The sequence below is a fragment of the Perissodus microlepis genome, chromosome 11 (genome assembly GCF_051167445.1).
Source record: "Perissodus microlepis isolate ML-2025 ecotype Zambia chromosome 11, ASM5116744v1, whole genome shotgun sequence".
NCBI classification, from domain to species: Eukaryota; Metazoa; Chordata; class Actinopteri; order Cichliformes; family Cichlidae; genus Perissodus; species Perissodus microlepis.
The window spans coordinates 20,639,298-20,919,132 of record NC_140471.1 but is presented as its reverse complement, the minus strand read 5'-3'; the positions used below and the strand labels follow the sequence as shown (position 1 = coordinate 20,919,132).

Below are 279,835 nucleotides of genomic sequence, written 5' to 3'. Positions count from 1 at the left end.
GAACTCGGTGCTACGAACGAAGTTCAGCTAAATTGTTCGCGCTAATTCGACAAGGCTCAACCAGCCAGACTGAGGCGCCTCCTTGACACCTTTAAGCCAGACCCTATCGATCTTTGCTAGATAAATTGAAATGAAATGAAAATTTCCGCGTTCTGCTCTCAGGCTAAGAAAGAATCATTGATGCAGACTGTGCGGATCACAAATACTCCCTAACCTGTAAGGCTGGGGTGTCCAAACGTTTTTCACTGAGGGCCACTTACTAGAAATTAGGTAAATAACCTTAACTTTAGTGTATTAAAGATCACAAAATCACTTAAAAGTGGTCGAATATGTTATATTGTTGAATATAATTAAAGACAAAACTGCCTTCATCACAGCTTTCCATAAATGGATCTTTATTGATTCATTCAGAAAAAGCTTTGGTAGCTTATTTTCAGAACAGCAGCCTCAGATTTCTTCTTAGACAGAAGATTTACAGCACAGAGAAAAAACAATAAAGGGGAAAATAGGACGGGTAAATTTCAAGTTTGTTATTTAAGTTATTAAGCTTAGCAACACACCTATCAACATTAGTTTGAAACGGTTAACATTAACAGACTGAACTGGACTTAATAACAGGAGTGCATATAATCTTAGTAAATTATTGTGGTGAGTATCAGCTGCGCTGGGTATGTAAATCGGGCCATCCAGCTGCGGTGCTGATTCGACGTCACTCGTGCCAAAAATCTGGACAAATGTCACTTGATCAAGGAGCAGATCTGCATCAGATGACATCAGCTGACTACGTGTGTGTGTGTGTGCTGTGCAAAAAATGTTTTTGAACATTAATAAGTCGTCTTTGTGCACATATTGTTTACAGATATCAGACTGCAAAGAGCGCTATAGAGAGTCAACATTTCACCAGTTGTCAGTGGGTGAGTTTTATCATTTGTGTCCTAATTTAAATAAAAAATAAATACAAAGAAACTAGAGAATTTTGCCCTGAATTATTCAAAATTTTTAGATTTTTTTTTTGGGTTACCCCTCTAGATTACCCCTGATCTATAACAATGACAATCAGAACATGGCTATCCAACACTTTGTTTTTACTCTGCATTTGTGTAAATACTATTCTAATAGATATTGTATGTTCATCTAGGAACAGCATGATGTAAATACAAGACGGGCCCTCGTCCTTCGTGCACTTCCTGTGTACCTGCGTGAAGATGCCTCCACGTTATTCAGGACTTGTGATGTAAGTGTACTGGCCTCAGCATCAACCCTTTTGCCTAGCTGTTCAGTCGAACATATGACATCGCTCAGAACTCAAGGAGAACCAGGGTGTATATCAGGAAGGAGGTTCAACACAGTCCTCATCTGACTTGTTTTCTCCCATATATCAACTATTGTTGAATAAGATTGCAAGAAGATTGTTACGCATAAACCAGAAAACATGAAAATAGTTGAAAGATTATTAAACAAAAACAAATCCACAGATAAAAACTATCTCCCTTTTAAAATTCAAGTGTTCTATTTTTTTGGAGGTGCCATGTTGTGGTCAGAGAAATGTTTGGTAAATAACAAAAACAAATATCTTGGCATATATTTATTATTGAAAACATTTATTTAAACATATGTTTTGAAACCAAACCCAAATTAAGATTATTGTAATGCATCATGATGTATCGCCATATCAAATTAAATCGTTGACATTATAATCCTAAAAGAAACGTGCGACTTATGAAGATTCACACCTCTAATCGATAGCATAATTTGTGTCCTTGTGGGGCTGAACTCATTCTTGTATTATTTTTGTTTTGCAGTCAGCAGATGGTCCAGACCTCACTGACACTCCTGTGGCTCTGCTGACAGTTGTCACGAATGACACTACTGATTCGGCCCTCTTCAGTCCCGAAAGCATCTGCATTGTCGTTGAGGATGAAATACTTGTGAATGGTCCCACAAATCTGGCTGACTCATTTCTCTTGCTCTTTGGGTACATCTATGCACTAGACCTACAATACCCAAAGAAACTTGAGCTTACATTCACATTTATCCAGAAGGTTGTGATGTGCCTTGAGGACAACAAACCACTGAAAGGGCGTCTACTGACGCTGAAGAATGATTTGTTCAATGAGTGAATCACTCAGAATGGACTACTTGTTGAGCTGAGTATTGAGGAAGCTTTTTTGTTTGTTTTTTTCCTAATCATTTGCCTCTTCTACCTCACATTTAAGATGAATGACTGTTCAGTTCATGCACTATTCATGTTTAATGTTCTGTTGCCTAATACGTAAATGCACTGCCTTGATGTTTGTTCCCTATAAGTACAGCAGTGGAAACCAGTACTGTTTTTTTTTTTTATGTATTTTTAAAAAAGAAAGTGAGCTGCAGCTGTCAAGGTACAGTAAGTGTTAAATGCCTCAATGTTCTAATAGCTGCAATTGCTGTTAATACTGAAAATGTTATTGAATTTTAGAATTGAGATGGAGACCCTTGGAGTCATTTTCTCTTGTTTTATTTATGAAGCACTTTTTTATGAGTGAGCTCTGTTGTTTGTGCCTTTTTAAAAGCACATTGTGTTTAATAAAAAGTTTTCTAACACTTTTAGCTGATTATAATTTACTGGGCAAACAGTTTAGAATTATTTGTAAGTGTATTTCCCACAATATTTTAAAAATATTGAAGATTTTAAGTTTTATTTCCCATATTATAAGTTAGAAAATATGAAAAAGTTTGAGTTTATTTCCCACATCGTATGAGTTGCAATATGTAAAATATTTTGAGTGTATTTCCCACCTTAATTAAGTTGAAAAATATTGAACATTTTGAGTCTATTACTCCCTAATTATAAGTTGAGGAATATCAACATTTATGAGTTAACATTGAGGTAATTTAAGGCAACTGCAACTATAATTTTTATTTTAGTTAAACTTAAAACTTTTAAAAACATCACTAAAAAATTGTTGTGTAATCTGTTATACAACAATTTTTGAGTTCTGTGAACTTATTAGGTTTTACAGTGTGTGTGACGTCATTCATCCCCGAACTGCTGCTTCGTGAGCTCACAGACAGGACAGACAGCGCGTAGCAACGCGCCTAATGATGTTTAAAGGATCCCGAAGCGCAAGTCCATCTTTTCAGACAAACTGCAAAAGAAATTTCCCTCGTAATGACCATAACTGGACTGGCCATCGGCCCACCGGGCAAGGTGATTTTTCATGGAATTACAAAAATCTATTGAATCATATTTACTTTGGTGGACAGAAAAAAAATAAATATACCGTTTGGGGTCACTTTTCATAATCTGGAACTTTTAGTATTGAATATTCAACTCAGAATTTTCTGCTTTTCATTGTATTCAGTGACTGAAAATATTATGAAAACACTGAGAAGACAAATCATTAACTGCTGTCACATGGTGTGGCTGTCTTAGTTCTCTTTCTGTTGCAGAACTGACTCAGTTCTTCTGACCAGTTCATGTCTGAGGTTCAGACCACGAAGAACGCAATGAACCTGAAGTATGATGTATGATCCTCCGACCCACCAGATAATTGCTATCAGGTTATTTCTGAGCACCTGAGGGTTATGGTGTTAAAATTTCTCCTTTTATTTTTAGATTGCAATGATGATGGACTTCAGCAGGAAAACAAAATCTCATCACACATCACTGCTAGTATATTCTTCACAGAACATAAAATAAAATGCAAAACATTTTAGATGGTTGGTCTTTGCACACAGGCAAGGCCAAAAAAAATCACCCTCAACAGATGTTTCACAAAAACGGGTCCACTGGAACCCACTTCCACATAAGGTGCACCTTATCTGATAGAATAGGAAGCATCAATTACATAGTAGCTGTTCCCATAATTAAGACATCAACTATGAGTGTTCACAAAATGTCCTTACCCATTTTTCATGCGTGCCATGTTGTCTGCACACCCGACAGTTCAATAAACCCTGTGTTGATTACAGATTGTGGTTATGTCCTGAAACAAATGGCAGTTGCATTAGATAACTACAGAGCACTTTATAAGCCAACCCGCTTCTTTAATGAGAATTATGGTTCATTAAAGAAGCAGAAGCTCATCAGTGTTCACTGACAGTATTCTCATTAAAGGTATTGCATGACTCAGTGTCTTTCGAACCTCTATGTCCTGTGGATGTCAAATGATATAAATGGTCTAAACATACAACGTATGTTGGCGGCGACGTGGATGATGTGGATGTGCCCGCCCACTGCTGCGGCGGCTAAAGAGACACGACATACAAAAGCAACATGGACACATGGGAGACGAGAAACAGAACCATGAATACTATTAAATCAAAGGACACAAATTAAACCAGATTCACACAGTCCAAAAGGTAAACCCTGGATCACTTGACCAAGGGCCATGACACTATCACACAAAATTTAAAACTGTTCTTTTAAGTAAATAAACGAAGCAGTAGGGAATTTTTAAATATTTGTTTATTTTTATTTTTGATTTGCTGCTAAATACACTTTTTGTTGTTGTTTTTTTATATTTGCAGCTTTTTGTGCTCCCTATCAAGTGAACCCCTCACCTGAAATAATTTAAATAAAATGACATTTTAAATTATAAACCCCAACAATCAAATGACCCCCTATGAACAAGCACTGGGCAACGGTGGCCAGGAAAAACTCCCTTTCACAGGAAGAAACCTGAGGCAGAACCAGGTTCAAGAAGGGGCAGTCATCTGCCATGACTGGTTGGGGGGTGAGGGGCAAAATAAAACTTAAAGGAGAGCACGGCATAGTTATCGGAGGTTGGTGTAGTTGGTGGACCGTGGTTGGAAAGCAGGGGAGGTGGACGCACCTGAGCGCCAATCTGCAATCATGCCTTGCTGGCTTAAAGGCTGAACTAGGTCCTGCTGTGTTGTTGTTGTTACTGTGTGTGGCTGTGAGCTGCAGCCATCTGTAGTGGTAAACCTGTAGTAATAAAAGTAGATGATGAAAAACATGAGTATATGGTCAGGTCTGTCGTGCGTCTTTCACAAGATTATAAACAGGGGTGCACATAAGTGGTCCGCAGGTGCGCATCAGTTATAAACACAATGCCACAGGGAGCAGCTGGGTCATTCACGTCAGGTGGACATCTTTGAGAAGACCCAGAAAGCTGCAGGAACAATAAGGGCCGCTGTGGCAAGACCTAAACCTACTTTAAGTAGGCATTTGGCACCACGATGCCACATACCAGTACCCTGAACCTCATCCTGAGGTGGCTGAGCAACAGGAGTCTCAACTCCCTCAGGTTCAGCAGCATTTTTGGTTTTTGAAAACTGTAATTCTTCCACTTGACACTGAATAGTTTTCAAAGCTTTCTCGAGATCTGCATTCCGTTTCTTTAGTTCATTTCTCTCGCTTTCAGCCTTGGACAGCTGAACAACAATGGTGTTGTTCTGTTCAAGGAGAAACTGTTGCGTTTCCTCAAGTTCATGCACATCTTGCTCAAGTGCTCCAATCTGCAGTGTTATCCTTACGGGCACCCCCTCTATCTCGCTTATGCGAATTTTCTTTTTGGGCTCCATGCCCTGGACTATTCCTCTCTCCCCTGAGTTGAGCGGTCCTTCCTCTCTCGTTTCTCTGTGAGACACTGAATTGCTGGACGGTTCCTGTGACATTTCTATAAAAGTTTGGCAAAAAACAAAACAAAACCGCTAACTGAATAATTTCAATGTGAAACGATTCTCTTTCCCAAGGATTCCTGGCTTGCGAAAACAACTAGGTGTTTCTTGAAATGCCGAGTTAAGGAAACTGGGGTCTATTTATAGATTTTTCTGGCCGCGACTGTGACGTCAGCCGTGACGTCAGCCATGACGTCAGCGGTGACGTCAGCCATGACGTCAGCTCTCTTTGATCCTTTGATTCGATCAAAGGAGGACTAAGCCAACTAACCAACCGTCCTCGGTTTTACTATATTCCGACAGAGGATCCATGCACTGTAATCCCTAACAGTTGTTCTAGCTCATAACTAATAAGCTCATAACACTCAAATGTCGTTTTGTAGTTGAGCAAACTATAAAGTATTGAGCTCTGTTGGCTTTTATGCAGCTTTAATTGAATAGGGCTCAATATTTTTTAGCTAATTTGTTTGGAACGCTCAAAAAGTTTAAGAAGCATATATTAGTGACGTTCTGGTGGGTGGAGTCTTGTCGCTCCCTCAGGAAAGCTGAGTCTGCCGTCTTGAATTTACCTTGATGCGTGGAAGATTTGGCCAGCCCGTGTGGATTAAGAGTCCCCAACTTCAACCACCACCTTAACTTTTTCATCAACTGCCCTAAATTTGGTAAGTCTAACGTGTTTTTGTTTTGTTTAAATTTAATTTCGATAAACATTCTTTTTTTATTTTTTACTGGAAATATATTCCTACTTTGTGCACAGTGAATGTTTGTTATAAATGAATTCGAATCCAAGTAATTGGAATTTTAGAAGTTTTCGAATGTGACAAATACGCAATGTTATTTCAAATTAGAATGGTGTAACGTTTTGGCGGTTTTCCGTGGGGGACAACATTTCCCATAATGCATTGTATTCTTGCCCGGGAAGTTGACGGTGGCAGTTCTAGCTCCATGCGTTTGAACTTTCTACTAAAACTTTCTACTGTCCGTTTCTACCGGTTGTCGTATTCGCCGGTAATGCACGTGCGTATTGTGAGTATACTTATTTCAATAAGTGTCCGTGTTACACAGTCAGTAGTTTACGCTGTTGAGCTGTGTGTGTGTGTTAGCATGAAGCGAACAATAATAAACAACATGAGTGTGTTATCATGATGGTAATTAGACACATGTTTGTATTTTTTCGTAGTCTCAAATGTGTGGTTGTGAGATAATCTCTAAATCCTTTTAACAGTTTAGAGGGGTATTCCACTAAGCTAGCTCTAAAAGTCAAGGCTTGCGGAAAAATGCATCGCCTGATTCAGCCTAACATTATACACTGGTCGAACTCGGTGCTACGAACGAAGTTCAGCTAAATTGTTCGCGCTAATTCGACAAGGCTCAACCAGCCAGACTGAGGCGCCTCCTTGACACCTTTAAGCCAGACCCTATCGATCTTTGCTAGATAAATTGAAATGAAATGAAAATTTCCGCGTTCTGCTCTCAGGCTAAGAAAGAATCATTGATGCAGACTGTGCGGATCACAAATACTCCCTAACCTGTAAGGCTGGGGTGTCCAAACGTTTTTCACTGAGGGCCACTTACTAGAAATTAGGTAAATAACCTTAACTTTAGTGTATTAAAGATCACAAAATCACTTAAAAGTGGTCGAATATGTTATATTGTTGAATATAATTAAAGACAAAACTGCCTTCATCACAGCTTTCCATAAATGGATCTTTATTGATTCATTCAGAAAAAGCTTTGGTAGCTTATTTTCAGAACAGCAGCCTCAGATTTCTTCTTAGACAGAAGATTTACAGCACAGAGAAAAAACAATAAAGGGGAAAATAGGACGGGTAAATTTCAAGTTTGTTATTTAAGTTATTAAGCTTAGCAACACACCTATCAACATTAGTTTGAAACGGTTAACATTAACAGACTGAACTGGACTTAATAACAGGAGTGCATATAATCTTAGTAAATTATTGTGGTGAGTATCAGCTGCGCTGGGTATGTAAATCGGGCCATCCAGCTGCGGTGCTGATTCGACGTCACTCGTGCCAAAAATCTGGACAAATGTCACTTGATCAAGGAGCAGATCTGCATCAGATGACATCAGCTGACTACGTGTGTGTGTGTGTGCTGTGCAAAAAATGTTTTTGAACATTAATAAGTCGTCTTTGTGCACATATTGTTTACAGATATCAGACTGCAAAGAGCGCTATAGAGAGTCAACATTTCACCAGTTGTCAGTGGGTGAGTTTTATCATTTGTGTCCTAATTTAAATAAAAAATAAATACAAAGAAACTAGAGAATTTTGCCCTGAATTATTCAAAATTTTTAGATTTTTTTTTTGGGTTACCCCTCTAGATTACCCCTGATCTATAACAATGACAATCAGAACATGGCTATCCAACACTTTGTTTTTACTCTGCATTTGTGTAAATACTATTCTAATAGATATTGTATGTTCATCTAGGAACAGCATGATGTAAATACAAGACGGGCCCTCGTCCTTCGTGCACTTCCTGTGTACCTGCGTGAAGATGCCTCCACGTTATTCAGGACTTGTGATGTAAGTGTACTGGCCTCAGCATCAACCCTTTTGCCTAGCTGTTCAGTCGAACATATGACATCGCTCAGAACTCAAGGAGAACCAGGGTGTATATCAGGAAGGAGGTTCAACACAGTCCTCATCTGACTTGTTTTCTCCCATATATCAACTATTGTTGAATAAGATTGCAAGAAGATTGTTACGCATAAACCAGAAAACATGAAAATAGTTGAAAGATTATTAAACAAAAACAAATCCACAGATAAAAACTATCTCCCTTTTAAAATTCAAGTGTTCTATTTTTTTGGAGGTGCCATGTTGTGGTCAGAGAAATGTTTGGTAAATAACAAAAACAAATATCTTGGCATATATTTATTATTGAAAACATTTATTTAAACATATGTTTTGAAACCAAACCCAAATTAAGATTATTGTAATGCATCATGATGTATCGCCATATCAAATTAAATCGTTGACATTATAATCCTAAAAGAAACGTGCGACTTATGAAGATTCACACCTCTAATCGATAGCATAATTTGTGTCCTTGTGGGGCTGAACTCATTCTTGTATTATTTTTGTTTTGCAGTCAGCAGATGGTCCAGACCTCACTGACACTCCTGTGGCTCTGCTGACAGTTGTCACGAATGACACTACTGATTCGGCCCTCTTCAGTCCCGAAAGCATCTGCATTGTCGTTGAGGATGAAATACTTGTGAATGGTCCCACAAATCTGGCTGACTCATTTCTCCTGCTCTTTGGGTACATCTATGCACTAGACCTACAATACCCAAAGAAACTTGAGCTTACATTCACATTTATCCAGAAGGTTGTGATGTGCCTTGAGGACAACAAACCACTGAAAGGGCGTCTACTGACGCTGAAGAATGATTTGTTCAATGAGTGAATCACTCAGAATGGACTACTTGTTGAGCTGAGTATTGAGGAAGCTTTTTTGTTTGTTTTTTTCCTAATCATTTGCCTCTTCTACCTCACATTTAAGATGAATGACTGTTCAGTTCATGCACTATTCATGTTTAATGTTCTGTTGCCTAATACGTAAATGCACTGCCTTGATGTTTGTTCCCTATAAGTACAGCAGTGGAAACCAGTACTGTTTTTTTTTTTTATGTATTTTTAAAAAAGAAAGTGAGCTGCAGCTGTCAAGGTACAGTAAGTGTTAAATGCCTCAATGTTCTAATAGCTGCAATTGCTGTTAATACTGAAAATGTTATTGAATTTTAGAATTGAGATGGAGACCCTTGGAGTCATTTTCTCTTGTTTTATTTATGAAGCACTTTTTTATGAGTGAGCTCTGTTGTTTGTGCCTTTTTAAAAGCACATTGTGTTTAATAAAAAGTTTTCTAACACTTTTAGCTGATTATAATTTACTGGGCAAACAGTTTAGAATTATTTGTAAGTGTATTTCCCACAATATTTTAAAAATATTGAAGATTTTAAGTTTTATTTCCCATATTATAAGTTAGAAAATATGAAAAAGTTTGAGTTTATTTCCCACATCGTATGAGTTGCAATATGTAAAATATTTTGAGTGTATTTCCCACCTTAATTAAGTTGAAAAATATTGAACATTTTGAGTCTATTACTCCCTAATTATAAGTTGAGGAATATCAACATTTATGAGTTAACATTGAGGTAATTTAAGGCAACTGCAACTATAATTTTTATTTTAGTTAAACTTAAAACTTTTAAAAACATCACTAAAAAATTGTTGTGTAATCTGTTATACAACAATTTTTGAGTTCTGTGAACTTATTAGGTTTTACAGTGTGTGTGACGTCATTCATCCCCGAACTGCTGCTTCGTGAGCTCACAGACAGGACAGACAGCGCGTAGCAACGCGCCTAATGATGTTTAAAGGATCCCGAAGCGCAAGTCCATCTTTTCAGACAAACTGCAAAAGAAATTTCCCTCGTAATGACCATAACTGGACTGGCCATCGGCCCACCGGGCAAGGTGATTTTTCATGGAATTACAAAAATCTATTGAATCATATTTACTTTGGTGGACAGAAAAAAAATAAATATACCGTTTGGGGTCACTTTTCATAATCTGGAACTTTTAGTATTGAATATTCAACTCAGAATTTTCTGCTTTTCATTGTATTCAGTGACTGAAAATATTATGAAAACACTGAGAAGACAAATCATTAACTGCTGTCACATGGTGTGGCTGTCTTAGTTCTCTTTCTGTTGCAGAACTGACTCAGTTCTTCTGACCAGTTCATGTCTGAGGTTCAGACCACGAAGAACGCAATGAACCTGAAGTATGATGTATGATCCTCCGACCCACCAGATAATTGCTATCAGGTTATTTCTGAGCACCTGAGGGTTATGGTGTTAAAATTTCTCCTTTTATGTTTAGATTGCAATGATGATGGACTTCAGCAGGAAAACAAAATCTCATCACACATCACTGCTAGTATATTCTTCACAGAACATAAAATAAAATGCAAAACATTTTAGATGGTTGGTCTTTGCACACAGGCAAGGCCAAAAAAAATCACCCTCAACAGATGTTTCACAAAAACGGGTCCACTGGAACCCACTTCCACATAAGGTGCACCTTATCTGATAGAATAGGAAGCATCAATTACATAGTAGCTGTTCCCATAATTAAGACATCAACTATGAGTGTTCACAAAATGTCCTTACCCATTTTTCATGCGTGCCATGTTGTCTGCACACCCGACAGTTCAATAAACCCTGTGTTGATTACAGATTGTGGTTATGTCCTGAAACAAATGGCAGTTGCATTAGATAACTACAGAGCACTTTATAAGCCAACCCGCTTCTTTAATGAGAATTATGGTTCATTAAAGAAGCAGAAGCTCATCAGTGTTCACTGACAGTATTCTCATTAAAGGTATTGCATGACTCAGTGTCTTTCGAACCTCTATGTCCTGTGGATGTCAAATGATATAAATGGTCTAAACATACAACGTATGTTGGCGGCGACGTGGATGATGTGGATGTGCCCGCCCACTGCTGCGGCGGCTAAAGAGACACGACATACAAAAGCAACATGGACACATGGGAGACGAGAAACAGAACCATGAATACTATTAAATCAAAGGACACAAATTAAACCAGATTCACACAGTCCAAAAGGTAAACCCTGGATCACTTGACCAAGGGCCATGACACTATCACACAAAATTTAAAACTGTTCTTTTAAGTAAATAAACGAAGCAGTAGGGAATTTTTAAATATTTGTTTATTTTTATTTTTGATTTGCTGCTAAATACACTTTTTGTTGTTGTTTTTTTATATTTGCAGCTTTTTGTGCTCCCTATCAAGTGAACCCCTCACCTGAAATAATTTAAATAAAATGACATTTTAAATTATAAACCCCAACAATCAAATGACCCCCTATGAACAAGCACTGGGCAACGGTGGCCAGGAAAAACTCCCTTTCACAGGAAGAAACCTGAGGCAGAACCAGGTTCAAGAAGGGGCAGTCATCTGCCATGACTGGTTGGGGGGTGAGGGGCAAAATAAAACTTAAAGGAGAGCACGGCATAGTTATCGGAGGTTGGTGTAGTTGGTGGACCGTGGTTGGAAAGCAGGGGAGGTGGACGCACCTGAGCGCCAATCTGCAATCATGCCTTGCTGGCTTAAAGGCTGAACTAGGTCCTGCTGTGTTGTTGTTGTTACTGTGTGTGGCTGTGAGCTGCAGCCATCTGTAGTGGTAAACCTGTAGTAATAAAAGTAGATGATGAAAAACATGAGTATATGGTCAGGTCTGTCGTGCGTCTTTCACAAGATTATAAACAGGGGTGCACATAAGTGGTCCGCAGGTGCGCATCAGTTATAAACACAATGCCACAGGGAGCAGCTGGGTCATTCACGTCAGGTGGACATCTTTGAGAAGACCCAGAAAGCTGCAGGAACAATAAGGGCCGCTGTGGCAAGACCTAAACCTACTTTAAGTAGGCATTTGGCACCACGATGCCACATACCAGTACCCTGAACCTCATCCTGAGGTGGCTGAGCAACAGGAGTCTCAACTCCCTCAGGTTCAGCAGCATTTTTGGTTTTTGAAAACTGTAATTCTTCCACTTGACACTGAATAGTTTTCAAAGCTTTCTCGAGATCTGCATTCCGTTTCTTTAGTTCATTTCTCTCGCTTTCAGCCTTGGACAGCTGAACAACAATGGTGTTGTTCTGTTCAAGGAGAAACTGTTGCGTTTCCTCAAGTTCATGCACATCTTGCTCAAGTGCTCCAATCTGCAGTGTTATCCTTACGGGCACCCCCTCTATCTCGCTTATGCGAATTTTCTTTTTGGGCTCCATGCCCTGGACTATTCCTCTCTCCCCTGAGTTGAGCGGTCCTTCCTCTCTCGTTTCTCTGTGAGACACTGAATTGCTGGACGGTTCCTGTGACATTTCTATAAAAGTTTGGCAAAAAACAAAACAAAACCGCTAACTGAATAATTTCAATGTGAAACGATTCTCTTTCCCAAGGATTCCTGGCTTGCGAAAACAACTAGGTGTTTCTTGAAATGCCGAGTTAAGGAAACTGGGGTCTATTTATAGATTTTTCTGGCCGCGACTGTGACGTCAGCCGTGACGTCAGCCATGACGTCAGCGGTGACGTCAGCCATGACGTCAGCGGTGACGTCTGCCATGGCGTCAGCTCTCTTTGATCCTTTGATTCGATCAAAGGAGGACTAAGCCAACTAACCAACCGTCCTCGGTTTTACTATATTCCGACAGAGGATCCATGCACTGTAATCCCTAACAGTTGTTCTAGCTCATAACTAATAAGCTCATAACACTCAAATGTCGTTTTGTAGTTGAGCAAACTATAAAGTATTGAGCTCTGTTGGCTTTTATGCAGCTTTAATTGAATAGGGCTCAATATTTTTTAGCTAATTTGTTTGGAACGCTCAAAAAGTTTAAGAAGCATATATTAGTGACGTTCTGGTGGGTGGAGTCTTGTCGCTCCCTCAGGAAAGCTGAGTCTGCCGTCTTGAATTTACCTTGATGCGTGGAAGATTTGGCCAGCCCGTGTGGATTAAGAGTCCCCAACTTCAACCACCACCTTAACTTTTTCATCAACTGCCCTAAATTTGGTAAGTCTAACGTGTTTTTGTTTTGTTTAAATTTAATTTCGATAAACATTCTTTTTTTATTTTTTACTGGAAATATATTCCTACTTTGTGCACAGTGAATGTTTGTTATAAATGAATTCGAATCCAAGTAATTGGAATTTTAGAAGTTTTCGAATGTGACAAATACGCAATGTTATTTCAAATTAGAATGGTGTAACGTTTTGGCGGTTTTCCGTGGGGGACAACATTTCCCATAATGCATTGTATTCTTGCCCGGGAAGTTGACGGTGGCAGTTCTAGCTCCATGCGTTTGAACTTTCTACTAAAACTTTCTACTGTCCGTTTCTACCGGTTGTCGTATTCGCCGGTAATGCACGTGCGTATTGTGAGTATACTTATTTCAATAAGTGTCCGTGTTACACAGTCAGTAGTTTACGCTGTTGAGCTGTGTGTGTGTGTTAGCATGAAGCGAACAATAATAAACAACATGAGTGTGTTATCATGATGGTAATTAGACACATGTTTGTATTTTTTCGTAGTCTCAAATGTGTGGTTGTGAGATAATCTCTAAATCCTTTTAACAGTTTAGAGGGGTATTCCACTAAGCTAGCTCTAAAAGTCAAGGCTTGCGGAAAAATGCATCGCCTGATTCAGCCTAACATTATACACTGGTCGAACTCGGTGCTACGAACGAAGTTCAGCTAAATTGTTCGCGCTAATTCGACAAGGCTCAACCAGCCAGACTGAGGCGCCTCCTTGACACCTTTAAGCCAGACCCTATCGATCTTTGCTAGATAAATTGAAATGAAATGAAAATTTCCGCGTTCTGCTCTCAGGCTAAGAAAGAATCATTGATGCAGACTGTGCGGATCACAAATACTCCCTAACCTGTAAGGCTGGGGTGTCCAAACGTTTTTCACTGAGGGCCACTTACTAGAAATTAGGTAAATAACCTTAACTTTAGTGTATTAAAGATCACAAAATCACTTAAAAGTGGTCGAATATGTTATATTGTTGAATATAATTAAAGACAAAACTGCCTTCATCACAGCTTTCCATAAATGGATCTTTATTGATTCATTCAGAAAAAGCTTTGGTAGCTTATTTTCAGAACAGCAGCCTCAGATTTCTTCTTAGACAGAAGATTTACAGCACAGAGAAAAAACAATAAAGGGGAAAATAGGACGGGTAAATTTCAAGTTTGTTATTTAAGTTATTAAGCTTAGCAACACACCTATCAACATTAGTTTGAAACGGTTAACATTAACAGACTGAACTGGACTTAATAACAGGAGTGCATATAATCTTAGTAAATTATTGTGGTGAGTATCAGCTGCGCTGGGTATGTAAATCGGGCCATCCAGCTGCGGTGCTGATTCGACGTCACTCGTGCCAAAAATCTGGACAAATGTCACTTGATCAAGGAGCAGATCTGCATCAGATGACATCAGCTGACTACGTGTGTGTGTGTGTGCTGTGCAAAAAATGTTTTTGAACATTAATAAGTCGTCTTTGTGCACATATTGTTTACAGATATCAGACTGCAAAGAGCGCTATAGAGAGTCAACATTTCACCAGTTGTCAGTGGGTGAGTTTTATCATTTGTGTCCTAATTTAAATAAAAAATAAATACAAAGAAACTAGAGAATTTTGCCCTGAATTATTCAAAATTTTTAGATTTTTTTTTTGGGTTACCCCTCTAGATTACCCCTGATCTATAACAATGACAATCAGAACATGGCTATCCAACACTTTGTTTTTACTCTGCATTTGTGTAAATACTATTCTAATAGATATTGTATGTTCATCTAGGAACAGCATGATGTAAATACAAGACGGGCCCTCGTCCTTCGTGCACTTCCTGTGTACCTGCGTGAAGATGCCTCCACGTTATTCAGGACTTGTGATGTAAGTGTACTGGCCTCAGCATCAACCCTTTTGCCTAGCTGTTCAGTCGAACATATGACATCGCTCAGAACTCAAGGAGAACCAGGGTGTATATCAGGAAGGAGGTTCAACACAGTCCTCATCTGACTTGTTTTCTCCCATATATCAACTATTGTTGAATAAGATTGCAAGAAGATTGTTACGCATAAACCAGAAAACATGAAAATAGTTGAAAGATTATTAAACAAAAACAAATCCACAGATAAAAACTATCTCCCTTTTAAAATTCAAGTGTTCTATTTTTTTGGAGGTGCCATGTTGTGGTCAGAGAAATGTTTGGTAAATAACAAAAACAAATATCTTGGCATATATTTATTATTGAAAACATTTATTTAAACATATGTTTTGAAACCAAACCCAAATTAAGATTATTGTAATGCATCATGATGTATCGCCATATCAAATTAAATCGTTGACATTATAATCCTAAAAGAAACGTGCGACTTATGAAGATTCACACCTCTAATCGATAGCATAATTTGTGTCCTTGTGGGGCTGAACTCATTCTTGTATTATTTTTGTTTTGCAGTCAGCAGATGGTCCAGACCTCACTGACACTCCTGTGGCTCTGCTGACAGTTGTCACGAATGACACTACTGATTCGGCCCTCTTCAGTCCCGAAAGCATCTGCATTGTCGTTGAGGATGAAATACTTGTGAATGGTCCCACAAATCTGGCTGACTCATTTCTCTTGCTCTTTGGGTACATCTATGCACTAGACCTACAATACCCAAAGAAACTTGAGCTTACATTCACATTTATCCAGAAGGTTGTGATGTGCCTTGAGGACAACAAACCACTGAAAGGGCGTCTACTGACGCTGAAGAATGATTTGTTCAATGAGTGAATCACTCAGAATGGACTACTTGTTGAGCTGAGTATTGAGGAAGCTTTTTTGTTTGTTTTTTTCCTAATCATTTGCCTCTTCTACCTCACATTTAAGATGAATGACTGTTCAGTTCATGCACTATTCATGTTTAATGTTCTGTTGCCTAATACGTAAATGCACTGCCTTGATGTTTGTTCCCTATAAGTACAGCAGTGGAAACCAGTACTGTTTTTTTTTTTTATGTATTTTTAAAAAAGAAAGTGAGCTGCAGCTGTCAAGGTACAGTAAGTGTTAAATGCCTCAATGTTCTAATAGCTGCAATTGCTGTTAATACTGAAAATGTTATTGAATTTTAGAATTGAGATGGAGACCCTTGGAGTCATTTTCTCTTGTTTTATTTATGAAGCACTTTTTTATGAGTGAGCTCTGTTGTTTGTGCCTTTTTAAAAGCACATTGTGTTTAATAAAAAGTTTTCTAACACTTTTAGCTGATTATAATTTACTGGGCAAACAGTTTAGAATTATTTGTAAGTGTATTTCCCACAATATTTTAAAAATATTGAAGATTTTAAGTTTTATTTCCCATATTATAAGTTAGAAAATATGAAAAAGTTTGAGTTTATTTCCCACATCGTATGAGTTGCAATATGTAAAATATTTTGAGTGTATTTCCCACCTTAATTAAGTTGAAAAATATTGAACATTTTGAGTCTATTACTCCCTAATTATAAGTTGAGGAATATCAACATTTATGAGTTAACATTGAGGTAATTTAAGGCAACTGCAACTATAATTTTTATTTTAGTTAAACTTAAAACTTTTAAAAACATCACTAAAAAATTGTTGTGTAATCTGTTATACAACAATTTTTGAGTTCTGTGAACTTATTAGGTTTTACAGTGTGTGTGACGTCATTCATCCCCGAACTGCTGCTTCGTGAGCTCACAGACAGGACAGACAGCGCGTAGCAACGCGCCTAATGATGTTTAAAGGATCCCGAAGCGCAAGTCCATCTTTTCAGACAAACTGCAAAAGAAATTTCCCTCGTAATGACCATAACTGGACTGGCCATCGGCCCACCGGGCAAGGTGATTTTTCATGGAATTACAAAAATCTATTGAATCATATTTACTTTGGTGGACAGAAAAAAAATAAATATACCGTTTGGGGTCACTTTTCATAATCTGGAACTTTTAGTATTGAATATTCAACTCAGAATTTTCTGCTTTTCATTGTATTCAGTGACTGAAAATATTATGAAAACACTGAGAAGACAAATCATTAACTGCTGTCACATGGTGTGGCTGTCTTAGTTCTCTTTCTGTTGCAGAACTGACTCAGTTCTTCTGACCAGTTCATGTCTGAGGTTCAGACCACGAAGAACGCAATGAACCTGAAGTATGATGTATGATCCTCCGACCCACCAGATAATTGCTATCAGGTTATTTCTGAGCACCTGAGGGTTATGGTGTTAAAATTTCTCCTTTTATTTTTAGATTGCAATGATGATGGACTTCAGCAGGAAAACAAAATCTCATCACACATCACTGCTAGTATATTCTTCACAGAACATAAAATAAAATGCAAAACATTTTAGATGGTTGGTCTTTGCACACAGGCAAGGCCAAAAAAAATCACCCTCAACAGATGTTTCACAAAAACGGGTCCACTGGAACCCACTTCCACATAAGGTGCACCTTATCTGATAGAATAGGAAGCATCAATTACATAGTAGCTGTTCCCATAATTAAGACATCAACTATGAGTGTTCACAAAATGTCCTTACCCATTTTTCATGCGTGCCATGTTGTCTGCACACCCGACAGTTCAATAAACCCTGTGTTGATTACAGATTGTGGTTATGTCCTGAAACAAATGGCAGTTGCATTAGATAACTACAGAGCACTTTATAAGCCAACCCGCTTCTTTAATGAGAATTATGGTTCATTAAAGAAGCAGAAGCTCATCAGTGTTCACTGACAGTATTCTCATTAAAGGTATTGCATGACTCAGTGTCTTTCGAACCTCTATGTCCTGTGGATGTCAAATGATATAAATGGTCTAAACATACAACGTATGTTGGCGGCGACGTGGATGATGTGGATGTGCCCGCCCACTGCTGCGGCGGCTAAAGAGACACGACATACAAAAGCAACATGGACACATGGGAGACGAGAAACAGAACCATGAATACTATTAAATCAAAGGACACAAATTAAACCAGATTCACACAGTCCAAAAGGTAAACCCTGGATCACTTGACCAAGGGCCATGACACTATCACACAAAATTTAAAACTGTTCTTTTAAGTAAATAAACGAAGCAGTAGGGAATTTTTAAATATTTGTTTATTTTTATTTTTGATTTGCTGCTAAATACACTTTTTGTTGTTGTTTTTTTATATTTGCAGCTTTTTGTGCTCCCTATCAAGTGAACCCCTCACCTGAAATAATTTAAATAAAATGACATTTTAAATTATAAACCCCAACAATCAAATGACCCCCTATGAACAAGCACTGGGCAACGGTGGCCAGGAAAAACTCCCTTTCACAGGAAGAAACCTGAGGCAGAACCAGGTTCAAGAAGGGGCAGTCATCTGCCATGACTGGTTGGGGGGTGAGGGGCAAAATAAAACTTAAAGGAGAGCACGGCATAGTTATCGGAGGTTGGTGTAGTTGGTGGACCGTGGTTGGAAAGCAGGGGAGGTGGACGCACCTGAGCGCCAATCTGCAATCATGCCTTGCTGGCTTAAAGGCTGAACTAGGTCCTGCTGTGTTGTTGTTGTTACTGTGTGTGGCTGTGAGCTGCAGCCATCTGTAGTGGTAAACCTGTAGTAATAAAAGTAGATGATGAAAAACATGAGTATATGGTCAGGTCTGTCGTGCGTCTTTCACAAGATTATAAACAGGGGTGCACATAAGTGGTCCGCAGGTGCGCATCAGTTATAAACACAATGCCACAGGGAGCAGCTGGGTCATTCACGTCAGGTGGACATCTTTGAGAAGACCCAGAAAGCTGCAGGAACAATAAGGGCCGCTGTGGCAAGACCTAAACCTACTTTAAGTAGGCATTTGGCACCACGATGCCACATACCAGTACCCTGAACCTCATCCTGAGGTGGCTGAGCAACAGGAGTCTCAACTCCCTCAGGTTCAGCAGCATTTTTGGTTTTTGAAAACTGTAATTCTTCCACTTGACACTGAATAGTTTTCAAAGCTTTCTCGAGATCTGCATTCCGTTTCTTTAGTTCATTTCTCTCGCTTTCAGCCTTGGACAGCTGAACAACAATGGTGTTGTTCTGTTCAAGGAGAAACTGTTGCGTTTCCTCAAGTTCATGCACATCTTGCTCAAGTGCTCCAATCTGCAGTGTTATCCTTACGGGCACCCCCTCTATCTCGCTTATGCGAATTTTCTTTTTGGGCTCCATGCCCTGGACTATTCCTCTCTCCCCTGAGTTGAGCGGTCCTTCCTCTCTCGTTTCTCTGTGAGACACTGAATTGCTGGACGGTTCCTGTGACATTTCTATAAAAGTTTGGCAAAAAACAAAACAAAACCGCTAACTGAATAATTTCAATGTGAAACGATTCTCTTTCCCAAGGATTCCTGGCTTGCGAAAACAACTAGGTGTTTCTTGAAATGCCGAGTTAAGGAAACTGGGGTCTATTTATAGATTTTTCTGGCAGCGACTGTGACGTCAGCCGTGACGTCAGCCATGACGTCAGCGGTGACGTCAGCGGTGACGTCAGCCATGACGTCAGCTCTCTTTGATCCTTTGATTCGATCAAAGGAGGACTAAGCCAACTAACCAACCGTCCTCGGTTTTACTATATTCCGACAGAGGATCGTGACGTCATTCATCCCCGAACTGCTGCTTCGTGAGCTCACAGACAGGACAGACAGCGCGTAGCAACGCGCCTGATGATGTTTAAAGGATCCCGAAGCGCAAGTCCATCTTTTCAGACAAACTGCAAAAGAAATTTCCCTCGTAATGACCATAACTGGACTGGCCATCGGCCCACCGGGCAAGGTGATTTTTCGTGGAATTACAAAAATCTATTGAATCATATTTACTTTGGTGGACAGAAAAAAAATATATATATACCGTTTGGTTATATTTATACCTGACTGAAGTTTGAATTTCAATTTGTCTACAATTAAAGCTGGTCTGCACACATTGTTTTTTATAAAGGCAATTAAGTTTTTCCTGGTATTTTGATAGTGCTGTTTGTTTTAAATGGAGCTTGTAATATTTTACCCTCAAACGAAATATATTTCCTCTATATCATAGAGAGGGCTGCCTTTACACCACCACCATCTTGGAGCTGTTCTGCTGGATTACTCGGGTACTAAGTAGAAAGTAGTTGTACATTCATGTTGAAATGTAAGCAGAAGTTTTAGACCTCAGGTAGGCAAAAATGAGCCAACTTGATGATCATTTTCCAAGTTTAGTTTGCTGTAAATATCTATAGATGGACAAAGGTACTGGGAGATTACATCACTTGGTTGAATTGGGAATGTCTTGATGCCCTCCTGGGAAGGGAGGTCTGAGTGCCTCTGCTTAGACTGCTGCTCCCGTGACCCGGATAAGCAGAAAATCGATGGCTGGAGGGGAAAGATTAAGATCGATAGAAAGATCCTTTATTAATCCTTTGCAGGAAATGACATTGCCTCTGCAGACACAGACATAACACCACACATCCCAAACAAAATATCAGCTCCATTACTTATTTCTAATAAAATTAGTATTAATAAATAGAAAAGATGCCAGCCTGATGGTGGAATTGAACTGAGGACCTTTTTGCTGTGAGGCAATAGTGCTAACCACTGTGGTGCCTGAATTACAAATACTTAAATTCAAAATATGTGCTGTGAAAAAGTGTTTCCTGCAATGTGTCACAAAGGAGTCATGACTCGTGTTCCTTTTTAAAGTGAGTTTATTCAATCAAATATCCATGCTGGTATAGCCGACGTGTGTTGAAACAGATTGTTATTTGCATGGGGTCATGTCTAAATGATGCTGGTACAAGTTCTTCAGCTTTTTCACAGCTTACAATGGAATCGAATAAAAATATTGTTCTTCAGTTAGAGAAAGCTTTATGACATTTCAAAAGTACACCCTCCCTCACCCCACCTCCAAACCTTAAAAAACAAAACAAAAAAAACAACCTTTAAATAAGGCAGGTACTTCTGACCGAGTTCTCGCTAAAGGGCGTGGCTAGAAACATTGATGCTATAAATCAATGCAGCAGCGAAACAGACATGCTCAGAGTTCATTCAGACAGCTGCAAGCAACACATCTGTGACACAGCAACATCCATGAGGCACACAGCTTTGACCCAGCGACCCACTCTCAGTTAAATTAATGCCAGGAACATGTTTGTAGAAGATAACGTCATTCAACCTTTAAGTGATTTTTAAAAAGAACAACAACATCTTTGAGCCCTGAAGCACCAACAGGACAAATATTTATCCTCTTCTGGCTAATCTATAAAGGGATGATTAGAAAAGTACATCAAATATTAACAATAAAGTCATTAAAATAAAAAGCAGCCTCTTTACCTTGCAAGTTACGCAGAGCCCCGTGAACATTAAGGAACTAGAACATTTAAATTAACCAGCAGCTCCACCACAGACGAAAAAATAAAACAGTTTTATCAAAGATCCTCATCCAGCTCTTAAATCACAAATCTGACAGTCATGTTTGTTTTAAATACTGAAAAGGAGGAAAGAAATGATGTAAGACATTAAAAAAAAAGAAAAAAAGAAAAAGGTACAGTTATAAATATCACAACCGTTTCACGCACTTAGCTGCACAACACATGTAGAAAAAAACCCCAAACATACACAAAATACAGTACCATTAAAAAAAATAAACCCAGAGAAGTCAATGAAAGTGGATCTGGAGGAGAGGACACTTCAAGCTGATGCCACTGCACCCGTGATTAAACAAGTCCTTTGTTTAATAAGCACAGAGTGTTTCCTCTGAAGCAGTTTATCCACTGCTGTGGGTGGCAGTGACCAAAGTAACAGAAGATGTGCCCTGTTTGCTTTAACCGCTGCTGAACAGAGTCCTTCCATAGTAAATAAACCTCTTTTTTTAAACCTGGCTCTAAACAGAAACTTTAAATTTTTTTGTATAAAATCGAAGTTTTTCCCCACGTTCACCGGCGTCATTCTCACTGCCCTGCTTATGCACTGACCAGACCAGCTCCTATTACTTCTAACTGAACAGCTTTACTAACTGGACAGCACACCACTGACATGCAAACAACCCTACGCTTGGGTTCGTTACTACAAAGAGTGTACAACCAAACATGTTGTTTTAATGTATTAAAAAACGCCAGCTCTAGAAACGGTTTTATAAGGTGAAAACTGCGCCCGTCCTTCGTAAAAACCATGGCTGTACAGATTCTAGGGCAATCCCATCTGATTTGAAACGAGGACCCATTTATTTTGTATGTTTAAGAACGGAGTAATTGTGCTTCGTCTCTGCAATACATTCATTAAAAAAAATAAACAAACCCCCAAACACTTTGAACAAACTCGGTGACTTCTAAGCTACTCATGAGAATACTTTGGATCAGCCCTCCCAAACCCCTCAAACTCACACTACACAAATAAATATGATCTGCCTTTAAATGTACAATTAACTACCATATGCTCTTTAACAAAACACATGTATATCAATGCACCAGTTGGATGAATCCTTTTTTCCTCCCTCTCAGTGTTTGCAGTTTGTCATTTTAAAAGTTAAGATTAGCATTTCTAATTCTACTGAGGCCCAAAACAGCCAGCAGAGACACTCGACTGACCACACTGATATGAAACTGGAGCAAAAATAAGTGCAGCAGGAGCAGGAAGGAGGAGGAGGAGGAGGAGAAAGGGGTTTGGGAACAGTAACTGTATGGACAGGATAAATAAAATTACAACAGTTGTTAATTATGTCAGGTCTTGCTTGCTTAGTTGATTATCATTTACATAGTTCCACGTAAGTAAAGTTAAATGACGTGCCGGTCCATTGGTGTCTACTGAGGAAGAAGAACTTAAAACAGAATACACAATGTCAAGGCATCCTCGAGTGTCAGACCGGTGTGTGTGTGTGTGTTTTAAACGTGAGCGCTTATGTCAGGAGTGTTGTGTCGTATGAGTATCTCAGGCATAGCATGACTTCACATTCAGGATGTTGGATGGTTTAAGAGTTTTCACCTCCGGGTGAACTGAGAATGTTTTTGATGATACAAGTGCCGAGTGAAAGCTCCACTCGGGCGCCAGGTTGGATTTACTGTCGCAGTTCTCATTGTCTAGCTCGGGCCACCTGCGTGTCCAGGTAAGGTATTTCCAGAGATCGCTGAGAGCCTCCCGAGTTTATGCAGCTGCCGTGAAGAGAGCTGCTACTGAAGGACCAGGCCAACCTGAAACACACAGATCAAACTTTTTATGATCTGACATAGGCTAGCAAAGCAAGTGCAAATCATCACCCTCTACCCCCGTGCTTGACTGCTGGTATGAGGTGTTTGCACTGATAAACTCCACTTTGGTCTAATTTGTCAAAAGGACATTGTTCCAAAAGTCCTGTGTTTTTTCCCAGGATACATCTTTGCAATCAAAACTAGGCTTCCATGATCTAAGGCATACTTAATCATGTCAGAGGATGATTTCTCCTTATCAGGCCTCTGTGGATTTGCTTCAAAGCTATAGACTTATTTGACTGTGAAGCTTGCAAAATCAGGCACAAGAAGCAGCTCTGAGATCTGAACCAAAGACTATTTCCACTTTTTCCATTAATTGTCATGGAGTCTTATCACAGGATGCTGACCAATAGTTGGTGTGTGATTACCACCTGAGACTGACCTTATCAGGGTCCATAGGGGGACATTTCCAGTTGTAGAGGTAATACTGCAGATTTCCATCTCCTATCCCAAACTTGAGCTTCTCCAGAAACACCTTATTCTCCATTAGGTCCAAGGCGTTGAACACATCAAAACCTTTCTGTTAAACACAAAGAATAAACACCATGATAACTAACACAGCAGCAAGAAAATTATCAAAAGTATCTGGGGAAACCCTGCTCTCAGTTTGCGTTTGTATGCAGAGCTCAGAGTAGCCTTGCCAGCTGGTTGACACCAGGCCCGTACTACGAAGCAGGATTTTAGCTTATCCCAGTAACTTTGGGGGTTACCCCTGGGTTTTCTGCACTATGAAAGTGGTTCACTTCTTCTCAGGGTACATCGCCATAGTAACTTATGCTGCAAACCTAACCTGAGTTATATTCCAGTTATATCGCCTACTGACTGATCAAGTCTTGTGAAAATAGCTTCACCATTCATTTTATTAGTAATAAATACAGTTTATTTTGTTCAATCTTATTTCTTGAGTTTTTTTAATCAAAAATATCATGAATATAATCTGGACACCCATTTCTACTTGACTTCATATCAGTCGCAGGTAGACTAAGTCTACATTTGAATTCTGTTTTTGTGTTTGTTCTTTACATGCTCTTAGACCATTCAACACCATCGAGGGTGCAGCTGAAAAAACAAACAAAACAAAGCAAAACAAAAAACAAGACCACGATATGCAAATCTGAACACTGGAATACTTGATCATAACCCATCAGATTCTCCCGTTTCTTAATGGTAAAGTTGTGATATTAGTAAGTCTGTTAACTCACACAACTGGCATTTTTGTCAGCTTTTCTTTCTGCCATTAAAATAGGCTAAACTTTGTTTTTCCTCTCACACCCCTGACTTTTCTGCAGCAGCTGTGTCACCTGCATTCTCTATTGTGTGTAGCCTCTTCATATTTTTCTAATATTACAGTTTATTCTTCGTTTGTAAAATCAGACACTCAGCTTCCGGTACAATAAAAAGTTTGACTGGTCACATGTGCTTGTATCTAGATCCAGAAACTCTGAATCAACTTGAGTGCTGATGTTAGAGGAAGTGACTTGAGATAATAGAAAACTACCATGGAACTTGGTTCTCAGCACAGAGCCCTGATCTGGCCTCAAATAAATAAAGATCAGACCGGGTCAGTCTCTCTCACTTTTATCCTCTACTGCACAAGTAAAATGTTGGATCATACTCTCACTCCTCATCTGTCTAACCAAACATCACTGACTCCCAATGATTTATAAGGCTTTGTGTAAAAAAAAAAAAAAGAAAAAGAAAAAGTACATAAACCATCTTGGTATTCATAAAATATCTATCCATCTATATAATGAGTCTGGTCTGTATCGTGCCATTTTTTCGCCCTCACACGTGCATCTTCCTGTTGCTGTTTATGTTTATGTCACTGATCTCATCAGCTGTTGTCTTTGGTACTGGCAAGTGTTTAAAAGCAGAAAGTAAGATTACCAGTTTGGCCAGGATCAGTGCATCATTCATTAAGTCCAGTAGTGGGGTTTGTGTATGAATGTTGTAAAAAGAGTAAGCAGCCTTCAGGCTCCTATGGAGAGGGTGATGCATCACAGTCGAGGGCAAAGTGTAGAAACTAGTGAAATCTGTGAGAATGCCACCAGCACCCTGAGGAAAATAAAAACAAGAACAATGTCACTTTAAGTGCAGAAGAGCCATCAACATCAGGCTGCAAATCTGAATCCACACACCTCTACTACATATGTGTCAATTATGTTGTCCTGTGGTAAGAACCAGTGAGCCACCTCCTCCTCTCCCATAGAAGGGGCAAGTTGGAAACGTCTCAAGTATCTCTGTAGCAGTTCAGTAACCTGACCGACGTCGCGCCTTTCCATCGGCCGCAGACCTGGAGTCTTGGTGCTCTGCACAGGGTGGAGAGAGCAAAATGAAAATCTCTAAGAGTTCCTGCTATCAAGAGGAACAGCGAGATGCAGGACTTATGAGTGTAAGTGTTTACATCTGGTAGTCTGTAGAGTTTCATGGTTCTTTGCAGGGTCATGTTTCTGCTCAGATGGGAAAATTTAACTTCCACAAGCTTTCTAGGGTTCAAAGAGCGGTGCCAGTACCTGGGGATAAAAAAACCCAAAAAAACAAAACAGGAGACCAAGATTAAAAAGAAAAAAGGAGTGCTTCCTGGATTCAAAACACTTCCACTAGATGTGCTCTTTAGAAGAGCTAACATATCAAAAAAAACAAACAAACACCAAGGCACTCTGTTTCATTAAAAAATTAAAATGCTCATATTCTCATGGCACTGAATGGCTGAATCTTTCTAGTGGTCTTCCACCAATAGAAAACCTATGGTTAAGAGTGGAAAACTTGACCAGTAAAGTACTGGTGGAGTTTTACTGGTGGAAAAGATTCAGAGTAGACTCAGTTTTCCCCCATCAGAGCTTTAAGTTAAATATGACCATGCCATGAGCATAAAGGTATTTTAATTTTATATGAAAAGAGAGTGCCTTGGAGTTTTATATATTTTAACATGCTGCTCATGTGCAGCATGTGTGACTAGTGAATAACATACCTGCACGTAGACACGGGTTTAGGCAGCACAACTCCGGCGGTGTATACGGCCTGAAATATTCCTTCTAAGTTCACTCTCCTTGTTATCTCTCTGATGAGCACAGGAGCAACGCGCTTTGAACGCAGCTTCTTATGAACACACAGGAAGTTGATTTCTACCATCCTCTTCAGCCTGGAGCCACAAGCGAGAAAAGAAAAGAAAAGAAACAAAAGGATGGATTGAATGAGTAAAACACTTTCCCCATCACTGCTGTTCTCAAATGCATACAATAAGTAATGAACACTCACGTATCATAGACTCGTATATCTGCAGGGATGGCACTGATGAAGCCAACGAGCTTCTTATTTGAAGACACTCTCACTCCGCAATGCCACTGCGGTAACCAGCCCGGTGGACGTAAAGCCCTGAGAGGGGAACACATGTTTTTATTATAACCGCATACATTTAAAGCTACTGTACTGCATCATGTGATAAATATGAAGAAGCTTACCATTTAAGAAAGTTTGGAGAATAATCAAATCTGAACATGTTATCATCATCCTCCACATAATTTTCATTTAACAACGTGTACAATTCCTTCAGCTGCAAAAGAGCGTGACAATAAATCATTCTGTTTTGATTAATCTGATTAATCTCATTGGTGGATTTTGAACAAAGACTGCACTTACAACATCTGCATTACTGAGATCCAAAGTGTCCCACATAAAGCCTTGAGGTAAAGAATATGGCTCCTGTCTGATGTTCTCTTTGTCAGCCTCAATTGGCCCGTGACTCGTCACAACTTCATCTACAAAAATAGCACAGCCTTTTGTCAAAGGTTTGCAACTGTTTTCCAATCACCACACTTCCACGGGACCTCATAAAACTCCATGTCCTTAAACTGTGAGCAATGCACAAAACCGCTGATGGCATCAATCAGACTTTATATAAATCTGCTGCTGTTTGTCCTGCGTCGACCCCCACAGCCTGTGGCTGCACAAAGGCCTGACTCGTTGGGTCATGGCTGTTATGGAAACAGCTTGATCTAATGTTGCTGAGCATGCCCAGTGGGAATGCATGGACCCCTACTGTACATTGCAGCTGACATGTTTCTAAGATACTGGCCTAAATCAGCAGACTGAGGAGATAAAACCACCAGATGGCGCTGGTGCAGAAAGAAAAATGCAGAGAAAAATAATTTCTGTTGACAGAGGAAATAATACCAATTTAAACAGGAGTGCAGTTCATTTAAATGAATTTAACTAAGTACTTACTTAATTTTGGGACAGGCTGAGTATCCCAGAACTGGTACTTGTGCTTGGCTGCCTCATCTATACTCTTTGCTGGACCCTGGCAGGAAAGCAGCTCCATAGCTCTTTGGATGTCCTGCAGCTTCTGGATGGGCAGCCCAGGGTTCTGATTTAGAGCGGGCACACATACACAGATTACTTAATGTCTGTATCACTCAACCAAACACTGGATGCTTTAAATAATCTAAATGTAGACGAGAGGCAACATCAGAGTGCATGCAAATAAACAGTCTTATAGTCATGTTTACACAGGTCTTTTCCTGGACACGATACTCCCACTGGGCAAGAGAAACCGGATTAATCATGTCACTGTATAAATGATTGATGAAGTCAATGGTCTTTAAATTATAAATTCAAAACCCCAAATATGACAGTCCCTGTCATTAAATCATTTAGTTAAGCTTGATTTGCTTTCTTCATCCGATCAGAACATCAGAGTCTGGATATAGTTATTGTTTATTTTTCTAAAGTAGCATGCAGTATGTAGAAATCTCACAGCTGGCTAAAAGTTTGTGATATATCCTTTTAGCAAAATAAACTACCTCATTCTAGAACCTCATTACAGAATACAAACAGGGAGCATGCCAAGGCTGGAAAAACCTTACTGACCATGACACATTGACGGCAAACAAGCTGAATTCTGGGTTGTTGCTTTCCTCTTTCTTACCCCTCCTCTTTTATTTTCAGCATATTAAAATAAGCTTGTTTTGTATTGTATCCCCTGCCCTAAAAAAAGGGTGTGTGCACTCATTTCACTGGGTCATCATCACCATCACACCTTGATCTCCTGAGAGTCCGAGGCAGAGTCAGACTTGGCTCCCCCCGAGCTTGGCTTCTCTTTCTTCCTCTTCTGCTTCTTCTTCTTCCTCTTGGCCCCCAGCTCTCCCCCTGGACTGCTACAGACATGAAAACAAACGATGAGGATGGATGCTGGCTAGACCCGCACACAGAGCTAACGTTAGCTACCATAGCAACGAATGACAGCTCAGCTACTTAACGTTAGCTAGCTAGCGGTTTGTCTTAATGGTTGCCCGCCATGTCATTCAGTCGGAGAGCTTTAAAGAGGTCACAACGTTATAAACAGTTCAAGACGGCCTGTGTTTGCTGTCTGCTAATACTAGCAGGCTCACTGCCTTAGCCGCTCACAAGCAGGCTGCCTGGAATAACGTTACTGCGTTTCCCCGAGCCGACCGGACAGGCCACCCCTCACCCTTGCATATGCTCATTCTCCTCCTCGTTGTCTCCGTCTATCCCGCAGGTGTCCTGGTCGTCCAGCTCCAGGCTCTGCTGACTGGCTGCGGATTCACTGTCCTCCGCCATCATAAAAATGTTTTAAAAATATAGTCAGCCACCGTTTAACAGAGCTAACGGGGAGCGGGCGAGAGATGGAAAAAACAAAGAAAATGTCGAAGGAAATCGCGCCGCCTAGAGGCCAAAGGCGGGAACTCAGACCTGAGCTGCTGCCTTTAACATGAAGCCGAGTGGTACCCAAACTAGACTTTTACCTTATTTCAAACATACAGCCATTTAAATGACACTTTAGACACTTGTTTTTGATACTGAGAGGGAAAATAAATACATATTACAAATTACAGGTAATAAAAAAAAGACAAAAATCTAAAAAAAAAAAAAAATTTTAAATAAGAAAATACAAAGTAAAAATAAATTGTCAGTTTTTTAAAACTAAATACTGGGATATCTGCTGGACTATCAGCAAGTGTGTTCTAAATTCATACTATCGATGAGAAAAACACGTGCAAAGTAGCACTTTTTGCTACTTCAACATTTTTAAACACATTTAAATTAGGTAAACAAAACCATCCTGGAAAAGAACTGATGATGTAGCAGAAGAAACAAAAAGCCTAAAGGTTACAATTAAATAAAAATACCTGTTTAAATGTACAAAAATATAACAACTCTGCGTTGCATAAGGCAGGTTTTAGACAGCAACTTCGGGGATTTGATATCATTTAGGATTATTCAGTTTTCTTATATCAAATACATATAAAAACACACAGATCCCTCTCAGTTACTTAAGTTAATCTAATTAATCCGTTAATAAAAACCATCCTCAGTGAGTCTGGGACTGTTGGTGTGGAAGGCTGTAGTCAGGACCATGGAGGTATAACTGATAGGTCAGATATCTACAAAAACATATCTGAAAATAAGGATGAGAAATGTTTTTACCATTGTATGTTCTCAAGCTTTATAATGATAAGTACTACAAATAAATTTGTTTAAAAAAAAATGGTGAAAATTACCCTCAGAAAGGACATTAATTTACGCTCAACGGCGATTTTGTTAGGTACACCTACTCTGTAATGCAAATATCTAATGGCAGCGGTTTGGTGCAATTAGGAATGCAAGCATGATCAAGATGACCTGCTGAAGTTCAAGCCGAACATCAGAATAGAGAAGAAAAGTGATTTAAGTGAATCTGACACCGAGAACCACCCTGTGTGTAAACAGGCTGGTCTAGACAGGTCAATTTAACAGTTTCTTAAAAAACTGGCAATTTACTGGGATTTTTCTCCACACAACCATCTCTATAGAGTTTGCAGAGAATGGTCGAGTGAGCGGCAGCTTTCTGGATGAAGAGGCCAGAGGTCATAGCCAGATTGCTTTGAGTTGACAGCAACTCAAATAACCACTCGTTATGACCAAGATATGCAGAAGCACAGAAGCAGAAGACCACACAGTCAGCTAAAAACAAAAAACTGAGTATACAGTCCAACACTGGACAACAGAAGATTGGGAGACGTTGCCTAGCGAGTCTTGATTTCTGCTGCAACATCAGATGTACCATCTGATGTTGCATAATTTGGAGTAAACACCACAAAAGCATCGAGCCATCCTGATTCTACAGTTCAGGCTGGTAGTGTAAAGGTGTGCGGGACATCTTCTTGGCAGCCGTTGTGCTCCTTAATACAAAGATCATATCGTCAAACAATGGTGTAACCGAAGATTCCCATCATGGATATGCAGCCACCTGAAACCAAAAAGGGCTCCCAGATGATTCTAGCAAGGTGTACCCAATAAAGTGGCCCATATGAATACATTTTAACTTCTATCTGGATTAGCGTATAAACAGTACTTCGTCCTCATAGTGTCCTTTAAATGCACTCCCCTAAAAACACAGTTTTTGCTCTAAGAGATATAGAGGTTTAATTTTGCAAACAGATGCACACTCAGTTAATTCCAGTTTGGCTGTTTATTCAGAATAACAGGCTTCAAATATAATGCAAGCATCTGATTTACACACTCAAAGATACTGTATTGCTCATCCACCCTAAAAGGGGAGATTGCTGTGTGGGAAACTAAAAGAGAAAAGGCCATTCATAACACAAAGACACACATTATTTTGATAAGGCAGAGGTAAGGAAAGACTATACACACTCTGTAATATGGCTGCTTTGTCTATGTGAACCTTGACTGGATGCATGTTGATCAGTCAGCATCAACTCAGCCGCCACTGCAAAACACATTTCAGACAAATGTTCACCCACAAAACACAAAAATAAGAAAATGCACTGAAACGACCTGCAGTGTAGTTTCACATATCCAGTGCCACACACACACACGCACGCACACAGACACACACATTAAAAACAAAACATCTTTAACTGCTTACTCTGAGGGAGACTGAACTCTCGCTGATTACTGTAGAGGATTTTACGATTGCAGCAGCTGGTAGACATTTTCTGAGATGTCTGCAGTGTAGCTTGTTATACGCTAGTGCTGAGGAAAGTTTACTGCATGCTTTCTTTCACAAGCAGGAGAGAAAGTAAGGGCTGAGGTAGGAAGGAGGGGGAGGGCGGACGAAGGCAAAAGGAGGTGAGAAATAAATAAGGTAATCAGTTGCTGTAGAGTCAGGCTATTCAAAGGCACTTGGATCGTGGGTGAGTGGTTCAAATGGAGGTGAAACACAGCAAGCAAATACAGTTTGCATTTCAGGTGAAAGGCTATCGAGCGTTTGCTTTTATAGCTTGAACGTTAAGGTGGGTACGGAGGAAAAGCCCTTAACATATTTCAAAGAAAGAAAAAAAAAAATAGCCTATTCTCAGATAAAATACTTCATGTTTGGCAATTAAAATTATAATGATTAAAATTACAAAAAAAAGGCATCAAGCAGCCATATAAAAGTTATGCATAGCCTTCAAAGCAAAACATAAAAAATACACCAGTCAGTGGTTCAACAGTTACAAAACCCTTCATACCAATATCCCTCACAACTAATTTGGGTGGCTTTGAAGTGGTATTACATCCTTACCCACCAGCATAGCGGTGTGTCACATTATCTGATTATGCTACAGAGCAGATAGTGGTTAAACCTCCTCAGTCCAGAAACTTTATCTCCCACAAAGCCTTCTGATGGGCTAGATTAAACTCTAGCAACATACCACCAACCGTTCAAAGTAAATCCCTCAAACACGGCTGCCCCGTTTTGCACAGATGTTTCATAATCTCAGACATCAGTCAGTGTGAACAAACCGGGGTTATAACCTTCAAACGAGTGTTGCTGCATGTTGCTAGATTAAGCTAATGGACTGAGGCCAATATGGCTCAAGAAAGAAAGTTTTTGTAGTCTCGGATTTTCCATGAACCACCCATCGACTGCTTCTACTACAGTTCATTTATGCTTGCAAGGCTATTTATTAAAAAGGCATATATTTGTTGTGCATAAAATATCCTAATTTCGTGCCTCCAGCGTCTTTATGTCTCCCCTCAGGCAATGTGTTCGCCACGCCTGACGAGTGGTCTGTTTATGTAGTGTTTCATGAAAAGTGAAGTACAACAGTGGTCATTAAGAGTCCAGCAGAAGTGTTCATTTCTCAACCAGATGGGCTCCCAGTGCTAAAGTATTGATTCAGTGCTATATTAAGAACAAACGGCTTCAATTTAAACACATATATCCTTCATGTTGTGGTCTGAGCAGAGGAGGAGTTGTGGTTAACGGGCAGATTTACACTCTTCCAAGTCTGTTTCAAAGCAGAACCGACATGCACTTGTGTTTCCTGATCATTTTTCCTCCTCCTAGTACATTTCCTTCTCCACATAGTGCCTGAAAAGATGCTGCCTCTGAAAGTGAAGTGTATTGAAAAATGGAGGAAATAAATCACAGTTGCACTCCCCAGAATGGATGCATTCAGCCACATTAGTGGACAGGATTACCACTGAGCATGCCTCTAATGTGACTTTGTGAGTTGCTTAGCTCACTAGAAAATGCTCAAAACAGCAATAATAAGAACACGATGACACTTTAACCTCAACAACACCACTTCTGCTTGGAACAGGACACTTCATTCTTTGAGCATGAGTTGGGGGGGTGGGGTACAGCTCTCTCGGCAACACACAAATCCAGTTTTAGCGGCAATGCTGTGCAGTGTGGTTATGCTTTTTTATCGTTGCTTTATGGCACGCATACTGAGACTCTCTCCCATGTCTGAAATGTTAAATATTTAGCGTGCTTCTCATTTCAACTTGAAGATCAGTTTTCACTGAGATTTTATGATTAAACCTTACTTAACTTTGCTCAACATTTTGTTAACTTTGATTAATTTTTCCTAGAATGGGAAAGAGATTGTTTAATTAACGCTGATTTTCTTCTTCTTTTTTTTTTTTTAAACAGCATGGCAACTAAAAAAAAAGCTTTAAACTGGTGTTCTACTTTAAACAGACTTGAAAAAATGTGACTCTTTCCCTTAATTGTCATCTGTGAATCATTTGAGGTTGAAGGCCAGCAGGGGTCGCTCCTCCCTCCTTTGCCAGGGACTTTTCTTCTCCTCTTCTGCATCATCGTGTGCTGCGTCCTCATCCGGAGACACTGACAGCAGCGCGTGATCAGTCCTGAAAGTCACTCCCTCTGGAGTTGGCAGGGGCGGAGGAGAAGTAGGGGATGCAGAGGAAAGTGAGGGTGGTTCCTCCTGTATTTGTACTCCCTCAGCTGTTTTACCCACTGCATCCCCCTGCCCCTGATCCACTCTGTTACTCTCTCCTTTGTCTGACAAGACAGGTCCAGATTTGCTGCCCTTGTGGGTGCACTTCTCCTCCTCACAGCCTCCCACGTTCAGATCATCCACAAACACCAGCTGAGTGTAGGCCGAGGCTGGCGTCGCCCCCTTTGATCTGTCTTTCTCAATCCCCCTTTCCTCCTGCTCAGCATCTCTCCCTCTGCGCCCCGCTCTCGGCTCGTTCAGGTCCACACCCGAGTCCAGACTGGCATCGTTACAACTGCCATGCCTCCCTTGGCGGCTGCTACCTTGCTGACCTCCTGCACCTGGTGTGCTGTTGTTGTTGTTTTGGCACCCTGCCCGCTGGAGATCGATGTAGGAGTGGCGAATGTGAGCATTGGAGCGTCCATCCAGGGAGACAAACCAGGCTCGTGGGTGAGGCAGAGGCTTCCCTCCTCTCAGCTCCATTAAAGTCTTTTCAGCCAGCAAGGTGTCCTCGCTGTTTATTTCCACAAGACCCGACTCCCCGAGAGCTCCTGGAATAGACAGAGACTCTGACAGACCTGAGAGACCCTCGCCTTTACCCTGCTTTTTTGGACCTGGGTCGCAGTCAGTGGGGGTTTGCCCCAGGGGCTGCTGGGAATGTGAGGCATTGAGCTCAGCCTGGATGGTCTCTAAGTCACTCTGCTGGTCAGTCTGCAGCAGGAGCGCCTGACCAGACAGAGGGTGCTCCCCAGGCAGCCGCATGTAGTGTGCTGGGATTACAAGTGTGGGTCGCACTCTTGAGTAGCCTTCCCCTCCACTCAGCAGATCTACAGAGCCGCAGCAGAGCAGCTGGCCTGGCCGGGAGAGCAACTGGGGACTGGGCCGCTCCAGGTGGTCCACAGACCGGGACAGAAGGTGGTCAGCAGCCCTGCTCTCACCTCCCTCCCCTCTGCTGGGGGAGTGCGGAGGAGATGAAGGGGAGATGCAATCAATAATCCCAACACTGCTAAGCTGTGTAGCTGACACTTGACCATGATTAGTGGATGACAACGCATCTGAAATCTGGTTGCTAGATGAACAGAAGGAGGTGTATGATTGACGGTAGCCCCTCTCTGTCCCCGAAGATAGAGCAGCCCTCAGTTGAAACGTCTCCACAGACTGTCGGTAGTCTCGGCTGCGAGGCGTCAGATTGCCCAGAGATGATCCGTGGTGGCTGTTGTTGCCGAGAGAGGAGCGGCTGTGTTTGTTTTGATGGATAAGGCTGTGTTGACGTTGATTGTCTTGGTGCTCATATGAGGAAGGCTTGAGCATCGGAGTGGTCATGTCAGGCTCAGTCCCCGTGGAAACAAGCTCCAGCTGCACCTGAAGGCAACAACAAAATTCAGGTGTGAGAATGTTTTTAAATACCATCACATGAAGCAAACCATAACAAACACTGTAGTTTAATTTCAAACACGTAGAGTGCTATAGTGTGAGTAATTCATGTGTTTGGTCCCATCTTGGTGTTCTTTTGTGTTAAGAAGGGTGAAGGAGGTGTGTTGTTATCCATAAAAACAGCCTTTTGATTGGTTGAAAAATCAAAATGAGGGGAAAAGCATAAACATGGCTGCAGCTGACAATTTTTAACAATTTGAAACACTCAGGTTCACTTTATTACAAAGAAGTTCTTTGTTATTATGACTCTTGTCTTCTCTGCTCCAGGGGCCAAGTTAAAGGACCAACCACACAAACGCAGCTACAGCACAATGATCTCCACAGCAAAGCTCTGCACAGGACCAACAAACAACCATGCAGTGCACTTAAGGAGCACAGGTCAGCATCGATACACGTTTTCCTTCCTAGGGGCAAGCTATGAGCAAGTCAGGTATGTTGAGCCTAAAGCCAGAGCTTTCAGTTTTTACCCATCTAAATCCCCATAGCAACATGTGCTGAACCAGGTACCAAGGTCTTTTTTTCCCTCTTTTTTTTTTGTTTTAAATTGAATTCATGGGCCACATATTACTGCCTTTCCCTCCATCGACAAGCTGTAAAAATGATAAAATGATGTAGATTCTATGCTCTACAGAGGTGTGAGAAAGTGTTTACCCCCTCCCTGATTTCCCTTTTTTGTGTTTGGCACACTTAAATGTTTCAGATCATCAAACAAATTTAAATATTAGACAAAGATGACACAAGTAAACACAAAATGCAGCTTCTAAGTGAAGGAGTTGATTATGAAGTGGGAAAAAAGTCCAAGAAGTGATTGCCCCCAAAACCTAATAACTAGTTGGGCCAGTGTCAGTGTTGTTTCTCATCTGTTTCTTTAAATCGTACCGTAATGTGTTACATTTTGAAATCGTTTAGTCTGCTTCACTTTGTCAGGTTCTATTTGAGCGATTTCTTAATTCAACAGGTCTGCCAGTAATCAGGCCCGAGTATGTTTATTGAAACTGAACTCAGCTTTCAAAATCACAGTGAATTTATGATTTAACTACAAGGACAATTACTTTTTCACACAGGACCAGACAGGTTTGGATAAATTTTCTGCCTTAATCAATGAAATCATCATTTAAAAACTGCATTTTACTCGGGTTCTCTTTGTCTAATTCTAAAAAATTGCGTGATGATCTGAAACACTGGCAAATATGCAGGGGGCAAACACTTTTTCACACCACTGTATAAATGAAAACTGTTGAGTCACGCATTCCCACAGTAATTAATGAAGGTATACTAGTTAGTTTAACACTGCTGAACTACAGGTAACAGAATACAAGTTATTTGTAGGTTATTTATCCCGAGGAAACAGCGCATGTTAACCTAATGTGATGTAATGTCATGATTAATGTAATACAATTTCCTCATTTTATAAGGCTATTAGACAGAATCAGTTTAAGGTTTGGCGCTCTAACCTGCAGCTATTTCACATTAGAGTTAACAGAGTGGTGAAATAAATATATTTACTATTTAACTAAAGAGTAATTTTAGCAGTTTTTTCCTAATACATTAAATAAATAAATAAATAGATAAATAAATAGTGTGTCCAGCTGAGGTAGGCTACACACAATCAGTCTTTTTGTGCAGAATAAGAGTGAAATAATGTATCAGACACCCTGTTTTAATGTAGCACAGCCTGATCCTGAAGTAGAAAGCCTGGGTGTACAAAGACAGCAAATGCAAAGAAAGCCTGGCTATGCAATACGTCCTTTAGAGAACATCCAAAATATTGAATATTTAGTAAACGACTTAGGTGTGTTTTCTATTTCCAACACCTTTAAACAGTCATTAATGTGCAAACTCCTTAAACTGTGCCATCTGATCACTGAGCAAACACACCTCATTGCTGATGAGGTTAAGGTGAGACATGGACGTGGCTTGGTCCCTCTTACTGCTGTCCAGTCCAGAGGACAGCGTGAGCTTGCGGTGAGACCCTCGTGGCTTCAAACATCGACGTCTGGGTGAACACAGACAAAGAGCACGTTTAATCTTTAAAATCTGAATAATTACACACAAATGTTTCTAATGGTGAAAAATACATCCCTGACTTTTTGTTGGAACAAGTTGAGACTGGACAACAGCATTTGTGAGGGCTTATATTTACTGTGTAGCGCAGCTGCCCGGGTCCAGATTGTTTACATTTGATCAACATAAAAATTATATTACTGCCATGTGACTTACTTTGGAGAACTTTTATTAGTACAGGGCTTTGTTTTCTGGTACTGTTATCACAACTGAAGAAATAATAAACGTGTAAACCTAGGCAGACAGAAGGATGACAGATGGTGCTGGATTCAATAAAAAAGGAATGTATTCAAAAGAAGTATTGTTAATGTTCAGTTAAATGTGGCATACAAACACTCCCGCTCTTGAGATGAGATAAGCCCAAGCTGTCCTGTCGGTCTGCTAAGGTAAATTTTGGAACAATAACGGAGAAATAAATCCCAAGCAGCAGTACACATGTTCTAGAAACGGACTGAAATCATCTTCACTAATTTAGATGCTAATCTGGAAACTCCTGCTATAGTCTGTGTAAAGGCAACGTGTTTCACACACCTGCAGTAGTACAGCAGGAGGCAGAGCAGACAGAGCAGGATGAGAGCCATGCCTCCCAGTATGGCCAACAGAAACACAGTGTGGTACGTGCTGATGTCCTTTGCAGCCATTGGACCTGTTATAAAGACATGTGTTGAAGCACCAGAGAAAAAGCTTTTTGGTGTAAGTCTGCAGTCAAGTAAACCACAGAAATGACAGAACAAAAATGTGTTTTGTGAAGTAAATTTAATTTGCGTCTATGGATTTTCTTACCGGTGTGTAGAGACGAAATGGCGGCCACCCAATACCCCAGCTGAGGAACAATGTAGGTTAGACTGAGCTGGTTTCCCTCCCTCTGCACCTGAGCCCAGCTGCTCTTTATCCAGATACCTAAAGACACACAAAAGAAATCACAGTATGTGGAAACAAACTTTGTAAAGATTACTCTGTGAGGACTGGCTGCAGCAACTGCTCACCTGCCTCCCCTAATTATGTAAAGACGGGGCTGGATGGAATTAAGACAGCTAATCTCTTAATGTGTTAGGAGTAAATTATTTATGGTCAAGATCTTAGCCAAATGATAGCCGTTTGGATAAACCAGTCGATTTAATTACAGTATGTCACTCTGAAATATTTGTTCAAACATAAGAGTAAAAGGTTTACAAGTTGGTAGTGAGACCTATAATGTAGGGCAGGGGTGGGCAACTCCAGGCCTCGAGGGCCGGTGTCCTGCAGGTTTTAGATATGTCCTTGATCCAACACAGCTGATTACCATGGCTAAATGACCTCCTCAACATGTCCTGAAGTTCTCCAGAGGCCTGCTAATGAACTAATCATGTGATTGAGGTGTGTTGACCCAGGGTGAGATCTAAAACCTGCAGGACACCGACCCTCGAGGCCTGGAGTTGCCCACCCCTGATGTATGGTTTGGACACGGTGACACTGGCAGAAAAGGCAGCAGGTGGAGCTGGAGGTGGCAGAGCTGAAGCTGAAGACTGGGATTAAAAAAGTACTGTATATTGGATCAAGGACACATCTAAAACCTGCAGGACACCGGCCCTCAAGGCCTGGAGTTTGACACCTATGCACTGTGGTGATGCTAAAGGGCACGGCTAAAAGGTGACCAAACACACCTCTTCTTTGACTAAAATCAACATTTGATGATGAAGCTTTATAATGAACTGTCTAGTTAGCAGTGTACGTGTCTGGTGGCACAGATTCAAAATAATAGTTTGAAGTGCGACCTATACGCACAGCTTAATGTCTTCTACTGACTTGTGACTTTCTTTGCCCTCCCCAAAGCTGCAGATACTCTGATTAACGACTCAAACGTCTGCACTGACCTGTTCTAGAGACGGCAGTGTTTTGGTAGTACTTAACTCTCCCACAAGGAGGCAACATGTAGATAACAGTGTTACCCTATGAGCAGTGTACACTGAGTACAATAGCGGCTCTCCGCATAGCCAGAATGGAAAACCACTACAAAGCTAGAGGCATTGACTGATTGGCTCCCAGTAAATCTGCTTCAAGAGGAAAACACTGTTGTGCCTTTACACTTCCGATCCTCGGGCTCTCAGGGCTAACGCGGTGAGACCTACTTTGTTTCTATGTTTATACAAAGTTATATAACATCAAGTGGTTAGGAATATGCATCATGTTTAATAAAAGGAGGAAACAAAAGGGTAAAGAGGATATTCAAAGAGGAAAGGCAAATATACAAGAGATGCTGATGGGGGGAAACATCACAAGCAGAGGAAACGAGGGGATAAACAGGAGGAGTGGAAAGAGAGATAAGGGAACAGGCACAAGAAACAGAAGAGAAATGAGAGCGAGGCTGTGTGACTCAGCACCACACACACGATCACACACACACCACTGTGCTCAGCCCTGCCCAGATTCACCCAGGTCCCTCTCTGAATCCTTTCCACAGGGGAGTCCTCTCTGTGTGGCTGACCTGTTTCATAGCTACAAATGACGGACCTGTTCCCACGCTTCGGTACAATACAGCACTGACAGACAGCAGGGCAGCTACTCAGACGCAAGGCAAACATTTATAAAGTCAATACAGCCCATATATTACTTCTGCTTCTCGCCCATTCACACAAAGCCAACACAGCCAGCCGCAGAGAGTCGTCGGCTGATCTGAGCGAGCGGCGCTTATTTGCATCGTCAGACTCCCGACTCGCACACCCAGATGAACATGATCTGTTTGTGTATGACATCAGTCCTCCCCATGTCTGCTTGACATCAAACAATACATGACATGTTGCCAGTTGCACAAGTGAAACAGGTTTCCCTCTCTCTGTGTTCATGCCTCCTCCATGCGAGCACTTCATAAACAATACTAGCGTCTTTGTGAGGCTGCTATCCTCAGCCTGAAGTCTTCCACTGCAGGCACCAGATGGATTTCAAACTTCTTTTTGTCTGTTTATTATCTTCAGTTTAACACTCGCACACATTTCACCCACTAAATGCTCAGTGAAGAAACTCAATCAGGAGATGGGCCGGTCTGTTGTGTTACTTATTTGGTGGGTTGCTAAGGAACATGAGATGTAGCCTGGAGAGGGGTCCGGGAACGGCTTCTTGTTGTTGAAATACTCGCAGCTACAGGCTGTGAGGAGGATACAAGTGTGTGTGTGTTCATTCAGCTTTAATGAAAGCCCTTTTTATAAGCCCTGCATGTTGATACTTTAGGGGCTTTAAAACAGACTCCTGAGATCCTGAAACTATCACAGGAGCCAATGTGGATCTGTTTTTTAATCAGTGTAACACTCTGACGTACGATTACAGTTCAGATGAAAACTGCACAGCACAGACAGGGAATAACGTTGAACTAATGAAGGAGAAATTCAAAATACTTGTCATTCAAATGTTTTATTTTCTTTCTATCCATTCATCTGCCCATCTAGAGCTCACTAAACACTTCTAGTAGCAATCTTTAGACACTGTTTGGCCAAATAAATCAGAGCTCTAAAATGTTTATAGTGAAATGACTGTAGCATGAATGTAGTACACATATCATGACACGTGGGAAGTACGACATTTTTAGGATTTTAATCCAATTGTGAGATATCAGTAATAGTGATGAATTAACCAAGAAATATGCCCGGCCAGGAGTTCCCCTCAACTCCACAAGTTTCAGTATCTTTCAGTTCACGATTTTGTTTTTCAGGACTGGAAATTTACGACTTTGTTTTCCCACCCTTGCTGCTTTAATCAGTCCTTTTTCCAGCCATAGCAGACTGCTACAAGCACAGCAACAAACAACAGTGATAATATAATTAGGTGGAGAACAAACTGACACATTTAACAGCTGAAAACCAACGCTGTCCTCAGAAAACAGAGCTTAAAGGAGAGTTAATATTAAACAGAAGTGCACCTTCAAAATGATAATTTCATGAATGTCTACATAACATTTGCTAATACACTAGTCTTCTGATTAATAGGTGGTATGTCAATCTTATGATGTGTGTTTACAGCTTTTCCCCAAATAATTCCAGTGGGTCCTAACAGAGCTTTTTCCTGCTGATGCGAGGAAGCAGTGGGTCTGGTGAGACACTAATGTTCATGCAGAAGGAGGTTTTGTAGTGCAGACACGTCTGAGTCAACTGATGATCGAATCACTGTCTTTAAGTGGAGCCTCTCTGAGAGGAACTGGGTGTGTCACAGTGCAGGACGACTGACAACAAAGATTTAAGATCGCAGGAGTAAATCAGAGCGCCGAGAGAGATTTGAAATGTCTCCACTGCATGAGCCAACACCGCAGGGCTTTTAGCTATTGTTCAGTTCAAGATTTAACTGAGCACGGGCAGATTATGGATCCACAGTCCAAACTTGTGATGTGAAGAGATTAATGTGTAGCTGTATGTTGGCAATTTTTATGATCGTATGAATAATTCTATTCATCGCTCTGATACACAGCCACAAATTATGACCTGGCTGCACCATGTGAGCATGCACGTGGTTTGTGTTAGTGCTTGTAATGTGCTCTTTTCACAAATAATTGCAGGTCTCATATAAACAGAAGTAAAGCATTCAGAGTTAAAAACTTCCTGAACTTAAACGTAGAAAGTCAGAAAAGCTTACATGTGAGTTTCTGTTAATACATACCTAAGCGCGGGTCAAATCTCCAAGTAGGGAGGTGATCATTTTCCTTCAGGCCACTGTCAGGCGGGAGGGGCACAGAGAAGGTGATTGGCCCAGTCACCTGCAGCTCCACTCCATCGCCGGCCAACAGGTGAACAGAGATGGCTGCGACAGGAGTCAACTCGAACGTCTTCTCCGTGCCTGTGAGAGTGCAAACACGAGGACGTGAGAGAGAAAAATGCAGGGAAAAGGAAAGGGAGCGGGAGTAAGGTGCACAGGAGGGGAAGCGGAGAAAGGAGCAGACAGCGGGGGAGGTAACATAAAACAGCTCAGATAAAGGAGGGTTGTCAGAGGAAGACAGACAGGAAAGAAAACAAGCAAAAGACAGGAAAGAAGCAAAAGGGGTGGAGGGCGGAAAAAAACTTAAAGACTGAGGATGGAAAGTGTCACAAAGCCGCCTCGAGGAAGAAGGTACGCTCTGTTGGGGGAGACAGCTTTGAAGGGGTATTCAAGTCACATGAAAAAAAAAGGGGACACACACACAAAAAACGTACCAGTCTGTTGCATGGTTTTAAGGATTATGATGTTGATGTATCAGCTCATATTTATTATAAACAAATAAATTTATGAGATTGTTGTTTATCACTTTTCTGGCTGTGTTGTGAACTTGTCAAAAACATTGCCAGAGTCTGTCTTCTGGATGTTATAATAAGACCATTTCTAATTATCCATATTTTCGTATTATGTTAAAAAATAAGCCTTGTTTGCACATATTGACGAACATGTTTGTCATCACTCGTATTATAGGCCAGTGTAGTCCATGCAATGTCAAGATGTGGATAAGAGTGCCTGAAAGCGTGTGGGCACGCGGGCTGTGTTAGAGCAGAGAGAAAACACACACACGCGCACACACAAACACACACGGGTTATTGTGTTTCAGGAGGTCAGATAGAGAGGGTAGTGTCTTTCTCACCCTCTCTCAGCACATTTTTCCTCTGTCCCGTTTCTATGAAGGTGTCTTTAACTATATGCTCTGACCTGTCAGTCTAACCTTTACCTGTGCCGTTGCCACTGAGCATCTCCAGGTGGGGAAAGTGCTGGATGTGTGAGGGGGAGCTTGCCACGGTGAGCAGCGCGGTCAGGTTGGCATACGATGCGTTGGGAGGAAGACTGAGAGCTCTGTGCAGGAAACTAACCCTGGGCTGGACTCTTAAACCTGTGACACAGAAAATGACAATGAAACTGAGTTGTCGTTTAAAATATTATTGAAATCCGTCTGAGTATTTTAGTTGGATAATTGACACAGACTTTAACATAAAATAATAATAATAGTAATAATAATGTGGAGAAAGTGGGAATGACATCTAAAATTCCACGGAATTCATCAAATTTATACAAGACAATGGCAATTAATTCAGTTAGTATATAGCGTATAAGTATAGAATATATAAGGTATAGGATATATTCAGTCTCCCTATTATACACTATGGAGCAATGTGAGCTTAAAACCTTGAAATCACCTGACCTCAAGAGTCCATCATGCACACTGATGTTTGTTTGAACATGTTTTACAAGGCAGCTTTATACTCCTAGTGCCTTCTTATAAATTCAGACATCAAATTAAGCTTAATGGAGGCAGCTCTAGATCAATAACGCCCTGGTCGACTTTCTCTCCTGGCCAACGTGATTCTCTTTTCTGATATTTTGCAATGAATTGTTTCTTTTTGATTTGTCATCATGGCTGCCTGGCATCTAGTTTCAACAAATCAACAAATTATAGATTAGAAACAATAAACTGAAAAACAAAAAGCATGTAGTGGGATTCAGCAAGGTGATGTCATTGTGGTCCAACTGTGCCGAGTGCACATTCTTGAGCAGTGAGACATGGATCAAGCTGTACACGAGTGTTCGCTGTGTTTGGGTTTCTCCTTGTGCTCAATGTGATTTTGGGGCGTGCAGTATGAGCGACACTTTCACATTTCAGACTAAAGCTCGTCCTAAAAATTCAGGTGTGAATGTTATTTCCTGTCTGCGGTTCTGTTTTTCAGAGAGGAAATGAGCCTGTTGCTGTTCTTTGTGTGCCCCCTTCCTTGACTCTTTTTGTGTTTTTCCCTCCACTTTTTTCTCACCTCATCTGTTCCTCCTTCTGTTGGACACTGCTCGGCCCATCCCCCCCTTCTCTCCCACTCTCTCCGCCCACAACTTCCCAATGCATACCACATTCCCTTCCTCCTCCTCTTCTCCTTTCCCCCTCTTTTATTATCCCTCCCTCTGCCACACGCCCGGGTTCATCACTCCCCTGGGTGTCCAAGTTCACAGCATCATGAAAGACTGTGCAGGACAGGGGGCTGGACTGTGCCCGGCTCAGGCACGTGCTACGGGCAGTGTGTATTCAAGAGGTTCATATGTTAATGGAGCCTGTATATTTATGTGAGAAATTTATTTTAGTCAGACAACACAGCTGACAAGTTAAATTACTCCCCTGTTGGCCAGAGACACACAAAAGAGTCAACAGACAAAGAGACCAAATTGATTTGCCTGAATGAAAAAGCCTTATCTAATGTAATTACACCCAAACAAAGAAGCGGAATAACAAAGACACGCTTGTGATTTATGTCTATATGGTGTGTTTTCTTTATATCAGGTATTAGATATTTTCCTGATAACAGGCCATTTAATATAAAATAGCATTTTTTATTAGGAGTGTATTAATTATGTTTAAAAAAAAACAAACACTCTGGCTGGTATGATCTTAGCCTTCGGTAACACTCTGAGGAATCTTAAGAGTCATTTTTGACCAGGGTATGTAGTTCAGTGACGACATTAAACAAATATGTAGGACTGCTTTCATGCATTTGGGGAATATCTCTAAATTTAGAAACATCCTGTCTCCCAGTCATACTGAAAATATCATGCATTTATTACTTCTAGGCTGGACTATATTATTATCAGGATGTCCTAGGTAGCAGTGAGAGTACTGACAGGGACTAGAAACAAAGAGCACATTTATCCCATATTGGCTTCTCTTCATTGGCTCCCTTAATCAAATTGAAGATCCTTCTCCTCACAAATAAAATCTTGAATAATCAGGCCTGATCATATCGTAAAGATCTCACAGTACCTAATTACCCTAACAGAGCACATCCCTCTCTGACTGCAGTCTTACTTGTGGTTCCCAGGGTACTTAAAAGTAGAATGGGAGGCAGAGCCTTCAGCTTTCAGGCTCCCAGTTTGGATTCTGGTGACAGACACCCTCTCTACTTTTAGGGTAAAGCTTAAAAGTTTCCTTTTTCATAAGGCTTATATTTAGGGCTGGATCAGGTGACCTTGAATGCTCCCTTAGTTATGTTGCAGTAGGTCTAGGCTGCTGGGGATTTCCCATGATGCACTAAGTATTTCTTCTTCACTCCTCTTTTTTTACTTTCTGCGTGTTTAAACACTACTACTGTTATTTAGTCATTATTAATTATTAAACTCTGGCTCTCTTACACAGTGTATCTTTTGTCCCGTCTTCCTCACCTCACCTACTAATAGTAAATAAGTTTAGAGGGAACCAGAGCCTGGAACGCCCACAAGCAAATAGCGTTCAGCTTCAAAGTAATGCACAAAGCGTGAATCGCTTCCAGTAGGGACGCAGCTTTATGTGTTGCTAACAGGGAAATTGCAGTGTTTCCTCTAATGGAGCAACTATGTAACACAAAGAATAATGCTTGGTTGAGTGATGTTTCTTCTTTAGTTTTTTTGTATTTTTAAAATTTCTATTTATTAGTCATGACAAATGCGGATACAGCAAATATCAGGTGATGATATCCACCTGCCGGTTGGGCTCTAAATGCAATAACAAGGTGGTGCAGCCACCCAGTAATACCAAGAACCACTTGGCAGCAGGTTTGGGAATACAGTTTCCCACAGTGACCTGTAGTTGCCATGGAGTCTGTGACCGGTCACCAGTGTGACCGAGGCCTTATAAACATTATGACTGAGTCATTTCCTATGCATGTGTGTGTGCGCAGAGATAGTGCCAATATGTCTGCCCAAGGTGTGATGGACCAAAATGTTATAATCTTTCTATTTCAATGAAATAATTCTATTTAAAAGTCTGATTTTCTTTAAAAACAAACTGTACACACACTTGCATACAAACACACACACAGACAGTGTGTTCACCTTGTAATCCTGGAACAATCTCAACAACATCTTCGTACACCATCAGAGTTGCAGCTCTTTCTGGCAGCAGGTCCAGGCTGATGGATGAAAATACTAGAGGAGAAATAAAAACACACACACAGTGTATAGGAATAACTTCACTATGAGATTAGAAACAAGCTCTAATCTACCACTTTACTAATCACTCTGAAACACAAGTCATTAAATCATCTTTATGCATTTTTAATAGTCCTGCTTTCATCCTGTCTGCTGTGCAGGACCACAGCCTGACCCAGCAAACTGCACTTCTTTGCTCTTCCTTCCTTTTTTCCCCTCACTCGCCCATTGTTCAAAGCTGGTAAGCGTGATAATCCAATTGGCCACCGTTCCGTTGGCTCATAATAACCCCCTTCCCACACACACACACACTCCAGGCTCCTGGGAGGTATTTTGCGTGAGTGTGTGTTAGTGAAAGGGAAGCTTAAGCAGCCCCCTTGCTGGGTTTTGGCATCTAAAGCTATAAATTAGTAATGGAGCACTCCACTCATTAGCTCACACACCTGGCACAAAAAATTTACTTTTTTTTTTCTTCACACACACATAAAAACATAAAACATGAAAACAATAACCTGTTAATGCCACAGTTTAGTGAGACACTGTTCTTGTTAATCTGGTTACTTCTCAAAATATATGTACGAGTGCTCGCTCTCTCACACAGACACACACACACACACACACACCTACCAGGTAATCTGGAGGGAGTCCAGGGCACAGAGTTAGGCACATATCCCTGTTTAGTTGCGGTGACAACAAGCGGCGTCCCAAGGCGATAGGGAAAACGCAGGTAAATGTTGCCGTCGGCTGATGAGGTTTCAGTTGTTAAAGAAGTACGATTGGCAAAAAGCTGTACGGTGGCTCCAACCAGGGGCTGGTGAGTGCTGGCATCGCTCAGGTGAACCTTAAGAGTCACATCTGTGAAGACAAGAGTTCATCATTTGTAACGGTTGTAAGATGTCAAGTCTCCGTAAACAGTGATTGATAAACATACAAAAAAACCCCCACAAGGCCTCTATGATTACAGCCACCTAAAATGCCATCGTCTTAGCTATTTTCAGCGTCAGTGCCAGGCTTTTGGCCTACAAATCCAAATCCCAGCCAGTCACACAGTGATGGCTGTCTGACCATTTCCTGGACAACCGCCAGTGGCACTTCCTCTCTAAAACAATGGGCCATTTCCCTCTCTCAAAGAAGCCTTGGAAGCTGAAGGGGGAAAAAAACAACAACTGCACATACAAACACCTTCTCCGACGGAGACGAAGAATAATTAAAACGTTAAAAGACAAACGCTGTGTCCCGAAAACTGCCTATGGAGTAATAATAATGTTCCAATAGCATTAACACTGGTATTAATAAATCTTGGACTCTATTACGTTCTGTATACACTATCACTTTTCAGGTAAGCCCTGATGTATTGCACAACTAATTGGCTTGTGAATATCACTGCTGCAATGTAACTTTATTATAAAAAGTAATAATGATTTTTCTCTATTATTTAGGGGGGAAAAAAAGTATCCACCTTCTATCGTCCATTAGCCTGAGTCATTCAGGACCAAAAAAACTAGCCTTGATTTGAAAATATAGCAAACAATAAACAAGCCATGACCAGAGTGCTCTCAGGTTTAAATGCAGCTCTTTTCCATCAAATGAGCTCTGTATAGTCTAGCCACCCAACCCATATTTCCACAAACTTTAAGCTGAACCACACTAATCAAGGTTGCACAATAAATAAAGTCAACAGAATATGACACCTCCACTGATGTCATTATGGTTCAGACTTCAGATCAGGAAAAACCTGCTTTCTTCAGGACCAGTCTATTTTTATTTTTCTTGAAATACTCCGAAAGAGTTTAATGGAGGTCATACGAGTGCGGTTTGGCGACATTAACAACCAACCACTACCCATCAGGCTGTGCTTGAGATGGGTGCGTGATTTTTTTAATTTCCTGATATGCCCTCATTATCAGATATTATTTAAACAGTGAATCTTTACATATACCCATGCTTCTCAAACTGCAGGATGTAGGTGAACAACCATGTAAAAAATATGAAGTGAGATTTAGGAAATTAATGGGTATACAAACACTGCACATATGTTTAAGCAAAATAAACTAGCAGGGTGTGTGAGGCATGACCTTCTATAGGCTTCAGAACTGGAGCATTCCACATAAAGTTTGAGACGCAGCGACACATACGGTCATATCAAGTGAAGTAAAGGAAGGTGCGATGTTAAATTTCCAAAGTGATTTTGAAATCAATATGCGGCACATCTATCTGATATCACACACTTCTTGCAGCAGTCACACTGTGACACGCTCAGATTGTCTTTCACTGCAGAAACCCTACATCAGCTGTCATATCTCCAAAGATATCCCTCTATTTCACTCCACTATTGCCTTAATTGAGAATTTCAACCTTAAGCTAACCTGCAGATCTTAAAAGAGGGAAGTCAAACACTCTGACAAACAAATGTTAAAATGTAATCTTCACATTCCAGAGTCATCATAAAAAACTTGGTAGAGAGCACTATAATTCACAGCCACAAAAACCCACACCGTCCCCATCTTTGCACACATGACAATTTGCGTCCTGTTTGGTCACAGGCTGACCAACGGTGGCCTTTATATTGTGGCTGAAAGGTTTTCCCCCCACCGCTCCCCCTACAATTACCAAAACATGCCCACCTCCCCCCCATACTCACTGAATTTTGTCTTAATGTTTCCTTTAAACCTCACCCGCAGTGACACACACGGTAACACATACATGGCTTGACAAATCCCCCTCCCCCCACTGAGGGATCCTCTGGTCAGCGGGAAACCACTCTGACAATGTGTAGGAGAGAGTTCAGCCCGAGTGCACGCTCCACCTAAAAAAAAAAACCCCAAGCTCTGCACCAAATTATAGCTTGGGAAGGGAGGAAGTTACAGGCTGCTTAGTACAAGAAAAGATCTGGCTGAGCAATGTGTCAGTTTCAAACCAAAACACATAATTATCCACAGGTGTAAAGATCCACTTCATTCCTGGGATTTCTTTTTTTAAACATTTGGACTGCGTCAGCAGAGAATTGGGAAACAGGCAGACTGGATTTCCCCATGACGGAAACCCTCCACTGCTTTCTCGAGTGTACTGGAGAGCTCTTGACCTCACTTCCTGTCCCACTCCCCCTGATATGCTGTTACGGGTACCAGCTGTGCTCGCTTAAAAAAAAAAAAAAAAAAAAAAAAAAAAAAAAATCCCCTGGGAGACTTCAAGACTGACACACACACACACACAAATGTAGTCCCCTCCCAGTCCTCGTCCAATAAATCAGTACCGAGGTGACATCATTGTTAAACAAGCTAAAAGTCTCCTCTGAGCACCCTGAGGGATGGCCAATACCCCCAGTTCTCCAGCTAAACCTCCATAGCTGCCTATTTGTGTGTGCACTGAGCACCATATGGAGAATAAAGGCTTCAAAGAGTTTCCCCCTGACCAGCACTGCCATCTCAGACCAATTATCCCCAGCTCAGCAGCAAAAGCAGCAGGATAGCTGTGTGTACGTGAATGTTCTTGGATGCAAGAGATGCAACCAAGAGGTAAACAACAAGGAAGAGAGAATGAGTGTGCCTGATTTTTTCCTTCCTTCTAGTTTGAATTAAGTTTGGGAGAGAGCGATCATTTCAGCCTTATGAAACTGAGGTGTGATAAATGAGGAATGGGTAGCACGGCTGGCCTCCACTGGGCGTGTGAGATGGTTTGGTGTTCTTCCAAGCAGAGCTTGGTTAAGCAGAAGCTTTCTGCACACGTGGTTTGGTTAAGTGAAGATATTTAATATGACAGCAGAAGGCATGCAAGCACTCAGTGCGCATTGTGATGTCATTATAAAAACTTGCAAAACATTCAGCTCGTGAATCTTCCTAAATCAGAGCCACACCAACTTTGTTAACGGTGTTCATCTTACTGTAAACTGACCTTTATTTCAGATGGTCAGAAATAACAAGAAAACAGGGTAAAACAGCTTTTTTGCCCTCATGTGAATCAGTCTAATAACTGCTATCCCACCAAAGTCCTGTGTTGATATATGAAAACAACCCTGCAGCTGTTTGGTTTCCTATGTCTTCATCAACTAACAGGTAGGGAATGAATTAAAACGAGTGTTCTTTGTTCTGCCATCTTTGGGCCCATGTTAGGAAGCAAGTTCAACACACAGATATCAGGATGTTTTTGCAATCTGGCTAAACTATAAAAGGGATTTTAATCTAATGTGGACAAGAACACCTTAAAGCTAGTCCTGGAACAGTCCTGGTATTTATTTATTTATTTAACTCAGAGCCAAGCACTTCAATTTGTCACTTGGACTCAAGCGGACTTCAAATACTCATAAAGCCAGAACTATAACTCAACTTTATGCCCAATAACTTTTTTGACAAGATGCCAACTGAACAGGTCAACCCAGATCTTCCTAAATCTAGCTATGATCATTTTCACTGGCTACCATCAGACCGACAACACGTGATTGCAGATATATTTTGAAGCACGTGTTTTCAGCACAAGACTAGCACCTAACTTGTGTCCAGTTAGCTCAAAATTGTGTTGGGCACTTGAAGTAAGAGCAGTAAGGCCATTCAATTAAACACCTTGTAAAACAATCGGAGCCTGATTGTCTACAAAACTGCTTAAGCTTTACGCATTTTCTGTTGTGCTACACAGGACAGTTTAATCTCCTCTGCTAAAGAGACTGTGACATGCTGATGTACTTCATCATCGGCAAACATGGCACCAAAAAACTTGCATGGCTGAAAACAAAAATAGGTTAAATGAAGTCTATGAAATGATGACGAAAATAAAAATCACTGAAACTCCAAGATGATGTCCCTTAAAATGTCTGTGTCAAAAATAATTATTGTAAAAAATATAAAAAGAGAGAAATTGAAATCCTTCAGTTTCCTTGCTTAAGCTACTTCAATGACTATTATACTATTCTCTGTTAACGTGTAATTCTCATTGTCAAATGACTGGGAAATGGTTACAGCGCTAAAGTGGTTCAAGAAAACTGTGACATCAAGGGGGTAATTTCACCGTCTCAAGCAGAAGCACGTGGCTGATTACGAGAAGACCGAGAAATCACATGAGAAACTAGAAGAAACAATAAAAATCACACACGTGCTGCCCTCGAACAGGTGGGACAGCAGAGCGTTTGCGTAAAGGAAATCTGTGTTTCAGAGCAGCAAAGTGAATATTGTTGTAAACGTAAACAGCAATGCTATCATATTATTATTTTAAGAATGTTGGGCAAAAACCCCCAAACAAGTCATGATTTAGGCAAATCAAAAACAGTTTTAGGACTATAGTGTCTACAACATGCATGCCTTTTCAACCTTAGGCACCAATAGACTGTTGTTTTTGTTTCTGGGTTTAATAGCTTGTCTAACCACAACAAACAGGCATCACAATTACTGTGGCTATTATTTTACCCTTCAGATAAACAACAAACATCTGTGGTGATCTTACAAAGAACAAAACAGAGGCATAAATGTAGAAGACAGTATGAATCACTGACAGGGACACTGGATACACACACACAAACACTGCAAAACAGGACCTTGACATGTCACGGCATGAAACACTCAGGTGCAAACGAAAAATAATACACAGTATTGTTCAAAAGTCCTCAGCCACCCCTCTTTTCTTTTTATTTCGTTTCCAAGAAGCCCAAATGTCTTGTAATTTTTAGAGTTGTCATGAGCAATAGCTCCAAACCTAGTCCTTGTATCAGATCATTTTTAGAGAATGCTCTTTTTGTTTGTTTATTAAGCTACTAAGCAACTTCCTCAGGCAACCAGTGCTGTGTCAACAGCTAATGGAAATGTGGCAAAGAACCAATTTTTTAATTATATTTTAGGCACTTTGTTACTAGCAACCTGTCACTAAAACATATTTTCTTCCATTTTTTGTAGCTGAATCTATGCAAAAATACCAAAGATAACACACTTTGACAAACTTATTTTTGCACTAATTTGAGGAAACTGGCCATGTGGAGGACAAAAGAACTGTTAAACCAAAACGAAAAAACAACAGCAAGAGAAACAGTATCTAAAGTGGAGTCTTTGAGCTGACACAGGGTCTGAGAAATGCATCTGACCCTATAGCTTATCCATCTACTTTTCTTTACTGAAGATTCATCAGCAATGGTCTCAGTGAAGGGTGGCTTTCAAGAAACCATTCTTCTTGGAAAACAGGGAGAAAAAGCTACACAAAGCTAGACTGAAGTAACCAATGACAGGTCTGAAGGAGGAATCCAAATTAGGGCTGCCACAAACGATTATTTTGATAGTCGACTAGTCACCGATTATTTTTGCGATTAGTCGACTAATCAGAGCATGCATCCATTGGACGTAAAACGTACAGCTTATTGCACCAGCATGCGTCTGCTCTTATATAACTATCATTAGCTTACAGCTTTAAGTGTTTAAGGTATGTGCTAACTAAAAATAAAGGCAAGATGATAGTTTATTAAATTTTAATGAAATTTGCCGATTGTTTCGGTGAAGTTTAATAAACTCCTTGCTATCTAAAATATAACAGGACACCGGAGTATATTCTCGAGCATTTCACACTTCTGATAATCAATTGTCTGCTTGACATTTATTCAGCTGTGTAAAAACTATAACTTTAATCTCTGCCAAACCGATTTACTCAGGAACAAATAAAATACTGAAAAAAAGCCAAACAATAACATTTTTAAGTTATCTAAGTGACTTATATATGTTTAACCTGAGTAGTGAAAGACGGCGGTGGGTTTGAAAACGATTTGCCCGGAGTCCGGGGTTCTCACGGGCTCTAGTGAGCTTTGCCCCCGGCTAGCTATCGAGCTAGTGGGTAACAGACGTCGGAGCGCCTTTCAAAATATGTGGTGTCTTGATAAATTGAGCAGATATTTGAGGTTTACACAGCTACATTCTCACCTGAAAATATGTTAAACGTTTATTTTGTGACCCAGAAAGAATAATAAGAGTAATATTAAAACGAACGAGCTACCGCCATTGTTGGAAACTGAGCTGGGCTGCGCTATGAATTCTGGGACAGAGCTACTACTTCTTCTTCTTCGGGGTTTAACGTCAGCTGGCATCCTTGTACATGCAGTGCTGCCATCTTCTGTTTCGTCCGTTATTACACTCTTAAATCCTACTACTCATTCCTGCGTCTTTTGTGATCTTACAAAGCTTCAAACGACGCGTCGACTATTAAATCAGTCGTTGACGATTCTGATAGTCGACGTAATCGTGACTAGTCGACTAATCGTGGCAGCCCTAATCCAAATATGACATTTTTATTGTCAACAATATGGTAGAGGTACAACAGTGAGTGTCTACAGGCCTCTGTAAAACATGGTGGAGACCATCATGGTTTAAGGCTGCATTTCAGCCAGTTAGATTGTCAAAACTGATGGAATTATGAATAATTATGAGTATCACCAAATTTGCATCCACCATCTGGAAATGGTCCGACTGACAACAGCTTTCTATTTCAACATGAAAATGATCCCAAGCATGGTTCCAGTGCAGTAAAAGGAAACCTGGATAGAAAAAACACACTACGAGTCCTGGATTGGCCTCCCCAGAGCCCAGACCTCAATATTACTGAAGCAGTGTGGGATCATGTTGACTGTGAATGGAACAAAAGGAAGCCAACATCCAAAAAGGAGCTTTCAATGTCCTTCAAGAAGCCTGGAGAACTATTCCTAAATACTACTTACAGACACTACAAGAAAGCTGATCTAAAAAGGTTCAGGCAGCAATAAAGAATAAAGGTGGTCATGCCAAATATTGACTTTCAAGCTCGTTAAAATTGTACAAACTCTGTTTTTGCCTCATACACTGCATTCCCATCTATGTTTGCACATATTTCCATAAATCACTGCACCCATTTCTCCTTTTTATTGCTAAATGTAAAGATATGAGGGGTGGTTCAAGACTCTTGCACACGTTGCAAGCAAAGAAACCAGCTATCAGTAGATTCAGCCTGCTATTTTCTCTAAACTGGATTAAAAGTAAGATTAGGTAGTGATTGTCAATCCCATTAGCTCAGCAGGGGACAAAGCAACCACGTTACATCATGGTTGAGAGGGGTAAATGGGCCCGCTTTATTTTACTTCAGTAAATATATAGGTCAAATACTGTACTCTGTACTACTGCAATACTCCTCTGTGGCCAAGCAGGTCATTCACCCTGTCTGTAAATGCAGTGCGTTCTCATGACCTCCCTGAAGCAGGCTGATGTTAACACTCACGCCAGCATCTCGTGATTAAAATCAAGCTTGGCTAGCTGGTGACAATATGATTTGATTGGTGTATTTCCTGGCAGCCCTTGTCCAGCTTCAGCAAATGTTTGTCTGTTTCAGATGCAACGCCATGCCTATTAAGGGCAGCAGTAATGTGAGTGAGATCTATATCTGCGGGTAGATCGTCTGTCTGGCTCCACTCATCCATACTTGCTGGACAGTGTAGGAGAAATTCTCAGCATCGACCTGAACGTACCCCCCTGGGAACAAGCGAAGGTCAATCTGAGGCGAAATGAAAACCAGAGGAAGAGAGAAAGAAAAGGGAAAGGAACAAGAGTGCAGATAGAAGCTGGGATCGGCTTCAAAGCGCCCCAATCTTGCGACTTTTCAAAACATCTACGCCCTGTTTTTACCTCAAACAAGAGCTGCTTGTTGTGATAATAAACGAGCCATTTTCATGCCTGATCACAAACCTTAAACCTAGACTAGGTTAGAATCTCCCAAGCTATAATAACAGTTATAAAACATCAGGAAATAATCATGATTTAAAGGAAAACCAGAGCCCAGCATTGCAATTTTCCAACTCTGACTGATTTACAGTGACAGTTTCTGTATGTTTACATTTGCACTCCTGGTGTAGTGAAAGAACCGCATGTAGGCCACCCCCTATTAAAAAAGAAAAACCTAAGCGAACACAGACGACTGATGTTTGTGTGCTTGTGCAGTGAGAGATAAAAGCGATGGGTTAAACAGATGTGGCTCCACATTAGTAGCTCGCATGACAAGGTAGCTTTGAAGTCAGAGACTGAATGAGAAGCCAGCCGATTGCTGTGATTTATAATTGCTTTGGAACTTTGCTGCTGTGGTAAAAGGATGCTGTTTGACACACTGAGGAGCGTGTCTCTTGAAAAGTTTGCTGTACAGATCTAACTGAAGGGAAATTAACGTGCACGTTCCCCTGTTTTTCTTTCTTTCTTTTTTTAACAGAAGGCGCTAATGTGGTTTCACTTTGCCCTTAATATTTGTAATACTGTTGCAATGCTGTGGTCAGATTTTGAATGTAAACTGTGAGCTTTTAATGATTTTTTTTTGAACTGCTACTTTTTCTTAGGGGAATCATGTCAAAGCCTACATCTTATACGACTTAAAAAACGACAAGAACTGGGTGCACAAGTTTGAATCTGTGGTTGAATATAACCCCCTGTGTTATTCGCTAATAACACACAGGGACAAAGCCAAAAACTCTCTGTTTTTATGAGACAAAGAGAACCTGCATATTGTTAGTGGAAAACCTACAATAGCATTAATTGCTTTTCCTCACATTCATCAAAAAACTGCTAGCTAATTTTCTGTCACTCTACTAATTGGATCACTTATGCCATTTAGTACATTTTATGCTAGTTTTTACATGTTTTGTTTACAGTAAATGCTGCATCTACACTGTGCAAACGGGCCCTTCTTACGTCAGACATCATCACAACGTTTACTACAGTCTGTTTTATACACACTAAGCAGCCATTATAAATTTGAGAAAACATTTGATTAGTTGCCAGCTGATTGAGGAAGTGTAACTAGTAATATCAATTAAGTCATTTCTTTTAAAAAGATAACCTTTATTAACACAACAAAAACGATACGCAAGCACAAAACAGCTATAATCTAGCGATGAGATATTGTTATTCAGAAATTTACATTTTTAGCACATATTAATATTAAAGTGCCCAACTGTTGATGAGAAAACGTGAGTGGACTCTTGTTTTCATTCCCTTTTAAGGCATTTCAGTTACGAACATAATCTGCATACTTATCATGGTTCAAAAGTACTACAATCCTTAGCTCAAATACAAGATTTACTTTAACAATATATAATCTCTAGGTACTGATATACTTGCAACAGGACCCCTGAGTAAGGTCGATGGTTGCAGACTCTGTGACGCGAACCACGACCCTTACATGTAAGGAACACAGACACACAGCTGCCTTCTTCCAAAAATGCCATGTTACCTTTAAAAAAAGCACGTAAACCTGACTTTGTTCAGGTTTGTTATGATATACAGACACAAACACTTGGTTAAAAGCGACTTTACTAAACGCAGCAGTGTTATAAATGATAAATCACAGCAGCTGGACAACATGAGGGCACGTCTCCGATCATTAACAAAGTATTTTTTTTTTATTTAAACCCCACAAATCTCATATAAAACGACCTGAAATGGTTTTAACCCCTTAAATACAGCACCGTGCTTATAATTAAGCATCTGCAGCGCTGCACAGACGGAGAAGTTTTCGCTCTCCGTTAGCTTACTCGCTAACGTTAGCCAAGTTTAGATCACATCAGCATCCGAGCTGCTAGCGGCACCGTTTGGCCTCCACAACAACCAACGAGCTGCTTTCTCAGGCAAAACACCTCGCACGCACTTCTTACCTTGTGTAGCCGTGTCCTCCTGTAATGTTTTGGTCGCAGCTTTGGAGAAAAGGTATCCGAAAAGGCAGAGTAAAATCGCGGCGGTCCTGCCCCGGTCCACAGCCCGCATCGTTGCAGATGGGTTTAACAACGCAAACGGCTCGAGGAACAAAGTGGAAATCAAACCCGTGTCTGCTAAAAACTCACTGTTCCCCCACGGCACCGCTTATCCCACAAACCAGGCGACTCTCCATGTTCAGCAGCTTCAGCAGCCACGATTTTCCGCCTGTAAAGCTGCCTTTCTCCTGCCCCGCTGTGCATCCCCCTTTCGGTCGCCTTTTTTCTTTTTTTCTCATCGATGGGTCAGGGTGGAAGACGGCCCCATTCCTCTGAGCCACATGCCCCAGAACGGCACCAACAGGCGGCTTCTCCCACACGCAGCAGCACCACCACCGTCCACGGACCTCCAGCGCCTCCACCTGCCAGCCAAAGTTTTTACAACTTTTACTTTCTAGGAGCAGAAAAAAGCTTACAAGGGGCAACAATGAATTTTTTGTAAATTTTATGGGGGTGGAAAGAAATATAAATTTCTACCAGTTTAAATTCAATAACTAAATGTAACAGTGACTCTAGAAATACAGTTTCAATATTAAAATATTCGGAAAATAGATTGTCTGTGCACTTTGACCCTAACATCTAGTCTTCACCTTATGCACAGCACTGTGCAAACATTTTCAGTGTTTCATTTCTTTATTTTTCTTCCATGTACCCAGACTTGAGTAATACTCCTCCATCTTTAGGCACTTTGTCATAACCAGCCTGTTATAAAAATTAAATTTCGTCTTTTTTTCTTTCTTTTTCATGAAAAAATGCAAACGATTATGCTGTATTATAGGCATACAACAAAACAAGAGACAGCCAACATCAACAGAAGAGTGAAATACAAGACACCTGGAAGACTACTTTAAGTAATTTTATGTACAATGTTTTCATTCATGTTTGCATGTTTCAATAAATGCATTTTTCCAGCAAAATATGAAGAAACATGGGGTGACTCAAGACCTTTCTGTAAATATCCAAATTCCACATCCAACAGTGACCCTTCGTATGTTTTTACTGGAAACCTGATATATATTGCTGGTGGACTGAATCATGTCACAGCTATGAATAAAAATATATATTTGCATTAATCATATTTCACTTTGTTTGTGTTGCAGACTCTGTCAGTTTGTCATGACACACTGGGACACTGAATAGTATGGGGCTGAGCTGTTATCAGTGCATTAGCCTTTTGCTCAACAGCCAGTATATTAAGATCTAGAGGTTTCCTCACCATCTAATCACTATTTAATGCCCAGTTTTTCTGTAGAAAATATAAAACATGTACATAGTTGAATAGATTAAGTACTACTGTATTTGAGCCAAAATAGTCAAAGTCCTCATGCTGCATATTTGCTTTTTGTGCCAATAGCCTCTAGTAACTGACTCAGTTTAATATTCTTTTAACATGCAAAGCCCAGTTAAAATACTTGGTGCTACGTCAGGTGGACACAAACACTCTTACAGTGTCCTTCAAAACATTGCCCTGGGACACCCTGATCACAGATTATGTTTAGTTATGGCTTTCTCGGCTTCATGTCCCCAAGCATGCAGGAGAATTTTTTTGTCATTTGGAGTTCAAAGGCAGATCAAACTCTCCACCAGGCGGTGATAAGTTGACAGCTCTGCTCCTCTTCACTCAGGTGTACAAAGTATTTAGCTGCAGGTCTGATGACATGGCAACAGATTGGTCATATCACCTGTTCAACAAATGGGAACTCTGAGTTTCCTGTTCCAGAACAGTGATTGCAGTAAATTCAATTAACTTTGAGTACGTTCATTCTGAGTTAAGAGAGTAAGTCACCATCGTAACATCTTTACATATAAAAACAGGAAGAAAAACAGAGCAATTTGATCAGTTTGTGCCACTTTGGCGTCATCACATCAAAGAAAGAATAAAGTTTGAGATAAAATCTATACATTTTGTCAGTGTTCATTTAGCCAGCAAGAACTTTGATCAGATAAAGCTGTATCCTAACTTTACATTTGATTTTATAGCTAATTATTCATCATCATCATCATTTATTTATATAACACTTTAAAAACACACAAGGCCGACCAAAGTGCTGAACAATAGAAACAGAATAGATACCATAAGAATAATAAATACGATAAAATAATAAACATGGCGAAAACAATAAAATATAAGTAAGTACAAGTCAGTCAACCACTGAGTCAAAAGCCAGTGAATAAAAACGCGTTTTCAATCTGGATTTAAAAACCATCACTGATGTCGATTGCCTAATGTGAAGAGGAAGATTATTCCAAAGCTTAGGTAATTATTCAGCCGAAACCTGACAGGACAAACTGTAGGAAACAAAAAGTAAAGATCAAATGTGGAGAAACAGTTGGGACACCTGGTTAGATCAGTTACCCAGATTGCAACAGACTCCAGACAGACACACCCTCGGTAATTCTGATAAATAAAGCAGTTGAACCAGTCTGAAACTAAAATTATTTTTGAAATCTTTGTATAGTAGAGGAAGTCTAGTATAAGGAAATTAAACAGAGGATAAATGTAGCTGTTGTTTTCCCAAGAAACTTGCAGTTGCCTTTGCTTTTTGTTTTCTTGCGACATTTATGTAATAAGAATCCACCCCCCCCCCCCCCCCCCTCTCTTTCTGTCTAGCTATCTTTATATAAAGTTGCATTGGTATGTCAGCATAAATGGAGTCACATTTTGTCATGCAATTTCAAATGCAAATTTTCAAAGACCTCAACAAATATGAGCGAACAAACAAACTGTTTCTTTGCAGTTTGTCACAGTTGCTGTATTTCCCAAGGAGACAAAAATGCCAACGTGTCGCGTTCAGAGATGGAGAAACAAGTAGGAAGGGGAGGATGAAAGAAGAAGGTGAGAGATTATTAAAAAAAAGCCCAGGTCCACAAGTGAAATTTGATTAAGTAGGTTAATCAAAACTTTTTTTAGATTTTTTAAAATCAGATGTTGGATCCATACATGATGTGTTGACTATGTTTAATGTGAAATGTCTTGCAAAACAAATTAAAGTATGCTAACTTTGTGTTATTCAAAGGACTACTGTGGATCAGGTTTATAATCGTGCACTATGTTGGAGTGATCACATCTAGGGTCTTATTTACACTCACTAAATTCTACCTGTTATACTGGCTTTATAGTGTGTAGTGGCAGGAAATCAGCCATAGGGTTCTGCTTATATCTTCTTGAATTCAGTTGGTTAAATCCACAAAGAACAGCTCACAGAACAAATTTAATTGGAATTTTCTCCGGTTACTCCTTTGTTTTACTCCACCCCAGGACCTGGTCTGGTCATATGACTCACTGTGAAGTTCCCTGTTGGCAGCAGTGGTAAAGTTAAAACCAATACTGAACCACTCAGTCTGCTGTCACTGATGTCACATCACACAACAGATATGAAGCACGCTCCTCTCTTAATCCTCATACTCAACAACTTCTGTGTCTTCTCACAGAGTAAGTAAGTTTTAAGCTAACAATCTATTACAACTTGTTTGTTCTGGAGCATGCAGTTCATGTGCTAGTTGAGACATTTTAAGCACCCAGAGTAATTTTTTGTTTCTGTTACTCAAGAATGCAAATGCCTGAAAAGACATTATTAGACATAAACTGTACATATTAGCAGTCATATGACTTGACATCTATACTTTTCAGTAGTAACCACAGTTTTGTTTTTCAGTTCCCCATGAAATGACCTACGTAGTGGGCTGTTTCGTCCAAGGCCTGACAGAGGTTCAGTTTGAGTTTGATGGCGAAGAGTTTTTATATGCCGATTTTCCAAAAAAAGAGATTGTCTACACTGTTCCCAATTTTATTTTTCCCGATCCGAGTCATGTTTTGGTGGGTTTGAGTATCCTTGAAGATGCTTTGGACAACAGGAAATGGTGTTTACTAATTACAAAAATTGCTGCAATGGAAGAGAAGTATGTGCCAGAAGAAAAAGGTAAATCAACCTCAGCATCAATCTCTGTACAGACATAATTGAGAAAATGCTGAGGAAAGTTTTAGTTGTGTTTTTACCTCCTCTAGACACTCCAGAGATCGTCCTCTTCTCTTCTGACAAAGTTGAGCTGGGAGTAGAAAACAGCCTGATCTGCTTTGTGAATCATTTCTACCCACCTTCCATCAATGTTACTTGGACCAAAAATGGCCATCCGGTGTCCACGGGGGTGTCACTCAGTCGATATTTCCCTAATAAAGATCAAACCTTCCACCAGTTTTCCACTCTGACATTCACACCAAGTGAAGGAGACTTTTACAGCTGCACTGTGGAGCACTCGGCACTGGAGACACCCAAAACAAGAATCTGGGGTAAATATTTGACCTTATGAAGTCACTAAAAACAGAAATTTCATTGTGTCTGTAATGACTTATATTGTCTTTAACTTTCCCTACAGAAGCTGAGCTCATGAACAGTGATCAAAGTCTTGGACCAGCTATTTTCTGTGGAGTGGGATTGAGTCTGGGCTTACTGGGAGTCACAGTCGGAGTATTTTTCTTTGTAAAGGGACACCAACGACAGTAACTTCTGTGAGGTTAAATATAGTCAGCATATGATAAACAAACACTATATTATTTCTGCACAGTACCATTTAAAGCCAATAAAGTTAACACACACAAAACAAATGCAGTAACTCAACATGTGATAGAGACTAAATGTGAGTTTGTACAATGTATACAGTGTTTAATAAACTTCGATGTACATCATGTAAATCAGTTGTATTTTTGATTTTGTCTTCTTTGATATATTAACCACATAACTTGTAGAGATTGTGGTTCTTATAAAACTATAACTGTTATTTTTGTTTATACTTTGCATATACATATATTTAATTACATTTTTTATACGAAAACATGATAAAGTGATTCAAAGCTTTTTGTATTCTGTGTGTTTCTTTTTGTGTTTTACATAAATACTATATTCTACCAATACAAAACTTGCTTTACTAGTAATGTGTAATGTTCTGTTTTGTTTGTGTAATGACTGTTTAGTCATGATCCACAAAAAATTCTGAGCACTCAATTTGACTGAAGTGGCACCATGAAAAAAATGCTGGTTCAAAATCTTTACTTCCCTGATTTTTAACCAAATGTATTTTTTACCTCTTCTTGTTTTCCATCGGTAATCTGAGATTTTTTGCAAAATAACTGGGGAGGTACCCAGTGACAACAAGAGCACTGAAATCAAAACAATACATTTTGGGAACTCAACTTCCTGATTTTTACAACTCAGTGCCAACTTTAACTACTGCTGTCTAGGTGTGATGATTCAGTCACCCTGCTCTTATTTACCAGACAGCATGTCTCATACTCACAGTTTTGTTCCTTTCTTTGTGCTTTTGCTGGTCTTGTCAACAGAAGGTAAGTTAGACTTTTTATTTATACTGCTGATCAAAGTGATACAACAGACTCAAATAGCTACTTAGCAGCTATCTGTTTAGCTGTAGCATGTGATGTGTGATGATAGGATATACATTTAACTAGCCATATTAACTACTGTTTGTTGCAAAACATTTTTCAGGCGCTCTCTTTGGATATTATGTGGCTCATTGCCAGTTTACTTCCCCTGACGGCAACGATGCCATGTACGTGGAGCAGTTTTACTTTACTAAAGTGCTAGAATGTCAAAACAACAGCAGTGTGGGGAAAGTAGTCGGTTACACAAAGAACAGAATAAAAGTTGCAGATAAACTCAACCGTGACGAGGGCTTTATGAAACATGAGGTATGGAAATCAAACCTTTGCAAAAGAAATGTCCCACTGATTTATGATGAGCTCCAGAATTCAGGTAATTTTCACAAAACATCACAGCAATTATCTCAAAACTGTCTCTCTTGCTTTCTGTCTACAAAGAAAGTCAAGTTTTGTTTTAATGACTTGTGTGCATTGAATGTTTCCTGTAGTCGAGCCCTACGTTTGGCTGAGGTCTGTGCATGCAGCAGACAGCAGACATCCAAGCATGCTCGTCTGCAGCGCGTACAACTTTTACCCAAAACAAATCAAACTAACGTGGCTCAGAGACGGAAAGCAGACAACAACTGATGTGACTTCCACTGAGGAGCTGCCAAATGGAAACTGGCTCTACCAGATCCATTCCCACTTGGAGTATACACCCACACCTGAGGAAAGAATCTCATGCATGGTGGAGCATACAAGCCTCATGAAGCCCATGATATATGACTGGGGTAAGAGAGTATTTAATGCCACCTGTATCTGAGCTTTAGATTAGAAAATTACACAATATTTCATGCTATTTTTTGACATGTTTACCTAAAGCCAGTTAACTTAATAATAAGTAAATGCCAGTTACATTTAATCCAAATCATTAAAGTACATTTTTCTACCTGTATTTCTGTATTTTGACGGTCGTAACTGATTATCATTCAAATGCGACTTTGCTTTCTTTGTGGATATATCCACATTTTCCAGCATGCATTCCTTTGAAATTTTATGAGAGAACTCCAACAGGGAATTCACAGAGTAAACGTCCCATGCTGCCACACATTAAAAACGACCAAGAGAAAAGTGATCAGAAAAGTGAAAGATTCATATATTTATTTATTAAACATCAGTGTAAAATATGTAGATGTAATCTGCTGGTGCTGATAAATGTGTTTTCAGAACCATCGCCTGACTCAGGGAGAGATAAGATTGCTGTTGGTGCAGCAGGGCTGCTGCTGGGTTTGGTGTTTTCAGTTGCTGGGCTCATTTACTATAAGACGAAATCCAGTGGTGAGAGATTCTTTCTAATAAACATAAAACAATACTTGTGATAAGATCTGTTGATAATAATGTTGAACCTTTCTGCAGGGCGGGTCATGGTGTCAACAACCGAGGTAGATGTTTATATTTAACAGTTATTTTTCCATCACTTTGAAACAGATGTGGAAACATCTACCAGACTATAATAAATCTGTTTTTCTTTTTTCTGCAGGTTTTACACCCCGATGACACACTTTGAGTCGGAGCAGCCTTTTGGATTTCACTGAGATTTTGGTTCTGATTATGTAAAACGTTATGGTGGACTTGCTTGTCCTTAAACTGCCGTCTGAGCTTTTCACAGACACACAGAGACTCACATCATCCACATTTTCTCCTCACACTGTAAACTTGATCCAAACTCTGCATCACATCAGCTGAGCTTCCACCAGCAAACAGCTGTGTACTGTTTCCTGTCTGCTTCATTTTGGAAAGAAGAATTTAAAAAGTGAATGTAATATGATGGTTTTTTGTTTTGTTTTTTAGCTTACTCTACCGCCCTCAAGTGGCCAAAAAATCAGTTCATGCAGGTAAACCTTCAGCACATGTCGAAAATGGCAGCTGTAAAGCACTGCTGGGTGAAAACAGGAAATGGGCAGTAAGGGCATAATATTTGGACACTGCAGAGAAAACGTGTAATTATTCAAATTCATGTTTATCTAGTCTGTGTAACAAACATGTGTCATCCTGTCTTTCTATCCCAGCTACCCTGGTGTGGATGGTAAATCAATTTTCTGCATTAATGTCGTTTAACTACTGATAATAAATATAACTTGTGTTTGCTTAAACATTCCATCCATGTGTGGTTAAGGAAATACATTCACAGGCCATTTCTTTAGGTACATCCATTTAACTGCTTGGTAACAGAAATATTTAATTAGCTAATCACATGGCAGCATCTTAATGCACTTAGGCATGTAAACATGGTCAAATCAAAAGGGAGACAGGTGATTTAACCAACTTGAACATGACATGGTTGTTGGTGCCAGACTGGAGTGTTTCCAGAACTACTGATTCTTCCACAGAGAATTGTATGAAAAAGAGAAAATATCCCATCAGTGGTAGTTCTTTGAGTTTAAATGTCTTGCTGATTTCAGCGGTTAGAGCAGAATGGTTTTGGGTTCAGGCCACAGTAACTAAAATAACCACTCATTACAACCGAGGTTTGCAAAAAAAAAAGCACTGCAGCAGCAGAAGACCACACTGAGTACCACACCTGTCAGCTAAGAACAAGAACAGTTGTTACAGACTCAAAAGTGGACAACAGAAGATTTGAAAACTGCTGCCTGGTCTGATGAGTAGATTTCTGCTGCAACATCCAGATGGTAGAGTCAGAACGTGGTGTAAAAAACATGAAAACCTGCATTCACCCTACCTTGTATCAACAGTTCAGCTTGCTGGTGGTGTAACAATGCTTGTGATGTTTTCTTAACATTATGACCATGGTGTACCTTCTGATGGCTGCTTCCACCAGGATAATACAACATTGTCACAAAGCTGAGATCATCTCAAACTGGTTTCTTGACCACTAAATTTAGTTCGCTGTCCTCAAATGGCCTCCAAGTAAATAGATGTCAATCCAACAGAGCACCTTTAGGATGTAGTGGATCAGGAAATTCACATCATAGTTGTTTAGCCAACACTAAATTTTATACAAAATGACGATAAAGTGATTCAAAGCTTTTTGTATTCTGTGTGTTTCTCTTTGTGTTTTACAAAAGTACTGTAATCTACCGATACAAAATTTGCTTTACTAGCAATGTGTAATGTTTTGTTTTATAAATTACACTTAGAAAATATATAAATCCTGAGTTCTCCATTTGACTGAAGTGGCACCATGAAAAAAAATGCTGGTTCAAAATCTTTACTTCCGGATTTTTAACCAAATGTATTTTTTACTTCTTTTTTCCCCATCGGTAATCTTTATGCAAAATAACTGAGGAGGCAATATGAGACCCACTGACATTATGAGCACTGAAATCAAAACAATACATTTCAGGAACTCAACTTCCTGATTTTTACAACTCAGTGCCAACTTTAACCACTGTTGTCTAGGTGTGATGCCATTCAGTCACCTCGCTACAATATGATGTCTCATACTCGCAGTTTTCTTCCTTTCTTTGTGCTTTTGCTGGTCTTGTCAACAGAAGGTAAGTTAGACTTTTTATTTATACTGCTGATCAAAGTGATACAACAGACTCAAATAGCTACTTAGCAGCTATCTGTTTAGCTGTAGCATGTGATGTGTGATGATAGGATATACATTTAACTAGCCATATTAACTTCTGTTTGTTGGAAAACATTTTCAGGCGCTCTCTTTGGATATTATGTGGCTCATTGCCAGTTTACTTCCCCTGACGGCCACGATGCCATGTACGTGGAGCAGTTTTACTTTAATAAGGTGCTAGAAGGCCAATACAACAGCAGTGTGGGGAAAGTAGTCGGTTACACAAAGAACGGAATAAAAGTTGCAGATAAGCTCAACGGTGACGAGGGCTTTATGAAACATGAGGTATGGAAATCAAACCTTTGCAAAAGAAATGTCCCACTGATTTATGATGAGCTCCAGAATTCAGGTAATTTAACAAAACATCACAGCAATTATCTCAAAACTGTCTCTCTTGCTTTCTGTCTACAAAGAAAGTCAAGTTTTGTTTTAATGACTTGTATGTTTCCTGTAGTCGAGCCCTACGTTTGGCTGAGGTCTGTGCATGCAGCAGACAGCAGACATCCAAGCATGCTCGTCTGCAGCGCGTACAACTTTTACCCAAAACAAATCAAACTAACGTGGCTCAGAGACGGAAAGCAGACAACAACTGATGTGACTTCCACTGAGGAGCTGCCAAATGGAAACTGGCTCTACCAGATCCATTCCTTCTTGGAGTATACACCCACACCTGAGGAAAAAATCTCATGCATGGTGGAGCATGCAACCCTCATGAAGCCTATGATATATGACTGGGGTAAGAGAGTATTTAATGCCACCTGTATCTGAGCTTTAGATTAGAAAATTACACAGTATTTCATTAGTTACTTCATTTTACAGGTTTGCACATCTAAATCAACTCAGTGAGATCTTAAACATAAAATATAGTTAGCTGATACTAAATACAACTGAACCAAATGCAAATTTTCTGCTTTTTGTTTGCGTAAAACAAGAAACTTGTCAGCTTAAGACAAGAGATGTTATAAAAGGTGTTTCATGCTATTTTGGACATGTTATCTTAAAGCAAATTTACTTAATAATAAGTAAATTCCACTTACATTTACTCCAAATGATTTAAGTACATTTTTCTACCGGTATTTTCAGTCAAGTCAAATTGATTATCATTCAAATGTGACTTTGCTTTATTCTTGGATCTATACAATCAACATTTTTCAGCATGTATTCATTTGACATTTTATGAGAAAACATCAACGAGGAATTCACAGAGTAGAAGGCTGATTTTGCCACACATTAAAAACGGCCGAGAGGATTTAGCGACATAGCAGTGATGTGGTTAACACTGTCACCTCACAGCAAGCAGGTTCCTGGTTTGAAACTCCTGGTTGGCCAGGCCTTTCTGTATGCAGTTTCTCCCTGTGCGTGTGTGGGCTTCCTCTAGTTACTCCAGCTTCCTCCTAAAGTCCAAAGACAAGCATGTTACTCTAGGTCAGCTGGTACTTCTAAACTGGCCATCCACACGAGGAAGATTAATAAAATACTGCATGAATGTACCACACATTGTAGTCTAATGCACTTTAGAGTTATTAATAAAGTAAAAGTATTGTCATCAAATTGACTCATGATTCATATATTTGATATATATCAGTGTAAAATATGTAGATGTAATCTTCTGGTGCTGATAAATGTGTTTTCAGAACCATCGCCTGACTCAGGGAGAGATAAGATTGCTGTTGGTGCAGCAGGGCTGCTGCTGGGTTTGGTGTTTTCAGTTGCTGGGCTCATTTACTACAAGACGAAATCCAGTGGTGAGAGATTCTTTCTAATAAACATAAAAGAATGTTTTTGTCATGACAGCATCTACTGATAAGATTTAATGATAGAAATGTTGAACCTTTCTGCAGGGCGGGTCATGGTGTCAACAACCGAGGTAGATATTTATATTTAACAGTTATTTTTCCATCACTTTGAAACAGATGTGGAAACATCTACCAGACTATAATAAATCTGTTTTTCTTTTTTCTGCAGGTTTTACACCCCGATGACACACTTTGAGTCGGAGCAGCCTTTTGGATTTCACTGAGATTTTGGTTCTGATTATGTAAAACGTTATGGTGGACTTGCTTGTCCTTAAACTGCCGTCTGAGCTTTTCACAGACACACAGAGACTCACATCATCCACATTTTCTCCTCACACTGTAAACTTGATCCAAACTCTGCATCACATCAGCTGAGCTTCCACCAGCAAACAGCTGTGTACTGTTTCCTGTCTGCTTCATTTTGGAAAGAAGAATTTAAAAGTGAATGTAATATGATGGGTTTTTTTTTTTTTGCTTACTCTACCGCCCTCAAGTGGCCAAAAATCAGTTCATGCAGGTAAACCTTCAGCACATGTCGAAAATAGCAGCTGTAAAGCACTGCTGGGTGAAAACAGGAAGTGGGCAGTAAGGGCATACTATTTGGACACTGCAGAGAAAACGAGTAATTATTCAAATTCATGTTTATCTAGTCTGTGTAACAAACATGTGTCATCCTGTCTTTCTATCCCAGCTACCCTGGTGTGGATGGTAAATCAATTTTCTGCATTAATGTCGTTTAACTACTGATAATAAATATAACTTGTGTTTGCTTAAACATTCCATCCATGTGTGGTTAAGGAAATACATTCACAGGCCATTTCTTTAGGTACATCCATTTAACTGCTTGGTAACAGAAATATTTAATTAGCTAATCACATGTGTAGCTGTTGCTGTTCTGTGAGTCTATTGTGCAAGTGGTGTGATATGCCCATGTAGAAAGGACGGCACTGCAACGCTGGACTTGCCCTTACTCTGGGCTCCCTCTTTATTCTGGCAGCTGGTACAAAGAAAACAGCACACAGTCTTCATTAACAGTGTGCAAAGCAACTGCAACATTCAGTTCTGTTAAAAAGAATTAGAACAATTACAATCCCATAGAGAAGCATTAGAGCTGAGTGCAAGTCAAAAAGCACCCGACTAGCTAACGAGTATTAGCTTAGCATGCTAACTAAAAGTGCTACTCGTGAATAAAGTTACTACCCATGCATCAAAATGCCTGTAACTTTCAGGATACATGCTAGTACTGCTTACAATCAAAATACATGTTGACAATTACCACTATAAGAATGTTTTCCTTAATACACATACAAAATTGACAACAGTATCGCTCACTAGCACCTACCACCAGCTTGGGAGTTTTTTTTTCCTTTGCTGAGGCATGCGCTGTGCAGCAATTTGGAACCTTAACAGTTGCTGTTGCTGTGTTTGTCCACCAGGTGGCTCCAACTATTCACAAAGCACATCAATTTTGAGGAAATTCATTAAGCTATTTTCTAACTCTGTTACACATGGCAGCATCTTAATGCACTTAGGCATGTAAACATGGTTAAATCAAAAGGGAGACAGGTGATTTAACCAACTTGAACATGACATGGTTATTGGTGCCAGACTGAGTACTTCAAAAACTATTGATGTACTGAGATTTTTCCAACTGTCTTTGGGATTTTACAGAGGATGGTCTGAAAAAGAGAAAATATCCAATCAGCGCCAGTTCTTTGGGTTTAAATGTTTTGTTGATGTTAGAGGTTGAGAACAGAATGGCTTTGGGCTCATAGGAAGGCCTCAGTAACTAAAATAACCACTTGATACAACCGAGGTTTGCAAAAGAAAAAGCACCGCAGTCGCAGAAGACCACACCGAGTACCACACCTGTCCCCAGTTAGAAAATATACAAATAATTAATCTTTCCTTATTGTAAAAACTTGATACATTATAGTAGGAAGACTAGCCCACAGGGGCAGTGATACAATGTAATATTCAGCCAGAAAACCGGTCATGTGGATGTTACTTTGATCCTTAATGTAGATTAAACATTGACGCAGAGCATTTACTGTCAGTCAATAACATTCGCTGTTGGCAGTGAATTCTGTCCAGGATGACACACCCTGCCACACCGAAAATATAGTTCGGGAATGATTTGTTTGATGTGTTTGTTCTGAAACAGCAAGTCCAAAAATAAAGAAAAAAATTCAATGAAGAGCTCCAATAAGAATTTTTACAACTCACTATAAAACACTGTACACTGTAAAAAAAATCCGTAAAAATACAGTACAATCTACTGTATAAACGTGAAGGAATTTTCCGTATTAGTCATTTACAGGTATTTTTCTGTATTTCTCAACTACTGCAATGCATTGTGGGAAAAAGAACCCGAAAAGGAGGGAAAAGTAAGCGCAAGAGCAGCCATTAGGCTTCTTTCAGGCTTCATCTGGATTTTGGACTCTGAAGTTGGAGAAACTGCCTTCAAATTTCTGTGGTAAGTATTAAAACTCACGTTTCGTTTTATTAAAATAATGTTTTTCAAAAGACTCCGCGTTTTTATTTAGAAAGAATTGTTAATTTATTTGTTAACTGGTTTCGGCTGTCTCCAGACAAGTCAGGAATATTTTGCTGACTCATTTTTTAAAATAATTGTTATTTAGGTTTAACATGACTTAAGCTTTATTTTAGTTAATGTTAAAATAATGTTTACTGTGATACCACCAGTTTTGCCCTTCAGTGGCTGAACCAGTTTTCATAAATATTATAGTTAGCTGTCTGTGTCTCTCTGGGTATTACACAGCTGTGACTGCTAACTAGCTAATTAGCGAAAGTCAGCGATGTGGATAACTGGGAAAAGTGAGAACTTCATGGTCCTAGAAATTATTCTAGGACTCTAATAAGTACTGTATCAATACCTGTGTTTTACAGTTGGCTCTACTGTACACTTTAAAGGGTTTCAGGAAAAGTTACACTAACCCTAGTTTAAGCCTCAGACCTTCCCGGCTGATGCAAGCAAATGCTAATGTTAGCCTCTGATTTGGGCTGCTAAAGTAAAGACTTTTAGCTAGCTGACCAGCATATATTATTTCGGTGGTTAACAGACTGTAGTGGTAATATTATTGAAAGTATAGTTTCACCTCAGCACATTTACAATTATGTCTATTTTGTAGCACATAGAAATGTTTAGTTAATATTTACAGACAGACACATTTTCCCTGTAACTGTGTTTTTACTCCAACATTTGTTGAAAATGTAATTTATGAAATGCTGAGCAGCATTTCTAGTATGTGGAATATTTTTGTCACCCCACTGTGCTAATGTGATGAAATACTAAAAATTATTACTAAAAAAATTCAATAATAAATCAATAATGGCTATTTCTTGATTGAACTATAATGTAAGCGCAGTGCTGGTGTGCAGGGGCTTTATATGCCTTGTCTATATCAAGCTTTTAGCCAAATATAAGCAGAGATATCTTTCTTAAAAATCCAGATCCTTACAGATTATTTGAGAAATGGATCAACAGCTATCACTACTTGAAGCACTCTAAGTCCTGCAGTGGAAAAATATCCCTTATTTCACCTTTGATCACACACTTTGGTTTTCCAGTGCAGAGCAATGGCCAAGAAAAGGAAAGACTTCCCCGAGTGAAAAAAAAGATGAAGATACAAGCTGGCGATGATCCAGAGCAGCTGGTCTCAGGAAATGAAGAAAAACCCTGATCACCTTCTCTACAAACACAAGGTGAGTTTAATGTTGTGGTTGATTTAGTTTTTCAAGGTATGTATGTTACTTTAATTATAAACTGCTTTTGTTGCAACAGAATGGTGTTATGTGTATGCAACTCTACATGAATTATAATCCTTTGTAGGGCTGTGTGATATGACCAAAATCTCACATCCCAATATAAGACATATCTCTCCTGATAACGATATATATCACAAAATAGTGCATTTTCTGTAAATTCTGTGATTCTCGGGCAACTCGACTTATGTGAAATGTTTTCAGTTAGGCGTCGTGTACCTGGAGTCGAGTGTTTTGACCGATGCATGAAACTATACATTTTTAGACATGAGTTTAAACAGCCGCCATTTTCTTTCTGAGTATTTATTACACGGCGTGGTGCAAGGAAAAGCCTGTTCTAACGTTTGAGTTTAAGGATTATTTTTGAGCACCTGACGACTCTTTTTTGCTTTTCATTCGTAAACTCTTTCATGTGATTCTTGTGTAGGTGGTTAAAGAGGTTTGTCGTGTTTGAGTGGTGGTGGGGACCAGTTTGTGGCATAATTTACATAGTACAGTTTTCTGCGGCGTGTCAGACTTTTCATAACCAAACCATGTCCATGCTACAGAGGTAGCCCCTCGTTTAACAATAAGGTCCTCGATTTCTTTTGACTGGTCCTTCTGATGGAGCTAGCTGGTTCTGCCTCATCCTTGCTGGCCATGCTGGTATTCTCTGTGCCTTCAATATTTAACATTAATTGTACCAATGTTGTTGTGTACGAAGCACAAATTAATTTAAGTTTTAATTTATGAATTTTTGAGCACATGGTGTATTAGGTTGTAATTGCATAGAAATGTACGTTTAAGGATATAAAGAACTATATTTAATGAGTTATTTTGAAACGTCTCAACAGAAACTTGAGCTTTATTGTGAAAGGTTTATGTGGAAAATAAACAAGCGGACGGCGGATGTAGTGGAGATATCAAAGATAGGCACGGCTGTGGCACTGATTCAGTCTTTGAGCACTACGGTCACCCCGGTGTGTCGGCCAGAACACCACTTAAGGCCAAATTGTCCCAGAGTATGAAAGAAGGAGGGAGCTTGAGGTTCCGTTTGAGGCACTTTATTGTCACCACTCAATTTCTGGGGCTGTAAACACAGCAGGTGTACATAAGTGTGTGTGTGTGGTTTCCTACAAAGGAAATAAACAAGGGAAATAACGATAATTAAAGAGAATAGACAAGTCAAATACTCAAATATAAACATAATACAACATAGTTAACATAATCACATATAAAGATCAGAAAAATATAATACACTTCAAACTGCTCACACTATGCAACTAAATAGCATTAGTTCGAGGTTAAGCAACCGTCAGTACTCAGGAACTACTTCCGGTAGTTGTACAAAATAAAAGCGTCCCCCATTATAATCCGCTATAATGCTCTTATTGTGAAGGGCAAGCGGGACGCTATACTTCCGGTCAAACTACGTTCGCTATTTTATTAATCCACGTACCTAATTGTTCGCTACAAACTCCGCTACTTCAAAGTAAACAATCACAAGCATCACATACAACATACAGAGAAGGTCTGATAACACAGAAATGACATTATGGACATATGAGCGACCGTACATGCGTCAACAAAGCTAAACCGGGGTAAGCTAACAACATAAATTAGCATATGAAATGAGGGTGAACTCACGCGTTGCGTGCGTGGCCTACCGCTCCAACTACGGACTACATTAGCTCCTAAATGGTAACATACTACAGTACTGACACAAACAAAGGCAAAATACAACACAGGTCACTACTTACTTGTCATTTACGCACACCTAACATTCCCCAGGAATCAGTGCACCCCCTCCGGACCAACACTGCTCATCCGACATTAAACTGCCCACCTTACTAACCGGATGATGTCACTAGAAGGTGGGCTGGCCCAAACTGACAGAAGACTGGCTATTACATGAACTTATAAACACCAGTAAAACTATCCTATGAACTTTGGGGCCTTTTATACAGCGGAGCCACGCAATGGTTTTACCGTCATTGTTGGTAACGAAAGTACGCGTAAAAACAGTCACTTGTCCGTCCATAGTGTGGTTATTGTAAGTATAAGAGAAAGAGAGAACTTTAAGAAATAATATAGCAACTACAGTGACCATCAAAACCATGAAAAAAATATTGCCGTAAACAGTTTCTTTTGCAACACCACAAAACAAACAATAGTGTATAATATGAAACGATAGACATTTTTATATCATCATCTGATATATATCGTCATATCGCACAGCCCTAATCCTTTTTTTGTTTATGTTGTTTATGTTCTAGGTAAAAAAATTACAAAAATACAAACTTTTTAAAATGTCTTGTTGTTTCTCTTTTTTTCCTCAGAATAAATTGCGACTAGTCTCAATGGCTGACATGGAGGAGCAACACAGCGACATGTTAACCCCGACTGCTGCAGTTCCTGTATGAACTGAGCAACTCTCAAAATCCAAGGAAAAGCTGAGTCTATTTTATTTAAAGCTCAGATGGACCTTGATGTACTAACATGCAGGCTGCATTCAGGACTTTGTCACACTGGTATATGAAGAGTGGTAACAAGACTTTGTAGTAATTTGTCTTACTATTGTCTTATTTGTTGTGATTTAGGGTGTGTGCGCACAAGCAGAGGTTTTTGTTTGTAACCGTAACCTCGTTTTCAGAGCCTTGTCTAACATTTAATGGTCATGAAATATGTCAGACTTTTTCCTCTACTTAAACAGCTAAGAGCATTTGAACACCGTGGAGAGAAAGGTGTGAATTAAGGATTTTGAACTATGATGTTTAAGTGTTGTCACTGCTGAGGATTCGTGGATACAGATCCTTATTCACTACGCTGCTGTTTACAGTTTAACTTTTCATCAGAACAATCACTTCTAATTGTACTTTGCTCCTCACTGACAAAACAAGTCCAGTAAATACACTTATCTTTAAGTTTGGGACAGTAATCTATCTTAATTTATTTTGTGTTGTAGTTATCATATGGGGAAAAGTCCTGTGGTTATCCATCCGTCCTGTTCGAATAAACCCAAAGTTCAGGAACATCTTCTTTAGATCTGTTCAGTTTTAAGTGGTGCCACATGAATAAACAGTCAACAACTTTCGACTCAAGTATGTTATATTGTAAGGTAAAGAGCCCAAAGAGTTAATCTCAGACAAATGTTCACACAAATGTGAATTGCATTCACTTCATTAAGTTATTAAGCTTAGCAACACACCTATCAACATTAGTTTGAAACGGTTAACATTAACAGACTGAACTGGACTTAATAACAGGAGTGCATATAATCTTAGTAAATTATTGTGGTGAGTATCAGCTGCGCTGGGTATGTAAATTGGGCCATCCAGCTGAGGTGCTGATTCGATGTCAGTCGTGCCAAAAATCTGGACAAATGTCACTTGATCAAGGAGCAGATCTGCATCAGATGACATCAGCTGACTACGTGTGTGTGTGTGCTGTGCAAAAAATGTTTTTGAACATTAATAAGTCGTCTTTGTGCACATATTGTTTACAGATATCAGACTGCAAAGAGCGCTACAGAGAGTCAACATTTCACCAGTTGTCAGTGGGTGAGTTTTATAATTTGTGTCCTAATTTAAATAAAAAATAAATACAAAGGAACTAGAGAATTTTGCCCTGAATTATTCAAAATTTTTAGATTTTTTTTGGGTTACCCTTCTAGATTGACAAGTTTAGCCCGTTACACAAAAAGTTTGGACACCCCTGATCTATAACAATGACAATCAGAACATGGCTATCCAACACTTTGTTTTTACTCTGCATTTGTGTAAATACTATTCTAATAGATATTGTATGTTCATCTAGGAACAGCATGATGTAAATACAAGACGGGCCCTCGTCCTTCGTGCACTTCCTGTGTACCTGCGTGAAGATGCCTCCACGTTATTCAGGACTTGTGATGTAAGTGTACTGGCCTCAGCATCAACCCCTTTGCCCAGCTGTTCAGTCGAACATATGACATCGCTCAGAACTCAAGGAGAACCAGGGTGTATATCAGGAAGGAGGTTCAACACAGTCCTCATCTGACTTGTTTTCTCCCATATATCAACTATTGTTGAATAAGATTGCAAGAAGATTGTTACGCATAAACCAGAAAACATGAAAATAGTTGAAAGATTATTAAACAAAAACAAATCCACAGATAAAAACTATCTCCCTTTTAAAATTCAAGTGTTCTATTTTTTTGGAGGTGCCATGTTGTGGTCAGAGAAATGTTTGGTAAATAACAAAAACAAATATCTTGGCATATATTTATTATTGAAAACATTTATTTAAACATATGTTTTGAAACCAAACCCAAATTAAGATTATTGTAATGCATCATGATGTATCGCCATATCAAATTAAATCGTTGACATTATAATCCTAAAAGAAACGTGCGACTTATGAAGATTCACACCTCTAATCGATAGCATAATTTGTGTCCTTGTGGGGCTGAACTCATTCTTGTATTATTTTTGTTTTGCAGTCAGCAGATGGTCCAGACCTCACTGACACTCCTGTGGCTCTGCTGACAGTTGTCACGAATGACACTACTGATTCGGCCCTCTTCAGTCCCGAAAGCATCTGCATTGTCGTTGAGGATGAAATACTTGTGAATGGTCCCACAAATCTGGCTGACTCATTTCTCCTGCTCTTTGGGTACATCTATGCACTAGACCTACAATACCCAAAGAAACTTGAGCTTACATTCACATTTATCCAGAAGGTTGTGATGTGCCTTGAGGACAACAAACCACTGAAAGGGCGTCTACTGACGCTGAAGAATGATTTGTTCAATGAGTGAATCACTCAGAATGGACTACTTGTTGAGCTGAGTATTGAGGAAGCTTTTTTGTTTGTTTTTTTCCTAATCATTTGCCTCTTCTACCTCACATTTAAGATGAATGACTGTTCAGTTCATGCACTATTCATGTTTAATGTTCTGTTGCCTAATACGTAAATGCACTGCCTTGATGTTTGTTCCCTATAAGTACAGCAGTGGAAACCAGTACTGTTTTTTTTTTTTTATGTATTTTTAAAAAAGAAAGTGAGCTGCAGCTGTCAAGGTACAGTAAGTGTTAAATGCCTCAATGTTCTAATAGCTGCAATTGCTGTTAATACTGAAAATGTTATTGAATTTTAGAATTGAGATGGAGACCCTTGGAGTCATTTTCTCTTGTTTTATTTATGAAGCACTTTTTTATGAGTGAGCTCTGTTGTTTGTGCCTTTTTAAAAGCACATTGTGTTTAATAAAAAGTTTTCTAACACTTTTAGCTGATTATAATTTACTGGGCAAACAGTTTAGAATTATTTGTAAGTGTATTTCCCACAATATTTTAAAAATATTGAAGATTTTAAGTTTTATTTCCCATATTATAAGTTAGAAAATATGAAAAAGTTTGAGTTTATTTCCCACATCGTATGAGTTGCAATATGTAAAATATTTTGAGTGTATTTCCCACCTTAATTAAGTTGAAAAATATTGAACATTTTGAGTCTATTACTCCCTAATTATAAGTTGAGGAATATCAACATTTATGAGTTAACATTGAGGTAATTTAAGGCAACTGCAACTATAATTTTTATTTTAGTTAAACTTAAAACTTTTAAAAACATCACTAAAAAATTGTTGTGTAATCTGTTATACAACAATTTTTGAGTTCTGTGAACTTATTAGGTTTTACAGTGTGTGTGACGTCATTCATCCCCGAACTGCTGCTTCGTGAGCTCACAGACAGGACAGACAGCGCGTAGCAACGCGCCTAATGATGTTTAAAGGATCCCGAAGCGCAAGTCCATCTTTTCAGACAAACTGCAAAAGAAATTTCCCTCGTAATGACCATAACTGGACTGGCCATCGGCCCACCGGGCAAGGTGATTTTTCGTGGAATTACAAAAATCTATTGAATCATATTTACTTTGGTGGACAGAAAAAAAATAAATATACCGTTTGGGGTCACTTTTCATAATCTGGAACTTTTAGTATTGAATATTCAACTCAGAATTTTCTGCTTTTCATTGTATTCAGTGACTGAAAATATTATGAAAACACTGAGAAGACAAATCATTAACTGCTGTCACATGGTGTGGCTGTCTTAGTTCTCTTTCTGTTGCAGAACTGACTCAGTTCTTCTGACCAGTTCATGTCTGAGGTTCAGACCACGAAGAACGCAATGAACCTGAAGTATGATGTATGATCCTCCGACCCACCAGATAATTGCTATCAGGTTATTTCTGAGCACCTGAGGGTTATGGTGTTAAAATTTCTCCTTTTTATTTTTAGATTGCAATGATGATGGACTTCAGCAGGAAAACAAAATCTCATCACACATCACTGCTAGTATATTCTTCACAGAACATAAAATAAAATGCAAAACATTTTAGATGGTTGGTCTTTGCACACAGGCAAGGCCAAAAAAAATCACCCTCAACAGATGTTTCACAAAAACGGGTCCACTGGAACCCACTTCCACATAAGGTGCACCTTATCTGATAGAATAGGAAGCATCAATTACATAGTAGCTATTCCCATAATTAAGACATCAACTATGAGTGTTCACAAAATGTCCTTACCCATTTTTCATGCGTGCCATGTTGTCTGCACACCCGACAGTTCAATAAACCCTGTGTTGATTACAGATTGTGGTTATGTCCTGAAACAAATGGCAGTTGCATTAGATAACTACAGAGCACTTTATAAGCCAACCCGCTTCTTTAATGAGAATTATGGTTCATTAAAGAAGCAGAAGCTCATCAGTGTTCACTGACAGTATTCTCATTAAAGGTATTGCATGACTCAGTGTCTTTCGAACCTCTATGTCCTGTGGATGTCAAATGATATAAATGGTCTAAACATACAACGTATGTTGGCGGCGACGTGGATGATGTGGATGTGCCCGCCCACTGCTGCGGCGGCTAAAGAGACACGACATACAAAAGCAACATGGACACATGGGAGACGAGAAACAGAACCATGAATACTATTAAATCAAAGGACACAAATTAAACCAGATTCACACAGTCCAAAAGGTAAACCCTGGATCACTTGACCAAGGGCCATGACACTATCACACAAAATTTAAAACTGTTCTTTTAAGTAAATAAACGAAGCAGTAGGGAATTTTTAAATATTTGTTTATTTTTATTTTTGATTTGCTGCTAAATACACTTTTTGTTGTTGTTTTTTTATATTTGCAGCTTTTTGTGCTCCCTATCAAGTGAACCCCTCACCTGAAATAATTTAAATAAAATGACATTTTAAATTATAAACCCCAACAATCAAATGACCCCCTATGAACAAGCACTGGGCAACGGTGGCCAGGAAAAACTCCCTTTCACAGGAAGAAACCTGAGGCAGAACCAGGTTCAAGAAGGGGCAGTCATCTGCCATGACTGGTTGGGGGGTGAGGGGCAAAATAAAACTTAAAGGAGAGCACGGCATAGTTATCGGAGGTTGGTGTAGTTGGTGGACCGTGGTTGGAAAGCGGGGGAGGTGGACGCACCTGAGCGCCAATCTGCAATCATGCCTTGCTGGCTTAAAGGCTGAACTAGGTCCTGCTGTGTTGTTGTTGTTACTGTGTGTGGCTGTGAGCTGCAGCCATCTGTAGTGGTAAACCTGTAGTAATAAAAGTAGATGATGAAAAACATGAGTATATGGTCAGGTCTGTCGTGCGTCTTTCACAAGATTATAAACAGGGGTGCACATAAGTGGTCCGCAGGTGCGCATCAGTTATAAACACAATGCCACAGGGAGCAGCTGGGTCATTCACGTCAGGTGGACATCTTTGAGAAGACCCAGAAAGCTGCAGGAACAATAAGGGCCGCTGTGGCAAGACCTAAACCTACTTTAAGTAGGCATTTGGCACCACGATGCCACATACCAGTACCCTGAACCTCATCCTGAGGTGGTTGAGCAACAGGAGTCTCAAGTCCCTCAGGTTCAGTAGCATTTTTGGTTTTTGAAAACTGTAATTCTTCCACTTGACACTGAATAGTTTTCAAAGCTTTCTCGAGATCTGCATTCCGTTTCTTTAGTTCATTTCTCTCGCTTTCAGCCTTGGACAGCTGAACAACAATGGTGTTGTTCTGTTCAAGGAGAAACTGTTGCGTTTCCTCAAGTTCATGCACATCTTGCTCAAGTGCTCCAATCTGCAGTGTTATCCTTACGGGCACCCCCTCTATCTCGCTTATGCGAATTTTCTTTTTGGGCTCCATGCCCTGGACTATTCCTCTCTCCCCTGAGTTGAGCGGTCCTTCCTCTCTCGTTTCTCTGTGAGACACTGAATTGCTGGACGGTTCCTGTGACATTTCTATAAAAGTTTGGCAAAAAACAAAACAAAACCGCTAACTGAATAATTTCAATGTGAAACGATTCTCTTTCCCAAGGATTCCTGGCTTGCGAAAACAACTAGGTGTTTCTTGAAATGCCGAGTTAAGGAAACTGGGGTCTATTTATAGATTTTTCTGGCAGCGACTGTGACGTCAGCCGTGACGTCAGCCATGACGTCAGCTCTCTTTGATCCTTTGATTCGATCAAAGGAGGACTAAGCCAACTAACCAACCGTCCTCGGTTTTACTATATTCCGACAGAGGATCGTGACGTCATTCATCCCCGAACTGCTGCTTCGTGAGCTCACAGACAGGACAGACAGCGCGTAGCAACGCGCCTAATGATGTTTAATGAAGTGAATGCAATTCAGTAATCAAAGGTGTTTGGCTATAACTGACTTCATGTGTATACTGTATCATAAGTGGACAGACATGGATGTAAACCACACCTTAACCATTTGGCTGAGGCAAAACTACCACAAGGCAGTGATTTTAACTAAAAGGTACTCTGGATATTATTAAATGTGAACATATCGTTAAATATGACATTTTTTGTTTGTCAGGTGTCCTGTTTGAAGAAAACACTTGGTAGCCACTTGAATGAATGTAAATAAACACATTTACATGAGGGCAACCTGATTTCAAGGAAATAAAAATGCTCAAATTTGAAAGCTTGTGAGTTATTTTGTTCATGTATCAGCTGTTTAGTCGTTTTATGACAAGATGGATGCTGTCATTATATTTTAGTATAGTGTTTGAGTTAAGGAGAATAAAAGAATATTTAACATTAATTGTACCAATGTTGTTGTGTACGAAGCAAAAATTAATTTAAGTTTTAATTTATGAATTTTTGAGTACATGGTGTACTAGGTTGTAATTGCATAGAAATGTATGTTTAAGGATATAAAGAACTATATTTAATGAGTTACAGTGAAAAGAAGTGCTTGGAAATAGTAATATGAACAGAAATTTCAATTTTTCTATTAACGGAAAATATCAGTTAATGATACAGAAAATATACTGTGAATAAACGGAATTTTCCGTTTTATAGCTGAAGGAAATGTCCGTAAATAGTACAGAGAGTATACTGTAAATCTACAGAATTTTCCTTTTTATCATTTAGAGAAAAGTGCGTCAAACTTCCGTAAAAAAACAGAAAATGTACTGGCAGAAAATTACCAGGACATTTTCTGTTTTTCCACGGAATATTTTTTTACAGTGTAAGCTGGTTAAACTTAAAAACGTAACTCTGCAGTTGCTTGGAAATGTTTTCAAGGAAGTAAACTTTTTTTAAAAAAAGGAACAGACTTTAGGCTAATTGAAGTCAGGTTTGTCAGTAATCACTGGATCAGCTGTTCCACCAAAGTCAACAAAAAATCGACAAAGGCAGAGAAGAAGCAGCCAGAAACCATGACGTAACACTGCAGTGAAAGGAAACTTCACTACAGATCTCCTTTGGAAATATTGAAGAAAAATGGAAATGCCTCCAGTGTGTCTGAAAGTACACAGTGCATTTTGGTGAGAACATGAGAAATCCACAGGGACCTGTGAACCCTGCAACTGTGGACACTCACTTCATTCATTATACACCACTTCTGCTTTCAGGGTTTTTACTACTTCTGTATACTTAAAAAATTCAAACGTACAGATTTCTGTGGCGTAACGTGAATAAAACCATCATCGTTTCATTATTATTAAATGAGAACCACAATTTAAGTGAGTATAGGAGACACAGATTTTTCTCTCTAAACTACAAGAGGGAAAGGATTTTATACCCTTATGTGTGTGTGCGCGTGTGTGTCTATAAGCAAGGTCTTCAGCTTATAGTGCAGTTTTGTTTTGGGTTTTTTTGACGGTTCCTCTTTTTTGAGGAAACTAAACATGTGACCCATCTTGGAACAAAAACCTCAGAATGAGCTTCGACAGCAGGATAAGGAAGCCGGAAAGTATCGAAATGTGGAGCAGAATTGCGGTAAAGCCGAAAAGATGGTGTAATAACTTTCATAACATCATGTGAATTTCGGAGGCAACTTTTCTGTATGACGGTGAATGCACGAAAGTTATGTAGCTACTGGCAAACGATCTCTCTGAGGTATCTCGCCTGTTCAACCGGTTAGACTGCTGCATTACCATCAGTGGTCATGTGCTAAGAAGGTGTAGCCGGGCTTTATTGTTAACTGACCCTGAAAGAGATCGTAGTTTGCATTTTGTTCAGTTTGGACCAGTGGGGAAATTTCCGATGATGGCCACCTGCAGCTCACACATGAGGCGCTCTGCTCTCGTAATCCTGCTGCTCAACAGCTTCTGCGTCTTCTCTCAAAGTAAGGATGAATTTCTAATTTACTCCTTTACTATAAACTCATACTATTCAATGTATGTTTCTCAACTTGTCTCTTCTTCTCAAGTCGTCTGGTAACTTGAATTTTCTTGTTCACTAATACTACTGTGAGGTTAACAATAACACCCCAGCTTCACTGGCATGTATTTCATCACTGCTCTTCGTGATGCAGTCTTATTTTTCTGTGTAGTATTATATTAGATCATTAACTGCACTGCATGAGGTTAGGATTGTGCTTCCACCTGGGTTCATTCATGCGTTAACCTGCATTACAAGCCGAACACTCTGGAAACACATGATTTGATGTTATGAAATGTGTTACATGTTTCCTTTATTTTCCTTTAGTTTGTTATTTAATACTCCTGTCTTACTCTTTATATTTTATGTACAGTGACAATAAAGGGCTATACTGTTCTATTCTGTTCATACTAATACATTTATTATTCTCTTGTTTGCATTTTTTGTCTTTTTTTCTCAGTTTCACATGAAATTACCTATGTCGTGGCCTGCTTTGTTGATGGGAGAACTGAGGCACAGTTTGAATTTGATGCTGAGGAGCTTATGTATACAGATTTCGAAAGACATGAAGTTGTATACACGGTGCCCCGGTATTTTATATTTAATCCAAGTGAAACATTTCAGAATTTGAATGTATATAACAATGCACAAAAAGCCAAGAGAGCATGTCCAGCACTTCTGTCATACTGGACAGTAGAGGAGAAAAATCCACCTGAAGATAAAGGTAAAGGATTTTTATTCTTGTGTTGACGTCATGTTGTAACATTGCTGATAAGATCTGATGATGTTAATTGTGTTTGATCCTACCACAGACCCCCCCGCGAGCATGCTTTACCCTGCAGATGAAGTCGAGCTGGGAGTTGAAAACAGCCTGATCTGCTTTGTGAATTACTTCTATCCACCTGACATCAATGTTACTTGGACCAAAAATGGTCATCCAGTGTCTGAGGGGGTGTCGCTCAGTCGGTATTTTCCCAATAAAGATCAAACCTTCCACCAGTTCTCAACTCTGGTGTTCACCCCGAGCGAGGGCGACATTTACAGCTGCACCGTGGAGCACTCGGCACTGGAGACACCCCAAACAAGAATCTGGGGTAAATATTTGCCCTAATGAATAAAAATAAAACGAAAAGATTTGTTTACTGTTGTCAGTAATTATGTTCTTTTTTTCTTCTTCCGCAGAAACAGAAATAATGAAAAGCCATGAAAGTCGTGGACTGGATGTTTTCTGTGCAGTGGGCCTGACTCTGGGCCTGCTGGGAGTGGCAACGGGAACATTTTTAATTGTAAAAGGACTTGAAAACAAAAAACAATATCTATCTTAGAGATTCCACACATGAAAATCACACAAATAAACAACAAAACTGGGGCACAAAGTCATGGTTCATTCAATAAACAATTCAACAATTAGGTCAGTCCAAAGGTTAAAAATTAACTGTAATGAAACAGTATCCACTAATCACATCCAGTCTTTATTGTGAGAAGTGTTTCAGATTCACACAGGAAATTTGACTTTTTTTTTTTCCTTATTTAAATTGCTGATGTTTGCTTGGGCTGTTGCAGCACTTTTAGTTAACATGCAGTCATTTTCTCCAGTAGTAGCTCTGCAGTGTAGTGGTTTGCACATTCTTCTAACAAGCAGAAGATCTCTGGTTTGATCCTGGCATGAGACACAAATCCCTTGGGGAAGGGCAGAAAAGTTTGCCAAGTAAGAGATGCTGGCTGTGCTTGAGACACAAAAGCAGTGAGAAGTAGCTTGTTATTATGAATTTTAAATAAAATGTGCTAAAACAGAGTCTCTAGGAGGCAGCAGTAAAATGTAACAAGGTTTTCTAAAGTAGTGAAGACTGGATTAAAATGTTTGCATTATATGCACAATAAATATAGTTTGCCATAGCTGGGCAATGAAGCTAATTTTTGTCTGTAACCAAACACCAGCTTTATTGTTTATGTAACTTTGGTTGTTATTTAATCTTCTTTTCTATACCAGCAAAATAAAGAAATCCTTGTTGAAAAAAATGACTATTGTCTTTCAGCTCTTTATCTTTGGTTACAAAACCCGTAAAGCTCTGATGTCCCATTAAATAAACACATCGGCCATTAAAATCAGTATTATTACAAATAAATAAAAACACATTTCCTGATATGCTATAGATATAGATATAAGCTGCTAGCCTGCTAGTGTTCAGATAAATGCAAAACCAATAAGTTTAATAAAATCAAATATAAATCTTTTTAGTAACTTCAGACTTGAGAAATTCTTGTTTTGGGTTGTGTTCAGTAATTCAAACGAATCAGGGTTAACTGTGGATATTACATAAAAATTATGGCTTGTCTGTGTTTAAAAAAAGCTTTACTGTTTGCACAAATCCGACAATAGAAGTAAATCATGTCCCACAGTGCACCACGCCTACTAGAAGCCTGCATAACAATACTGTTGCTCAATCTGGCGATTCACTTCCTTCTGCAACAAGATCAGACTTCTTCCTATTTTCATTCGTGATTCCTATTTTTTCACCATGCATATTCGCTGCACTTTACTGCTAACAAGTGTGTTCCTCTTATTTTCAAGAGCAGGTAAGTAACTTCAAGATAATAGCTGTTTATCGGTCTTACAGTAAAAATAAAAAAGACATTTGATTCATTTGTGTTATTTAGTAAACACAAGCTAACGTTTAAGATTGTCGAACTGGCGCTTGCGTTGTGTGTGAGAAGACAACACACGTGAGCATTTCGGCATCAGCTAATTGTTGACTTTGTGTTACAGATGCTTACTTTGGTTACGGGTTGATTCGTTGCCTGTTTACTTCCAAAGATGATGTTGTTTATCTGGCACAGCTCTACTTTAATAAGGTGCTTCAGGGTCAGTACAACAGCACTTTGGGGAAATATGTCGGCTACACAGAGAAAACTAAAGAAATTGCAGATGAACTCAACAAAAACGAACGTTTCTTGGAACAAGAAAAAAAGAACGAACAGAAGTGCAGAACCAACGTCGCGCTAGTGTTTGATGTGCTTTCAAGACCAGGTGAGCATAGAAAAACTCTGAAACTCTAACGATGTTTTAGATTCCAGCAGCCATTGATAGTTACACTTCTTATTTCTGTGATATCAATAAAGCACTAGGTAACAGCTTGGTGCTCTACAGGGACTTTCCCTAAAATGTTTTTTAAGTACGTGAGAAAAAGATTGCTGGTGACTGAATCCTGTGACTGGTAAGTTTTTGAAAATTACTAACAGTGCTGCAGTGTTTTGCACTGTCGCCTCACAGAAAGAGGGTTCCTAGTTTTAACCCAACCTGTGGATTTGTGTGGAGTTATCATTACCTCCCTGTGTTCAACTTCCTTATACACTCCAAACTGATGAATTACTGATGAATGAAAATCTCTCCTGATTTGTGCGCCATCTCTTTTAAATGTTGAAAGTGAAAACACTTCCATAAAGGAAACACCCCTGCGTGCTTAGTTACTGCTCCTCAGCCCTCTTAATTTTAGGAATTAAGATGTCCCTCTGTTAACCCTGGTCACGAGCAAGAAGACGGATGGACAAATTAGAGAAATGAGAAAACCCTAGACTGAAAGTAAAAAGCTCAGAGGACACGAAAGAAAAAGCAGTTCCCGAAATAAAACAGTTAGTAGAAACAACAGAGCTAACAGAGAATTCATGACTGGGAAACAAGGAGACAGAATGGCAAGGAATATCAGCGAAAATCCGAAAAAAGATACCACAAAACAGACAACCACTGAACAGTCAGGGGTGAGGGAAGAGAGACAGGACAAAAGACACAATGTGGAAGAGAGCCAGAGATAAACCTGAAGATCTGAATGCGATGATGCAGCATAGTTTATTAATTAAGGGAATGTTCCGAGTGAAAAGATCCAGCCCAAATTATAAGCTTAATCAAACAGAGGGTTTTCTGGGAATACTGTTAAATGTTTAATGCCACCTTTCCCACACGATCCAGATTAATGTGGTGGGTGGGGTCTTTTACATTTTGAGAGAATTGAGTCTACTAACAGGTTAAATGCAATTTTGAGACGGTCATTATCAGCATATACATGGATATTAAAATGACCTACTATAATTATTTTATTAGAGCTGAGGACTAAATTAGAAAGTCTAAGAATTCACCTAGGAACTGTGAGTAAGGGCCATATGAATGATAGTTAACAGCAAATAAAACTGAGTTTTCCGATTAGAGTTTACAATGCTAAGAGTTCTGCTTTCAAATGAAATCTATGAAGTTGTAAATCTGGATCTAATTTTTTCATTTAAATCTGATTTTTGGTTTGCTTTTTGCCCGACTGGTAACACGCCATCCTCTATCGGAATAGAGGATTACAGGAAAACTGAAGCTCCAGAGAAGGATATAAGGCTCATTACAGAAACTGTGTTATTGCTGCAATGCCTAATCAGTGTTAATTGATGGTATTTAATTTTATACCAAATAATTCTGACTGTCTGTTCTTTCCACAAGTTGAGCCCACAGTCAAGCTGAGGTTAGCTGAGTCACCAGAAAGTGAACATCCAGGCATGTTGATGTGCAGCGCGTACAACTTTTATCCCAAACAAATCAAACTGACGTGGCTGAGGGACGGAAAGGAGGCAACATCTAATGTGACTTCCACTGATGAACTACCCAATGGAAACTGGCTCTACCAGATTCACTCATACCTGGAGATTATACCCAAACCTGGAGAGAACATCAGTTGCATGGTGGAGCATGCCAGCCTCATGGAGCCCAAATTTTATGACTGGGGTAAGACAGTGAAAGGAAGCTTATTCTTGGACCTCATCCTGGTTTATGATGTTATTAAATAAGACTTATTAAATTCACAGTTTATAAATGTAATATAGTGATACATGTGTTTTCAGATCCAACATCCGAGGCAGAGAAGAATAAGATTGCTATAGGCGTAGCAGGGCTGCTCCTGGGTTTGGTGTTTGTACTCGGTGGAGCTGTTTTCTACAAGCGGAACACTACAAGTGAGAAACATGACAAACGTGACCTCCTTAATGTCTCTATCTGTAACCTGAGCAATTATGTTAGTAAATTTAAGGAATAACTAGTTCACTTGCTCTGTAGGTAACAAGCTGTTCACTCTAACAGTCATTATTTCCACATCTAACTCTACCACACAGCTGCAATTTTAACACATTAACACAAAATTATTGTTATTTAAAACCGATACATTTTAACTCTGTCTTCTTGTTATTATTGTATAGGCCGGATATTGGTGCCAACAAGTTAATCTACCTGTTTGGAGGTACTGTCTGAAGGTGGAATCATCTAAGAAACAATGGCAGCAAATGGAAAAAAGTCAATTTTGAGTTTGCCAACTGGGAAAAGATACTTATACTTTGTCCACTGAGACTGGAGAATTCAGAAATATTCAGCAAAAAAAGGAAAAAAACATATGACTTAAGACTTTTGTTTATAAAACATCACAACTAAATTAACAATGTAACTAATGATTTAATTAATTTATTTAGATTTCTCAGAGTGTGGGCTGTAAATGTTCATGTTGACAGAGATGCTGCTGTTTTGAATGTCTACTTGATCGTGAAATGTTTTATTAATATTACTGAAAATGTTAAAAATATGTATCTGGGGCTTGGATAAAAGAGATATATTTTATTAATCTAGTCATTCAGTTATTCTAACAAGCTGATTTATTTATAGACTTAATGTGAAACTGCATCGTGCAATATGTTCTTCATTTTCTTGTTCCAGCTGTTTTAACTTAAAGATTTCATGCATTTCTTTGTCAAGTGTGAACTGGATACCGTTGGGTTCGTAGGGCCCAGTTGTTCAAAAGTAATGTGGCAGGATAAGGATTATTTGATGTGAAATATCAAAATTAACCTGATCCCAGCAGGGGGCTGAATTTGGTCTGGATTACAAAGGAAAAATGAAACAAAAACTCAAAAGGAAAAGAAAAATAGAACTGGTATACTGAGTTTTTTTCACCACTATTTTTACATTTTGTATTAAGTGGTATATTTATAAAATAATATATAATTTCCTACATTTATTTCAGAATTGTATTGATGATGCCTTCTTCATGATAAGTTCTAAATATATAAAATATACGATAAACTGAGTTGTGTGGTGAAGTCATCGCGTTAATGTTAACTAAAAAAGGTTATGAATTAAGAATTTTAAAGGTGATCACAGTAGGTAATAGTAAAATCATTAAAAACTTAAATCTATGCATATGATATTAATTTTTGTAGCCATCTGCTGGTCATTTTTTAGTTTAGTAAGTCGGGCCCGTCGCAGTAAAGACAAACCTTGCAGAACATGTGTTGCTGCACAAAAGCAATCAGAGATGTTCATGTTTGTGAAGCATGGTGGCAGTAGCATCATGGTGTAGTCCGTCTCAACAGCAGAGGCTGAAGTCCTTTTCAGGTAAAGTTTACAGTAGACACAACTAGGGATGGGTATCGAAAACCGGTTCTTGTTGAGAACCGGTTCCCACTGTTTCAATTCCTTGGAATTGTTTGCCATTTTTGCAAACGATTCCCTCATCGATTCCAGTCGCCCCGAAAGACGTCACCACGTTGCGGAGCGTCATTTACCCAGCAGGAAACACGGCGCCTTAGCGTCTCAAACGCTCAAAAGTTTGATTATACTTTATGAGAACGGATGACAACAGGGCAACTTGCAATACTTGCAAAGTAGATATTTCATTTAAGGGAGGAAACACTACGAATATGCAAAAGCATTTGCTCACAAAACACGCGATGACCTTAAATGAATGTCGTGTTTTTAATTCCGCTCCGGACTCGTGAATCTCAACCCAGCAGCAGCGGTAACGTTTGCACGTCCTCTCCCGTTAATGCGGCAGGTAAATAATCAACTAACAGTGCATATTATGTTAGCGCGATCTGCCTTATTACAAAACCTGCCATTACTGTGCATTTAGGTGACCATGATGAGAGAGACCGACAGAGTCTGGCTGGCTCAGATGCTGGCAGTTCTCGCTGCAGTCTACCAGTAGCGTGTCCTTTCAGGCCAGGATAGACGAATGTAACCGAGCAGTGACTAAGTTTGTGGTAAAAGGCTGCCGCAGCAGATGCCCCCGATTTTCGGTAAGTGAATGTGTTTAATTGTAGGCAGGGACATTACTGGATATTCTTGTGTAATTGCCACAGAATAAGTTATGTTATACTTTGTTATTGCTACAGACGAATATTTATTTTATTATTTTACATTTACAAATTTTTTTCCTGGGGACCCTGTGACACCCCATTGAAGAGCCGTAGGCTGGATCTCTTAAGATCTCACTGTTGGGTTTGTAAGGCCATGTTACTCCTAAATTTCTACCTTCTTCAAAGAGAAGATATAAAACAAAGTTCTAAGCTAATCGACCTTAGTGTTCTCCTTTTTTAAAACGAATCGATAAGAGAATCGATAAAGAATCGAATCGTTAAACAGAATCGAAAATGGAATCGGAATCGTGAAAATCTTATCAATACCCATCCCTAGACACAACAGTCACCTCGAGGCGCTTTATATGAAAAGCTAAACCATACAATAGCACTTACAGAGAACAACCCAACAATCATATGACCCCTTATGAGCAAGCACTTTTGGGGATAGTGGGAAGGAAGAACTCCCTTTTGTCAGGAAGAAACCTCCAACAGAACCAGGCTCAGGAAGGGGCAGCCATCTACTGCGACCAGGGTGAGGGGAGGAAGACAGGACAAAAGACATTAATTAATCAGTCAATCAATCAATTCAATGCATCATGGGAATCCCCCTAGCAGTCTACACCTATTGCAGCAGATGGGGCCTGATTATTTAAGACCTTGTATGTGAGGAACAGTATTTTGAATTCAATTCTGGATTTAACAGGGAGCCAATGAAGGGAAGCCAATACAGGAGAAATATGCTCTCTCTTTCTCGTACTGCAGCATTTTGGATTAACCGAAGGTTTTTCAGGGAGTATTTAGGGTATCCTGATAATAACGATTACAGTAGTCCAGCCTAGAAGTAATAAATGCATGAACTAGTTTTTCAGCGTCACTCTGAGACAGGATATTTCTAATTTTAGAGATGTTGTGCAGATGGAACAAAGCAGTCCTGCATATTTTTAATACGTGCACTGAAGGACATTTCCTGGTCTAAAATGACTCCAAGGTTCCTCACAGTGTAACTGGAGGCCAAGGTAATACCATCAAGTGTAAGAATCTGGTTAGATACCATATTTCTAAGATTTTCAGGGCAGAGTATAATAACCTTGGTTTTATCTGAAATTAGAAACAGAAAATTAGAGGTCATCCAGATCCTTTTGTCTTTAAGACATTCCTGCAGTTTAACTAATTGGTGTGTGTTTCCTGGCTTCATGGATAGATAAAGCTGGGTGTCATCCACATAGCAGTGAAAATGTATGCTATGCCTTCTGATAATGCTACCTAAAGGGAAGCATGTATAATGTAAAGGGAATTGGTCCCAGCACGGAAACCTGTGGAACTCCATAATTACTCTCAGTGTGTGAAGAAGATTCTCCATTTACATGAATAAACTGGAGTGCATTAGATATGATACAACACAGCGCACTATCTGTAATACCTACAGCATGCTCTAATCGCTCTAATAGAATATTATGGTCTAGCAGGACAAGTACAGAGATGAGTCCACTGTCAGAGCGCCATAAGAAGATCATTTGTCACCTTCACTAAAGTTGTTTCTGTACTGAACTGTAAATGCCAGGTGGATTCTTCTCACCTGGCATTGACAACTGAGATAAACAGTGAACTGACAGCCTTTCAGAGATAGCGAAAAAGCTCTGGGGTGAATCTGGTCTAGAGTCACTTTCATATCTGAATACACTCACTACAGATGGTAGGTGGCCAGAGTTTTTGAAGTGACTCTGGGATTAAAACATAAAGTAGGGTAGAGCGGGGTAAGTTGTCACACTTTTCACACTGACTAACTTTTACTGAGCACCATACATCACAACGTAATAAATGTTTCACCAAATGAAAGAAGGAAGTCTCAGGCATATATGATGTATTCATTACATTTTCATATCTTATCTCATTACGGAGTTGTAGACTGTTGAATGGAGAATGTGCACTTGTGACAATTTGCCCCATCGGCAGGTAAGTTGTCACACTAGATTATCTTAAAATAAGAACACAAATACTTAATTGTGATTATTGATTTTAATTGTTAAATTCAAACCAAAACTGGAAATTTGAACAATTATGCCAAGAGAATTTGGAAAAAAAACAATTATTTCAATCCAATACACATTTTAATCAAAACATTAAGTAGAAAGAAAACTTTAGTTTGAACTTTAAACTCAAATGTTCTCTGGCTTGCACATAAATCCATCATAACTGAATGGAATGCTGCAAATAACTTGCTTTACTTAACATGTTTATCCTCTGAACAAAACAGATGCCCTATTTCTGATTAATCAGACTCAACTTCAGAGTCACAATTCTGGCACACATAAATTGCCTGGCCTGAGGTGCAAGCATCATGGGCCCATTTGTTGCATTTTACGCATTTTACCCAGGTCTCTTTTGGACGACTGTTTGAAAATGGCTCCACACAGACAAGGCAGAAGCACTCTTCATCATCTGATGATGACTCTTGAATTATTTTTCTTCTTTTAGCTGCGTTGTTCTTCATAGGTCCAGATGTTTTCCCCCCTCGCGTCCCTCTCTTTTGAAACAGCTTTTTGCTAGATTCAGCCTTATTCTTTTCTTTTTCTAGTTGCTGCTTCACTGGCGTGTCAGTTAGAATTGCTGATTTGCGTCGTTTTCTTCCTTTGCTGGATGGTTTTCGGCGGCCAGCTTTTGGATATGGCCGGATGTCCTCTGGAGTTGGTAGTCCGCTGTCAGTAATTGCAGTGCTGGGTAAGGGTGAGCTCGTGATAGAGATGGTGCTGGGGCTTGGCAGTGCAGAGGTAGTGCTGGGGCCTGGCAGTGCAGAGGTAGTGCTGGGGCCTGGCAGGTCAGAGTTGGTGCTGGGGCCTGGCAGTGCAGAGGTAGTGCTGGGGCCTGGCAGTGCAGAGGTAGTGCTGGGGCCTGGCAGTGCAGAGGTAGTGCTGGGGCCTGGCAGGTCAGAGTTGGTGCTGGGGCCTGGCAGTGCAGAGGTAGTGCTGGGGCCTGGCAGGTCAGAGTTGGTGCTGGGGCCTGGCAGTGCAGAGTTGGTGCTGGGGCCTGGCAGGGCAGGGTCCGGAATAGGGCGATCTGTGACGTAGGATGGTGCAAACTCGGCTTCCAGAAATACATTTCTGTTGTAAGGTTGAATCCCAGCCACCCTAAAACCAGCCTGAATGTTCAATGGGGTTGCAGCCAGAGGATATACAATTGCCACAATCCCAGGAATGTCATAAATAGACATTGTCTTCCCAGGGTTGTTCCTCATCCAGGCATCACACGTGCTGTTGATGTGCCTCTTTAGTGGCCCGTAGACAGACCTGTCTAATGGTTGGAGCCGATGTGAGCAGTGGGGTGGGAATGACAGCATGATTATGCCATTTTCTTTGGCATAATTGAGTCCATCAATGGACAGATGAGACTTGTGGTTGTCCAAAAGGAGTAAACAGGGCTTCTCCTTTGAATACTTTGTATGTTCATTGAAATGTTGCAGGAAGTCAACAAAGTGTGTGTCTTTCATCCATCCAGAGGAATTTGCCCCTCCTTTGCTGCCGGGTGGCCCGTTGATCAGGAAATGGTCACGGAAGTGGACACGCGGGAAAATAAAGTATGGAGGTAAACTATTCCCTATGGCTGAGACAGCACAGGCCAGTATGACAAGGGTTCCCCTTTCAGCAGAGGTCAATGACCCTACTTGTTTGAATCCACGTCTGGCCAACACTTTGTCTGGTTTATGTACAGTGGTGACCCCAGTTTCATCAACATTCCAAATGTCTCCTGGTCCAAACTCATATTTGCATAACACTTTGTCTAAGTTGTCAAAGAAAGCACTGACATTCTCTCTGTTGAAGCTACTTGCCCTGGCAAGGCTAGTTGCTTCTGGCTTTCTCAGTGACAATGTTGTATGCCGCTTTAAAAAGCCTGTAAACCACTCTTTGCTGGCCTTTTCTTTTTCTGCCCACAAAGGCACAAACTTCAGTTCGTGTGCCACAGCAAACTGGTAGGCAAGCTTTCTGACCTCACTTGGTGACAGACCAAAATAAATGTCAGCTGACCTAGTAATATACTCAACAAGCTGCTTTTCCAAATCAGGGGAAAAAATCTTCCTTGGCGTTGTATAACCAACCATTGTTGTTGGCATGGCTGTCTGACTTTCAATTTCTTCTCTGGTAATCTTTTGACAATACCGAGTTAGAGTACGATAATTTATGTCAAAATCCTTTGCTGTACTTCTGATTGATTTGTTCTGCATCTTTACCTGCCTGACTGCCTTTAACATAATGTCAGGTGCTGTTCTGCCACGCTCTGTCTTTCGTTGATAATTTCGAACCATCTTACTTTCTTCCTTCCTTCCTTAATTCCTGCCTCTCCTTCCTTTCTTCAAAAACCTTATTACAAATACAAATGAATTACAATATCACAATTTTTTGGAGCATTTATTTGTACTGGGGCAAGTTGTCACATGTGACGACTTGCCCCAAAGTTAATGAGACAACTTGCCCCAAACTGACATTTATGCTAATTTTGGCTAAATGTCAGGGTTAGCTCAACATAGCACATCAGCTGAAGTATCAAAAGACACGTTAATGTCTCCTCTATTTTGTGTAAAATAATAATTTGTAACATCTATACCTAACAAAGTTGTACTGAAGAAAATTTAAAGTGATTTATTTTACCTTTTAGGTCAAAAAAATAAAAAAGATGTGCTCACCTCAGATGACCACATGTGAACAGGAGGTTGACCCCCGAGCACTTTTTAATACTTTTAATTCTGTGATAAACCCTCGCACTACCACTTATAGGGATACTTCCCCTGCTCTTTGTGATAAATTCTTAAAGTATTTTTCTGATAAAATCTCAGCTTTAAGGGCTTCTCATCCATCTCATCCATCATCAGTTTTAGACCCAGTTCCAGCCTCTGAATGCTTGACTGTCTTTCAACAGTTTGAGCCAGTGTCTTATTCTGCTTTAAAAGATATAATTGATCATCTCAAAATCTCTGGTTCCCCACATGATATTCTTCCTTCTCGTTTCTTTAAGGAAGCTTTACATGTTATTGGTCCTTGTATCTTATCTCTGCTGAATGCATCATTGTCATCAGGTTGTGTACCGTCTGTCTTTAAGCATGCTGTTGTGCAACCTATTATGAAAAAGAAAAATCTTGACCTAATTGGTCTCACCAACTACAGGCCGATCTCTAAACTCCCTTTTATTTCCAAAATATTGGAAAAGGTAGTTCTAAAACAACTACAGGCCTTTTTAGATGCAAATGGTATTAATGAAAAGTTTCAGTCTGGTTTTAAACCTCGCCACAGCACAGAGACAGCCTTACTTAGAGTTTTTAATGATCTTCTTTTAACTGTTGATTCTGGATATTCTGTGGTCTTAGTTTTACTTGACTTGTCTGCTGCTTTTGACACAGTTAACCACAACATTCTTCTATCAAGACTGGAACATGTTGTTGGTCTCAAAGGTACGGTTTTATCTTGGTTTAAATCCTATCTCTCAGAGAGGTCGTTCTCTGTTGCTATGGGGCAACACTCCTCGGCTTCTGTCCCTATTTATTGTGGTGTGCCTCAAGGGTCCGTGCTCCTGCTCTTTTCTCTTTGTACATGTTGCCCTTGGGATTAATTTTTAGTAAATACAACATCTCCTTTCACTGTTATGCCGATGATATCCAGATTTATTTACCTTTGAAATCCGATGTGACTGCTTCTTTGCAACCTCTGTTCAACTGTTTGCATGAAGTTAAAATTTGGTTATCACATAATTTTCTTACATTGAACGAGAATAAGACCAAAATCATAGTCTTTGGTAGTCACACTCCGCTAGACCAGTTAGCTGATGCCCTAGGCCCTCTCGCTAGCCATCTTTCGTCCACTGTAAGAAACCTCGGAGTGTTCCTGGATGGCTCTTTTAAACTCGAGAAACAGGTGTCCACTGTGGTAAAAAACAGCTTTTACCAGTTGCGTCAGATTTCCAAAGCAAAGCCGTTCCTTCCTTTAAAGGACCTTGAAAAGCTTATTCACGCATTTATTACATCCAGATTGGACTACTGTAACTCCCTCTACTCGGGCCTCCAACACTCCTCTCTTTGCCGGCTCCAGTTAATTCAAAATGCAGCTGCGCGTCTTTTAACAGGTACGAGAATTCATGAACACATAACTCCAATTTTAGCCAAATTACATTGGCTCCCTGTTAAATATCGTATAGATTTTAAAATTCTTTTGTTCACTTTTAATATTTTGAATAATTTAGCGCCCAGTTATCTTTCTGATTTACTCCATTCATACAATCCCAACAGGGCGCTTAGATCGTCCAACCATAGGCTCCTAGCACAACCTAGGACTCGAATGAAGTCGAGAGGCGACCGGGCCTTTGCATCCGTGGCACCCAGACTCTGGAATAATCTCCCCGTTCATATTCGCACTGCCGAGTCTATCCAGTCTTTTAAATTACGTCTTAAAACTTATTTTTTTACTTTGGCTTTTGATTCTGTCTAGTTGGCTGTTTTAGCTTGTTGCGTTGTTACCTATTGTTTGTTGTCCTCTTTTATTGTTTGTTTTAACTGTCTCATGTTTTTATTGACTGTGAAGCACTATGGTCAACACTGTTGTTTTAATATGTGCTATATAAATAAATTTTGATTTGATTTGATTTGATATAGAAGAAGAAGTCACACAAAGTGGCTATTTCATTTTTGAGATAGAGCCTCTAGTGTTGGAGTTATGAACAGTGTGACAACTTACCCGTGTGACAACTTACCCCGCTCTCCCCTACATTGTTTAAAAATGGAAATAATCTGTAAAATTCTGTAAAAATAAAACAAAACAAACAAATAATCTGACAGAAAAATATCGTACAGTAGTGGAACTTTAACAGTTTGTAATTTTGGTAATTAAAATATGGAGAAATTTTTTATGGTACAGAAAATATAATATATTGCTTTAAATTTACATGAAATTTTTCAAATAAAAAGTATTTACATGTGTAAAGACGACACATTTACCCTCAGTGTGGTTCAACACTGTAATACAGTAATCAGGTGTATTAGTCTGTTTTTATAGTAAAGAATCTCACAGTTTTATTAGATTCTGGATTTATTAAAATGTTATACTACCCATAAAAATGTCAGCATGTTGTTTTTTTTTTATTATTTTAAATGGGAAATGTGTTTAAAATATACAAAAGTTTTTATTCATAGTCTGTTTAAAACCTTAATCGATCTACTTTTATAAAAACATCTGAAGAGACAGATGAGAGACCCCACCCGCACCTACGGTCACGAGCTGTGGGATCGGTCACAGCCCACAGCTCGTGACCGTAGGTGAGGGTAGGGACGTAGATCGACCTCCAAATCGAGAGCTTCGCTTTTACACTCAGCTGTCTCTTCACCACGACGGACCGGTGCAGCGTCCGCATCACTGCAGCAGCAGCACCAGTCCGTCTGTCGATCTCCCGCTCCCCTCTCCCGTCACTCGTGAACAAGACCGAGATATTTAAACTCCTCCACTTGGACCAGGAACTCGTCCCCACCTGGAGTGGGCACTCCACCCTTTCCCAGCTGAGGGCATCCTTAAAATGTTTATGGTGCAAACTCAGCTTTTCGAATATCCAAGAAGAAAGCATGTGTACTAAACCAACTACTGAGTGCAAGAAGAGCTAAAAACTCACTAACATCACCTCAGTCGTAGCTTTGCTAGCAAGCACACTGTGCTGTCATCATGAGAGGGAAGACTCAGTTTAATATGTAGCTGGTGACGCGACGTGGCTGCTCAGAGCTTCAGTGTCTGCAGTACAGAAAGAGTGATCTCATGGTACAAAGCTTTAGATATATTTAAGGACAATATCCCAAAAATAAAGTAAAAAGATTTGATCCTCTTACGTCTCAGATACAATGAAAGCCAAACAGATGCAGTAAATATTCTTTTATTGATGAGAAAACTGTGCAGTATAATTTACTTATGTTGAAGATATGAGAGCATTAAACAGGCTGGTGTTTGGATGCTCTAACAGCAGAGAGATGATACAGAAACATGACATCTTTATAAAATACTGACACTTTGTGAAGGGACAACTTTTTATTTAAATGCATACTTTTCCCACTGAAACCAGCACAATCCCACTGTGATGGAAACAATATCTGAACTCAACATATTCTGGATAAATCAAAGCATTATTGTCTGTGGTTCCCTTATTTTTCCTTGGTTCCCTGTCAGATCCTGCAGGACAAACAGCAGCCAAAATCTGGCATTGCACCTGCAGAGCATCCAGAAAAATGCTCTGCTGGTGTTTCCTCTAAAATGTCAGAGAATGGTTCTGTGTCAGTGCCATCTTCCGAGGTTGAGAAAACGTCCGATGACCTCGCCTTCTTCCTCTTCGTGAGCGTTCTTAGAAAATCTAAATCTAAGACCAAACAGTCTGTGTCTCTGTCAGCAGAACTAGACATGGCCATCAACCGTCTGAGAGACCTGATCAAGCCTGAACTCAGCAGCACAGAGTCCACCACGAGTCTCATCAATGACCACAAACAGTTCATGAAGAAAATAGCCAAATCCCTCATCAGGGAGTTTGGCTCTCCAGAACGTGTCTTACATGCTGCGATGGAAAGTAATTTATCTTTTGATGAGGCTGTGATAAGGCATCTAAAAATCAGCCTGGGAGTCATCCCCAGTCCTCCAAAGAAATCCAAAATTTCCAGGTTCTTTTCAGCGGTGGGAAAAGCTCTGCGAAAGCCCTTTAATTCAATTCAATTCAATTTTATTTATATAGCGCCAAATCACAACAAAAGTCGCCTCAAGGCGCTTCATAGATACAGAGAAAAACCCAACAATCATATGACCCCCTATGAGCAAGCACTTTGGCGACAGTGGGAAGGAAAAACTCCCTTTTAACAGGAAGAAACCTCCGGCAGAACCAGGCTCAGGGAGGGGCGGCCATCTGCTGCGACCGGTTGGGGTGAGAGAAGGAAGACAGGATAAAAGACATGCTGTGGAAGAGAGACAGAGGTTAATAACAGATATGATTCAATGCAGAGAGGTCTATTAATACATAGTGAGTGAGAAAGGTGACTGGAAAGGAAAAACTCAATGCATCTTGGGAATCCCCCGGCAGCCTACGTCTATTGCAGCATAACTAAGGGAGGATTCAGGGTCACCTGGTCCAGCCCTAACTATATGCTTTAGCAAAAAGGAAAGTTTGAAGCCTAATCTTGAAAGTACAGATAGTTTCTGTCTCCCGAATCCAAACTGGAAGCTGGTTCCACAGAAGAGGGGCCTGAAAACTGAAGGCTCTGCCTCCCATTCTACTTTTAAATACTCTAGGAACAACAAGTAGGCCTGCAGAGCGAGAGCGAAGTGCTCTAATAGGGTGATATGGTACTACAAGGTCATTAAGATAAGATGGGGCCTGATTATTTAAGACCTTGTATGTGAGGAGCAGGATTTTGAATTCAATTCTGGATTTAACAGGAAGCCAATGAAGGGAAGCCAAAACAGGAGAAATATGCTCTCTCCTTCTAGTCCCTGTCAGTACTCTTGCTGCAGCATTTTGGATTAGCTGAAGGCTTTTCAGTGAGTTTTTTGGACATCCTAATAATAATGAATTACAGTAGTCCAGCCTGGAAGTAATAAATGCATGAACTAGTTTTTCAGCGTCACTCTGAGACAGGATATTTCTAATTTTAGAGATGTTGCGCAAATGGAAGAAAGCAGTCTTACATATTTGTTTAATATGTGCGTTGAAGGACATGTCCTGGTCAAAAATGACTCCAAGGTTCCTCACTGCGTTACTGGAGGCCAAGGTAATGACATCCAGAGTATGAATCTGGTTAGATACCATATTTCTAAGATTTTCAGGGCCGAGTACAATAACCTCAGTTTTATCTGAATTAAGAAGCAGAAAGTTAGCGGCCATCCAGGTCTTTATGTCTTTAAGACATTCCTGCAGTTTAACTAATTGGTGTGTGTTATCTGGCTTCATGGACAGATAGAGCTGGGTGTCATCTGCATAGCAGTGAAAATGTATGCTATGTCTTCTAATGATGCTGCCTAAGGGAAGCATGTATAATGTAAACAGAATTGGTCCTAGCACTGAACCCTGTGGAACTCCATAATTAACCTCAGTGTGTGAAGAGGACTCTCCATTTACATGCACAAATTGGAGTCTATTAGATAGATATGATACAAACCACTGCAGTGCAGTACCTGTAATACCTACAGCATGTTCTAATCGCTCTAATAGGATATTATGGTCGACAGTATCGAACGCTGCACTGAAGTCTAGCAGGACAAGCACAGAGATGAGTCCACTGTCAGAGGCCATAAGAAGATCATTTGTAACCTTCACTAAAGCTGTTTCTATGCTGTGATGAGCTCTGAAACCTGACTGAAACTCTTCAAATAAACCATTCCTCTGCAGATGATCTGTTAGCTGTTTGACAACTACTCTTTCAAGGATTTTTGATATGAAAGGAAGGTTGGAGATTGGCCTATAATTAGCTAAGACTGCTGGGTCTAGAGATGGCTTTTTGAGTAAAGGTTTAACCACAGCCAGCTTGAAGGCCTGTGGTACATAGCCGACCATTAGAGATAGGTTGATCATATTTAAGATCGAAGAATTAATCAATGGCAGGACTTCTTTGAGCAGTTTTGTAGGAATGGGGTCTAAAAGACACGTTGATGGTTTGGAGGAAGTAATTATTGAAGTTAACTCAGAAAGATCAATTGGAGAAAAAGAGTCTAACTTAACATCAATGGTACTAAGAGTAGCTGTAGATAATATTACATCTGTGGGATGATTACTGGTAATTTTTTCTCTAATGATAAAAATTTTATTTGTGAAGAAGTTCATGAAGTCATTACTAGTTAACGTTAAAGGGATGGTTGGCTCAACAGAGCTCTGACTCTTTGTCAGCCTGGCTACAGTGCTGAAGAGAAACCTGGGGTTGTTCTTATTTTCTTCAATCAGTGATGAATAGTAAGATGTTCTGGCTTTGCGGAGGGCTTTCTTATAAAGCAGCAAACTATTTCTCCAGGCTAAATGATGATCCTCTAAATTTGTGACACGCCATTTCCTCTCCAGATTACGAGTCATCTGCTTTAGGGTACGTGTTTGAGAATTATACCACGGAGTCAGGTACTTCTGATTAGAGACCTTAGTTTTCACTGGAGCTACAGTATCCAGAGTCGTACGTAGTGAGGAGGTGAAATTATTAACAAGATAATCAACCTCTGTTGGGGTAGCGTTCAGATAGCTGCTCTGCTCTGTGTTGGTACAGGGCATTGAAGATGATAACAGTGGGTGGATTATATTCTTAAACTTAGTTACAGCGCTTTCAGAAAGACATCTACTTTGATAAAATCTACTCTCCACCGCTGTGTAATCAATTATTGTAAATGTAAATGTTATCAGGAAATGATCAGACAGGAGAGGGTTTTCAGGAAACACTGTTAAATGTTCAGTTTCTATGCCATATGTTAAAACAAGATCTAGAGTGTGATTAAAGTGGTGGGTGGGTTCTTTTACATTTTGAGAGAAGCCAATTGAGTCTAATAACAGACTAAATGCCATGTTGAGTCTGTCATTTTTAGCATCTACATGGATGTTAAAATCACCCACAATAATTATTTTATTTGAGCTCAGAACTAAATTAGATATAAAGTCTGAGAAATCAGACAGAAACTCTGTGTAAGGCCCAGGTGGACGATAGATGATAACAAGTAAGACTGGTTTCTGAGTTTCACAGCTGGGGTGGACAATGTTAAGCATCAGGCTTTCAAATGAATTAAAAGTCTGTCTTGGTCTTTCATTAATTAATAGGCTGGTGTGAAAAATTGCTGCCACACCGCCCCCTCGGCCTGTGCTTCGAGGTTTCTGGTAGTTAGAATGACTCGGGGGTGTTGATTCATTTAAACTAACATAATCATCCTGCTGCAACCAGGTTTCTGTAAGGCAGAGTAAATCAATTTGTTGATCAATTATTAAGTCATGTACTAACAGAGACTTGGAGGAGAGAGACCTAATATTTAATAATCCACATTTCACCGTTTTACTCTTTGGTTCAGATGTGGATACTGTATTGTTCTTTCTTTTTGATTGTTTATGTTTAAGTTGTTTGTTGCTGGTTTTTAGTTTGTTTTTTGTCTTTTTGGAAGCTGACACAGTCTCTATGGAGATGGGTTTTTGGGGGGGGTAGCAGGAGGAGAGAAGCTGCAGAGAGGCGTGTAAGACTGCAACTCTGCTTCCTGGTCCCAACTCTGGATAGTCATATTTTGGGGGGGTTAATAAATTTGTCCATATTTCTAGAAATGAGAGCTGCTCCATCCAAAGTGGGATGGATGCCGTCTCTCCTAACAAGACCAGGTTTCCTCCAGAAGGTTTGCCAATTATCTATGAAGCCCACATCGTTTCTGGGACACCACTCAGACAGCCAGCAATTTAAGGAGAACATGCGGCTAAACATGTCACTCCTGGTCTGATTGGGGAGGGGACCAGAGAAAACTACAGAGTCCGACATTGTTTTAGCAAAGTTGCACATCGATTCAATATTGATTTTAGTGACCTCCGATTGGCGTAACCGGGTGTCATTACTGCCGACGTGAATTATGATTTTACTGAATTTACGTTTACCCTTAGCCAGCAGTTTTAAATTTCCTTCAATGTCGCCTGCTCTGGCCCCTGGAAGACAATTGACTATGGTTGCCGGTGTCTCTAGCTTCACATGTCTGAGAACAGAATCACCAATTACCAGAGTTTGACCCCCGGCGGGTGTGTCACCGAGTGGGGAAAAACGGTTAGACACATGAACGGGTTGGTGGTGTACCTGGGGCTTCTGTTTAGGACTATGCTTCCTCCTCACCGTGACCCAGCCGCCCTCTTTCCCCAGCTGCTTGGGGTCTGCCGGGGAACAGCTAGCGGGGCCTACGCTATCTTCGGCTGCACCAGCTACAGGGGCCTGGCTAGCTACGGGTGAATGAAGGGTGCGAAGCCGAGTCTCCAATTCAGTAATCCTGGCCTCCAGAGCTGCAAATATGCTACATTTGTTACAGATATCATTACTGCTAAAGGAGGCCGAGGAGTAACTAAACATCTGACACAATGAGCAAGAAAGTGCAGGAGGGACAGGTGAAGTAGCCATGGTGCTAACGAGTCGGCTATGAGCTAAGCTAAGCTAGCGAAACAGTACAGAGACAGTGAGTGAATACTTTGGCTATAAATTAGGTAGTGAGTACACAGAAAGTGTGCTTCGGATGAAGCACGTGAAGATTATACTATGAAAGAAGAATGTATTTAAAAGTTGTTAATTAAATTGCTAAGCAAATAAGCTACTCAGAAACACCACTGTGTTTGAGCAGGAACAGGAAGTGATACTCTACCGCAGAGCGAGCGAACACCAAGTGACAGCGCCACCAAGAGATCAAGGTGGTGCATTAAAGCCAACGATGATTAAAATCACCATCCTGGCTTTCCCCCACTGCCCTGCTTCTTTTAACATCTTGAGGCAGAATTTTAGCACCAAATCAAAATTTAAACCATAACACTTCAGGGCTCACAAAATCGCTAACCCGACGTCTCGGGGCTAGCGATAGATTTTGGTCACCCGACCGGAGATATCACTAGCCCCGGGACGTCGGGCTAGCGATTTTGCGAGCCCTGATTTTTAGATCGGCCCTCAAATCCAAATTCTAACAACTGTAGTTCACGCCATCTCGTCTCCTTTTTGATTTCCATCCCCCCAACCGGTCGCAGCGGATGGCCGTCCCTTCTGAGCCCGGTTCTGTTGGAAGTTTCTTCCTGTTAAAGGGAGTTTTTCTTCCCCACAGTCGCCTCGTGCTTGCTCAGAGGGGAATCATTTGATTGTTGGGGTTCTCTGTAGTACTGTAGGGTTTTGACCTTACAGTACAAACAGGGAGGAGACTTTGTGATTTGGCGCTTGATTTTTAAAATATCTAATTCGGCATGAAATAAAAAAAGAAATCTAAATGAAAATACATTCCAACTTTGTTTGTGTTTTTCTTCTGTTGTCAAATATGTAGAAAGTGTTGCACGTGTGATTGCAGTCATTTTGCATCAACATGTAGCCAACATGTGTCTGTTTGTGATCATGTTGCATCTGTTTTTGTCTGATTTGTGTCGTAGTTTAGTCAGTTTACATCTATTCTGTGGACCAATTTAGTTGTCTTGCATGTATTGTGGGTAGGTCAGCTGCTGGTGTCCAGCGTTAGACATTTTCTCACTGTGTGCGTGCGCAGTGTGCTACTTTGAACAGGTAAAGGAAACCAGCATTAATGAAATACTAGTCAGATGTTCTACAAGTTTACACAACGAGACATTGAGACCTGAATTCAAACTAAAAGCCACCTTTGAGTGAATGAAGCTTGGAGATGAACAAACACTGTTTAATCCATAAGAACAACTAATGACAAACAACATTTCACAGCTTCTACTGAGGGAGGCGCTACATAATCAGCCCACTGGATTACTAAGAACCTGTGAGACAGGCCACAGCATGTGAGACTGGGCAGAGCTCGCTCTGATGTGATGATGTGCAGTACAGGAGGATCTGTTAGATCACAGGAAAGAGAAACGAGAGAGCTGAGATGTTTGTGTGTAGATGGAGAAGCCTTCATGAACAGCTCACTTAACAGAGGTCTCAAACCTAAATGAGCTGTAGGCCACTCTTTGGGGAAACACTTTAGTCCAAAATCATCATTAAAACAAAAATACACTACTTGTTGTAATTTCTCATTGTACAAACAAAAAAAGAATCTAATCTAAAGGCATTTTTCTTCTTTGACAACCGAATTTGTGCACATCTGAAATTATAAATAAACATGTTTTTAGAGAGATAATTTAATATCTTTTTATTGTGTGTGTGTGTGTGTGTGTGTGTGTGTGTGTGCGTTTGGGGTTGTCCTTTTGCGTTTTTTGTCTTTTACGTCACTTGGTTTAATCCAGTGACTCTAACGTTTTCTACGTGCCCCTGACGTCATCAAAGCCTGAGGTAAACGTGAAGCAGCACGATGGCTCGATCAGCTCGGCTGGAAAGCCGCCGTGCTGTCCGGTGCAGAGGCGCTGACAAGGTGCAGCAAGTAACCGTGTCCGGTCGCTCATACAGATACACAACAGTTATAGTAAGACTCTGACCACAGCAGCGTGTTGGTGTTTGCAGGTGACATCAAACAACGATCATAAACTGAGAAATAAAAGTATATGAATGATATAAATGTTTTGCCATTTTTAGTGATACTCGTGAATTTTGAAAATGCTTAGTGGAGAAAAGGAGAGAGAGAAACATTAAACATAAATAAGTAAAATCAATTAATTATATACAAAGAGCAGTTTACGGCAGGATTGTTTGACCACTAGGGGGCGATAACAGACTACAGAAAGAGGTTGAACCTAATGCAGGTTCTTTTATTGACTGTACTGTTTGAATTCATTTTTAAAGGAAATAATCAGAGTTAGTGCCTCTGAACTTACACTTATGTGTATAAAACCTGGCCATAATAAAAATCAGCTCAATTATATATACTTTATCAGACTTCTTTTTTTAGATGTGTACAGTTTTCTGTAAGGCCAAACAGATCATCCTTCCAAAATAAGAGAAAATCTTCAGCAGTTTGTTTTGAAATCAGATCACAAATCTGACAGCACGATTCAATTCAATTCAATTTTATTTATACAGCGCCAAATCACAACAACAGTCGCCTCAAGGTGCTTTATATTGTACAGTAGATCGCACAATAATACATACAGAGTAAAACCCAACAATCATAAGACCACCTATGAGCAAGCACTTTGGTGACAGTGGGAAGGAAAAATGCATCATGGGAACCCTCGGCAGCCTAAACCTATTGCAGCATAACTAAGGGAGGATTCAGGGTCACCTGGTCCAGCCCTAACTATATGCTTTAGCAAACAGGAAAGTTTGAAGCCTAATCTTGAAAGTAGAGATAGTGTCTGTCTCCTGAATCCAAACTGGAAGCTGGTTCCACAGAAGAGGGGCCTGAAAACTGAAGGCTCTGCCTCCCATTTTAAATACTCTAGGAACAACAAGTAGGCCTGCAGTGTGAGAGCGAAGTGCTCTAATAGGGTGATATGGTACTACAAGGTCATTAAGATAAGATGGGGCCTGATTATTTAAGACCTTGTATGTGAGGAGCAGGATTTTGAATTCTGGATTTAACAGGAAGCCAATGAAGGGAAGCCAAAACAGGAGAAATCTGCTCTCTCTTTCTAGTCCCTGTCAGGACTCTTGCTGCAGCATTTTGGATTAGCTGAAGGCTTTTCAGTGAGTTTTTAGGACTTCCTGATAATAATCAGAATCAATCAGAATCAGAATACTTTATTGATCCCTGGGGGAAATTATTTTTTTGTTACAGTGCTCCATTATAAACCAACATAAACCAACATTAAGGCAAGACAGACAATACGCTAACTAAGAATAGTACAATATATACATATATATATATACATAAAGTCACTCATTAATAAATAGCTGGAAAAGAAACGTGTAGTTGTAGCAGTAACCAGTGTGTTAAGTGGATGCGTTGTACAGGGAGATGGCCACAGGCAGGAAAGATTTCCTGTGTCGTTCAGTGGTGCTTTTCGGTAATCTCAGTCTCTCACTGAACGTGCTCCTGTGACTGACCAGCATGTCATGGAGTGGGTGGGAGGTGTTATCCAACATTGTCTTTATCTTGGACAGCATCCGCCTCTCCGACACCACCTTGAGGGAGTCCAGCTCCATCCCCACAACATTACTGGCCTTACGGATTAGTTTATTGAGTCTGTTGGCATCTGCGACCCTCAGCCTGCTCCCCCAGCATGCAACAGCATAGAGGATCGCACTGGCCACAACAGACTCATAGAAAATCCTGAGCATTTTCTGGCAGATGTTGAAGGACCTCAGTCAGGTTCCTCACTGCGTTACTGGAGGCCAAGGTAATGCCATCCAGAGTAAGAATCTGCTTAGATACCATATTTCTAAGATTCTCAGGGCCGAGTACAATAACCTCAGTTTGATCTGAATTTAGAAGCAGAAAGTTAGCGGCCATCCAGGTCTTTATGTCTTTAAGACATTCCTGCAGTTTAACTCATTGGTGTATGTTATCTGGCTTCATGGACAGATAGAGCTGGGTGTCATCTGCATAGCAGTGTAAATGTATGCTATGTCTTCTAATGATGCCGCCTAAGGGAAGCATGTATAATGTAAACAGAATTGGTCCTAGCACTGAACCCTGTGGAACTCCATAATTAACCTCAGTGTGTGAAGAGGACTCTCCATTTACATGCACAAACTGGAGTCTATTAGATAGATATGATACAAACCACTGCAGTGCGTATAAGCACATTGTGCGCTGTCGGTCCTGCGTGCTGCACAACAACATTCAATAGTTTATATTTACTGTTATTTACACTTAGCTAGATTAATGCTTTGCTGCTATTTCTTTTATGTTGCTCTGTTTTTTTGGTTGTTTTCTCTTTTTTTTCCTCTCAACAGGTGACTCGGGAGATTTTTCTTCTTTTTAAGTTTCCTTTCTCACTGTTCCTCTTCCCCTCTGTTCTTCTTTTCCTTCATCTTTCTTTCTCCCTTTCCTATCCCCCAGCCATGTCTTTCCCATCTGTAACAACTGAAAATAAAATAAAATAAAATAAAATAAAATAAAATAAAATAAAATAAAATAAAATAAAATAAAATAAAATAAATAACAAAGGTCGATCAAATGCACCAATACAGCAAGGCTATGATGATCCACTTGGCAAAGTAAATCTGTTGGGTATCTTTGTTGGTCTTCAGACAACAATTCTGACAGCTAAAGAACCCAACGGGACAGGCAAAAAAAAACAAACCCAAAAAACAGGCAGAGGTTCAGCAGATGATCCAGAAGAGACGACTGGAGATTCAGGAGATCAAAGAGTCGGTGAAGATGAGTAAAGATGCTGCAGACAGACAGAAAGCAGAAGGTGTTCAGGTCCTCACGGCTCTGATGGAGCCCGTTGAGAGACGCCTGAAGGAGCTCATAAAGGAGATCGAAGACAAACAGGAAACTACAGAGAAACAGGCTGAAGGTCTCATCAAAGATCTGGAACAGGAAATCTCTGAGCTGATGGAGAGAAGCTCTGAGGTGGAGCAGCTCTCACACTCTGAAGACCACCTCCACCTCCTCCAAAGCTTCTCCTCCCTGAAAGCTGCTCTATGCACCAAGGACTGGACAGAGGTCAGAGTCCGTCCACCATCATATGAGGGGACCGTGGGGAGAGCTGTGGAGACACTCTGGGAAGACATGAAGAAGCTGTTTGAGGCTGCAGAGCTGAAGAGGGTCCAGCAGGATGCAGTGGACGTGACTCTGGATCCTGATACATCAAATCCTGACCTCATCCTGTCTGACGATGGAAAACAAGTGAATCATGGTGATGTGAGGAAGAAACTTCCGGACAACCCAGAGAGATTTTCTCAGTGTGTTTGTGTTTTAGGAGAGCAGAGTTTCTCTTCAGGCAGATTTTACTTTGAGGTTCAGGTTAAAGGAAAGACTAAATGGACTTTAGGAGTGTCCACAGAGGCGACCAACAGGAAGGGAAAAATCAGACTGAGACCTCAGAACGGTCTCTGGACTGTATGTCTGAGAAATGGAAATGAGTACAAAGCTTGTGCCGCCCCTCCAGTCCGTCTCTGTCTCCGGTCTGGTTCTGAGAAGGTGGGGGTGTTTGTGGACTATGAGGAGGGTCTGGTCTCCTTCTATGACGTAGATGCTGCAGCTCTGATCTACTCGTTCACTGGCTGCTCCTTCACTCAGAAACTCCACCCGTACTTGAATCCGTGTAATAATGATGATGGTAAGAATGCTGCACCTCTGCTGATCACTGCTGTCAATCTCATTCTGTGTGAAGACCGTCTGGATTAAGAACATTCACTGATAACACTCGATGAGTTTGGTGTTCGCGTCACACAGTGGAAAATTGTTTTTATATTTTGTTTTGGATCAGGCTGTTTATTGGTACATAGTGTTGATTTTATTTGCATGGTTTTATCCTCATATTTATATTGTGTATTTTAGTGTTGTTGCACGATATTCTTTTAATCCACTGTGGACTAAGCAGACAATTGTAGACACCTGTGAGGCGGGGCGTTCCCCGAGCCGGCCTATCAGCCGCCAAACTGACCTGCTAAAGGGGATAGTGAGCGCAGAGACGGAGAGAGCGACGCACAAAAGGTGAGCAGGAGAAAAAAGAAACGTGTGCAAGCCAGCATATGTGTCGAAGGACCTGCTGCCTGACTGTGGGGTGCCACGAGTCGTTCGGCGACGGACCGGCCAGCGGAACACGGCGATCCAGTCCCAACGGCAGGAACAGCGACAGTGGGTGGCGATGCCCGCAATCCACAGCAGGGCAGGGGTGTCCCTCTGCCTGCATCTGGCGGTGCTACGAGGGAGGCCGTGTTCAGGTGACGCGCTGTCAGGAGGAGACAGGTCTGCGACAGGAGCCCCCTCCTTGTTCTTCTGGCCGGTGTGGTTTCCATCCCGGAAGAGAAATTCCTCTCCTGTTTCAGATAAGGAACATTTGCCTGCGTGTGGCTGGACTGTGGGATTATGGCACTGTGGGGGGATTTTAGCATATGGGAAACATTTGTGTAGCTTTTGTTTTGATGGTATATAGTTATTTTTGCCGGCAGGGTTTTTAGCGTATTGGAAACTCTTTTTATTGTATAGGGGGATTTTAAACTGTATTTGTGATTCTGGTTGTGTCTGTGTTCCCATGGAAATAAAGGGTGTGTTTAAGGCCAACTTAGTCTCTGTGCCCTGAGCGCCGACCCACTCACTCCCCTTCTTCTTGTATGTGAACGGACTTTGAGGTGAAGATTTATATCCACCAGTTTTAGCGGCTACATTCAGATCATTGATCTCACACGTACAGTAGCCTACTGAAAACTATCTAACTGACCATTACTTGATTACATTTGTTGTTTTTTTGTTGTTTTTTTAAAACAGTAGTGGAAATACGTTGGTCAGCTGCAGCTGTTGTGGGGGGCATTCTAAATTTTGTGTTTTTGATCTCTCTTGCCTGACTAAAACATGTTTGTCCTACATTGGCCACTATAGTTAGGATAAGAAAGCAGAACTGACAGCTATCTGCTGACATCTAGTGGTTCCCGATTGTTACACATTGTGTAAATTTACAGACCTCACAGTACCATATTATTTTAACAAAGCCCATTGCTCTCAGGCTGCAGGAAAAACAGCTTCATCAATTCAGTCATCTGATCTCAACCCAACAGAGCATGCTTTTTAGATTAGATTAGATAAAGCTATTAATCCCTCGGGTGGGTTCCTCCAGGAAATTCTGTATAATTGCAGTAGAATTTTAGTTTTTGAAGACAAGACTTAAGGCAGAGAGACCCCCAAGCAAGCAATACTGAGAATAGCTACAGTAAAGGCCTGGATGAGCATCTCAAATGAAAGAAAATCCATTTGGTGCCTATTGATTCTAGACTTCAGGCCTTTACTGACTGCAAAGGAATCATCCAAGTACTAAAATCTAACCTTATATTTAAACGGATGTTAGTTTTTCTAGTTATCGTTTATCTCGTTGAATTAAATCTGACTGTATGCTCTTCAATAACACAGTAAGAGAGCTGAGTCCTGTTGCAAAAATGTTTACAACCTTACAACCAGAATATTACCAGACAGACAGAGCCAGTAAGATAGCTGCGAGGATGCCTTTTGGTAAGAAGCTGGGCCTGCAGAGGCAGTGTGATGCTTTGTAATATTCTGCTAAGAAACCTTGAGTACCAATCTTCTTATTGATATTCCTCATGTAGGCACAGTTAATTTTTTTGCTTTAGCTTATCATCAGACTCTTTAAAAACCAATCTGGTTTAACCCAAACAACTTAGATTCCTCCACTAAGTGGTTTTAGTGAAGTAAAAAGAGACTTGTCAAAGCATTTAATGTGTTGTTGTTAAAACAAACTCAGTAACATGCCAGCAAAGGCAGAAAAGAAGAAGCCATAAACTATGAGGTAAACAGTGCAGTTTGGTAAACAGTGATTCAAATCTTCTTTGCAGATGTTTATGAGGATGGAACGTTTCAAAGTATTTTGTGCATTTTAGTGAGAAGGACTGGATGTAACTTCTTTCGTTACCAAAGTAAATCCACAGGGACCTGCGAACCCTGCAGCTGTGATTGCAACACCTTGGTCCTGACACACCAACTTCTGCTTTTTGGGTTTATGCTACTTGTGTGTAGTCATTCTTATCACACGTGTTACAAGGAAGTTAGAAAGTTTTGGACTAAAACTGTGGTAAAAACCGAGGAATGTGGTGTATTACGCATAGCCTTGTGTAATTTCTCATATTTCTGGCTGATGATGCAAGAACTGTTTATGTAATTACTGACAAATTCAGAATGTCTCAGTTACAGGAAGGAACCTAGGAAGTAAGGTGTGATCAGTCTGTTATTTTCATTGACCAGACAGAGATTAAATGTGTGGCCTTGAATTGGACAATGTTGAATTTCCTGACAATGGCCACTCACACATGAAGCACCCTGTGGTCATAATAATCAATCTAAGAATGAGTTTCTGACATTCCTTCAAACTTCACCTTTCAATGGGCGTCTTTTGATGTTTCTCTAGACAACCAAATACCCGAGAGTTAAACAGAACGACCTTGTTTGTCTAATTTTCTATTGACATAAATTTATACATTTATCATTTAAGTTTTTATTCTCAGTTGCAATAGTGACCTGTTTTGACAATGATATAAGTTAAGTAAATTCAAGGCTGAAGAGCTTTTTTAATGTTGATTATAAAAGACATGGGGTTGTATACACAGTGCCCACCCATCTTAGGATTAACCCAAGTCAAATATCTGGAGATCTGAGAACACAGAGAACAAATGTGTTATACATTACAGAAAAATCCACCGGAGGAAAAAGGTACATGAGTTTTACTGCTGTTTACTTCATTTATCTTTGATGTAACATAACTGGTAAGATATGATGGATCTTAGTTGTTTTTAAACCCACCACAGACCCCCTGAGAGCATCCTCTGTCTTGCTGAAGAAGTTGAGCTGGGGGTTGAAAATAGCCTGATCTGCTTTGTGAATCATTTCAACCCACCTTCCATCAATTTCAGCTAAACCAAAAACGGCCATCCAGTGTCTGAGAGGGTGTCGCTCAGTCGGTATGTTCCCAATAAAGATCAAACCTTCCACCAGTTCTCAACTCTGACGTTTAGCCTGAGCGAGGGTGACATTTACAGCTGCACCGTGGAGCACTGGAGAGACCCCAAACAAGAATCTGGGGTAAATATTTAGTCTTATGAATAAAGCAAAAATAAAAAGACGTTTTTACTTTTGTCAGTAATGACAATATTGCAGGTATTCAGGTTAATGTAAAACCGATGAGTTTTATAAGGTCCAAAAAAATGTTTTTTTTAAATATCTTTTTATTGCCAAAGGACTTAAAAGAAACTAATATCTCAATCTATTATAGGCATGAAACTACAAATACACACAATTCGCTGCACAATATTAAGATACAAATATCAGACCTGCAGCAGTAATTTTTCTTCAGGTTATTTTAAACTGAAAGATGGTGTTACTGCTAGGAATTTACTCAAACTTGAAATACATAACACAATATGCTAGAGTTCTGATTTTGGAACTAAATTCCTTGTTTGCACTGTAATAAATTGCCATAGCGGGGAAATGAAGCAAATTTTGAATACTAATTCATCTCACGCACAGTTCTTTCTTTTATCATTTACAAAAACCTTCTTTTTTCTTTCCATGATGAAGGCACCACTGCTTGGATATCAAACAGATGTGTTACGGCCTTCCTGTATGTGGTTTCAAAAACAGCTTCAGGTGAAATTTTACACAAGTTTTTACAGTCTGCACAAATCCAGCAGTTAGGGTGAAAATAAATCACACCACATACATACACAGAGCACCACGCCTACTCTTTAAAAAGTTTATTGTTACTCAAGCTGCAGATTCACTTCCTTATGCGAGAAGATCAGATTGATTGCTACTTTCATTCGTGATTTCGTGTTCGTCACCATGCACACTCACAACTTTTTGATACTACCACATGTGCTCTTGATATTTTCAACAGCGGGTAAGTAACTTTAATATATAAACTGTATTGTTTGTGTTACAACAATACAACAACGATATCATTAGAGAAATAAAAATACAAGCAAACCTTAAACTGGTGCTTTTGTTGTGTGTGAGAAGATAAAAAAACATGAGCATTTCCATATTGGCTAATTGTTGACTTTGTGTTACAGATGCTTACTTTGGTTACGGTGTGATCCGTTGCCTGTTTACTTCTAAAGATGATGTTGTTTATCTGGCGCAAGTCTACTTGAATAAGATGCTTCTGGGCCAGTACAACAGCACTTTGGGGAAATATGTCGGCTACACAGAGAAAACTAAAGAAATTGCAGACAATCTCAATAAAAACAAAGGTTTCCTGGAACATGAGAAAAAGAACAAAGAGAAGTGCAGAACCAACATCCCACTCGTGTTGGACATTCTTTCAAGACCAGGTGAGCACAGCTGAAACTAATGATGTTTTAGGGTTCAGCAGCCTGCTCACTCTGGGGTCTCTTTAGAAACAACTTGATGCTTTAGAGCGGCTTTTCTGAAAACGTTTTAAGAACTTTATGAGGGAATGATTGCAGGAATCTGTTCATCAAGTGGGCTGAAAGAAGTGTTCAGATCATTTCCTTAGTGAAAAGCATTCATGTATCATCGTCGAAACACCTGCAATGTTTTTTTTTAGAATCAGGACAACATACGCGGCAAAATGCAGCTCCTGAAACTCTTCATCTGTTCCACTGTTACACATGTCTGACTGTAATCTAAATAATGACAGAAACATAGTGTTACTGGTCCAGTATCAGTGTATTAACTGATGATATTTCATTTTATATTAAATAGCTCTGTCTGTTCTTTCCTCCAGTGAAGCCCATTGTCAGGCTGAGGTTAGTTGAGTCAGCAGATAGCAAACATCCAGGCTTGTTCATGTGCAGCGCGTACAACTTTTATCCCAAACAAATCAAACTGACGTGGCTGAGGGACGGAAAGGAGGCAACATCTAATGTGACTTCCACTGATGAACTACCCAACGGAAACTGGCTCTACCAGATTCACTCCTACATCGAGATTTCATCGAAACCTGGAGAGAAAATCAGTTGCGTGGTGGAGCATGCCAGCCTCACAGAGCCCAAGGTTTATGACTGGGGTAAGAGAGTGATTGGAGGAAAGTTTATCAGTAGAACTCATACTGGTGTTATCCTTCTAAAATAAGACATATTAAATAAGTGTGTATATCTAACACAGTGATAAATGTGTTTTTAGTGCCAATAACTGAAGCAGGGAAGAATAAGATTGCTGTTGGTGCAGCAGGGCTGCTGCTGGCTTTGGTGTTTCCAATTATTGGAGTTATTTTCTACAAGAGGAAGGCCACAGGTGAGACACATAACCAAAAATAACCTCGAACGACAAAATCTGAAACTGTAACTTGGGTAATTGCATTAGTTAATGTAAGCAGTGTGCTGATTATTCCCCATTTCACTCTAACAGTCATTATTCCCACTTCTAACTCTGTCACGGTTACCGTAGCAGCTGCAGTTTTTACTTTAATGTTTTAACACATTAACACAAAATGTCAGCAAAACAAAAAAGAACAAATTTCAACTCTGTTGTTTTTTATTTATTCTACAGGCCGATCTAACTGAAATAGTGGGGAAAATGAGGTTTAAGGTGGATTAAATGCCCTGCAACAGACTGGTGACCTCTCCAGCCCCACCACCACCCTGAAGTAGTTAAGTGATGGGAGGATGGAGATTAAATCAGACTTTTACACTCAGATTGAAATGCATAAAATTATTTATGATATATATATATATATATATATATATATATATATATATATATATTCATAATTTTAATGACTGAACTTTGTGAGTTAATAAAAGATGTCCTTACTTGGGCCACTGAGGTTGGTCAGTTAAAAAATATTCAGGAAGAAAACAGATGAAGTTTGTGACTTGTTGTTATTGTTATTCATAATCTCGTACGCTGTGGCGTCACTAGTGTTAAACGAGTGAGGTGAAGTTTCAGGGAAAAGGTTAACAGTTCTGACTTTTATGAACCATCACTATAAATTAAAAAAGGCAAGTTGAACTATTATATTTGCATTTATATTACATTTATATATTTCATTAATTTATGTAGATTTCTCTGTGCTGTAAATGTTCTTGTCAGCGACGTCGCTGTATTGTAGGTCTGCAACCATTTTCACTTAGATGAAAGTGAAAATGATTGCAGTCACTAAATTTGATAGTGACTACAAATTTAAATATTTATATATTTTTCTACATTCAGTCATTCTGACAAGTTTTAAAAATTATGCCATGTCTTGATAACACCAGCTGGACATGTCACCAAACAGGACGAATAAACTCTGGCAGTGCAGCATGTGCCATCTAACGGATAAAAGAAAAATAATGAGCTCCAGATTAAATTTAAGGCAAGCTATAAAGAAGCAGTGTGTCTGTTACGAATGCTGACATTGAGTTTATACAGGTTACAATGAGACGCTGTAAGAACAGCCTTTCTCTAAGCTCATACTTATAACTCATATACTTCTCTTGCAAACAAATATGCTAACTGGCTACTTTTTGAGTCAAATGTGAGGCTATCTTTGTCACACAGAAAATCATTACTGCTAGAAGTTCTTCTTTATAAGCTTTTGTACTTGCTATGTATTTGGTTTTGGCTTAGTTTTTGTTCAATAAATAATGACTTGGTGTGATATGCCATGTGTTGTTGTTTATTTGAGGATGTATAAAACAAGTATTAAAAACATCAGTAACACAAAAATTTATTGGTGGTGGTCCAAAGACGCTAAACTGGAAGACCGACACGAGCAGGCTCTATTTCATAATTAAGCTGAGATCTTTGATATAAGTTTTCTGAGATTTTCTGTTCCTCTGTTGTGGTGAGTGCGGTGTACTTTACTGTGGTCTGCTGGGGGAGCAGCGTCAGAGCTGATAGACCCAACAGACTGAATAAACTGATCGGCTGATCACTGAACAAACCGTTATCGATCACGGATAATCACAGATACATTTTTCACATGTAGTAACTTGTGGTATCAAATATCACAACAGCCTGAGAGCAACACATCTGTCTATGGAAGAATCAACTGTTCTCACATGTTAACAGTTTATTTTGACCCTACACCCTTATTTATTTAGTTATATGTTCTCTCTGTTTGGACTGAATAGAGTCCCACGTATCCACATAATTCACATCCACATAACCACACAACTCATTCTTACACACGGACACACACACCAACTTTAATTAAATATGAAACATGTAGTATTGCATTGTATTCTAATGAGTTACATAATATTCTGCTAATTTAAGTTTAAGTACTGTAGCTAATCTAACTGCTGTAACAGAGGAGTTTCATAGCCCTGTGATAAATAAATATCCTATCTTAGTGTCAGGAGTGTTGTCTCTAAACGCAGTATATATCTATAATCTGTTGTCTGTGGACGCAGATGTATCAGTATCTTTATTTGCTTGAAGCGTCTGTCCAAAGTGCGCTCTAGTGCGTCACATGTCTGTAAGACAGCACAGAGGGCTTTAGGACCCACAGTCCCCTGATGCGCCTGCGCTCTGTCAAACGATGAGCCGCTTCGGGTTTTATTTTATTTTTCTCTTCTTGTTGATTAAAAGTCCGAGTCTGATTCTCTTCCTATGTTTCGCCATTTATGTTTACATCCACTACCGGACGCGATAAAAAAAAGTGGAGGGAGAAATAAAGACGGAAAGTGATGAGGGCTGCAGATAAACAACAAATAGCGTCACGGCTCTCTCGTCCTTGTCACTGCATCTCTGCAGGCGTCAGACTGCAGTGATGGACTGTGCTGTTCCCGTTCCGGAGGTCGAGTCGAGAAGCATCACCAAAACACCGGAGCGGTTACGTTACCGAGCGGCGATAAGACGCAGGAGATGCTTGATAAGAGCCTCATATAAGCTCAGATAGGGAACCAGGCGGAGGGTTCGTGAAGGAAATGTCCTCATGAGCACCAGAGAAGGAGCCACACCAGCGGGTAAGGCTGATAGAAGTCCCTATCTACACTGTTTGCTTAGCTCGATGGAGACTTTCTGTCTTTTACTGTATTCTTCTAGTTCACTTTATTCTGCTCCACCTTAACAGGTGACGTTAAATAAATACATGGGGAGGATATCATGAAGAGGTCTGAGGATCCCTCCCCCAAAAGTTTGTGCATCTAACACCCAATCTCCTCAATTCTGGTGAATTTTATTATAGAGCATTTGTATCATGTTCGGAGAAGTACCCTTCTTAACCTTTAACAAATCTGTATTTATTTATAAAACTATTTGTTTCCTTTATATTTCATGTAGTTAACAAAAAAATGTCAGCAATTTTTATGCTAAACCCCCCCTTTTTTAGCTTAATTGGCCACCCTTGTCTGTTCCTTAACATTGTATTTGTTTCATTATTACTAAAAATATGCTTTAAGCTATTTAAACGTGTTTAAATACTATATTTAAATATAAAAACTGTAACTGTCATAAATAATTATCAAATAATTTCCCACAAAAAATCCAAGTGTATAATGTTGAAATACAGCTTCCTAGTATCCCCTGCTACACCAATGTTCCAATTCCTGTAAAAACTATACAAAGTTGCCAGGAAAGTAGATTAAGACAAAAAAATCCATGATAGAAACACTAAATTTATCACAACAGCAGTGTTATTGGTGTGCGTTGTGCAGTGTTATCTGTACGCTTTGAAGATAAATTCAATTCTTTTTTATTTATCACAGCTCAGATGTGATTTGGCAGATTTTCTAACACATATATGCATCGCTGTTGTAAGATAAACTTAGGCAATCTTCTCAGCTGTGTAACTGAAACTCAGGATTAGTTAGCAAAAATATTTCTAAAAACCAAACAACACTATCCAGGGGGTCAGAACTTTGTTCATTTTCTGGAATATATATTCTCATATCAAACCACCTCCTCCTTTTATCCTGCTGCAAACTGCGAACACTGTGTGTCTGAGATAATTACTTTTACCACATATTTCATGGTTTTTAAATTAAATAGACCCACCGTTGACGGAGGCATTTCTCACTGAGTAATGTTATGAGTTCTAAATATACGACACCTTTGCACTTAGTCCTATACTCAAGGACTGTACTTAAGGACACATTTGAACTATTTGTATATTTTCATGCCAAACTGCTTTGGACTTCTGCTCCTCTGTCCATTTATCTGGCAGCTTTATTTTCGCAATTGACATTTTCAACAACAGAGAAATGTTCGCCTTTCTTGGGTCATCCTGTACTTGTCAAGTCTTTGGTTCTGTTAGTGATTCCATTTTTTATCATATTTTATTGTGAGTTATTTATCTGCTTTATCGTACTCCTGTCTCGTTGTCTTTCATTGTCAGTCCTTGTCTTTGGCTTTAATTTCAGTCCTTGTGGTAGTATCTGTTAACCGTACCAGCGTGTTACCTGCCTGTTTTAGATGTCATTTTTGTTCGCTTGTGATGTTTATGTGGACTGACTTTTTGCTTTGCCTTGCCTTTTGGACTTTGTTTCATGGACTAAGGCTCATTGTTTGTTTAATCCTGCCTGCCTTCTGAGTCTGAATGAGGGTTTTTAACCTCCACACTGTGAATGCTCCAGACCAGCAAACTGAAAACCTTTTGCTTTTATAGAAGTGCTCATGCTTGCTGACGATCAGTTAATTAAGTACATTTGATGAGCAGGACCTGGCTGCTACTTACACTCTTAATTTCTATGGAAGCATTTAGCGTCCAATTCGTTTTTCAAACTTTCTTTCTCTAATGACTGCATATCTAAGGTTTAATATTAAGTCGCATTTTGTTTTTTTGTTGTTCTCCATAGTTCACCTCTGACAACACATAGGAGTGACCCTGCCGTTTGCACTGATGGGTCTGAGTCTGTCACGTTGGTTTTGCAGCAGGACAGCCAACAGGCCTCCCTTTTCGTCATCAGCGTTCCTCCCACTGGCCATCCCAACCTCCTCTCGCCTTGCAGTTACACTGAACTCCCCTCCAGTTTCCCCAGGAGACAGTCGTTCACACTGGAGCACAGTCCACCGTTCTCTTCACTTCCTGCTGTCCCCCTGCAAACAGGAAGCGACCCGCTCACCGGCTGAGCTTAGCAGTGATGGCATGAGAGCGGAGATAGGAGTGAAGAGTGGACTTCATGTCTGGGAGGTGGTGTGGAGGCCCGAACACAGAGGGACTCATGCCGTCGTGGGCATTTCGAGGCAGGACTGTCCCCTGCAGTCTTCAGGGTACAATGTGCTGGTGGGGGCAGATTCACAGTCCTGGGGATGGGAGCTCAAAACCAATCAGCTCTGGCATGGTGGGCAAACTCTGAAGCTTTACCCAGAAAATAGGAGTAAGAGGAGTCACTCTGAGGCGGCAGCTGATTCAAAGTCACAGTCCTCCTCTTCATCAAGTGCAAAGATGGCACAAACACCTCTCCTCATTCCTGAGCGTGTCCTGCTGGTTCTGGATGCCGATGCCGGGACTCTGGGCTTTGTTGTCAATGGCAGCTTCCTTGGCGTAGCTTTTAAGGACCTCCCTCGAGATGTGGAGCTGTTCCCAGCAGTGAGCAGTGTGAGAGGAGGAGCCTGCATTCGACTGCGCTACATGAATGGTTCTACACGTGAGTTCCTCATTTATTTATTTGTCTTTGTACGCAGAAATATAAAGATAAAACACAGCCTTATACTAAATTATGTTGTTTCTGGCTTGTTCTCAGGAGATCCTCCATCCCTCATGGCTTTATGTGGACTGTCGATTCGTCAGAATTTAGGACAGAAAAGGTTAAAACATATGGACAAATTGCCTCTACCCCCTTTTCTCCAGCGCTGCGTGGCTTCCAGTCATTAATCTTCCACGCAAACTGACAAGATGGATATTTTTATCAGTTACTGCAGTTTACCAAGGATCCATTCCCTTTTCTATGAAATACTGACGTAAATTCTGTAAATCTTACATTATATGCACTATTATAATTATTTTTTATCTTATTTATTACAAATGTGTATGTTTATAGATGTTTTGTAATATTTTTAAAAGAAATTTGGAGGATTTAGAGGCAGTTCTGTGTGGTACAGGTCTGGTTTCTTCTTTTGTGTATCTAATAAATGAGCTGTTTCAAGTGATTTTTATTCTTTTCCTGTCCTTTCACAAACCACAATGTTTGGTTTTGACAATAAAGCTCAGATCCAATAAGGAATATAAAATTATTTGTATGAAAATACTGATGTAATGTTTTCAACCAGCATAAGAAGCCAAGTACAGTGGCAGGATAGATATATACTTACATTTGTTTACGTGACTGAAAGCCTGTCTCATATACAGGTGTACTCATATTATTCCTGTATACTGCAACATGCCCACACATTTGTTTGTAGTTGTAATTTAGGTTATATTGTGACATTAGCAATAATACACCCTCTTTAATTCTAAGGTTTTATCAATCAGGACATATCAGGTTCTAATATTATTTAAATACGACCTTTAAAAACAACAGCACATAAGATTTTATAACATGTCATTCCGTAACAAAAACTAGACCACAATGCAAAAGCAGTGTATGAAAAACTAAGCACAGCCCACGATTCAGTTGCTTATAAAACCACCTTTAGCAGCAATAACTTGAAGTAATGGTTTTCTATATTACTTCATCAGTCTCTCGCATCATTCTGGAGGAGTGTGGGAACTTACAGCGTTGCATCACAGCTCAGCTCCCCTAAGGTCCCAGCACAGAATTTGAATCGGGTTTCTAATTGTGCTGTCATAAACGTTACCATTTAACATGCTGAGGCATGTAGAGTTTGAAAGGTAGCTCTTGGGTTTTTTGATCTGATCTTGGGGTTAATTTCCTGGGAAATCAAGTCCTGTGAAGATTGGCAACTACTTTCAGTGTTTTCCATTTGTGAATAATCTTCCTCACTATAGAATAATGGAGTTTAGATTGTTTGGAAATGACTTTATAAACCGCCCCACATTGATGGGCAGCACCAGTTGCTTTTTAAGATGATTGCTGATGTTTTTCCTCCTTGACATTGTGTTAACACACACTGTAATGCTCGAGGCCAACAAACTGTCAAAAATTAAGCTTTTATAGAGGTTCTCACACTTACTGATGATCAGTTAATCAGTCACCTGGCTGCTTTGTACTTATTTTTTCACACACGTCTTTATTTTGGCTTCGTTTTTGTTGAATAAATAATCACACAGTGTGATGTGTTGTGTGTTGTTGCTCACCTGCTAAGAACCAGATGCTCCCTCTGCAGGTGGCAGACAAACTACTAGAAGTTTGCTAATCCTGCTGATCGATGCTTGCATGCAGGACATGTTTAAATCCTTCATACAGGCACCTCCTCTCCATCGACGTAATCCACAAAAAAGTCGTGTTTGGAGTCCTACCAGGAGTGGATGCAGTAATCCCATCAGCTGTACACTCCAACCATCAACCACCCCACACCTATGCTACATAGAGGACAGATAGCTAGACAGACAAACAAAAAGGTTTCATATGTTGAAAGAGCTTTCTGAACTGATTAATTGTACAGAACTAATAGCGAGAGAGATGTGGTTGTTATGGCAACCGGGAAGGCGCCTTTGAGCACTTGAAGGTGAGTTTGTGGAAAACAAGCACTGTTAAAAGTTGTTAAAGTTATTTTATCAGCCTCATTTATGTTATAAGCTGGACTCTATCAGTTATATAAAAGATTTATTGACGTGGCATTTATTGAAGTGGCAGTACTCCAAAACAGAAATTTAATTCTATAGCCGGTTTCTAAATAAGATTTTAAGTAAGTTATAGTTAACTTAAACGAGCTAGCTTACATCGTTAGCCCAACGAGTTAACTGGAGCTACAATAATTTCAATTATTATCATAATAATGTCTGTAATATCAATTCCATGTTTTGTTTTTATCTTTAAAGGACCCCATAGCGAGTTTCAAAAAGGTATTTTTGTCTGACTTGCAGTTTAGTTGTTTTAGGAAGCCATGGTTTTCTTTAAGCATCAGTAGTAGTAAGCTATTTAAAGTGAAAAAGCTCTAAAAACCGTCATTATACTCCCTGCTCAGCACTAAAGTGCAAGGCAGACAGCCTTGGACAGCCTGTTAATGAGAGTGACTCATTTAGCAATTAAATGGCTCCATATTTCCCTAAGGAGGCAGAAAAGACAGAGAAGAACATAAAACATAAAATACAATGAATATTGGATTTATCGGGTGACTCCAAATTACTTTAATCTGACTTGTCCTTGTAGAATTAATTATTCATGGCAGCAGCTCTGGATAACCTCAGAGGAGGAGGTGTGGTTTTTGGACCTTCTGGCAGTTTTGAAGAAGAAGATGAGGAGGACTCTCCTGCAGTAAGCTCTGATTTTCACATTCATCAGCAGCACTCATTTAATGTTATATGGGAGTTATATGAGAGTTTGAGGGCAGTCAAACTTACACGTTTGCATGTCTGTTTTCCAGGTTTTACTGAGTGTTTTGGTCCAGCATGGGCAGGTGGGCCTCTGCTTCTATGACAGTCAGGACTCATCTTTACACTACATGCCGGACACGCCCGACAACCAAGAGCTCCACCTACTGGTCAGAGGTAAGCAATGCACCTGTATGAGGCAGGTATTGTAGAATCGATACACTTATCTCCACACAATGGTAAATTGTAAAACCCTCAGGGAGACTTACAGTATGTGTTAAAAAAAAAAAACACTTGTGTTGCCATATACTCTCTTTTTCTCTGTTTTACAGTCATTCAGGAGGTTAGTCCCCATGTAATTATCACCAGTGCAAAGCAGGAGCGCTCCATGACTCTCTTTTTGCAACAGCTAGGTGAGCTTTGGGAGATGATACTTATCTTACCACGAAAGAGGGAAAACAGAAAGACCTTTTAGACAGTTTCTTTTAAGACGTGGTGTGGTACATGTAGTCTGGGTCAGAGGAATGAGGTTGAGGTATGTCTGACACTGAAACCAGCCCGTGTGGTAAGTCAGTGGTGCAGTTTTTAAGCATCCTGTTCCCGGGGTGGCTGTGGCTCTACCAGTTGGAAGGTCATGGTTTGATCCCTGGCTCCTCCAGTATGCATGTCGAAGTATCTTTGGGCAAGACACCGAACCCATTACAATGTGAGTGTTGTGAGGTTTGCACTAAGAAAATACTTTGAGTGCTCAAATAAAGTTCATCCATCCATCTATCTTCTTCCACTTTATCCGGGCCCGGGTCGCGGGGGCAGCAGCCTAAGCAGAGAAGCCCAGACCTCCCTCTCCCCAGCCACCTCCTCTAGCTTATCCGGGGGAACACCAAGGCGTTCTCAGGCCAGCCGAGAGATATAATCTCTCCAGCGTGTCCTGGGTGAGGTGTCCCGGTGGGACATGCCCGGAACACCTCACCCAGGTGGCACCCAGGAGGCATCCTTGTCAGGTGCCCGAGCCACCTCAGCTGGCTCCTTTCGATGTGGAAGAGCAGCGGCTCTACTCTGAGCCCCTCCCGGATGGCTGAACTTCTCACCCTATCTCTAAGGGAGAGGCCAGCCACCCTTCGGAGGAAGCTAATTTCCGCCGCTTGTATCCGCGATCTCGTTCTTTCGGTCACTACCCACAGCTCGTGGCCATAGGTGAGGATAGGGACGTAGATCGACCGGTAAATTGAGAGCTTTGCTTTTACACTCAGCTCTCTCTACACCACGACGGACCGGTGCAGCGTCTGCATCACTGCAGCCGCAGCACCAATCCGTCTGTCGATCTCCGGCTCCCTTCTCCCATCACTTGCGAACAAGACCCCGAGATACTTGAACTCATCCCCGACCCAGAGTGGGCACTCCTCCCTTTTCCGGCTGAGAACCATGGCCTCAGATTTGGAGGTGCTGATCCTCATTCCCGATGCTTCACACTCGGCTGCGAACCGTTCCAGTGCGAGCTGGAGGCCATCACCCGATGAAGCCAACAGAACCACATCATCCGCGAAAAGCAGAGATGAGATTCTGAGGCCACCGAAGTGAAAGCCCTCCGCCACTTGGCTGCGCCTAGAAATCCTGTCCATAAAAATTATGAACAGAATCGGTGACAAAGGGCAGCCCTGGCGGAGCCCATCACCCACAGGGAACGAGTCCGACTTATTGCCGGCAATGCGAACCAAGCCCTTGCAATGGTTGTATAGGGATCGAATGGCCCGTAGCAATGGGCTACGGGCCACAAATAAAGTTAAAAAGTGCTATATAAGTGCCAGCCCTAACCAAAGTACCCCAAATGGCAAGCCAAACTTTCAAAGCGCACTTGTATTCATATCTGTGATAAACAGCCTCTATGTCATCTTTTGAATATTCTGTCAGAGGAAGGTATTTTTAATAACATATTTTTACAGTCACAACCTAACCAGACAGCTATTTTACATTCTTCTGTGGTTTACTCCACAGAAGAGTGGATCCCCATCCCCAACAAATGTTATCCTGCTCTCTATTAGTCAGACCCTTTGAAGTCTGCTAATGTAGTCGCACTGACGAAATTGCTTCTCAAAAACAGGTCATCGTGGTAAACAGAACAAAACCCAAAAATGTTTTCAGCAACCCAGATTTTCATTACTTCTTATTCTTGATAAACAAGAAGTATTCATCTATTTTCCGCTTGCAAAAATATAAACAAAACCAAGTGATTGGATTGACTCAGATCTAACAGCAAAAGCTGTCTAAAGTGAACCTTTTGATTAAATGACCTGAGTCAAATTAGTCGCCCCACTGCTCACCCTAGTGGTGAGTTTATCAAACAAAACTGCAAAAATTAATACTTCATTACCTTCACAGTTCTAATAATAAAGTCTGGTTGACATAAAATTCCAAGTGACAACATTTTTGAACTACTGATTAGTGTAATGTTTTATGTAGCCCTTACTGTGTTCACTAAAGTGACAACTTTTTTTTCTAAACTACTCTCTGTTGCTTCTCAGGTTCAAACCCACATTACAGACCAGAGGTGGTCACGTATCCATATGTCGACTTTGGTAAACACATTCTTGTAATACTCTCTTCCTCAATCCTTTAGAAGAAATCTAGCATGAAATTGCACAGTTTTCCGGCTTCATTTTGTATTAATGTTGAAGGTCTGGAGGTCAGTAAGCAAAGGTTGCTCTCTGCCCATCTGCCTTTCCTCCCCGCCTGCATTTCCGAGAGAGACAAACTGTCCTACCTCTCCTCCTGTATCTCCTTTGACTCGTCCCTGATGGTGAGCCAGCTGTCTACATACAACATTATCCTATCCATCAGTCATGGTTATGCAGGAGATGATCATTTTCTCGTGTGTGTGTGTACATCTGTGGGATAGCTGAGGGCAGTGGGTGCCCTGCTGAAATGTCTGGACAGGAGGAGAGTGGGAGTGGAGTTGGAAGACAGCAGTGTTGGAGTACCCATCCTGCAGTTTCACGCCTACACACTGTGAGACTTGCATAAATGTAGCACTCACACACACACACACACACACACACACACACACACACACACACAGACACACAGACACACAGAGAGAGAACTGTGATTACACATTATAATGAGAACCCTGAAACCATTTTTTCAGCAAAGTGTGAAATTTCATTGGCCTGTTTTTAGTCGGTCAGACGTGCTGCAGAAGTATGAATTTGTCCAACTCTGTTTTAATAGCACAAGTGCATCTCCTTCCTGCCCATCTAGCAAACCAGACCAGCCTAATGCCATTCAGAAGTATTCATGAATAAAAAATGTTGCTTCTCTTTTCATTCTCATTGTAGTAAAGGAATGGTGTACATTGACCGAGACACATACAGGTAAGTGTATAAACTGTCTTTGTCCTACATAGGCCCCTAAAAGCTAATACTGATCTCCTACAATTTTCATAAATTGTTCCTTGTAGAACAACTGAGCCTACCAAGCAACTGTTCAATTCAGTTGAAATCAGGTTTACTTGTTTAGGAAACTTTTAGGAGTTTCTTTTGCTTTTTCTGTTCTGTTCTTTATTTGTTCTGACATTGTTTTACAGTTTTTGAAATTTCAGTTTTGTGTTGTGACTGTTTATCTTTTGTCGTTACTTTTGTTGTTTTGAATATACTTTATCAAAATTTAGCAAAATATGGAAACTCACCAAGGGTTTTATCATGGTATTAAGAGAGGACAAACACAGGACACAGAAGCAAATGTCAAAAACTAAAGCATAAAGAATGAAAAACAAAGCACAATAGGACTATACACTCAATGAGTTCACCTAATGAGTTCACTGTACTCACGGCCTCCAAAGTCTCTATATCTCAATCCAGTAGAGCACCTTTGGGATGTAATGAAAATAAATAATCACATCATGTATAGCTGACAAATTTCCAGAAACTATGTGAGGCTGTCATGTCAACATGGACCAAAATTGCTAAGGAATGTTTTTAGCACTTTTTAAAATCTATGCCACAAAGAATTAGGGTAGATTTGAAGGGAAAACTAACACTAATGAAGTAGCTGGTGAAACTAATATACACAAAAGGCTGATTGTACAATGGTGCACAGGAAGAGTAGTCAATCACAATGAAGCACAATAACAAAATAAGTAAGGAAGTGAAAAACAAGGTAGAAAAATGTGCAAACACACAGACTAGATAAAGGGAGGCAACAGTCCTTCTTGGAAATACAAGAAGGAATAGCAGTAAAATAAAAGTTCACCAACAACACTACAAGAAAACAGGACAATAACAGGTTTGTTCCAGTGTTCTGCAGATCTTCAAATCAGAACTGCACCCATCAGTCTACAAGCTGCATTCAGGAGAAAAGGAGGGACTCAGTCTCTATGGTATGTATAGTAGTTAGTGCATTATCACACTTTATTATCCAGTTGTGTTTACACCGAGTATTGTGTGTGTGTCACAGGGATCCTGAACCGCTGCAAGTGCAAGTTTGGCTCCAAACTGCTACGGTAAGAAAGTACAATTACACAATAAGTTATTGATCAGCAGCAAATACCTTTTAATAATATAAAGGTAGTTTTGGCTTACAGCATAATAAGCAAAATTAAATGTCCTAGCAGCAAATAAAAAGATGATTTAATTAGCAAATAAATGTGTGAAAAAATCCTACACAGTTACAAACACTATCATAGCAACAAAAAATAAACAGTCAAGTTTCTTTCATGTATTTTTACAAATAAACCGTAGTGCTGAAGTTCTGCAAGATATGAAATTTGAGTTTGTATAAAGCAGATTTTATTTATAGACAAAATGCACCGTTTGCTTTTTTTACTAGTATAATAACGCTGTATTTTTGTAGTATTGAATGTTGATGGTAAAACACCCCTATTTTCAGGTAATTTTGCATTTCATCAACAAACTGTGGTTTCTTGAGGGTTGCTTGTTTGTACTACTACTGTGGCATCCTGTCGTCTGTCAGTCAGTGGTTTCTGCAGCCTACTCAGGACCTGAAAGTGTTAAAAAGGAGGCAGGAAGTGATACGTTTCTTCACGTCTCCTCAGAACTCGGACTCCCTGAGAACCCTGCAGTCATCGCTACGCAACATCCGAAACATACCTGTAACAAGTCTATCATTTCTCACTTAATTACACCATTACCTACAGATTCATCACCTAACCACTGATATGACAACTACCTAAATCCAGTTTTTGTCTGTTTGCTGTAGACTCTTCTAAGGCGGATGACTCTCTCTCTCACCAAAGTTACTGACTGGCAGAGCCTCTACAAGGTTGGAGCTGCAGGACAGTTTTACTAAGCACACCTTTTCCATGTGACAGGTTCTGTTAAATGTTCAACAAAGTGTGTGTTTGTCAGACGGTGTACAGTGCAGTCTGTATCAGGGACACAGCGCGTCACCTGCCTCAGTCCATTCAGCTGTTTCGTGATATCAGTGAAGGGTTCTCTGATGATCTCAACTATATCACCTCCCTCATCAGCAGAGTTGTGAGTTCCTCCATAAAATCACACCTATTGTTTTAATCACATTTGGCGCCTTTCTTAAGTGTTAATAGATTTCTGATGTGTGATGTAGGTGGATTTTGAAGCCAGCTTGGCAGACAACCGCTTCACAGTCAAACCGAATGTGGATCCTGCCATTGATGAGAGTAAGTGCCTGTTTTAGTTGTAAGCCCATGTGAACTTTGTATGACTGTTGACCTAAACCCATAATTACACTCCCTCTTCCAGAGAAGAGGAGGATGATGGGGCTCTCTGACTTCCTGACAGATGTTGCCAGAAGAGAACTTGAACACCTGGATGCTCGAATCCCATCCTGCTGTGTCATCTACATCCCTGTGGTCCGAGATTTAATTCTGGCACACACAATGCTTTCTCAATTTATTTATTTTTTTTACAAATTCATCTGTCATGCAGTATTTCAAAAAAGTATTTCCCCCTTCCTGACTTCTTATTTCAGATGATTAAACAATTTTTATTGTTAGACAAAGATAAACAGTAAATGCATAACACAATTTTAAAATGATGCTTTCATTTATTAAAGGAACAAACCTGCCAAGCTCTGTGTGAAAAAGTAATTGCCCCCTAAATCTAATAACTGGTTGTGGCACCCTTGGCAGCAAGAACTGAATTCAAATGGTTGCATTAACTGACAGTGAGTCTTTCACATCACTGTGGGGTAATTTTGGCCAACTCTTCTTTGCTAAATTATGTTAATTCGGCCACACTGGAGGGTTTTCGAGCACGAACAACCTTTTTAACGCCCAGGTTCTGAAGTAGCAAAGCACCATTACACTACCACCAACATGTTCGACTATTGGTACGATGTTTTCTTTTACTGAAATACTGCGTTAGTTTCAGCCTAGATGTAACGGGACTAAAAACTTCTAAAAAGTTTGCTTTTTTTCTCGTCAGTCCACAGAATATTTTTTCTCTGGGATCATCAAGATGTTTTCTGACAAATGTGAGCCATTTTCGCCCAGTCTCTTTCTTATTGTTCAATCATGAACTTTGACTTTAACTGAGGCAAGTGAGTACATGTTGTTCTGGGTTCTTTTGTGACATCCTGGAACAGTCGTGGATGCGCTCTTGAAGTAATTTTGGTAGGGCGGCCACTCCTGGGAAGGTTTAGCACTCTTAATTTGTGGTCAATGCCTCTCACTGGTTCACAGGAGTCCTAAAGCCTTAGAAATGGCTTTGTGATCCTTTCCAGACAGATAGATGTCAATGACTTTGTTTCTCAGCTGTTTCTTTAGATTTTGGTGTGGTGTGTTGCTTTATGAGATCTTTTAGCCTACTTCACTTTGTCAAACACATTCTATTTTAATGATTTCTTTAGTCAGCAGGTCTAATGTTGTATTTATTGCCATAAACTTTGTTTAATGTCAAAATTTGTCTGATGATCTGAAACGTAACTGTGAAAAATATGGGGGAAAAAACCCCTAAGAAATCAAGAAAGGGGCAGATGCTTTTTCACAGCACTGTATACTGCAGTATTTCTTTGATTTGTTGATGATCAGATATTGAGAAAATTGTTACTCTGGACCACCATGCGTATATATCTCAGTACCTTTTATGTCTGAAACTCTCTGTACAGATTGGATTCCTGCTGTCTGTGCCTCGACTGCCTAGTATGGTAGAGAAAAAGGATTTTGAGATGGAGGGACTTGATTTTTTGGTATGTTCATCATCGTATCTAATGATTACATTGTTTACACATTTTTGTGATCATTATTCCATATATACAGTATATGTTTTTTTCTATATGTCTGTGTGTGGGCTAGTTTCTTTCAGACGACCGGCTCCACTACCGCAGCCAGAGAACCAGGGAGCTCAACGAGTTCCTCGGAGACTTGCACTGCGACATTAGAGGTCTTTTACTTTCACCCACAAAACAGTCACATCACAGGCGTGTTTCTGACATTTTTTATGAAAAAATAACTGCAATTCTCAAGATACTACCTTGATCACAAACCTTCTGTTTGTCAGACATGGAGATGGCAGTCATGGCACATTTGCAGAGCGCAGTCCTTGAAAGGAGCGATTCCCTCTGTAAGGTTCGTGTTCATCACTGTGTATGCAGATTCCAGGGTTTAACACATGACTCCCACTCTGTTTAAGTGATTGCTGGCATCAAAGTGATGTTTTTGATGTGTGTAGGTGGGTTTTGTTGTGATTTACTGTGTGCTTCCTCTGGTTGGATTGAGTTGTTTACTTTGATTATGAAACAGGCCCTGATCCCATTACAAGTTATTTTTTAACTGCTGTGATACTTGTCTATTGAGTGCTGCACTATGTGACTGCAGCTGTTCTAAACAATATTATTTTTGAGGGAACAACGAGCATTAAGAACAAATGCATTTGTGGTCAAAATGTAACCCTAATAACTTTTAATCATATTGCAACTTAAAAGATTTAAAAGAAATAATTTAAAAGAAATACTGAGTTCAATAAAGAGGGGCAACACAGTCTGCTTCATTGTTGACCACTTGTGTTCAAAGTCATATATCGACTATATCAACAGAGAAGACTGTAGGTAGGAAGGAAGGCCTGTTGGATTCTAATAGGTCTTCTGTTCAGGATATTAAAGGCGTTTAATCTGTACATTTTATAGGTTCTTGATCTCGCTGCTGAGCTGGACTGTTTAATGGCCATGAGCAGCGCCTCCCAGGAGTACAATTATACCTCGCCTAAGCTAGCCAGCAACAGGAAGATAACGATCACACAGGGCAGGTAAGCGCTGACACACAAAAGGAAAAATTGTTACTGCGGTACAAGAGTGTACTTTTTTGTATTTACTGTTTTTTTTGTTTGTTTGTTTTGGGGGGGTTTGTTTTTGTCCAGGCACCCGCTGTTGGAGCTGTGCTCTCCTGTGTTTGTGGCCAACTCCTTCCACAGCTCTGAGTCGGAGGGCAGAGTCAAAATAATCACCGGACCCAACTCATCCGGAAAGAGCATCTACCTCAAACAGGTAGGGCTGTCATAAAAATGAATTGAACTGAACTGAATTTTATTTTATTCTTCTTTTGTGATCCCAAGTGACGAGCTTCTATGAGCCAAATAGCCAAGCAAGAAGTTTTAAAAATAATAATAAGAAGAAGAATTTTAAAAATGATGGCATTCAAGAGACAAAAAAATAATCAGCATTATTGCACATAATTTGCCTTTTTCTCTCAGCAGCTGCATTTGCACCTTAGAAAAGATCCACAACATTTATCTATTTCCGTTCCACACTATTTTCACTTTAGTTATTTAATCAGGCATTGTTCCGAAATTTACAACCTCATCAGAAAAATATATTTAGATTTCCATAATAGCAAAGAGACAGCTCAGTTTTTGAAACTCAACGCTTAACCTGCTTTCTATTTTGATTTTGCAGGTGGGTCTGATTGTGTTCATGGCTCTGATTGGCTCAGACGTGCCTGCAAAGGAGGCAGAGATTGGTCTAGTGGACGGCATCTTTACGTGCATGCAGAGCAGAGAGTCCGTGTCTGTGGGCCTTAGCACCTTCATGATAGACCTCAACCAGGTATCTCACGCACACACAAAAACACTGAAATCTCATGATAACAAGCAGCTCCCACTGTGTATGTGTAGGTGTACAAATGAAATATATGAATTTTCATCACTGCTCTCTTCATGCTCCACTCCCACTCTCCACCTGTCAAATTTTTTTAAGCAACCACTGCCTACAGCAATGAGACACAGACACACACACACACACACACACAATAAAATGCAAAGTGTAGTCTAACAGTTTGCATCTCTTTTCTCTAGATGGCACAGGCTCTTAACAGCAGTACTGGCAACTCGTTAGTCCTCATCGATGAATTCGGAAAAGGAACTAACACAGTAAGAACAGACTGTCCCAGCACTTTGTGAATTGAACACATATGCACGAGGGTAAAGGGGGAAACACTATGTCATTAATGTTACGCACCTGAAACCAGTCACAAGTTTAAAGCTGCAGCACAAACAGACTCTGGGTTCAGCCAAACATGTGTCACCTATTAGCAAGAAAATAGCAGCAGCTGTGTGGACCTACAAACTTAGAAGTGTTATTTTGCACCTTCTACGGGCAGTTTTGAAACTTTGGGGTATGTGCATACACACACACACACACACACATACTTATACACACAAAGCATTTTAATCCATCTCTGTGTACCATGTTGTACTGAGGAGGGATGAGAAACTCCAGTTATGTTCATCTAGAGAGTAAACATAGGTGTGAGAGGCAGAAATCAACAGAAAGAACAAGAGCAAAATATCAGTGTAGGATAACTTCCATCTTAATCCAGTTAACATGTGTGTATAATTTAAAAAAATTATTATTACAATGTGAAAACAATTTGATAATTTGAAGTATTAGTCACTGTAATGGACTAAATCTGCAGCTCCCCTCAATCCCCTCAGAGCTTTGTAATGAGCTTCAGTGGATCGTTTCACTGCTCTAATGCTGTCATTTCCAGTAAAAAAGCTCTTAAAACTTTGCTGCACACTAACTAATAAACACCACAGAGGGGCACTGGACAGTTACACACACACACACACAGAAATGTGAATTTAAAAAGAGGAAATGTTGAATATTATCCTGAATAAAGCTAATGTCACTATGAAACTGCTGGATGTGTCAGTTCTGGTTCTTTCTCTGGTTTGGCCAAAAACTTCAGAAAAATCAGAAAAAAGAAACTGAACTCTCACTCCTGATAACATGCATGCAAAGACCGGTTACCTGACTTTCCCAGTGTACTTTTGTCTTTTTGCTGCACATGGTTGGAAAAAGACAGATCTACATCTGCTGATCTTATCTGCTGCTGCTGTTACTTTACTCCTTTGTAATTGTTTCAGGTATCCAAGCATAGATATAAACATTCCTGGGTGCACCGATAAATACATTCCTGCAGATCTTTCAGCTGCACATCCATGATATGAATTTCCTATGGATGCACTGGAATCATAAAGAAATACATTCAAGTCATGGTTTTTCACTCTCTATCTGCATTTAATTATTAGTTATTATTATTAATCTGTGGCTCTCTTGAGCATTGTTAGCATGTTCAGGTAGACACTGGCATTTTAATGTCAGTTGGTATCAAGGAGCTCAAAGCGTGCCAGTAAATGATCCCCCATACAATTACACCTCCAGCAGCAGCCTGAACCACTGTTACAAGGCAGAATGGATTCATGCTTTTATGTTATTTATGCTTCTGACCTTACTTTCCGAATGCTGCAGGAGAAACCGAGACTCATCACACTAGAAAATATTTTCAAATTTTCTGTTGTCCAACTTCGGTGAGCCTGTGTGAATTGTAGCCTCGGTTTAATGTTAACATACAGGACAGCTATATGTTCATTTCTCTTTTTCAGACCATTTCAGACTAATCACCTTTCTTCCTCATTCTGATACTCAGTTTGAATTCAGCAGGTCTTCTTGACCATGTCTACATGTGATTGGCTGATTACATATTTGCATTAACAAGTAGATGAACAGGTGTACCTGTATGATATTTATTACTGTTGGATGATTAAAACCAGTAAAAACATTAGCATTAGGTAAACTGACATTTTTTACACCTTGAACAATGAGCAAGGAGGGCATCTGGTGGGTGGACTTTTTTCATCCACAAATTTGAAACTGATGTCCCATTTTTTCCTAACAGAATCCCACTGTCACTAAAAATATTATTAAATCGTAGTTGTTGCTGTGCAGGTGGACGGACTGTCCTTGCTGACTGCATCGATCTCTTACTGGCTGAGGAAAGCCCTGCGGGATGTTCCTCATGTTCTGGTGGCTACTAACTTCCACAGTGTGGTGCAGCTGAGTTTGTTACCATCCTCGGCCCTGCTGTCTCTTCTGGTACTGAGAAACTTTGAGAGTGATTAAAAAACCTTCTGTAAAGTTTAAAAACGGTAATCTAAAGTGCTACAGAAAAATGTTTAGAACGGAAACATCCAAATAGCCGATTAGGTAATAAAATTTGTTTCACCCCATTTCACAAGTATGACTAATCATTTGGGTGTATGTGTGCGTCTGGTATGTGTGTTTGTGTGTGTTAGACCCTAGAGACAGCAGTGGACGGAGATGAGTTGGTGTTTTTGTACCAACTAAAGGAAGGGATCTGCCAGTCCAGCTATGCTGCCAACATTGCTACACTGGCGGGCCTGCCAACTTCCCTTGTACAGAGAGCAGTGGAGGTAAACACACACACACACACACACACATACAGAAATAGGCTGACAGACTGACTGATTTTTGTGTTTGTTAAGGTGTCTGAGCTGTACAGGGTAGGAAGGCCCATCAAACGGACTGAAAAAGCATCCTTGGAAGAAGAGACAAAGAGGTTTGCTAAACTTAAGCAGCACAAAGTGACACACAGTTAAAGCAGTGTGTGAAATGTTTCTGTTTGTGGGTAACAGATGCCAGTTTGTTGTGGAGAAGTTCCTTAGCTTGAACCTGGAGGACAAAGATTTGGATGTGCAGAGGTTCTTGAAGGAAGAGCTCCTGCCCTCTGCTGGAGATCTGCTAAACCGCAGCTGAATGCTTCTGGCTTTGCGGCAAACGCGCTTCTGTACCACGTGGTCAGTCCGTTCATTCATTCCTAAATGTTTTGGGTTGGTGTTGAAAGAACGCCGGGGAAAAACACATAATGACACAACCTTTATTCCAAGAAACACTGAAACTTATGTTGTAGCAAAAAAGACAAAAAAACAAAACAAAAACAGCACAGTTTTTTATGTTTAAGTACCATATTCACACTTCAAAAATATGAAATGTAACACCAAACAGCGTTTCTATAATATATAATAAATGATCTTTTATGCTATAATTATCCAATGTCTTCTTAGTCATTCATAAAAAAGTTCTGTAAATCTGGCGGTTTTTCTTCACCATATGGTTGAAGTCCTTTCAGCATCACTTCACACAGTCTGTAATAAATAATAAACAAGTTCACTTTATTATGATGACGCTGATTCTTCAGTAAACCAGGTAGTTAGAGCCACTGTGATATACATCAGTGCACAGATGGAAAGTTTGCTCGCTGAGTTGCAGAAGGGCGTGTCGCAACAGTGTTTGGTCATCACAAAGATGGTGTTGTTTGGAAAGATCTCAAAGGTCGTCTCCACCTCGCACTCCTCTGCCTGGGTACACCCCAGCATCTTTATATCCAAAGCATCAGCTGGGGAGACAGGGCAGTAGCATAGAGCCATGATCAGTGTGCATTTTATAGCCAATAACCTTCACATCATATCTTGTATTCTTCGTATAATATTTGGTAAACACACACCTGCCCTCCCCCGGCCTGTGTAGCAGTGCTCCCCGAGATTGCATTTGGTTTCAGTCGTGTAGCAGGCATCCCAGAAGCCTAAATCACAGCGGAAGCACTCCAGATGCTCCTCCTCCGCTTCGAATGCCACTGACTCCATGAGCTGCTCTACCTGCTCCTTTTCCTCACCTGAGCCCAAAGAATAACACTGAATGCACAATGATTTTTACTGAATGTGCTGCTAAAGGAGATTCTTCTGTACAACTTAAAATGGAAATGACAAAGATGAAGAGGGTTTTTCCTGCATGTAAAATATTTTGGCCTCTCACCATTAAAAAAATCATCAGAGCTTAACAATAAAAATATATACTTTTTTTTAACATTTGGGTAAATTTTTTCAAGTGTAAACACATTTTAAACAACCAAAAATAACAGGAAAATGGAAAGACATTGATTACATGCCAAACAACCATTGTTAAGCATGAAGTCGTCCCCAAAGATCTATGAATGTGGCTGATACAGAAAATGCAGATTTCTTATCCTTTATTTAAATTTGCATAAGCAAATAAGCACCACTGGTAAATCTGGTAACCAGGACACTGAACATAATCAGGTAACAGTAAAGAGAAAGACTCAAATACAGGTAAGAACAGAAAAAATGAAGTTATAAACAGGCTAAAGTTAATAAAATACTTTGGGTTTCTCAGATTTTATGTAATAGCCTTTTTGGCACATTAATATTCAGGGTTGCTGGATGTGTGAAGTACTGCAGCACTGCTACAGGACATCAAGCCAAACTCATGGCCAGCAAACTGCTGAGCACTTGAGCATCTCAGAAATGCTTTGTTTATTCTGCAGCAGTCTGGAATTTGTTTCTTGAGTGCGTTATTCAGGGAGTGCTCCAAGTCATAGGGCAGCATCATGTTTGTATTAACCGCACAGATACTGGGATTAATGGAAAACTTCAGCAGGGAAACATAATGCAGGCAGGGGACAATACCTCAGTTATTCCTACTGCGATGTACTCCTCGAGCCCTCCGAATCATGTCACTAGTTTTAAAAGATTTTTTTAGTGTCCATAAAACAAAACTGAAAATTGTTAATAAGCTTATCATCAGTGTCCTGTTTTATTCTAAAGATCACCTTTTAGGAGACAACAGAATATCATGATATAGGGAGCTTTGGCTGACTTTAGTGCTGCGATTGGCTGCTGTCGGCAAAAGGGACTAATCTCTTCCTCAGAGTGATCGGATGCATTTTGGTGAGACAATCCTTATCCCCTATCATCTTGTTAACCCGGTGCTAGCTCAGGTGAATGAGCAAAACAAAAGAGTACCGAGGTGGGGGGTCATTATGAGGAAGGGCCAGGCTTACTTTTTCTAACCTAAGGTCCAAAGTCCACTCTTATTCAACAGTTTATGGGGTAAAGCCTGTCTAAAACAGCGTAACACAGTCCTATAATAAGTTTTTCCTTAGTGCACATTATAATAGACTTTTTTTTTTTTTTTGAGGTTATGGTTTCACTTGAAGGTAATTTTGGAGGATTTTAACCAAACTCTCCCGTTGTTGCATTGTGCAGTGGGTCTCTTTAGGTCTCACCTGTCTGAACCTCTCTAAAACAAAGGTTGGTCACTATTTTAATGAAGTAAAGTCCCAAACATTTGTATTTCTATCTTGCCTTACGCTGCAGCAGACTGAATACATTTCAGTTTTTCACCAGTTTGAAGCAGTCGTCTTACACTATGAGAATCTGAGGCAGTTTGTGTGATGCTTTATCAGTTAATTTATTTAGTGATAAAATAATGTGCAGATTAATACTTTTTAGTTACAGACCAAATGTATCGCAGGTGATGTTAATCATGGAATTTAACAACTCAAACATTATTGATATGATATAAATAAATGCAGTCATTACAGCCAGTGAGAATCTGACAAGCTATCGGCCAAAAACGCAAATCCTTTTCAGGGTCAGCTGTTGGACTCTTAAGTGAAATATAAAGAAAATGTCCTTAAAAAGCATTAGAGCACTAAAAATAACACCTGCTATGAACTCGGGTACTCTGTCAGCTTACCTTGAGCAGGTGTGAGCATCATGATGGCAAAAACACACAATATGAGGCCTTTCATTTTGAGCGTGATGCTTCCTCCACCAACTCCACCATGAGGACTGCTGAGTTGGCCGGAGGGTGGAGCGAAATTGGATTAGTAAGGAATGCACCTGTCACCTGCACCCTTCACAGCTGCTAGAAGGGTGCTGACGATCAAACAAGTGACGTTTCTGGAAATAACTGCAGAGATGTGCACTGAAACCTGCAGTTTTTCAAGAGAAGATGGAGCATCAGTGTCAAAAATATAACCAAGAGGGTGACACGTGCCTTTGTTTCTAATTAGCAAATTACTTCAAAGGTTAAGTTTCCTCCACATGGGTGCAAACCGTGTTTTTGACTCATAACAAAGATTTGTGAGCTGAGCTGAACCCGCCTTTCTGTTTTGACATCTTTTTACTTTTGAAGTTCCTCAGTAACGGAAATCATTTCACCAACACAGAAACGGTGATCAGAGCTTCTCTCGCTTGTTAAGGAGCAGAGAAATTGCATGAACCTGAGTCAGCGCAGGGTTAAGCAGCTTATAGCCACCCGTCCGTCTGCTCAGATATGTATCAATGCACACACACACACACACTGGCCTCTCAGAGGAGGGCATTCGATTCAGCTATATTCTCAATGCAGCATTAAGATCTGTGCAGCTGACTTATGTAACACGTGCCACACACACACAGAAATACACATGAGAAGATTTATTAAATTGTGTGGTGTTGCAGTGTTTGTATACACATAAATCTGCTGAAGGGATTCCCCCCTGTCCTGTGAATCAATCCCTCTGTATATGCAACATTTATCTGAAGAGACTTATTTTTGTAATTAACTCAGTGATGTAACTACATGACTCACTGCAATAATTCCGAGCATCAAACTTTCTTTTTTGAAAAGAAAGGCTCCAGATTCTGAATTATAAAAGTTTGTTGCCTTACTTTGGATCATGTGGTGGTAAATGTAATATCCTGAAGGCATCTGACAACTTTATGACTCGTATGGAAGATGTAATTTGTGGTGCTTTATTGGATTATGCACACACGCTGCTGTTATTTAGCCTCCTCTCTCTGATTCAGATGGACAAGCAGAAGTAGCACCTGATGTGTAGTGTAACACAATACGAACTCCATTGCACCACAAACTGCAGGCTCCCAAAATCACAATGCGGTCGAATAAAAAGCTCCGAATAAAAACGTTTGCAGGGGGAAGGTTTTATTGCAACACTGTTGTGTGCTTGGTTTACTTAAAATTGAAAAACAAAAGCCCAAAAAAACAACAACAAACTGGCAGTCGAGTGCAGCATGACAATGTGCAGATTAAATGGTAATAAAAGTTGTAAGTTACAGCTCTACAGTGCATCGTCTTTCCCTCCAAATGTAAACACATTGGATCATCTCACGCACTGCAAAGCACTCGCGCAGCCGACGTGTGAGAAGAGAGCGAACACAGAGCTGCTTTTCTGAGAGGCATGAGTGCGAAGGAGGCTGCTTGCAGCATGTTGCAAGATTCAGACGCGTCCCTCCCCCCACCCCCCGACCACCACCACCACCGGCTCATCTCTGCAGCTGAATATACAGCCAGCATACTGTACCTACACAAAAGCCCTCCATTGAGTCTGTCTGTGTGTGTGTGTGTGTGACACACAGATGGGTGCTGGTTTTAAGTGAGGGAAATGTGTGGCTGCAAATTACTGTAGACTGCTCAGACTTCGGTCGTCGCCTGGATCCCAGCATGGGCCGAAACAAGGAAATACTCAGCAGTCCTACAGCACCTATAAAACCCTTCACACTGATCCCCAGTGTAATTAAAGACTGGAGGAGAAAATGCTGGCGATAATTAAAATTAAACCCCCTCCTCTTCCGCCTCCTCCTCTTCCCTGTTCAAACATTCTCACTTTGGCTTAATTGTAGCTGCTAACATTTCCCTCTGCATTGTTTTGCCCTATTTTTTTTCCGCCACTTCTCGGCTTTTGCGGGAGCCAAGGATGGAGACGGAGGATGGAGTATTTGAATAAAGCGTGGGAATTGGATGATAAGAGAGGAGATGAAAGGTCGTGATGGGTGGGAGAGGGAGGCTTCAATTACTCCACTCGCAGAACTTGTTTTTCTCACTTAAGCTACGTCAGGAATAACTCATAACAGCCTCACCAGATTTTTTTTTGTGTCTTTTTTGTGTCAAGTTGTTGCTCTTTTTCTTTCCATAGAGCCTGTGATTGAAAATCTTTAAGATCTCGCCTCGCCGCGGCTGAGAAAAAGGAAAAAACTGAGCAGCTGACAGTAGGAATTTAAAAAGAAATGTTGAATTACAGTAAAAAGAAAAAAAAAGATCCTGCATGTGTGCAGAGCACCAGCTGGTATTTATAGAGTGGCTGTAGGTGTTGAGTGAGAGGAGTGTGGCCTTATGTGCTTCTCTTGTTTGTACCAAGACACAATTTCCTCAAATAAAGAGCAGATTACACTTATGTATGAGATAAGATAAAGACTTATTTGAAACCTAATCTGGCTCATCCTCTTTTACTGAACCTCTCCAGCAAGCAAATGTAGACCTCTGCAGAGAAGCAGAAGGAGGGAGAGGGGAGAGGAGACAGAGTCCATCTCCCAGTATGGCACCCAAATAACTTTTCAGCAAACCTCCTCACGTCCTAATATGGTCAATCCAGTGGTGGCTTTAGGGATTTTTGGGCACGGTTGAGTTCAAAGACAACAAGATTGTGAGTTGACATCAAACAGCACAGCTCCAATCTTTCAAATGTGGGTGAGTCAGAGAGCGATGTAGGACAAAAACACCCTTCACAGACAGTGACTCAGAGCAACTGCGCCATTCGGAGGCACTATAACATACCCAAAAAACATTTCATCTGTTTATTGAGGACTGCATAGTCTTGTGTATCTGCACGTGAAACCTTTAAGTGTGTCTCATCATGCATATTTCATGAGACAGTGGAAGGGGGGGAGGCAGCATAGGGTTCAGAGTTGAGGCGGCACAGAAGGGTCTGTCCGTACGTTGAAGTTGATTTCACTAGAGTTGCAGGAGTCTGAGAAGACGGGGGAGTGAGAGATGGACAAGCAGGGGGAGGAAGGGTGAGGAGTTGGCTCCTGGTGGTGCAGAACTCGGGCCAGCAGGGTTGACCTTCCTTCCTTCTCCTCCTCATTCCTGTCTTCGTCCTCTTTATCTTTACCTTGTGCGTCCGGAGGAGGTGGCTCTGAGGCTCTGCTGCTAATGCTGTGTCTGTTCAAATGAGGAAGAGGAGGGTCTGAGAGGGGAAGTATGTGGGCTGGAGCGGCCCAGGATCCCTGTTCTCCTTCTTTACACTCCCACTGCTCTTGGCACCCGAAGCTGGGCTGCTCCTGGGAATCTTCACAAAAGCTTCCTCCCTTCAGATCCTCCAGGTCGTCGGGTTTCTCTCGCCTGCAGACTTCACGGTCCCGGTTCTCGTACAGCAGCGTGGCGGCGCAGATGAAGATGAAGAGGCCAACTCCCATTACCACGGGGCCAGCCAGTTTCATCCTGTCCACGGGGGTGGTGCCGCGCCGCCCCACGGGCTTCGGTTCTGCAGAGACGTAGCCCGCCACTGCAACACTCATCCCCACCAGCACCACCATTACACCCAGCAGGAGCCACCAACCTGGGGCAGAAGCCAGGGGCAGTTTGGTTTGGAGGGCTTTGCTTTTCCTCAGGTGTCTGTGGCACTCCGGGGGGCAGGCAGGTGAGGAGTGGGAAGAGTGGGAAGAGGCAGGGCTGCAGACTGGAGTGTCAGCTGTCATCGTCTGGATTCAGACTGAGAGGAGAGGAGAGAGGCATCAGAAAATAAAGGAATGAAACATGAAAGCGCTGGATGCAGCATCAGGAGAGCGCTGGAGGTGTTGGGGAGAAGACAGTTTAGCCTGCACCGCACACAACAGGAAATAGCTGCTTTAATAAGACATGTGGCTCAGTTAATGAGATGCCAAGCTTCCCGCAACTCCGCTGGTGTCTCTGAGGAGCTCATGAACCACCACCATCAATGACTGACCCCGTTCAAGACCTTATGATTTCACTTCACGATCTCACTGCGGCTAAAAAACAAACTGGAGTCACATCCCTGCGCTAACTGCTCCAACTGAACTCATAATTTATTCCTCCCCCCGACTCTGCCCGAGGCAAGTGGACCTAACCGGGGGATCCGAACGCAGATGATCAAGTTTGCTTTTACGCATCCGTGTTAAACAGAATATTTTGAGTCATTTTGCTCGACAGCACTGTTGCTCACTACACCAATCCACTTCCTGCTGTTTTAACGCAGTGTGTGCAGTCGGAGTGGGTACTTGCCTTGTTTTGGACGTAAATCCGAAGCAGAAACTGGCTCCTCGGCATTATCAAAATAAATAGCGCTGACTTATTCCTCCCACTCCTCCACTTTGATCCGGAGGATTCCGCACTTTAACCCAATTCCTCCTCACATGAAGACCTTTTTCATCCATGGATTGACTGCGCGTGCCGCGCGGAAACGGAGCCTGAAACGAGGCTTTTATAGTAAAATAAGAGTCTTGATAAAAGTGGTGCAAAGCTGCTCTGCCTCTCCGTCTCTGCGCTGCTTGTGCGTCTGTGCAGCCCGTGTTCCGATATGTGTGTGTGTGCGTGTGTGTGTGTGAAGAGGAGGGGTCGTGGGAATCTCTGGCTGGTCCAGGCCAGTCCCACGGTAAATTTATTCTCTGCGATCGTCACCACCCATCAAGAAGTTTTTCTAAGCGGAATATGTAAGTGCATAAAATACAAAAATTGCAGAAACGTACCCTCCCATAATAAAATGAGCACAGATAGAGAGAGACTTTTTGTTCTAGGTGGGATTTTCTTGTTAAGGAGACCCTGGAAAAATGTGTCTGTCTATATACAGTTAGGCCCATCATTTTTAGGACAAGGACACGTTTTTTGTAGTTTTCCTTTTGCACACCACCACTCTATATTTTACATCAAACATGTGACTGAAGCGCAGACTTTAATTCAAGCGGGGCTTTTTTGGTTTTGTTTTGTTTTGTTAATGTAGAATTTACAGGATTTATGCACAGTCCCCTATTTTCAGAGCATCGTATGTAATTGTACAATTGACTTTTAAGCAGTTTAATATCCAGGTAAGGTCTGTCCCTTTGTTGTTTCATGACAAATGGAGCAAGCTTAACATCTGAAGTTGATTCAAAGTGTTACATTTGTTTTTTTACAGCTTTTCATCATAATTTTAAATTTGAGGATAAAATGGATGTCAGTGCGAGTGAGGGAGGCCATCAAGCTTACATAAATAACCTTATTAGAGAGACAGCAAAACATTTTAGGAGAGGACAAAACAACAACCTGGAACACCCTTGAAAAGAAGAAAGGTCTGAAAGACAGAAGACAACTAAAGGGCATGATGACTGAGTTATTTCCATAGTTAACAAAAGCAACTTCACAACATCTAACCGAGTCAGGAACACTGTTGAGGATGTAGGTATATCATTGCCATGGTCCAGGATCAAGAGACAGCTTCATGAATGGAAATGCAGGAGAGAAACGGCTCATGATCTGAAGCGGACCACTGTCAAACACGGTGGAGGTAGTGTTATGGCATGTGCATATGTATGCCTGTGGAAGTGAGTCACCAGTGTTTAATGCGGATGTGACTGCTGATATAAGCAGCAGGATGAATTTTGAAGAATACTCTGTGCTCAGATTCAGCCAAATGCTGCAAAACTGATTGGACACACCTCACAGTGCAAATGGAACATGACTCAAAGCAAACTGCAAAAGAAACGCAAGAGTCTCTAAGGCAAAGACATGGGACAGTATTCAGTGGCCAAGTCAGTCACCTGATTTCTGTCCAACAGAGCTGCTTTTCATTTCATTAAATACAAAACTGAATTCAGACAGACCCGCAAACAAGAAGGTGTCTGCAGTAAAGGCCCGCCCGAGACTTCAAAAGATTACAAACAGTCCTCAGATTTAAAATTAAGTTAGTTAGCCAAATTACTTTCAAGCCTCTGAAAATTGGGGGAATGTGTATAAAATGGCTGTAAATCCTAAAATGAGTTTTATTAAAGCAGCTTATTTAAACTTGAAACATTGCACTTCAGTCACATTTTGACTGTTTAAATTAAAATGCACTGAAACTAACAAAACTGTGTAATTATCCAAAAAAATTACAGACCTAACTTTATGCATCCTGCTCCAATTAAGTGCCCCTTACTTAATTAAACACAAACAAACAAACAAAATAATCAATGTCCAAACTCTAGTTTAACACCTTTAAGCATTTAAGCCCAGATTTCCTAGCTAGTCCATCTTGTTAGTGGTAACTTGCGTTGTGGATAAGGTCAAACAAAAACAGTTTAAACTTGTGAAAATCTATTCAGGATATAAATATGGGGGATTTCAGGTCCATTTTGTAAGCGATGGCTCCGTTTGTGGTGAAGATAGAATGAGTCACACCGGGCCAACAGATGTAGCTTTTACATCACCACAAACACATTTTGTTTCATCCACTCAGAGCTCATCTGCAGTTCTTTACAGCTTAGATGAAAACAGGAATATAAGTATTAAAGATACCTGAAAGCTTCTGGGTTACGAGTGTAAGATTCAGGCCATGCACAGCAGTGGTTTTGTGTGACTTTCAGCCTGCTGCCGATGTGCCACATGTGTTTCAATTAGCAATCTGGTTTGTGGGTAAGTTTGCATGTGGGCCATATGTGGGCAAGACACAGGAAGTGAGTTCTAGGTTTGGGGGCCACTGTGGCCTGACTGTGACCTGCCTGCAGCATGATGTTGCGGATGGCTCTGCCTCTTGACCAAATGTTTTTCTCTGATTTTTTTTAAAAAAGTACCTTAAACAGGAAACAGATGCTTTGATGTTCCAGTTCTTACTCTCTGCGTTAATTTTCCATCACAGACTTGAAAAGTCTGGAGCGAATTTACTGAGTAATTACGATGCCACTTGCATTTTTCACATCTGCAGCTTAATTAATGTAACATACAGAAATAAATGGAAGTTAATGACTGCATGGCACAAAAACACAGCATACAAACAATGTTTACCACAGCCTGAAAACACATATCCAGTGAACATCAACAGATCAAACTTCAACTAAATAAAAAAAAATGCACACCTATATAGTCTGCAAGTGATTTCTTAGGTGCAGCCGTTCAGCTGCTCTTTTAATGCAAATATAGGATCAGGCAATCACATTGGCAGCAACTCACTGCATTTAGGCATGTAGACACGATCAAGACTGTGGAAGAAATATAATTTAAGCAACTCTGGACGTGACATGGTTGTTGACGTCAGACAGGCTGCTTTATTTATTTCACAAACTGCTGATCTGCTGGGATTTTTCCACACAACCATCTGTAGAGTTTACAGAGAATGATCTGAGAAAGGAGAAAATATCCAGTGAGCAGCAGTTCTCCGGGTGAAAGCTCACACCAGGTGCCCCTGCTCTCAACTGAGTTCTAGGTTTGTGGGCCATTGAGACCTGACTGCAGCGTGATGTTACGGATGGCTCTGCCAAATGTGATCAAATTTATCTCTTAGATTTTAGAAAAACAATAACTTAAACAAGATGTTCCAGTTCTTACTGACTCTGCATTAAATTTCCATCACAGATTTGAAAAGTCTGGAGCAAATTTACTGAATAATTACGATGCCACTGACATTTGACATTGTCGACGAAGAACAAAAACCTGAAGCTACATAGTTCACATGGGATCAATGGTCTGACGAGTCTCGATTTCTGCTGCAACAGCCTGATGCTGAGGTCAGAATTTGGTGTAAACAACATGAAAGCATGGATCCATCCTGCCTTGTAGCAATGCTTCAGCCTGGCATTGGTCCCATTGTGAGGCTGGCATTTTTGTGGCACACTTTGAGCCTCTTGGTACCAACTGAGCATCATTTCAATGGCACAGCCTACCTGAGTGTTGTTGACCACATTGTAACTTTCATACAACACACCATATTCTAAGGCCCAAATAATAAATATGTTTCTTGAACATAATGAGTTCACAAAGAGCGCCTCTAGAATATGGTGGGAACAGGGGATTCACAGCTGACTAATCTGCAGCAACTGTGTGATGCTGTCATGTTAATATGGACCAAAATCTCTAAGGAATGTTTCCAGCACCTTGCTGAATCTGTGCCATTAAAATAAAAAAAAAGGGGTACAACCTGGTACTAGCTCTGTGAGTGCAGAGCAGTTTTAGATTGTCTGTGCAAGTGTGTGGGAGAGGGTGAAATGTCCAGAGTCAAATGAGGACAGCCGACAGTGTGCATCTCATTTATTTTCTCCCATTCAGACTTTCCAAACAGCCAGAGCTACCTCGGAGCCAGAATGGCGTACCATTAACCCCTTAAATTACAATACATAAATAAAAGCTGTTTGCATATAAACAGTTGCTGATGTACACATTCCAACTTGCTGAAGTACACGCAGATTTACAAGGACACTGAACATGTTTGTTGTGGGTGTTTTCTTTCCTCTTTCTCCAGAACTATGAAGCAAGGCTCTTTTTTTTGTGTTTTTTTAAAGTTTACTGCCACAGCGTCCTCTCCTGTAGAGAAGCCTTTGCATATCCAAACAGGAGTAAACTCTGGTAGCTGTATACTATTTACACTGTAAAAAGACCAGAGGTTAATCTGAACCAAGAACATTGTGACCAGAAACAACAAAACTGAAAGCTGTGTTTAACATTCATATTCATGGAGCGTTCCCAAAAAAAACAAGTAGAAGAACAGAGCTTGTTCCACCTTAAAAAAAAAAAACTCCAAGCTTCCTTAATTTAACAGTTAGCCCTTGGCCCTGTTTGTCAACCCCCCCCCAACGACCAACCAACACAAGCGGGATAGTAGGAAATTGCATCCTCACTTCTCAAACACACTTTTACACACTCGCACACAAACACGTATTTTTAACCATCCCATCCCTCCTCATTCAACTTAAACTCCAAATTCACTCACGCCCTTTGGGCCCGTGGAGTGGCCCTCTTTCTCCATCTACAGGAGAAAAGATGAACTACATAGTGCTTCTGCTCCACTGGATTTCACATTTAAAAATGTCCCACCGCCTCACGATTGTATTCTGCAGCTTAAACAACAAACAAACAAACAAAAGAAAAAAAAAAACGACGTGTGTTCTCAAGTAAGTCGCAACAGAAAAAACGTTTCATTACAGCTCAGATTAAAAAAAAAAATGCAGCAGAACTGTGACGCAAAATCCAATTTGTTGGCTGTACAATGTTAAGAAATCTTGAAGGTGCTTGTTGCTTCTTCTTCTCCTCCTTTTTTGTTTTTTTTAAAGAGTCAGTAAACAAACACGATATAAGTTAAGGGTTCCTCGGGGTATGATGAAAAACTCTCCCTCAGGCTGACCAGGGCCGTCCATCATGGAGAGAGGAGGGAGGAGAGATGGACGTTTTTTTGAGATGATGACTTCCGCTTGTTTCTCTTATGTAGCTGTACCGTCACAGAGCTCAACAAGTTAAACTTGTTCTGGACATTTAAAACAAAAAAAAACAAAAAAAAAAACAAAGTCTTTACTCGAGCGTCGAGGAGCAAGTCCCACTGGAGTCGTGTTCTACTCTTCATCGGCGTTCTTCAACATGAGGATGGAGTTGTAGATCTTCAGAGCGGGTCCTAACTTGATTGACAGGATCTTGACGATGTCTGCTTGTGTGAGCAGCAGGAAGGCCTCGCCATCGATTTGCTGAAGAGGAAAAAAATCAAGTAAAGGCTTTGTTACTTTAAAAGAATTTCTATTGTACGCTGGTTGACGCACAAACAGTATGAACACAGAACACCTCTAATACTAGAAGCATTAGGAGGGGTCAAACCAACAGCAACACTTCTTAACTTTTAAAGTACGATTTGACAAAATAAGTATTTAGGATCAACTTTTAGGTGTGTTATGAGTTTTGTCAAAGATTTCGATTGTTTCACTACAGGTCATGAAGTTAAAATACACATTAGGATAATCTGATAAGCAAAAAGAAATAATGATCAACTTAACAGCTAACACAATTATTACAAAGAAGAAGATGCAGATAGAAGAGAAGAAATAAAACAATCAAAAATGCAATAAATAAATAAATAAATATTTATTTATAAATAAATGAATGAATGAATGAATGAATGAATAAAGTACCTTGTCCCCAGGTGACCGGGCAAGCTCATAAATGATTTAACTTCTAATGTAAAGTCTGCTGTGTTTACAAGAAACGATTGATAGCCAGCGTTAACAAAGCAGGCCATAGAAAATCACCAGCATCACTGAGGGGGGAAGATCGCACCCCTAACTAAGTGTCTGCACTGAGCCAGGTTTTCGTCTCATAGCAACGAGGTTTGCTGGATTTGGGGAAAGAGTCTGTTTATTTGCCGTTTACGTGTCAGAAATTGTTTAGTAAACGTAATTTTTCAGACAGTTTTCAGTGATACTACGGACAGTAGGGGTGGGGGGAAAAATCGATACTGTGTAGTATCGTGATATTTTGTTTGCTAATAATGTATCGATACAGGGACAGCAGAAATCAATATTTTGTTACAAAAAAAGTTTTTGTGGACTGGAACTCTGACTTCAGAGCATGTTGATCAGCTCCTTTTTCTGAGCAAGAATCCTGACATTGTCCAAATGTGTTTAACTTTTTTTTTGGCAGCAATAAACATGACAGTTTACTTATTTTAATTTAAGACATGTTTTATTTTAATTAAGTTTAAAACTTTTTTATTTAATGTAAAATTATATTTTGTTTTAATTTCCTTTCAAATTCTTCAGTTGCTGAAGGGCCTGCATAGTTTTCATAAATTGCATAGTTCAGAATAGCTATAATTGTACCAGATGGTTGCATTCAGTTAAGTTGGACTAGACTGTAATACAAACTGTTCAAGTTTGTCAACAATAAAACTGACTGAGATGAGAGAAAGACTGAGTGTGAGACTTTGATATTAGATCAAATGAATATTGATAAAGTTTACCTTTATGTACAGAATCTGAATATCGCAAAATATTTTAAAAAATTGCAATAATATTGTATCGTGCGTTAAGTATTGTGATAATATCGTATCGTGGGATGTATGGTGATTCCCACCTCTAACAGACAGTGAAGTTAGCATAAACACCAGGAACACTGGAAAGTCTGGTTGTTCTCGACTGCATCACTGTTTGGCTGTTTTTGTGCAGCCGGGATTCTCGGTCTGTTTCACGGGCTGGCTTTTTTCCCATGCGGCGTCGCTTTTGTGTAAACAGCAAAATTCAGCCGAGCAACATTTTGAAAGGTACATCTGAAAATTGAAAGTCTGAACCTGGAAACTGTTTCCACTGACAGTCACCTAAATCAGTCTCACTGATCAGCCTTTCAGAGTTCCCCATCTTAAAGTTTGTTAAACCTGCTTTCTGTCTTACTGTAGCTGTGATATTTAAATAAAGTTAAACAAAACAAAATTAGACATCAAAAAAAGCTCATTTTAGAGAACAAACGTGGCTGACATTTTTATTGTTTTATAAAAATCACTAAGGGTTTGTTTGCCATTGGTTAACGTGCAACGTAAATCTGAACTAGCACAGGGATTTACATTAGTGGACATATAAATTGTTTTGGAAGCACTAAAACTGAGGCTTTTTTTCTCTCATTTTTCAGTAGAACCTTAAATTTATGAAAATATATGCAAGATGAAAAAGCTGGAGACTGCATGAAATTATGCAGTCAGCAAAAAGGTGTCCGAGAAGACCGCAAACCATGACTGATGCAAAAGAACAACATCTACGATTTAATGTGCAGCTATTTTTAAGCCAGCTTTACGCCAGACTTCAGACCACACACACACACACACACACACACACACACACACACACTAAACTGATGAAGTTGCTTATTGCTGCCACTTGTATTCCCTTGTTTATTTATTTATTTATTTATTTATTTATTTATGCATGCTTTCTTCACATGTTCTCAAATGCAAAATAAGGACCTCTCACTTGTTCCCTTCACAGGAAATGAGCGAGAGCCAAAGCAGCTGCTGGATTAGAGAATAACCTCATTCATGTCAGCAGGGAAATACACACGTTTGATATTCTGAACAAGGCTAGGAAATAATGGGAAAGCTAAACTGATTGAACCTCGGTCAGTTAGGTATTGTCCGAAGTCCTTAGTTGATTAATTACTCAGTTAAATAACATATAAGGACTGATCCAGAAAAAAAAGAAACGAATAACCTTCAACAGCATCTGCCTCACATCCAAAGCAAGTTCTAAATTGATTTGTCTAATGACAAAGCATTAAACAATGAGCAGTTATTAGTTGAAGCCCTGTTTAAAGCCGTTTTCTGTGCTGGGCACCAGCATCTCAAAGCAAAACAAATGAGCGTGTGCTTCTTACAGAAAGGTTGTGTGGGCGAGAGCCAAAACATCCACAACCATTATCCCACTCTAGTAATGTAAAATACAGTGGGTGGATGAGCAGGCAGCCACATGCCACATGGCCCAAGTGCATCAGCTCAGGTTCGAGTCCAACCCGTGGCCCTTTGCTGCATGTCTTCCCCCTCTCTCTCCCCACTTTTCTGTCTGTCTTCACTGCTTCACTATCCAATAAAGACAAAACACCAAAAAATAATGTAGAGGGAAAAAAAAGAGGCTATAATTCGCTGTAAACCAACCGATGCTGAATCCACCAAAATAAGGTTTATCTAATTCTAATTCTGTTTTGGTGATCTCCTTGGCTCCCTGTTTCACTGTATGTGTTTACACACTAAGAGAAAACACACACACACACACAGATTGAAACAGGGAGCAGAGGACACCAGTAAAACAACACGCTACACAAGTGCACATAAATCAGTTAGGAGGCTGGGACTGCTTCTCCTCCTCCCATGCAAGCCTCTGCACATCCTCCTTCACTACATCCATGATCTCTTTCTGAGGTCTTCCTCTTTTCCTCCTGCCTTGCAGTCCTTATTCAACAGCCTTTGTCCAGTATGTCTACTGTCCCTCCTCTGCTACATGTCCAAACCATCTCAGCCTTGCTGCTCTAACTCTGTCTCCAACCGCTCCGCCTTCAGGTCACTCCCAGTGAAATCTTAACATTACCAGCTTGGCCTCCTGTCTTTTTTTCACAGCAGGTCTCAGCACCCTCTTGTAAAGCCTCCCACTTCACTCTTACATGGATCCCCTACATAAAACACATTTTCATTTCAAACTGTTCTGGAATATCTGCTGAACTCTCCAGACTACACTCTGTAGTGATTCCGCTGAATTATGTTCTGTGATGGCATGTGTGATGGTACTGTACCCTACATGCAAAAAAACAAAACCCCAAAAAACTCAGCTTTGCTTTCTTAGATGAATTATCAATAATACATCTTGACAATAATCAGAGCCATGATCAGCTACTTCTTCAGTGACTCCATCGTACTGCAGACAAAAGTCCAACTGCAGTAAGCAAAGTCTGTCCCTGTTGTGCTCTGAGGCCTCAGTGAACTTGGTGTAGCAGCACATGGGTCAGTTCTCCATCTGCTGCAGGTTCTGGTTAGTTTCCCTCCAGCTCACAGAGCATCAGCCACACTGGTGGGAATTTTTCTGACCGCACGAGAAGAGACTTTCTACAGAGCCAGCTGACTGATATTAATGACAGTGGCTAATTAGCCCGTCAACAGGGTAACAAAAGACATGAAGGGACGGAGCCTGCCTGTTAGTGGTGGCTCAACTTTAAAAATAAAAGTGAGCGGACTGTCTGCTAGCACTTCGATCGTAGAGGCATCGATCCTTCAGAAGTTTCAGTGTACATGCCATGTGGCTTTTACTTTCACTCTCACTTCTTTTTACAAACCATCCTGAAGTGCTTACCTCTGTTTTAAATGTAGCAGCGTGTTCTTTGCACCCTGGAAGCCCTTTGACAAAACCAGCCACCTGAAGAACAAAGAAAATAAACATACAGAAAACAGCTTCAGACAAACGCAGGATGTCGATCAATGCGTGTTTATCTACTAATCGTGATTCTTTACATGCCTCTATTGACCCTCAATCGTTCACCTGACTGCCAAAATGAAGGCTCCAGCTCACCGCGACACCCAGAAAAGCCCTTACTGAATATTCATGCACAGTTGCGGTCTCCCTGAACAACTAGCCGCCTTCATGTTGGATGAGTGGATTCAGAGTTTGTGTGCCTGCTTTTCTTGTGTTTACACAGTCTGAGTGTCTAAGCATGTCTAACCTCCTCGGCACTCCAAGTGGCCACTCTCTTGGCAGTCAGCCCCAGGACCTCAGGCAGCAGCTGGCAGTGTTTGTCCCAGCAAAGAGCCACCCGATGGGGAGGCGAGGCAGAGATGCCGGGGGAGAACACCGACTCGTGGAGGGCCTGCTGGAGGGAGATGGCCTCTGGAGAGGCTGAGGAGAGTTAAGAGGAGTCAGTGGGAGGAAGTGAGGGTGTGAGGTACGATTCCTTCTGCACTTTTTCCTCGCTTACCTTTACTATCGCCAATCTCCTCTTTGACATAATGCATTTTCAGGTATTTGGGAACTGGAGCTGTCCTGAAATGAAGACCAACGACAGAATGACTCCTTGAAACAAACAAATCACATCAGGCGCAGCATAGTGTGAGGCTATCGTGAGCGACAGGTACCGTTTAGGCCTTGTTCCATTGTGGCTTTGCTCGCTGGCTCCACTCAGTGTCTCTGCCTGGCTACTGCGTCCTGTACGCTCAGCTTCCACCGTCGCCGGTTTCCTAGCAACACAGATAATCATTGCTCAGGTACAAACCACTACATATAGTTGCATGCAAATCCCCTGATATGATAGGAGCTGTTAAAGTATGTCGACAAAGGATTGAACCTGTTCTGGGCGTCCTCCGGTCCTTCGGGTTGATCTTGCGTCGAGGAGTTTTGCGTTGTGTTGTTTGCATTTGGGTCAGGGCGTCGCCCACGAGGATGAGGCCCGCTGAGGGTGGGAGGCCGCTCTCCGCTGAGACGGTCTGGCAGCAAACCCTCTTTGTTCAGATTCACCTCTGAGTAGGGACAGCTCACCTGACTGCACACAGAGATGCAAACATCGCTGGGACACACAGCCTTTATTTTTTAAAACTCCAGTAAGAGGTTATAACACAGACAACAAAAAGGCAGTTAATATCGCCTCGCCCTCCTACATACAGACAAACACACAAGTAACACATGTAGAGTGCTGGCAGCCCACACAAATAAAAGCAATATTTGAGAGCCTGGAGACGTCTCCTCTTTTAGTTACTGTTAAGATGTGTTTACTACACCTTAACATAACAATATGACATTACCTGACGACTGACTGGACAAACAAAAATGAAAATTGTGATAATTTATTGAAATCCATTTGGAAAGTGGTCCACTTAAGAGTGTTAAAAGTATTTTAAAAACAGGATAGAAAGGCAACACTGCAGCGACTGAGAAACTATGACAAATATTCCCTGAGGTAAACCGGGAGAGCAATTGGGGAAATGCATAAAACATCTTAAATGAAAATGGAGATGTAAGACATAAGAGTTGCAACAAAAGACGACTGTGAAAAGTTGAGCTACGAACGTGTAGTGAGTCCCATAGCGAGGTCCCCTGATGTGCCCAACGCCGTTGCATCCCGGGGTAGGACATCCTTGTCCTGGAGCAGTCACTAAATCACTGGAGCCTGAAATACACACACACACACACACACACACGGGAAACTTAATAAAACTATGCAAACAACCGTCCATTCTGAATTCATTATACATTCCTCTTAATGTCTTATCCAAGTAAAGTAAAGGCAGAGATCAAGTGTGCTGACTCATCTGTTGAAATTAGAAATCTGGCAACCTCACCCTCAGCACCCAGCAGGACAGACAAGGACAGTCTGTGTGTCTGTGTGTGTGAGTGTGAGAGAGAGTCGTAAAATGTGTCACACCGTTAGGATATTGTAGTGGGTGTCCAGTTTTTTGACACCACCCGAAAGGATGCAGATCTGGGCAGTCGGTTTCCACCCAATAGTCGTACTCTGAACTCCAGCCATCAAAGTGGATCTGCAGGAGAAGAAGGAGGGTAAACAAGAATTTAAACAAAGGCTGAGCACAGAAAAAAAAAAATCGAAAAGCATCACGATGAAGAGACATCTCCCACCTTTAGTCTGTGGTCCTCTGTGTCTGCTATAGTGGCAACACGAATGAGCATGGGATTCCTCTTATCAACCGCTTCTACTTTCATCCCAAACTGGAAACCATGCAGAGGTCGCTGGAAAAAACAAAAAAAAAACAAAACACAGAATCACATGACTGTATTTAGACTACTGTAGCACAGTACCGTAAATATCTGCATACTCGTATATCATACCACTTTGAAAGCTCGTGCAGGAGCTGCCTGTGTGCCCGTCTCTTCCAGGTATTTCTCCCAAGAGAAACTCTTTGGTTCCTTACATTCTAAGGAGAGGAGATAAAGACTCATTAGGTGCACTGGATACTGCAGACAGACACCATGTAAACAAAGCCATTTCTACAGGTGTAACAACAACACCCAGCAGGTTAGAAATAGGTGGCAACATGGGGATCTACAGGAAATTACATCTTACTATTAATACACTTAGCATGAGCACACTTACTTTCTACAGAATAATTCATCTGTGGCTTTGTTATCAGATTTTACTATTTCAGGATTCAAGATTTTTTTTTTTGTTGCCATTTTTATTTATTTTATTTATCTTTTTTTTTTTTATTTAGCTGGCCTTTAATTAATCATCTCAGATCTTACAAGAGTTGGGTCCTACAGTATATTACATTCATACTGACTCACATGTGTCTTGGTCTGTCTTACCAGCTGGAGTTGTGAGTGTTAGCTCAGCCTCTTCACAGTAACCCACAGGGTGGATGTATGGACTGCTGGCATCACACCTTAAAACAAACACAAGTAAATGGGCGAACGATAACACGGGGGGTTTTGAAAAAAATATTCACCAATAAAAAGGTTCAGAAACTCTTTAGTTACAATGCTAGTCTGTTTATTTAAAATACAGTGGCACGCTGTCTTCAGTAGACAGGCACTAAATTAGCACTGCTTTCACACGGATTCAAATCTCCAGCTGCCCTCAAGGCAGACCGGCAAACATTTCTGGGTAATAATCTCTCACCAGTAATCATGTGTGTCATCCCAGTTGTCAAAATGAATGAGCAGGCGGTTGTCGACAACGGCAGCAATTGTTGCTACACAGATCAAAGCAGGATTCTTCCTGTCAACCGCCTCCAGTTTCATCCCAGCTCTAAACCCGGATGGAGTCACGGACTAAAAACAAACAAACAAAAAGACAATATGCATTTAGCCAATTTAGCCACACGGAGCCTATAAAATCCACTGAATCACAGAACAATCTGACAGCTTCAGATGTGTTTAACACTCACTGTGTTGAGGCTCTTAAAAAGGTGTTTCGGGGCCAGCTGACCCCTGCAGTTCTTCACGTACGTGCTCCAGTTGAACTCTCCATCCTTACAGCCTACAACACGACAAGCCCAGTCAGCTGAGTTGTGACCCAACTTTGTTAAAAAAAGAAAAAAGAAAAATTCTACCTTGAATTTCATGTTTATTGGTGGTATTCTTGTTACCTTTAGGCAACAATAACTTGTGTCCGTTCTTCTCACACCAGCCGGCTGGTTTCAGATCCCACGAATCGGCATTAGCCCAGAAGTCATAGCATTCTGGATATCCGTCAAAGTGGAGCCTCACCCTGTAACCTTGGATCTGGGATGCAAAGAGAGGCAGGCATCCATGAGTCAAAGTCTTTATCTAGAAAAATGTTATAGCGTACAGGTAGCATAGTCAAGCATTAGCATTAATACCTCCGCAACACTGAGCACACAGAATAGAGACGGGTGTGCCGGGTCAAGTCCCTCCAGCTTCATCCCCACCTTAAAACTGTTCCTGCTTTGTGGAAACGACTGGTGCTGCAAGAATAATAACAGCACAGGTCAGATAAACAAGACTGTGAGTTTCTACTTAACAGGGCACAAATGGCAGGTATATGCAGGTTTTTACCTCTTTGAATAGTTTAACTGGAGCAGCGACGGCTCTCTCCTCTTCGAGGTAAGAAGGCCAGCTCCATGCACGTTTCTTATTGGGTGGGGCAGCAACTAAAGGTTGGGTGAACAAATAGTGACATATTACGTGTTGTATAAAGTGTATGCCAATGACACACAATGCATATAAAACCATGAATACGTGGATGTATTCTAGGCAGTTTGACAATTTTCTTTCTATCGAAGTCCCTATATAAAAATGGGCAAAAACAGCATGCTCATAATATTGGTTTAAGTCTAACCAAATTAATAAAAACTCATTCTTCATTCCTGCTTTCTGTCGCTCTGAGAAATACATTGCCTGTAGGTTTCATGAATTGGAAGATAATGCAAATGCTAATCAATAAAATCTGACAATCAAATCAGAGGACAGTCTCGAAAGCTGAGAATGTATCACCAGCTAAACAACACAACAAAAAACTGATTTAGGGCATTAACAGATTCTAATAATGTTTAGAGTTTCATCATACCCAGCTTGGCAATTTTGGCTCCTCTCCTGCCCTTTGTAGCTTTAGCCTTTTCCTACAAGAAAAAAGCAGAATGAGCAAAACGTGTTACACAGGACTATCACAACTCTTCTCATCCTGTAGATGAGAGGAAACTTAAGCCTGAACATCTGGTATGTATGTAGCTCTGAAGTTGACCACCGAACACAAGTGTTGATGGTATATTCCTCACCTCTGGTTCTTCTTGGTTTTCTTCCTCTTCCTCACCAGAGTCCATGTAGATCTTCCTCTTTTTGCGCACACGTTTGCCAAGTCTCTCTCCTTCTACTGCCTGACCCTCCCGTGCTTCTCCCGGAGACGATCTTTACAAACACAAAGAAGGTCCACATGAAACAAAAAATATTAAGTTAATCTAAAAAAAAAAATTAAATGGGGGGAGGGCATTATTAGAGATAACAGAGGCATGGTTTTACCTGCCACTGGAAGGCTGGGCACAAGCTGAGCAGCAGAATTTCCCCTGCAGGAGGGCATCCCCAGGAGCACGGCCACCGCAGGCCCGGCACCTTGACAGCTCCCCATTTGAGCCCAAGTTTGCACTAGAACCAACTTCAACACTGGGCCCAACCTCCACACTGGGGCCCTCCATACTGGGGCCCTCCTCTAAAGACAAAAGCACAGGACCAGGAGCTAAAGGACGGAGGAGAAAGAAGGGCTGAAACTGAGGCCGAAACGTAACGTAGACTTTAAAAACCAAACAGTGAAAGTCTTCATTATAAAAATGACAATCATGTGCCATCATACCTTTAGCTTGAGACAATCCTGGTTTACTCTGATTGGCTGAAGCTTTGCTTGTCCCTGTCTGTGACTGGCCTTCAGGTGGAGGGGTGGGCGTGTGAGATGGTGCGGGGTCCAAGGTCTCACTGTTAGGCTCTGCCTCCTGCCCTTTGACCTCTAAATCTGTGACAATCTCAAGAGTCCGAAACTCAGTCAGGCGGAACTGAAAAAAAGAGACACATTCCTATCAGCCAAGTTGGTGTGCTACTATGGTCCTGATTATGAGTTCAGCCTGAGAAACAGCTATACATACAGCCTCCTCCCCCTATAAACAAATATTTGCACAAGCAAGAAAGACCCTGGACCGAAAAACAACAACAACAAAAATCTCTTTTGTACCCTGATATCACTGCCTGGCAGCGTTGCAATGCCATCCTTCCAGTCTAAGGCACCCATCATGTCAAACTCAGCTCCCTGGGAGGGGCCATCACTGGGTGGAGTGTCAGTCATTCCCACTCTGCTGATATGACCAACCTGCAAAGAGTCACATGGAAAGGCATGGTATTATGCGCACAGTCTGCACCTCTGACTTTTACGCTTCTGTTTTCCAGGCCTATTGTTTCCCTGTACATGATAACTGCAGTGAGCCAAGCGGTCCTCTACGGCTTGATCAGCGAACTGATTCCGATCACAAATGCAGTTTTTATTCCTCCCTGCACTTGTAAACAGCTCTGCGCAGCATCACCACTAGATGGCGACTGCGCGCTGGCGTGCAGGATACACCATGCACTTCGATTTCAGACAAAACAGTCAATAATAATATTGTTTTGCCGGCCAACTATCAGAGAAATGCGAGCACAAACGACCCCATTAGGGTAAACCTTAGTCCAGATCATTGACAAAGAAGAGGAAAGACGTCTCAACTTTAAGTTAACCAGACAAGTTCGTCTTTTCCTTGTTTTAACAGTATCTCTTAAAACCGACTGCTTGCCTGGCAAGGAGCAAGTGAGGGGCTCATTTGTTTATCAGCTGTAAGGAGAACACTGTTTTCTGCACTCACTGGCCAAACTTAAAAACGTCTTTATCCGCTTAATAATACGATATAACGTTTTAGTCCCGACGCATGTTCAACACTGAATTAAGGTTATATTTTCTGCTTGCATCGTGGTCACAACCGTGTCAAAAGTAAACAACAATCAGAGCTCCTGGATCTCGGTTAAGTTAGACTTTGCATCCCCTGCCTCAGTTTTATTCTAGCCATAAATAAAGTGTATGTAAGAGCGCCCATGATTAGCATTCGTCTTATACAAAATGGCGGAGCATAGGAAGAGGCCACCAACACGTTTAAACTATGTTAATTACTCAAGTTACCATTTTAAACAAATGCCGCAAAGCTGCTACACGTTAAACAAAGGCAAACGCTTGCTGTGTAATTTCCTGACTTGGTGTTTTCATTCACTCTGGCCGTTTTTCTTCACTTTCCCCTTGTCACGGAATGTCAGCCCAGGTTGCTAGCTAGCGCTGACATAAAGCTAACAGTCGCTAGCCCCACTCAGTTCATATGAACTGAGGGCTGCTATAGAGGGCTAGCCGTAGCATTGAGACTGGATGCAGAGCCAGCTATAAGGACGATCTGTAATAAATAAGTTTCCCGGTTAATAACAATAGGAAAACGCATTTGCAAAACGCAGATACATCACAGAATATCACGCACACTCGTAACAACACCGCGATAATGTTACGAGTTTTAACATTGTTGCTTGATTAATTTCTCCAATAGAAACTTGGAAAAAAACGATTTATTCTCGCCGTTTTAAATCAGAGTGGAAATAATGGAAACTGTCGCAGTTTACAAAAACGAACGCCTGCTTTTCAAACGCCGTCCTCGTCAACGACAACAAATGATTATTAACGCCCGTATTGTTTAACAATTGTGGAACTCACCTCGTTTCTGTTTTAACTCTTATTTAGAGCTGGATAGAGTGGTGCGCATGCGCGCAAGACGCGCTGCCTGACACAACTTTGGGTCTCGGAAAAGTTAAGTTCACTGTTGGTGGTCAATACCGGGCCTGCGTACGTTCACAACACGCCCCAAAACTCCATTTAGAGCCGGTGTAACGAGAATTATCCGCCGGACAGGGGCTCCGGGTTCCCCCTTTGACCTAAACCGACTATAAAAGCGTTAAATACGACTGTGTATGAGCGGAGCGCAGGGAGCACGGTGTCCCCCCCCATAAAGAGCAGTTGAGGAGCCGTTGGTTTCCCCGATGGTCAAAAACTGGTCACTTCCCACTTTTTAAGCACACTCTGATCACTGTAGTAGCTCGTTTGGGGCGGACATATTCAGGACACAAGCGTTAATAAGACTACAACCACCGGCGCTAACTATAGATATAAACGCTCAGGCCTGTAATATCACTTGAAAAACGAACACAATGGGGCTGCTGCACCCGAGACTGTCGGATGGAGTGTACTGAGGTGTGTCAGTCTTACATCTCACATCTTATGCACGGAAATGTCATCCGACTACAATAAGGGTGATGCCATCACGTTTCATAACACAGCGAGGCTGCTGGGTGCACGATTTATTTATTTTTATTTATCTATTACTGTGACAAATGATCAATTTAACGCAACACCTGACCACACAGGTGCCTCGTCTGGTCACCACATGGGCTTGGAAGTATGTACTGGATGCAAAATCACTCATATTCAACCAGAATATAAGCAGCTAACCTGCCGGTATAAATCGCCCATGCACAGTGGGCGGCTTTCCACGGTAATGGCAAGGCTGTAGATGCGAGGCATATCCCCCCCCCAAATGGTAAACACCTGGGCTGGGGAATATAACAAATATCCACGACGACATACAAGTGGCACATACAGAGGAAAGTCTTTATTTTTTTCAGTTAAAAACAAATAAAAAAGGCCGCCCTGATACGAGGTGAAACGAGTTCAGCTGGGCTGTAAAAGCGGCGGCGCTGCTCCGCGTCTCCTGTTGGCCGCTAGGTGGTGGTAGGAGTCCACTTTGTTAGGGGGAGAGCTGTGGGATTTAACCAGAGGTCGTGCAGCCTGCTGCAGCCCACGTTATTTGGGAATAAAACATTAAAGGGAAACCATGAGATGGCATTCAAAGGCAGAGCGGTCGACTCGAAGGTAAGATGGGGAAATCGTGTGCTGTGAGATTATCCGACTGTCCTGTGGATTTTCAGGCGTTTCTGTGAGCCGTGGATCGAAAGTGGGAATTATGTGCGGTTAAACAACAGAATAAGCTGGCTATGACAGGCTGTTTTATATATAATGTAAACACACACGTTAAATATGTATATCATACCTCTTATATATTATAAACCAGCAGCAGGTCGGGCTGCAGCACATAAAAGAGCCTGCCTGTCTGCCTGCTTACAGACCACGCATATCCCTCCCACTGCGGGGATCTGCGTCTATAATACTGTGAGAGTGCAATCCTCAGCTTTAGGTTGGTGTTTGCTCATGTTGCGTTATATGGAAAATATGTAGCGTTGACGGACAAGAATCTTCAAATTACGCCCCATTCTCTATCCATCCCAACAGACCGTGCTCCTCAACCTGCTGCTTTGTCTGCTCATATTTTACTCGCTTTTCTACATGATCGGGAGCGTCTGCTTTGGTGCCTTCAGGTGAGAGCCACGCACGCGCAAGGGATCGAAAGGAGGGTTTGTCTCCTATAATAACTGGAAGTATATTGGTGATTATAATAAATAGCAACAAATATTCAGAATCCAACTGTCAAGATTCTGAATAAAAAAGTCAGTATTTTGACATTAATCTCTTAGAGTTCTAAAATTAATGTCAGAATTCTGAGGCTATTCTGAAATTAACCTCAGAATTTTGAGATTAATGTCAGAATTGTGAATAAAAAAGTAAATATTCTGACATTAATCTCAGAATTCTGAGATTTCTTTTTTCTCTGAATTCAAAGATTAATCTCAGAATCTGAGAAAAAACGTTACACCAATCACACACATCAAACAGACTACAAACTGCACTGCTATGCTATTTTTCTTTAACTACATTTAATAAGGTATTTTTTATTATCCTTTTTAAATGTATGACATTTATTGTAATAGTTTTCTCCACAGTCTCTTTAATGTATTATATTTCTTTTTATGTTTTTGTTGGTATGTTTTATTGTATTCCATTCAAACTGTTATATATTTTACTTTAATTTCTACTTATTGCATTCATAATTTTTCTGTTTGAGCTCCTTCTTTTGGGGAATTTTTAACTTATTGACCTATTTTGTTTCGCCATATCGTATTATGCTCAAGATATTCTACTTTATTTATAGGTCATTCTGCATTATTTAAGCTATTTACTCTTAGGTTATTCTACTTAGTGGTCATTTTACATTATTTAAGGTATTTACTAACAGATCATTGTACTTATAGGTTATCCTTCTTTATTCAAGATATTCATTTAATAGATTATTCTAGTCATTCTACTTTAAGATATTTACTTATAGGTTGCGCTTTAATGTTTTGTCTGCTGTAACTTTATCATATCTCTCATCTCAGGTTGGACCACTTTGATGGACTGATTCCTTTTGACTTTAAGACCGAACCTACCGAATCTAACTCCAAATACTTGGGTGAGCACACCTAATGCGTGCAATGCTGTCGACACAGAGTGGCAGCTTTATACACATAATCTATTTTCTCTTTTTTTTTTCTAGTGAACCTCCTGTCCTTGGAGCTCACCTACTTTTGCAGTGGCCTTCTGTTTGCCGCAGTGGTGAAGAGGCGGGTTTGGGACTACGCTCTCACTGTCACACTGGTGCATGTAATGATCACCAGCCTAGGTGAGCAGAAATGTATCGGTGCATCTACCCAGGTGCATGCTTGAATAACCAAATGCATTGTGTAATGACATGTTTTGTTTCCATGTTGCAGTAATGTTGGAGTTTCCTACTGTGTGGCAGTGGTGGCTGGCTTTAGGTAAGACAAACACTGCCAGCTCATTGGTTACTATCAGTCTTAACTTCATGAGGTTAGCTGTTTCAAATATGTCACTCTTCATTTTTCCCTAGGCAGTGGCTTGTTTCTGATGATTTGCAACGGTCAGTTGATTGCTTACTTCACATGCCAGAGTGAGCAGAGCTACGCCTCCTTCAGCATCTACTGACAGACTGAAAGCCACCCTCCCTGTGTCCAAACTGTTCCACAGTCTTGTGAAGTGAGGTAGAAAGGATCAGAACAGATGCTCTCCTTTTTTCTCTTTTTTTTTTGAGGGGAAGACACCCATTAGCTTCTCCACAGTGATGGGCTTTTTCTGTTCATCACTAAAATTAGACACCAAAACACCACACGTGAAGTCGGAGCTGGGATCCAATTTGTGTTTTAGTGTTGCCAATAGGCTGGCATCCTGTTGTTGTTTTTATCTAAACACCGCATGGAGATGCTTTCTGTATTTTGCTCTGTCACTATGCAGCAATAAAGCAGCCAGTGAAGTATTTTGAGTGCACTTGTAAGCTGTGAATGTAATGTTAGAATGAGAATTTTGCAGTACACATTGTATATTTTAATATCCTGTAAATGCAAAGTGTTGAAAAATAAATCTACTCCAAACTGTTGAGTGCTTCATATAATGCATTAAAGCAGCGAGGATGCATGAAATAGTGACCAGCCCATTCCATCATCACGACCACATATAGAATTAACATCAATAGCCAAAAACACAAAACAAACAAACAAAACATCCAATGAAACATACAGTATGTTGCACTGTTAGCATAAAAATCTTTTTGCTCAAGTTCTTAAAAATAGACACCCACTTAAAAATTAATGACGTAAAAAAGAAACAACTGAACAAACGCGCCCCCGGAGGATTCGGTGTTGTTATGAAACCGGCTCTGCTGCCAGGTACACCACAGGATTCATGTAGGAGAATCCTGGGAAGGCCTCGCTGACCCTGGCCTCCTGGCACCTGTCGTTCACACAGGCAGGTACAGGTTGTCGCGTGAACGCTGGGTCAATGTAACTGACATCCCAAGGACCAGCCTGAAGAGGAGAGAGGAGTGAGCCATGTTGCCTCGGTTAAAAAGAAAAGAGCGTCGAGCTCATTTCTGATTCACTCATACCACTTTTGGGATGAAAGGGGGTCTGATTTTTCTGGCCAGGAGGTCATCCCAGTCGATAGAGGCGAAGAAGGGATGTTCCTGCAGCTCTGCCTGGAAACACAATAACAGTTAACCCTTCTGTGGCCATGTTTCATTACTGTTTCTCTTCTTTTTAGTTGGGGCACTTACAATGTCACAGCTCGCTCCTAAGCGTCTGGAGACATCTTTTTCCAATAAGCCCTCCAACAGTGAGCAGGCAGATTTAGAGATGCCGCTGCGTAGCTGCAGAGGGCCGTGAAGGATGTTCTGAAACATTTGCAGTTTACTGCGACTATAAAATGGAGGCTGTGAGAGAGAGGGAGGGGAAGAGGGAGATGGCTTAAGGTGAAGATGCTGATGATGTAAAGGAAAGAGATCACTGCACCTGCACTCACCAGTCCACAGATCATCTCATAAGCCACCGTGCCGAGTCCCCACCAGTCCACAGCTGGGCTGTATGGATGGCCGTGTAACACCTCTGGAGCAAGGTACTCCGGAGTGCCACAGAAGGTGTGCATGACCCCACCTGTGGCCACACCTTCTTTACAAAGCCCAAAGTCAGTCAGCATCACGTGGCCCTCACTGTCCAGCAGGATGTTCTCAGGTTTCAGGTCTCTGCATAAAAACAAAGAACAATGAGTCCTGCAAAATCTGACATTAGCTGTTGTTTCTTTGTTAGTTTCCTTTAGCTTCACATTGCTTTTCCTCACTCTTTAATTTTTAATGTGGCGCCAGAGAACATGGTGGATTTGAGTGGGAAAATTTCATTGGGAATTCTCTGCATGAATAAATGAAGCAGGCAGAACGTGTTTAAATCAAACATGCACAAAGAAAGAGAGAGAGCACAGAGGCGAGAAAAACTTGGAAGGGTGACTATGCTGCCGCTTTTCTAATGTTGTGTTTTCATGCATATATATATATATATATACCTGTAGACGATGTTAAGAGAGTGGAGGTAGCCCAGTGCTGCAGCCACCTCTGCAGCATAGAAAGCAGCTCTGGGTTCTGGAAATGACCCCTCTCTCTGCAGGTGGTAGAAAAGCTGAAAGCAAAGTGAGGAATTCAACACAACAGCAACACCTGAACTTCTACAAACTCATAGCATACATAACAACTAAACATCTGAATGTCTGAATGCAGAAAATTTTGAAATCCTTAATCTTATACACTCACCTCCCCTCCATTGACATAGTCCAGGACAAAGTAGAGAGTGTTTGGTGTCTGGAAAGAGAAGTGGAGTCCCACCAGGAATGGATGCTGTAGTCCTTTCAGGAGTACACTCCTCTCAACCATCACATGCTTCTGCTACAGAGACACAACACATACATTATCCACAGACAGACAGACAGACAGACAGACAGACAGACAGACAGACAGACAGACAGACAGACAGACAGACAGACAGACAGACAGACAGACAGACAGACAGACAGACAGACAGACAGACAGATAGATAGATAGATAGATAGATAGATAGATAGATTACCTCTTTCCTCTTGACAATCAACTGTTTCTGGAGCACTTTCACGGCATAATAACCCCCTTGTTTTCTATGTCTTGCCAGCAGCACCTGTAAAAGTTTGAATTTTCACATTTAATCTCACAGCACCAACCTCAAACACAGCAACTTACAAGGTCAACCAAATCTGGGGAAAAAAAGTTCCCATCTGACCCCATCAGCATCAGAAAAACACATTTTACAAACTGTAAAAACTATAACACAGCTGGTACATTTTTACCTATAACACAGCCAAGCTGGAGACAGTGTAGAGTAGTAAATGTAAGGAATTCTCGTGTTGTTTGGCTTTGTTCTGGTATTAAATATTTTTGGAAGCGTGCTCATTTGTTTATTCTTAAAAATTATGACATATCTAGGTCATGTATAGTGCTCTAATTTCATCATATGAGAGGAAATATTGAGATGGTACGAGCCAGACCCACAAACACAAGACAAATGGCTGAAATTAGTGAGTGAAAAAAAAAATGTCCTGGAGCTGTTGACTCATCAGATAAGAATTCAAGAGGTACGATGTCTAGAGAAAAGAAAGAAATGGACTGTGTTTATGTGTCAGAGACAGGGCAAGGACTGAAATATTGATGTTACAGGAACAAACTGCAGAGACGAGGCAATCCAGGTTGTTCGTGAGTGCATGTAGGTGTTTTCTGTTTGTTTGTAAGTAATAAAAAAATGACAGTAAAAAAACTGCAACCAGCTGTTTTACAGCGACGAGTTAGATTTGTGACTATGTTAGAAAAGTATTTTTCACACAGAATGAATCATGGTTGGGAAATGAGCGATTCCTAAAGCTGTAACTTGTTTTTGACCAGCCACCTCTCTGATATCATGATATGACCACTGAAAATTTGCCAGAAATTAACATCCAGGGTACCAGTGCTTGTTTGGTGCACTGATGCTTAAAGCTGGTCACTTGGAGTGGGTGTAAAACTGATTTAAAAGCAGGTTTTAACAGAGCCTAAATGTGTTTTTCTGTACTGAGAATTCGCTGTGGATCTCTCCTCTACTGAACAACAACAAATCCTCATGTTTCAGACCAATCAGCTGTCTTAAAGGGGGGTCAGGGGGTAGGTGCTGAGGATTTTTTTCCCCACCTTTCCAAAGCTTCCTCTGCCGATGACTTTGAGGTAGTCGAAGTCTGATGGCTTCATCCTGGTTAATACAACAGCAGAAAACAGTTAATAATGCACGTCCGAGTACAAATAAGTCATGCATAATAATTTGATGTGAATGCATGATAAGAAATAACTCTCAGGTTGCCTCTGGTGAAGCTCATGAATGAGAAAAAAAACCTTCTGGCCACTTTATTAAGTCCAGATTGTGCATCATTGACAACATAGACAAAATATTTCCCGATGTAAAGGGAGAAAATGACTTACTGTGAGGTTTCTGTGTTCGTGGAGCTCTGAGGAAAAGACATAGAGGGACAAGACGGTCAGGAGGTCAGCTCAAGTTTCATCTTCTGTCAACACTCAGCAAAGACTTTAAAAAAAAGTCTTCTCTCTGAACTCACCAAAGTAGATTTCTCCTCCTTCCCTCTCCCCGGTTTGCTTTGTCTCCGCAGGATTTTCTCAGTGTCCAGGCTTCAATCAGGAGATCAGACACAGAATATGAGGGTTTGTTTTATGAGGTTCAACACGAAGGAAAAAAGCTGTGAAAAAATGACTGTTGCCAACTTACTGTTGGCAGAGGTGCTGGCTGGAAACAAATTTGTGCAAGAAGTCACTGAAGCCCCCTTTCTTCCCCTTGAGCAGAGCTGTAGCACAGGAAGGGGGTTAGTCCCTTACATAAGAGGTCAACAGCTGTATTTACTCAGCAGAAGGTTGGTGTCACTTTATCACCGCACTTCTCTCAAGTGATCAAACTTCTCTAATTATATGGAGACTTTCTGAACCTTTCAAGCCAAGATAAATAATTTTAACATTGTGGTATTTTATGCAGTAATGACTAATTACTCTCTTTTGGCCTCTTTAGCTTTTATCTTTATATTAGATGTTATACACGAGCTTGCTTTAAGATCACAGGTAAAGTAAAGCTTATCTTAAACATTTATATTTAATGTTCTTACCTGAGAGAAACGAGACAAGGCCTTTCATCTTGGCATAGGTCATGGGCCTTTCTTGAGACACGGTCATCTGGAAAAGAAAAAATAAAACGACCAGCTGGTTTAACTTGAAAAATTAAAATTAAAAAAGAAAATATCTGAGGAGCAGAGCGCAGGTAGCTGCTGCTGAAGGCACACGGGTGGACTGTCCTTCTCTGAGGTGCCCTACTTGTCTCACGTCGCCCCTGACCTGCCGTTCAGTTTAAGGACCGGTGACGCAGGGGAGACGCTGAATACCAGTGAAGCTGCGTTCAAGTGCCCTCGGAGATATCCAAATTATATTATGCGTGGACAACCGTAAGTTACGACAAGCCACTGGCCAGCAGCATGTTTCATTTTTCCTCGGCAGCATCTGGGACTCTCGTTCCTGTATTAGATTGCATAAGCGTACACCAAAGCCTTTTAACATTTAGATTGTTAGAAGTCACCAGTGGAAAATATATCTGTAAGTCATTTGTAAATCATTTTTTTAACATTAGAATTCCAGTAAACCAAAAACTAAGCTAGAGTTTTCTTTATTATCTATTAATAGTCAATAAATTCTTAACTTTTATTAGTAAAAACAAAAATTACAGAGGTCTACAACTGTTTTTCATAATGTTTAAAGGAGATTTTCCATTTCAGATCAACAACCCCATTTCAGACGTGTCACCATTATCTCTAACAAACAAAGCGAAAGACAAACTCTGACTATAAAGTAAGCAGTGCTTTACATGTAGCTAATACTCCCAAATGCAGTTAACTTACCACAAATTAGCCCACATGGAATTATAGCTTCATTTTGAATGAAGTTACTGATGCCTCTAATGGGTATTTTTCACTAACAAGAAGTTAATTGTTGATATCAAGAATGGACTTTTTTAATGGCTAAAAATTAAATGTAAACCCTTTACTGAGTTGTTAATATCCACATATGTCAGCTGGTGGTACATTACATCTAACACCAGCTGACATGCCTCTTAATCGCTGGATTAAATAATGCTGTGGGACTGTTTTTCTGGGGGTGAGTATCTGCTGAAGGGAAATCTTTAAAACGTGAACAATCCTCTGCCTCCAACTTGGTGGGAACAGTTTGGGGAGAAGGTTTTTTCCCTTCCAGCACGACTGTACCCGGGTGCACCATAAAGGCCTGGCTGGATGAGTCTGGTCTTGAAGAACATTATTTGCCCACACAGGCTGTGACCTCAACCCAACTGAATACCTTTAACATGATCCAAAGAGGAGAATGTGGGCCAGGACCAACATCAGCATCTGACCTCACAAATGCTCCTCTGAATAATGAACGTCCAAAAATTCCTCCAAACATACTCCAAAATCTTGAAGAAATACCTCTCACAAGAAGCTCTAAGTGTAATATGTAAGTGGCCCAGTATTTTTGTCCACATAACATGCTGTCAAAATCAGCTCCTGGCACTTGAATGCAGCACAGGGGAATCGTGCGCTCTCAGGCTGACCCTGCAGGGCCCATGTGGTGATGTCAAGGGAACTTTTTAGTAACTTGTAACATTTTTTTATGATCCCATTTACTACTGTATGGAAGCTTCCTAAGAAATTCCAGCCACCAACATTTAGAAACCACCAGCATGTCATTGAGTGGGTGACAACACTAGTACTGCAACAGTGTTGATACTGTATTTAGAATAGGATAAATAATGGCAGTTAAACTGAGAACAAACTGGTTCATGTTACTCCAGAAGGGCTTTTACTCAGAGACATAATTTTTTATGAGAGCGGAATAGTTGCCCTCGGTTTCCTTTTCAACATATAGTGGCTCAGGGAAACTATACCCCAGTATCATGGCAGCTTTCCAACACATGGCAAGTCGGTCATTCTGTCTCATGGCTGCTAGATGTCTGAAAAACTGGCAAGGCCTGCTATGTCGTTAAAGAGTTTTATGCTTGTGATATCTGATCAAACCCATTTCACATTCATAGTAGCTGCTTGTTCCAGATATGATTTACATACTGAGGCCGTGTGAAATTCAAATCTTCCTGTCTGAATTACATAATCTAAGTTGATATGAACACAAAATTATATAATGAATGGAAATAGGAACCAGGTGGGTCTGGCACAGGTTGTGGAAAACAAATTCTTATGGAAGAGGCAGAGAGATTAGAAAGAGATGACAGAAGAAATTTTAAAGTGAGAAATCTTTACATGGTATGCTACACTGTAGTACTTGTGAGATGATTTAATAAATCCCACAGTGTACAGTTACCAGATGGAAAAGATCAAAAGAGTCGTGTCAGCAATGAGAATAAGAGGGTGTGAATTAAATGGGACATGAAGTTCAGATACTGAAATAACTTCGAGTTTGTCCCTCTGTCTCCAGTGTCTAAATTTGGAGCCGTTGGGTTCGGAGTAGAGCTGGTACAGGGTGTCTTGGTTGCTGTTGCAGAAAGTTGATCCTGGGATAGCAACAGGGGGAGGTTTCCTGTGGGGTGGGGGGAGGAAGGGGAAAGCTAGAAACCCTGTCAAGCCAAAGTGAAGCAGTCTATGCTGGTCTGATGGACTGCCCTCAGTCTGAAACGTCTTGTCCCATCACTCTGACGGCATGGGAACTGGTCAGAGCTGGTTTTACCTTTCCAGGTCACACTGAACGCAGGTCACACATCTCAGCACTCCAAAAGCAGTCCTAAAAGTGCGTAAGCCCACAGCACAGACTCCAGATCAGCCTGCCCAAGTGAACAGAGGAGGGTCTCTGTGAAGCAATGGAACCGTGAAGCCAGGTGATCATGAAACCAGATAACAGGTTAAAACAGGCATATGCCTGTAACTTGGGAATAAGTTGTGGGAGTAAGTTGTGTTTCCTAAAGTGTATTTGAGTACATTTTTCCTTGGTTTTCTCCTTGGCATTTGCTCTTTAGTACATCACTGAACATCTGTTAATTTTAGGTTAAGTCAGCTTGCCACATGCTGTATGACAAATGCACCAAAAGTGGACACAATGTAAATATAAATTTACAATGAATATACATACAGTTACAGTTAGAAATTTACATCCAGTCATTGTGGTATGAATGTCATAACAACTTTGGTCTCTTAATGATTTCTTTGAACCTTGAGAAAAGAAAAGGAGAGACTGGGTTAATTTATACAAAAGGTAATGAGGGAAGTGGGAGCAGGTAGGGAACACAGCTCCAGGCAGTTAACCAAATGAGACAGGGAAGTAAAAAAAAAAAAAACACAAACACAGAGCAGCACTTACCAAAATAAAACAGGAGGAAAGACAACTGAATGGGGAAATGGGATTAACTTTACACAAATAAACATAGGAACAAGGAAGACAAAAATAACTAACACAACGATGAGACTGAAGGAACAGAACAGGAATGCTAACAGGAACTAATGAACCCAGAGTCCTCTATAACTAAACTAAGAACATGATAAGGAACCTATACTAAACATGAGGACATAACAAAACTTAGGCACAAGGAAATACAAAATAACACTATAACAAACTATAAAATAATACAGAAAATGAACTTCAATAACTTTGCAAAACCGAAAAGAAAATAATGGACAAACAAAAAACTCAAAACCAAGAGCCTAATGCAGAGGGACCATAATAGCTTTTCTTCCAGGGTGGAATGATTGCAAAGCTTTAATAACTTACAAGAAACAAAAGTTGGGCCCATAAGTCTGGATTTATTTTGGATTTTCCCAAATTCACAAAGGTTCAAATTATCCACACAGGGTCAGATATATACATATACCCCCATTGTTTGACCACTCTTCTTGGCAGAATTGGTTCATTGAGTTCATTTCCTGGCACAAACCCAGCTTTTAAACAATCCACAAATTTTCAATAAGGTTGAAGTCGGGACTTTGGGAAGGCCATTTCAAAAGCTTAAAGTTAGCCCGTTTTATCGATTCCAAAACCAGTATTGATGTGTGTTTGGGATCATTGTCCTTTAACTGTCCAAGTTTCAACAATCTATCTATTGATTTAAGGTGAAGCTGAATAATTTGAAGGCAATGCTCCTTCTTTATTATTCCAACCACTTTGTGCAGTGCACCAGTATCACTGACAGCAAAACAGCCCCTGATCATGGTGCTACCACCACCATGCTTGACAGCTGGTACAGCGTTCATAGGTTTGAAAGCCTCACCTTTACCTCTCCAAACATGCCTCAAGGTATTATGATCAGACAGCTCAAGCTTTATCTGGTCTGACCGTTATACTTTCCTTCAGAAGGCATTTGGATGGATGGTCTATGCAGGAAGCTGAACATTTCAGTCAAGCTTGAAGGTTTAAAATTTGGAGCTTGGAATTTGGCTTGTATTTTGGTTGACATCCTCTCAGTCCATGGTGGTGTAAAACTCTTCACTTTGGACAGTGACGCTTGACACATCAAAATAACAATTATTTGAACTGATTGTAACTGTCCCTGAGACAGTTACAATAAAGGTGTTTGTTTTATATGTTTCTGTAATAGATTCATGTTTAATTTAATTCATTTATTTGTTGGAAAGGGTTAAAATTTATTGAATAAGATAATAAAAGTGTAGCATTTATTAAATTACTTGTCTATAATATGAGGTTACAAAATAAGGGTTTGTTAAAGATGTAAAGTGCTGTAAAGTTTGTATGAGGAGGTGTTTGTAATGGTCACATGGCCAGAGTTTGGCTGAGAGCACAACCATGGCATTGTGGGTCAGAACTAGCATGGATACAGAGCTACAGATGCGGCTACAGCCACAACATTAATGTTATTCTGCATGTGGTCCAAGAGGCCCACACGTTTTCACGGTGGCTGAAGAGAATAACAGAGAGAGAAATAAACTTATGAAGATATCAGTATGATGCGTGGCCATTCTTTGTTGGACCCCTGTAGTTACACTGATGATCCTGGAATGTGTAGATGTTTAGAAATGGCTCCAAGAGACCTTCACAACTTGTGTAAATCCATAATTCTCCTTCTTAGATCTTTGCCGAGATCCTTGAAGTTTCACATTGTTCAGAGTATTGGTCATTCTAGCGATGGCTGTCAAACAAATCCTTCTTTATGTTGGCAAATACAAACTAACTGTTGTAGTCAATCGTGTCAATAACTAATGAGAAGTTAATACAGGGAGTGCAGAATTATTAGGCAAATGAGTATTTTGTCCACATCATCCTCTTCATGCATGTTGTCTTACTCCAAGCTGTATAGGCTCGAAAGCCTACTACCAATTAAGCATATTAGGTGATGTGCATCTCTGAAATGAGAAGGGGTGTGGTCTAATGACATCAACACCCTATATCAGGTGTGCATAATTATTAGGCAACTTCCTTTCCTTTGGCAAAATGGGTCAAAAGAAGGACTTGACAGGCACAGAAAAGTCAGAGGGATGCAGCAGCCTCAAAATTGCAAAGCTTCTGAAGCGTAATCATCGAACAATCAAGCGTTTCATTCAAAATAGTCAACAGGGTCGCAAGAAGCGTGTGGAAAAACCAAGGCGCAAAATAACTGCCCATGAACTGAGAAAAGTCAAGCGTGCAGTTGCCAAGATGCCACTTGCCACCAGTTTGGCCATATTTCAGAGCTGCAACATCACTGGAGTGCCCAAAAGCACAAGGTGTGCAATACTCAGAGACATGGCCAAGGTAAGAAAGGCTGAAAGACGACCACCACTGAACAAGACACACAAGCTGAAACGTCAAGACTGGGGCAAGAAATATCTCAAGACTGGTTTTTCTAAGGTTTTATGGACTGATGAAATGAGAGTGAGTCTTGATGGGCCAGATGGATGGGCCCGTGGCTGGATTGGTAAAGGGCAGAGAGCTCCAGTCCGACTCAGACGCCAGCAAGGTGGAGGTGGAGTACTGGTTTGGGCTGGTATCATCAAAGATGAGCTTGTGGGGCCTTTTCGGGTTGAGGATGGAGTCAAACTCAACTCCCAGTCCTACTGCCAGTTTCTGGAAGACACCTTCTTCAAGCAGTGGTACAAGAAGAAGTCTGCATCCTTCAAGAAAAACATGATTTTCATGCAGGACAATGCTCCATCACACGCGTCCAAGTACTCCACAGCGTGGCTGGCAAGAAAGGGTATAAAAGAAGAAAAACTAATGACATGGCCACCTTGTTCACCTGATCTGAACCCCATTGAGAACCTGTGGTCCATCATCAAATGTGAGATTTACAAGGAGGGAAAACAGTACACCTCTCTGAACAGTGTCTGGGAGGCTGTGGTTGCTGCTGCACGCAATGTTGATGGTGAACAGATCAAAACACTGACAGAATCCATGGATGGCAGGCTTTTGAGTGTCCTTGCAAAGAAAGGTGGCTATATTGGTCGCTGATTTGTTTTTGTTTTGTTTTTGAATGTCAGAAATGTATATTTGTGAATGTGGAGATGTTATATTGGTGTCACTGGTAAAAATAAGTAATTGAAATGGGTATATATTTGTTTTTTGTTAAGTTGCCTAATAATTATGCACAGTAATAGTCACCTGCACACACAGATATCCCCCTAAAATAGCTAAAACTAAAAACAAACTAAAAACTACTTCCAGAAACATTCAGCTTTGATATTAATGAGTTTTTTGGGTTCATTGAGAACATGGTTGTTGTTCAATAATAAAATTATTCCTCAAAAATACAACTTGCCTAATAATTCTGCACTCCCTGTAGGTCATGGGCTCATCAGCTTAAAAGATACCGTAGAACCTTCAGCACCGCTTATAAAAAGATTTGAGTCTGTGTATGTATTAAAGCCTGTGTATATATCTTTTGACATGTGTGGATTACAGAAAATCCAAAATTAACTGAAACATTTTTATTTTTTAACATAATTAAAGATACCGTACAATCATTCCACCCTGGAAAACAAACAAATAACATTCATGCCCATGCGTGAGACCACCTGCATGAGTTCGTTAATGTTGACTTATTAAGCTCCGCATTGTTTTACATTTAGAGCTTGATTTATTCATCTATTTATTTCTCGATCGTATATCACCTTTTCAAGGGGCGATCGTGGCTCAAGAGTTGGGCGTTCGCCTTATAATCGGAAGGTTGCCGGTTCGAGCCCTGGCTCGGACAGTCTCGGTCATTGTGTCCTTGGGCAAGACACTTCACACGTTGCCTGCTGGTGGTAGTCAGAGGGCCCGGTGGTGCCTCGCCTCTGTCAGTGCACCCCAGGGTGGCTGTGGCTACAATGTAGCTTGCATCCCCTGTGTGTGAATGGGTGGATGACTGAATGTGTAAAGCGCTATACAAATACAGGCCATTTACCATTTCTTGTCTTTCTTTCTTTTCTTTTCTTTTATCATTCTGAGAAAATTATAACCTAAAGAATCCAGAGACACAGGTTTTTGAATCAGAAACATCTTAAAAGTATATTTAATATGTGTGTAATAAATTCATTAAATTTCTACATTAGTAATCTACAGATACTGTAAACACACACACACATACACACACATATATATATATATATATTGTATGAGGTGCTATTGGTGGAAGTCTGCCCTGAGAAAGAACATATGCTATACAATAATATGGCAAGCTTAGTTGTGCCAGTATAAAGTAATAATAACTTGAGTTTAGGTAGAAGTCAGTGAGTGTTGTGGTGTTTAAGTCACGAAGTGTAATAAAAGAGGTGATGAAACATGTATCAAACATATTTAATTCATTAGTTTCGTTGACAAGGCTGCCTCATCCAACTATGAGTCATCTAGTAGCAAAGGGCTGTCAGTTAACATCAGAGGGTGTTACTGAAACAGCATGCCACTTGTGGTCAGCAGTGTTATTGCTTTGATTTGTGTAATACTCACTGCTGGTGAACAAACACCTGGTTGACACGCATCTCATCTCTGCCTGTTTCAGCTTACATACAGTACAAAGAACAATTAAAATCACTATGCTGGAACATTTTAAGACAGGTTTTCACACTGTGTGCCATCATTACTTTTTAAATCTCTGTCTGAAGTGGGAATTTCAAATATTTTACACTTGCATATCATTACCACCAAACACCATGACAGTTAAAGACAGTTTTGTTTTTACATGTCTCTCGTATTTGGTCAGTATGAGCTATTGGAAGTGTATTTTTGTTATAATGTATTACTATGAGAGGACATGGAGGAGAGAGCCGCAGTACTTCAAGTGTCCTGTAGATGGTGACATCAAGCCAGAACATTTCTTGAAGCATATAAAGTCTGATGAAGAACCTTGGAGGCTTTTCTTGTTTTTGTAATCCTAAAGTTGGACAAAAACCACCTTTTCCTTTTCCTGAGCGAGCAGCTTTATAAAATCATCAGTCTGCGGTTAGAAAAAACGATATATGTATTTGCACATTGCTGCAGTGCTTCTCCTGTTTTGAAACTAGAGCACTTCATTGAGCTTTAATACAGAATATTCTCAAAATATTTCATGAATATTTCATGCCAACATGCTTTTAAACTTCACATACTCTGAATTACCCTCAGTGGTGCACCTGTCATAAACTAAATAAATTAAAGATTAAAACTATTAAAGCTAATATTGAGTCCTGGATAAATAAATGGGAAGAATAACACTTCTAAACATATAATATGTGATCATGTATAATGCGTTGTTTTATTAGGTGGCTGTCTGTCTTAATTTGCGTATATATTTTTAGTTTTTGTGTCTGGTTTGAAAAAGAGATCTCAGACTTAATGAGACTAATATATTATTATCTTATTATTATTATTATAAAAATAAGGCACAGTCACCTTTAATAATCACAAAAAAGGTAAATTCTAAAAAATGTAATCTTTGAGTACAGTAAAGTGCAAACTTAAAACATTTCATTGTGTATTTTATTTTCATGTCACTTTAAAATTTTGCAATAACGTTTGTTGTTCTGCTTTTAATTAATATCTAATTAATTTTGTTTTAATTGTTAAAATATTTTTCAATTATTTCATGATTCAGGCTTTGAAGGGTTAAAAAGATAAAGTAAGATAAGCTTTATTGTTACTGAAGCACAAGCATACATAAAACTGCAGGGCCTTGTTCTTACAGGCTGTCTTTATATACAGTCTATGCTCCAGACTTCCTCTGCTTTGCCTGCGCGCCTCCCAGCGTGGGCGCGCAGAAAGGGGCGGGGCCGCGCGGAGTCAGCGCAGGCAGGGATGAGAAACTTGTCCCGGATATTTACCTACTTTACCTGGCTCCTCCGACAGGCCCCGTTCCGAGGTTTTCTCCGCGCACACTCTGGAGGGATATGACCCGTCTCTGAAGCGGCGCCACTGAGGTAGTAAAGCCTTTTTTTTAATGTCCTTTAAACCTTTCTCTTCCCAGAAAACATGAACTTGGCCGGGCTTTAGCGAGGACTGCGGTGGTTGGAGGAAAGTTTGCCAGTACTGTGCGTTCCTCCTGTTGGGTGTAGCAGCAGAGAAACTTTAGGCTGTCAACAGGTTCCTTGTTCGCGCTGTGGTACAAAGTACAGCGAGGTCACGACAGAGTTTATTATCGACAGGCTGAGACAGACGGAGCTCAGAAATGCGGGCCTAATACACTGAGACAGGCCCTGTTTGTTCAGTGATTTATCAGGTAAAGCAGCACAAACCGGGTTGTTTGAACTTTATCGTCTAAGTTTATCCACAGTACACGTTTGTAACTTGTGTGCTGGTAACGTTATAGCATAAGTATGCCTTATTACCACAATAAAATAGGCTAATTCGTCAACAGTTCCCTCGTTGGTACGATTGAGCCACAACATATGAGTAATAGGTACAAGATGCAAAGGACGCAGTGAAGCCACAGTCGCCACATGATGATGAATCTGCCTTTAAATCTAACATTTACTTGTTAATTCATCAGAGGTCTGCCTGTGAGCGGGTTGTTATGGAAAACCAGTCATCAGATTGACATCAGCTCTGCTCTAATATATTCAGAGTGTGTCACTGTGTTCAAACATTAACTCAGACATTGTGTGTTCTTTCAGAAACAGGCCTGCCAGATCCAGTAATCGGTTCACCTGGAAATTGAGGACTGCACACATGTAAGTATGTACATACACATGCAATGCTTGCACATGGAACGCAGTGTCAGAGTTGTTTTTACCTTTGAGCGTGCGTGCACACAGACATGTATGAATACATGGATGCATGCATGTGTGCATTTGTAGTGCATGTTTTTGTGTTCATGCATTCCTTCTCTGGTTGGTCTGGGATCAGTTGTAGCACTGTCGATGGGCGTGTTCAACTCTGAAAATGTTTAACATTCTTATCATTCAGCTGCCTGTGAGAGGCGGGGAGATGCAGAGAGAGAGAGAGCAGCAGGGAGAGGGAAGGGACATGTTCAGACCCAGGCCAAATAATAAGGGATTACACAAACCATGCACACATACACTTACAGTCACTCCTTCACATTCACAGTGCATTACTCACTGCAGTCTGATGCTCCATCAGGCACATATATTACTCACCACACAGTGTCATCCAGAAGGGAGGTGCTTTCTGTGCAAGACAACGGGCTGGAAACCTTTGACACTTTTGTGTGGTTGTGTGTGATTGTGTGTTTCCAGGTCCCCTCTCGGTGACAGGCTGAGGGCAGGGCGTTTGTCTTGAGAGGGAGGCAGAGTTACCTTGGTAACAGACATGCCAAAACCGGACCTGCTCTGCCTGGTTCAGCTGCTGGACGGCACTATCGAGACCTTCAGAGTCAGTGTGCGTAAGACACACACACACACGCAAACACACCCATAAACACACAGACACATGTCCATTCTGAGCAGATTACATGTTACTTCTCTCTGCCCGTGCACTCTATTAATGATTGTTGCGTCACACGTGATGAAGTGGCAGACTATTCTTTCCTGTTCCCATTGATCCACATCTCTCACTCAACAATGCGACGTTGGTTCGAAGGGCATGCTCATCTCCTTCTAGTGATCGCCACACTTGAAGCCTTTAACGCTGTCGGCGTATCACATTGGCCTCTGATGGCAGTATACACACTGACAGGCGTGTTACTGCCTTCCAGGACAGGCTCTGTGCAACATTTTTATGTGAACAATGGGAGAGCAGTGAGAGTGCTGTGGTCATAAAGAGCATCCAATTCCAACTCTCCATTACTGTCTTTATTTGGCTCCTGTGCTGCTTCTGTTTGGATAAGGTTCGCCGACTTTCACTGAAGCATTTCTAAGGGAGGCAGAGGCGGTTTAAACTGATCATCACCTGGATTTTGTGTCCAGATAGTGTGCATTGCTACAAAAGAATAACACACCTTGTTTGCCGCAGTTTCTAGTAAACAAGGTCCTCTGGTGATGTGAATATGCTTCCTGTAACAGAAAGTGGGAAGAAAAAGAGAGAAGGAAATGCAGATGAGCTGTAGGGTTGTCCCTCAGAGGGATTCATAAATCAGTGAACAGCTCAAAGTACAGAATGTTGTGCTGCTGATGGGCTTTCTGAAGTCACTGGATGTGTACATTATAAACATTATCTGATTTACTAATACATGCCAAGACACTCCACAGCAGGGGTCTGCACATGGTGTGCTAAGTCACGTTGGTGTTCAGTAAAAAAAAGAAAAGCATCATAAAAACGAAAGAAAAAAGTCTGCAGACACATTTTGGGCTGTGGTTGCGGAGCTCAAAATGTCATGAGCTGTGGCGACACACGCTATGACAGGTGCTGGGTGTGACACCTGACATCTGGCCCATATGTGGCAGACCTGTGGCTGAGCTGTGGCAGTCATATGCCTCAGTCAATTCTGTTCGTCAGTGTGAAATGTAGCCTAAAGAAAAGTCAGATGTGGGCTGTGTATGGGTTATAGGGTTTCTGGGTTATGGCTTCAGCTGGACCGGGGGTGACAGAGTAATTTTCTCGAGAAGGGAGAGTTGTAAACCAAAGATGTGTTCTGAGGAAAGGTGGATCTAAACCAAAACCATTGTTAGAATTTGTTGAAGTGCCTAATATGGTGAGAAATAAGCTTATGGAGCTTGCTGCAAAGCAAAACTTAATAGATCGAGATGATCAATGGCATGCCTAATATTGTGTTAGCCCCACTTTTTGCTGTAAAAAGAGCCCTGAGCTGTTGAGACATGGACTCCACTAGGCTACCTGTAGGTGTGCTGTGGTTTCCAGCACCAAGATGTTAGCAACAGATTCTTTAAGTCCTGTAAGCTGTGAGGTGGAGCCTCTATGGATCGAGTTGTTTTTCCAGCACATCCCACAGATGCTTGATTGGATTGAGATCTGGGGAATTTAGAGGCCAAGTCATCACCTCAAACTCGTTGTTGTGCTCCTCAAACCATTCCTAAACTATTTTTTCTTTGTGGCAGGGCGCATCATTATTATTATTGAAAGAGGCATCAGTGAATACTGTTTCCATGAAAGGGTGTATGGGTCTGCGGCAGTGGTTATGTAGGTAATATGTGTCAAAGTAGCATCCACATAACATGACATTGCCCAAAGCATCACACTGTCCCCCCGGTGTTGCCTTCTTCCTATAGTGCATCCTGGTGCCAGGAGTTCACCAGGTAAGCGACGCGTATACACCGGACCACGTGATGTAAAATAAGATACGATTAATGAGACCAGACCACCTTCTTCCATGTTGTTCCATGGTCCAGTTATGATGCTTGCATTGTTGGCGCCTTCAGTGATGGATGGGGGTCAGCATGGACACCATTACTATGTGTATTCTGACACCTTTCTATCAGAACCACCATGAACGTTTCTGGTAATTTTAACTACAGTAGCTCGTCTGTTGGATCAGACAAGAGACAAGAGGATGCAAAGGGGTCTGCATGGGATCCTACATCCATCACTGAGCCTTGGCACCCAACACCCCCGTCGCTGGTTCACCACTTGGTTCCTTCCTCGGTTCACTGCAGACCGGGAGCACCCAACAAGAGCTGCAGTTTTGGAGATGCTCTGACTAGTCGTTCAGCCATCACAATCTGGACCTTGTCAAACTCGCTCAAATGCCAACGTTTGGCTATTATTCCTGCTTCTAACACATGAACAGCGTGTTTACCTGCTCGCAAATAAATCCCACCCACTAACATGTGCAGTGATGAAGAGATAATCAGTGTTATTCTCTTCGCCTGTCAGCCGTCATAATGTTATGCCTGATCGGTGTATTTTTGTGTACAGATAAGCAACCGGAAAGTTTGGCTGGTTGTGATGCTGTTTGTTGTTGTTTCCATCTTTTAGAAGCAGGATGAAGGCGTGGTTCTGTTGGACCTAGTATGCGACCACCTGCGCCTACAGGAGCGGCAGCTCTTCAGTCTGCAGATCAGAGAATCCAGCACAGCCATTGCCTCTATCACAGCCAACACACACTCTCCAGTGAGCTCACTGCACATGCTGATTGCTGTTTAGTTGATGATAACCACGGGGCATGCTTACATAAATGGTTTTATTTAGCCCCAGTTAGCCATTATACTTAATGAATGCCTTTCTTACAGAGATGGTTGGAGCCCGAGAAGCCCTTGAAGAAGCAGATAAAAGGTATCTCAGTTGTTCTGCCTGCAGAGAATTAACTGCCTTCAGCTGGAATTATGTTTCTAGCCATTTTAAATATAATTTAAATGCTTAGATAAAGAGAGACTCTAATAGAAAAGAGGAACAGTTTAAGATTGAGGTGAACTTGTGCCCATGGATGTGTTCCACTTTTGACAAGCTGCTATTTCTCTGCAGGCCTCGTGTCCCCCTTTTATCTGAACTTTAGAGTACGATTCTTCATCTCTGATCCCAACTCTCTGCAGGATGAACAGACAAGGTTAGTACGTGACGCTTATCATAGATGGCTTTTTCATTTTTTCGACTGGGTTTTAGTAGTTTGGCTTACTCTTAAGTTGTGATGACTAGTTAATACTTTTATCGTCACTGGGATACAAAGATATGTGATAAACACAACACAAAAGAAGGAATGTAGTGTAGTTGCTAAGAAAACCTGCCAGACAGAGAACATTATATTTATACCAAGAGCAGGATAGGTAGCTAGCAGTGGCTCCCTGGTTTGGTCCTGGGAAGAGACGCAGATCCCTTTGGGGGTTGCGTCAGAAAGGGCATCCGGTGTAAAAAATCTGCCAAGTCAAGCATGCTGAGCTACCTGCTGTGGCGACCCCCTTGTGAATAAGGGAAAGTAGTTTCAGCAGGATAATAGCGAGTGGGAAAATGAGAAAACCTCCCACTGCCTGAGCATTACAACAATGTACCTTAGCCTCTCAGAAACTAAAGGGAAAAACCCTTGTTTGAGCTGTTACATCTTAAATGCACACTTAAGTATTTGCTTTTTTTGTGTTATATTGTCATTACAGTATTATACAGTGTTACTGAATAACAGAGATTTTCTTTGCATCTTGCAGGCCTACTCCTAGGCCAAATAACTAGTTTCATGTGAAGCACTGGCTCCTCCAAATGATGACTGCATGAGATGAAGAGTCTTGCGGTATTCTAGCAGCTCTGTGAAACTTTGAACTAAATGTTATCGCTGACGGCGCTTACGTGCTCTGTTCGGCATGAAGCGCTGGATAGAAAAGGGACCAGTTCATCAAAAATTGTTAGGATTGATCCTGAAGGCAACACCAATGTCTGAAAGTAGATTTTCAGTAGCCTCAGCAGTTATTGAAACATTCAAAACAAAATCTGCAACACCAGGTGATCCAAAATAACAGATATTTGATGGTTATTTTCTGTGTAAAACATGTGATGCCATTCCCATTTGATCCTCAGTGAGAGATTTTACAGTGTAAGCGAAAAACCTGGAACAGTCGGGGGTATTTGTGTGTGAGAAAATCTTTGTTGAAATATTTTAGTGTGACTGGACCTTCTGACTTGTAGCCAGTAAGGCTAGCCTGCTGACATATTTAGCAGTACCAATAGGTCAAACCGCTTCAAAGGGTTTTCTGTAGGCTACAGAACAAAGGTGTGGGTTGTTAAAAGTTCCTCTTGTCCTGTTCCTCCAGGCACCTGTACTTCCTCCAGATCAGGAGTGACATTAGAGAAGGACGGTTAGTAACAGAAAATCAAATTCAAGTATCCTCTCCCTTGTGCACAGCTTATGTTTAGTGTAATCATCGAATATGATTGCAGGTTGCAGTGCCCACTGAGCGCAGCTGTAGTGCTGGCTTCTTATGCTGTGCAGTGTAAGTCTCACGATCTCTTCCTAGAAAAAAACCCAAATGATTAATGGCTCAATAATAACCTTGTGAGTAATTATTCCTGTGAGGATGCTCTCGATCCTCTCAATTAGCAGCTCTTACAGTACACCAGATGTCAGGATACACGGATGTGTGCTGCTGGTTATGTTGTTCTGTGTGGATGGATGCTCAGTGTCTCTTTCCACCATCTGCAGCGGAAATGGGAGATCATTGTCCGTCCTGGCTCCCTGGTTACCTCTCAAAATGCCACTTCATCCCTGAACAAGATGAAGACTTCCTATCTAAAGTGGAGGATCTGCATCCACAACACAAGTAATTAAGACAGTTCACTACTTCTAGCCACCACTGAAATAATAAAAATGGCTGCTTTGTTGTGCAGTTAGTTGCTGTTGTTATATGTGACTGTGCATGTTCTCAGAGGGCTTAAGAAGAGCGATGTGGAGCTCTGTTTTCTCAACACAGCACGGACGCTAGAGTTGTATGGAGTGGAGCTGCATGCTGCCACGGTACTGTGACTAAACTTTTAACATCTTGTGTCATGGGTTGACCTCTACTTCTTCTTTTTAGATTTGATTGTTTTTGTCTTTTTCCTCATCTTTTCTTTCCCAGGACACCAACAATGCCCCTCTCATGGTGGGTTTGGCTTCAAGTGGTGTTGCAATATTCTGTAATATGATTTGCTCCAGTTTCTTCCCGTGGTGAGTGATGGTCCTGCTTATCTTATTTTAATCAAGCTTTTAATTTGGAGTACTATTACAACCTAATGCTGCAGCTTTTATTTTGTTCTTGTGTTTGTTTGTTGTTTTGCCATGTAAATCCAGGTATTTTTGCATTCCCAAAATTTGTTGAGTCACCCCTCGTTTCTTTATATGTTGCTAAGAAAATGTAACATGTGTGAAACATGTTCAAACCTAAAAAAAAAAGCCAGTATTTGGTACAGCCGCCTTTATTCTTCATCACAGCCTGAACTCTGTTGGGCAGCTTCCTTGTAGTCTTCAGCAATAGTTCTCCAGGCTTCTTGAAGGACATTCAAAGCTGTGGATGTTGACTTCCTTTTGTTCCGTTCACTGTCAACATGATCCCACACTGCTTCAATAATGTTGAAGGTCCTGGTTCTGGGGAGGCCAATCCACAACTCACTGTCATGCTGAAAAATGAAGCTGTGGCCAATCAGACCCTTTCCACATCATATTGCATGGTGAACAAAGTTGGATGGTATTTTTCTGTGTTCATAATTCCTTCAATTTCAACAAGATCTTCAACAACACTGGCTGAAATTCCCAAACCATGACAGAGCTTTACAAATGTCTGCAGACACCCACTGATGTACCTCTTTACTGACCTCCTCCATATATACTGATGATGATTTGAACCAAAATCTTCCTACTTGGATTCATGACAATACAAGACCTGTTGCCACTGATTTTCACCCTAGTTTGTCGTACCTCAGCCTTTTCCTCCTGCTTCCCTTTTTTACGAATGGATTGTCTGCCACCCTTCCACTGTGGCCATTTCTGATGAGGCTTCAGTGAACAGTAAGTTGATCAAATGAAGGGTCAGATGTATGTCTCTGGATGTTTTTCTTGTTTTGTAAGGACATGACTTGAAAATACTTTTCATCTTCTTTTCTAATCCACCTGTCCAGTTTCCTCAACAATTTTAGGCACACAATGTACACTACACCAAGATATGTCAAGTTTTCAGCTAATATGTCTTTGGGAAACAATTTTTTGGTGCAAAAATACTATTTTATGCCTGTCAAACTTTATCTTTTTCATAGATCCAACTAAAGAAATTGGAACAGTTCACATGTTTTTGCAACAGCCTGCTAGTAACAAAGAGCCTTTAGATATCACGTAAACTGGTTCTTTGTTAATTTGGCTGTTGTGATGAAATGATCATCACATAACAGATGATTCACATATGATTCATAGTTCACTGTTAAGTGGCTTAACAGATAAAAAAACATTGTACCAAAAATGGTCAGGTACAAGAACACGAATGAAACTAAGTGAAAAAGCAGCCAATGTCCAAAGATGTTCACAAAGCCTGGAGAACTATTGCTCAAGAGCACTTTGAAAATTACGACAAAGTCTGGCTGCTTGGAAGTAAAGTTGTTGTGTTTTTTTAAACGTGTGGTGGCTTAAGACTTTTGCACAGAAGTGTATATGTTATGTTTTCTGTTTGGTGTTGTTTTGATCTTGTCACTGTGGCACTTTTTGGGCCTTATGTTTCTATGAAAGCTCATCTCTTTCTGTCTCTCTCTCTATGATTTTTCTCGTGATTCATCACCTTTCGACCAATCCCGTCCTTTTGTTTCCACGCAGGGGGAACATCATCAAGATTTCTTTTAAGAGGAAACGCTTTGATATACATCTGAAACAAAAGCACGTGAGTTCCCCTTTCAGTATTCCTTATTAATAGTTTGGGAATCTGCCCTCAGCAAACTCTTGCTCTTAATTACACTACACTCTTGGCTGGCATATCTGTTTTGTCTGTGGCACATGGAGATTTATGATTTATTTTTATTCTCCGTTGTGTGCATAGACGCACAGAAATATGGCATTGACTTTAATTTCCATAATTTTGGCACATTTTTTCTGCATTTCTCTGCTTGACAGCTAATAAATCATTCAGAAAATATGGCAATAGAAGATTTTATTGCCAGTTAAAACTGCAACCTGAGCAGCATAAGTTGATGTGACCTTGAATGCTACAGTTTACAGTATAAAGACCAAGTTAGAGCCTAAACTGTGCATGTTGCAGGGAGAAACCCAGGACTGTGAGATGTCTCTGTTTCTGCCCTGCCCCAAGACCTGTAAGAACTTGTGGCGATCCTGTGTGGACCATCACTGCTTCTTTTCCTCTAACCGCTCTCCCAGGAGCTCCAGGCTAAAAAACACCACACTTCAGTCCTACAGAAAGCTGATCACACAGCACCTAGGCCTGGGCAACAGTAAACCTGAAAGGTGAGGCCTTGGACATCCATGCAATACTTATTCACAGGAAGGCAAAGAAATTTTAAGTTGATTTGCCATTTCTGTCTTCGACTGCAGTGGGCCAGTCTGCCAGCGAGTGGTCGGGGGGATGGTGTGGAACCCAGTCCTGAGGAGGTCGCTGTCATCGGAGCACCTGGAGACCAAGAGTCTGCCCTCCAGATCGCCCCCAAGCACCCCCAACTGGTACAGTCACCAGCACTAAGTTTTCTGCTGCGCTTCATATTAAACCTTTCTTCATTCCTCTTGTGCCATTTCCTGTAATGTGCTTTTAAAAAAGTGACCGCTCTCTCCTGTCTGCGGCAGGCGAAGTCCTCGAGTTCGCCACGGCATCCGTAAACCTCGCCCGTCCTCGATGGAGCTGACCTCTGACCTGAAAGACATGTCAGAGGGGGAAGATGTCTTCTACACATACCGGGCGTCTGTGAGCAGCTCCAAGACCAGTGAGGGGCAGGGTTCACCTCAGCAGTTAGTATCTCTTATAACAGAAACGCTGTCTAATAAAACAGACCTGCATCAATAGGAATGTGTCAAAGCTTTCGGTTCATCCAAACTGTTAAAAAAATTCTGTTTATTTAATGTCTTTCAGCATTTCTGGCGATTATAACCCAGCGACAGATGACATTTCACTGCAAGCCGATGACAGCATAACAGACGAGGATAGCTTACCCCAGTTCAATAAGGTCTGTTATCTTACCATCAGCTCTGTGTGTTTTGGTGTATTTATTCATGTGTGTGTATTCAGTATATGTGTGTTGATTATGAGTTATCATCTATGCAGGGTGCTCCTGGTGACGGTGACTTGATGCTAATATGCATTGCCCCCGATAAGGAGGGCAAGTTTGGCTTTAATGTTAAGGTAGGTCCGTGCTTGTTATTCACGACACACACTCAGAGTTTTATGTTTATTACTGCTGCACTCTTCCTCTGTTTAATTTTCTGATGCCTCCTCCTGTTAGGGTGGCGTTGATCAGAAGATGCCTCTGGCCATATCGCATGTTAAACCCGACTCGCCGGTAAGAATGCACTCAGATTGCTCCACAAATTTACATGAAAAAACAATGAGACATAAACAGGTAATAAAAACTCAGCTTTGGCTTGTGGTTATGTATTTGTAAAGAAATAGAGCACTAATGATGAGCTAATTCATCAGATGAAATCTACATGGGGAATATTCTGGTGCCAGCTTCTAAAATGTGTTATTAAGTGACATTTTTAATGATCTTTGTCATAACCAACAGAAAACATAAGGGACCCTGTTATGTTCATTTCCAGTTCCATGTTTCTATCCTGGGAGTTGATAAGTTCTTCTTCCTTGTTATATTGCCTCTTAAGATGACAATATGAGAAAATCTGTGCCAAGCATGAAATACTTTGGATACCGAGTGTTACGAGTCATCTCACTCCTGTGTTTTTACCTCATACGGCTACTTTTAAACACGCTGACCACAGTCTTTGAAATGCTGGCCATGTTTAATATGAATGTTTGACACTCTAACTGTATAAATATGATAGAAAAATATAAAAATGTAATATTTTAGGGACTATGTCCGAGTTTATATCTATCGGCCAAGTCAGCCGAGAGATATAATCTCTCCAGCATGTCCTGGGTCTACCCCGAGTCCTCCTCCCGGTGGGACATGCCCAGAACACCTCACCCAGGAGGCATCCTTGTAAGATGCCCGAACCACCTTAACTGGCTCCTTTCGATGTAGAGGAGCAGCGGCTCTACTCTGAGCCCTTCCTGGATGGCTGAACTTCTCACCCTATCTCTAATAGAGAGGCCAGCCACCCAAATGAGGAAGGTCATTTCTGCCACTTGTATCCACAATCTCATTCTTAGGGACGTAGATCGACCTGTAAACTTTTACACTCAGCTTTCTCTCTTCGCCATGATGGATTAGTGCTGAAACCGCATTTCCCGCTCTCCCGAGATACTTGCACTCCTTTACTTGGGGCAGGAACTCGTCCAGTGGGAGCTGGAGGCCATCACCCGATGAAGCCAACAGAAGCACATCATCCGTAAAAAGCAGAGATGAGATTCTGAGACCACCCGAGTGAAAGTCTTCCACTACTTGGCTACGGCTAGAAATTTTGTCCATAAAAATTATGAACAGAATCAAAGGGCAGCCCTGGCGGATCCTATCACCCACCGGGATGATGGTATTATAGCACAGAGAACTGCTGCTCCCTGTATATATATTGCTTTTCTTTTTTTTTTTTTTAGAATATTTGCTGTAAACGCTAGAGATGGTTGGGTTGGCTCAGATGAGTAGTTTCTGATATGAGCACACCAGCCTGTCTGGCACCAACAACCGTGGCACGTTTAAAGTCACTTTAAGGATCTTTCTCCCACCTTTCTGATGCTCGGTTTGACCATATCTACATGTCTAAATGCATTGAGTTGCTGCCATGGCGCACATCTCTGGTGGACAAAATGTATGATAGTAAGAATGTTTTTAAATCACTTCATAAGCTTCATAAGTTTGTTTACTGTTGTTTGTAGGCAGATCGAAGCGACCCCAAACTCATGGAAGGAGACCTGGTGGTGCTAATCAACGGTCGAGACATTTCTGAACACACACATGACCAGGTTGTCATGTTCATACGAGCCAGCAGAGAGTCGCACACCAGGCAGCTGACCTTGCTCATCAGACGTAAAGGTTTGTGTGTGTATGTTTGTGTGTGTATGTTTGTGTGTCGCTGTCAGAGACAGCATGTGATCCAAGTGTGCACTCTGTCTGTCATGTTTCAATGAATATTTATTACAGCCTTGAACTGTCCTTCTAAAACAGGTCCAGGCCGGGGTACACCCCTGCTGCATTCGCTGCCCACCCTCACGCTCAACATCCAACCACAGGAAGAAAAGCCACGCTCACCTGGCCCGTCAGAGCGCCCCCCCACACTGGAGGAATCCATGAGGCAACTAGAGAGGGGGATACAGACAGGCTCACTCTGTTTCCATTTCGAGGTATTTAAGATGCAAATTGGAGCTGAATACTGGATTATTATTTTAAGGTCTACTATGTTCATAGACGTGAATGAATGACGAGCGGGCACATTTGTGTTATTTTTTTATTATTTTAAGCAGGATTTAGTTTGTCCCTCTCGGTTATGTGAGGGATCATAACAAGCTTTTAAGTGTTTGTGTTTGAACAGATGCTGGCCCTAATCTTCACTTGAATTTGATCCATGAAGATTTAAAGCCAAGACACCGTGATTGGCCTGGAATTTGTAGTTTGTGTTTGTGTATGTTTCTCGGTGTGTTTACGTGCTTGTATTTTCTAGAATTTATACAGGAGGAAGCCCGGTTTGACACTGAGCTGTGCTCGGCTCCCTGAGAACGTGGAGAAGAATCGATATAGGGATATTTTGCCTTGTAAGTGCTCCTGTTTCTTTGTTTATGCCCTGCTGTTGGTCTCATCACAGCCAGGTGCTTCCCCATCCCTCAATTCCTCCCACCACCCACCTCCGTGCTGACTTTCTAACCTTGATCTGGAAGTTTCTCCTGTGACTCCTCATGAAATTTAATTGGCTGAGCCTGGGGTCTGCTGACAGCTCTGTTGTGACCCTCTCACACTGCTGTCCTCCTCTACTTTCAGATGACACTACCAGAGTGGTGCTGCAGGGTAAGGAGGATTATATCAATGCCAGCCACATCACGGTAAATATTACTGATATGAAACTGTGTCTTGTTCATAGATTATATATAAAAAATTGAAATAGCCACTTCCAAGTCTTATTTTTAATTCAAAATTGTGTCTGCACACTTGTTGATTTTATGGATGCAGAAGTGACCGTACAGTACTGTGCCAAACCCCTCATTTCTTTAGATTTTGCTAGGGAAATGGGAAATAAATGCAGTAATTTATTGAAACATGTGAAGCATACATGAAAATACAGTATGTAAGGCAAAAACAGTTCAGTCACGCTTAAAAGTCAATATTTGGATATGACCACCTTTATTCTTCAACACATCCTGACCTCTCTTAGTAAAGATGTCTTGCTATTTCTTTAAGTAGTGTTCAGAAATAGTTCTCCAGACTTCTTGAAAGACATTCACTTTTCAAATGATGGATAAAAATCTGTATGTTCTACCCTATTTTCATTAAGATTCCCAACACTGCTGGCTGAAATGCAGACCCAGTTCATGACACATTATGCTCTCACAGTGCCTGGAGACACTGTTGCACTTCTCTCCTGACCTCTTCCTGATTTATCACTGTATCAGAACTGTTGCCACTAACTTTCAGTCCAGTCCTTCTGTACTTTGTCATACCTCAGCCTTTTCTCCCTGTTTCCCTCCCTTAAGAATGGGTTCTTGACAGCCAGCCTTCACTGAGACCATTTCTGACGAGGCTTCAGTGAAGAGTAGATAGATCAGCTAAAGGTCCAGATGCATCTCTCAGGCACTGTGTCAGGCCTTGGTGTTTTTTTTCCTGTTTCTGAAAGACATGACTTTCAGATACTCTACATTTACTGAAAATATTTTTTTAGACCTGTCACTTCTATGCTATTTTATGTCTGTCAAACTGCGCTATCTTTAAATGGGAACAAATTATGTGTTTTTGCAACAGGCTGCTAGTAACAAAGGTCTAAATATATCATTTAAAATTGGTTCTGTTTCTGTTATGTGTAGACACAATACTGGTTCATGTTTTGGGTTATGTCTTTTAGATCAGTGCTAAGTGGCTTCACAAAAAAAATGTTACTCTCAAAGTGGTCCAGGACTGGACTAAAGATGAGTGAAAAAGAAGCCCATGTCCAAACAAAACCTTTGAATGACTTTCAGAAAGTCAGGAAAACAATTGCTCAACCTCAAACCACCTTAAAAATGACAAAACAGTCAGGCTCCTCAGAGGCGGAAATATAAAGAAACTCTATTGGGACATATGGTTGGAGCTCTAAGTTATGAAATTCATGCCTTGTACAGTTTAGCTTAAACTGACTAAAGAGACCAAAAGTACTTTAATGCTGTAAACATGATCATTTAAGGAGGGGGAAGTCTGTGTGGACTGACTCACTCTTGGAGCAAGCCTCAAGTGGCCACTATAGGAACTGCAGGTTGTTTGGCACTTCCACCTTAGCTTCTTTCTTTCGTCCACAGACGTTGCTGCTTGGGCTTGTATCTGTTTGATGTTTTAATGTAAACTCATCCACTCTGTGTGTCTCTCTGTGTGTATATGTGTGTGTTTCCTTGTATTTCTCTCAGGTGGCGCCCCCGGTGTCTGGTGTATGTTTACGTTACATTGCAGCTCAGGGTCCACTACCACAGACCTTCACTCACTTTTGGCAGACTGTTTGGGAGCAACAGACACACACCATCATCATGCTTACAACTCTAACAGAGAGGGGACGGGTATACATCATTTTATGCTTTTGAGCTTTTATCCTGTAACAGCCACCGTTGTAAAGAGTAAAGAGCGAACAGAGAGGGGAAACGCTTGAAATTACACAACTCACAATCAGCGGTGCATTAACATAGTGATTACATGCTGTTTCACGTTTAATTTGTCACATGATTGCTGTAATTGGAAGGTTCCGCGTTGATGTTGGCACACAGAAATGATCTATTTTGCACTGTTGTGAGTAATTGCAGTGTTTCGCGGTGTACAGAATAGCTAAATATAAAGTGCGAGCGGGATGCCAATGAGATAAATAATTCGAGGGTGAAGGCGCATCCACGCCGAGGCAGCGAGATATCAAGGTCTTGCTGAATGCACATGTCTCTGTCTCAGCTTGCCTGTTGCTTGGAAACCAGATGTTCTCATTAATTGATCATTTTCCTGATATTCATCAAGTCTCCTGAGTTTCTTTCTACTTGAGGATTGCACAGACGCACACACGCACACATATTGACTCTCAGTTTGCATCCTGCTCCTGATGAATTGCTTTTGTTCCTCAGATTGCCAGGTGGAACATAGCATACTGCTAATATGACTTTGATTTCTTGAGAGCAGAGCGCAGCTGATGTAGTAGCAGTAGTAAACTCTATCCTGATTCATGACTCATGCCAGAAGTAATGCAATTTGTTGGTGATGTCATACACTTTGCAGACCAAGTGCCACCAGTACTGGCCGCATCCACCTGAAACCAAGGATTATGGGCCCATGCGAGTGAAGTGCCACTCGGAGGAGTGTAACCTGGCGTACGTGACGCGGCAGTTCACCCTGACACACACAGAGGTACAGTAGCAAAAGCAACTGCAGCGGTTAATCGACTAGTTTTTCTTTTCTCTGTCCTCTCAAACTGGCTGGCCCTCCCTGAACCTGCTTCTTTTTGGGGGTTCTTCCTGTTAAAAGGGAGTTTTTCCTTCCCGCTGTCACCAAGTCCTTGTTCATAGAAGGGTTACTTTGCTGTTGGAGTTTTCTTCAGCATCCTATGGGCTCTTTATTTTGGAGTATAAATTGTCTCGATTGTCTTGGCACTGTGTATGTAAACCTAGATTAAGTTGCAAACAGCACATTATATGTATTCTAAGTGTTTGTTTTCTATTTTTTTAACTCCCTGATTACGTTTTTATTACACAGACAGGAAAACAAAACAAGCTAAAAAACACTACTGCAATGTACGAGAGCAATCCCAAAAGTAAGGTCTCCTATTGTTTTAGAAATACAAACAACCATTTATTTTCCATAATATTTACATCATTTTAAAGCTTGAAGACTTATTTATTTTTCTACATAATTACCATTTCGGTCGATGCATTTTTGTAGACGTTGTTGCAGTTTTACAATGCCCATGTCATAGCTGCTTGCCGCTGCCGCCGCCGCAGTTTCGCCTTCCAGACAAATGTTCTTTCAACTCTGGGAACAGGTGGTAGTCACTGGGTCCGGACTGTAGGGTGGGTGGGTGATGAAGTTCCAACCAAAGTTTTGCAGGAGAGCGACAGTTTGACGGGCAACGTGTGGACGCGCCGTGTCGTGGAGAATCCTGACACCCTTGCTCAGCATTCCTCTTCTCCAGTTCTGAAATGCACTTCTGAGTTTTTCCACTGTTTCACCTGTCAGTGTTTATTGTGGTCCCAACAGGCAGAAAGTCAACAATACTGTTCGTATTTCTAAAACAATAGGAGACCTTACTTTTGGGATTGCCCTCGTATTTTGACCCTAGATTGTACATAAGGCTTCCTTTGCCGGCGGCATCCTCAGTTCATTGATAAACAGCAGTTTGTTTCTATTGTTTTCTAGTAAATATTTCTGCTCTAGATCTTAGTTCCATCGTTATCAGTGTCCAGTCATTGTTTGAGGCTTGATGATTTGGATTTATACCAAAAAAAATTTGCAGGCCACTAAAAGTATTTTACAAACCAGTGTTTTTAACCACAGAAGACAGAAAGAGAAGACCTCAAGAGTAATGTGGAACCCATATTGTAGTATTTTACTTAGCAGCAAACAGATGTTTCTCCAGAATAACTTTATTTTGGGACAAAACATGTGCGAGTGATTGGCGTCCAAGTCTCAATACTCCCTCCAACATGGCTCTAACAGCTTGGAAAATTTGGTTCTGATATGTGGGATAGTAAAAGAAAAAAATGAAATCTGATATCTCTTGCCAAAAACTCACCACTTCCTTTGAGCCTGTGGATTAGTGTTGTGCACTTAACATTGAATGTCTGTCCTGTATTTAATATGAATGTCTAACTTGAAACGGTGTCCATTCTCTCAGTTATTCTGGTTTAGTAATGATGTAGATAGATAAATATTTAGTTGTAGCCACTTGGTGTTATTGCCACAGGCTAATGAGGGAAAAGTCACCAGCATCACTAAAGGGGAAAATTTTGCTGTTTTAGCTTCACGGCATGTGTGGCTGGGGTTTCCCCCCATAGCTGAAAGGTTTGCTGGACAAAGATTTGAGGGAAAATCTCAGCTTGTTTATTTGAAGTTTATGCTTCAAAAACTGTTTAACAAACAACTGTTTTGTAACATAGTTCGGAGTGATGTTTGCAGAGGGTGAAGTTAAAGATAGCAAACACTGAAAACATTGAAAGGTCAGCTTGTTCTTCATTGCGTCATTGCATGGCTGTTTTTTTTTTTTTTTGTGTGCACAGTTGGGATTCTCAGACTCTTTCTTTGCTTTTGAGAGGATCAAGTATCAGTAGTAAATTGATTTGCAAAGTGCCAGCATAGTTTCTCAGTCAGTTCTCAGAGCTTGGAAAGAAGGTGGATGACTTCTTTCAGATTTGTGAAATCTAAGAGTTCTGAAACCAAATGGTAGAGAGTCCCAGGTATTTAAACCCTAATGGGGGTTGTCCCTACTATTAATGATGTGCCTCATCACATGAGCCAAGGTTTAAATAGAGGTATGGGTCAGTACCACAAGAGGTTTCGTGTGAAACCACTACGAGACTCCTTGAAAGGAGAGTAATAGGCCATGTATGTCCAATGTGAACGACCACCATGGAACCGAGGGGATGGCTTATGACACCAACTGTCAGCCGTCTACAACACAGTTTTGAGATACCTTCCCAGGCGCCTCGACCCCCACTCACATCTTGCATTAGGTGACTACTAAAAATGTCCAAAAGACAGCTCCCACTCAAAACTTTAAGCCTACGAAACATTTAAACAGGTGAGTTATTTAAACATTTTACTCTGGTACAGTTATCACAAAGGGACAAATTAGCAAAAGAGACTAAAACTGTTTTTGTACCAGGCTGAAGTTGGTCATTTTAACATGGGTTTTTACGGAGATTAACTCACTTTTAGTTGAAGCCTCAAGTGGCTATTCAAGGAACTGCATTTTATCCACAGCAAAGTTCCCACCTGCTCTCGTGTGCACGTGGAGCACGGAGAGGCATGACCTCAGTGACCCAACACATGGCTTTTCTCTTTATATGTTGCAGTAGCATGTATCATGCTCGTGCCATATGCCACATAACGGAGCTCACCACAGGGAGCTGCCAAACTTATCTGCAGCCAACATACAAGTCCCTTCCATGTGGGTGGTTTGGTCTGTATGTGTGCGTGGGTGGGTGGGCATGTGCATTAGCGAATACAGACAAATTACATGGCCCCGTTTGTGTGTCGTTGGGAGTGGGCTGCTGTGCTGACGTGAGGATCCTTGCGAGAAGTTAGTTTGCTTGATTGTAATATGGCAGATTATCAGATTAAAGGCTTTCACATCACCTTTCTGGGCGAGCAGGTAAATAAACAGATAATGCTCAAGGAGGCATGAAGTATGAATGCACACACATGCGTACACAGATACTGCTGCGTGGGCCCATCTGTTCCTCTGGCAGAGCGAGTTAATCCCTGCATGGAGTCACAGGAGTCACAGGCCACATGCCCATTATAAACTCTCAGCTCAGCCATTCTCTTCCCTGCCTTCACTTTTTTTCCCTTTAGCTCTGGTCTTCTGTGCTCTCTACTCTCCACCTGTTTTCATCTCTCTGCGTCCCTCCCTCGCTTCCTAATCTCGGTGTCACCTACTGGCCACATGCTTGTTTTGCTCTTTTTTTTTCCACTGCTCTCTCTGTGGTGTTTTGTTTCCTCTCATACTGAATAATGTCAGAGTATTTGAGCCTGCAGCCCCGTGCCGTCTAATGTGGGCATATTTCCCAAAAGGCTCCATGTTTATCATATTAAATACTGATTATGCAACGCTTTCATTTTCATTTCTCTCATTATCTGTTTGTCATTTGTGTGTTCTGTTTTTTGTACTCGTGTGTTTAGCTGGGAGAGGAACGTGCAGTCACACACCTGCAGTATGTCGCGTGGCCGGACCACGCCGTACCGGACGACCCTTCAGACTTCCTGCTGTTCATCAGCTCGGTCAGGGAGAGGAGGAAAGGTGAAGAGCCACTAATGGTACACTGCAGGTAACACACAAATACACACACACACATATACACAAGGTATACTTAAACTGCCAGCACACCCTGCACCTTCATCTCCTCTAAACTTAATGCCGTGTTTGTTTTGAATTACATTTGCAGCGCTGGGATTGGGCGGACAGGTGTTCTGATCACCATGGAAACGGCGCTGAGTCAGTTGGACCAGGGTCAGCCAATGTCCCCACTGGACATTGTCAAAACACTGAGAGATCAACGAGCCATGATGGTTCAGACCACGGTACAGAGACAGAACAAGGATTTGTACTCTGTGATTGTTCTCTGCCTCATTAACCTCCTTATTTTATGATTTTATTATTATGATAATCTGTATCTGAAGAGATTTTCTAGCTGCTTTCTGTTTTTCTGTCTTTTCATTGGCTGTTGGACTGTAGACAGCCTAAAAGGTGCTCACAGTACTTTTAGTCACATTTCCATTCAGTTCATTCTGGAGGAGCTTCTGGAGGTTGAACATACTGTTGTCCTGTAGCTTCTGTATGCTGCACATAGGGCAATATGGCCAAAAATATTTATCATGATATATATTTGGAAATTTGCGATAACAATATAACTGACGATATAATTGACTCGAGACAAAATACTTTACAACTTCACAACTTTATTAGTGCAATAAACCCAATATATTCAATATATTTTCACTTAAACAAGCAGCTGTTTTTTATGTGCATTAAAGCTATATAAAATTTTAACAGTGCAAATGCTTGTTAAAATGACATTAATGACATTAACGCCATAACCGCGTTAACACCCCAAATCTCCGTTAGCCAGTTAACGTGGATCACCCCTTGCGTTGACGCTGTGCAGCCCCAGGTTTTTTGGCTGCTTGGATGTTCTACCAAAAATTGTGTTTTGGTGGGTATCTGACGGACAAAAACCAAACCAGTTCCACACTACTGAAGTTGGCACCATTTTTACAAACCAATTCTGGTTTATCTGTTACATTCAACGATCAGCTTTCGGCCTTCTCATTCTCCGTCGCCACCTTATTTTTTCTGCCATGTGCGTATGAAAACAAAAGCACTACGCGGCGTTTTACCCATATTCTATCGCAATATTTCATTTTCTTATCGTTGCCTAACATTATACCGGTATTACCGTGAACGGTATAATATGGCCCAGCCCTAGCTGCACGTCTGTTTACACCTGTGCTCCATCCCTTCTTCAGGCCCTGTGTACTCCTCTGATTCCAGCTCTTATTGATTATACAGATAGCTAAACAAAGCTGTAAGGTAAGGACCCTACAGTGTTACAGAGAAAAGGGAAAAAACTCAACAATCATATGACCCTCTATGAGCAAGCACTTTGGCGATAGTGGGAAGGAAAAACTCCCTTTTAACAGGGACAAACCTCTGGTAGAACCAGGCTCAGGGAGCTGCAGTCATCTCCTGCAACCAGTTGGTGGTCAGAGAGGAAGACGGGACAAATACAAGCTGTGGAAGAGAGCCATAGATTAAAAATCACTTCCGGGAGGAAGTTCCAAACCTTGATTTCCTCCCCAGAGGGGCCCGGGGTCAATTCAGCATCTCTTTCTGGTTGCTACATACCTGTAACTCCTCGGCAAGCAGCTGATAGGTGATCGCCAGGATCATCCGAGACACTCCAGTTGGCACATTTCAGCTCAAAAGGACCTGGAGCAGCTGTGCTCCAAGTTAGAGGTATTTAGCTCATTTCTGCGTGAGGGTAAAGGATGGGTTCACATTAAACGTGCAGATATTAACTGGAAAATAATATTGAGCTTAGCTAGCTGATTTGGTTTATTAGAAGGCTTTTCGAATCCTGAAAGAATTAGTTGCATGCTTGAAAGTTTTCTCTTAAACCACCTTGTGCAACTCCACAGGAGATTTCAGAAAGAGAGAGAAGACTTGCTGTTTCCAGAATTGCCCTTTTATATAAGCCCACTGTCACAGATGTGGACATCTGCTGGTTCCTGCCATCTGTAACTCTAATTAAGAACCTTGTGACTGCCATTGTATAATACTGATGGCGGCTTATGAGAAGCTTCACTAGCACAAGCTGGGGTTGGAAGCCGTGCTCTGTAGCACCTCGGTGGTAGCTGTCGAAGGAGAGGAAAGGTGTTACTCGTTGCTTCAAGCATACTCCTGAGCCTCTGCTGCTACCACTATCACCCTTATTTTGGAAAGGAGAGCCACTCCCTGAGGATTCATCTCTGTGATGTTTTTGTGCTGATGGAGCACTTCCTCAGGTTTCCCCCATATGTTTGTGTATCAGTAATGGAAACATTCAGAGGACGTCCTTTAATGTTGGGAGAGAATGTGGCTGTTATTCTGTGCTTTTTGGGTTTTTTTTTTCTTAAAATCCCATGAAAATCCTCATCCTTCTTGTCTTTGAGGCTTCTTAACCACCCAGACAGACTCTTACTGGTAATGCAGTTCTTTGAAAACAGGACAGAGATGAATTTCTTACAAATCAATTACACTATCAGGCGTCTCAGTAGCTGTTTGAGAGCTTTTTATCAATCTCACCGCAGCGCTATTATTTTACTCACAGTGACATTGTTCTCTCGGTTACTCTTCTGATTTCCCTCTAATGTCACACATGTAGGTTTGAGTTTAATTTCTCCTTCCTCTGACTCTTCGTCCTGGTACCATCATCATCAGAACTGCAAACTCACTGAACTGTGTCTTTTGCTAATGCGCTCTCTACGTGGAGTTTTTCTTGAAAGTTACATTATTTTGCCAGTATTATCACATCAGAAACTGCTTTGTTTTCTAGTAACTAATAATATTTTGTGTTTTTATTTGTTGCAGTGTCAGTTCCAGTTTGTGTGTGAAGCCATTCTGCGAGTCTACAAAGAGAAACAGGAGAGAGCTGCAGCACCGTAACCCAAATCAGCACCAGGACCAGACAACCGCACTTTTCTGCCTCTTTTCATAGCAGACGACTTCCACAAAGAGATCTACAGAGCTACAAAACAAACAAACAAACAAAAGCAGATTAGACTCTTATAGGACAGGAGCACAGACATGGATAATGAGAGTGAACCTAGCTGCACAGCTGTTTGTGATCTGCCTGTCTGTGCAAGAATATGAATCTTACACCTTAGCCGGCCTTAGTTTCTGCTGAAAGTGCATTAAGTTTATAGAGGCTGTGGTCTCCATAGAGACTGATGTAAGACTGACGTGAGCTGCTGCTAATTTCTGAAGAAGAGGCCACTCTGGTTTGGTGCCTCTGCCTATTAAGCTACATGTGCCTTAGACTGATGCTTCTCAGTCAGTGGATCAAACGGAGGGGGGGAGCAGAAGCTGACTGGGATCATTGTAATCTGTAGTCTGTCCGTGAGTCCAGAGATGAAGATTAAGGCTGACCTTAGATCACTACAGCAGAAAAAGTCATGGTGGTGCAACACGCCAAGTTGAGCACCGTCCATCACTATTAAATTATTAAAGACACACAATAAACACTGATTTATACAGATGTGTCTGCTTTTGTCCTTTACTGTAGCTGAAGAAATGTCTTGTGCACATCTTCCCACAGAATGAATTTGCTCGCCGAGGTAAAAAGGCGGCGCTCTCATTTAAGCTTCAGCTGGCATCACATCAGGGAAGCTATCTCAGCATCACAAATCAGCCCAAATGGTGTGGTTATGACAAAATATTAGCAAACTGTATCACTGCTGGGAGGACTGCGGCATCTCTGCTGGTTCGTGATGATGATGATGATGATGTTTTAATGGGATGTGCCATTCACCGTGCTGTGTTTTTTTTTTTTTTCTTTTTTCGTGGGGATTCAGTGCGATGCTGTTTAAATCCCCACTAATGAACATAATGCCACAGAATCTGTGAATAGTGTAATCAGAGGATCGTTTCATTCATAAATGCATTCAGAGCCAACAGATCGACTCACAGAACTCATCACAGAAGAGGAGGAATGAGTCTGGAGCTTCCACAGGGCTCATATTTTCAGTCTGCTGTGTAAAGAAATGTATATATTTACAGCAGAGGAAGCTCCAGGGTGACAAAGTGAGGGAAAGTATAGAACGAGGTCATGTTTTAGGAAGTGTAACAGGAGTAAAAACACTTGGAAAAAGTAGAGCATGTGCACTTATTTCATAAACTCGGAACATGAGAAAGAGTTAAGCAGATTTTTGCTACATTTTGTTCCTTTTCCAGATTTTTATCTTACCTTTTCCAGATGTTTCACAAACCCTGCATCTAATTATTAGTCTAACTAGATAAATAAAATAAAGCAGGTTAAATAAAAGCGTGATGGAGGGTGTGTAATGCCACTGGCTCTTTACAGATCTGATCTCTTATTTGTACGTTTTGCGTGCGTTTGTCTCATAATGTGTAACTTATTAGCATTTGTTGGGTGTGTGAAGCACTTTGGAGTCGCATTACACTGCATGACAGATGCTGCACTAATAAAGTTTGATTGAAACTGTGATTGAATTACTTGTAAAGCGGTGGGTAGGACTCTGAAGAGCAGGGGGTTATAAATCGTCATCATTATGCTGGGGAAGGCCCCCCCTGGAGCACCGCGGACCCCACCTTGGGACCCGAGTAATGATCTGCTCTGATTTATTCCCAGCCCTGGCGCGTCCATGGCAGACAGGTGGCGCTGGTTCGCCGGTGTTGATGGGTCGGCCAGTCGGGAGGAACAGAAGTTTGTTATGTGCTGTGTTTTTACGCAGGCGCAGATCACGCTGTTTGTCCAGTTCTCGCTGGTTGACTTTTACCTGTGAGGTAGACTAGTTTCGCTTCGCCGGTGGGAATAATCAGCAGCGACCGCCGCCGGGTCAAGTCCGGTCCAGAGGTGGTGAGACTTCCCTCCTCCCCCCCCCCCCTCGGCCCCTTGTGACTCAGGGGTCCCCACTGCGGAGCGTCGGACGGGATTTCTCCGGGATTTTAGAGTCGGTGCGCAACAGCGAGCGAAGCAGGAGGCAGGTGCACGGGAGAGGACAGGACAGGAGGAGGAAGAGGAGGAGGGCTGCTTGTATTTCCGCGACTCCTGCCGTTCACATAGGGCTGGATGATTGGAAATCAACTGGTTGGCTGCTCGGTGGTCGATCTGTGGTAGTTTCATTAGTATGCGGCTGGAGTCCCCCCCCCTGCTGCCGACATCCAGCCCGAGGACTGATCGGCAGCCCTGAAGTCTCCTCCGTGCCTGCTGAGTGACTCCTCGCCCCGGGGAGGAGGAGGAGGTGGAGGTGGTGAAGGAGGCAGCAGTGACAGGACCCCGGCTGCAGTGACTGTTGTGCGGAGCAGTTTTCACGGACGCGGCGCGGACCTCCTCTCATCGTGGATCAAGAAGATGATGGGCTTTCTGCGCCGGACGTTCAGCCGCCGCTCCCTGAGCCGCTTCCAGCAGAGGGAGAGGGATGAGCGGGACGGTAAAGGAGGGGGAGGGGGAGCAGGAGGGGTATCCGGGAACCCCCTGCTCCTGGCCCACCAGCAGCAGGTCGTCCACGCGCCCGCCGTGGTCACCGGGGGATCGTCGGTTCACATCCCGGCCGCCGGGACGGCGAGGACCACCATCACCTGTCGGGTCCTGCTGTTGGACGGCTCGGATGTCAATGTGGAATTGCCCGTGAGTGGCTCAAGTGGCAAGGCACATCAGTTGTGTATTCCCCCCACCTCCTCTGTCGTGTCTTTGTGGATCTTCCTGGGGGTCCAAGCAAAAAAAAAATAAAAAATAAGAAACGCGAGGCAGCTTTCCTGTCCTGAAAATTAACGAGCCTGGAGTCAGAGCCGTTTGCAGGTCCAACGCCAGCCTCTTAAACGATCAGAGCACAGTAGTAGTTAGAGGACGTGTAAAACTGAGTACTTATTACAGCCTTTTACCACTCTGTTTGTCTAAAATGCATGCAGGACAAATTAGGACCCGGGCAATTAGTCTTGCTGATTAATCCATGAGGGGGAGAGCAAGATTTTTTTTATATATATATCTCCCCTCAGTTTAATTAACTGCCCAAATAAACGTGAAGACACTTTAATTTCTTTTCTGGCTCCTGGTGACTTCTATTGGATTTAGACTTCACAGGGGTCAAGGAAATGAGAAGCTCTGAGACCTCATGTTGGAATGTGGGGCATTGTTTTTGGCACTTTTAACTACACAATACAAAAAACATGACCACAGAATAACATTGTCGTTAGTTGTGCCCTCGGTTCAAACTGAAAACAGTGCGCTCTGCACTTCTTTGGATTTTGGCACAAACCCTTTTACCAAAGTTTCAGTGCCTGTAGTATGTGTGCGTATCTGTGAGCACGTCTCTTCTTGTACAGTGAGTGGTTGCAGCTCCAGATGGTGTTATGATCATCCGATTCATCGCATTGCTTCCCCATTCTGACTGTTGGGAACTAACTCAGACCTGAAGCTGCCCCCTCCTGTTTGCTCTTTTGCACGTCTTCCTTTCACTTTCTTTTCTCTCTATTTGCTTGTATCTGATCTTCCTCAATCTCCGCTTTCCCCCACCTCCCCTCCCCTGTGCCATTCTCCCTCCTAATCTCCTTTTACACTCCCTGTGCTGCCTGCTCCCTTGCTCATCATTTTACTCTTTCACACTCTGCCTCCTCACTCTTCTCCTGTTCTTTCCCTCCTGTGCATCCTCCACCTCCTTCTGTCTCTCTCCATCCATCACCTTCTTCTCCTTTCTCTCTATTCCCCGACTCCCTGATCTGATTTACCACTGTGGGGACTCTGTGTCACAGACGAGTGCTACGAGCTGTGCGAGGGGGTAGGTGGGATGATGAGCGAGCGTGTGGGCCCTTGTGTGCGTAAGTGGCTTCTCATAAGATGTTTTCATTTTCAAGGTTGCGTTTGTCAGCGAAGCTGTTGCGTGCGTGCGTCACCTCCGAAACGCTCGGCCATTGCATTGTGGCGTGGAGAGCCTTTCTCTCGTCCTGCAGCGAGATTACAGCTCCAACACAAAGCCGCCACTTCTGCCAAGGCATTACAGTTGAAAATGACACATGGCTCGACGAGCTGCCGGCTTAGTCACAGGTGTGTTGGAACAAGTTTGTTCATGTGCTCTTGTTGTTCCTACAAGTGCACTGAACGGGGCTGAAATTCAACTAATAAGGCCTTTCAGTGTGTCACCTGAAACTGAGCGTGGGCCCGGAGACAACAGGAAGAACGAGCTGTTCACCTCGCTGCGCGTGACTCTGCGAGGCGCGTGATTGCGCGTCCTCTTGATGGAGGTCACAATCAGCCCCTGTAAACGACGCACGCTGCAGAGAGAATGGGCAGGAGCGATTTCTTTCTGTCCCCAATCCTTTAATACCACTGATTTCCTCACTCATTCATACACCCACCAGGAAGTTTAGGCTGGTTATCAGGATCCAAAGTACAAGGCAGTCATCTTCCTACACACCCACTGTGTTTTATGTGGGTCAGACCAGGGTTAGGTCTTCATCAGGGGATGCTCGTAAAATGCTCTGATAAATTTAACGGCAAACGGCTGCAGTTTGTGCTTAAGTGCACCGACTCGTTGTCTTGGTTGTGTGTTTATAGGAAAGGCCTCAATAAGGGCCTTTCCCTGTGGGGCTTGTCCTTCTCATTTTGACCTGGACACACACCCACACACCCACTTACACGTCCAGTAAAAGTCATTTCTCCTCCCAATGTGATCACCAGGCCTCTTTCTAATACACTTTTAAGCCTGTGCTAACAGGTTGACGCCCCCAACTCAATTTTAAAAGCTCAATCCATCCACCGTGGAAGATCCGCTCACCACGACAGGAGAGATAGTGTAAGAAATAACTAATTTCTCCTCCTGTGTTCTACTTTTGCTTTTCCCAGAGCAAGTCCAAAGGCCAGGACCTTTTCGACCAGATCATGTATCACATAGATTTGGTTGAGACAGACTACTTTGGATTGCAGTTCATGGACATGGATCAAGTTTCAGTGAGTAACAAGCTCTCACGTCCATCAATGTGGAAAGCAAGCTGATGAAAATCATTCTCACCTCTCTATTCTGTCGCTCTCTCTCTTAGCACTGGTTGGATATGTCCAAGCTTATAAAGAAGCAGATCCGAGGTAAGCTCAGGTCGCCTCGGGCTGTTTTTCTAATTAGGACTATTTGCATGTGTGTAGGAAAATGTGCAGTGCGCTGTATGCGCATGTGGTAGCAGGTGAGTGGGGAGCAGGTGGAGTATTATCAAATGTTGACACAGTGATTACTATGTGCATTAGGAGCCGTAGCCTTGTTTGCTCACTGGCTTGTAACAGGGGGCCGAATGGTTCACGGGAGGTGGGGAGATGGATGTTGTACCTGTCGGCCGGTCGTTTATTCACAGGGTGGTAGGTCTGTAGCCTGAAAGTAACTCTGATCAATGTGGAAGGGAAGCAGGGAAGAAATATGAAAGTAGGTTAAAGAAAATTGGGAGATGAAAAGATTTCGGACCTCGTGGCAGTGATGGATGCAGCAGATGAAAAGTCGACGAGACTAAACGTATGAAATAAATTCTGAGAAGATTTTATTTGATTGAATTATTCTCCGGCCTCGGCTCTTTCTGTCACACTCGCATATCTTTTAATCTTTCTCTCAGACGGTCCGCCATACAAGCTGTTCTTCAGGGTGAAGTTTTACTCTTCAGAGCCAAACAACCTGCGTGAGGAATTTACAAGGTAAAAATACACACACACACACACACACACGGTTTTCTCTTGAGCCTGGTGTAAAGGTCCAAAGGGGACGTGGGGCTAATTACTTTGCTGCTATGGGCAGATTTAAATCAAGGACAGAGACTTGTTAAAACAAATTATGTGTCAGACATGAGGAGCGCCTTTGATACATCAATTGATTTATGTTGTCTTCAGGCGAGAGTCTCACTTGTTTGTTTTGCGGTTTTGTTCGCCAACAGGTATCTGTTTGTGTTGCAGCTTCGACAAGACATTCTGTCTGACAAGTAAGTTTCATCGTCACAGTTTATGCACACAAATAATTCCAAATAAACCCAGGACGCACACACACACACACATGCATGACATATTAAGCACACCTCGTTAGTGTCAGGTTGGGATCCCCATGGCACGGATTCAACAAGGCCCTGGAAACATACCTCAGAGAGTTTTGCTCCAAATTGACATGATGGCATCACACATTCTGCAGATTTGATATAAAGCTCCTGTTCCACCACATCTCAAAGGTGCTCTGTTGGATTGAGATCTGGTGACTGGTTATCTTTGTGACATGGTGTGTGATCCTGGTGGAACCAGAGGATGAGTACAGTGTCGTCAAAAAATGATGGATACGGTCAATGAGAATGAACCATTAATACAAAGCAGGATGGATCCATAATTTCATGTTGTTCACGCCAAATTCTGACCCAACCATCGGTCCGAACCTCGCAGCAGACTCATCGGACCAGGCCACACTTTTTGTGGGAGCCTGAAAAGGATTATAACCTCAGTTTTCTGATCTTAAGTGACAGAAATCACATCTGGTGCAGTCTTCTGTTGCTGTAGGCCATCTGCTTCAAGGTTCGATGTGTTGTGCATTCAGAGATGCTCTTCTGCATATCCTCTTAGTTATTGGAGTTACTGTTGCCTTCTAGTCAGCTCAAACTAGTCTCACCATTCTCCTCTGCTCTGAAAGTCACTGAAGTCACATTTCTTCCCCATTCTGATGCTCAGTTTGAACTTCAGCAGGTCTTTTGTCATACATCCCTGTTGCTGCCATGTGATTACTTGCAAGCAGTTTAACAGGTTTACCTACTAAGGCATTGTTTTCTTTACACAGGAACAGCTGAATATTTTGTGAATATTTTCTTTATTGTAGAGAAGGTGAGAAAAACTGTTGCCACTCCTTTTTCGGTTAGCTCAGCTCATTGTTAAGTCATTTGTAGGCACTTCCTCTCCATTTATGAGGACGTCCAGCTCTCATCAGCAGCATTAAAACTGGAGTAAACACACTCACCTGTAGCGGCACGCACACAGGTCACCTACACTGGAGTTTGGGAGACTTGTGCACAGTGGCATCTGCTTCTGAGTCACAAACACAGACCTGCCTGCACAAACACACACTTCAGACAGTGTGTTCCCCATCTCCCTCCTCCTGCCTCTATCTGGGCCATGGATCCCTGGAGTCCAGCTCTATTATATAGCTCAAGATCAAGAACAGCAGAGGGCTGCTTATTTTAGCAAAAGGGTTGCGCCTCTCCTCCTTGATATGTTCACGCACACACACAGCGTAGGGCATTCATCCACTTTTATGTCTCTCTGACACATGATAACGAGTACACATCGCACCATGGGCAGGACAGTGGTTTTGATTTCATGCAGTGTGTCACTCTCACTAAAAACCGCTCAGCATCTCTCTCTCTCTCTCTCTCCAGGTTGAAATGTCCGTATGATGTGGCTGTAGAGCTTGCGGCATTTTGTTTACAAAGTAAGTAGACTTTGGAAACTCACTCTCAGTGTTTATTTATACTCTTAAGCAGAGATTTATGTTCTCCAAGAACCTCATCAGTTATTCCTCATAGTGTTAGCAGTTTTCCAAACCCTGGTGTAACCTGTTAGATTGATTTGGACTGAGTGCAAAGCCATTAATATCCATTTATTTCACTGTGATAGGAAAACTGCTATTTATTTGTGGCATAATGCACTTGTGTTTACTTTGACATACATGATATGCATCAGCAGAAACCCTGAGAACAGTACTACACTAAGCTCCGAATGATTTTAATAATAATAATAATAATGATGGATTGCATTTATATAGCGCTTTTCGAGACCCTCAAAGCGCTTTACAATTCCACTATTCATTCACTCTCACATTCACACACTGGTGGAGGCAAGCTACAGTTGTAGCCACAGCTGCCCTGGGGCAGACTGACAGAGGCGCCTCTGGCCATCACCAGTAGGCGGTAGGTGAAGTGTCTTGCCCAAGGATGCAACAACCTAGACAGACAGAGCTGGTGATCGAACCGGCTTCCAAACCCCCTGAACCACGGTCGCCCCCATGGTTCAATGTGAGATTTTGTGGCTTCTCACATTAAATAAGTCCCTCCAGATGCCTGTCCTCTCATCTCAAATGCCAAAGCTTTTTTACAGAAGCTAATAACCTCAAATATTTCATGCTACACCTACACAAGGGCAAAGAGTGGTTGGAGCAGTTTGACCAAAATTACTGCGACTGTGTGCGACAAACTTGTGATTTTATTGCTTTTCAAACGCTCGCTTCAAAGACGGGGCTTAATCTATGACCACTCGTAGTCAGTCGCTGTCTTCAAAGCGACTGTGGTGCGTCTGGAGGACAATTAAACTGCAATAAGATGCAGTCACTCTGCTAAATTCAGTATATTCGATTACGTACAGTCATTTTGTGATAATGCATTGAAACAAAAATGGCAAAAGTCAATTTGCTGCAATCTGTTGTCGTCCAGTTCCACAAAAATTCACATTAAGTCCAATGAGAACCTCAAGGATGTGAAACAGGCGTCCCTCTGCGAATAGTGACGTCCCTTTATTAAAAACTGAGCTCATCAGCTCAGAGTGACTCAGATGGATTGCAGCATGTTTGTAATCTGGCTTTTTATAAATTAGACGGCTGTTACTTGATTAGGAATCGGCCTTAGTCAGACTGCAATTGTTTGGAGACAGATTGCCTCCCACCTGTGCAGTCACCCTGCAATCTAAAGTGGTCTCCACACCTTCGTGCAACTGATTACTGATAAGCCAAAAAAAAAAAAAAATCAGTGCGGTTACCAGGCAACCACTATTTTTTTTTTCTCATCACAATGAGGTTACCGTCCTAATTTTACACTCATGGGAGCCAGCCATTAAGTAAAGTCAGTTAATATTAGTGTTGATGAGCGCTCTCAAAAAAGACTAATCAGCAAACTGTGGAGTAATGTTTATGGAGTAATCCACAGTGTAACAGCACCACAGGCATACCAGGGTCATTTTAGGTAAGAATATTTGCATATGTTCATATGTTTGCATCTGTGCGTCATTACTTTGTAAAATAAATCAAAAAACTTTTTAAATTTGAATGAATTTGCAGGGTAATTAATAATATTATGGCATAATGTATATGCTTTTATATTTTGGTTTCTAATACTCCAAACTGGCAGGCGGCACATACGTCTGTTTAAAAATGAAAAGACTAAGAAGGCTATTAAAAATGGTGTTTAAATGCTAATAATTTCAAAATAAAATACTCAATATACACGTTTTATTGATAAAATAACCAAAATGTATAAATACTAACAGTTTAAAAGCTGTTGAGATAATTAAAACTATGTTGTCCAGCAGTTTGCATGTTCACAAATGCCAGGGTGGCACAACCATAAACACTTTATTTTGAAGTAATAGTAGTGAAAGTGATATTTAATTATACAGAGGACCCCTTGGACTCTATGTGGCTGTCTGAAAAGGCTTGTAGCTCTCTCTTAAACTGGATAAGAAACGTATCTCTTATGCAGGCTGGTGCACTTTCCAAGTCAGGTGGCACAACCAATGTAAAAATAAATGAATAAATCTTTATTTCTTTTAAAAATGGTGCTTTTTTCCAAATACAAAAGTTAATATAGGTGTCCAAGCAACAGCCTGTTTAAACTGAAAATGGTTCCAAAAGTCAGGCGGCAAAACCAGTAAGTCGAGTGCTGCAGCTGCAAGAAATGCCACGTAATTAAATGATTGATTTTATTTAAAGCTCTAAAATTAGATTTCTTATTAGTTATATTTAAAAGATGATACTTTATAGAATCAACTTGTGCAAGTCATGATCAGACTAAGTGATTTTAAACAGGAATGATGCACTTGGACACAAAAATATGCATTTCATGATCCAGAACCTCCAAAATTAAAGTCCCAAATTTTTGTAAGAGGGGGAAAAAAACAGCTGCAGTGTGTTATGGGTGTTCAATGAAAATCAAACTAAAGGAAATTATCATCATAAATGAACTGGAACTGCTCAGAGGAGGCGATGGCTGTTGTGTACGTGTGGCACATCCTGTTTACCTGAGGCGTGATGTGCTTGGCTCCATGACAAAAAAAACACACAAATGTTTCTGAGATGTCTGAGATTTTTTTTTCTTGTAAATACTTTTGGTTTTCTTGGGTTTTGGGTTTGTTTGTTTTTTTTGTTATTGTTGTTGTTTTTTATTGGGATGGTCATACAATTAAGTGAAAGTCACACCTCTAATTTACTCGGTAATGGCAATAAAGCCAGTGTCTATATAAAGCTTACTAAAAAATAGTCACTGTAAAAATTTCTGGCACAACTTCACCTACTTCCAAGGTACAATAATCACCTTGGAAGTAGTCACTACAAGCTACAGGCCAAACCAGACCAGCTGAGTCTGTAGCAATTTATTGTGTTGTTGCTTTCTATTGATTAAATAAAGCTTTGTTTGTAAGCGAAAGTCTGAATGCTGCTCACCTGATGTGCGTCTGTGCATGTGTACATGAATTGTCTGTATGCAGGTGAGCTGGGAGACTGCGACCCCTTGGAGCACTCTCCCGAGCTGGTGTCGGAGTTTCGTTTCACTCCCAGACAGAGCGCGGCGATGGAGGCAGACATCTTCAACCAGTGGCTGACTCTCAGGTGAGGAGCCTGCTGTTTTTCTAGTCATCTTAAATTTGGGATCTTCTAAAACTAAAACCCAGGACACAAACATTTTTTTTGCACCAGTTACCACAAGACCTCTGCTGTGTCAAAGCAGCTTACTGGAGGGCGTCCAGTTGACCTGAGCTGGTTTCTCTCCTCGTCGGATGGAACAAGTGGGGCAAAAAGTTGAGCACTGAGCAGCAAAGGAAGTCATTCTGCTGCAGCCTTTCAGCACAAACGTTTTCACTGACCGGGTGTCTCATTTCACCGTTCCTCTGTGCTCTCCTCCTCGGCCTGGCTATCGCTGGTCTGCGTGAAGGATTATGGGATTAATTCCCGGAGGGTCTTGATTGATTCTGGGCAGTATTTAACCCAGCAGTGCACTGATTGCTCCCATCTCGGATTAGATTACATACCCGTACGCCGCGCTTCACTGGGCCGACTTAGCCACGCAAGGACAGACCGAGTTCACTGAGTCATGCCTACACACAAAGACTGAATCAGGATGCAGACAGACAGTTACTCACTGAGCGTCTCCCTCAGAACTAACACCAATCTCCAGCAGAGGTCACGCGGCAAGCGTCGATTTTGATAGTTTTCTCCTTCTTTTTTCGACTGAGCTGCCAAATATAGTGGCCGGGGCTTCAGGTGATGGAGCGAGCGGTATTTTTGTTGTGAAAACTCACCGTGTTGTCTGCTTTTATATCCTCAGGGGAAAAAGCCCTTCTCAAGCAGAGATTTCTTTTCTCAACAAATGCAAGTGGCTGGAACTTTACGGAGTAGATATGCACTTTGTCAAGGTGCGTGAGAGAGTTTTATTATCACCAGTGTTGTTTTTTGTGTGACACTGAAGTTCAGGTGTGTTAGAAATAAATGTGTGCTCGTTCGTCCGCAGGGCAGAGATGGAGGAGAATATGCACTGGGTCTCACTCCAACTGGCATCTTGGTATATGAGGGCGTCAGCAAAATCGGGCTTTTCTTTTGGTAAGAGCACAACTCCCATCTTGTGTTTCCTGAAACGTGCTCATTTACATTTCTTAAGTCAATGATTTTGACACAAAAATGTAAGAAAACACAAGCAGTGAATGTGAATGTAGGAACACCGTACATTTCCAAAATTCCTAAACTTACTGATACAATAATGAAAAAACAAAACTGTCGTCATAAGTAATAATTCTCGTGTCACTTATTTGTGTCACTTGTGTCATTGTAAATTTAGATTAGGAGAATTTGGCAGTTTAAACTCACCTGAGTGAAATAAGATGGTTTGATGTGTCACCCTAGGCTCTGGAAATCCATGAAGGACCATTTGTTTGTTTTTTCACATTGTCAGTGAGCAAATACCTAACAACTAAAAACAATCCAGTAATTGCTCACAGTACGGTGCCGAAGTCTTGAGTCACTCCTCATTTCTCTGTGTTTGGATAGAAAAATGGGAAATATGTGCAGCTGTTTATTGAAACACTTGCAAACATCATCGGAAGTACAGTTTTCGAGGCAAAAACAGAGTCTGGACAATTCTGTTGCAGAATTATAGAAACGTCAGTGCTTGGTATGACCAATGGGGGGGCACCAACAAAAGATGCCTAAAGATACCATTTAAAATTGGTCCAGTGTTTTGACTTTGATGTTAAGACACAACACTGGTTCATTCCTTGAGTGAGGTGCCGCTGTTATGCTTGAATGACTCATAGGTCAGTGTTGAGTGGATTAGCAAATAACAGAAAAGCATTCCTCTGAAAATTGTCAGGAACAAGAACTGGACTGAAAATAAGTGAAGAAGAGGCCAATGTCCAAAGAAAACCCCTGAAAGACCTTCAGAAAGACCTGGAGAACTATTACTCACCACTGCTTTGGAAGCAAAATGTTAAATTAAAAAAAAAAAAGAGCTGACTCAAGACTTTTGCACCGAACTGTATGAAAATAATTGGAAAAAATAACTGGAAAAGGGAATCTTACAAACAGCTGATGTTTTAATATGTAGCGACATGTTGAATGAATGTAAGTGAAAAATAAACAGAAACAAGAGTTTGTGAAAATTAAGTATTTCTCTCTTCTGGCAGGTAAAAAAAAAAGAAGCAGTACCTGTTTAAACTGTTGCTTCTTCTGTCTGCTGCTATTCTTCTGCTAATTGAATTTGAGTTTCATTTTTTTTTTTGAACCACATGTTTCTGGAGAGGCATGTGTCAACATTTACAACCTAGAGCCAATCAAAATGTGGCATAAGTGATAAAACATAAAGTGGGGCACAGGCTTAGCCTGGGTGGAGGGTGTGGACCGTGCAAACTTTGAAGGAAGGGCATGCCAGGAAAAAAGAGAGCTACTGAGAGCTCAGTATTTGTTCACCAAGGGGCAGGACGAGGTATGGGAAGTGAAAAGAAATCCAAAATCACTCTGCGAGGAGCCGATGTTTCATACTGCGTGCTCTCATCACCTGTCCCTCACTCGTACTTACACTCAAACTGTTGTGTCTCTTTGTGTGTTTGTCATTCATCCGTGCGTCTCGGTGTGTTGCACAGGCCCAAAATCACTCGTCTGGACTTCAAAAGGAGTCGACTCACGTTGGTGGTGGTGGAGGACGACGATCAGGTTTGTGTCTTCACGTTGCATGCCGTGCCCGCGCGCGGTCATCTCTCAGGCGACTAACAGGTTATTATGGTTATTCTCTGTTGTGAAGGGTCGAGAGCAGGAGCACACCTTCGTGTTCGAGCTGGCCAGCGCCAGGAGCTGCAAACACCTGTGGAAGTGTGCCGTGGAAAGTCACGCTTTCTTTCGCCTGCGCCAGCCAACGGCGGGCAGGGCCGGCCACAGTGACTTCACGCGACTCGGGTCCCGCTTCAGATTCAGGTAGAGAGCAGCGACGGCGTCTCGCCTCATCTGAGCAGCGTCTAATTGACTTGCTGAAGGGGGATAATAGAAGCTGGCACTCTCAGGTAGTTGTGGCCAGCACTCGTTAGCAGCATATGTGGAATAATGTGTCACATAAAACAGAGCCTTTGTATCTATGGTTACAGGGTATCTATGGTTACACGGATCTGTTCCTATGGTGACTGAGATATTCCCTTTATATTGTTTGTTTTCTTGCAACTATTATCAGACATGGTCGAAGCAAATTCTCTCACTTGAAGGGCACTTCCTGTCATTTGTCGGAGCAGCTAAATCACAGCATTGTAAAAGCACTCTGTGGATTAAAAAAACACTTGTGTAACAGGTGGTGGAAGTAAAAACAGGAACACTGGAACTGTGTGTATTGCAGTCTGACATAACAATCACACTGGTGCCAACTTTAAGTCTTCATTCAGAGTTTTCGTTAGAGAAGTTTTAAGATAAGTATGTTAGAAAGTTTATGTCAGTTTAAAAGACTTTAGGCATACTGCAAAACCAACCCAAGACTTTCTAAAGCCAAAGTCGTTCACGCTTTTCATTTATTAAATACAAAACTGAAGCAGAAAGTCCCACGAACAAGCAGTCAAGCGAGTCTCTGTAAACGCAGCACTGTGCATAAAAACAACTCTAAATTCTAAACAATTGATGAAAACTTTTGGAAAATTCACACCAAAAGGAATAATCATCTAGAAACTCCATTTAAGTCTCCTCTGATGAACTCCATGAATTCGGTCAGACTGCAGCTCAGTGGCACTTTGACATTCGACAAAAGTGTCGATGCTTTTAGTAATAATCATTTCCACTCTTCACCCGCATCTGCTGTGTGTTTGTCTCAGTGGGAAAACAGAGTACCAGGCCACTCATGGAGGCAGACTGAGGAGGGCCAGCACATTCGAGAGAAGGCCGAGCAGGCGCTACCCGTCCCGCACACAGTCGCTGGGCAAAAGTGAGTTTTATCTGCTCATACAAAAGACGACCGAGTATCAGCACCTGATTTGTGTTTTATGTGGCTGCGAGCGTTGTTATGAAGGCTCTGCGCTGTTTTAGTTCAGCGTGTTTTCGGCTTTAAAATGTAAAAACTGCTGCAGAGAGTAACTGTTGAACATATTGTTTTATTTTTCAGAGGAAAGGAAAAGTGGACCCCCCCCCCCTTTTTTTTTTCTTTTTTTTTTTTTTCAAGGGCTGTTCTTTTAAAAAAATGTCCAATGCTAAGTGATAATTTGACAAGTTCAATAGGCTTAACAGCAGCCCTGGTTTCTTTTCTAAAGGAAGTGCTCAGAAACTCTAGGTTGTTAGATTTAAGCGTCACCTTTTTTACTTTGTCAAAGGCACCTGCTGTACTCTTCACTCCTCCATAATTCCCACCTTCTGTGAGCTGCAGAGGCTTCACAGGTCCAGCAGCCTGCAGCTCACTTTAATCTATCCCACATAAATGATCAAATGCACACTGCAAACTGTATTTACCTTGAGACTGTCAGTATTGACGTCCAAACACCTTTTATGTATTGGATTTGGATTCGTCACGCAGCCCCGGAATACGAATGAACCGAGAGTTGAGTGTTGGTAATAGCTCAGCATTGGAGTAATAACATGACTGCAGAGAGTCTGGACTGAATGGCACAGTTAGACCAGAGAGGGCATTTGAAAAAGTGCACACAGACTCGCAGATAAACTGCAGAGCTGCTTTTGACTTCTGTATTTTTCTGCTCTAATTGACCTTGTATCTCTCTCTCCGTCAGTTGCGATTTCTCCAGCCAAGCCTCCACACATCAGGTGAAACAGACACAGACATAAATAATGCACGCATGCACTTTCAGATTATTGCATTCATTCCTCCTCCTCTAACCTTGACCTTAATCCACCTAATGGCCTGGCTAATCTTAACACAGAAACAGCCCTTTGTAAAAGAGAAGTTGTTGCTTTTGAGAGGGTTTACTTGTGCAGTGCACTCGAAAGTAATATATATGCACCTGCTTTAAAAATAAGTTATGATATACATCTGATATCACTGCTTTTTCCTCCACAGCTCTCACGCCAGCCCCAATCCAAGTCTGCATCAGGTAAGCGACCTCAGTTAACCCACTTTTCAAAATGTAACACAAGCAGCAGAGAGCGGTGTGCTTTGTCCCAGTAGCGACGCTTAATTTGAGCATCTCTTCGATCCTCTCCAGTACCAACACAACATTCCCATTGGTCACGAGCCCTGGCATCCACCCCACCCCACGCTCACTTCCTCAGTTTACCTGCAGCCCTCCAGTCATACATCACCTCACAGGTAAGAGACAAAGGACAGGATTGTTGAAGAGCTTCAGGATGTGTCCACATGCTCTGTTTTTCATCACATTTCATGTCCCTCTTACACCTCATATGTCTGTTTGTCTTCCTGTGTGTCTCGTCTGCCTCCATCCGTGTGTGCGTTCCTTCATCAACCATTCAGGCCTTCCTTTGAGGCTGAGAGTCCGGTGTCCATCGTTCCCCCTGTCCCGGAGCGAAAGAGCAGCATCGCCAAAGGATCCGTGGCTGTGGTTAACAGGGATAAGGTCATGACCGAACTTTGACCTCCCTCTTAACCCAGGAATCTATTTCAAAACTCACAGGCACAGACTGGCAACCCCCAAAGAGAGACGCTCCGGTGACGGAGCTGTCTCCGTTCATCCTCGTGAAATGTCCCACGTCTTCATCCATTTGTCACGTCATCTCATGTGTTTCAGTGTCTGCATACTAGACAAAAAGCAAAACAAACACACACACCCAACAAGTGCAAAGGACTTTATCAAGCAGGATGGAGGTTTATAATGTTCAAGGGGGTCACGTGGAGGGAGAGCTGTGCAAAGACATCGGGTAAGGGGACTGGGTGGGTGAATGTTGAAGTTATTTATTGTGGTTACGCAGCGGTGACACAGATCACGAAGGCGATCGAGGTAAAGAGCCTCGACACCTCTGATCGTTACAGTTTACTCATTCTGCGAGTCATAGCTCAGTTTATATCATCACATCCTTTTAGACACAATTTGCCTTCATCTTAATAATAAAGCTGCAATCACAGGATGAGAGTCCACTCAAAACACTCTGATTTTTTTCCGTATTATTTCCCTGTGATGTCATTGAGAGTGGATGTTCCTGCCTGCTGTTGAAACCTCCCGATTGGTGGGGGCCATTGCAGGTTGTGCACAAATGATTGGGGAAATAATACAGAGTGAAATGGATAAGTACGATTTTTGCAGGAAAAGAGTTTGCTCATGCTAATTTACTGATGTTTAAATAAATTATTATTATTCTTTTTTAATTGATTGCTTGAAAAATATAGGATTAGAGAGAGATGAGCTAAACAGCCTTATTCCAACAGGATAAACTGAGGAGCTGCACCAAGGTCCAGAATAAGATACATAAGGGTTATTTTCAACTCTAAGTGATGCAAAGCTACAGTAGTAAAATCAAAGAATAACACTATGAAGCTGGAAATGGGCATAATTGCTCCTCTGTAAAGATAAAACAAGAATGTGGTGCATTTTTAAAGTCTCTTTGAGGGTACTTTCAAATAATGTTGAAAGCATCTTCTATAAAAATCAAGATTGTGCCTGAAAATTTAGTTTATTTTCATATGAAAATAATCACGTGCTTAGTTTTCTGTGCACTCACAGGGACGTTCAAACAGGAAGTTCTTGAAGGTAACTTTAGGTGCTGTATTAGGTGGCAATTTGCTCAAATATAAATAAACTAAAGGCCAAAAAACAAGCTAAGAATTGTTGAAATAAGATGATATATTTTAATTTTGTTGCACTTTAATATTGTTATTATTTAATTATGGCTCTAAATGCCCAGTCGACATAGCTCTTATACTTCTCAAACACTCTGTTCTTTCCATTCAAACATTCAGCATCATATTTAAGGATAAATACAAAGATAGGACCGGGTGTGATACGTTTGTGCCTTGCTTTGCTTGTGGATGTTTTATGCGATTACGGTTGCTCAGATCTCAAATCTGCCTTTAAGAGTGCTTTTGTGTTTGTTTCTTTGTTCGTTTGCAGTAAATCGTGTGGCATCTAAATTATTTAAACTCACTTTGAAATAAAGTGTTGTGAGTGCTGAATAAAGTGATTCTGAACAGGTGGAAGGGGTCCAGTCCTGCACTTAGTGAATGCCGGGTTAGGGATTAAGCTGCTTTGTGTATAATTTATGGTTTTCAATGTGAACTTAGAAACATGAAGCTGAATCTTGCATTTGTGGTGTTGTGCTTTCAGAGTGAATATTTGTTTTTTGGGGGTTTTTTTTGCATAAACATTATATTAATGTTACATCAGGTTATGGATTTACTAAATTAACCAAGTGTTTACAGAAGATGTGGCCGGTGTGTTGCTGTTATAGTGTGTCGCCTTTTACTTTCGATGTTTACTCCAATCACATTATGCCTTTAGGACTGTTGCCGTATTGCTTCTGAAATAAAGGGTTTATGAGTGAAATGCAGAAACTGCAAAGCCCATTCCTTCATTGTCTTACACCAGAGGTGTCAAACATAAGGTCCGGGATCATTCAATCTGGCCCACTGGATGGCTTTGGAAAATGTAATAAGAGCGTACATTTTAGACTTTTAACTGTATTGTTTATAAGCTTTACAGCTTTTCCCACTGATAAATACCCCCACATGGTTCTTTGTACTTTACTAATGAAGTAACACAAATGATTCAATAACAGATTTAACAGAAATTACATGTAATTTTACACACATTTTAGGTCCAAAGCAGTGTTTCTTTACCATGTAGAAAAGCAAATGCACTGTTGAAATTGCACTTCTGCTTTTGTGTTACTCAGTCAGCTCAGCATCCACACAGGGAAGGTTACATTGCTGTGAAAAACTCACGTCACGAGCTTGGATTTATTACACGATAATTACTTATTTGCGGTACTTACACTTTTTGTCATATTTAAGTGGGATTTTGTTTGGGGGGGGTTGTTTGTGTTTTGTTTGCATGTGTCATCTTCAGTTTCCCGCTGAGTGGGCTCGCTTCAGATCATCAGTTTAGCGTCGAGGAGAACGAGAACTCGTATTCTGGCAAGATCCACCACCGCCACCGTCGGCACACACACAGCCAGGACACACTCTGCCACACGCACACCAAGAACAGTGAGTACTGTCAGCCTGAGGCTGGGCTGCACAAATCTGTGGTGTGTCTAGACGCCACGCTGATGCTTCTTTTCATGCTCGGTGCCGCCTGTTTGTCAGCTCTTTTTGTTTTTGAGGTTCACTTTGAGGACTTTGAGATGTAATGTTTCCACTACAACGTGACGTAGTTTGATTTCAACTTTGTAAAAACAGATTTAAAGATGCACATGATATGACTGTGTTGTTTCAAAGCTGGATGATCCGAAATAAAGAATATGGTCCCACTGTCACTAAGTGCTTGCTCACAGGGTTTTTTTTTTTCCTCTGTATTAATATAGGATCTTTACCTTAAAGCAACTGTTGTTTGAGCACTTGTATAACGTTTTGGCAATTTACTAGTTTGGACTATTCACCATAATCTTCCCAGGAGTGGATGTTCCTGCAAAAATTTACCCCAAGGTCCAATGCTGAGACAAAGTACCAAGAAATCCAAAGAGCTACATCTCAGACTCTACAGGCCTCAGTTAGCATGTTAAATGTTTAAGTTCATGACAGCAAGTCTACAAGACTCCTGGAATAACGTCCTTTGGACACACGAGACCAAAGTGGAGATTTTTGTTGAAAACACTTTGAACTTACTCCTCAGTGGTGAAGGAGGGATGATTCTGGTTGCTTTTAAATGTGTCTAATGCCGTTTTAAATTGGTTTTCTGCTTTGAGAACATCAAACATAATTCAGTTGCCTCTTGCTGTAGTGAGCTAGGATATAAGTAAAGTAGACGTGGTTAAATACGGCTAATTTTTCTTGTGTTTGCACTCTTCATTTAAGTGCAGTTGTTTAAGGGCATTGTTTGTAAGTCGAGTAGCATCTGCAAACACATTAATATGGCTTTAAAGTATCTCACGGTTCTCAAACTTTCTTTGACCTGCCAACTTTCAAACACCAAAAAGCCCCCACCCAGCCAAAATTGCTGTTAATCATTTATAATATCATCAAATTCTGGTGAAATTAAGGACAGTCAAACTCTTGTGCCAGCGTAAATTGAATTATAAACCTTTTTAGATTATAGTCATTTTCCATCCCTGCTTTGTCAAACCGTCTGTGGTGTCTTTACAGTAAAAATGTGACTTGTTGTTTGTTTTTTCTCATTACAATTTGTCTCAATCAGAACGTCAAGCGCCCCCCTTCCCTGCAGATGAGTTTGACATCTCTCAGTCACTGCTCAAGGCTTTGGAGTCTGAAAGCGATTCTCCTCCCTGGCCTTCGCTGCACATCAACATCGACAACAAGGTCAGTCACGTTTCCCACACGATGTTTACTCACTGAGATTTAGTCTCCTCACCTCTCCTTGTTCTCCCGGCAGGGAGAGGAGAAGCAGCTGTCTGAAAAGTCTCTGCACCCTCCTGCTTCCCCAGCCATGCTCCCCGACCACCTCAAATGTAACATCCTCAAGGCCCAGATGGAGGCAGCCTTCAGAGTGAGTACCAAATAACGCTCTCCTTTGGCTATTTGACCTACATCCTGCGCACTTGGCGGTGTCACTAACAGCATATCTATCCATTTCTTCTCCACAATAAAGAAAGAAGCCCCAACAACACCCAGAGGGAGGAGCTCAACTGAGACCCTGAATGAGAGGCCAGTAGCTCATCCGCTCTTTAACATGTTTAGACCTCTTTCTGAAAACACAACACAACTTACCCTCCTGAGTAACTGCTCTCATTTCCAGGTATCAGAGCTCCTCCCAAGACTCGGCGGCATCCAGTCTGACAGCAGAAAAGACACCCCACAGGCAAGATCACAACCTGACGCCAGAGAGGCTCCAGCCCAAAGCCAACCCGAGCACCAACCGCAGAAAACGGCTGGTCCGGCAGTTCAGCTTGTGAGTACAGATCGCCTGCTGTGAGTGGAAAATGAACACTCCACGGAGTACTTGAAGCAGCAGCCGTGCTATCTCTGCTCTTTGATAGTGACATCTTGTTCAGAGCGATCTGTAGGTCGTGTAAGCCACTTATAGTCTCTCCATTTGTTGCTTATCAGTAACCACGAAGATGAAGATAATCTCCCTGAAGCACTCGCAGCCATCTCCTCCCAAAGTACAGCAAAGTCGGGCTCTAGCAGCTCATTGGACAAACAGATACAGCCGTCTATCTACCCACAGGTAACACACATCTTCACACATGCGCACACACACACACACACACACACACACTTTAAAAACCCTTTAAAATGGGTCTTGGTGTAGTACACTATGCTCCACTTATGGGGGGATTATTTCCACACCTCTCTGCATTATCTGTAATTGTGTGTGTCTGTCTGTGTGTGTGTGTGTGTGTGTGTGTGTGTGTGTACACTGATGTGTATTGCAGGGGGATAATATGCCAGCACTGGAGCTGGGTAGTCCATGCTGTCCCTCTCCTTCGCCCTCCCCCCATCTCTCTCCTTCTTACTACCGTAGCTCCATTCCTCACCTGGTTCCTTACCTTGCTGCCCATAACGACAGGTAAACGCACCTCCTCGCTCTTATCTCTTGGACACTTTTATACAGCGCTGGTTTGCTCAAGTGCTGTATTGAAGCCTCAGGCTCTTGTTTGACGCTTGCACATGAAAAACAAGCCCCTGTTTCAGTTAGTAGCTGATGCTAAACTGCGAGGCCAAAGTGAACAACCGTGTGACGCAGACAGGAGGATTTTCAGAGTGAGATTTGGGAAAACTGGCTAATATTGAAAATCTTATTTCCAGCATGTCAAAGCAGTAAACAAGAGCTGTCCGAGACTGCGTACCTCCACCAGTGCTGAAATGACCCTCCACACCATGCATGAATTGAGCCCCTGGATCCAAAAGGATGTCTGGATCCAGACTAGTTTTTGATATTATCTTGAAAATATCAAGACAAGATCTCACTATTTTTCCTGTTACAGTATGGTTACAGTTATCGTCAGAAGTTTACATCCACTCATCACGAGAATGGATGTCATGATAATTTGGGGCTTTTAATTTCTTTGAGCTGTTGTTTTTCCAAAGTGGAATGAGCATATGGCATACAGCACAAGTTTGAATTTATTATTTTCTCTAATCCACACACACTTACTTAGATCTTGTAATAAGCGGCGCCGACGGTTCTACAATGTCTTTCAACTTCACAAGGCCAAGACCTTTTAACTTGTCCTTATTGCTCGTGATTGACTGCAACGTAGTTTCATTGATTTGTTGGATGGCACTCATTAGACTGACTAATACTCAGAACAACTCAGTAAGAATCTGAGGAGAAGAATAGTAGATTTAAAGAAGTTGCGAAGGTCTCCTGGAGCCATTTCTAAAAAACTGCAGATTTCAGGATCATTGGTTCAAGCAGCTGTACACAAGAACAAGTTATTCGGATGCGTCTCCACTTTGCAAAGGTCTGGAATAAGTGGTGTTAGCGGTAGCTATTCCCCTGCCAGTGGTACCATCGCAAAGTGGATGGAATAATGAAGAAGGTGGACTACCTCCAAAAATTTTTACCTCAAACCAACAGCTAGACAGTTTGAACACGGTTGTTTGTTCCAACAGGACAATGATCCCAAACACACATCAAAACTAGTTTGGAATGGATAAAGCAGGCCAACATTAAGCGTCTGGTACGGCGTTCCCAAAGTCCTGACCTCAACCCAATTGAATATTCGTGGACTAGATCTGTTCCAGGAAATGAACTCTATGGATTCTGCCAAGAAGAGTGATTAAATATCGAGCCGGAATTATGCCAGGAGCTTGTTGAGGCTGCCAAAAATGTCCGGTCGAGATGCAACTTGCTAAATGGAAATTTAACCAAATATTAGCGGGTACATTTGAGCCTCTATGTATACTGTGGACTCTGTGTAGATTAAGAAAATCCAAAAGCAAATTTAAACTTGTGCATCCAATTCCCCAAATATGCTGTACAATCATTGCACCCTGGAAAACAAACAGTTCTAAGAAATCATTAAAAGCCCAGAATTACAGTGACATCACAAAAGACAAACACACACACAAAATCACCCACATATTTATTTATCAGGGTGTAAATTGCAACCTTAAACCAATAATAAGCAAATGACACTGATTTATTTTTTTTAACAGCTGCAGCAGAAGCTGAACGTAACGAACAATATCTGCATTTCAGTCAATGAAGTTTGAGATGGCCCCTTCAGTACAGCTTAAAAAATAAACACGTGCACCCTAGAACTGAAAACGAGCCTCCACTGAAAAGGTTAAGTTAACTTTTGGGGCAGTTCACTTTCGTGCTACTTTAATCTTCTACATTTATTTGGCAGCCGGGCTGCTTTGACCACTTTATAAAACATAATGCAGTGTAATAAAATCACATCAGCGATTCCAAAACCAATAAGATGATTTGATTTGATGGAAATAGCTGCTCATTTCTTTAGGACGTGACAGAGAAGCTTGAAGGCTGAGCTACACATTCAGTAAAAACTCACTTAAGTATAATTTTCTGACTTCATATGTTTGCCCATATATACAAATATGAGGGCGTAAAGGAAAGGTTGACGCTCCACCTCGCTGTGGTAGTGGTCTCTCTGGGCTGTGGTTGTTTGCTGGGCTACACCTTCTCTTTAAAGTAGCTTCCATAATAAACAGCAACATGGCGAGACAGCCAGCATCACACTCTTCTCCAAAGTCCACGTTACTCAGGGTATGTTACGCTCTAAGCAGTCCCACCATGGACTCAAGCAAGTAGGAACTATAATTGCCTTTCACGAGGTGCTACAATAATCAACTTAAAAGTTTCACATAAAATTATAAAGTGCTAATTAAATAATCAATCACATAATAAACTCAATTACGCAACGACATTAAATAATATTGCACAACTTAATATGCACCGCAAATTAATATAACCTAGAAAAATTAAATTAGAAGTGCAGTAACTAATCACACTGGAGACAAAAACTTGATAAACTATAATGAGAAGTCCCATCAGAAGCAGTCGCAGCCTCTGGCTTCACTGAAAGTCACATGACTTGTTGTGGTGACGTTAGCCTTTTATGAACGTGCTGATTAGACATTTAGCTCATTAGTCATTCCCTGCAGCCTTTAGATGACATGAAGTTCATGTTATCTAACACGATATACACCCACTGGCCACTTTGTTGGGTACACCTTTTCTTCTGCACATTAACAAAATATCTAATCAGCCAATCACGTGGCAGCATTTGGACATGTTAAAGATGACCTCTTGAAGTTCAAACCGAGCCCCCAAATGGAGAAGAAGTGACTTAGAAGGTGGCATGGTTGTTGGTAACAGGCTGGTCTGAGTGTTCCAGTAACTGCAGATCTTCTGGCAGTTTCCCACACAGTCATCTCTATGATTTAAAGAGTGATCTGAAAAAGAGGAAATTCTCTGGGTGAAAACGTCCTGCTGATAGAAGTCAAAGGAGAATGGCCAGACTGCTTTTAGCTGTGGGAAGGAAATAGTTACTCAAATAACCACATGTTCCAACCAAGAAAAGCATCTCTGAAAACGCAACACCTCAAACTTTGAAGCAGTTGGGCTACAGCGGCAGAAGACCACACCAGGTTCCACTCAGCTAAGAACAGGAAAGTGAAGCTCCTGTTCACACAGGCTCACCAGAATTGGAAAATAGAAGATTGAAAAAAATGTTGCTGGTCTATTTCTGACAACAACATGAAAACATCCACCCATCCTGCTCATATCAATGGTATCTGTGCATCATTTAAATACCACAGCCCGAAGATTGTTGCTACTGTGTCTGTCCGCTTCCAGCATGATAGCGCACCACAGCTCAAATCATCTCAAACTGGTTTCTTAAACATGACGATGAGTTTGCTGCACTCGAATGACCTCCACAATCACTAGATCTCAGTTCAACAGAGCAGCTTTTTAATGTGATGGAACGGGATAGTCACGGCATGGATGCAAAGCTGGCAAATCTGCAGAAATAGCGCAATGCTATCATGTCATGTGGGCCTAAAAATCTCTGAGGAATGTTTCCAGCACCTTGTTGTTCTGTGCCATGAAGAATTAAAGCAGCTCTGAAGGTAAAAACTGTTGCTAGCAAGGTGTACCTAACAAAGCATCAGATGAGTGTAAGATCTGTGTATGACCAGCTTAAATTGCCAGACAACTTCTTACCCTGTAGCTGCTGTTCTTTGTCTTTGTAACGCAGACTTTGTGTTGTTTCTGTCATAGTTACTGTTGTAAAATGTTTGTTTTTTTAAATTTTCTGTTATGAAAATTATATTTCACCTTGTTGCAGAAACAAAAGTTCAAGTTTAGAGCTGTTAAATCGTATGTTCGTGTCTGCAGCGGAGAAGAAATTAGGGTGGACAGAGAGAAGATCCTGAGAGCGCTCCTGATGACAGAGCTCTGAGACCTCGACCCTTCAGACGGAAGCTAAGAAGTCCCAAAGTCACTGGTGTCAATCAGCATTTGTATACTTGCATTGCACATTTAGCAGTTATAAATCTATATTTGCATAAAGGCGGTTGTTATATTTGCTTAACTGTTATTTTGGAAAGAAGGCTCTTTGTAATAACTGAACTGAACCTGTACAAAAAAGTGAAATGGAAACAAGTGGATTCACTCACATGCATTACAGACGAGCTACAGACTGTATTCCTGGTGCTGCCTGCATGATTAATGTTTCCCTAAACGATTATCGGATTTTGCTTTGGACTTCTGTTTATGTGTGAGTTCATCCTCATCGTCTTCATCGCCGTGTCCGTGCTGATGCCTAAACTGTGTTTCAGACAGCGACTGTTGAAGCTTTGATCTCCATGTAAAAAGCACCCCTGAAATGAAAGTCACTTCACTTTCAAATCAGTTTGTTCAAAATATAAATACTCATTGATATCCTGAGAACAGAGCAGGCGTTGTAAATGCTTACCTCAGTACTGTAATTCCTATATCAGATATCCATTTTTTTACACGCAAAAAAACATCAGCAGCGTCTGTGGTTTTAAAGAAAATCCTGAACAGTTTGAGTTGAAAGTGAAAACTGGCAGAAGACATCGACACCTCAGTCTCCGTGTGCCCACCAGGAGGCGCCAAAGCTCCTGTGGCAGCAGCCTTGATCTTGTGTTACAGGTATTCATGAAAAACAGCTCATTTTTAACATGCAGCTCAAAACCAAATCTGGCCTCAGAGGTCAGACCCTTGGAAATGTTTTATTAGTGCGCAAAAAACAAAAACTTCACTTCAGCCCTTCTTTGTCACAATCCGAGGCGGCACATGATCTGCACCTGTACTGTATGTTGCTGATTGAGTTTTCCTACCTTGGACTGGATCTCAATAAAGGCCACATCATCGGTTTGACAACTCTGCAGCAGCATCTTTGTTTCTTTTCTTCCTTCCTGACATGGGAATGTGGCTCGGCCTCGCCCTGCCTGCCGGTTTGTTAGGTATGTGCCTCTCACCCTCCCTGCGAAGGAACAAAAGATGTGTGCTGTGCGGGACTTTAGTGAGGTATCTGCCAGTGCGGTGAGTCAGCCTGTTAATTGTACCTCTGTTTTGTGAAGAACTCAGTGTTAGATAATTCATCTTCAAGGTGAGATGCAGCACGGCAGAAAGAGGGAGGGAGAGAAGAACTGCTTCGAAGTGAATCTGCTGTAAATGATTCAGTTTTTTAAAAATGGGGGAAGCCTGCGGAGACTTCGGCATTTGGCCCTCCCACTGGTTTTGAAACAACTGCAAAATCATCCTTCATAATTTCTCAGCTCAACCTGCATTACAAGCTTAAATTCGTTGTGGAATTTGTTTTTCTTACAAAGCTGCACAGTAGCAGAGGAGGGGCGAGCAAACACCGCAGTTATGGTGACCACAACAAATGGGATCTTCTGCTTTTCTGGGAATTGATATTTGAGAAATTAACAGGCACAGGAACAGTTAAAGGAACAGAGGTGTTTCTACCATTTTTTTAATGGGCTCAGTCTTTTAAGATTGATTAACATTTAAGCATTAATAAAACAATGATTAACGTTTTTTACATTCTAAAAACTGTGCCCTCTTGCACATCTATAGATGATAAAATACTCCTACTTCGATTACAGGGCTTGGTTCCCTCACAAACAAGAAGTTTTACACATGAACAGGACAAATCTAACCTTTTAACAGCTGAGCAGCTGAAGGAAGCCAATCACGTAAGCTAAAGTGACAGCCACGCCTTTAAAAACCATGAATGGTCTCCTGTTAACCACAAGGACAATGTGGTTAAGAAACAAACACCTGAAACTATATAAAACACGTAGACGCTTTTGTTCTGTCATTAAAATACCCTTTGTTAGACTGCATCAGGGAATAAAAGAAGATGCCTTAGTAAAGACACTAGGCAGCTTGTCACAGTTAACTGTCACTACATACAAAAAGCTGTTCACTCTTTAATTCACTTCAGTTTGTTTCTGTGTTATTTTTAATCGTCATTAACTATGTTGCACATGTATGTGTGTCAGAGGCAAGATTCTGGAAAGTCAGTACAGGTTTTACAATAAAAACAGAACTTTCTAAAAGCAGCTGACTCACAGTGTCGTGGACATCCACAATAGATATTTGTCTATCAAAGCCTCATAAGGCAAGTTTTGATTCAAATGTTTACCAAACTAACAAACACTAAAATAAGGATATTTCCTCTAAATTAGTTTTCGAAGGTCACAAAATCCTTTCAGTTTTAATTTTTTTAAATTCCTAAACTAAAATGTTTTATTTGTTTTGTAGTTAACTATAATAACCTTGCTGCAGGTCACATTGCAAAGACAGAAAATGACATACATGATGTTACATAAAGACAGGCAAAAATAGAAAGCCGACTCCTTCACTTAATGTACTTAATGTAAAAGAGTGGGTAGACAGTTGAATACGTTGCCCTCCATGACTCTATATACTAAACCTCCACAGACCTTTTTTTACTTCTCTCGTTAGCGATATCTTGAAAGACCTGGAGCACTGCAGGTAGACTGTCCATCATATTGCACCATGCAAAGTGACTGCATGCTCATTTTCTGATGCCAAGCTTCTGAAGCTCTCTGGTTTGGCCTCTACACATTTTTTGCTGAACTTCCAGCCATTCGTTGTGAATGTATGAGCCTTACATGAAAGTGTATGGCTTCTCAAATGAGTTAAAGAACATGCTGCCTCAGGAGCTTAACTGTATCAACTACAACCAGACAATGTGCATTGTAGAGAATCCATATTTTGCCACTGCATTTCTGTGTGCAGCAACTGCATGTTTTACTCCAGGCTGTAACTCTGCAGACCACTGCAAATCTTCTCTGTCAGTCACGCTGCGTCTAAACTATCAGCGTTTTGAAAATGTAAAAAACTCTCCATTATAATAATAATAAGTTCTTTTTTTCTTTGTGTCATTGCTTCATCAACCTGATTTTTCAACTTCACTGAAAGAAGATGTCCAGTTGTGTCTCTGCTATTTGAAAAAAGATAGCGATAGCATCCAGATCACATGGACAGTGTTGTGCCAATAAGTGATTTCAGGTATTTGCTGAGAAAATGATTGCCTGTGTTTAAACTGGCCTATAATCTATAAAACATATGTCAAACATACCTCATGAATGATATTAAGTGCTACCTTCTAGACCTGCCCCTGCACAGGTAGTTTATACCTATTATACACTTTTAAATAAACACTTTTATTTTCACTAGCTCCGTGAAAATGGCTCCAAAAACATTTCATACTGAGTGACATGGGTTTTTTGGGTTTGTGGGGACTTCATCCACATAAGTAAATTTTGCAAGGACAGGATATAAGTGTGGAACATGAAAAAGATTAAAGATCATCTCCTGCTAAATGTTAAATAACTAAAATAATCCTCTTGTTATTAAAAACTTCCCTTTTCCTGATAGTTGTCTGTCCCTGACAAACCCTGGATTATTTTCTTAATAAAAGATTTTATTTAATCTACTCTGATTCTTTAAATTTAAGACGTGCTCAGTTCAATCAATAAATTAAAAATTCCCTAAATGAGCTGCACTTATCTGCACTTTTTTCATACCAGTGTAACTGGTTTTCTCCACATCTTACAGACAGTACATTTATTTTCCAGATGTCAAAAAGGTGAGAAAAGCTTTGTCACATGGATAAAAAAAAAATGTTCTTGCTGCTGGTTTGGACAGTGTGTGTGTGTGTGTGTGTTTTGTGAGTGGGAGACTAAGTGTTTTTAAAAGAGATCATTTGGGTGGGGTGCAGAAGATTGTATTACACAATGTAACTCTGCCCTGAGGGGGTCTGACATGGTTTTGTCTGCTTTCCCTCTCTCTTCCCACTTCCTGATCTATTTTCTGCTCTTTTCCACGCAGTAAAAAGAGAGGCCATCCTCTCACATAATGTGTTCAGTGTGTCTAGATGACAATAGCTTCTTTGCTATAGCATGTGTATGCGGGCACCGCAGAGGTAATCACTGAGGACAGTGAGAGGGAGTTCCCACAGTTTCGTTGTGTCATGAGACAAGCTCCACCTGCATATTTGCACTCCTGCACTTTAAAAACCCTCATGAGACACAAACAGGAACATAACTACACGGCAAAGTGAAATGATCAGAAGGTAAACAGTGAAATCAAACAGCTGGAGGATGACAAACTTGACATGTTAAGTTTATTGTTTGTTTGTTTTTTTTCTTTTTCAGCATGCCTGCAGTAGGGCGTCCTGAGGAGGATTAAATCCTGCTGTGGCACATGCGTACAGAAACATGAAGCCCAAACATCAACTTTATGCTGAGCATAAACGGCATTTAAATTCACATGAAACATATCCGACACGTCCTTCATTTCCTTTCCTTTTCGCCTTTCCTAAAAATCTACAGGTTCAAAAGAAGTACGGTGATTAGATTTCTTAGAGCAACCTGTTTGTTCAATAACGTTCTCCAATAACAGCATAGACGGTGGAAAGAAGACAAGGAAAGTGTGATGGACTGCTAAAAATATGTCACAGAAGTGGTCATAAACCGGCTCTGGCTTTACTCTTTGCACAGTAAGCTGAGAGCTTGTGATCTGAGCCCTCTTGAAGAATGCAAATTTGTAGTTAAATTACTGAGAAGTGGGACCGTCTTCTTTTCAGCTGAATCCAAATGCACAACAAGGCAACTTTGGCGTGGCGCAGCATGGAAAAATACCCTTGTCAGACACATAAAGGAGGGGGCTAATGAAGTGTGAGATGTCACAGTTTTTGTAAATTGAGGCCTCATAACAAGGTCCAGGCTATCAGACAAACTCACAGTGTAACATATAGGATATCATTCAAACATACTGCTATTATTTTCATTAGTAGTCTTATTGATTAGCAGTGCATTGATATTTGGCATTATGTAAACATCTTAAAGTTTCACTACTAACTTCTTCATGCACTAAAGCTTCCAATACAATCACTGTGTACTGTATCAAATGTATATAAACACATACAATGTACTGCATTAACAGATTATGTAATAAAACATCTCAACACAGCCATGCGTAATACTCATTCTCATCTCTTTCACACTCACACACTTTCACTCTTCACAGAAAAGCTTAAACGTTTAGCTCAATTGCTACTAAGTCACTCTTCTCTAGTTTGGCTAACAAATATGTACCGTAATGATTACAATAGAACAGGTTAAAAAATCTCTATAAAGCTTTTAAAATACACAATGTGCAATATAAGATGAGAATGCTATCGTTGGCTAAGGCCACAGAGAATTTGGTATAAAATACATTAATTTCTGTTGCTAAAGATATAAATAACACATCTAAAAGGCTATTTAAAAAAAATCTAACAAGTCTTTGACATATACCAAATTATCACATGTGACCCTAGAGCAGGGTCAAATCCAAATACTGCCCCCCTGGCTTGGTCATGAGAGCAGGTAGTGACATAAGAGGAGCCTCACTTGAGCTGCACTGACCAATCAGACTGCTGCTCAGGAGGGAAACAGACTCTGCAGGATTCTGCGGAGAGAAGAAGAACAAGGGTGAGGAAAGAGTTTTAGCCCCCAACAACAAAAAAAGAGCACCTGCACCAGACATTACCCATCACCTTCTCAATCACCTAAAGGCTAAAGCTGTTATTACCCATCTATTACACTACCACATTGCGACAGCACCAGCTGACCGTCGACTAAGCCCCGCCCCCTTAGGTATTGTTGCAATTGTTCTGTAAAGTAATTTTACTCTTTAGCAGACCAGTTTCGCAGCAGACATTTTGGCGTGAAGCAGCAGGTAATCACAAATGTCTGAGAAAGGACGTTAATATATATATCTATAAGATTACAGTGAACCTGGTTCTGCCAGAAGATTCTTCCTGCAAAAAGGGAGTTTCTCCTTCTCACTGTTGCCAAGCGCTTGCCCTTAGGTGTGTTGTTGCAGTTCCCTTCTGTTATTGTAGGGTCTTTACCGTTTCATTTTTATTAGTTTCTGTGTTCTTTTTAGTGTTTCTAATTATCATTTGTCAGGTGGAAAATTCTAGAAGCTCAGAACAAGCGTTACAATAAAAACACATGACTCACAGTCAAGTGGATATGGCAGTCTCACTAAACATCTGTGTCATTACCTCCTCAGGATTAATGCATTCAAAAAGAAATTGAGCATAAAGTACAAAATGCTATTTTAGTTAGTTTTAGGGGGAGTTTTGAGAGGGGGGGAGGTAAGTTGTTTTTTTTTAATTTAGTTTAACTATATACATTTTCATACCTAGTTTTTTTTAGTTTTATGTACCCATAATATCCTTGTATTGATGTATGAAACATTAAAAAATGTATCTTTAATACTGCAATGTAACACCTAAAAATGAGGACTTATTACTGGTTATCTGGGTAAGAGAACAATTCAAACTTTAAAGCAGCTACTTTCACTGATTTTTATGTTGTTCTGTGATGAAAATGTCACCACTGAGGAGTTTCTTGCGCCCGCTATTTGACTTTCACGCTGTCTCGACATGCAGAAAAAGGACCATGCCTGTACAGTCAGAGGGGAGAGGGTTCAGTGGACGGTCAGTCGGCTATGTGGTGCTCAGTGTTTTCATTAAAGACTTCACGAGCGGACAGAAAAAAGGTTAAACAGACGCCATGTGACAACCCATGAAATACCTAAAAACCAAGAGATTTCCACCAATTATTCAACCCAGTCAAAAGGAAATACCTGAAAATTCCCCATTTATGTGGAAAATGGTGCCCTGTAAGCCCTGGTGACCAGTAAAACCACAGCTACAACACCTTCTCTAAATTAAATCCCCCTGACTGATCCCTCAGCCAATCCTTACCTGCCACCTGCCTCAGACACCTTAAATACACACCCATTCTTTGGGCTGCGTAAGCAATGTCCTGGTCGGGTCATGAGTGTGCACGGGCCCGTGGGCGTGCATGAAAGCATCCTCGGGAGCATACTGTGGCATGAGGAAGGGGGAGGAATGACAGAGATGGGGGCTGAGACACATGTAGCCATAGATACTAATCTAAAGGCCTTTAAAATACAGAAAACAAAACCCAGTCTGTCTCAATATATTGCTTAAAGTAGTCCTTATCATGTCATAATTTATCTTCAGATTCTTCGCACTCTTTCAGGTTTAAATAAGATCAGAGATTCTCCAGTTCAAGTTGAAGCAAGCAGCAATCCGTGTGTGACAGAACAGGGAGAGGAGACAGGATAAACTAGTTTGATAGCCTCTGGGCAAACACAGTGGATGCCTGACAATACACACCCATAATACGAGGAGATTTGAATACAACACTTTGGATCCTACAGTGAGGTATGAGAGCTCTGAAGGCACAGAAAATCTCCATTATAGGAACTACATTAATAAAATGTTAAGTGCACGGTGCATTTGAAGGACGCCACCTCTTACCTGGTAACCCTGCACTGCATTCATGAGCTCTTTGACTCCGTTGCTGTTGTAGGTCAGACCGGGCATACGCACCAGGCCTCCCGGCGAGGCAATGGAGGAGGGGGAGGGGAAGAAACCTAAAGTGTTAGGTGAGCCAGGTGGACTGGAAAAGAAAAAAAAAAAGAAAACAACAAGAAGGGAAAAAGGAGAGAGACTGTTATCCTAAGTACAAAACCAGCATAAACATGTATCTTCTCAGAAAACACAACGCATGCAGCAGGATTCAGGAAAAACAAGACTGGGAGTAACTCTGGGTGTTGTCTTTGAGTGAGCTGCTCTCTCAGTCTCTGATGGCTCACCAAAGAGAACCAGAGGTCAATGCTTGTTTACCAAGTACTTTGATAACGCAGACTTCAGTTATTAACTACCCTTGCCCCAGCCTTTCTCCTTGGCAGTACATAATTCAACCAAGTACAAAATGCTCCACCTCTTTCTTTTTTTTTAATGGGAAAAAACCTTTATAGTTATTGCAAGTTTTAGGTGTTTTTAATCACTCACTAATATACACAACATGTTTCAGTGAATGTAAAACTATTTTGATTTTGATTGATGCTATGCAGGCTATGCTATGCTATGCTATGCTATGCTAAGAATGAAGAAGATCAAGCGTGGATAGCAGTTCCACATTTCTTATGCACATCCTGAACTTTTGCAGGGCTTTATGAGAGAACTATATGAATCACTCAAGTCCAACGCTCAGTCTTTAACCTGCCGGCCTTGCAGTACAAGGTGTGCATATCTTTATGAATAAAGCAAGTAAATAAGTGTCCAGCAGCTCTACACGGGCAGCTCCCTAAACCAAATGGACTATTTCCATTCACAGGGGTATGCCAGGACCGGGGAATCCCCCTCTTATGTGCTACATGTGAGAAATGGCAGCTCTGCCTGGATCTGAGAGTTTGTGTGAGAGCAACTTCACCCATCAGTAAACAACCCACAAGTAAACACCACCCGGCAGCCTTGGCTTAGCGTCGGTTGGCTCGTAAATGTCTTTATAGAAATTCAGGAGTGGTTGATTTAATGTGAGAAAGGAAGATTACTTAATGGGAGAAACACAACAGTAAGCTCTCACAAAGCATCAAGGATATTTCAGGTAAATGTGTACATATTTACAGATTTTCAGCTGGAACAAGGTGAATTCCTTTTTGAGTTCACAAGATTTTCAGAAAGCTTGACCTCTGTCAAGGTCACTGAGATTTGAACTCATCTGAGATTTTTAGTAGATATTACTATGGTAACAATTTGAAGCTCCTACGTCGCCTTGTTCTCGAGTTATAGCATTCACAAACTTAGGTGTCCAGGCTGCCCGCCCGCCTGGCAGGATGCCGACAATACCCCCTCAGGCTTTGAAGGCTGAGAGGTAAAAACTGTGAGAATTCCTGCACACTGTTAAAACAATAACTTTCTGTGACCTTTATGCAAACTAATCAGACAAATCAAAACTTTTCAAACAGATAAAATCAAATAATTTCAGCAATGAAGATAGTTTACCCTTTGGACCTTCCTCTAACATACCTCTCACCTATTCACCAATGCAAATATTTAATATTTAAACATATTTTTGAAAATATTTTCACAAGCTGAGCCATTTAATCTCTGATTCAATAAATCCCTTCATCTGTAAATACCATTGTTTACCTGGGGTAGTAGGCTGCGTAGTTCATGTATAGCTGAGCTGAGGCGGGGTAGTAGGCATGTCCTGGTGGTAGGGGGCGAGGAGCCAGGACCACCTGCCCAATGGGAGGGTAGAGAGCAGCAGCAGCCTCTGGAGGCAGGACAGGTGGAGCAGGTGTGAAGGAATAAGATGGTGGCGATAAACCTGGCGAGGAGGAGAGGGAGAGGTAAAAGATTTTTAACCAGACAAACAGAGACACGCGTGAACAGAGACATGGTGGAGAAGTCTGTAAGGTCATTGTTTGTTTTTTGGAGAGGTGCTCATGCAAATCTACAAACAATGACCCTCCACAACATCACTCAGCACCTGACACACTTTGAATGTATGCACGTGGCAAACAATGAAAGCGGCAGCGTATTGTACACTACGCTGGACCACCGATGGGCCTGTAACCTGTATGTTTCATTATTTCAGTATTTTATTATCACCTCTGTGTAATTTCGGAGCAGGTAAGATGCTTTTAATTCACTCGACAGTTGTCAGTGTTTAGCAGCATCTACTGTATTATACTTTCTCATATGCATTCATGCATAAAGCCTTCCAAGTATTAAATATTAGCAAAACGAGAGCCACAGCGCTGTCAGAGAACAGAGACACTGTCTAAATGCAGGGGACAGTGCCGCCTGAGCACTTTATCCTCCTTGCATGGTGATTCTGGCTGTTCCTGCAGTCTGTGTGTGCATTTTCAACATTTAATTTCATCTCATCATGGACCTTTTTAAAACCCGCATGTCTAGCCTTGAATCCCTGTGTTGTGTCCCTTTCACTCATGTGAACTATTTCATATTAAACGGCTCATAACCATTAGACGTGTTATAATCCTCTCTTTTTGAAAACTAAGAGTCCACATTTAAGTTGAAGGACAACACACACAGAGATCAATGCACCATCTACGCACCAGCATTCAGATATGCCCACAGCTTTTACACAGCTCCTGATTGGACAAGCACAGGAGATGCACACACCAGAGGTGTGCCAGGCCATTGAGGCCTAATCCCACAACCACCTCTACTCATCTGATAAGATTAGAGAGATGTAAGCCATTTTTGATGTTTTATGAAGATAGCTGGAATCAAACTGTCTTGCTTACACTTTCCCAACCCTTTCAGATTTTTATGAAATACTTCAGGAGTGTAAGAGAGTGGAATTTATGAGATCGACAAACATGCCACTAAAAACAAACTACAGTATTTTCATCTAAATGTGTGAACACAGGCAACAACTGAAAAAAAGGATGGTTACCCCATTAGGTTTATTAGGTCATGCAGATGGGTAATTTAATCACACTAAATTACAAAGAGGTGACACACTCACATACACCGACACAAACTCTCAGACACACAGTTTTCGATCCTCCTGGTTAGACCAGATTTCCTCATCCTCCCACAGTTTGAGATTGGAGAAAAACCCAGCAACCCTGCACAAGGCAGGAGCCCACCTACCCTGCAGTCCCGAAGCAACCCAGCTCCCAGCAGCACTTACGTCTTGACTTACATGGCGGCGGGCTGAGCCCCGTCCCACTCCTGCTCCGGGTGTGTGTGTGTGTATGCGTGTGCGAGAGCGAGCCTCCCATCAGCACGAGGCCCATCTCCTCTGCGCTGCAGGGAAACACCTCCACGTAACGGCTATTTGCCCCACGCTGGCTGGACATCACATGCTTGTGAAGCCGCTGCGAAGCTTGGAGCGCTCGCTCAGCTGATGTCATCTGGATGAAGCAGTCACCTGACGGACGACCCTGAAAGTGGAGACGAATCAGAGATTACTCCGCAACACCTGTAAATTTGTGCTAGAAAGCATGTGAGTCAATGGGTGTGTCAGTGTGTGTGCTGCATGTACCTGCTGGTTGAGGACCATGTGCACTCCATGCGGTCTGATATCCTGTGTAAACTCGCCCAGGAAGGTGAGGATGTCCTCTATGCTCGCCGTGTACGGCAGCCCTCTCAGCCGCAGGCAGTCTCTCACTCCACCAGGAGGGGGCAGAAGAGACACCGTGGGTAGCACAGGCATCAGAGGGGCAGGGGCCACAGAGATCAGAGGGGTTGAGGAGTACCTGTTTAGCACCTAAGACACAGTTTCAAATTACATACCCTGCCTAAAGGAAAAACCTACCGAGTACGCAGTGAAGTTTTAGGAAACCCTTTCTCCTCTAGTACTGACAGGTAAAAGTCACTAACCATAACTCAAAAGCAAACATCTCAAGCAGAACAAAGCCAAGTCCAAGCTGTGTTTAAATATGACGCAACGTCAGACAGGAACTGGCGTGGTGCCAACAGGACACCAGCGTGTTTGCATTTCTGGAGAGGACCAATAAAGCTCGCAAGTGTCTCACACACACACACACACACACACCACAAAAGGCCTCTGCATAGATATGTAGGTGGACTGTCTGCTTATCAGTCCAGAAAGATAAGAAAATGAATGCCATGAGACATGAAGAGCAGTGGAGCACACGAAAAGCGAAAGAAAGTTCAAAAGAGAAAGGAGCAGCTAGAATAACCGTTTGTAGGGAAACATGCACACACAGTCCACCTTGTTTTACTGGTCCCCACCCATGAGCTTCTCTCCTATAATGCCTACAACTGCCTGAGAAGATAAGAAACACACCCTCGCGTTGTCACTCTTTGCTGCTGTGGCCAAATAAACAAACAGTTTTTCTCCTCTAAAACCTACAAGTGAGCACACCATCAAGCACATTTCACTCAACCGCACACCATAAAACAAAGCAAAGAAATACCCCGGCGTACCTGCTGCACCTCTGCTGCCGTACTCTTAAAAAGCTCGATATATCTTTTCCCCAGGATTTCCTTGTGTTTCCTCAAGGCGCACTGAGCATGTTCTTCACAGGCAAATAAAACAAACGCGTCGCCGGTGGGACGTCCATCTGGGTAGCGAACAAACAGGATGCCGTCCTTTCCCCCGCTGACGGGATACGTCTCTTTAAGTTCATCCTCTGGCGAGAAGAAGGCGAGCACCTGCTCGTGCGTGGCGGTGAAAGGGAGGCCTCGCATCCTCACTATGATCTGGTCCTCGCGGGACAGGAACATTGCTACCTCATGAGACGTACCTGACACAGAGAGAATGACACGGGCAAGCCCGTTCAACTAGTGTTAGTTGGCCTCCTTCTTCTTCTGCAATTGATAAGAGTGATGCAAAATCTGACTTTTCAAGCCTCTGTGATTTTGAGTAATCTCTCATCTGTATGACAATAAACTTTAGCTTTATGTAATGAGGTCACTTCTGGTTTCTGGGAGGCGTTCATCATCTGAGTAAAATTATTAATATTCAGGTTAAATGACCTGAATAGCTCATCACTGAGCTGTGCCTTGTTGACAAACTTATTGCCCTTCATAAAAGGCTGTGTTGCCATTAAATGGTATCACTGAGTCATAACTAACAGCTTTTTGTGCTAATAATAATTTTCCTTTTAAGATTACAAGTGGCATGAAGGAAAAATCCCAATGGACCTGGAGACATTTACAAAGGTCCTGAAACATTTTCAACTCCTAAAAATCATTATTACTAAATACATGAATTCAAGCTCATATAAGAAGTTGCTGAAGTATTAATAAAATAGCACCATAGAAGATCTCAAAGACTTCAAAAGTCCTCTTTTTCAACTCAGTTTCACTATATACACACATAAACCAGACGGCTGCATTTAAGCTAACAGATATATGAACTTCCCACCTCCTGCTATCTTCAGGAAGTCATCTCCTGTTGCTTTATAAACCTGCCGATAGAGGGGAACAATGTTTAGTGATGGGACAATAATTTGGTGATGTGGCTGATTCTACTGTGTCCAGACGCCTTACCTCAATATATCTATTCCCCATGTGGTGTTTGTGTCTCTGCAACGCCAGCTCTCTGTGTTCCTCGCTCACAAAGCGAACCAGAGCTTCTCCATTCCTCCTCCCTTGAGCATTCAGGCACAACGCAACCCCTCCTCTAAAGAGCACAGCATATGAAGGGGGTTATAAAGCCTCTCTGAAAACCTCTGTCAGCAGCAGTTTTCTGGGTGTCATCAGTGATTAAAAAAAGAGATGATAAACAGTGTAAAAATGTGCGCCTTTAAAGATGTCAGCAACGTACTTGGCGATGTTGAGGCCTCTGAAGAATCGAGCGATATCCTGGTCAGAAGACTGCCACGGCAATCCTCTGGCTCGGATCACCGTGTTGTCGCACACTTTCTCCATTTTACTGCTGCACACACACACAGGTATTATTACAGTGGATTATCAGAGAACAAAAACCACGTGTATCTTTAATAAATGTTACTCACCAAGTGCCGCTCTCGAACTTCTCACTAACTCTCTCGGGGTTCGAAAACGTGTGGCCTGCAACAGCAAAGTGACAGAGTCACCATGATAACACACAAAGTAATCAAGCTGAGACAGTTTTTAAAAGGCAAAGCAAATGGTTAAAGTCTAAATCAGGTAAGACCTTACATTTCTTTCCTTTCTTAATTACCGGTTTGTTAAGTGGCACGCTCAAAAGTAGTACTATGAATCTTGGATCATCCATTTTTGGGGGGGGAAATGATTAACAGTTATCCTCAAAAGAGGTCTAGAGGTCTTTTCTAGTTTAGTTCACAGCAGGGTCTTACTTAAAGTAACACAGTTTTGGAACTCATTAGTAGTAAATCGATTTACTGATGTGTTTGCTAACATTACTCGCTAATGTACGTGGTACTTACAAAATGGCTCGGATAGCAGTGCCAGGACAACGCTGGACATAACCTGAAGCTGCTGTGTGGCTACTTTTGCAGGCAAAGGGACCGATGGATCCGGTGTGGCAGAGGGGTCCCACATGGTGGGCACATCAACAGGTATACTAAGAGCTGAGGAGGAGGTGGTTAAGGAGCACAAGCAAGGGAGCGACAGTGTTATTAATCATGAATACGTCGTGGTCCAGCAGTCCATTTTCAATTTAGTTGGAGTTGTATGCTTTGGGTGGAGCCCACTCTCTCAGCCTTCTTCTACACCTGCTCTGAATCAACCTGGAGTATTAAAAGGCAGGATATCCGCAAGATAGCTACACCGATCATGGCCGTAACCAGGCCCTCTTTGGTAACTTTAAGTTCCATTAAACCTCGCGTCTCCGCCTGCCTTCCTGTAACCCTCTTCCAAGATTCACATCTGCAATCAGGTAAGCCTTTTTACCCGGATCACACAAACCAGGAGGTTCATCTGCATTTAGAGTCGCCAGTACTAAATCCCTCTGTCCTCTTCAAAAGAAGATCCGGTTGTATATCAGCGGAGTCATTCGCCTGCTCCCAAATAATTTCTGTTGCTGGTTTAATAAATTTTTTAAAACTTGGTCTGATCTGTTTTTTCCCAAATCATGACAGAATAGACAGGTGTGTGAAAAAATGAAAAAAGTGAAAACAGAACAGCAATACACTCACGTGTTTTTCTTCCTGTACCTGTGTGTGCGTGTGTGTGTATGGGGTTGGTCCTGTTGGGTAAACACACACTCTTTCACTAAGGGCTTAGTAAGGTGCTGCCACTCTTTCCTTATTTGCATTTCAAAACCTTTATACCTACAGCCAACAGCTTAATGCGCGTGTGTTGTGGATTTTTGAGGGTAATGCAATGCACAGTATGAGAAAGAACCAATCAATCGGATCAAATCAATCGAGCAAAAAAAACAAATGTCTGGAAATCCATGACTTAGACGTCGTAAACGGGCAACAGGACATGAAATGTTAATGTAAACAGATGACGTGTTAAAAGGATACACTCTGCCATGGTGTGGACATTCAGAGCTTTGAGGTCAGGAGCGGGGAAGTGCTTCTTGAACTCCTTCCGAAGGTCAAAGAAAGAGTAGAAACAGTCTGGGACCAGGATGTTCTGGAGAGGAATAAAGTGTGAGTGAAAGGCCCATCAGCAGCTGCTGTTTTTATTGCTGTGAAACTCATGTTTGCACAGGCCACAAGAGCATGCACTGCCTACTTCTTGTATCATTAACACAGTTTGAAGGCACTCGGGAGACATTTCATGAGCATCATTGTGTGCCTGTCTTTTATGTGCACGAGTGTGCAGTATGCGCATGGGCGTGTGTCACCGCAGTGGCTTCTCCTGTAGATCAACTTTCAGTGTTAACATTAAAGTTCAGCGAGCAGTGCGGTGCTGACACAACACAGCCCTCTGAGAGCGTCGAAGGCTCCCGCAGCAGTGAGTGAGTGAAACATCCGCCCTGGCTGCTAGGCGTGTTCCCCCGCCCCGCTCACCTTGCTCGCGGCCTCGGGGTGAATCACTTGGCGGATGTGGAGCTGCCCGTCTGTACACAAACACACCGACGTGCCTGCGCCCGCGCTGTTAACCTCATTTGTCAGTTGCAGATGAAACTGTAAAAACATTTAGAGGTATGGACTTTAATACAGCTGCTTTAACCAGTGCTGTAACTGTAATTAATAATCTATAAATGGCCTATTAATGGCTTTCTGGCTACTTTGAAGACATTACCATGTTTAAAGCTTTATCAACGCTCGGTGCTTTGTACACACAGTCTGCTCCAGATCCATTCTCCTGTTCCACGCTCTCCTCCACCACATCCTCCTCCTCTTTTTCTTCTGTCAAGTCTGAGAGGTCAGGCTTTATGAGGAGCTCATTCACCTTGCCCAACTGGTTCAGAGAGGAAAAAAACAAGTCAGCCTTGAAACAGCCAGCCTAGCTAGAAACTCAGAGGCTTTGGAACAATATAATAAAACCAGCGTGAAATATGTGTGTTTGCTACATAGATATTATCACAGTGGAAAGCAGCAAAGGAGCAATTTAAACGTCTTACACATAAGGCAGAAGGTTTTTTGTAATTACAGCGAACAATGATTTCTGAACAGGTGCGTGTAAGTATCCCACAAAAATCCCCCTGGCACACTTTTTTTTCCTTATTAATATTGGTCTGACATCATGTATCCCTGTTTGCAGTCCACCTGTCCACTCCTTTGAACACCACATTTCCTGCTTTGGAGTCACGATGATTAGCAAGTAAGAACAAGCAGCTTACAAGTGAGTTTTTACCTTTTTGTTCTTTACATCCACGAGCTGCCAAACCAACTGCACGAGCTCCTTCTCGTCAGACCCCAGGAGATCTCCGCTCGCGCCAGATGTGGCGGTGAAAACCACCACCAGGTAGTCTACCTGCGCCGTCATCTGAATTTTAAAAAAAGAACCGCAAACACACAGAAAACTAATCTAATACTAAACGAGACTAAAAGGGACTGAAGATCAGCGGGATGTGAGACGCGAGCGGGACGTGGGAGGTAGAAACGCCTTTACTCTGACACCTGAGCGCAAAGGTGAGCCCGTAAATCCAAAGTTTTGTCGCCTGTGAGATTTTATGTGAAGCCTCCCGCAGTCACCATCGCGAAGCAATGGCTGAACGCTCACCGCTTTTGTAGGGAAGCTACCTGTGCGACCACGTGACCCCTTTACCTGGCCCCTCCCTCTTTCAGGTGGTTCAAAGTTTAGTACGTGGCAGCTCACGCAGGACAGAAAAGGTAATAAATGGTTATTAGTATAACAACGAGAAAAAAGAAATAATAAATAATAATAATAACAATAATAATAACAAATTTGAAGTATATACACTTTAGTTACTATGTAGTCAATTATTAAAAATAATTCCATAAATAGTAAATGTCTCTATAACAATTCGAATTGTAGTCTTTTTTTTTTAAAAAAAGAAAAGAAATATTTTGTCTTTTAAGGGAACTGACAATAATAATAATAATAATAATAATAAGAAGAAGAAGAAGAAGAAGAAGAAGAAGAAGAAGAAGAAGAAGAAGAGAAAATGAGTGTGAGAAAAAAAAATCTAATTTTTTGCTGAAATACAGAAAGAAAAATCCGTGAAATCAGTTAAAAAAAATACTACTACAGACCAAGTGGAGCTATCATGTTATTAAATCATAAAGTTATTAAATTATGATTTTCTGATATGATTAACTGATTTAAACTTTTTTAAATGCAAAATAAAATGTCTTACAACAGAAAAAAAATATCCCTCAGAACACTTTTCAACTTTTTTCTCTCCTAAATCTAAATCGAAGCAAATATAAATTTTCCAACTATATTTCTCATACCAACAACTATTACTACTACTACTAATAATAATAATCATTTATTTATTTTATTTATTTTGTTTTGTTTTTGTATGGGGGGGGGTGCTTGCTCCGGAAGTATTGACTTTAATCCGGAAGTTTACCCCTGGCCCGGCCGATAGCAGTGGAGCGATGGCGGGGGACCCTTCAACGGAGCTTCTTTTTCTGGATACGTTTAAGCATCAGAGTGCAGAGGTAGTGTTTTTTAACACTTAAACACGCGCTTTTATGTTTACTCCATGACTACCTGCATTAAAAGTTAGTTTCAAGCGCATTCAGGAGTTTTGAGGAAGGATGCTTAACTTCCAGGCTAACGCCGTTAGCTAACCTTAGCAGCTATGTGATGTCATTATCCTGGTTTTAAGCAGCGATTACTGCACAGCTGCCCGATTATACATAACGCGTTTGTTTGATGTGAATTGAATCCTCATACATTAGTAGCTCAAAGAGTTGCCGTCTGTTGTGTCTTTGCACAGTTTGATTGTTGGTTAGCCAGGTGGCTAATGCTAACTTTAAAGTGTCAGGGAGCATGTTTACCTCCAAGCGGGAGTAAAAGTGACTTCTGCGGAAGGCGGAGGTTATAAATGACACATTTCATCATTGTTTGTATCAGCAATCATGTCTCTTTTGTTTCAGTTAACCAACATAGACGTGGTGCGGTTTCCTTGCGGGGTGCTGATCACAGAGGTGCGGGTCATTCCTCCAGGGATCAAAGCTCATAGTAACCTACCTGACAGCAGAGCGTTTGGGTAAGATTCACCATCCCTGCTTGAAAACACACTCATGCATCTTACTGGCTACACCCAGTCAGGCCAAATGAATTCTAATAGCGTTGCCAGCATGTATATCGCACTGTTGTCTTTTTACTAATTTTGAGACTGTACCTTTAAAAGGCAAACACCATTTCAGTGTGGCTACCGTCCTCACAACCTGAGCTTTACATGACTCATTGGACCATTTTACCTCAGAATTGTGCAGAGAAACCTTTAACTTCTGCATAGAACTGATAAGGTTTCATTTCAGAACACAGATTGCCTCAGATGAATCCATTGATTTGTGCATGATAATGAGAAAGTGCTTAAAGCCATAGGCTAAAGCACTTCGAATCATGAGCCAAGTCTGATTCAGACTTCTATGGGGAATCTTTGTAAAGTTTACAACACTCTACATAAATGGCTGATATCAATGCTGACATTGAAGCTTGCGCTGGTGCATTACATGTTAATTACCTTGTAGTGATGTCCCGGTGTTTTATATGTGTTGCCAGCTGATAGAAACAAATGAAATGATGTGACTTTGTTTTTTAAAGCCTTTTGTGGGGCCTTTTGTCCCTGTAGTTGTTCCACTTCTTTATACCTTCCCTTAAGTCCATTCCGATAGTTTTTTGGTAATCTCCCTCCAGGAATTTGCTGACATTTTTGAGTCTTTATATCTATGGTTATTTTTTCTCATGCTGAAGTGACGATTGTTATTCTGTCGCCAATAAATTCAAAAACTGTGGTAACCAGAAATGCAGATGAAGGATCAGTGGTACTGAACAGGCCAGTAACAATTGTTGTGGGTTGCGCTGACCTAACATTTAGTTACATTTCTAGAGAGGTTATTGTCAGGTCATGGCGTATGTTTTCAGCTGAAGCATAAATTCCTGTTTAGGATAGAAAAGTGCCATTTATTGCCCGTTATAGCAATGTGGCCCGAAAGTTGATTGATATCATTTGTACTTGCCACAAACACAACAGTGTTCTGGCTACCTTTAGCACGAAAATATCTGAACCTCGTTGTTGGAACACAGCGTTGGTTTGTTTGCATTTCCTTCGTTGCTGAGTTTTAAAAATGGCATGTTTGAGTCTTGTGAAGGCGTTTGACTCATCCAGTGATATCATTCTCTGGCCAATCAATGACATGCAGTCTGTTAGTGTCAGATTTTTAGCTCGACTCAAGTCGTTTGGAACCCTGGCCAAGTACTAAAATGCACCTGGTACTACCACTTAATGGAAACCCCTAAAAACTGGGTCATGTCAAGTAGGTGCTAGTGGAAAAGAGGCAATACTCAATGGTGTCACGTTTGTCCCAATACTAGAAATCAGAATTATATAAGAAAAGCGAACGTTGAATTGGTTTTGAGTTGCAAAAAACCTCGAGTGTTATTGCTATATTGCCTTTAGAGATGTTTTGGGGTCGCTGTGTTTTTTTGTTTGGTTTTTTTGCTATGGATACCTGAGATAAATGTGTGCCTGGGGGAAATGGAGAAGTTTCTGTGAATAAAGAAGTGTGTGCATTTGACACCTGAGCTCCATTGTTGAACAGGTCTCAATTTCCCCCAAACCTGCTGAGTGATGTAATTTAGCTGAATGAACAGACTCAAGAATGCACAGTCCTCTAGCATTGGTATGCATTGTGGTAGTATTGATATTATGATAAAGTGCATTTATTTTCTGGAAATCCATGAAACTCATGATGTATAAGTAACATCTGGTTCAAAGTTCTGCCATAAAAGCTACTTTTATCATAGCTACTATGATCCGTTTTTTTGTTGATTGTCATAAATGTTGAAATCAGTTTCATTTTTTATATTGGGATCATTGCTGACGGAGGTGGTGGCTTTTCTAATATTTGCAACCACACCTTTAACTTTGACCTGAGTTATATAAGCGTTTTTAATGATGTCAGTAAAAACTGGGCTTTATAAGATTCCTCAGGGTAGAATTTAGGTATTAAATTCTATTTATGTACTTACAAATGTAGCTACAACTGAGTGTTTAATATCAAATCGCACATCGTATCGTTGATGGGTCACTCAGAGTTATAAGGTCCTCTGGATACTCGAGTCCTGATTCTTTCTTTCTTTTTTTTTGTTTCCAGAGAGACTTCTCCTCATGCCTTCCAGTTGGAGCTGTTCTTCAATAATGTTACCAAACCCAACAGCCCCACCTTCCACAGACTGGGCAGGTGAGAATTATTTTCACTCTCCCCTCTCCTGTTTTGTTTTTTAAACCGTTTCTCGTTCTCTACCTCTCCATTTCCTGGTTCAATCTCAAAAAGTCTGTCTCACCTGTAGAACCAGTCACGGTAGCATCTGAGACCTGTTCTCACACACGCTCCCATATTCAGGTGTCTTTGTTCTTATGCTTTGTCAACTGGTCTCTCCAGAAACCGTGCCCACACTGCAGCAGAAAAAATGTCAAGGTCTCAGTGAAATAGGTGATTGGTGGAATGTTTGAGTCAAGTATTTTTGTTCTAACCTCATAATGACACAGGTGTATGCAGTAGCACCGGAGCGTAAGCCTGTACTTAAAGGTGGCCATTGTGTCAGAGTTATTAAAAAAAACAGTGCAAACATAACACGCCCGACTTATTACCCCTACTGGGAAGTTTGGGAGGAGATTTGTCAAACCAGTGTGATTGCTTTCATAGTATCTTACAAATTTTTAATAAATGTGAATGTAATATTTATGAACAACATTTCTTAGATAAGAAATCAATCTAACATGAAGCCTGATTAAGACCTGTTTGACTTGTAAAACCCTCAAACTACTGTATCTGCTTGGAATAACTGCCATATATGTCAGTATATTGTGACCAGTTGAACCAGATAATTATAATTTTAGGAGAGGTCATCATGTCATGTGACCTGTCACATAAAAAGCCTTAACGCGGGGGTAATGCCTTTTATTAGAAGTATTAAGCAAGTAAGGGCAGAGTGCGATATAGAGCACGATGAGCGTGTATGTGTGTTTTAGACATAGCTACACAGCAATTATGTGCTAGTTTAAACTCACGTGCTGAAAATAAACACAGAGACTCATGAAGAACAAACATACGTGAGTTTAGCACTGGTTCATATCAGCACTCTCGCTTTAACCTGCTCCGTCTTGCTTTCTGCCCTCAGTTTGGAATATGATGAAAACAAGTCCATTGTGTTCAGACCCAGCGGAAAGGTAAATGGTCATTCATGGACGAGTAGGTTTTTTCATTCTTCTTCCCACCCTGCTGATTTGTGGATAATTAAATGGATTTGTTCATGCAGGTGAATACAGATGGCCTAGTGTTGCGTGGCTGGTACACGACTCTGACTGTTGCGGTGTACGGGACAGCGGAGCGGCCACATGGACACGGCCAAGACTCACCTCCTCCCCCTCCACCACCACCCCCTCAACAGCCCAGCGGGCTCAAGAGGATCCTTAAACAAGGTGATTTAAAACCGACCGTCACGAGAAATACATTCATTCATTGGGCAGAAACCTCCCCAAGACTAGGAAAAAAATAGTGATTGCAAACCTGTAAATCTCTTCTTCTCCCACATTTTCCTACTTTAAATTGTGCTTTTAAGAGTGGGAAAAAGATGACCAGTACAATGGCAGCCCACCAAGACCAGCACCCAGAGGGCCTCGCACCCCACCTGGTCCTCCACCCCCGGATGATGATGATGAGGAGCAGGTTCAAATGACGGGTATGAACTATAATATATCTCACTATTTCAGCCGCTTTTAAAAAACGTATTTGGCTATTGCTTTAGCTGCTGAGACAGTAATTAGTAATAATAATAAAGTGTTTCTTTATATAGAAAAATTCTCCACATACTAAAAAATGATGTAAAAAATATGAAAACATAAGGTCATATAAAACTCATTCTGTTTAGAGTTACGCTCATTTCTTCCTCCCGCTAAGATAAATTGTAAGTAGGTAAATTATTTATATAGCTCCTTGTAAGACCAGGACCAAAGTGTTTTAGAGAGGTGAAAAATAAATAAATAAATAAACAATGTCAAAACCAAACTTCTTAGTAGATAGGTTTTAACCTGTTTTTTAAAGAAGGCCAGAGAGTTGAGGGTGCGGAGAGAGATTGGTAAGCTGTTCCAGTTTTGACGCTGAGGTTATGAATCCCCCGTAGTTTTCAGAAAGGTACGTGGAATCACTAGAAGACCTCTATCTGCGGACCTGAGGATCCTGCTTAGAAAAATGGGGTGGATAGACAGTACAAGTGGGGGCCTCACCTCATAAGGCTGTTAAAGTAAGAACCAAGACTTTAAACTTATACCCAAGTTTAACCGGAAGCCAGTGCAGACTCTTTAACAATAGGGTGATAAGATTTGTTGGTTAGAGTAAGAGTGGGGAGAAGAAATGTAACACATTCTCAATAAGAATGATACAGTATCATTTATTAATGAGTTCTTGTTATTAAATGGGTTGTACTCTGTATGTTTGTGTGCCGTGTGTGTTGTTGTAAAATCTACAGTGGGCGAGGCCAAGGAAGAGCCGACCGAGGGCCGTGACGACTACCTGGAGAACGTGTCGCCTGAAAGATCGCTGCCCGCTGACGAGGCGTACTCGGATGCCGAACAAGAAGAAGAGGCCGAGGAGGAGGAGGAAGAGGAGGAGCAGGAGGAGGAAGAAGATACACGGACTGAGGGGAGTGCGCCGGAGGAGGAGGATGAAGAAGAGGAGGAGGAGGATGAGGGTGAGGACGAGGAAGAGGAGATGGAGGAAGGTAGGGGAGTTCTTATGCAAGAGTAGGATTGTCTGCAAACCCAAATGGACGCTTCTCCTCTAGAAAATCAACTCTGCTCGTGGTTGCCAGATATCTCGGGTCCATGGGAGCAGGGTCCATTTGGGACTGAGAGTGAGAGAGTGTGTGCTCTGGCATGCTGCATCCATCTCGAACTGCTGGGTGGTGCAAACTCTCAGAACACCCCTGAGGGCAGCTCTGAAGGCTTATGGTTAGACTTCATAAGCCAACATGTGGATGTCTTCCTGACATGTCCTCACAGCCGTCGCTGAGTTTCTGTCATGCATGCAAAACTAATCCTACATGTTGTGAGTGATGCTGCCAGGTGGTGCCAGGTTTGTGAGTGTATGCAGCTCTGTATGAGAAAGGGACTATATAGTTTCCGCTGGCCTCCTTATTCTCACTCGGTTTTATATACATTATTATGAAACAGATGATGCATTTTTATAATGCTTTTACAGTGAATAAACTCCCTGCTAAACAACCTTTCCACCTTCTTATAGATAATGATGGCTATGAACAGATTTCCAGCGATGAGGACGATCTGGATAACGGCAGCTTCAAGTTGCAGAACTTTGACATGGACTACACTCCTGAGGATCTTGCATCTGTTCCACCGGTCCAGTACGACCCATATGAACGAGAACTCCGACCCTTGCTCTACTTCACGCCTCCATACAAAACTCGCTTTGATATACAGTTTGAGAAGGCCACTATGGAGGAGCCCAAGGAGGCAGGTGGAGCAGAAGGACCAGCAGGCGGAGAGGAAGCTGAGGCTGTGGCTCAGCTGAAAGAACTCTTAGCTAGTATTGGTGATGACAGAGATGCACGATGGGTCAGTGCTCTGGAAGAGGCTCCCGGACTTCTGGCCAAAGGGTTGGCTTATTTAGTTAAAAGGGGAGAGGGCGAGATAGAGGACTCTGTTAGAGTTTTAGTCCAGTGGACTCTCCAAGCTCTCAGTATGGAGGTTGCTCTCAAACAGCCCATTGCCCTTAACCTCAGACAGCTGAAGGCTGGTGCTAAGCTGGCTTCATACCTGGCAGAGTGTCCTCAGGGTCTCACGATGCTGCTGCATGAAGGGGTTCTGAATGTGCTGCTGGAGCTGCTCCATACAGACCATGTCTCCTCCACACTGAAGCTGAGTATCCTAAGAGCTTTGGATGCTCTGATCAGCGCTCCTGCAGGGGTGGAGGCCTTCCTACATGCAGGAAATTCAGAGAAGAGTGGCTACCAGGTTAGCAAGAAATATCCAATCATCATTCATCTACCTTTATTTCCATCATATACAGATGTTCTTGTTGGTTTCTAGAGAATAAATTGAATATTAAACCAGCTTTAAATTATGCACATCTAAATTAAGATGATTGTGTCTGAAATAATTCATCTGACTGATCAAGTCTGACCATCTATACTTTATCCTGCTTCACAGCGTCTGGTCCAGCTGTTCCTGCATGAGGAAACGGTGAGGGTCATAACAGCTGGAAATGCCATATTACAGAAAAGCCACATGTATGAGGTGCTGGTTGACCTACAGCATGCAGCAGCTGCATTGAGTGAACCACAACAGGTAACAACACCCATTCACACCCACACTTTCATATATGTTTCAGTGGCTGAGAATGTTTTTGTGGTAATCCTGCCTGGCCATCATCCTCAGGAGGAGATGGATGATGCAGAGAGCCCTATGGAAGAGGAGCCTTCGCTAAGCTCCACCGCTCTGAGTGAGGCAGAGCTCGATAGGTTGGCAGGTGCTTTGGAAGAGCTACATCACCTGCTAGAAACAGCCCCTCATTGCATGGTGCAACCTCCTGGGAAAGCCTTCCCCACTACTGCTAGAATTACAGGGCCACAGGAAAGGGACAACCCCTACCCATCACTGTATAGGTACATACTCAGACATAAGCATCACAGTGTAGCATAAATTTAAATATAGTTTAGACACATTAATAAATGTGTATTTTTGCCCTGGACCTCTTTCAGGTATATGCATGCATGTCATTTTCTGGAGAGCACAACGGTGGTGTTGTCAGCAGCTGCTGCAGCCGGCCATCTTGGGGTCACTCAAGCCGTCAGAGAGCTTCTGCGCTTCCTGTCGCTCACCCAGTCGGGTCTGCTCTTCCTTCTCGCCCAGCCCACACCCACCAACCTGCTGCTGCGCCTCCTGGCGTCGATGGCAGAGTCCGAGGCAGAGGAGAGCATGTGTACTGGGGGAGAAGCGGGTCTGATTGGGCCAGGGTGCGGTGAAGAGGGCTTTGGCGTGTGGCTGATACAGGCCCTGCATGCTCTGCAAGGCGTGTCAGAACTCATGAGCCATGTGGCTACAGGAGGAGACGGTGGTGCAGGCCTAGATGAAGGTGACAATCCAGATATACTGGGCACGCTCCATGCGCTTTACCTGATGACCTTTACGCAGACTGGACGCAGCGCCGTAGCTCATGTTTTCAGCCTGGATAACAACCTTTCCTGTCTGGTCACGCTGCTCCAGCACCACAGCAAGGACGGACAGGGGTACACTTGTTATTCCCTACCATTTCTTCTCCCCAACCTTTTTTCTTGTTCTCTGATTTGACTTCAGTATAAATTCATGTTTTTTTGTCTCTCTTCCTCTGTTAGTGAGGGAAAGGCTCGCAAAGCGGTGACATATAACTACGCCTGCATGCTGGTCTTACTGGTGGTGCAGAATTCTAATGAGCTGCGGATGATGGAACAATATGCCGCTCCGCTGCTCTCTATAGCCAAGGCTGATGACACCAATGCCAAGTTACAAGGTAATTCTCATCAATGCCACACTCATCAATGTCACAACTATATTTAAGCGCCAGCTCAAATATATTTGGGATGCTGCATGTTTAAAAAAAAAAATGGGAGAGGGAAACAAAAGACTGGAAAAGCAAGAGAAACAGCTGTAGTAACATTTTGCAGCTAATTAGGTTACCTGGCAACAGGTCAGTAACATGAGTGGGTATAAAAAACGCATCTTAGAGAGGCTGAGTTTCTTAGAAGTAAGAATTGGTCTGCAAAAACATGTAAATTGTAAAGAATTTGACTGTCTCATCTTTAAATGATTCCAAGAATCTGGAGAAATATCTGAGCACAAGAAAATCAGTATCGCTGCCGCTGATCTCAGGTGGCACTGCATTAAAAACAGGCACGATTCTGTCATTGAAATCACTTCATGGGCTCATGAAGGCTTCCAGAAATGTAAACACATTTCACCATGCAGGTTAAAGCTCTGTCATGCAGTGAAGAAGCCCTTTGTGAACATGATCCAGAAACACTGCTGTCTCCTCTGGGCCAAAGTTTGTTTAAAATGTACAGAGTGGAAAACACGGACACCATGTTCTCCAGACTGAAGAGATCATCTAGCTTGTTGTCAGTGCTCACTACTCGCTTCCATCTCTTATGGTATGTCAGCTTACACATCAGGAAAGGTACCATGCATGCATGCTCCCACCCAGATGATTTCTTTTTCAGGGAATGCCTTTCATTTTTCAGCAAGACGATGCCAAACTGTTTGCTGCATCTGTTACAGCAGCATGGCTTCATAGGAGCAGAGTCTTGGTGCTGAACGGTCCTCTCTGCAGTCCGGACTTCTCACCAAATGAGAACATTTGTAGCATCATGGAACCTAAAACGCCGCACAGAAAACTCGGGGCTGTTGAGCTGCTAAAATCTTATGTCAAACACGACTAGGACAACTGCTGGTCTCATCAGTTTCAAGATTATGGACTGCTGTTAAAAGAGGGGATGTTACACAGTAAACATGTCTCAACGATGTCCCCCAAGCCTTAGTATATTGTTTACATTTTTTCTGATCTTGATCCGATTTTCTCCAAAATGAAATCAAGCTCATTGGTTTCTACCATCACATAAGCCCTCAGGAGGAGAATAAAATGTGCGTTTATGAGATTTGCTTTGCAAATCATTGCATTCTGTTTTTATTTATATTTTACACAGCATGGTGAATTTTTTTCAGTTGGGTTGGATGATACTATATAAGACAGTTTTAAATGTTTGAGTGTCTTTGTGTGTGTGTTTCTTCAGAGCTCAGTAAATGGTTGGAGCCAGTGGAGAAGCTTCGCTTTGAGATTGGCAGCATTCCCACCCTTATCGACTATATCAAACAGGTACAGAGCTCTCACTCATTAAACACTCTGCAAGGTAAAGTAAATTAAATGCTTTTTGGCTTATAAGCATCTACACCAGCTGGTAAGCTGACTCACATCTCTGAAATCCACAGAAAAATCCAGGGGGATAAAAAAAAGTTAACAACTCTTCACTGAAGTGCTCTGTGATGTATTTTTCAAAGCGGTTTGTCATCCGGAACATGGTTTTCTTTTGACTCCAGAATGTAGAAAATGTGTTAACTGCTGAGGGAACCGGGCTGGTCACTGCTCTGAGGGTCCTCTGTCACATCGCCTGCCCACCTCCTGCTGTAGAAGGTAAGGACCCCAAACAAACTTTGACCCCAAATATGACTTTGTTTTTATTCTGTTTGCTTTTTCATAGTTTTCACTTTATGTTGAGATTAGATTAGATGGTTTTTCAGCAGCTCCTTCTCCACTCCACAGGTCAGCAGAGGGATCTGAAGTGGAGCCTTGCAGGAGTCCAGCTTTTCTCTGGGGAGGGTCTCGATACGTGTGTGCGTGTCCTGCAGAAGCTATGCAGCGTGTTACTGCAGCCGTGGCGCGTGCACGGGCACATGGGTCCGACGCCGCAGCGCTGCATGATCCTCAGTATATGTATCAGCACGCTCCGGTTGCTTCGCACCATGCTCACCGAGCTGCTGCGCGGCGGAGCTTTCCAGTTCAGGGACACTCGCGTGGCCAGCGTGTTGGTGACGCTTCACATGATAGTGTGCTCCATTCCTGCTTCTGGGCGTCTCGATGGGGAGGAGACCAGAGTGCAAGTGCTCATTGTTGACGTCCTGCTCACCTTTACGCAGGGTGTTAATGAGGAGGTGTGTGTGGCATCAGATAACAGTTTTGATACTAAATGGGGCTTCAGTTGAGATTTTTAAGAGACACCATGTTTGTGTCATGCTACAGGTGACCCATACAGAAGAGACTCTGGCCAGCAACACGTGGTCTCTGATGCTAAAGGAGGTTTTGAGCTCACTTCTCAAAGCTTCTGAAGGCCTTTTCTCTGGTCTGACGCTGCTGTCTGAGCTTCTGCCTCTTCCACTGCCAATGCATAGCACTCAGGTAACTCTCTCTATCCTGCGCTTTAACCTGCTCTGATATTCTTGTCTTCATACACACATTAATATTTGAAGGCCTTTGGCTCCACAGGTGACATTAGTCCAAGATGTGGCTGTAGCCTTAAACACAAGGAAGCTGTGGAGCATGCACATTCGCGCACAGTGGAAAGTGTTTTCCGAGGCATTCAAATGTGTGTGCACCACCACCTGCCCTCCTCTCCTGGCCATACTCAGGAGAGTGTGCGTTCAGCTGGCAGATCTGTCTTCACCCACTGCAACACACATCATGAAGACCCTGCTGGAGCTCCTGCTGGAGGAGCTGCAGCCGTGAGTGAAGCATGCACAAACTCACACATCAACATAGCGTCTCTGTTTTTTCCTGTAAATCATATTTCAAATGTCTGTAACCTGTTACTTGCAGGGCAGAGGGAAAAAGCGTCTCCTGGGCCCAGGTCCTGCGGCTCCTTTCTTTGATGGATACTCTGGTGTCGCAGAGAGCCTGTAAGAGTGCAACACTGCACCTGCTGTCCGGGTCAGTTTCTGGAGATGAACAGCTGGCCGACCTGTTCCCCTTGTTGTTGTCTCTGTTGGTTCCTCCAACGGATCACTCCATACATCAGCAGCAGTGCAGTGTACTAGTGGGGACAATATTACAGTCACTGTGTGACCAGGTAAAGCTGGAAGTACACAAATTTAAAAAAAAAAAAAATCTTTTAATGGAAAAATACTAAAAACTGTAAAACTGTCTTCACCAGGACATTTCTCTCGTGGTGTCTCCACCTGGTGAAAGCTGTGTGTCAGAGGCTGAGCAGCTGGCCAATGCACTTCCGGGACGAGAGATGATGTCATCGGTGTGCAGTTCTCTGTTGGAGGTTTTGGGGAACGCAGAGAGCAGCGTGCCCCTCCTCCTCACCTGCATCAGGACTTTGACATTCCTCACAGAGCACGACTACGGACTCTACCACCTCAAAGTGTAAACAAGAACCTTTTCTTGTTTATTTGGCCTAACTGCTTCCCCACCAATACCGCCCTGCCATGTTGCTACGGCACACTGTGCCTTTGTCTTAGTTAAAGGAGACCTTGATTACCTCTGATTATCTCTGTTTCAGTGCTCTGAAGAAACATGGCGCTGGGCTGTGCTCGCTGCTGAAGAGGCTGGTGTTGTCCTTCAACAAAGACTCAGCAGATCTGCTCTCATCTCTGCTCGACTTTCTCAGGCAGATCCTCCACACAGAACCAATGGTAAGTACTGCTTAGATGATCATTAAAATTCAGGATCTGTCCCTTTAAACTAACAGAGAACAAAGCAATACAGCAAACACAAATCACAACATAATAAATAAAACTGTATATTTGACAATAAAAACAGAAGAAAGGCTCAGCATTAGATTAAAGGTAATCTGTTTGAGAACAGAGCAGTTTTTCAAAAAAACAAATGAAGCATTGAAAGAATACGTACAGCTAAATGATTAGTCTGGAGGAGCCCTAAACAATAAAAGCAAACAAACAATCCTCTTTAGAGATGGAGTCATAAAGAGGAGCTGATCAGAGTCGGTTGGTGTTTAATCAGAAGTGTAAGCAGCATCATTTTTTTTAAGTAAGTGTTAGTTCTGTGAAAAATATTTGGACAAAAGACTACAAAAGAGACTACAGCAAGGACGTCGCTTCTTTGAAAGCATTTCTCCTTGTCCTTAGGTGTTCATGCTAGTAATTTAGTTTTCCTTTTCTAAGAGTTTCCTTCTGCAGCCGCCTTAAAAAAGCTCTATTAATAATGCATCACCTCACAGAAATGACCGGCTCTGCATAAAGGAAAGGCTTTTTCATTGCATATTTTGTCTTGTCCTTCTGATAATTGCTTCTTTTCTCAAGCCTTTTCCAGCTTATCTCCAGTCATATTTGCTCTTCATTCTGTACCTGTCCTCGTTTTAATCCAGTGTGCTGAAGAGGGTCACGGCTCGAGCGAGGATCCTGCTTTTGTTCCTCCACGGTTGCTGTCGGGCTCTGAAATGAAAGCTCTGCTCCAGTGGGAGGAGTCGGAGTCACATCCACTACCTGCTTTGGAAAAACAGATAGCGGTATGAAAGATGCACACAAGTACATTGTGTTTATCAAAATAAAGGTCCGGGCTGCCTTGACATCAAACTTTCAATGCTTTTGTCTATGTCTTTAGAAACTATGTAAAGATGACGATTCCCTGGAGACCATGTTGGAGAACGTGATTGCTCTGAGGCAGACGTTGCAGGCGGCCACAGACACGCCTCCTGCAGCTGACACCGAGCCCACTCTGCCAGCACCAGAAACACTCGGGGCCCAGTTTAATCACAGGTTGGTCCTCCGCGTGACGTATTAATACTGATTCGTTTTCTCCTCATCACTTCGAGTTGTGAAGCTTATACAGCTGGAGCGAGGGAGGATCGCAGTTTGCGGTGACAGATTGATTGAATCAGATATTCATAACAACAACCACTTACACATGAGCCATGTGAAAAATTAATGGGAACGGTAAACTGATCATTGCCCTGGGCCTTTATTGTCTGTAGGACGGTTTTCATTCTGTCTGAAGCTCTGGATGAGCAGCTGAAGGCTCTGTGGTTCTCTCCGTTCCAGACTGATGACATTGAAACAGACCTTGATATGGTAAGTGTGTGTGTGTGTGTCTGTGTGAGCACATTTCCAAGAATCTCTAGAGCTTATGTTTGGCGCGCACATTTACGGTTAATCATTTTTGGATGAAAATTTGATTACAGCTTCTGTTTTATTCACTGTTTTATGCGTTTTTGTATTATTGCTTCTTCTTTTTTTTACTTGATCTTTGTTGATGTAGAATTTTTTCACATCACCAGCAGTTATGAATCCTATTCTGCTACTGAAACTCAGTTATATCGAGTCAAAAAGAAATATTTGTTGCTGTTACCGTGTTAGCTTAGTGGGAGCATCATGGTCTGTAAAAAAGTATTTGATTCACTGTGCACCATATGGGTGTAACTACAAAATTGCAGTTGTTGTGGCTGGCCCCTCCCTTAGTGATGGGGTGAGTGATAGGGAGTGCAGTCGTTTGAGAGGCGCTCAGACTGGAGCTGCTACTCCTCCACATCTAAGGGAGCCAGTCCAGGGGGTTTGGGCATCTGACGAGGATGCCTCCTGGGCGCCTCCTGGGTGAAGTGTTCTGGGCATGTCTTACCTGGTCTGGCGAGGGAACTCCTCAATAAGCTGGAGGGGGTGGCTGGGGAGAGCGAGGTCTGAGTTTCTCTGGGTTCGTGACCCAAGATAAGCAGAAGAGGATGGGATGGATGTAAAATGACTACTATGACAGGAAGATTCAGTAGGATGAGTCCTATATTTTGGATATTGATATTTATCTACTATCCACTTCTTAGAGTCCTCTCACATATTTTAAGTGCTTTCTGTTCAGTGCTATGTTCTTCCTCTTCTTTTTTAAGTAAACGTTCTTTGCTTCTCTATGTTTAAGGGATTTAAAGGATTTTTTTAAGTTGAGGTTCTTTGCTTCTCTGGCTTGTAAGGAATTTGGAAATACCACAAGCAACAACATTACATGGTCTGTTTATGTTTTCTACATTATATGTATGATCACCTTTTTGTCTGTGTGGCAGGTGAAGGTGGATCTGGTGGGTCTGGCTCAGGAGTGTTGTCCAGAACTGGACCTGAAGGCGGAGCTGGAGCGCTCCTTCCTGTCTGAGCCGTCCTCTCCGGGTCACACAAAACCTACGAAAGGCTTCCGGCTGGGCAAACACAAACATGAGACGTTCATTACGTCTAGGTACAGCGTCATTGTGATTTCTATATATTTTTATTCGCACAGAATCTAGTTTAAGATCAGTTTCATGGTGTCATCTTGTGTTTGTCTCTGCAGCGGGAAGTCTGACTACGTCGAGCCTGCAAAGAGAGCTCACATCATGGCTGCTCCTCGTGGCCGAGGAGGTCGAGGAGGGTTTGGGCAGAATGTCTCCCGACCGCATGATATCTTCCGCCTGCGCAAACAGAATACTTCCCGTCCTCCCAGCATGCACGTGGATGACTTTGTTGCAGCGGAGTTTAAAGACATTACGACCCCTCTAGGGCTTCTGCCTCCTAAACGACCTCCAAAAAGCGCCCCCAAACCTCCCACCAGAGGGCTGTTCACTGGTAACAGAGGCAGAGCTACTTTCCACAGCCAGACTCGCTTTTTCACTCCACCACAGCCTAAAGGTGTACTGCTGTCAGGTATGTACTATCAGATACGCACGAGTCTCATAGTTGCCAGGACATTGTCATAGTTGCCTCATCATTACATGCAGCACACAGCTGGGAATCCTGGTGGTTATCCTGGGAAATACAGTGTTTAGTTTAGCCCTGCACAAACTGCAACTAAAATACATCAATTGTCCAGCAGAGGGTGACAAATCCCCCCCCCCCCTTTTTCCCGTTCTGTAGGAAACTACACTCGGAGAGAAGGAGGCCGAGGGTCATCGTGGAGCGGTCAGGTTCCAGCTGTTACTCACAGAGGGACCTACAGTGAACCCCGCGGAGGACAGAGCAACTTCACTCGAGGGCCACTGCCTTCTCGGCAATCCCCTGCAAGTAAGGACCACACACACAGTTTTACATTTTATACCGCTCTCTTTTTCAGTCTTTTATGTTCTGTTTTATTGCATTTGTTTTACTTTTTTATCGCTTTGACCTGTATTAAAGGTGTTATAGGGGGAAAAAAAAGTTTGATTCACTCGTTCCACACTTCAGGTGCGTATCGGCTGGCTCTTCGGGATCGAGCTCCACGCGGCAGAGGAGGTACTGGTCTGTCGTGGATTAGCGGCGGAGGAGGTGGCGGTGGTGCCGGGGGAGGCGTCGGTGGAGGCGGTGGAGGGGGAAGAGGATCTCAGGGGAGCAAGTTCAGCGGTGGAGGAGGGAGCGGAGGTGGGAGGGGCAGACATGTTCGCTCCTTCACCAGGTAAATCCACCTGGACAATGACTGCAGCCTCTCACGGCAACAAAAGGGCCAATCAGGATATTATATATGCTGTCTCCATGGAAACGTGGTGGTATGATGTTGTCTCAAATAATGTACAGACTGTGTTGATGTTTTCAGTTTTGTTATTATTAGCTGTATTCAGAAAATAAAAGTGATAGCAAAATGAGGCCTTTGTGTGTGTTTTAAGGGAATGTCAAATAAATAAATCATCTGTGGTTCTCAGATAAAATGTTTCAAATGCGATCCCTCTTGTACTGTCTATCACTGCGTTTGCAACGGCTGCAGAATTATTCAGTTTTTCCTGTTTTTTGTTGTTGGTGATTTTTTTTTATTTCTAAGGCTGATCTCATTTAAAGCTGCAAACCCTGAAACTGTTCGAAAAGGAGCACAAAACCAGTGGTATACAGGCACGGTTGGTATTATGGGATATTATGGAAACTTGAACTATGTGGTCGTGTGGGACTAACATTAATATATCTTAAATAGGTGGAATATGTGACCATTAACCCTTAAAAGTCGGAACCATGAAATAATTGCCAGGAAATTCAAATTTTTTGAAAATTCAGTTTTTATTGAACATTCTCTCCCATTGAAAAAATGAATTCCACATATTTTTTTTTTAAACTTGTCTATTTTTTGCATTTTCAATTTCACAAAAACCCACGCTGAATCGTTATGTGGTTAACCTCAGTTGTAAAAATATACGTTTGGGGATTCCAACTTCTTGAAGCTTCTTGAAGTTCACTGACGATACACTTAAATTGACGTCAGGTGGTTCAAAAATGATGGTTTAGTCTGTTCTCATGGTCAAATAATAATAATCTTTATTGGGGATCTGAAGGAAATCCAACACACAAAGACCTGCTCTTTAAGCATTAAAAACACAGCGTAACAAAACCTTCCTTTTGTAACACGTTTTACCCAAACCCTAATTTTGTTGCTAAATAATACAAAAATAAAGATTTCATATATTGCAGCTTTTTCAGATCACTGTCACCTCCCTGCTCTTCTTTTTGATGCAGTCCAAGGTCAGACTCCGGGTCCCACCCTTGCGCCCTACCTCACCCAGCTGTGGTGATGGGGGTGGGCCTGATGCATGTGAAGCCTGGGCTGAATGCAGTGACAGACTGGAGGCATGTGAAGAAGCCTCTCTCTGTTGATGTCTGGTTGGCTCGGTGTGGAGTTCCCAGCCTGATGTCTGCACCTCTCCCTGATGCTGGTCCCTGGCTGCCTGTTCAGTGGGATTCTGGCTCCTGGTGGGCTGCAGGTCTCTGAGGAGCTGTAGCAGTTCTCTCTTCTCCAGCTCTGCCTCTGCCAGCTCTTGTCTCCTCAAACGCTCTGCACCTAGCAGTGCACGCATGTCACACATCACACGGGATAGCTGACCCTGCACAGACAGGATATGACGTGAAGCAATAGAGTAGTTTTACGTGTGATGCCAATTTCAGCCAGGCTTTAGCTCTTGGACAGATGTCCTCGCATTTGACTCTACAACACTTTGGTATACAGAGGAGTTCATGGTTAACTCAATGATTACAAAGTGTATTCCAGTGAATACAAATCCAGCCCAAATCATCACCCCACCACCACCGTGCTTCTCAGTTGGTGTGACGTGTTTGTTTTGATATGCTGTGTTTGACTCCCAAATATTCACCTCATCTGTCCAGACAACATCGTCCCAGAACTCTTTGTTCAAATGCATCTTTTCAAACTTAAGCTGTGCTGCCATGTTCTTTTTAAAGAGAAGATGCTTTCCCCTGCAACCCTTCCAAACACGCCATACTTAATTGTGCTGTCATGAACTTCAACTTTTAATAAGTTGCGGCATGTAGAGTCTGGAGGTAGTTTGGGGGTTTTTTTACAGTTTCTCTCAGCACACTGAGACACTGGGATATCCACTCCTGGGAAAACTGGCAACTGTCTTGAGTGTTTTCTGCTTGTAAATAATCTTCCTTGCTGTATAATCAAACAGTTTGGAAATTACCGTATAACCTTTCCCAGGTTGTTAATATCATTACTGATGTTAAGCCTCATTGGCATTGTCTTAACACACATCTTAATGCTCCAAAACAGCAAATTGTCTGCTTCTTTAGAGATTGTCATGCCAGTTAAGTGCATTTGATTATCGGTACATGGCTTCATTTCCCTCTTAAATCCTTTGTATCCAGTAAAACTGTACCTACACTGCTTCTGCATTCTGGCTTAGTTTTGTTATGTGATATGTCATTTAGCTGTGTGGTTCACCTGAGGTTGTATTTATTAATTTTAGAACCTGCTACGAACCAGATTATTTTTGAAATGACCGATAAGTGTACTTTCTTTTTTTTTTTTTATTGTGATTTTATGGACATAAAAAAGATCTGTAAACTGCCACCATTTATGGACCTGAGAAGGTGTCCTGTGGTGTGAGGAATCAGACATAATTTTCAGGCCTTGCTTATTTCAAAAGGACAGTGAAAAAAACAGTTCTCGCTGTTTTTAAAAAAAATATGGCACCCGAGCAAAAATGTCTGAATGCTAAGCTGACCTTCACACAGTTCAGTCTTCTAAAAGCATTTTCCCTTTAAACTTTCAGCATTTTTTAAAATGATTTGCAAAACACTGCATTGTACTTTCATAGTAAATGTATCCCAAGGTCACAAATCTGTGCTTTAGTACTATTCATATAGTAAATCTTCTGTTGCAGTGGTAACAGGACATTTTACCTTGAGCTCCTCCACCTCGTTCTTCAGCTGAGACTCTTTCTGCACCATGTGCCTCCTCTGCGAGTCCAGCCGAGACTCCATCTCTCGTCTCACCTCTTCCACCTTGCACAGCATCTCCACCCTACAGTTGACATTTAATGAGACCAAGTCATGATGGTGGTGTTACCTCTGAGTTCAGGCTTAGAAGAGAGCACAGATGAACTTACCTGAGCATCTCCACCTCAGTGCGCAGCTCCGCTACACAGTTATGTTGTGACTGGTCAATGGAGAGCAGCGTGTGGCCGCAACCATTAGGACACTCCCTGCTGCGAAAGCTACATTCTGACAGGTGAGCCTCCAAGCCCCGCCTCTCGACCTGCACGGGACAGCCTGAGAGGGAAAAGTCACAAGGGTGCAAAGGCCTCGCATGGAGCCACCACGTTATCAGTGTATAAGACAGGCTTCTAAAGCATCTCCACAAAGATGAAATTTATTTGCAGGCACGAATTTTTCCATAAAAATCATCTGTGTGTACAAAGAGGAGATAATCTACTAACACCACCAAAAATGTACTTTGTAAACACTTTGTGTATCTAAAGTAGAGTTATTAAATCTACAGTGTAGTCACAGATCACTGCAGTCACACAACAGCAGAAATTTCAGGTGAATTTAGTGACTTAAACTTAAACTGCACACTGCATGCACACACACCGCATGTGATTCAACCTACCACAGTGGTAACATATGTACTCTCCACCTGCCAAAGACGGGTCACAGACACATGGTGAGCACAAAAGCGCACACTTGCATGTACATGTCTCAAACAGACCTAAAAATCACTCATTAAAGAATGAATGAAAGCCGACTCTCACACAGTGCTCTCTGTGTGAGGCTTGTGGGAGCTTTCAGTCCTAAAAGTGCACCTGTTCCTGGGGTAGCCAAGACAACAACAGGGCCCACCTGTTGTTCACCCCCACAGACGTGTCACATTACAGTTGTAACATACACATCCATGAGGATAGCAGTTTGACTTTTACTGTCATAAAGACTCATAAAAACACACTGCATGAATAGTGTTTTGTCCGGTGTGATGTTGTCATGTACCTGTGTTAGCGCAGGATATGAAGGCAAATTCACACTCGTCCTCGTGTGAGTGGAGGCTCTCCAGGGAGCAGACCACCTCACACCCCTGTGCTGCATTCACACAGCGGATCTGCAGACGGTTCAGATCATTACGCATGTACCTGCAAATCAAACCAACACAGACAGAAAGTCTTAGAGTGAGAAAAGCAGGATACTGTTATAACGCTACTGACTTGCATGAAAACTTATCTGCAAAACTTAAGAGTGCATGATTACAAGGAAGTGAAGGAAGCAGCACAGCTGCAGGAGATGGAGACTGACCTGTACAGTGGTTTGAGGCTGCCCACATCCAGTGGCAGTCTGTCCTCAGGACAGGAGTGGTGATGGACCAGCCAGGTGCTGATGCAGGAGCTGCAGTAAGCATGTTCACAGGGTGCCTGGAGGGGGCGCTCCAGCACGTCTCGACATACACAGCACAGTAGACCCTCATTCACGTAACCTAAAAACCTCTCCAGATCATAGCCCATCCTAATAAAAAAAAAAAAAAAAAAAAGTTAAACAGATTAAACAACACACGGGGAAAGCAGGAAGCAGTCTTGTTTCCTCATTTGTTTCTTTTCTTTTTATCTTACCTCAGATGTCAACTTTCACTTCAACCAACTCCTACTTCCTTCTTTCTGCAGGTTTTGACTCCACTCTTTCCTCCACGGGCAACCTGCCGTCCTATCTCTGCCACATCCTCGCTCTTAACACCATAAAGGTGAGGGTCTCCTCTCCTTTGAAGCCCTGCCCTACCTTTGAGAGTGCGTCTTCGTGGAGAGGTAACCCTGACAACAAGGGTTCAGGACACAGGAAGGCAGCTGTCAGACGGGACCAGATCAGATGAGAGAGACAGGCCGAATTACAGTAAAACACTGAACACTGAGTCTAAAGCACACAAATTCTGCAGCAGTGTTGTTGTCTAGCTATTAAAAACCTGTGTTGCTGTTGTGAAGCATTCAGAGATTACTGCTGTCCTTCAGCTGTTTTTCTCTCTCTTAGTGACCCACCCGATCCTAGGTTTCTCCCTCTCTCTGAATGTGGGATTAAGATGGATTACACTCTCTCCCTCCATGATTGGATTACAGACTCAATATCAGATGGCACAAGAACGCATGATCACAAAAATCAAAGAGCACACCAAATGCCTGGACTCATCATCCTGTTCTCTTTATATCCTCTCAGTAAGACTTACAATCACACAAACAGTAATTCAAAATGACCCCGTACCAAGTAAAGCTCTCTTATGCATACAGTCCTCTGAAAAAGTATTTCCCCCTTCCTGGTTTCTTAGTTTTTTTGTATATTTTCACACTTAAATCTTTCAGATCATCAAACTAATTTTAATGTTAGACAAAGATCTTCGGGATGCCAGTGAACCACAGTGAAAGTCATTTTACATCAATCTTGATGATCCTCAAGACAAAAGTTTAACTTTCTGGAAGGGTTGAGTCTGGTTACCTCTGCATAAAACTAACTGCATAAAACTAACACTTCATTAAAAAAAGCATCATATCAACAGTCAAACAAGGTGGTGATAGTGTAATGGTCTGGGGCTGCTTTGCTGCTTTAGGACCTGGATGATTTGCTGTAATTGATGGAACCATAAATTCTACGGTCTACCAGAAAATCCTGAAGGAGAATCTCCAGCCATCCGTTCTTACCCTGAAGCTCAACCTCACTTGAATTATGCAGAAAGGTTTGGATAGGTTTTTTTCCCCCCTTAATAAAGGTCCTGTCAGTATTATAATTTAATATCAGTATTAATAATTAATATTATTAAATATCAATATAATTAAGTATTAGCGAAAATAACTTAATACAACTACTATATAAGTATTACTTTCAGGTACCCTCAAATTAAGTAATTTGCGGTAAATTTTGAAAAGTTGACACGTTTGCCTTAGCCTTGCAAAAAACATGTGAGGCGAGTTTACTGTGGTAGCTGTGCTAGTGAAACAAAATATTACGAATAGCAGCTTACTTAAACGGTTATACCAATATTTAGATTTCCCAAATATTCCTCCTTTCACGCTTTCACTGTGATTTAATGAAGGGGTGAAGGGAGTTGTAGGTGAGCTCGATTCACAAGTTATCGATCGACCGGTTGCTGAAATTCAAGCGGGATATAAACTCCATTGAATGCGACGGCTAAACTGTAGGGACAGAAGAACCAAACGTACCCTTTCGTTTTAACCACGCCCATTTGTATTGGTTCGACCAATCAGATTCTTCAAACTGTTCAGCGGGAGAAACTGAACCGGTGCTAGAGTCACTGAAGAGGAAAGACAAGGCGAGTTCTGTTGCAATTGAGTTAAAGGCTGCGATGTCAGGTGTTTTCGTCTAACTTTTAGCTCGTCGGGGTATGTACAATACGTTGTCACACATTATCTGACTTGATAATAAAGCCTAAATTAGACTTCCAACCGCGTTATTATCATCTTTATGCTAGTGTTAGCTAGCTGGCTGTGTAACAGGTTCATGTTGCTATCTAGAAATTATCGTGATATGCCGATTATTCCAGCATAAGCAGAAATTGAGGACGTGAAAAAGCTAGAAAGCCATCAGAGGGATAGTGACCCCAAGGATTTATGTATGATAAAAAAGGATTGAGTGAGTTATTTTCGTCTCGATATGCACAGTTTACCCAGTGCAGAATTTACATATGCAAATAATCCAAGTTTTCAATTTTTTGCTATTAATAGAGACAAATCATTAGCTAGATGTGTTTATATAATGCTAAAGGACTGTGACATTAAAAGGAATAGTGTTGGAGTTGGATTTGTTTTGAGCTAACGAGATAGTTTTTGCTACATGCCTCCTACGAAGTTATTAAAGTGAGTACCTTTGAGGAAGATATTTTTGTTTTCTTTTTTCTTTTTTCCCCTGATATTAAACCACTCAAAGGATATTAAACCGTCTGTAATAAGCGGTAGTCATGCAGTAACGCCTTAAGGCAAGTCCAGGTGTTTGTTGGGATTTTGTGTCAACCAAATGTTACTGTATTTGCATAAAACGTAATGCATTAAATTTACTATATTAGTGTGCATAAATTCCTTTTATATTTTGTGAGAAGGTAAAACTGATCACTGATCAGAAATATACACAAAAGAAGAGAAAAGCAGTCAGGAGGAAGCTACCCGTCTTCTAGCTTTATATTAGTGTTTTATTACTGGATGAAACACTGACTTACTGGAGAATGAAACCCACAGTGCAAAAAATACATCTCACCACACTGAATCAAATCTCAAGAGGGTTGAAAATTTTGATTTCAGAATGTGCTGTTTTCTGAGTCACTGATTAAACCAGTGCAATAATGTGCTAAGAAAAATAATATAATGGCAGTTATTAATCTGCTTGTAGGATCAAGGTTCTTTATTCGTCACATGTATACAAGTATAACACACAGTGAAATGTAACCTGACACGCTCCTCGACTTGTGCAAAGGGGGGGGGGGACATTATATATAATATATACATTAGGTAATGTACAGTAGTAGCATGTATGCAGCAAGCAGGTGAATTCTGTACATTAAGTGAATTAAATAAGAATAGACAATCTGACTATTGTATCGGTTGCTTTTTGTCTTTAGGAAAAAGAAAGATGCGGCGCTCTGGAGCTCCCAGCAAGCTCTTGGGTAATGCAGTGAAAAAGCCTCGATTTGTGCCACCTGGTGCATGTACTTCACTTTCTGTGGCTCAATCCAAGCCTTTGACCCCCAAACTTGGTTCAGGCAATGCACTGGATAAAGTAATTTTTTTTTCTCAACATTTTTCCTACAGTATTAAACCCTCAGTATTTATTATTCTAATTTGATTATTTTCCATTATTTTTTTATCACACTTCCTCATATTAAGAATTCTCTTTTGTCCGTACCTCATTTCGCAGGTCCAGAGAAGCCTTGCAACACCAGGTGCAAGTAAGACAGAGTTTAACGTCCAGCCTGAAGCTGCCCCAGCCTTGTCAAAGGTTCTGGCTCGTGTTCTCAGTGCAACTGAGAGTAAGGAAAATGAGGCTGAGACAAAGCATCAGAACCCTGAATTAGGAGCCTCTGCCGAAGACTATAAACCAGCAGGTAAAAAACAAACAGCCATGTAAAGCCTTGTCTTTTTCTTGCCCCATCTTCTCACTTCTTATGCCCAATTTAATAATCATAGCAGCAATATGAAAACTCACAAATGTCAGTTGATTCCTGGAGGGAGATTCTCATAGTTTCAGCAATGTATGTCAGGGAATGTGCAAAGACAAATATGGGGACAAATACGTTTGCCTCATATGAGAGAGAGAGGAAAAAAAGACCACAACAAAGAGTGGAAGGCCAGGAGGGAAAGGAGTCTGATGAATCAGATGGACATAACATTGCTCATGATGACTTTTATATTTCTTTTAATTAAACGTAGTTATTTTTTTAATCACACCCACAAATAGTGAAGGGTTGATGGTGTGATCACTGAGTTATTGCTACAACTTAGAGGTAGAATTTCAGATAGAATTCTTCTTGTACCATGATTTAAGTATTCCAGCTTTTATATATTTATAAAAGCTGGAATAAAAGCCTTTACATATATTTGTATACCTGCGTGTCTTTGCTTAAAGTTAATCCAGCAAGCATTCCCCTCTCCTTGAGGAGACGAGGAGATGCAACGTTTGAAAATGAGAAAAGCTTCAAGATTTCCACCAGAAAACAAAATCATGGTTCCATTACAAGCTGTTATTTAAGATGGATAGCTCCTAAACCAAACAAGACTTCCAATTAGTTTTTAATTAAATGCAGGTGAGATTAAAAGCTAAACCAATTAACCCTGTGTGTTACAATGACAAAGACAGTGCAAGCCTCAGCATGCAGCATACCTGAGGCCTCATTAGGTCTAGGTAGTTTAGTCATGAAGGTTCTACTGAAACAGCCATTTCTGTTTCATTAGCTCTCAAGTGACCAAGCTGTGGGCTCCGTTATATTTTATACATTAATATTTTTTAATGGGACTATTTTTGTTTTTGATAATTGTACTTTATTTATGACAAATATTCTAAAATGTCGTTAATTATGGTTTTCAATAGCTTTTAGCCTCAAGGCGTCTGGAGCAATAAATCTATGCAAGATTTCATTTTTCTTTATTGCTAATCTTTTTTTTTTTTTGCATATTTGTCACACTTACATGTTTGACATCATCAAATACATTTTAATATTAGAAAAAGACAACCCAAGCAAATACAAAATGAAGTGGTTTTTTTTTTTTAAATGATGATTTTATTCATTAAGGGGGAAAAGCTGTCTAAACCTACCTGATGCTGTGTGAAAAAAGTAATTGCCCTTGAACTTAATAACTGCTTTTGCCATCCTTGGCAGCAAGAACTGCGATCAAGTGTTTGCGATAAGTAGCAATGAGTCTTTAACATCACTACGGAGGAATTTTGGCCCACTCTTCTTTGCAGAATTACTTTAGTTCAGCCACATTGGAGGGTTTTCCAGCATGAGTGGCTTGTTTAAGGTCATGTCAAAGCCTCTCAAACACATTTAAATCCAGACTTTGACTAGGACACTCCAAAACCGTCTTCTTCTTTTTTCTTTTCTTTTTTGAGCCATTTTGAGCTGGTGTGTTTTGGATCAATTTCCTGCTGCAGAACCTGAGCTTAAGCTTCAGGACTCAAAAGGATGGCCGGACATTCTCCTTCAGGATTTTCTGATAGAGAGCAGAATTCATGGCTCAATTGCAGCAAATTGTCCACGTCCACGTAGCCGCAGACCATCAGAGTACTGTACCACCACTTTTGACTGTTCGTACGTTGCTCTTTTTATGTAATGCTGTGTTATGTTAGATGTAACGGGATTCAAACCTTCCAGAAGGCTCAACTTTTGTGTTGTCAGTCCACAGAATATTTTCCCAAAAGTCTCGAGGATCATCAAGATGTTTTTCTTTGGCAAATGTGAGCCGAGCCTTTGTGATCTCTCTGGTCAGCAGTACTTTTCTCCTTGAACTCTCCTATGGATGCCTTCTCTTTCTTATTGTTGAATCATAAACTCTGACCTTAACTGAGGTGATTGAGGCCTGCAATTCTTTAGATGCTGTTCTGGGTTCTTTTGTGACCTGCTGGATGACTCGTCGATGCACTCTTTGAGTAATTTTGGTAGACCAGTCATTCCTGGGAAGGTTCACCGCTGTTCAGTTTTCTTCATTTGTGGCTGTCAGCGTGGTTCACTGGAGACCCAAAGCCAAAGCCTGACTGACAGTTGTGACAGTCAGTGACTTTGTTTCTCAGCTGTTTCTTTAGATCGTAGCATGATGTGTTGCTTTATCTTTGAACCTACTTCACTTTGTCAGACTGGTTTTAGTAACTCAGCAGGTCTGGCATTAATCAGACTCGGGCGTAGACAGAGAAACGGAACTTAACTTTCTAAAAATTGTGGTTAATCAATTAATTTATGATTTTACAAAGGTGGCAGTTAATTTTTCATGTAGGCTCTGATAACTTTCCCCCCTTAATACATTATAATTTAAAAAATACTTTTTGAATTTACTCAAGTTATTTTTGTCTAATATTTAAATTTGTTTGATGATCTGAAACATGTAAATGTGACAAATATGCAAAAGATGAGGAAGGGGGACAGACGTTGTCACTCTGCTGACAATTTTTTTTTTGCCTCAGGCAAAAAGCATCATGTATATTAATGTGTACATACAGAACAATACTGATTCTGTTGCCTTTTTAAAATAAAGACAGAGATGATACAAACACTGTCACCTTGAACACAAAGCTCTGCTGTATATTTACTTGAGCCACACCATCTACTTTGCATTCACAGCCACCTGCAGTCCATATCAGTACAAAAGAAGAAATACTAAATAGTAAATAATCAACACAAAAATGTGCAGTGACTAGAACACAAACCGGAAAATCCTCCAGGATTTCTATAAACAACATAATTATAATAATATACAAGATAATATATCGTGTTTCTAAATCCTTTAAACCCTGAACCATAAAATAACTTTCCAACTTTTTGAAAATGTAGTGTACAATGACCCTTATGACAAAAAAAATATTAATTTGATATATGAGATTAAATTTGTATCATATTTGCAACATCGGGCATTTTGCTTTTTATTTTTTGTAATTTATTCCTTAAAAATGTGTCGTGCAATCTATTTTGGGGTTTTTTGGGCTACATTTGTATAATCGGTTAATCGATACACAGCATTAAAGGCAGGGACGTTACTAATCACAAATATTTGGCTTGAGGTTGTCGGTCCTAAATGGATCATTCAGGACCTGAAGCTTTTTCATGTTTGCTGTGTAAAATAAGGTACGGCTGGTCCCAAAAGAGAGTTTAAGGCTACTGGCCTGTCCATGTAATTTATAGCACTGCAGAGCCAGTATTATAAATTACATGGACATCATCATCATCGTCATCACCACCACATTAGCGATTATTCCTCATAATGTGCCCTACACGTACCAACCACTGCTGTTTAAATTCGCTGTTATATTGCAAAGTCTAACTCGAGCAAACCCCGCGCAGAGGCTGCAAGCAGACACTATAATGAGATATAACGTTTATATAAATAGCATTCCGCTCTGTCTAATAATAACACGCACACAGGATAGATGTTAAACCGGGCGGGCGAAGGCTGAGTGACAGCAGGTCCAGCATTATGCAAATTAGCGGCCAGATTCGGACTGTGCTCGGGATCAGCGTCTCCTTCTCCTCCCCTTCCTCCTGTCGGAGCAGCCACTGCTTCTGTTTTACTTCCTGAGACCGCGCGGCGCGAGCACGCTTTCCTGGAGCTGTTTTTGCACGCGCCCCACACACGTATTTAATCAACGGAGTCGCCGCGTGCGCTGCGGAGCTGGCGTTCCCCGTCTGCATTCATTCTACACTGAAGCACGGCCAGAAGCGCGGGTTCCACGGACATGCGCAGCGCGCTCACAAACCCCTCCCCCCCGGTTCAGTTAGTTAAGCCGGCGCTGATTCAAAGCATCACTCACTTTAGGACGTTAGACATGTGACACTTTAACACCTTACAGTGTGCTGTTTGCAAACTGTTGTGGCACATGTGCAGAGGGCAGTGTCCCTCTGCAGCACTCCCTTTGTCACACTGTAGAGCCGGTGTATCTCTGCTGTGCTCTGTGCTGTGCTCGGTTTGGGGTTTAGAGAGACCGAGCTGTAAGTAGGTCGGGCTGGGCTTAAGCGGCTTAGCTACGTCAGCCTAAGCTGGGAGGAATTCATCCAAAGCCCTCCGCGGTAGGCGGGGGCCTAAACGAGGCTGGCCTAGTTAAGCCTGATTCTTATTGTGTGCAGCACAGCCTGTTTTTGTTGTGCAACGTAGCTGAGAGGGAGTCCAGGAGTAGTGTGAGAATCCATGCACTTGTTAGACATAGCCTATGTTTGATTTGGAGAGGAAGAAGACGAAGGGGGGAAATGTGACATGTATCTGAGTTAGACCAGTGTTGGTGTGTCACCGTGGACCAGGAGAAGAGAGCGGCGGGGACTGAAAAAAAGACAGGTGGGAAGAGAGAGGAGCCCACACCACTGAGTGTGGTTACTAAAGGGTGACAGCCATAGGCCAGACTTGGTCTGCGTGAGCCCAGTATGCTAGAAGATGGCATCCAGCTCTGTGTTTTTGTCCAGTATGGTGGGTAAAGCCCGCTCCTCCAACTTCACCCTCTCTGAGAAGCTGGACCTGTTGAAGCTGGTCCGGCCTCACATCCGAATCCTGGAGGAGCACACCAACAAGCACGCGGTCATCGTGGACAAGAACAAGTGCTGGGACACTGTTGCTGAACAGTACAATGCCCTGGGAGGAGACAGACCCCATCGCACAGCTCAGGGCCTCCGGACCCTCTACAAGAGACTGAAGGAGTCAGCCAAGCAGGAAGTGATGCAGAGGAGACACGCCCAGCCAGAGTACAGAGCAAGCATCTCCGAGCCAACCAGGAGAATTATGGAGATGATCCCTCACCTGTTTCACCACGTGCCCATCCACGAAAAGGACCAGGCGCTGCGCAGGTACGGTTGCACTTATGAGAACACATATGCACAGAAAGATAAAGGATAACACAAGTCACATGAGAGTTTTGGACATACCGAGGGAGAGGAGGGGCTGCCGTTCATGCTCCCAAACCCAATCAGATTACTCACTGCACACTGTCAGGCTCAAGAGGACATACTGCATGACCTGCCATCATTTACTGGCGGCTCATCAGTACATTTGGAAAATACATAGGTCTGGTTTTCACATTGATAATTCTATCAGAAACTTGACTCCAAAATAATTATTTATCTTGTGTTCTCAGCACTACAAAAAGTAAGACGCTGCTAAATATCCTCATGCTGGATTAAGAGAGTACGCAGAGGAGAAAAATGCACTGAATAATTCAGATTAAAAGGCAGTCATCACAGTTAGAAATCCTAGTGATGAATAAGAGTGGGATCAAAAACGCTTCACACGTGTGAGGTTGTAACCACCAAGACTTGTTGCCAAATCCTTTAATTTCCTTTCACTCCCTTTAATGTTCCCTGATCATTCACCTAATTCTTTGATTGATTTACCCACCTGCAGAGGTTTCAACACACTTCACATAAACAAGATATAGTAAATGCTGCTTAAGCACTCCAGGCTCACTTAGTTATTTATTTTTTTAATCCTGTTTTTCCCATTTGTAGATTAATATACAGCAAGCACAACTCTCCTATCGAACATCCTGGCAGCAGCTCATCTCTGGCTGGACTTCAGGATTACTCTGCATCTGTCCCAAGTATCCCCCATGAGGTGGTCCAGCTGGACGCTGAACAGGATGTAAAACCACCGCCAGACCTTCCCATCCTCCCAGCGCACACAGGACCACGGCTGGAAGGAGGCCAGGAGCGAGAGGGAGAGCAGGACTTGGGCAGCATCCATGATTATGAAGCGTCGTTATCTCCAGCTCCTTCCTCTGTTAACATCCCTCTCTCCACCTCGCCGCTGCCCTTACGCCATGAGCTCTACCCCAACGACATCTACCCTCACCACGAGCCGGACAGGTTTCGGCCTCTGCAACTGGCCAAAGAGGAGCACGAGCTGGTGCTGGCCAATCACAGGAAGGTGGCCCTGTACCTGGAGGAGAAGAGAGAGGGGCTGAAGAGGAAGCAGGAACTGGAGGAGGAACTGCTGCGAGCCAAGATCAAAGTGGAGAAACTGAAGGCAACCCGACTGAGACACGGACTGCCCATTTCTCTATAACAAGTATCAACATGCACTTCTGTGGTCACTGTGAGAAAGGGAGGGGCTCTGAGTAGTACAGTTTTTAAAAAAAAAAAAGAAAAAGGAAAAAAAGCGCTTTGGAGCAGTCACCAATTTTGTTTTATTTTGGCTGTGTGCGATCAGTTTCAGGACTTGACTTTCTTTTGGAAACATAGTGCCTCGTATACACACAGATAACCTGTTTACGTCCTGCAGGATAATTAGGATAATAACACCTGCTGCCATCCGTCTTTGTGCTTGTCTGTGTTAAAAATGCATCATCGTGTCCATGAGTACCAAAAGTGGGGACAAACATCTATGTAATAAAACAAAGCTCACATCAGTAACACTGTGACAGGCCAATATGTATAAAAGTCCAAATTTTGGAAGGGAATATTTGTAGTATTGACTGATAATGTACCTCAGTGGTGCTCTTCCTGCCTACACCTACCACCAGTCTCTAATTACAGGAGTGCCAGCAAGGCATTAATGATCTTTATTGTCTAAGATTGTTGGAAAAATATGAATGTAAGAGTTAAAGCACTTGATGTCAGTGTGAGCGACGTGTTGTTATCTCTGTGTAAAGAACATTTCCACCCATTCTGGCATCTGTAGAAATCCACTTTCCACTAGAGGTTTTGGTTATTTTTATAGCTGCTTTTATTCATTCTGTAGACTTCGTACAAAAACCATTCATGTTGCCGCACTCCAGTAGCAAATTTTAGAGATACCAGGACTGAAGCACAAAGTAAACTTTTGAAGGCCTTAATCTGTTATTGGGATAACAAAAATGTTCGAGTGAGTAATTCTCGCTGGTTGCTGAACTGTTGGCCGGTTGCGCGAACAAAAGAAGGGAGGGGCCCTGATGGTTTTTGGTGTTACTGCTATTTATTGTGAGTTCAACAATGATTGTATTGTACTGTTGTTATACAAGTGTTGCCCATTTCTCTTACTGTTTGTCTATGCGTTCACGTGTTTGTATTAAAAAGAAGATCCATTTTCCTCTGGTCCTCTGTTTATTTCTAAGTCACGTGTTCCTCTTTTATAGGAAATCATCTTTAATCCGTCTTGTAGAAGCTGATGAAAGATCATAAGGTGACCGCATCTGCTGACATTTGCATTGTTTCACGGTGCTAACTGTTTGAGCCTTGTACATGTTGTATTTTGTTTCCATGATAGGTGGAGCCAACAATGGCGTGTAGAAGCCTTTATGCTGAAAAGCTTGATGCGACAGTGACCTCTGCTGGTCAATTTCCTGTGTACATCTGGTGGATCTGACTTTGTTTTATGTCTTTGTGTTACAGGAGTGAATGATGGCCCTCCTGGGTCTCCCCAAACCCCTCAGCCTCCTGCAGGCTCAGACTCCGGCTGCAGTCAGGACGGGGCGCGTTACTTCAGTGTGGTGTGGTGTAAGGCCAGCAAGAAGAAACACAAGCGCTGGGAGGGAGACGCAGTGCTGGTGACAAGAGGACGCACAGTCACTCTTAAAGATATGGAGGGGAAGGATATCGGAAAGGGTAAGACGGACACCAACATCAAATTTTAATTCGTCACCTGCGTAGCTGTTGCTTGTATTTAAAATGACAACTGCCCAATTAAATATAGGACTATATACAAAAAGCCTTGAGATAGCCTGCATTTCTTTATATTTGGCTTCCAAGGAGCTAGACTTGCAGTTCTCCAGGCTTTCTCGAGGACTTTCAAAGTTTTTCTTTGAACATCAGCTCATTTTTCACTCATTTTCAGTGCAGTCTTGTAAATGCAGATCTATGAATCATTCAAGCAATAAAAAAGCACCTAATTCGAAGGATGAGCCAGTGTGGTGTCATAACACACAACTTGGCAAAGACAAGTACTTTATCATTAGCAGCCTGTCAGAAAAATACATAATTTCTTTACATTTCTTTTGTCTAATCTAACAAGAATATTAAAGGTGACAGAGTGTGAAAGGCAAAAAATGTGATTTTTGCACCAAAAAACTCTGTTTACACATTTCAGTAAATTGCTGAACCGATTTATTTCACATTTTCCTTGCAAAATATAAAGAAATTAAGACTGACTTAAGACTCAATGAAAGCAAAGTCATCAGTACTGTAATTAAAATTATTTACCTGACATTTAATTTACTCAAGATCAAATATAAAAATAACAGGAAAATACCCAGGCTTCTGTCAAGTAAGGTATTATTGACTCTTTGCCTTAGTTGTGCATAGTCAGCCCCAGAGGCCTGTTTTTGGATCATGAAACACTGGAAAATAATTAAATACTCAAATCTTAAATAAAATTCTACAAGCATACTTTTTACACTTAACTGAAGCTTACTGCATTAAACATTAAAATATGCTAAAGGACTAAGTAGGTCAATACTAGTTGATTTCTCCTAGTACATGTGATCCTGACAAGTGTGCATATCTGAACTGTAGGTAGTGGCTACAAGGTGTCGGAGCTGGCCTCGCTTTCTGAGGGAGAGACTCTCACGATTGGTGGGAAAGAGGTGGAGGTGATGGGAGTCATTTCTGCTGAGGACTTTGCCAAGGGGCGCTGTTTTCAGGAGGTCCAAACAGAGCGAGTGGAGTTAAACACAAAGTCTGCTCCACCACCCTCCTGCCGCTTGGCATTCAAACCTTTTTGCCCTCCAACAATGGTGGGCGGAGTGGGCCACAGAGAAACAAAACCAGAGGAGGAACAAACCCGCAGACCTCGCCATGACCCCCTCGCTCCAGGTGTGTGGATAAAGTTGGAGTTTGATGATGCATTAATTTATTACCTACATAAATTGGCAAAAAATATATTTATATTGTATTTTAATAATATTATTTCATATCGTTTTAGGTGCACTGGTGATGCCTCGCCCTTCCGCCAACCACCAGTGGTTAAATAACAAGTCAGGGCTTCCAGTGGTCGATGTTGTGCTTGACCCACACCTGACCACACACCTGCGACCGCACCAGAGGGATGGCCTGCTCTTCCTCTACGAGTGTGTCATGGGCATGAGGTGACAGTGCTGTTTGGCTATCATGAAATGCTGTGCAAAAAACCTCTTAATCAATCTGTTGTAGCCCCACACAAAAAAACAAAACAAAACGGAGCCACTGGTTTGATGTTGTGCTTATGTGTCTGTGGTTCAGAGCTGTAGGTTGCTACGGTGCGATCCTGGCCGACGAAATGGGTCTGGGAAAGACTCTCCAGAGCGTGGCGCTGTCTTGGACGTTGCTGAAGCAGGGACCTTATGGTGGGAGGCCAGTTGCTAAGCGTGTGCTTGTGGTTACACCTGGCAGCCTGGTACAGAACTGGGCCGCAGAATTCAACAAGTGGCTGGGCCGTGAGAGGATCAGTGTTTTCACTGTGGATCAGGTTATTCTGTTTTATAATTACAAGTTCTTGGTTCAGTTAATCATGAAACAACATGATTTTATTTGGAAAGCGAATGTGAACTCACTGCTTTGGTGCATATGTATATATCCTTCCTTTGATGTATGTTATCCATTCTGTATTAAAGTGCATACAGCAACAAGTCACACTGCTTAAAACTCAGAAGGAACCCACATGCTCTTAGGTACATGTCTGTGGTTTAAAAAAAATCCATCCATTTTATTATAAGCTTTCTATTTTATTCTATTGCAGTAATTCTTCTCTCTTATTCGATGACTTAATTATGTTACTCCATTTTTATTGCCGGCTTTTCTTGATTTAATATCTTTTTTGTAAATAATTAAAATGAGAACAAGTATCTGAATGAATCATCTACTTTAATCTGGAGTTTATTAAGTAATTCCATTTTTTTCTTCATTGAAATGTATTTAGGACCACAGGATAGAGCAGTTCGTTTTGTCCCCACTGCACACCGTTCTTGTGATAAGCTATGAAATGCTGCTGCGCTGCCTGGAGCAGGTATGTTCTCCCGATGTCTCATAGCGTGCTTTTTCCAAAGAAGCTGTTTGATCTTTGTACTCTTATCTTGTAATTTCCTTCTGTTTTCAGGTCCAGAAAGTTGATTTTGGTCTTATAATCTGTGATGAGGGTCACAGATTAAAGAATAGCAACATCAAAACATCATCAGCCCTCAGCAGCCTCGAGTGTAATCGCAGAGTCATACTTACAGGTGAAAGCGATAAGGGAGTTTCTGAAGGGAGTTTCTGAATGGCAGCTACAACTGCTTGCAGATGTTTTATAACTAACAGACTGTTTTTTGTGCTTTTGAAGGCACACCAGTTCAAAACGACCTGCAGGAGTTCTACGCCATCATTGAGTTTGTGAACCCTGGGATTCTGGGCTCATCGACTGCTTATAGAAAAGTATACGAGGAACCAATCCTGCGCTCCAGACAGCCCTCATGCACAGAGGTAATCCCATCTCCTTTCTCTTTCCTGTGCAGTTCTTATAAAAATGTTATCTGGTGTTAAACCTGATCTTACATCTTCCACTGCCAACAGGAGGAGAGAGTTTTGGGAGAGGAGCGAGCGGCCGAGCTCTCTCGTCTGACTGGCATGTTCATCTTGAGGCGGACGCAGGAAATCATCAACCGCTACCTGCCTCCTCGCCTCGACTGGACGTTGTTCTGCGAGCCGTCCCCTCTGCAACGAGAGCTGTACAAGCACCTCCTCTGCCACAGAGTCTTCAGGGCCTGCCTTCAGGGCTCCACTCAAACCCACACACATCTGGCTTGCATCACCGCACTGAAAAAGCTCTGTAATCACCCCGGACTGCTCCACGTCACTGTTAAGGTTAATTTTTTTTATGAGCTGGCTGGGGGGACAGAAACCTGTGATCATAGTGGAAACTGTAAATATATAATCGTGAATCCCAGTCCTAACCATGAACATGGGTTGTTCTGTTGGTAGGAGAGGACAGATGCTGGCTCTGTGGAGAGTTCATTATATGAGGGGCTGGCAGATCTCTTCCCAGAATCCTATTCTTCAGGAGGATTCACTATGGCTGACTCTGGAAAACTGCTGGTTCTTACAGACCTGCTTGCCGCCATTAGACAGCTGAGCTCTTCAGACAGGTGTGTTTTTGTGTGACGCTAAGACGCTATTGATTGTTTGGATCATCTGGATTTTTTTTTAACTTTATTTCTCAAGCGTCACATTTGATAGTAGGTGTGCTCCTGCAGGGTGGTCGTAGTGTCAAACTACACTCGGACGCTAGACTTGCTCCAGGACCTGTGTGTACACATGGGCTACACCTTCTGTCGGCTGGACGGACATACCCCCACGAACCAGAGGCAGCGACTGGTCGACAGTTTCAACAGTCCCTATTCTCAGAACTTCCTGTTTCTGCTGAGCTCTAAAGCAGGTGGGGTTGGGCTTAATCTCATTGGCGCTTCCCACCTGGTGCTATACGACATCGACTGGAACCCTGCCAATGACATTCAGGTAAAATACAAACAGTAATAGTCTGAAAAGGTAGAAAAACTCAAACGTTGGGGTTGTATGAAGTCTAAAAGTGCCTTTGGTTTTATTGTTATCCATCGTGAGCTGTGTGTAAAAGATGGACATGGTAACCATGACACGGAAATATTAAAAAACAACAGAAGTGAAAAAAAACCACGATGAAAATTAAAAAAAAGAACACGATGGAAATGACAGGAACCAAAACGTGAAGGATTTCACTAAGACACACTTAAAAGAAACTGAAAATTATCAGTGTTGTTATCAGGGAGAAAAAGATCAAATAGGTATTAAAAAAATTAGGCATTTCTAATATGGAAATCTGTGAGAACTGATTTCCTTTGACACACTTTGGCCCAATATTTATGGCCCGGAGGTCGTTGCTTAGGGCAGATGAAATGAATCGAATAAGTGTGAAGCTGCCCTTGTGTACGAGTACATGCAAATCCAGCAGAGGGCACTGAATACGTGTGTGTTATCCTCCCCCCTCTTCTCTGTCCAGGCCATGGCTCGGGTGTGGAGAGATGGACAGAAGAAGACTGTGCACATCTACCGTCTTCTCACTGCAGGCAAGAACGCGTAAATACAAATTACGAACAAAAAAAAAAGTGCACCATATCAACAGTGTTTTAAAGTTTTGTTTCTTTCTCTCAGGCACCATTGAGGAGCGTATATTTCAGCGACAGGTGTCCAAACAGGGACTCTCTGGAACCGTGGTTGACATGGGGAAAGGGGCAGAGCACACGAGTTTTTCCACCAGTGACCTGCGAGATCTTTTCAGCCTGACGGAGAAGCCCTGCCTGACTCATGACCTGCTGAACTGTGGCTGCGGCATGGATGGCACACTCAGCGGTAGGCTCACATACACGCCACACACGCTGACACCAGAGCACGAAAAGACTGAAAATCATGCCTCCTCACATCTTTGCGGTCTTCATTTTCAGCTATCACAGAGGAGGAGGAGCTGGTTTCCGAACGGCCCTGCCAGCTCGGTCGTCAAGGTGACCGTAAGGGGGCGACACAGAAGCATCTCAGCATGTCCGAGCTCATGCAGTGGAGACATTTCTCCGGTGACACACACTCCTTCTCTGACCCCTACCTCGATCACGCGCGAAACAACATCACTTTCGCCTTCCAGACCACCATCTCTCACGCAACCCAGTAAACAACCAACTCGCGTGACGCACACTCGCATAGCTTTCTGCACAAACCTCTTCAGGTCCTCTGGACTTTGTCAGCCTTGATTTGACGTATGAATAACGCTCCACCACTGCTGCAAGTTATGCTATTTCCAGTAGTTTTAAAACCGCTTTGCTCATGAGATTCTGTATTGCCCTAAAATATTCACCTTTTGTTTATTTATGCAAAATAATTCACTGTAAAATTCTATAAAACAAGCATAAATAATTAAGAAATGTTGAACATTTGTCAGCGTTTGAAAAGTTCTTGCTGGTGGAAGAGGCGCATATAAAATACAGATTTATATCATGGGTACGGCCATTCAACAGACATTTCTATCCAAAGGAATATTTATTACGTCATTGGTAGGATTTATGTTTCTGTGGGGTGCCCAGTGAATGGAGAGAATGTGTTTACATTCAAAAGAATTTGTTTACAGCAGTTTTCTTAGTGAGAATGAGCCCCCACCCCCCCTACCCATCCCAATGGGAAGGGCAAAGCATCTCTGGCCTCCACTGTCGTGCTTTAATGTCAGAATTTGTTATGCAATGACCACACACGTTACTGTGGAGCGAGCAAATCTGCTGGGCTGTCGATGTGGGCCATACTGCAGTCTGTTCAGTCTATTATTTTGGATGACACTGGTCTGTTCATGCTCTTCAACACAAAGCTGCCGCGTGGGAGTTACAGCATGTAGTTTCTGCGTGTGTGTGTGCGTGTGAGTGTGCACACCCAGAATTCACATATGATTTGAGTCTCAGTCTGTCAGATTGACTGTGCTCCAGTATACAATGCATTTCCATGCAGTGCAATTATCATTTATTCGAGGATCACCACTGTGCGTGATTGTTAAGCAACTTTGTTGTATAATAAATGGGTCTCTGGGATGATAACTTTTTTGTATGCATATGACAGTTGGACGATTACGCACACACCTGCTGTTATTCTGTGGACACAATGGGAATTGAAACACAACACTTCCTGTGCCAGGATTCGGCCTCATATGAACGTTGCATGTTGTGCAATATATTAAATATGTCATTTTGCTATCAAATGTAGGCCCTCCGGAAGCTCATCAGTTTAGGATGTAGAAATCACAAAGAGAAGTGCAAGTATATGAAAGAAAACAGCAAAATGAACCTGCCTGCCTAAGTAAATGTGTGGATGCTAATTGAGATGTGCAGGTACTCGATAACTGACTGGTGTTGGGAATACAATTCATAGATAATTGGCTTCTACATACAGAGCCAAGATGTACACAGATATGTGGTAATATACATTATTGTTTTAGTATACTAGTGCTCCTCAGAAACTTTCATATATTTTATTTTCAATAAACGTGAGGTGAAATATTTCAGTGTTGTATAGCCAGTTTTGAACGCCAGGGATCGGAGCGCCAGGACTTTCACCTGTGACTGCCATCTGATCTACTAAGCACTGAACCCACATCACTTTTTTGGGCTAAGGCCTAGCCACCAGGACCTCGCGACACGGGGCAGTCGCTGGAGAGATTATCTCATCTGGCTGGCTTGGAAACATCTTGTTGTCCTCCTGGAGGAGGTGGCATATTGGATGTTGTCAGAACCTTGAGGCGACTGTTTTGATTTGGGGCTAAATAAATAAAATTGAATCAGCCATTAAAAAAGATTCAAAGATTTATTTATTTTTATTGTTAGTGCTCTATGTGTACAGGAAATACCGGAGAACTATAGAATAGTTCCTGAGACCAATTTTTTTTAAAAAGGATGTTAACAAGAATGTCCAGCTTCTGAAAGGTATAATTATTTATAAGCTTACTTCTTGGTTGGAGCTCCTTTACTACAAATTACTGTGTCATTGTGTTGTAACATGGAGGTGATCAGCTTGTTGGACTGCTGAGGCGTCACTGAAGCCCAGGCTGCTTTTACAGCAGTCTACAGATCATCTGTATTTCTGAGTCGGATATTTTTCATCATAGATCAGCAGTCAGCAGATGGAAGCATTAATTCTCTGAATCTAAAGTTTCCTTGTTAAATGCTTCATTGACTTTGGATTTGGTAAAACACAGAGGAGCAACCACTGCAAACATCAGCAGATGACCCACCGAATCACCAAACTGTACTGGATTGTGCCCCTCTCCACAGTTCTTCCAGACCTTGATTTCAAAATGAAATGCAAAGTTTACTTACCTTGGATCATTGAGCAACAGTGACGTAAAACTGTGTCTGGTTCAGGAGTGGTTGGATATTAGGAATATGGCAGCCACCGCTCCTTTCCTGAAGACATCTGTGCTGATGGTGCTCCAGCACAAGCCTCAGTCAGTCTTAGTGAGTCTCTCCCAAGTTCTTGAATTAACTTTTCTTAACAATCCTCTCAAGGTCACCATCACCCAGGTTGCTTTTTGCACTTTTTCCCTTCCAGTGAACTTTCAAACAACAGGCTTCGCTGCAGCATCCTGAACAGTGACTTTGTGCGACTTACCCTCTGGGTGGAGAACCGTCTAGATCTTAATCTGGACAGTTCTCAAATCTGCAGTTTTCTCACATGATTGTAGCTGCATGTACTGAATTAGGCTGAAGGATACCTACATACAGTATTTATACTGTTTAAATAGTAATTTATAATAAAATATGAAATGCAACACTCTTGACTTACAATACTGGATTTCTGATTTCTGTGAGCTATCTGATTGTTTTCTGCTTTCTCTGTATTATTGTAAGGTCTTTACCTTACAACATAAAGCACCTTGAGGCTGATTACTCCTGCTCTTCTGATTAGTTTTAGTCCTTTTAGTAGGTGAGTAATAGAACCAAGTAAAAAGGAATTCTACTGATGTGTGTAATATTCCCCAACTTAGTTCAGGCACCATTAAACAAAATTTCAGGGTAATCTGCCTGAAAACTTGGTAACCTCGTAAAGTAAGGACAGCATCTTCACCACAATTGCAAGTCCCTGAGTTCAGACATTAAAAAAAAAAAGAGAGACCTTAGACAGAAACCAGTGGTGGCTTAGCAACTGTCACCAAGCAACTTACTACGGGTCCTGCTGCAGCTTGGCTTTGCTGATGTAAGATGCTGTTTGTTGTTTCAGAGTAATTGTATTTTGCGTCGCATCTCCTCGCTATTGTTATCGGACACGTGCCGGACTGAAGAGTGTCACTCTTCCAAACAGGATATTGATCCTAATCAGGTCTTTGAGGCCATGTGCTGGTGGGTGCGTGAGGTGGAATTTGTCTGTCTCTCTCTTCCTCTCTCTCTCTCTCTCTCTCTCTGTAAAGCTCTTACTGGCTGCCGCTGGCTGAACCTCCAATCCCCCTTTTAAGCCGAGTTCCAGCTCGACGATTTAAAGGGTGAATGACTTTCCGCTGCTGGAGGGGGAGAAAGGGACACGGTGGTTTTGATGAAGACAGATTGGACACTTAGTCCTTGTGATCCCAGGACCTGAGTGGAAGATCTAACTACACTGTCACAGCTGGATAGCCAAACCTATGATGTAACCCCCACTGAGGTTGCATTTCCCATATTTCATTCATCAATAGTCAAGGTGTTTCTGACGTCAAAGCTGAATAAATGTTTCAGAAATATTCAGACGCTTGTGCATCAGCATGAACACTAGATGCCATCTGTGCTTCTTATTTAGGATTCAGGATGTGGACTCGATGCTTGGTGGCTCCTCTGTGGACGCACTTGAGCTTTAGCAGATTTATGTAGTTGCTACCTAGCAAAGAATTAACAGCTTACATTGTTGAAAAAAAGAATGCCCTTCTGAATCAAATGTTCACCATCAGTTAGCTGGAATCCAATCCAATGGACAATATTGATCAACCTACTTATTCTCTGATTTTCTGTGGTGCTTCTTTTGTTATTGTTCCTGTACTGTTCTCTGGATAACTTTACAGGATTAGAAATAAAGGGCATAAAATATAGAAAATATTAGTTTAAAATCTTTAAACTAATGTCTTTAAATTTAAATCTTTAAATCACAGACAAATTTTTTTTCTCTGTGTTTATGTGTTAGTCCTCCTTTTAAAATTTAAATATGTATTCTTGCAGCAACTGCATAGGCAGAAAAGCCAGTTAATGTTAAATTGGTTTATAAAATGCATAAAGCTTGAGATCCACATATTTAAGATTGTGCGCCTCCATCTGGTTTCTCTTTATTTCGCTACTTAACAGCTTACACACAGATGTGATTATCCCTCAAACCTGAAGATAATATTCTTTGTCTACATCACAACACTTTTGTGGGTAGCATGAGGTTTGGGAGACGTTGCTCCAGGAAGGGGTTGGGTTCGAATCCAAGGCGGGTCTTTTGTGTGTAGAGTTCGCATGTTCTCCCCAGGCCTGTGTGGGTTTTCTCCAGGTACTCTGTCTTCCCCTCACAGTACAAAGACATAAATCAGATAAGGTTAATTAATTGGTGATTTAACTGCAGGTATAAATGTGAGCGTGAATTGTTGTCTGTGTTTATGTGTATTAGTCCTCCAACTGAACGTCGACCTGTCCCAGAGTCTTCCCCGCTTCTCGCCCTGTTACAGCCGGGATGGACTCCATCCTCCCCTTGAGCCTGAAGTGGAGAAGCAGAAGAAACAGATATTTTGGCACATTTATGCATCCCTTCTATCTCCTGTTCCCCAGGTGCCCCAAGCTGCTCTTGAGTCACGGTGTTAAGCTTTTATTTTTTCTTCCTAATTCAGACCTCATAATTGCATCAATTATAGAACAATATATAATAAAAGTAGTCACTGTAATCATATTGGAAGTCAGTACAAATGAGATGGCGTAGGTGTTTTGATGACAATTATTGTGCCGAGGAACGATTTCACACACATAACATCATAGATTGACAAACAGTAAATGCAGTACATGCCGCCTGACTTGGACAGGTTAATAATATTGTCAGATTAAAACCAGTTGACACATCTAGACAACAACAAAAACTCAATTCAACTTCAGTGTAAATTCCCAAAAGCAAATATTAAAGCTAAAACTGTTTCCTGGTCTTTTATGCGCAACTGTTTTCTCCTTAGCCTCCA

General features: G+C 41.4%; 23 protein-coding genes across 44 annotated transcripts; 15 read left to right on the top strand and 8 right to left on the bottom strand.

The window, feature by feature from the left end:
* Window positions 1-20,922: 20,922 nt before the first annotated feature.
* nmt2 (N-myristoyltransferase 2) lies at window positions 20,923-29,173 on the bottom strand. Of its 2 annotated transcripts, none has more exons than XM_084944240.1 (12): window positions 28,946-29,173; window positions 28,514-28,628; window positions 27,700-27,841; window positions 27,115-27,233; window positions 26,937-27,028; window positions 26,734-26,850; window positions 26,447-26,617; window positions 25,880-25,988; window positions 25,614-25,784; window positions 25,363-25,530; window positions 23,858-23,995; window positions 20,923-23,418 (listed from the first exon to the last, which is right to left on the bottom strand). In XM_084944240.1, the coding sequence occupies exons 1-12, from the start codon at window positions 29,056-29,058 to the stop codon at window positions 23,398-23,400; spliced, it is 1,476 nt and encodes a 491-aa protein (XP_084800366.1). In that variant the 5' UTR covers window positions 29,059-29,173; the 3' UTR covers window positions 20,923-23,397. The 2 variants fall into 2 exon arrangements, with proteins under 2 accessions (XP_084800366.1, XP_084800364.1); XM_084944238.1 differs by having other exon boundaries at window positions 28,514-28,631; window positions 28,946-29,171.
* A 1,758-nt stretch (window positions 29,174-30,931) lies between these two features.
* On the bottom strand, window positions 30,932-57,086 carry fam171a1 (family with sequence similarity 171 member A1). Its single transcript, XM_084943089.1, has 9 exons — window positions 56,653-57,086; window positions 46,656-46,883; window positions 45,933-46,025; window positions 42,823-42,981; window positions 41,790-41,966; window positions 37,953-38,069; window positions 37,701-37,815; window positions 36,984-37,101; window positions 30,932-35,033 (listed from the first exon to the last, which is right to left on the bottom strand). The coding sequence occupies exons 1-9, from the start codon at window positions 56,759-56,761 to the stop codon at window positions 33,456-33,458; spliced, it is 2,694 nt and encodes an 897-aa protein (XP_084799215.1). The 5' UTR covers window positions 56,762-57,086; the 3' UTR covers window positions 30,932-33,455.
* A 2,983-nt stretch (window positions 57,087-60,069) lies between these two features.
* LOC146377700 (H-2 class II histocompatibility antigen, A-U alpha chain-like) lies at window positions 60,070-61,435 on the top strand. The gene is made up of 4 exons (XM_084943095.1): window positions 60,070-60,181; window positions 60,405-60,668; window positions 60,755-61,036; window positions 61,123-61,435. The coding sequence occupies exons 1-4, from the start codon at window positions 60,103-60,105 to the stop codon at window positions 61,248-61,250; spliced, it is 753 nt and encodes a 250-aa protein (XP_084799221.1). The 5' UTR covers window positions 60,070-60,102; the 3' UTR covers window positions 61,251-61,435.
* A 307-nt stretch (window positions 61,436-61,742) lies between these two features.
* LOC146377699 (class II histocompatibility antigen, B-L beta chain-like) lies at window positions 61,743-65,242 on the top strand. Its single transcript, XM_084943092.1, has 6 exons — window positions 61,743-62,086; window positions 62,247-62,513; window positions 62,629-62,910; window positions 63,347-63,457; window positions 63,536-63,561; window positions 63,660-65,242. The coding sequence occupies exons 1-6, from the start codon at window positions 61,990-61,992 to the stop codon at window positions 63,684-63,686; spliced, it is 810 nt and encodes a 269-aa protein (XP_084799218.1). The 5' UTR covers window positions 61,743-61,989; the 3' UTR covers window positions 63,687-65,242.
* A 303-nt stretch (window positions 65,243-65,545) lies between these two features.
* On the top strand, window positions 65,546-67,789 carry LOC146377698 (rano class II histocompatibility antigen, A beta chain-like). Of its 2 annotated transcripts, XM_084943091.1 has the most exons (6): window positions 65,546-65,634; window positions 65,794-66,060; window positions 66,166-66,447; window positions 67,346-67,456; window positions 67,553-67,578; window positions 67,677-67,789. In XM_084943091.1, the coding sequence occupies exons 1-6, from the start codon at window positions 65,571-65,573 to the stop codon at window positions 67,701-67,703; spliced, it is 777 nt and encodes a 258-aa protein (XP_084799217.1). In that variant the 5' UTR covers window positions 65,546-65,570; the 3' UTR covers window positions 67,704-67,789. The 2 variants fall into 2 exon arrangements, with proteins under 2 accessions (XP_084799217.1, XP_084799216.1); XM_084943090.1 differs by having other exon boundaries at window positions 65,794-66,447.
* A 13,173-nt stretch (window positions 67,790-80,962) lies between these two features.
* LOC146377697 (H-2 class II histocompatibility antigen, A-U alpha chain-like) lies at window positions 80,963-83,977 on the top strand. 2 transcript variants are annotated; one of them, XM_084943094.1, is made up of 5 exons: window positions 80,963-81,113; window positions 81,811-81,916; window positions 82,412-82,675; window positions 82,764-83,045; window positions 83,134-83,977. In XM_084943094.1, the coding sequence occupies exons 2-5, from the start codon at window positions 81,835-81,837 to the stop codon at window positions 83,274-83,276; spliced, it is 771 nt and encodes a 256-aa protein (XP_084799220.1). In that variant the 5' UTR covers window positions 80,963-81,113; window positions 81,811-81,834; the 3' UTR covers window positions 83,277-83,977. The 2 variants fall into 2 exon arrangements, with proteins under 2 accessions (XP_084799220.1, XP_084799219.1); XM_084943093.1 differs by lacking the exon at window positions 80,963-81,113 and having other exon boundaries at window positions 81,165-81,916.
* Window positions 83,978-84,392: 415 nt separating this feature from the next.
* On the top strand, window positions 84,393-87,589 carry LOC146377696 (H-2 class II histocompatibility antigen, E-S beta chain-like). Its single transcript, XM_084943096.1, has 5 exons — window positions 84,393-84,528; window positions 84,719-84,979; window positions 86,429-86,710; window positions 86,827-86,937; window positions 87,178-87,589. The coding sequence occupies exons 1-5, from the start codon at window positions 84,471-84,473 to the stop codon at window positions 87,201-87,203; spliced, it is 738 nt and encodes a 245-aa protein (XP_084799222.1). The 5' UTR covers window positions 84,393-84,470; the 3' UTR covers window positions 87,204-87,589.
* A 19,329-nt stretch (window positions 87,590-106,918) lies between these two features.
* LOC146377695 (zinc-binding protein A33-like) lies at window positions 106,919-108,860 on the top strand. Its single transcript, XM_084943290.1, has one exon. The coding sequence runs from the start codon at window positions 106,956-106,958 to the stop codon at window positions 107,979-107,981; it is 1,026 nt and encodes a 341-aa protein (XP_084799416.1). The 5' UTR covers window positions 106,919-106,955; the 3' UTR covers window positions 107,982-108,860.
* Window positions 108,861-111,218: 2,358 nt separating this feature from the next.
* Window positions 111,219-115,162, top strand: LOC146377694 (DLA class II histocompatibility antigen, DR-1 beta chain-like). Of its 2 annotated transcripts, XM_084943293.1 has the most exons (4): window positions 111,219-112,630; window positions 113,047-113,328; window positions 113,445-113,555; window positions 113,811-115,162. In XM_084943293.1, exons 1-4 carry the CDS (start codon window positions 112,456-112,458, stop codon window positions 113,822-113,824), a joined length of 582 nt encoding a protein of 193 aa, XP_084799419.1. In that variant the 5' UTR covers window positions 111,219-112,455; the 3' UTR covers window positions 113,825-115,162. The 2 variants fall into 2 exon arrangements, with proteins under 2 accessions (XP_084799419.1, XP_084799418.1); XM_084943292.1 differs by lacking the exon at window positions 113,811-115,162 and having other exon boundaries at window positions 113,445-113,799.
* Window positions 115,163-115,740: 578 nt separating this feature from the next.
* Window positions 115,741-119,339, top strand: LOC146377693 (SPRY domain-containing SOCS box protein 1). The gene is made up of 3 exons (XM_084943291.1): window positions 115,741-116,215; window positions 118,046-118,837; window positions 118,934-119,339. The coding sequence occupies exons 2-3, from the start codon at window positions 118,090-118,092 to the stop codon at window positions 119,062-119,064; spliced, it is 879 nt and encodes a 292-aa protein (XP_084799417.1). The 5' UTR covers window positions 115,741-116,215; window positions 118,046-118,089; the 3' UTR covers window positions 119,065-119,339.
* Window positions 119,340-121,300: 1,961 nt separating this feature from the next.
* On the top strand, window positions 121,301-133,675 carry msh5 (mutS homolog 5). The gene is made up of 25 exons (XM_084943083.1): window positions 121,301-121,567; window positions 121,677-121,800; window positions 121,956-122,036; window positions 124,143-124,196; window positions 124,296-124,417; window positions 124,517-124,626; window positions 124,956-124,991; window positions 125,913-125,995; window positions 126,073-126,118; window positions 126,589-126,727; window positions 126,835-126,897; window positions 126,984-127,112; window positions 127,201-127,273; window positions 127,356-127,465; window positions 128,722-128,802; window positions 128,909-128,996; window positions 129,114-129,181; window positions 129,739-129,857; window positions 129,969-130,095; window positions 130,504-130,653; window positions 130,902-130,976; window positions 132,838-132,984; window positions 133,185-133,322; window positions 133,395-133,468; window positions 133,545-133,675. The coding sequence occupies exons 1-25, from the start codon at window positions 121,475-121,477 to the stop codon at window positions 133,663-133,665; spliced, it is 2,451 nt and encodes an 816-aa protein (XP_084799209.1). The 5' UTR covers window positions 121,301-121,474; the 3' UTR covers window positions 133,666-133,675.
* Window positions 133,676-133,770: 95 nt separating this feature from the next.
* On the bottom strand, window positions 133,771-137,569 carry LOC146377691 (protein Bouncer-like). Its single transcript, XM_084943088.1, has 3 exons — window positions 136,465-137,569; window positions 134,414-134,581; window positions 133,771-134,305 (listed from the first exon to the last, which is right to left on the bottom strand). Exons 1-3 carry the CDS (start codon window positions 136,517-136,519, stop codon window positions 134,085-134,087), a joined length of 444 nt encoding a protein of 147 aa, XP_084799214.1. The 5' UTR covers window positions 136,520-137,569; the 3' UTR covers window positions 133,771-134,084.
* Window positions 137,570-137,676: 107 nt separating this feature from the next.
* LOC146377690 (uncharacterized) lies at window positions 137,677-141,202 on the bottom strand. Its single transcript, XM_084943085.1, has 2 exons — window positions 140,794-141,202; window positions 137,677-140,263 (listed from the first exon to the last, which is right to left on the bottom strand). Exon 2 carries the CDS (start codon window positions 140,247-140,249, stop codon window positions 139,452-139,454), a length of 798 nt encoding a protein of 265 aa, XP_084799211.1. The 5' UTR covers window positions 140,250-140,263; window positions 140,794-141,202; the 3' UTR covers window positions 137,677-139,451.
* A 3,548-nt stretch (window positions 141,203-144,750) lies between these two features.
* l3mbtl1b (L3MBTL histone methyl-lysine binding protein 1b) lies at window positions 144,751-157,911 on the bottom strand. Of its 5 annotated transcripts, none has more exons than XM_084943079.1 (22): window positions 157,693-157,911; window positions 156,148-156,282; window positions 155,776-155,971; window positions 155,448-155,661; window positions 155,207-155,336; window positions 154,999-155,050; window positions 154,488-154,582; window positions 154,292-154,396; window positions 154,022-154,193; window positions 153,857-153,948; window positions 153,589-153,740; window positions 153,276-153,352; window positions 152,799-152,884; window positions 152,589-152,699; window positions 152,377-152,491; window positions 152,022-152,121; window positions 151,303-151,497; window positions 151,094-151,195; window positions 150,937-151,001; window positions 150,685-150,857; window positions 150,318-150,380; window positions 144,751-146,189 (listed from the first exon to the last, which is right to left on the bottom strand). In XM_084943079.1, exons 2-22 carry the CDS (start codon window positions 156,256-156,258, stop codon window positions 146,061-146,063), a joined length of 2,535 nt encoding a protein of 844 aa, XP_084799205.1. In that variant the 5' UTR covers window positions 156,259-156,282; window positions 157,693-157,911; the 3' UTR covers window positions 144,751-146,060. The 5 variants fall into 5 exon arrangements, with proteins under 5 accessions (XP_084799205.1, XP_084799204.1, XP_084799207.1 ...); XM_084943078.1 differs by lacking the exon at window positions 157,693-157,911 and adding an exon at window positions 157,120-157,686; XM_084943081.1 differs by lacking the exon at window positions 157,693-157,911 and adding an exon at window positions 157,120-157,686 and having other exon boundaries at window positions 154,058-154,193.
* An 849-nt stretch (window positions 157,912-158,760) lies between these two features.
* On the top strand, window positions 158,761-161,359 carry LOC146377688 (putative transmembrane protein 244). The gene is made up of 6 exons (XM_084943086.1): window positions 158,761-158,904; window positions 159,322-159,407; window positions 160,305-160,378; window positions 160,463-160,588; window positions 160,680-160,724; window positions 160,817-161,359. Exons 1-6 carry the CDS (start codon window positions 158,872-158,874, stop codon window positions 160,909-160,911), a joined length of 459 nt encoding a protein of 152 aa, XP_084799212.1. The 5' UTR covers window positions 158,761-158,871; the 3' UTR covers window positions 160,912-161,359.
* sgk2b (serum/glucocorticoid regulated kinase 2b) lies at window positions 160,661-165,715 on the bottom strand. Its single transcript, XM_084943084.1, has 12 exons — window positions 165,469-165,715; window positions 165,081-165,156; window positions 164,914-164,983; window positions 164,780-164,805; window positions 164,495-164,552; window positions 163,371-163,454; window positions 163,058-163,189; window positions 162,814-162,926; window positions 162,280-162,499; window positions 162,035-162,190; window positions 161,867-161,956; window positions 160,661-161,786 (listed from the first exon to the last, which is right to left on the bottom strand). Exons 1-12 carry the CDS (start codon window positions 165,533-165,535, stop codon window positions 161,625-161,627), a joined length of 1,254 nt encoding a protein of 417 aa, XP_084799210.1. The 5' UTR covers window positions 165,536-165,715; the 3' UTR covers window positions 160,661-161,624.
* An 8,850-nt stretch (window positions 165,716-174,565) lies between these two features.
* Window positions 174,566-197,824, top strand: ptpn3 (protein tyrosine phosphatase non-receptor type 3). Of its 4 annotated transcripts, none has more exons than XM_084943065.1 (27): window positions 174,566-174,711; window positions 175,405-175,461; window positions 175,987-176,128; window positions 178,622-178,756; window positions 178,876-178,918; window positions 179,108-179,189; window positions 180,379-180,423; window positions 180,506-180,558; window positions 180,768-180,885; window positions 180,992-181,079; window positions 181,183-181,271; window positions 182,901-182,964; window positions 183,340-183,542; window positions 183,630-183,755; window positions 183,876-184,037; window positions 184,159-184,252; window positions 184,351-184,428; window positions 184,529-184,585; window positions 186,076-186,232; window positions 186,365-186,540; window positions 186,858-186,948; window positions 187,172-187,233; window positions 188,782-188,928; window positions 189,626-189,754; window positions 193,244-193,389; window positions 193,507-193,642; window positions 196,191-197,824. In XM_084943065.1, exons 3-27 carry the CDS (start codon window positions 176,060-176,062, stop codon window positions 196,263-196,265), a joined length of 2,625 nt encoding a protein of 874 aa, XP_084799191.1. In that variant the 5' UTR covers window positions 174,566-174,711; window positions 175,405-175,461; window positions 175,987-176,059; the 3' UTR covers window positions 196,266-197,824. The 4 variants fall into 4 exon arrangements, with proteins under 4 accessions (XP_084799191.1, XP_084799192.1, XP_084799193.1 ...); XM_084943066.1 differs by having other exon boundaries at window positions 175,405-175,465; XM_084943067.1 differs by lacking the exon at window positions 188,782-188,928.
* A 276-nt stretch (window positions 197,825-198,100) lies between these two features.
* On the top strand, window positions 198,101-226,373 carry epb41l4b (erythrocyte membrane protein band 4.1 like 4B). 3 transcript variants are annotated; one of them, XM_084943076.1, is made up of 23 exons: window positions 198,101-198,969; window positions 201,181-201,285; window positions 201,375-201,417; window positions 201,930-202,008; window positions 202,245-202,289; window positions 203,718-203,770; window positions 206,812-206,932; window positions 207,648-207,735; window positions 207,831-207,919; window positions 209,455-209,524; window positions 209,613-209,782; window positions 210,658-210,767; window positions 211,561-211,594; window positions 211,848-211,881; window positions 211,993-212,096; window positions 214,804-214,943; window positions 216,091-216,212; window positions 216,286-216,399; window positions 216,502-216,557; window positions 216,649-216,801; window positions 216,960-217,080; window positions 217,289-217,422; window positions 225,552-226,373. In XM_084943076.1, the coding sequence occupies exons 1-23, from the start codon at window positions 198,694-198,696 to the stop codon at window positions 225,583-225,585; spliced, it is 2,295 nt and encodes a 764-aa protein (XP_084799202.1). In that variant the 5' UTR covers window positions 198,101-198,693; the 3' UTR covers window positions 225,586-226,373. The 3 variants fall into 3 exon arrangements, with proteins under 3 accessions (XP_084799202.1, XP_084799201.1, XP_084799203.1); XM_084943075.1 differs by lacking the exon at window positions 225,552-226,373 and adding an exon at window positions 221,227-222,242 and having other exon boundaries at window positions 198,103-198,969; XM_084943077.1 differs by lacking the exons at window positions 198,101-198,969; window positions 225,552-226,373 and adding exons at window positions 199,935-200,156; window positions 221,227-222,242.
* A 99-nt stretch (window positions 226,374-226,472) lies between these two features.
* esrp1 (epithelial splicing regulatory protein 1) lies at window positions 226,473-237,823 on the bottom strand. Of its 6 annotated transcripts, none has more exons than XM_084943069.1 (16): window positions 237,473-237,823; window positions 236,918-237,076; window positions 236,683-236,799; window positions 236,191-236,302; window positions 235,147-235,290; window positions 234,733-234,787; window positions 234,543-234,653; window positions 234,266-234,398; window positions 234,141-234,183; window positions 233,198-233,517; window positions 232,290-232,514; window positions 231,936-232,188; window positions 230,417-230,597; window positions 228,740-228,881; window positions 228,191-228,280; window positions 226,473-226,848 (listed from the first exon to the last, which is right to left on the bottom strand). In XM_084943069.1, the coding sequence occupies exons 1-16, from the start codon at window positions 237,602-237,604 to the stop codon at window positions 226,714-226,716; spliced, it is 2,352 nt and encodes a 783-aa protein (XP_084799195.1). In that variant the 5' UTR covers window positions 237,605-237,823; the 3' UTR covers window positions 226,473-226,713. The 6 variants fall into 6 exon arrangements, with proteins under 6 accessions (XP_084799195.1, XP_084799197.1, XP_084799196.1 ...); XM_084943071.1 differs by having other exon boundaries at window positions 231,948-232,188; XM_084943070.1 differs by having other exon boundaries at window positions 234,543-234,650.
* Window positions 237,824-238,645: 822 nt separating this feature from the next.
* virma (vir like m6A methyltransferase associated) lies at window positions 238,646-254,392 on the top strand. Of its 3 annotated transcripts, none has more exons than XM_084943868.1 (27): window positions 238,646-238,749; window positions 239,191-239,303; window positions 241,417-241,503; window positions 242,444-242,492; window positions 242,582-242,744; window positions 242,885-243,004; window positions 243,791-244,012; window positions 244,564-245,294; window positions 245,490-245,627; window positions 245,718-245,944; window positions 246,041-246,568; window positions 246,674-246,828; window positions 248,105-248,187; window positions 248,409-248,502; window positions 248,632-249,020; window positions 249,109-249,264; window positions 249,352-249,587; window positions 249,682-249,931; window positions 250,016-250,233; window positions 250,370-250,502; window positions 251,195-251,335; window positions 251,431-251,585; window positions 251,801-251,897; window positions 252,872-253,038; window positions 253,132-253,481; window positions 253,692-253,838; window positions 253,998-254,392. In XM_084943868.1, exons 1-27 carry the CDS (start codon window positions 238,687-238,689, stop codon window positions 254,207-254,209), a joined length of 5,424 nt encoding a protein of 1,807 aa, XP_084799994.1. In that variant the 5' UTR covers window positions 238,646-238,686; the 3' UTR covers window positions 254,210-254,392. The 3 variants fall into 3 exon arrangements, with proteins under 3 accessions (XP_084799994.1, XP_084799993.1, XP_084799992.1); XM_084943867.1 differs by having other exon boundaries at window positions 243,791-244,042; XM_084943866.1 differs by having other exon boundaries at window positions 243,791-244,042; window positions 245,490-245,944.
* A 384-nt stretch (window positions 254,393-254,776) lies between these two features.
* On the bottom strand, window positions 254,777-259,046 carry rnf41l (ring finger protein 41, like). The gene is made up of 6 exons (XM_084943869.1): window positions 258,626-259,046; window positions 258,315-258,521; window positions 258,015-258,154; window positions 257,138-257,300; window positions 256,932-257,052; window positions 254,777-255,613 (listed from the first exon to the last, which is right to left on the bottom strand). Exons 2-6 carry the CDS (start codon window positions 258,518-258,520, stop codon window positions 255,209-255,211), a joined length of 1,035 nt encoding a protein of 344 aa, XP_084799995.1. The 5' UTR covers window position 258,521; window positions 258,626-259,046; the 3' UTR covers window positions 254,777-255,208.
* Window positions 259,047-260,283: 1,237 nt separating this feature from the next.
* On the top strand, window positions 260,284-277,443 carry rad54b (RAD54 homolog B). Of its 2 annotated transcripts, XM_084944254.1 has the most exons (16): window positions 260,284-260,395; window positions 261,625-261,782; window positions 261,921-262,107; window positions 269,557-269,769; window positions 270,676-270,975; window positions 271,085-271,247; window positions 271,381-271,606; window positions 272,057-272,143; window positions 272,234-272,354; window positions 272,456-272,595; window positions 272,686-272,976; window positions 273,094-273,257; window positions 273,366-273,627; window positions 274,145-274,211; window positions 274,297-274,494; window positions 274,587-277,443. In XM_084944254.1, the coding sequence occupies exons 2-16, from the start codon at window positions 261,636-261,638 to the stop codon at window positions 274,805-274,807; spliced, it is 2,787 nt and encodes a 928-aa protein (XP_084800380.1). In that variant the 5' UTR covers window positions 260,284-260,395; window positions 261,625-261,635; the 3' UTR covers window positions 274,808-277,443. The 2 variants fall into 2 exon arrangements, with proteins under 2 accessions (XP_084800380.1, XP_084800381.1); XM_084944255.1 differs by lacking the exons at window positions 260,284-260,395; window positions 261,625-261,782; window positions 261,921-262,107 and adding an exon at window positions 269,260-269,347.
* LOC146377681 (fibrinogen silencer-binding protein-like) lies at window positions 265,887-269,253 on the top strand. The gene is made up of 2 exons (XM_084944256.1): window positions 265,887-267,039; window positions 267,697-269,253. Exons 1-2 carry the CDS (start codon window positions 266,633-266,635, stop codon window positions 268,250-268,252), a joined length of 963 nt encoding a protein of 320 aa, XP_084800382.1. The 5' UTR covers window positions 265,887-266,632; the 3' UTR covers window positions 268,253-269,253.
* Window positions 277,444-279,835: the final 2,392 nt, after the last annotated feature.

Coding starts and splice junctions, on each gene's coding strand:
- nmt2 (XM_084944238.1), bottom strand. CDS start 29,058: ATGATGGCGGAGGACAGTGAATCCGCAGCCAGTCAGCAGAGCCTGGAG. Junction 25,785..25,879: donor AACTCTACAGACTACCAGAT/GTAAACACTTAC, acceptor CACCCTGTGCAG/AGCACCAAGACTCCAGGTCT. Junction 23,419..23,857: donor CCCCTATGGACCCTGATAAG/GTCAGTCTCAGG, acceptor TGTGTGTTTCAG/GTTGGCCTGGTCCTTCAGTA.
- fam171a1 (XM_084943089.1), bottom strand. CDS start 56,761: ATGCGGGCTGTGGACCGGGGCAGGACCGCCGCGATTTTACTCTGCCTT. Junction 42,982..45,932: donor GATTGTTCCAGGATTACAAG/GTGAACACACTG, acceptor TCTGTGTCACAG/GTTTAAGAGTCCAGCCCAGG. Junction 37,816..37,952: donor CATTTCGTCTCTACACACCG/GTAAGAAAATCC, acceptor TCTTTATAACAG/GTCCAATGGCTGCAAAGGAC.
- LOC146377700 (XM_084943095.1), top strand. CDS start 60,103: ATGTCACATCACACAACAGATATGAAGCACGCTCCTCTCTTAATCCTC. Junction 60,182..60,404: donor CTTCTGTGTCTTCTCACAGA/GTAAGTAAGTTT, acceptor TTTGTTTTTCAG/TTCCCCATGAAATGACCTAC. Junction 60,669..60,754: donor GTATGTGCCAGAAGAAAAAG/GTAAATCAACCT, acceptor TACCTCCTCTAG/ACACTCCAGAGATCGTCCTC.
- LOC146377699 (XM_084943092.1), top strand. CDS start 61,990: ATGATTCAGTCACCCTGCTCTTATTTACCAGACAGCATGTCTCATACT. Junction 62,911..63,346: donor GCCCATGATATATGACTGGG/GTAAGAGAGTAT, acceptor ATGTGTTTTCAG/AACCATCGCCTGACTCAGGG. Junction 63,458..63,535: donor CTATAAGACGAAATCCAGTG/GTGAGAGATTCT, acceptor ACCTTTCTGCAG/GGCGGGTCATGGTGTCAACA.
- LOC146377698 (XM_084943090.1), top strand. CDS start 65,571: ATGATGTCTCATACTCGCAGTTTTCTTCCTTTCTTTGTGCTTTTGCTG. Junction 66,448..67,345: donor GCCTATGATATATGACTGGG/GTAAGAGAGTAT, acceptor ATGTGTTTTCAG/AACCATCGCCTGACTCAGGG. Junction 67,457..67,552: donor CTACAAGACGAAATCCAGTG/GTGAGAGATTCT, acceptor ACCTTTCTGCAG/GGCGGGTCATGGTGTCAACA.
- LOC146377697 (XM_084943094.1), top strand. CDS start 81,835: ATGATGGCCACCTGCAGCTCACACATGAGGCGCTCTGCTCTCGTAATC. Junction 81,917..82,411: donor CTTCTGCGTCTTCTCTCAAA/GTAAGGATGAAT, acceptor TTTTTTTCTCAG/TTTCACATGAAATTACCTAT. Junction 83,046..83,133: donor ACCCCAAACAAGAATCTGGG/GTAAATATTTGC, acceptor CTTCTTCCGCAG/AAACAGAAATAATGAAAAGC.
- LOC146377696 (XM_084943096.1), top strand. CDS start 84,471: ATGCATATTCGCTGCACTTTACTGCTAACAAGTGTGTTCCTCTTATTT. Junction 84,980..86,428: donor TGATGTGCTTTCAAGACCAG/GTGAGCATAGAA, acceptor TCTTTCCACAAG/TTGAGCCCACAGTCAAGCTG. Junction 86,711..86,826: donor GCCCAAATTTTATGACTGGG/GTAAGACAGTGA, acceptor ATGTGTTTTCAG/ATCCAACATCCGAGGCAGAG.
- LOC146377695 (XM_084943290.1), top strand. CDS start 106,956: ATGATCCAGAAGAGACGACTGGAGATTCAGGAGATCAAAGAGTCGGTG.
- LOC146377694 (XM_084943292.1), top strand. CDS start 112,456: ATGCTTCTGGGCCAGTACAACAGCACTTTGGGGAAATATGTCGGCTAC. Junction 112,631..113,046: donor GGACATTCTTTCAAGACCAG/GTGAGCACAGCT, acceptor TCTTTCCTCCAG/TGAAGCCCATTGTCAGGCTG. Junction 113,329..113,444: donor GCCCAAGGTTTATGACTGGG/GTAAGAGAGTGA, acceptor ATGTGTTTTTAG/TGCCAATAACTGAAGCAGGG.
- LOC146377693 (XM_084943291.1), top strand. CDS start 118,090: ATGGGTCTGAGTCTGTCACGTTGGTTTTGCAGCAGGACAGCCAACAGG. Junction 118,838..118,933: donor CTACATGAATGGTTCTACAC/GTGAGTTCCTCA, acceptor GCTTGTTCTCAG/GAGATCCTCCATCCCTCATG.
- msh5 (XM_084943083.1), top strand. CDS start 121,475: ATGGCAGCAGCTCTGGATAACCTCAGAGGAGGAGGTGTGGTTTTTGGA. Junction 121,801..121,955: donor GCTCCACCTACTGGTCAGAG/GTAAGCAATGCA, acceptor TCTGTTTTACAG/TCATTCAGGAGGTTAGTCCC. Junction 128,997..129,113: donor CTTGCACTGCGACATTAGAG/GTCTTTTACTTT, acceptor TCTGTTTGTCAG/ACATGGAGATGGCAGTCATG.
- LOC146377691 (XM_084943088.1), bottom strand. CDS start 136,519: ATGAAAGGCCTCATATTGTGTGTTTTTGCCATCATGATGCTCACACCT. Junction 134,582..136,464: donor GATGCTCACACCTGCTCAAG/GTAAGCTGACAG, acceptor CTTTGGGCTCAG/GTGAGGAAAAGGAGCAGGTA. Junction 134,306..134,413: donor CACAGGCCGGGGGAGGGCAG/GTGTGTGTTTAC, acceptor CTGTCTCCCCAG/CTGATGCTTTGGATATAAAG.
- LOC146377690 (XM_084943085.1), bottom strand. CDS start 140,249: ATGACAGCTGACACTCCAGTCTGCAGCCCTGCCTCTTCCCACTCTTCC.
- l3mbtl1b (XM_084943078.1), bottom strand. Junction 151,002..151,093: donor AATGGAACAAGGCCTAAACG/GTACCTGTCGCT, acceptor TCTTCATTTCAG/GACAGCTCCAGTTCCCAAAT. Junction 150,381..150,684: donor CCACTTGGAGTGCCGAGGAG/GTTAGACATGCT, acceptor TTTGTTCTTCAG/GTGGCTGGTTTTGTCAAAGG.
- LOC146377688 (XM_084943086.1), top strand. CDS start 158,872: ATGGCATTCAAAGGCAGAGCGGTCGACTCGAAG. Junction 158,905..159,321: donor GCAGAGCGGTCGACTCGAAG/GTAAGATGGGGA, acceptor CCATCCCAACAG/ACCGTGCTCCTCAACCTGCT. Junction 160,589..160,679: donor TGTAATGATCACCAGCCTAG/GTGAGCAGAAAT, acceptor TCCATGTTGCAG/TAATGTTGGAGTTTCCTACT.
- sgk2b (XM_084943084.1), bottom strand. CDS start 165,535: ATGACCGTGTCTCAAGAAAGGCCCATGACCTATGCCAAGATGAAAGGC. Junction 165,157..165,468: donor CCTTGTCTCGTTTCTCTCAG/GTAAGAACATTA, acceptor CCTGTGCTACAG/CTCTGCTCAAGGGGAAGAAA. Junction 161,957..162,034: donor TAGGAGCGAGCTGTGACATT/GTAAGTGCCCCA, acceptor TTGTGTTTCCAG/GCAGAGCTGCAGGAACATCC.
- ptpn3 (XM_084943065.1), top strand. CDS start 176,060: ATGCCAAAACCGGACCTGCTCTGCCTGGTTCAGCTGCTGGACGGCACT. Junction 181,080..181,182: donor TGGAGCTGCATGCTGCCACG/GTACTGTGACTA, acceptor TTTCTTTCCCAG/GACACCAACAATGCCCCTCT. Junction 186,541..186,857: donor CACTCTGTTTCCATTTCGAG/GTATTTAAGATG, acceptor TGTATTTTCTAG/AATTTATACAGGAGGAAGCC.
- epb41l4b (XM_084943075.1), top strand. CDS start 198,694: ATGATGGGCTTTCTGCGCCGGACGTTCAGCCGCCGCTCCCTGAGCCGC. Junction 212,097..214,803: donor AGTCATACATCACCTCACAG/GTAAGAGACAAA, acceptor TGTCATCTTCAG/TTTCCCGCTGAGTGGGCTCG. Junction 214,944..216,090: donor CCACACGCACACCAAGAACA/GTGAGTACTGTC, acceptor TGTCTCAATCAG/AACGTCAAGCGCCCCCCTTC.
- esrp1 (XM_084943069.1), bottom strand. CDS start 237,604: ATGACGGCGCAGGTAGACTACCTGGTGGTGGTTTTCACCGCCACATCT. Junction 232,189..232,289: donor ACATGGTCCTCAACCAGCAG/GTACATGCAGCA, acceptor CTCCACTTTCAG/GGTCGTCCGTCAGGTGACTG. Junction 228,882..230,416: donor TACGCAGCCTACTACCCCAG/GTAAACAATGGT, acceptor TTTCTTTTCCAG/TCCACCTGGCTCACCTAACA.
- virma (XM_084943866.1), top strand. CDS start 238,687: ATGGCGGGGGACCCTTCAACGGAGCTTCTTTTTCTGGATACGTTTAAG. Junction 241,504..242,443: donor ACCTTCCACAGACTGGGCAG/GTGAGAATTATT, acceptor TTCTGCCCTCAG/TTTGGAATATGATGAAAACA. Junction 249,265..249,351: donor TGCCAATGCATAGCACTCAG/GTAACTCTCTCT, acceptor TTGGCTCCACAG/GTGACATTAGTCCAAGATGT.
- rnf41l (XM_084943869.1), bottom strand. CDS start 258,520: ATGGGCTATGATCTGGAGAGGTTTTTAGGTTACGTGAATGAGGGTCTA. Junction 257,301..258,014: donor CATATCCTGCGCTAACACAG/GTACATGACAAC, acceptor TTTCCCTCTCAG/GCTGTCCCGTGCAGGTCGAG. Junction 257,053..257,137: donor ACTGAGGTGGAGATGCTCAG/GTAAGTTCATCT, acceptor TGTCAACTGTAG/GGTGGAGATGCTGTGCAAGG.
- rad54b (XM_084944254.1), top strand. CDS start 261,636: ATGCGGCGCTCTGGAGCTCCCAGCAAGCTCTTGGGTAATGCAGTGAAA. Junction 271,607..272,056: donor GTGTTTTCACTGTGGATCAG/GTTATTCTGTTT, acceptor AAATGTATTTAG/GACCACAGGATAGAGCAGTT. Junction 274,495..274,586: donor CATGGATGGCACACTCAGCG/GTAGGCTCACAT, acceptor CTTCATTTTCAG/CTATCACAGAGGAGGAGGAG.
- LOC146377681 (XM_084944256.1), top strand. CDS start 266,633: ATGGCATCCAGCTCTGTGTTTTTGTCCAGTATGGTGGGTAAAGCCCGC. Junction 267,040..267,696: donor AAGGACCAGGCGCTGCGCAG/GTACGGTTGCAC, acceptor TCCCATTTGTAG/ATTAATATACAGCAAGCACA.